At 47.5% G+C, this 263,525-nt stretch overlaps 10 protein-coding genes across 17 annotated transcripts; 6 read left to right on the top strand and 4 right to left on the bottom strand.

Moving 5' to 3' along the window:
* Positions 1-9,807: 9,807 nt before the first annotated feature.
* Positions 9,808-15,934, bottom strand: DYDC2 (DPY30 domain containing 2). The gene is given in 4 exon segments (XM_032313535.1): positions 9,808-11,550; positions 14,736-14,858; positions 15,214-15,369; positions 15,659-15,934. Coding segments are annotated over 4 exon segments (663 nt in total). The 5' UTR covers positions 15,782-15,934; the 3' UTR covers positions 9,808-11,289.
* Positions 15,935-20,109: 4,175 nt separating this feature from the next.
* Positions 20,110-34,548, top strand: DYDC1 (DPY30 domain containing 1). 2 transcript variants are annotated; one of them, XM_032313536.1, is made up of 7 exons: positions 20,110-20,275; positions 23,306-23,468; positions 23,922-24,023; positions 30,119-30,211; positions 31,517-31,573; positions 32,044-32,148; positions 34,466-34,548. In XM_032313536.1, exons 2-7 carry the CDS (start codon positions 23,322-23,324, stop codon positions 34,493-34,495), a joined length of 534 nt encoding a protein of 177 aa, XP_032169427.1. In that variant the 5' UTR covers positions 20,110-20,275; positions 23,306-23,321; the 3' UTR covers positions 34,496-34,548. The 2 variants fall into 2 exon arrangements, with proteins under 2 accessions (XP_032169427.1, XP_032169428.1); XM_032313537.1 differs by lacking the exon at positions 31,517-31,573.
* A 23,721-nt stretch (positions 34,549-58,269) lies between these two features.
* MAT1A (methionine adenosyltransferase 1A) lies at positions 58,270-75,152 on the top strand. Its single transcript, XM_032312756.1, has 10 exons — positions 58,270-58,622; positions 58,706-59,051; positions 62,854-62,931; positions 63,726-63,848; positions 66,679-66,791; positions 67,041-67,184; positions 70,746-70,964; positions 72,039-72,221; positions 72,512-72,645; positions 73,200-75,152. The coding sequence occupies exons 2-10, from the start codon at positions 58,958-58,960 to the stop codon at positions 73,300-73,302; spliced, it is 1,191 nt and encodes a 396-aa protein (XP_032168647.1). The 5' UTR covers positions 58,270-58,622; positions 58,706-58,957; the 3' UTR covers positions 73,303-75,152.
* Positions 75,153-89,650: 14,498 nt separating this feature from the next.
* LOC116573058 (pulmonary surfactant-associated protein A) lies at positions 89,651-94,168 on the top strand. The gene is made up of 5 exons (XM_032312687.1): positions 89,651-89,757; positions 90,367-90,560; positions 90,838-90,957; positions 91,950-92,027; positions 92,665-94,168. Exons 2-5 carry the CDS (start codon positions 90,389-90,391, stop codon positions 93,039-93,041), a joined length of 747 nt encoding a protein of 248 aa, XP_032168578.1. The 5' UTR covers positions 89,651-89,757; positions 90,367-90,388; the 3' UTR covers positions 93,042-94,168.
* A 4,744-nt stretch (positions 94,169-98,912) lies between these two features.
* MBL2 (mannose binding lectin 2) lies at positions 98,913-103,439 on the top strand. Its single transcript, XM_032313856.1, is given in 6 exon segments — positions 98,913-99,019; positions 100,702-100,787; positions 100,790-100,873; positions 101,298-101,423; positions 102,268-102,342; positions 102,991-103,439. Coding segments are annotated over 5 exon segments (732 nt in total). The 5' UTR covers positions 98,913-99,019; positions 100,702-100,711; the 3' UTR covers positions 103,362-103,439.
* A 13,312-nt stretch (positions 103,440-116,751) lies between these two features.
* On the bottom strand, positions 116,752-132,712 carry SFTPD (surfactant protein D). Of its 2 annotated transcripts, none has more exons than XM_032311892.1 (8): positions 132,601-132,712; positions 130,517-130,718; positions 122,294-122,410; positions 121,955-122,071; positions 121,541-121,657; positions 121,011-121,127; positions 120,332-120,415; positions 116,752-117,406 (listed from the first exon to the last, which is right to left on the bottom strand). In XM_032311892.1, the coding sequence occupies exons 2-8, from the start codon at positions 130,713-130,715 to the stop codon at positions 117,030-117,032; spliced, it is 1,128 nt and encodes a 375-aa protein (XP_032167783.1). In that variant the 5' UTR covers positions 130,716-130,718; positions 132,601-132,712; the 3' UTR covers positions 116,752-117,029. The 2 variants fall into 2 exon arrangements, with proteins under 2 accessions (XP_032167783.1, XP_032167784.1); XM_032311893.1 differs by having other exon boundaries at positions 116,752-117,403.
* Positions 132,713-141,053: 8,341 nt separating this feature from the next.
* Positions 141,054-163,909, bottom strand: CPHXL (cytoplasmic polyadenylated homeobox like). Of its 3 annotated transcripts, none has more exons than XM_032313017.1 (7): positions 163,880-163,909; positions 162,446-162,809; positions 156,332-156,531; positions 153,080-153,599; positions 152,230-152,323; positions 143,673-143,829; positions 141,054-141,184 (listed from the first exon to the last, which is right to left on the bottom strand). In XM_032313017.1, exons 2-6 carry the CDS (start codon positions 162,549-162,551, stop codon positions 143,805-143,807), a joined length of 945 nt encoding a protein of 314 aa, XP_032168908.1. In that variant the 5' UTR covers positions 162,552-162,809; positions 163,880-163,909; the 3' UTR covers positions 141,054-141,184; positions 143,673-143,804. The 3 variants fall into 3 exon arrangements, with proteins under 3 accessions (XP_032168908.1, XP_032168907.1, XP_032168909.1); XM_032313016.1 differs by lacking the exon at positions 163,880-163,909 and adding an exon at positions 163,568-163,828; XM_032313018.1 differs by lacking the exons at positions 141,054-141,184; positions 143,673-143,829; positions 163,880-163,909 and adding an exon at positions 163,568-163,828 and having other exon boundaries at positions 151,245-152,323.
* Positions 163,910-173,423: 9,514 nt separating this feature from the next.
* TMEM254 (transmembrane protein 254) lies at positions 173,424-180,953 on the top strand. 2 transcript variants are annotated; one of them, XM_032312322.1, is made up of 4 exons: positions 173,424-173,579; positions 175,940-176,043; positions 176,231-176,290; positions 179,487-180,953. In XM_032312322.1, exons 1-4 carry the CDS (start codon positions 173,490-173,492, stop codon positions 179,605-179,607), a joined length of 375 nt encoding a protein of 124 aa, XP_032168213.1. In that variant the 5' UTR covers positions 173,424-173,489; the 3' UTR covers positions 179,608-180,953. The 2 variants fall into 2 exon arrangements, with proteins under 2 accessions (XP_032168213.1, XP_032168212.1); XM_032312321.1 differs by lacking the exon at positions 173,424-173,579 and adding an exon at positions 173,810-173,965.
* A 20,400-nt stretch (positions 180,954-201,353) lies between these two features.
* PLAC9 (placenta associated 9) lies at positions 201,354-214,486 on the top strand. The gene is made up of 4 exons (XM_032312323.1): positions 201,354-201,554; positions 211,865-211,962; positions 213,120-213,243; positions 213,729-214,486. The coding sequence occupies exons 1-4, from the start codon at positions 201,503-201,505 to the stop codon at positions 213,773-213,775; spliced, it is 321 nt and encodes a 106-aa protein (XP_032168214.1). The 5' UTR covers positions 201,354-201,502; the 3' UTR covers positions 213,776-214,486.
* A 10,175-nt stretch (positions 214,487-224,661) lies between these two features.
* Positions 224,662-261,352, bottom strand: ANXA11 (annexin A11). Of its 3 annotated transcripts, none has more exons than XM_032312287.1 (15): positions 261,243-261,352; positions 241,232-241,294; positions 239,271-239,383; positions 237,942-238,334; positions 236,345-236,432; positions 236,008-236,102; positions 235,161-235,274; positions 233,140-233,230; positions 232,668-232,747; positions 232,492-232,548; positions 230,117-230,210; positions 228,235-228,330; positions 227,214-227,272; positions 226,890-227,012; positions 224,662-225,303 (listed from the first exon to the last, which is right to left on the bottom strand). In XM_032312287.1, the coding sequence occupies exons 2-15, from the start codon at positions 241,284-241,286 to the stop codon at positions 225,244-225,246; spliced, it is 1,518 nt and encodes a 505-aa protein (XP_032168178.1). In that variant the 5' UTR covers positions 241,287-241,294; positions 261,243-261,352; the 3' UTR covers positions 224,662-225,243. The 3 variants fall into 3 exon arrangements, with proteins under 3 accessions (XP_032168178.1, XP_032168179.1, XP_032168181.1); XM_032312288.1 differs by lacking the exon at positions 261,243-261,352 and adding an exon at positions 260,975-261,082; XM_032312290.1 differs by lacking the exons at positions 224,662-225,303; positions 226,890-227,012; positions 227,214-227,272 and adding an exon at positions 227,308-228,139 and having other exon boundaries at positions 228,171-228,330.
* Between the last annotated feature and the right edge of the window lie 2,173 nt (positions 261,353-263,525).

Raw genomic sequence — 263,525 nt, 5'->3', positions numbered from 1 at the left:
AAGTAGCCAGAAGAACAGTTGTTCCGTTTTGGAGAGTGGTGCAGAAGAATCCTGTCGAACCACAAAGACTGGGGAATGAAGCATCCCATCTCACAGTCACAGAGAAGGCTAAGGCTATAAATGTGTATTTTAGACTTTCCAAAGCAAAGAAATTGAGCTACTTTGACTCATATGGATATATTTTATTTCCCCAGTGGAAAAACTGCTTTATTTTTTTTAATTTTAAAGCCCTCATAATCATTATAAAGAAGGTTAAGTGATACAGTAAAGTATGAACAACATAAAAATTCGGCAGTGATCCTATCACTCAAATGAGCATCTTTCCATATAGTTCTCTGTGCACAGACATGTGCACACATACGTAAACGTATGTCCTGAGATAATATATTTGCTATGTCCTCACATATCTCGCTATGTTATTGCTTTTAGTGGCAGCGTTATAGTCATAGCAGAATGTTTTCATGATGAATTCCAGTAATGCCGCTTGTTCGTACTATCTACCTATCTGAAATACACAAGACATGAAATACCAAATCAAAGTTCTCTTTTTGTAATCTGCAATTAAAATTGTCAGCCTATGTTTATATGTGTTTGCTTTTGTTCTGTGAAGTTATTCAGGAAATGTTCCTATCTTTGTTTTAAGAAAAGGTTAGATGCTAAGCATAGTGGAACCTGGGATACAATATCGCAAGATTCTGGAGTTTGCTCTGTCAGGTATGTAAAACAACAGGCTTAGAGGGGAACGTGGGCAGGCAGGGCTTGGAAAAGTTCCCTAAACCTGGAGCCCAAGCCCCTCCAGAGCACCTCTGTCCGCTCCTCCATCCTCTGATACTGCCCCCCTGTGGTGGCGATGGGCAATCAAGCTAGAGCCGGGCAACCTCCAGTCATGTCGTTTTGTTCTCTTTCCCTTCACTGGGATACTAGAACGGCACTACTTAGGCAGGACAAAGATATACTAGAAGACAGGAAAGCTTTATTTTTAGTTATGTGGATTCTGAGTCTTGGAAAATAGTTTTGGAATAAGGTAAATAACCCCATCCCTTTTACAGCACCTTTGCAAACCCCTTATCTTTCTTCCACCTCTCTCTCTCTCTCTCTCTCACACACACATACACACACACACACACACACACACACATACACATACGTTCATACACATATACATACCAAAATCATATGATCACTCACACATAATACCACGTTCCGGCCCCCGCCCCATTTGTGTTCTCATTGCTTTGGCTTATTTACTCCTAGAAACATGTTCTGCCGCACAACTTTGTACATATATCTTTCTACATTTTGATACATTAACAAGCACTTTGTCCTGCCTCATTTCCTTTGTTGGAGCAGAGGGCCTGCAGGAGGCACAAAGTGGCAAGAGTTTCTTTTCCCTGCCTCTACCACAATGCCCCAATGCCTCAGGGCTCTGCCTGGGGACTACAGCCCTTGGAGGAAGCCACGCAGGTGGCAGGGAGCAATGACTGCTTGGCCACCTGCACCTTCAAACCACTTTTCAGAGAGCAAAGGGAGCAAGTTCACTGAGCAGGAGAGACACTGCATGGTATTGGATATATGTTCACATGACCTATCACTAGGGATGACACAAGTAATCTAGGGAGGAATCTGAACTAATATGCAGAATAAGATCACTGAAATATGGGTAATCACTCTTTTTTTTTAAAGATCTTACTTATTTATTTGACAGACAGAGATCATGAGTAGGCAGAGAGAGAGGGGGAAGCAGGCTCCCCGCCAAGCAGAAAGCCCAATGTGGGGCTGGATCCCAGGACCCTGGGATCATGACCTGAGCCAAAGGCAGAGGTTTAGCCCACTGAGCCACCCTGGCGCCCCTGGGTAATCACTCTTAGTGAATAGTTTTCAGAGCCCATATGGAGCTGGGAACACATGGCAAATAGCTTCTGTCTATTGAGCACTTGTATGTGTTGTTGCCTCCTGGAAAGCCCAAAACAACCTTACATGGAAAATCCTACAAGTGTGCTAATTTTAGGGGAGGAAGATATCTGGGGCACAGAGAGGTAAGTAACTTGCTTACAGCCACGTGGCTAGTAAGTGCCAAGGCTTGGATTTGTATGCAGGTCTTCTTGAACCCAAAATTCTGATTCTTAATCATTGTTATGCTTCTTTCCAATTAAGAAACGAATTATTTGAGGAAAAAAATCAAAGAGAAATTGACCAATCTCACTATCAATTCTTTTTTTGTTTTGTTTTGTTTTTTCCCCAATCATCATTGAGCTAAGGGACTATAAGCTTCTCATTTCTTCATTAGATACCCATATAGGCATTTACTTTTTCCTCTGAAGTTTCTGAAGTATTTGATTCACATTTAGGCCTGATATTTTGTTATATTTCTTATCAATAATCTATTAAGAAATGCTTTCTTAGATGATTACACCATTATTCTTTTTTTCTTTTCTTTTTTGTTTAAGTAGGCTCTTTGCCCAACATGGGGCTTGAACGCATGACCTTGGGATCACGAGTGGATGCTCTACTAACTGAGCCAGCCAGGCGCCTTTTACAATTATTCTTCATGTCTAAGGACTATCACTTAAGCACAGCAAAGAAGTTATGGTTAACTATAAAATAACCACTTTTGAGAAGAAATTTGAATCAGAGTCAGGGGATATGAGGAGCAACTAGGTTTTGATTAACAACCTCCAGGGAACTTATCTCTCATGATGAAACTTCCTGGTGAAATGTGGCTGGGTTCTTCTGTCTCTTCTCAGTGGCGTCTGTTCCTTGGCCTTACCTCCAAGAACTGCCTCTGCTGCAGAAGCAATTTGGTAACATCCCCTCTCAGCTGCTGACTTGTCCTGAAGGCTGAAACACTTTGGGAACTTCGTCTCTTTCTAAAGGGAAGCCTTGGGAGTCATTCTTTTTGTACTTCCTCCTGACTGGCCTTATTCTGTGGCACCATGACTTTCGTTTTTGTTTGCTGAGATGTATCTTCTTTGTTAATCTTAGTCTGGAGTTCTCTCTTGTGAAAACTTTTTTAAAAAGTTTTTATGTATGTTCCAGTTAGTTAACATAGAATGAATTTTAGTTTAAGGTGTACAGTGTAGTGATTCAGTATTTCCATACATCACCCAGTGCTCATCACAGCAAGTGCCTTCCTTAATCCCCATCACGTATTTGACCATCCCCCCCCCCCCCACCTCCCCTCTGGTAACCACCAGTTTGTTCTCTACATGTTAATTATGTTAAGAATGTTTCTTGGTTTCTCTTTCTCTCTTTCTTTCCTTTTACCCTTTGCATGTTTTGTTTCTTAAATTCCACATATCAGTGAAATCATATAGTGTTTGTTTTTCTCTGACTGACTTATTTGGCTTAACATAATACTCTCTAGCTCCATCCATGTTGTTGCAAATGGCAAGATTTCATTCTATTTTATGGCTGAGTAATATTCAATAATGTGTACATACAACCTCTTCTTTAGCCTTTCATCAGTTGATGGACAATTGGGCTAGTTCCATAATTTGATAATTGTAGATCTTGTGGAAACTCTTAAAAAGATTGTCTTTGAAGTATGAAGGGTAAGTAAATTAAACTTGAAGTGGAGAAAATCTTTATCCCTTCGTAGCCCTCTAGAAAGGGGTCATAGAATACTCAGGAAGATCTCCCTCTAAAGCTTAACTTGGGTAACACACTACAGAGTTTGCACTACAAGATGACATCTATGGGAATACATTTTTTGGGAAAGGTATTTTCCATGGAAGAGACAATGCTGAGCACTTCTTCCAGATGGGCTATAGGCAGATGGCATTGTGAGTTCAGTGGCAGCTCAGTGTTCTTCCAAACGACTCCTGATTCCTAAGACATTTGTCTTGGCTATCTTTCTTTAAAGATTTTTTTTTTTCCTTTGGTTAATGTTTGCCAGGGAACTTCACTGAGTTGGATCCTCTCCATAGATTTGCAGACAGCATATGCTGGGGAGAACTGCCCTGACTCAAAGTATTCATTACTTGTTTCTCTTCTAAAGGATTGCTTGGAAGATTTTTATCCGGACCATTCTTATACTTGAAACTTTAAATCTCCAGATGGTATTATTTGACCAAACATATATATTACTATTTGTGGTGACATTTGCTGAGAAAGTTGTTCTTTATTTAGGGTTTTTTACTTAGTAGCTTTACCCATTTCAAGGGTATTTTTTTTCTTTGATATTTTGTTTTGAAGGGATCTGGAGATGGACACTAATTTGTCTGAAGTCATGTTCTCGGGACTATCATCCTGCAGAACCACTTTGGTAAACTTGTTGCTCCTGAAGAGTAACTCCAAGAAACTCTGCCCAGGGGCTTACACTTATATACACTGGTTTAATTCCTTCTGATTTCAAGATTTACTTAGTTTTATCATTTCTCAGTGATTCAACAAATCATCCTTCTTTTGAGGTTTTGTTCTAAACATCTTGATCTTTGGGTATTATTTTTCTGCATGAATTTTCTGAATATCTTCTTTTCTGGCCAATCCTATTGGTGGAGGCTTCTCTTTCTAAAGCTATTTTCTCTGTAATTATATCCTAAATAGAACTCCTCTTTCAGACCAGAATTTTGGGAGTAATTTCCTTCCGGATATCTGATAATCGGATTTAATTGCTCCTGAATAGACTTGTGAGAGATCTTATCTTTGTTATCATCTTTTCTACGTGAGAGCCTCCCCAAGGGAGTGGCTTGGGGAATTGGTCACAGTCACATTTGCTCATTGATGAGAAATTCATTGATGTCACTTAAAGAATGTGCCCCAGTCTATGTTTCTTAAAAAAAAAAAAAAAAAAAGGAACTGCATGCACACACACATGCACACACACACACTACTTTAAAAAAGGTTGTTTTTTTTTTTTTTAAAGTAGGCTCCATGTCCAACATGGGGCTTGAACTCATGACCCTGAGATAAAAAGTTGCATGCTCTACCAACTGAGCCAACAAGGCACCCCACATGCACTACTTTCTGAAGAGCCTTGTCTTGAATATATTTCTCCAGGACCTCGGGCCTCCAAGGGACCCTACTGGGCTAATTATTTTGTGGTTAATTTTATTCATGGACTCTCCTTATTCAGCAACTAAATTTTGAGGAGTCTCATAAACACTGACTTTAAGTACAGTGTCAGGATTATGACAGTGATGAATATTGAGGAATTTTTCCTGGGCTCACTTTTCTCATAAAATTGCTTTCTATTGGTCATTATCCATGGAGGTTTTTCCTTGGTCAGGCTCATTTGTTGAATTTCTCTCTCCTGGTAATAATTCTTGCAAAATCTCTTCTCAGCTATTTGCATCCATGTAGTTAGTTTTTCCAGACAAAATGATCTGGAGCTATTTCATCCTGGCCCATTCTGGTTCTGGAATGTGTCCCCAGGGGTAACTTTTTGAGGGGAGGGATGGGGAATGATCGCAGTCTGGCTAAAATAGCCATGGGTTTCATCATTAGGGGCAATGAGTTCTCTGAATTTCTCCCTTCTTGGCATTATATGTGGATTTTTCTTTTCTGGTGCTTCACATGGAGGAATTTTTGCCCCAACAACCTGTATATATGAACTGTACATCTTTTGATATTTTTGTTCATTCCATTTCATTTTGCCTAAACTTATCTATATGTGTGATATTTTCAGACAATGATGTCTTTGGATCTTGTCATTTTATTCCTGAAGGTTGTCCTTTGGACAATAATAACCAAAGAATTGTTTCCTTTTCTAATTGTTTCTTTGGGATGGCTATCTTTTGACCATGACTCTAGAGGACAGCAGATCCAAGAAACCCCATCTGGTGCCTGCATGACTTCTGACCTGGCTTCCAAAGGTCTGCTTTCTGGGAACACTAACTAAAATTTTCTTCCTTCTGTGACATTCAGACTTGCCTTTTGTTGAAAGACATCATAAGATGTTTCTTCTTGATGAACAGAGCTCAAACACGAAAGCAGAAAGACCAAGAGGACTTTCCCTTTACTAATATGAGACATGTAGTATGACTCAGCTATGAGCCTCCTTGAGGAATTTTTGGCTCAAGCATTGGACTATCATCACACAAATCATAAATTTTAATCCGGCCATGAAAATCATTCACCAGTTTTTCTTCATTGACAAGCATCTTCTTAAAGCCACATTGTTGGTTAATAGAAGCTATTTCACTTTCATATTCTGAACATATCTGGTTGAGAGAGCATAGCTTTTGTATTTGTTCCCCAAAAGTCGTCCTTCTTATTTTCTTTCTAAAGATAGAAAAAGGATATTTACTTCTCCATAGGATAGTATTTCACCTTTTGAAAAAATTTATAATCTATATAAAAGTGTAAGAATGATATCAATCAGCACTAACTTCTCAAAAGAATGTTTTTACTGGAAGATATTCTGTCACTGGGAAAAACTTTAATTTATGGACTTTATGACTTTCATGGTTATAAAGCATCTCAAAAGGATCTAAGATGAAATTTTGAAGTATCCTGTTTGGGACTGCAAATGCTTAGAACATCGGTTAATTTTGGCTGATAATCAAGACAATAAAATATGCACGAGCAGGCTTAAATGCTTCTGGATAACAGTGATCATTTGAAAGCTCTTTGAAGATTTCATTTCGTCTAAGAGGTAAGAAAAAGACTGTAATTGACTTGGAGCAAAATGTCCAAGGACAGGGGAATTAAACTTCCTTTATCAATAAGTGCAACTCAACACAGCCTAGCAGTCCAGTGTGTGAGTTCTTGACAGACAGACCTGAATGCCATCTCCCAGTTTGCTGACCTTGGGCCAATCATCCAACTCTGAGCCTTACTTGTTTCCTCAGCCATAACATGGAGATTATTAAAGTGCCCAACTTGGGAGTGCTCAGAGCGCTGAATGTGATAATGTAGTCAAGCACTTAGCATAGTGCCTGGCACATATTAAATATCCATTGTAAGTCAGATAATAGTCTTGGAAACAAATATAGTGCTTTTTAAACTGTATGTTTCATTCTATTTATTTATTTATTTATTTATTTATTTGACAGAGAAAGAGAGACAGCAAGAGAGGGAACACAAGTAGGAGGAGAGAGAGAGGGAGAAGCAGATTCCCCACTGAGCAGGGAGTCCGATGCAGTGCTGGATTGCAGGATCCTGGGATCATGACCTGAGCTGAAGGCAGACCTTAATGACTGAGCCACCCAGGTGTCTGTCCCATATGTTGCATTCTTTTTTTTTTTTAATTAAAAAAAAAAGATTTTCTTTATTCATTTGAGAGAGAGTGTGAGAGAGAACATGAGAAGGGAGAAGGTCAGAGGGAGAAGCAGACTCCCCATGGAGCTGGGAGCCCAATGCAGGACTTGATTCCGGGACTCCAGGATCATGACCTGAGCTGAAGGCAATTGCCCAACCAACTGAGCCACCCAGGTACCCCTATTTCGTTCTTTAACCACATGTGGAAGAATAAATTTGAAGTGTAAGTGGGAATTTGTATATTCCCTTTAGAAAGCATAGAAAGTCTGAGTGAAATCATATGGTATTTGTCTTTCTCTGACTGACTTATTTTGCTTAGGATAATGCACTCTCAGTCTATCCATGTTGCATCCAAAATGCAAGATTTTATTCTTTTTATGTCTGAGTAATATTCCATTGTATATATACATATATATATACATATGTATGTATGTATATCTTCTTTATTCATTCATCTGTCATGTATGGAATTTAAGAAACAAAACAAATGAGTCAAGGGGGAAAAAAGAGAGAGAGAGACAAACCAGGAAATAGACTCTGAACTGCAGAGAACAAACTGGAGGTTTCCAGAGGGGAGGTGGGTGTGGGGGATGGGTGTAATCAATGATGGGGATTAAGGAGGGTGATGCATGGAAATGTTTAATCACTCTATTATACATCCGAAACTAATACTACACTGTATGTTAACTACACTGGAATTAAAATAAAAACCTAAAAAAAGGGGCACCTGGGTGGCTCAGTGGATTAAAGCCTCTGCCTTTGGCTCAGGTCATGATCTTAGGGTCCTGGGATCGAGCCCCGCATTGGGCTCTCTGCTCAGCAGGGAGCCTGCTTCCCTTCCTCTCTCTCTCTGCCTCTGCCTACTTGTGATCTCTGTCAAATAAATAACATCTTAAAAAAAAAACTTAAAAAAATAAAAAAGAAAGTATAGAAAGTCCTACTGAATGCATATCTTTTGGGTACAGAAGCAATTCATCCTAAACCTTTCCTCTCTGGGAATGGTCCTGATTTTAAAGTCACTTCAAAATTAGGCATTATTTTGGAGTAAGTTTTCTCAGCCTCTTCATTTCTCCCTAAACAAATAAAAGCTGGAATTCAACCTAGACTTCTCCTTCCCACTCACGGTGGATTCCTCCTCCCCAGCACCTCCCAGATCTGGCCCTTTCCTGCACCCTGAGCCTCTCCAGCCATTCCTCCACACACCACTGACGCTCTAGTGAGTCCTCGTTGCTGCCTCCAAGCCTGTGCACGTGTCCTTCTCCTGCTGTCAAACTGCTGCTGGTGCTGTCCCACCTGCTGTCCCCTCCACCACCGGCTCTCCTTGCACTGCACTTACTGTTGTCACTGAGCCTCTCCTGCACTCAGCACTGAATCTCTTACTGCTCCTGCCCATCAGGAGAGGGAAGCCAGTGAAAAAAGCTGCCAACCACAAGAGCTAGAAGATGAGGAAAACGTGATTGCCCTTCTTCAGGCCCACCTTTAGAAACACTAAAGGTTTCTAAAAACAAAGCCAGCTTGGCCAGAGGTGGGATACGTAATATCATCTTAGCGTGAGAGGCGAGAAAGACCATACGGTAAGCGAAGGCACTGAACCTCCTCTAGAGAATATGACCATCAGAAAGGAGCAGCGCAAGCACTGGCAGTGACCTCCAGGCTCTGCCCTGGGGGAGGAGGGAAGAGCTTGGCCATTTTCCTTTGCCATTCAGTCCTTGAGCAAACCTGGCTTTTGGTAAAGCCTACAAGACACTGGTCACCACCATGACTTGGTTTGCTCTGGGCTGTGGAGAAGAGCCATCTCTACTGGGGGAGGGATGAGTCAGGCTGCAAATCCCATACCCTTAACCAGATGATCTCTGAGGCTGCTCTTCTGAGGGTGGTGCTGGGGAGTGAGTTCAGGCTCTTACTCTGGAACCAAACCGCTGGGAGTTTGAACACTGGCTCTCCTTTCTAGCCAGGTGGGCCCAGGCAGGTTAACTGATGTCTTTGTCCTTCAGATTCTTCATTGGTAAAATGGGGATAATAACCATATGTATTTGCAAAACATATGTCTGATAAAGGGTCAGATTCCAGAATATATATAAAGAACTCTACTATTTTTCACATATTAGATTGGCAGAAAATAAAAGTAAAATAACTAGCTCAGTGTGCCAAGAGGATAAAGAACAGCCACTTTCAAATGGGAGTGTAAATGAGTCTTGCTTTCCAGCTGACAATCTGGCAAAAGTGATTGCAATTAAAGATAAAAAAATAAAATTTTCTTTTCAAAATAAATAAAAACTACAGTACATTTTTTGGGATAATTGGGGGTGTTTGAAATGAAGTGTACATAAGGCAAGAATTTTATCAACTTTTTAAAAAATTAACTTTTTTTTTTTTGAGAGAGGGAGAGAGAAAGAGTAAGCATGAGCAGGAGAGGGGGAGAGGGAGAGGGAGAGAGGGAATACAGCAAAGTCTGAGTGATGTGAGTTTTCATCATCCTCACCGGCATTCAGTGTTGGTATTTTCTTTTAAGGACTTATTTATTTCTTAGAGAGAGAGCATGAGAGAGCAGGGGGGAGGGCAGGGGGAGAGAGAGAATCCCAAGTAGACTCCCGCTGAGCGCAGAGCCTGATGCAGAGCTCAATCCCACAACCCCGAGATCACCACCAGAACCAAAATCAAGAGTCAGACATTCCATTAACTGAGCCGCACAGGCGCCCCCACTGTCACTATTTTTTAACTCCAGCTATCCTGACAGATGTATACTGATGCATCCTTGTGATTTAAATTTGCATTTCTGTAATGGTTAATGGGGTTGAACATATTTTCATGTGCTTATTTATCTTATGTATATACTCTTCCATGAAATGTCTGTTCATGTCTTTTATCCCCAAAATGCCAATATCTTTTGATTTAGCAATCCATAGACAGATCAGCAGAGACCTCCTAAGATCTGTGCACAAGAAGTGCACTGTAACAACTTTTCAGTAACAAAATAACAGCAAACAAGCCAAGCTTGGCAACAGTGCAACAAAACACTAGTAAGATGGATTACATTTTCACCGCCCAGGGATGTGACCAAAGGCTGGGGCCAAAGAATGTTAAAAGGCAAAAGTATGGAATCCCTTAAAGTCGGCAGAAGTTATGACTTCCCTCTCACAGGCTGTGATGTCCAAGAGATAACCGCTCTCAGGCAGAGGACTGGCTTCCCAGATTTGACCTTTCTCCTGGGATGCTGCAGGTACCACCGGGGCCCTCTACAAAGCTCTCTTGGCTTCTTTGTGTGGGTTTTTGGATCTTTTGGCTTTTTCCAGCAACTCTGGAAAGTGTGGCTAAATGCCTTCCCACCAGGTGCAAATTAGAAGGACCTCAGTACCTTCCCAGAGTGCTTCACTCAAAGATTAAGTGGGTCAAGGCCACTGAGAGTTTTTCCTAGATTGGCCCTTTGTGATAAAGTCAGACTCCATTTTTTGGTGTCTGTCCGCTGACAGCTTGTAGACGTCAACTCTCCCTCCTCCCCACATCTGGGCAAGCTGATAAACTCAGGTGCTCCCAACAGTGCTCTCACTGTTGGCACAGTGAGAGTTTTAAGCCAGGCAAGCCTCTCCCCAAGGATGGGCGCTCCTACCTGAGTCCACCCCTGACGGAAATACAAACCCTAAGCCAGTGTCCTTTCCTTGCAACCTCAAGCCATTTTCAAGCCAGCTTGGGAAGCCCAAGTGCCTCATCGTGGAAGTAATAACCATTTAATACCCTCTTGGTGTGTGGCCATAACACTCTCCCTTTGAGCTTTACTGTCCTTGGAGCTGCTTTAAAATACCTGTTATCAGTGACACAGATACACTCTAGGACATGTATAAACACTCTAGGCCTGACTGGAGGGTTCACCTAAAACTGAGACATGAACATGTGAGATTGATGTGTTTCCACTGTCTAATCTCAAAAAATTTGAAATTCTTATGAGTTTATTTTATCCTATCAGTAGTTCAAATGCTTACATGAGTAAGGGTTATCAAGGCCACCAGAACAGAACTTTAGCTGGAGAGTCCGTTCCTGTAAGACACCTCCTTCCACAACAAGCATCATGAAAATCATCCACCTTTTGGTAACTTAAGAAGGAGATTTGGAACCAGGATGCATTTGAGTAGCAATTTCATGCTGAAGAGCCTGGGAATTTATTTCTTGGGGAGTTTTGACACAGTTGCCAGTCTGGACAGAAGACTCTGGAGAGGGACTCTATTGAGGCATTCCTGGAATCATATTGGAAGTACCTGGCAGAGCTTCCTGCTTCAAGGCATCCTTCTCAAGGGGTTTTGTGTTCTCTTGTATGAATGCGGTCTTCTTTGTGGAACTAGCTACAGATGTCAGTGGCTAAACAAAACAAAAAAGCGAAAGAGTCATTAGCAGAGACTAAAGAACACAACACTGCCATTTTCATGCCCAAGACTATTAACTAAATTGTAACAGATCAGCTCTAGCAAAGCATAAGGCAAATCAGGAACAAGATAATTCACCAATAATTTTACTGCCTGCCAGAACAAAATTCAACACCATTTAAAGGAAAACTACATAATCTGGACTCCCTACAAAGTATCATCTACAATGTTCAGCACATTAGTAATAATTCCTAGACCCGTGAACCATATTCTAGAAAAGAAGGATAAAATAGAGAACCCAGGGGTTCCTGGGTGGCTCAGTGGCTTAAGCCACTGCCTTTGGCTCAGGTCATGATCTCGGGGTCCTGGGATCGAGCCCCACATCAGGCTCTCTGCTCAGAGGGGAGCCTGCTTCCCCCTCTATCTCTGCCTGACTCTCTGCTTATTTGTGATCTCTCTCTGTCAAATAAATAAATAAAATCTTTAAAAAAAAAAATAGAGAACCCAAAATGACAAAGATCATGGAATTGGTGGACAAGGACTTAAACCAGCCATGACAAATATTTTCAAACATTTAAAAGAGAAAAAATGGGCACAACGAGTGAAAAGTTAAGGTAGATAAGCAGAGAAAATGGAAATTATAGAAAGGAACCAGATAGAAATCCTAAAATTGAACTGTGAAATATTCGAAATGAAAACATTCACTGAATCCCTGAGTGGGATACTGGGCACTGCAGGAGAAGAGGTCAGTAAACCTGAAGTCGGATCAAAATAAATGATCTAAACTGAAACAGAGAAAAAAGACAGAAAAAATATATTCAGTCTCAATGAGCTGTAAGAGGATATCCCGCAGTCTAGCAGCTATGTGATTGTAGTAGTTGGTGAGGAAGGAATCTTTGGAGCCTACACTCTCCCAGCCACTTCTACTTCCATCTTTGTGCCCTGTCCAGTGGATACCATGTACTGTGGATACCATGTACAGTGGATACCGTGTCCAGTGGATCCTGCGGGGCACTGCAGAGAGGTCTGTGGAGCAATTGCCCATGTGATCAGCAAGACCCTTCTAACTATAGGCAATAAATATATGTGTTGACTCTGTAAGAATGTGTTTGTAAAACATTCATATGGCTACAGCTTTATAAACAAAGGGACTGTTTTCAAACTTAGAATCACGGCTTACTTACTCAAAACTGCCTCAACTTAATAAAGAGAAACCAACACAATGGCAACTTTTGCTAGCTTTCTTTGAGGTCTGACTCACATGTTGCCTCCTCTGAACATCTCTTCCTGAGTGCTATAATTGGATATGATCTCTACCCCACACAGTGCTGTTTCTACTCCTCTTTCTGACACATCCCCTGGACCAGTGGTATTCAATCAGGGGTACTCAAAGGCTTTCTAAGCTAAATGCAAGCAATGATGGTTTTAAGATATGAAGAGAAATTTTGCAAAGCTTTGAGTATGGACATAAAAACCCATCAGCAGGCCTGCTGAAATTTTATGCAACCCATCCTGGGCCTACGTGAGACCAGGTTTAATAACACTAGTGACTCAAAATCTGAAAATGACCAGGAGCAAGGAAAAGTTTGTAATTTGCCTTGAGCCAAAAAAAAAAAAAAAAAAAAGAACTTAGAATCTCATCTTATTTGAGGGACCTCCACTTCTTTATCTTCTACCCAGTTCTTTCCATTTTTTACTATAAGAGTAGTTCTCCCTAGCCAGGCAAGTTTGTTTTAAGATCCCTGTTGGGCATCTCTGTTTCCTTCTTAAAAAAAAAAAAAAAAAAAAAAAAGGATCAATTTCCATAATCACAATTTGCATATGAGTTCTTTCATAGAAGTGAGAACTTGCTCCTAGTCTAGGTATCCTGCGGCTTTTATTCCCATCTTCCCTGACAACGGCCTTTGTCTCACACTTGGCAAGGGAACAGCATACCTTTTACTCATCTAAATCTTGCAAAGGACTATTGCTACAGGGTGTAAAACATCCTGGGTGCAGCTCATTTGGACAATTCCAAACATTAATGTGACCAAAGTTTTCTTCAATAAAGGCATCATGAAACCAGGGTGGAGTTTTGGAAGTCTTTCCCTGCCTTATATATATTGATACTTCTGTTAACAGGGAAGCATGGTGTTAGGAAAGGATGACAAGGGAGGCAAGGAGATAACAACCTCCTTGTCATGCCCTCCTCTCTACCATCTCTCAGCACCTGTTCCAAAGAATGAAATATTCCTGAGTGAGTTCACTTTGTCACTTTAGACTAGTGAAAAACAGTAGTACGAAACCACCTTTCCTTTGACCTCTTTTACCAATAAAACATCCAGACTTAAACAATAAATATGAATTAATTATGAGGAGAGCCGAGCATATTAGGGTGAGTATACATAAGTTAAACAGTTTCATGTCTCTTCATCAAAGGTGGCTTTGGAAACTAGCAAAAGCCAGCGGATTGTATGAAACTGCGTGGGAGATTTTAATGCACAGGATACTTAATGCACAGGATATAGTGATAGTTGGAAAGATGTCAGATATCTAAGCCCCGTGAGTCGATTCCCTGTCTCTGTATCGTGCACTTTGGAGAAAGCACAAAATCAGCACAAGGTGCTTTTCAGAAGATGGTGGCAAAAGTCCTGGAAGATAAAAGATACCCTTGTCAGGTTCATGAACACACAGCTGTTTCCGACTACAAGAAGGTAATAGTTTATGACCAGTATTACAGCACTGCAGAGACGGCATCTGTGCCTTGATACATGACTAAATAGCACACAGTAACTAAAACACTTAATAGTAGATAATAAAATAATATACCTGATTTATATACTGATAACTGTATCTGGTTTCTGAAATACTGAATAAGTTTTGAAAAGGGTTCAAAGAATCTTGTAAGGAAATATATTAGTTCCGAGTAACTTAAGATTTTTAAAGAAACCCGATTTTTTCAAACCAGTAACAGCTAAGGTACTTCCTGAAATCGAAAATGGAGTTGCCTTTCAACATTTCCTTTTTTCGTCGGCCAGGACTGCCGATGAGACCGGTTTACAAATAACCCCAAGAAGATGGAGACAAGCGAGCTCCGGGAACCTCGGTGCACTGGGTGCTGTGGCCTCGCTGGCCGGTGGATTTCCCGGGATCCAGCTCTGGGGTGTGCTCCTGTCCCCTGCTGGGTTCCTCTCTCCCTACCTTGTCACACTTTTCACACTTCTGTTGAATGTGACATTCTTCTTGGTTCAGCATTTCTGTCATTGCGGTTTCTTTGAGGCTATTACCCTGTTCTTCCTTCAACTGGCTCTCCCGTTGGCTCTCCTGGGGTGAGGGGAGAGCGGAGTCAGGTCAGCCCCTGGGAAACCTGTACTAACAGGCTTGCCCTCACTGGGACAGACCACAGGCCCAGGGCCCTGAGGACCTCCCGAGTTGGCTCCTGTGACCAGCTTTTGCCTGCTCGTAGGTCCAAACCCACCAATCCCACAACTCCTCTCAGCTGGATTCCCACTTCAGCCCCAGACTCTCCACGCTTCAGGAATATCTAGGCCTAAGGGATCTCACAAGTCAAATAAACCAAGAAGCTCTCTGGGCGAGCTCTGGAATCCTACTTTGGATTTCAAATTGCCATGAGAAAGCTGGAAAGCCCTCCCCAAGATGACTCTGGGCACACACACACCTCTTCTTTTGCTTTAACGGTTTTCCTGTAATGATAAAGCCAGTGACCCAGGTACTCTATGGGGTCACTGGGCCGAACCTTCGCCACCTCTGCCAGTGCCTGGCTCAGGCAATTTCCGAAGCACCTCTTCAGGTAGTCAGTTTCCATCCTGTGGGCCTGAGAAACAGCATAGCGGAGTCACATTACTTTATAAATCAAATCTGGTCTTTAAGATAGACACACTCTAGTCAATTCAGATCCGTTTCAGGATAAATGTGAGCTACTTTCAGATGCCACCCTTCCCAAAAGAAACAAATACATACTTGCCAATTGCTCTTACATTCAAATGGACTTTTTTAAAAAAGCTCTCCCCCTGTCTTGGGTCAGAAAATAGGTCCTGGGGGTCTTGAGGCCTGAGAGGAGCTTGATAGACTGGTGGTTAAGGGTGGCTAAGGTCTTCACTTACCCACAAATCTCTACCCTTGAGTAGGGAGGATATAATTACGCAACCAGGAGGTCCCCAGGGGGGCTCTAAGGACCCAGCAAGCTGTGCTATTGTGAGGTTGGAAGCTATACTCCTCTGTGACATGGATAAGTGATGTTTATTTATTTCAGAAGGAAAAGCCCTGGGGAGGAGGGAGAGGGAGAATGGCAGGCACCGTAGCTACCCATGGTCACAGGTTCTGCCAGGGCGTACCACACTATTTTACTCTAGAGAGGAAGCAAGAAACTAGTGGAGATTGAGCTGATGCCCCAGTATTTACTATTAATCGGATTTCAGGAGCTGGAGACAGTGTAGCCTGAGTCACACGATAGGTTAGGCGTGGCGGTGTAGAGCTGCAGTCTGAACACAGACTGGGAAGAGACAGACTGAGTTCCCCTCCTGGTACGGCCGCTTGTTAGCTGTGTGATCTTCAACAAGTCACCCAGTCTCCCTGAGCCTTGGTTTTCTCATCTGTAGACAAAAATAATAAAGGTATGGGCTTCATAATTGCAGGGGTGAGAAGAGATAGCAAACAGAGGTAAAGCACTTAGCTTAGCACATGGTATATAAAATATATATATTTTGGATTTTTACTTATTTGAGAGAAAGAGACAGTGAGAGACAGCATGAACAGAGAGGAGGGGCGGGGAGAAGGAGAAGCAGGCTCTCCCCTGAGCAGAGAGCCCAATGCAGGGCTTGATCCCAGGAGCCTGGGATCATGACCTGAGCTGAAGACAGACTATTAACTGACTGAGCCAGCCAGGTGCTCTGGTACATGTTAAATAAATATTAGCTATTACGCTGGAAGACTGTGACATATAATGGACTAACATCGTATTTCTGGTCATCTCCATATTTCTGAAGTTTACATACTTTAAGTCCAAGAGCTAACAATAAAATGAATAATAAAATCTCAGTTCTAGTATTAACATTTTCTGGAGGTGTTTTTCAGTTTAAGGAAGGAAAGATACATAGATACTCATAGAAAAAATATATATGTATTTCCTAGCTCTTTCCATTGCAAAAGCCTAGAGGCAAAAACACTTAAGTAGCAATGAATGAACACAGTGATTATAGGGAACTTGCTTTGGAATAGCCTTTACCACTTAAGAGCCATCAGGGCTCCTTGGAGAAATGGTGAATTCCAAGTTTGGGGCAGGAGAAGTCCAAGGAGCCTGGAACATTTCTCGCCTCACAAAGTAAAAAAAAATGCTAGAAAGTAAGCAATTAAGGACACAGGAACCAGCAGATTGGGCTGCTACTGGCCCAATCTGGGGCGATTAGACCACTGAAATAAAAATGGACTCTAATGCATTATAATTAATTGGTGAAATTAAAAATCCATGAATCAATGTAAGAACAGATTAGTAAATGAGTGAATGGGAGAGAAGGCAAGTTCTAAGGGTAGAATGTCAACCAATAAACATGGGAAGAATAATGGAGTGTTTAAAAAATTAACATTTTTAACCATCATAGTATAACTGCATCAAGCCAGAATCCTCAGTGAGGACTAAAACTGAATGAATATTTGATAAAAAAAATAGGATACCCATATAGTCTCAAGGTTTCTCCCTACAAATTATGTATTAATTCCAAAAGGAAATAGAGGAACTTTACAATGCTGGGACGTGCCCGATACAACCTTCAGCAAGCGATCTAAGGAAACATCACTAACAAAGGGACAAAGTGACATCATGTGTCTCCTGATGAGATGCACTTCTTAGGGGGATGAAATATTTCTCTGTGGATTCCTTGCCCAAAATGCAAAACTTGAATCTAATTGAGGAAATACGAACAAAGCCAAATTGAGAGACAGTCTGCAACTGGTCTGCACTGTTAAAAATGTCAAGATCGTGAAAGACAAAAAAAGAGAAGGAACCATTCCAGATCAAAGGAGCCGAAACAGGCCTAATGAATGCACAGAACACATGATTCTGGATTGAGTCTGAAACAGAAAAAAGAATTTTATGAAGTGTCGTTGAGGAAACTGAATGTGAATTGTACATTACATAATAGAAGTGTATTAAGGTTAGGGAGCTTAGTGTTTAACTCTGTTAAGCATCTGACTCTTGATTTCAGCTCAAGTCGTGATCTCAGGGTTGTGAGATCAAGGCCCACGTCAGGCCCTGTGCTGAGTGTGAAGTCGGCTTAAGATTCTCTCTCTCGGGCGCCTGGGTGACTCAGTGGGTTAAGCCTCGGCCTTCGGCTCAGATCATGATCTCAGGGTCCTGGAATCGAGTCCTGCATCGGGCTCCCTGCTGGGCAGGGAGCCTGCTTCCTCCTCCTCTCTCTCTCTCTCTCTGCCTGCCTCTCTGCCTACTTGTGATCTCCGTCTGTCAAATAAATAAATAAAATCTTAAAAAAAAAAGAAGATTCTCTCTCTCTTCCTCTGCCCCTCCCCCTGCTTGCCCTTATGTTCTTTCCTGCAGTTCACCCTCTGCCCCACAAAAAGTGTATCAAGGTTAAATATCCTGGTTTGACTCACTGAAATATGAGTGAGAAAATCTAATTTTTCTTTGGAAATACACAGTGTAGTAGGGCTAAGTAATGGCTTCCCAAAGTGTCTAAGTCCTAATAACTGCAACCTATGAAATCTGTTACCTTGTCTGGCAAAAGGTACTTTGCAGGTGTGATAAAGGATTTTGATTTGGGAAGATGATACTGGGTTATCGCAGAAGGTACACTGTAATCCCAAGAGTTTTTATAATTGGAACACAGTAAAGTCAGACAAGGAACAAGGAGATGTGATGGTGGAAGTTGAAAAAGAAAAGGTGATGTCATTCAGGGCCTTGAGCCAAAGACTGTGGGTTGCCTGTGAAGCTGGAAAAGGCAAGGACACGGATTCTCCCCTAGAGCCTGCAGAAGGAACCAGCCTTGCTGACACTTTAGTTTTAGCCCTGCAAGACTCATTTTGGATTCTGGCTTCAAAAAATTGCAAGAGAGTATGTGTTTAAAGCCACTAAGTTTGGGGAGCGCATGCGTGGCTCAGTTGATTAAACGTTTGCCTTCAGTTAAGGTCATGATGTCAGGGTCCGAGATTGAGTCCCCTTCCACTCCAAATGTGGTCGGTGATCTGCAGCGTTCCTCACCCGGAGGCTTGACAAAATGCAGCTTTTCAGGTCCCACCCCCAACACCTACATATTCAGATTCTGCATTTTAACAAAATCCCTAGGTGATTCAGTTACAGATCTACTTTGCCTTCCCCGCAGGAGAACCTTGCCAGAGGGTGGAATCCCCAGCTCTGCATTCTGGAAACGCTCTCCACTTCCAACCCTCGAATGCCTGCTTCTCTGTTGAGTTGTGGCAAACCCTTTCTGGAGAAAGCATCTTGCTCGAAACGGCACGTTTCAACAATGGTCTCAATGAAACAGGGGACCTGACTGTTCCTAAAAGTTGTTGCAAAATCAGTAGAGCCAGAATAACAGAGCTGCAGTGTGAGGCCAGGAGAGGGAGGGGAACAAAGGGATGCCATTTACAGCCCTCTCTCCGCAAACGCCCTGCACACTTACCAAGGGGGTAGGGGCTTCTTTTTCCCAGAGCTCCTCCCAGAGTCAGCTTACACTGCCCCTCCTTGTTCACCGACTTCCAACTCAGTAGGCAGGGCAAAAAGCATAGAGGTGGTCTTTGTTCACACTATATTCCCAGTGCTAGGCACATAGTAGGTGCTCAGGAAATATTTTTTTGACTTAATCCAGTGAAGGCTCTGAGGCGGGTCCATCTGTCAGCGCCCACTCTGGTACTTACTGCCTCCACAACGCTTAGGGAGGCTTCTCCTGCCCAGCACTGCCCAACATAAATTAAAACAGAACGTGGTAAATGCTAGCAGAGTGCTGTACACAAAACACTTGGATCAGGGAAGATGGCAATGGCTCTGGCTTGGCGGAGGTTGGGCGGCTCCCCGGAGGTGCGGGCGCCTGAGCTAGCTCTGAAAGGAACCAAGCAGGGGTCACCAGAATCTCAAAGGTGCGAAGCCGTGCAAATACGCGGCCATCGAACTCCGGGGACGGGGACTGTCTCCTCTGGCCGGAGGCTGGGGGATTTCCCGCCCTAGGTCGGCAGGTGGCCCCCTGCCGCCCCTCTTTTCCTCCCAGCGCCTCCGGCTCGACTCCTCTTCTCGGCCTCCCCCTCCTCCCAGCCTCTAGGCTGTAAGTCTCTGCTCGCCCACCCTGGCGGTCCCTCCTGTGTGGGGCGCCCCCGCCACACCCCGCGCGCGCCGTCTGTCCACGACTCTCGCGCCCCTCCTCTCCGCCGCGCGCTCGCTCCCCTCCCCGTCGTCCCACTCCCGAGCCTTCGGCTCCCCACCGCGCGTTCTCCCGGCGCCCCATCCCGCGCTCACCGCTCCGCGCGCCCCAGCCCCTGGACAGTGCGCGGTCCCGGGTTCCGAGGCGCGCCCGCTCGTTGCCTAGCGACGGGACGCGACTCGCGGAGCGAGGGTACGCGCACGCGTCGGGTGCGCGCATCGAGAGCGCAGGCGCCTTTCGCCTAGACCCGGACTTGGAGTTTGGCGGGGATCCCGCGGGCACCGTGGTTTGGGCCATTGGGCCCTTGCGAGTGGTGCGGGGCGCAGACGACGCCCCGGCTTCTTTGGGCGGAGAAAGGTTTGTGTAGCGCCTGGGGAGTGCCGCCTCCTCCTCCATCCCTTCTCCTCGGCTGGCCTCGCCACGCTGGGTGGAGGGGACCAGGAAGGCGGGAGACCCTTCCGCAGACCCAGGATAGGAAAACGAACCCAAGCGCCCCGAATCGAGAGTTGCCAGATACAACACGGGACACCGGTTCATTATAAATTTCAGATAAACAACGAATGATTTTGTATCATACTACACTGTACTAACACGTTATTCCTTATTTCTCTGAACTTCATGTTGAACTGTGCATCCCCTATTTTTATGTGCTACATCTGGCAACTCTACCCGAATCCCCTCCTTTCCCACTAGGCTGGCCGGCTTTCTCCTAGGCATGGGCAAAGGACCTCTCTCTGTTCCTTGTGACAACTTCTCCAGGCTCGAGGCAGCTGTTTCCCTGGGAAAGGGCTTTCTTATCTTGACCCGAGATGTCTGTTGTGTATATGAAAAATAACATTCTTCACAACAACCTGTCAGATGGGTATTATCGCCATTTCATGGACAGGAAACACGAGAAGCTAAGTAACGAGTTTACCTGGATTCTGTTAATCTAGACCCATAGATCTGAGACCCACACTCGTTGGGATCTATTCTTAGGCCAGAGGTTTTTCCCTTGAGGACTTGGTCCTTTTCCCGTGTATTATTTTCCTGAACAGCAGCAGGAATCTGTTCCCTGTTTTACCTTTTCAAAAGACATTGAGATGTCACTGTAGTTATTTTGTCTTTAGAGTATGTCCCATTGCAGAAGCACAGTGAAGATACTGTGTCTCAAACTGGTTTGTAATACAATAATCCTCCTCTCTGTATGGTTAAGACATACTTAACCTGCTTGAAATGCCAGCTTGAAAAGGAATTCGGTTCATTCGTGCCAGTTCATAGAGTTTAAGTTTTTATGACTACATCTATGTACACACATACACATTCCTTCCCCCACTGCTGTTAATACAAAAGGTGGCATACTGTCTATAATTTCTACACCTTGCTTTTTTCCCTCACCTCACACTATGTCCTAGAGATCACTCCCTATTTCAAAGATCTTACTCATGTCTTTTATATAATATATATGCACAGTAATCCATTGCGTTGTTGTATCTCAACAGTCCCTTAGGGATGAGTTTTTCGATGGGGTTCCAATTTGACTATTCTAAGTAACGGTGCAACGTAACTACGTGCATATAAGCATCACTCCATATTTTTTTTTAAGATTTTATTGATTTGACAGAGAGAGAGAGACCACAAGTAGGCAGAGAGGCAGGCAGAGAGAGAGAAGGGAGGAAGCAGGCTCCCCGCGGGGCAGAGAGCCCAACTCGGGGCTCGATCCCAGGACTATGGGAACATGACCTGAGCCGAAGGCAGAGGCTTTAACCCACTGAGCCACCCAGATGCCCCACTCCATATTTTTTCAAGTTAAGATCTGAGAAGGGAGATAGATTGTTCAAAGAGTAAAAACCTATGTAATTTTCTAGATATTATCAAATTCCTCTCTGTGGGGGGCTATACCATTTATACATGCACCACCATCAAATGGGAGAGACACTACTGGGCTTTATGAACCTCAGGAGGCTGTTGTTTCTGAAATTTTATGCAGAATGTTCAGTGCATTTCTCCAGGGACAGGACTAGACCTGCTGGCATTCTACTCTTTCATATTCGGCTCATGCCTGACCTATAGTAGGTACTCAGCATGTATTTGTTGAATAATGAATAGCAACTAGATTCCATAAAGATAATTTGAGGGTGCTCAGTTTTTTCAAAGCACTTGAAGTACAGTAGTTTCTATATTTCCTTCCTTCCTTCCTTCCTTCCTTCCTTCCTTCCTTCCTTCCTTAACATCTGGTCTAAGATTATTCCTGTCCATCTTAATAACTGGATAGACGGGAACATTACTGGGAGAGTGGAGAAACTCATTCACTTGCCTCCATGGGGAGCCAGCATGCCCACCCTGTGACTGAAACACACTCCATGAGGAGCTGAAGGAGCTTGTCTTGGGAGTACAGATGTGTGTGTACACAGATGATTCTCAGGTTGCATGACAGGTGCTATGTGAGTTGCTTGGAGAAGGAGGATCTCCTTTGCATGGCCTGGGAAGGCTCAGGGAATGAGAGATGACCTACATCTTGCAGGTGATGAGATATATTTTCTAAGCTGGGAGATAGTGAGGAATCATTATGTGCAAAAGCCTTAGAGATGGAAGTGGGCAAGGTATGAACGGCAGAATGGCAGAATGTTAAGTGGGGTTAGAGCCCAGGATATGCTGCAGGCAGAAGAGATGTCTGGAGGTGAGCCTGAGAAGAAATTGGGGCCAAAGTGTGAGGAGCTTCATATGCTATTCTTTGATGGCTGAATTCTTTTTTAATTTTATTCTTTGGCCTTAGAGATTCATGGCCTTTTGTATTTTTTTGAGGGTCAAGCCACTGACCCTCGTGGCTTGGGAGGATCATCGGTGTCATTAAGATAATGACTCTGGAATCAAGAGTTGGGTATAATCCCATGTTCACCATGTTGACTTATATGCTCTTTGTGTCTGGGCTTCCTCTTCCGCACAGCAGGGGTAATGACACTGATTTACCACCCACATTGTGAGGATGGAGTGAGACATGCACTGCTTGGCATGTAGCCATCTCACAGTAATGATGGTATCCCTTTTTATGACTCTCTTTCATTATTTTTTTGTTGCTGTTGCTTAGTTTCTATATCATTTATTTCTGCTTTAATCTTTATTATTTCCTTCCCTTTGCTGGTTGGCGGTTTTGTTTGCTCTTCTTTTCTGACTCTTGGCCTTGAGAGCCCATCAGGATTTTGAAAATGCATCTTCGTGGTAGCTGTTGTGACATCTGTGGACTCTCTTTGGACACTGCCAGAAGCTTCATGGAGCCAGCTTGCTTGTGTCATCCCTGATGGGAGGTGCCCATAACAGGATGTAATGCTTTGCTGGCCTCACTGGAGTCTACTTTTATTGTTCTTATTGAACATTCCCTGCATTAATGCAAGAACATTTACCTTTTAGAAGTCAGGGGTGAGAAATGGAGTCAAGGTATCTTCAAAAGTGCCTTGGGACATGTCTAATTCAAGGTCTTGCAGAAGTGGCAAGAATTCGCCCAGTGGATCCAATAGAATATTTAGGATTGTGGATTTACAAATATAAGGAAAACATGACCATGGAACAACTGGTAAGTAGAGATCTTCTTTGAGAAAATTAGAAGAGTAAGATAGTTGTTTCCATTTGTCTCCTTTTTAAAAAAGTCCAATGTTATTTCTATTATAAAAATAGTATGTTTATTATGAAAAACTTGGACAGTATGAAAAAAAACAGAAGAAAAAATACTCCATAGATTACCTCTTTCTAGATTTTTAGGTATTTTCTTTTTTCCTACAGATTGCCTATGTATTTGTAGACTTTTTCTGTACATAGTTGTGATCATACCCAACGTTTAATTTTAATTTTATGCTCTTTATTCAAAAAAACACACATTTCCCCAAATTATTACACATTTTCTAAATGGGATAGAGTAAAATTTGCTTCCCCTTTCCCTCTTCTTGGTGATTAACACACTTTCAAGATTGTTTCTACAAATTGTTCTAGCTCAAATTAGTCACGTGACATTGTTTTTAAACACTGCTAGAGACGGAAGGAAATGGCCGACCTGGAGCATGAGAGAGAACTAGCTGTGATAGAGCGGGAGATGATGGAGAGGCTCAAAGCAGAGGAGCTCCTGTTCCAGCAGGTGAGACAAGACAAGGGCGGGAGTTTAGGGGTGACCAGAGTTAGCGGTGTCAGTCTCAGTGTGGTGCAACCCAAGTGTTGCAAAACCCTCCCATCTCTAATGAGTTAGGAATGGTTCTCTTATATCTTCATGTTTCTGTATTTCTGTATCTGTGTCATCTTTGCTGGAGAAATAGCAGCAGTGGGGTGGGAGGAAGACCCAGGAAGTGTGCTCTTGTGGAGGCTAAGGGGAGAGACCCAAAGGGTCAACCATGCCTACTGCTGGTTGAGTGAGAGCAAGAGGGCAAAGTGCTCATTTAAGACCATTGGTGACCTTGGAGGGAGCAGTATGCATGAGGTTGGGTGCAACAGTGGAGATGGTGAGTGCGGATAATGCTTTCAAGGAGATTTTCAGGGAAGGAGATTGGTTTTTTTGTTTTGTTTTATTTTGCTTTGTTTTGTTTTAAAGGAGCAGAGAGGAGAGGATTGTTGATGTTAAGGGATAGGGAGAGGGGCACCTGGGTGGCTCAGTGGGTTAAGCCTCTGCCTTCGGCTCAGGTCATGATCTCAGGGTCCTGGAACTGAATCCCACATTGGGCTCTCTGCTCAGTGGGGAGCCTGCTTCCCCCTCTCTCTGACCGCCTCTCTACCTACTTCTGATCTCTGCCTGTCAAATAAATAAATAAAATCTTAAAAAAAAAAAAGGGGGAGGCGGGATAGGGAGAGGATGGTCTAGGTACATGTGGATGTATAGGTTTTGTGGCACAAGGTTTAAAACAGTTTCTGTATGACTCTTTCTTCTTTATGAAGTAGGGACCATGATCATCTTCCAGGAATGAAGTAAAGTGGCGGGTGTGGGGAGAGCAGGGAGGGTTTGAAATGGTAGCTTTGGAGAATGGTAGAGTTGACCAGGAAACTTAGCATTACTTGGTAGCACTGAGTAACCTGTCAAGTTAGAGACCAGGCATTTATAATGTTGCCATTTGGTTTGGTTTTAAGATTCTGTGATTTTCTCCACTTGCGCCTAGAGATTTGAATGATGATGTGGAAGGGGCAGACCCTTTGATTGAAGTAGGTTTAAGATAGCAGGATTGGGGAGCTGAAAATGTTGGTAAGAGAATGGTTTCAGGAATAAGTCATGGATTATAAACTAGATAGGGAAAGTTCTAGAGTGACTTTTGGACTAATTATATTTATGGAGAGCTTCTGAACTAAATTTGTTATCCCCATCATTCTACCATTTAGTACTTAACCCCAGAGTCTCAACTCCAGTCTATACAGTTGTAAAAGGGAAAGAAATCTGTTATTTGGGTGTGTGGATAAAAAGGAAAATATAGACATGACAAATAGCTTCTCTGTCTAACCTCTTATCCCTGACACTGAGGTAGAACATTCTAGGTACCCAAAATAGATATGGCTGTTGAAAACTTTACTGCTCCTGAATCTTCATTTTTCAGTCACTTGGTTTATTCTTATGGGGAGTTTGCAGAATGTTGAGTTGGGTGTCAGACCATCATCCAAATGGGTGAGCGTCTGCCACAAAATTGCCCCCTTTGAGTGTGAATCTGCCCTTCATCTTATAGCTTCTACATCTAGTCTCTCAGAATGAGGAGAACTTCTCAGCAGCTCTCCTTCTCTAGGATAATTCTATCACAAACGTGGGGCCACTTGACTTTCCTTGGCTCATCTACTTCATCTTACTTAGATAAAATTGGGCAATAGTAGAAATCAAGCACTTCTCTCGCTGTATCCTGTATCAGTAGGAAGGGCTCCACTGTGCACTGAACCCTGAGCATTGGGTCCAGAGTGGAGGATGCAACAAAATTCTGCAGAAGATTTTATGACCCATGAAAGAAACAGTGTGATGGCCAGAAATAGATGAGAGAAGGAAAAAGGAGCCTGTGGTGAGAAGGTCCACTGGAGAAGAGCTTAAGAGAGAGTGAGCCAGAGATGTTAAGGGACAGGAGCTCTCAGTCCACCATTGAGTCAAGTGAGTTGAGGCATCAGGACTCTGGTCCCCGCCCTGTTGTTCTCAGTTGGTGCCACTGACTTGAAATGCCCTGAAAGTTTAGGACACTCTCCAGTAAACCCAGAACCCTGTGAACAGGAAAGGACTTTGACTGACATTTTCTACCTATGAGCTCACTGAGGAAGTAAAAGCTTTTTGGTTTGTTTGATTTTTTGGAATATATTCCTAATGGTTTTACTCCTGTGTGAAGAAATGGACTGAGCTTTGAAGTTTTCCAGAAAATGTTGAGAAACTGGTTCTCTTGACCAGTGTGGTTGGTACTTCACAACTGCATTTTGCACTGCTGTTCTGAGATTAGTCATTTCACTTCCTCCACCAATATCTGAAAGTGGATCGAAATGCCATGTTCTTGCCCTTCAGCGACCTGGCCCATCACTTTTATCTCAATGTGGATAATTCAAGATTACCAGAAAATTCCCTTTAACAACCCTCTGTAAGTAAATAATAATGACTGTTTATTATCTCTTTATTTATAAAAATGTATTATTTTTTAATAATGCATTTGAAAGACATAATGGTACATGTAGGTATTATGGTATATTATGTAGATACAGCGAGAGAGAATAAATTTCCACAAAAGTTATATTGACAAAATAAAATTTTTTTTTTAAATAGTAATTAAGTACAATTTTCCATTTGGAACATAGGCTTAATGCTTAAGAGAATTAAATTATTTTCTTAGAGATAACATTTCTTTTAGTTGGAGTTCAAAGTTAGTGTTCCCTATCATCAGATTGAAAACATTTATCCGTTAATGCTGATCTTTAATGAGATTTTAGTATTTCCTCTTTGAAAATAGCTGAGAGATTGGTCCTGCCAAATGCTGATATCGGTCCGTGTGGATATAATTTTGACCATATTTATCTCTTGGAATGCATTTGTAGAATTCTATTAGATTTTTATCTTGTTTTGCCTTTTGGCATGTCATTACCTCCTAGATTAATCACTTCCAGTTGAAGGTTGGTAAAAGCTTCTCAGTTACACAGTTACTTGGATTTGAAGATATGGAAATTTCATTCACACTGAAGTCAAGGCCACAAAATACTTTGGGCCTATAGTCTGAGCTCGGGAAATACACCTGCTGCCAATTTTGTGTGGAAACTGGGGGAGAGGAGCATCTAGTTTCTTGTTTAAGATTTTGACCACATGGCCGGACTGGAAGAGATTATGCTGAGTGAAATAACTCAAGCAGAGAGAGTCAATTATCATATGGTTTCACTTATTTGTGGAGCATAACAAATAACATGGAGGACAAGGGGAGATGGAGAGGAGAAGGGAGTTGAGGGAAATTGGAAGAGGAGGTGAACCATGAGAGACTATGGACTCTGAAAAACAACCTGAGGGTTTTGAAGGGGCGGGGGATGGGAGGTTGGGGGAACCAGATTGGTGGGTATTAGGGAGGGCATGGATTGCATGGAGCACTGGGTGTGGTGCAAAAACAATGGTTACTGTTACGCTGAAAAGAAATAAAAAATTAGGGACGCCTGGGTGGCTCAGTGGGTTAAGCCGCTGCCTTCAGCTCAGGTCATGATCTCAGGGTCCTGGGATCGAGTCCCGCATCGGGCTCTCTGTTCAGCAGGGAGCCTGCTTCCCTCTCTCTCTCTGCCTGCCTCTCTGTCTACTTGTGATTTCTCTCTGTCAAATAAATAAATAAAATAAAATAAAATAAAATAAAATAAAAAAGATTTTGACCACAGGGCAAGTGTATAAAGCAGCTTGACATTGCAATTCAAACATTAGTTGTTGAAATGGCTTCTCCAAAGTATTACGTTTTCCATATAAGAGCTGTTTTGCCTTGTAAGTTTAGTTTGAGTTGATCTAAAAACATTATTAAGCCTGCAGTAAAGCTTACATGCAAAGCCATTTCAGGTTTGATAATAGAGATTGAGAATGAGTCTTCTCATTCCAAAAAATTTCAGTCTTGGTCCCGAGCCCCACAATGCACAGTAACCCGTCACCCTGTGCAGCCATATGCAACTGCTGTGTGCTGGGGCGAGCCGAGATATATTCATTTTCTCTCTCTGACAAAAATCTGCAAAACTGATGACGGTTGCATTCATAAGAGAGAATGAAGGACGCTGTTGGCACTGCTGGCTCAGTAGCACATGAGAGATTCAAGCATTTTCCGCAGAGTGTCTGCTGTTGAATAACACAATGAATACTCTTGGGCTTTCAACACTGCATTTTCACAAGCTCTGTAAGTTTGTCCAACAAAGCCTCTTTCTATTCCACATACGTTTTTATCACCACTGGTTGTGACACATCTTAGCAGATTTCACTGCTGGTTGTACTGAATTCATGTTTCTCAACTTCTTTGGAAATATTTCTTGGGGCATCTGGGTGGTTCCGTCGGTTAAGTATCCAACTCTCTATTTCAGCTCAGGTCATGATCTCAGGGTTGTGGGATCAAGCCTAGGGCTGGACTCCACGTTGAGGGTGGAGCCAGCTTAAGATTCTCTCTTTCCCTCTCTCCCCAACCACCATGTGCTCACGCACTCCACTCCCTCCCTAGAAAGAAAGAAAGAACAAGGGGTTGGGGGGAAGAAAGGCAGGCAGGAAGGAAGGAAGGGAAAGAAAGAAAAAGAAAGAAAGAAAACTAAGAAAATACCTCTTGACTATTCATAGAGGCTGATCTTTCAGTCCCTTCAAATTCAGCATTGATACTAGTAAATGACAATAGCTGAGCAGCGTTGGGAACATTTGTCTACGTACCAAGAGCCAAGGAAAATCGCTCAAAATAATTTGCCTCGTTTTTATTCGACTGTTGATGTTCCCGGTGTTGTTCCTGGTGTCATCAACTCTTTGAGCAACTGTTTTCTCCAAAAAGCTAATAATCTTAATTTAAGTTTATTATTATTTTTTTGAACACTGAAATCAAACACGTTTTAATTAAATCGTCATTGGGAAATGAACTTCTTTGCTTGGCTAACAAATGAACCACTTGGAAACTTGTTCATTGCAACCTCATTTTTATTTTTAATTTTCATGAAGAAATTTTACTGTGATGAAATAATCCTGTTTAAAATAGTCCACTATTTCTGACCTTTGTTTTCATGTGAGTTGAGAATACTGTGATGGTAAGTGTTCAGTCTGGTTAACGTTGCTATTGCATTCTTTTAGTAAAGTATCCTTCATAATAAACACCATACTTTGCTATTTAATTTGGTAATAAAATACTGTCCACTGTATCTTAAAAGGGCAATATTCAAAGTCCACTTCTTTTCTTGTTATGATGTGATGGGTACACAATGATTTAAAAAATGTCATGGTGAAGGGATACCGTGGCACTCCAAGAACTGTTGAGATAAAACGGAGTCACTGATTTGTAGCATGTTAAGCACCAGTGCAAAGTGATGAGAGTATTACTATGGTCCCTGTTGCCACCACTCAACTGTGCTGTTGTGCAAAAATAGTCACAGAAAATAAGTAAGCAAACAAACATGATGGTGTTTCAATAAAACTTTATTTATAGGCACCAAGATTTGAATTTTTTTTGTAATTCCCATGTATCAGGAAATATTAATATTATTTCAGTATTTTTCAACCATTTAAAAATGTAAAACCTTTCCTAGCTCAGGGGCTGTACAAATACAGGACTGAGTCAGATCTGGCCCACAGAATTTAGTTTGCTGACCCTTATTATAGTGTGACATGTATGTTGAGTTGGGACCTATACATTTTTGATTATCTATAGTTTTGGATAATATACTAAAGATTTTCTCATCCACTCTTCTGCAACTAAGGTTCGGGTCTTTGAATACCCATCTATGCTTGAAAGGATTTTATCTAAAAAAAGTACTGCAATTTCATTTTGTTGCTTCACGAAGAACAGAAAAAAATAACTTGATTTTGCACAAATTGTGCTTTTCTACAAATTAGCAATTAAGGAAGTTTCCTCTTTTATGTTAGACTTTAGGAAATATTTGTAAAAGCTTAAGTATTAGGTGGCTGTGATCATTTATTCTTGTAAGCGTCTGAAATTTAGGTGGGTATAAACTTAATTATCCTGGGACTTTTCAGAGTGATTAGAGTTAATTCCTTGCAATTGATCTGACGCTAATATGACTTATTTATTTCTGAATATTCAGCAACAGCTGGCATTCCAGCTGGAGTTGGAAATGCAAGAAAAAGAGAGACAAAGAATAGAAGAGCTACGGAGAGCTCAAGAAGAACTAGAGAAGGTAATTTGAAGTTTTATTTTTTAAAAAGTCTGTTTTATTAAAAAGTCTGTTTTATTTAAAACCTCATAGAATCCTCAAACTGTTTCTTGCAACTGTCATATGTGGGATTCGGAGACGTATCACACCTTAGCTGTGTGACTGAAACAAGTCTTACAACCTTTTCAATCTCAGTTTGCCTTTTTGAAAAATAGGGGTAACAGTCTAATTTTACTAGCAGTATCTCACTGGTTTGTTGTAAGGATCAGCTACCGATTGTTTGTGGGAAACTGCTTTGTGAGCCGCAGAGTTCTCTCATGGTGATGGAAGCAACCTTCTAGCCCAGGCACAGTTGTTCCTGACTGTGGGAGCTGATGTTCAAGGTTAAGTTCTTTGCAATTGTGAGGGCATTTGACTTAACTGAGCCACCCAGGCGCCCTCACAGTCTCTCTCATGCAAATATGACTCCTCTATTTATTCCATAATTAAAGTTAAAAACAGAAGTAGGTCTTGTAGAATATGTGTACCCCTGGCTTAGATGAGAGCATAATTATTTAAAGCACTTTTTTAAAAGTGGGAAGGCTGAATTGAATTAAAAAAGTGATATTCTTAAAAAGATAAATTCAAAGACCTATACATAGTTAAAAAAAACACATCGTTAACAAAAACACAGATGCTGAGCTTATCTTAGTCTGAGTGCCGTAGGGTGCAAAGATTCACACCATGCACACGTGCCCATACATACATGGAGATATAGACCCCCTTTGTCTTCAGTGAAGACTCAGTGATGTAAAATGACAGAAGAAAAGTCTCTGTTTTATCACTTGTCTCATCGGCTAATAATTTGACCTCAGGTTTAACCTTTCAGGTCATTTCATTTTTTAAAAAGAGTCGTGTTTAATTATAAATAAAACATGGTTTTCTATTAGTAGCCAATCTTAAATGAGACTGCAGGCTACAGTTTTGTACTAAATGTATTCAGATCACCCCTTTATTACTCATGACCTATTTGCTATTAAATTGATCATAGCATTATTTAAAAATAAAATTTCTTGGGGCACCTGGGTGGCTCAGTGGGTTGAGCCTCTGCCTTTGGCTCAGGTCATGATCCCGGGGTCCTGGGATCAAGGCCTGTGTCAGGCTTTCTGCTTGGTGGGGAGCCTGGTTCCCCCTCTCTCTCTGCCTGCCTCTCTATCTACTTGTGATCTCTCTCTCTATGTCAAATAAATAAAATTTTTAAAAATCTTTTAAAAAGTTTCTTGAAAATTAAATATGGAATCAAAATGGAAAGTATGTTCAAATATTTTTCTTCATTTTTATATATTATAGAAGATGAGAATGAATACAGAAAATATAGCTAAGAGTGAAGATAGTTCACATTCAGAGGTGAGAAGGAAAAGGTATTCTGTGTTAAGTGAAATGAATGAGTGTCCTGGAAAGCAAAACTTAACATTGATGCATGAGTAACTAAACCTTTTAATAAGGAAAGTGCAAAAATTGATAGTCTAAGTTTGTGTTCTAGTAATAATTCACAAGTATGATAAGCTTTAAAGCAAAACCTCAAAGTGGATAAAAATGGGACATTCAGTTTCTGTTTGTATTTTTAAAAACAAAAATGTCGTGAGATATTTATTGACCATATGTTTAGTTACAATGATATATCTTAAATTTCTGAATGTGCTTTTTAGTTAAGTTTTAGCATTTATTTCTAGAATTCTCTCTCTAGTAACAGGTATTGGTTCATTCCATTAACATTAAAGTTTGATGTTATAATTCAGACATTATTGAAATCAAAAGAAAATGAGTGTCTTAATTTTGAACTCATTTAAACTTAAAAAGAATTTTAATGATTGTAGGATGTCACATCAGATGCAAGCAAAACACTAGCTGAAATTAGCGATCGATATGGGGCACCTAACCTGAGCAGAGTGGAAGAACTTGATGAGCCAATGCTATCTGATGTAAGCATCTTTAACAAAGTGTGTTGTGAAAAACAGGTTTTTGTTTTATTTTGTTTTTGTTTTTTGACTTTGGGAAAGCCTAGTGCATAAGAGACCAGAGTTTGTTGGCAAATGGGCCCTTAGTGTCAGAGAAAGACAATCAGTTCCCTGGGTGTTGACCATCTGTTCTTGCTGGGCTTTCTGCTCTTTTGTGAATGTGTGCTGCTGGCCACAAGGGTCAGGGTGGGCACAGGTCTGGGTCCTTGCAAATGTGTCAGCACTGATGGGAAAGTAGCTAGAACCTAGTGTTGAGGTCATAGTGTGCCCTTTTGCAGAGGGCAGTGTATATATTTTGGACTCAGGCTTTGAAAATCTCAGAATCTGTTCAAAATAAATATTTAAAATCCTTTGGTGAAATACATAATCTTTAAGTTAAATTTGGAGGGCCAGCTAGTTGATTCTCAGTGGCAAACACTAGAACCAGATATAAATGCTAATGAAAAATGCGTGCTTTTCTACTATATGCTTGCGTAATAAACATACAGTGATTTCTACGTACCAGGCACTGTGCCTGATGCTGTTGGGCATAAAACACATAGTTATTGACCTAGTCTGGGGGGAAACAGACAATTGAACAAGCAGTTAATAGTCTTTGCTTGAATGATCAAGTGATTTATTGGCCAGAGCATAGGTTTTGAGAGTGAACAGGTGAGCTGTTAATAACTAAGCCAGATCCGCTGGCGTAGACCAGGACTGTCGGGGCAGAGGGTATATTTAGTGACCTAACCATGTACGCTGACAAAATGGGGACAGCCAGCCCAGCGGAGGAGCTCTATCCGGGAAGGTTTCCTGAAGGAAGTTGATGACTGGTTGCTGAGAGCGGGAGGAGGAGGGTCTGAGAGCACAGCCAGTATGAGACACCCCAGGGGGAGTGAGGTGTGAGGCAGGGAGGGAGAAGGGACCAGGCAGGAGAGGGAGGAAGAACAGGCCATGAAAGACTTGGTCATTTGTGCCCAGACCAGTATGTAGATTTGATCCTAAAGGCTGTAGAGCCTGATGCAATCACCAAGCAGCATTTTAGAAAGGCCAGATGTGGCAGCACAGAGGGAAGGATGGAGAGAGAGACGTGAGGACACCAGTTAGGAGGCTAGGGCAATAACGCAGACTGGGATGTCACTGGAGGCCTATTAGAAGGGGCAGCTGAAAGCACTTGGTCCTAATGAGTCAGTAGAGACACTTTCATTAAATGTCTGTGTTTTGGTATCATGCAGGCAGGCAGCGAATACCAATGAACAGAACAGATGGGTTTCCTGCCCTCTGGGGGCTGTGGGCCGGGGGCAGGTGCTCCGAGAGGAGGGACCTGGCTTGGATGAGTCTTCCTAAGGAATGATGCTTGAAGAGGTAGCCTGAGCTGAGTGCAGCAGATGGAGACAGCAGGATGCTGTCAAGGAGCTGGCGTAGCCCAGCTCGAAGGCTGGGTTGCACGGAGCTGCGAGGTGTGACTCAAAGCTGGAGAGGTGGCTAAAGGTCACATGACACTGTGCTCTGTAGGACGAGTGCAACAAGAGTCGCTGAAAGGCTCTCTGTAGGGTGGAGAGCGGTGGAGAGGGGATTTTAGAGAAGGGAGAGACGATTTGAGTGGGCAAGTGTGGAAAAGGGAGACCACTTAGGAGGTTTCATGACTGCCCAGATGCAGGATGACCAGAGCTTGGACCAGGGTGTAGACAGCAGAGATGGGGAGAACAGGATGGATTCGATGTTGGCTGGGAGGAGGAGGGACAGAAGGAAGTCAAGGGGATGCCCAGATTTCTGCCATGGGCAACTGGACTAAGAGCTTAACCATTTGTTGAGTTGAGGAATATAAGGAGAGGAGGTAGGTTTCATGAAAATGATGGCTTCAGTTGTAGACGTGTTGAATGTCAGGTGACCCTGAGATAGGCAGATGTAATTGGCTAAAGGCCAGTTGATGTGGGATAGCTGTCCAGAGGACGGGAGAGAGCAGCAGATGGGAGATAGGAGCGCAGCAGCTATAGGCTACGAGCTATGGGCTGTGTGGGGCTAGGAGATGCAGGGAGTTAGGTACCTAGGAGAGCGTGCAGACTGCAGAATGGGGCTCAGGCGAATGCATTAGAAATTCCGTCATTTAAGGGGTGGATTCAGGAAGAATAACAATAAGAAAGGGGAGCAAGAGAAATAGAAGAATGGATGGGTTAACAAATGCTTGAGAACATTTGCTTGGATCTTACTTGAAATAATTTGAAACTATCAAGAAAGCTTCATTTACACAGTCACAGCTCTAACTGTATTAAAACATATTTATGTTTTGTTTTACTTTTAGGTTGCATTAAACATTGATCAAGATTTGTAGCATCAACCAACCTAAGAGCAATAAATTTTTCTGCTTGTTTCAAGTTTCAAAACATGAGGTTCCCTACTGTATTTTTTTCCCTCTAAAGACAGCTTTATAGATGGGCTTCAAGGGTAGTGTTAAAAGGCTGTTCTGGATTCCCCAATACAATTTGTGATTCCTAGGATTCCTCTGAGAGTGGGAGAGAGAGTTTGCCCAAGCTACTGAAATGGACAAATGAGAGATGAGCTGAAAAGAGCATGTGTGTCTGCATGAGAACAAGATTGTTGAGGTGCAAGTTCTGGTCTGGGAGGAGAGAGAGGGCCTGCCACCAGTGCAGGGCTGGGGAGTGTTCAACTTGCTTTATATCCCACCTTCCCCCACCAAGTGGACTGCAAAGATTTCCCCAGTTTGCTAGGCAATGACACTTTGTAAGACCATTAGTCCATGCTTAGTAATGGGCTGGATAGGGAAAGATGCGAAGTGCTGGGGTACAGAGAAGCAGCCTCTCTTCTGGAGCAGCCAGTGGGCCAGAGTGTTGGTGCTGCTATTTGGGGGAAGCTCTCGCTGGACAAAGGCCGTGCAGGGGCCTTCCTTGAGTGGGTGCTGGGTAATTCATGGGCCCTGGAGTCTCTCCTGATTCCTCAGAAGTTTTAGGCCCAGCCTTAAACTTTAGGAGAACTTTGCTTCCTTTGTAGAATTCTTCCAAATCTAAATCTCTGTTATGAGTCCTTTCTGTTCTTTAAGGAGTAGTGTAGACATGGAAACATAAATGCCAGGAAGTGGCTTCTTAAAAATGAATAAATAAATAAGTAAACAAATAAATAAGTAAATAAAAGTAAGTCTGCTTTTGGTCATCGCATACCTTCCCTGAGGCAATGAGAATAGAGCAGCCTAGTTGCTTCAACAGGAAAAGAAAAAAAGGGAGAGGAGAGGGATATTGTATTGGTTTCATTAAAAAGAAATGTTATCTTTCCATGTCATTTCTGTATATTTTTAAGAAAGAAGTCCCAGGTGCCCTGGAGAGGCAGTTTCCTGGTCAGTCAGGCCACGAGGCACTGTGCCTCCCATGGACTGATATGGATGACCCATATGACCCATATCAGTCCATCCAGACAGGTGTGCTTAAGGGGGCAAGACAGCGCAGTGTCCCCAGGCCTTAGACTATGAAGATGCCCTCATAGAGGGCAAGGGGTGGAAGGGCAGGCTAATAGGGCCCTTGGGCTCAGCATAGCCCAGGCCAGTCTCATTCAGGAGCTTAACAGAAAGGATCTGTGAGTGTTGGCTAGTCACAGGTGGAATTTCTGTGATTCTGGGGTAGGGAGTAGTCTGGTTGGAAGTGCTCCCAAGCCAGATCTGGGCACAAGAGAGTGGAGGTAGAATGAGGTGAAAAGGAGATGAAACTTTTCTTCTTGACTTTTTTCTATGCCTGGTAATTTTTGGTTAGATGTGAGTTCTGTCTTCTTGTCTGTAGGATGTTTCTATTCCTGTGAATATTTTTGGATGTCATTAAGGTACTCAGAAATAGTTTGACCCTTTCTTTTCTTGCTTAAGAAGCTTTATTGAGTGGTACCAGAAGAGAATGGAGTCTAGGGCCAGTTTTGCCTCAGCAAGGCAACACTCTCTGGGTGTACTACCCAATGTTGAGTGAACTATGAGAATTTTCACTTCAGCTGTGGAAAGATGAGGTAAGATTGACAGCAAGAGAAATTATTCCCAGCTCTCTTCAAGTCATGGGTATGTCCTCAAATTGTTTTAAAGGTTCTTTCTTTAGCTTATCATTTCCTCATACCCATGTGTTTGTTGCTCAGCTGAAGACTTGGGGGGACCCTCCGGAGGTATCCCTGGACTCCCAGACCCTCCTTATCCAAGGAGATCTCCGGGCTTCGTGTATGTTCTCCTTCCCTGTGATGTAACTTGTCAACACTCAAGGCAGTGTCCCAGCGCAGTAGTAGGGAGCACTCTGTTTCCCGTTTCTCAGAGCTCACTGTCCTTTTCAGCACTATGTTCACTGTCCTAAGAGCTGTAGTTTTGTCTTTTTTGTGTGTGGGTTTTTCATTGTTTCACATATGAGGTAAGTCCTGTTGGTCCACCTTTGTCTGAAACCAAAGTTCAAATGCCACAGAGTTTTTCTCATAAAAATAACTGTTCCTCTTGGCTTTCTCCACTTTCCTAATTTGATGAAATGTAACATGATTACTTTCTGAGAAGAATTTGAAGGGTTTTGGAGGTACCTAATGACTTCTGTCTCTTAACCTGTTTGGGAACCAGGCAGAATGGGCCCAATGGGAATCAAAGAATCAGCTTTATGAATGCTAAAACTACATCAGAGAATGCACTTCGGACACCAGGCCGAAGCTCAGTACCCTGTTCCTTCCGGCTAGTTTGAAGAAAAGCAGCTGGAGAGCTATTGTTCTTTCTGTCAGCTGGAGAGCCTGTCATTCCGCTTCTCATATGGGGGACAGGAACATGGCTGGGCTGTAGCCAGTTCTGATCCCTGAGGCTTTCAGGAGCTAGAGCTCAGAGGCGAGGTTTACCCCTGACCCATTCTTCCTTCTCTTAGGATAAGGAAGAAGGTACAGCAATCACTTGGCTTCCTCTTTTGCCACACAATTCTCTCCTGAGAAATGACACCGTATCAGTATTATTTTGGCTGAAATAACGTGACTGAAACTCCTGACTGGAAACAGGCTGATAATAATGATCCATTGTCTCCCATGCAAAGTCCAGAGGATGGGCAGGCCACAAAGTGATGGATTGGGGCTCCAGCTCCCTCTCTCTTGGCTCTGCCTTTCTGCTGTCTGTTGGTTTTCATCCCCAGGCTGTTCCTAGTGTGGCTGCAGTAGATAATTCCAGACGCTGTATTTAGACATGATGGCATCTTGTGGAAGAAGAGAGGAGAGTCTTCCTACTGTTTTTGTTTCTATTCCTAGAAACTCCCTGGCAGCCTTGCCTTCCTGTCTCTCTGATTATGATTGCATTCTACACTTATCCCCAGTCTCATTTACAATGAAGATAAGGAGTCGTCTCTTGAAGTACTTACACTGTCGTCATCTTACTGATTCATTGGGTTAGAGATTCATTTATTTTTCAATCTATGTCAAAGGGTCACATGCAGTTACTAGGGCGGGGCTAGGGAGGCTTCTAAGGTATGAAATCTAAGTGTTGACTCTGCAGTTAACACGAACCTGAGGATAAGCGCCTCTTTAATTTTGCTACCCCGGCACCCTGTTTGCCTTGCCCTAGTCTTGGCTCTGCCATTTACTATGGGAAATAAGGATAGGGCATGACCTTTGCCTTGCAGAACTTTCAAGTACTTGGCAAGCACAGCTTGTGCGCACATATAATAGGCACCAACTAGAAGTACAAATAGCGGGTAAGAATTTAAAGGCGGATATGATTTGAGCAAGCTTCATGAAAGGGAGAGCTTTTTAAAAGGAGCCTGGAAGGAGAGGTGAGTTCTGAACATGTGAAACCCATGGACAGGTAAAGGAAACTGGGCCAAAGAGAGACGGCAAGGAGCAAGATCGGGGAGGTCCTGGACACCACCCTCCAAGGTCTGGATTTGAGACCAGGGAGTGATGTGTGGGAAGAGACCGAGGATGGCTTTGAGAACTTTTTGTAGTTTCCATTAAGGATGTGGAGGTGAAATTCAGATCGTGTAGTTAAGGGCATGGATTTTGGTAATGAAAGGAAGGAGATTGAGGTTATCTTTCGGAGAAATTTGGTGATGAAGAGACCATGACCTGAGGATATAGCAAAGTTGAGCAGGGATTCTCTCCATGGGTGAGGTGAGCTGCTTCTTGTGCTCTGGCAATAGGAAAGTTGATGAGCTGAGAAGTGGAGAGTGAAGGTGTGGTTTAGGAGGGTTCAAGCAGGGTCCGAGGAGTACTAGGCATGGGACAAAACTCAGGGGGAGGAGAGCATTTTCAAAATGTGTCTTCTTCCAGGAGGGGGAAATGTAGAGAAAGACATTTTTTTGTTTGTTTGTTTAGTTTTAAATCCACATTTTTTTTTTCCAGCATAACAGTATTCATTATTATTTTTTTTTTAATTTTTATTTTTTTTAAAATATTTTATTTATTTATTTGACAGAGAGAGATCACAAGTAGGCAGAGAGGCAGGCAGAGAGAGAGAGAGAGGAGGAAGCAGGCTCCCTGCTGAGCAGAGAGCCCGATGTGGGACTCGATCCCAGGACCCTGAGATCACGACCTGAGCCGAAGGCAGCGGCTTAACCCACTGAGCCACCCAGGCGCCCCCCAGTATTCATTATTTTTGCACCACACCCCGTGCTCCATGCAATCCGTGCCCTCGAGAAAGACATTTTAAGTAAAGAGGATGAACATTTGGGGTAGTGGAGCCATGCAGAATTTACATGTTCTCCATCTGATCCTTTGGGTAAAAAAGGAGAAAAGGGCAAAGGCTGGTCAGGGAGTTGAGTGAGGAGGTGTTGAAAACTTACGCTAGGGGAATGGACCACTAAAATGACTGTTGGACAACTCCGTGGACCCACTGCAAGTTCCCTCATTCAGAAAACACTTGATGGATGCGTACTCTGTGTCAGTTTCTCATCCGGACAGTAAGTACGAGTGCCTGCATTGTTCTGCAGATGAATGACGTAATTCGTGGAAAGCTTTCTCAGCAGTGCCTCACACTCAGTAAGCTCTCAACAGGGAATGAAGTGGTTGCCGCTGCTGTCTTATGTGCCAGGCGCTATGATGGTAAGTGGAGTCCTCATCAGAGTTCTTCAGTCCTGCCCTCTAATGGCCCATAACAAGCTCAGAGGGAGAGCGGCCTCCGTTAGAATTGAGGATTGGTAGACTGTCACAGGACCACGGGGATCTGGGGTCAAGTGCGAGCAGCAGGGAGTATGTGGTCCATGCTCCATGATCACCATCAGCTGGGTGACAGCACTTGGCTCTAGGCAAGGAAGTGAGCGACGTTGTTAAAAAAGCCGATTCCCAGACAGGGAATGGTGGGAGGAGAGGAGGCTCAAGGTAGGAGGGGAGACATTGGGGGCATAACTCATGGGAGAAGTCTGCAAGTTTGGCCTAACCAAGCAGTCAGTGTTTACGAAGGGCTGCGGCCCTAACGAGGAACTTGACTATAAATTAGGCATAGGGTCGATGCCCATTGTCCAACTCAGGTATCTACTTAAAGGACTGGGACAAGACAGAAGGGGGTTTGTGACTAGGTGGGAAGGGGTCAGGCTCAAAATTGGTGGAGAGGGGAGGGGGCTAACATGAGCACTTCCTCATGCCAGAGGCTCTACCAGCAGTTCGTGGATTGTGGGTATGAGCCTGGGTTTGAATGTGTGGAGAAACAAAGTTTCAGAAAAGAACTGTTCAGAGTTGTTCACTAATGAGTCTTGGAACGGGCTTTGTGGCCCAGTGCTGTTGGAGATAACTGCTGAATGTATTTGGGTGTACTACGAGCATTGGAAAATAGCCATCTCTGAAATAGAGTTGACTTTATTTTTACCTATATATTTATTCATTCATTTAATTTTGAGACAGAGAGTATGCTCAGGCAGAGGGAGGGGCAGAGAGAGAACCCCAACTAGGCCCCACACTCAGCATAGAACCTGATGTGGGGCTCAACCCCATGACCCTGAGATCGTGACCTGAGCCAAAATCAAGAGTTGGGCACTCAACTGACTGAGTCACCCAGGCACCTGACTTTATATTTCTAGAAGCTTTTTCTGCTCCTCAATTTTTTAGTATGATAGGCTGCTTCATTATTGTCCAAGTGCCCGATCTAGAGGAAGGCAGTCATTCTCAACCCTTCTGTGGTTATCATACTTCAAGCCCAATACAGGGCGCTTGATACTTGCTCCTTTTTCTCTCATGTTCCAAAGCCACAGGTAATAGGTTTCTTAGCTAGTCACTTTGCTGGTCACTGTCTCTACTAACTAGTCAAAATATAGGATATCAGATTATATAACACATTATTCAGAATCATGTGCCAGCTACCCCCAGGCCAAAGATTATAAGGCCTTATCCCAACTGCAGTCATTGACCATTCATCCTTCACCTAATTCTTCTCATTTCAACAAATCCCTCTGAGCTGGCTTCCCTCCGAGGACTTAGCTACTTTCTGAGAGCACAGCCCAAACTGAGAGGTGGTCAGTGCCATTGAGAATCACACTTGCACTTGCTGAGCAAGTGTACAGGCAAGCAGGCAAAAAAGAATGCGAGTTTGGTAGGTAGTACTACTCGTTTTTTACGTAGAATTACTTAGAGCTTCATGGAAATGAAAGACTCAGAAGAAAATGCACCCATAAAAAAGCAAAGGTATAGAACTGATGGTGGGCGGGCAGGAGGGCAAATGCCAGCAGAGCGACCAAGATGGGAATGCCTGCGGGAGGCTTGAAGAGGAGTAGGTCTGGGCCAGGGATATAGTGAGTGGGAAGGTCAGGAAGGTCCGTCTGGACTGGGTCATGAAACACATTAAATCCCAAGCTCAGAAGTCTCGACTGTGTCTGCTGATGATGGGAATGGGAATGAGATCTGCACGTGGAACAGCTTTGCTGGGAATGGCAGAGAGGAAGTGGGTTCTGTGGCGAAGAGAGGTCTTAAGATGTTTTAATTGATGACATTTAGGATGCTTAAGGCTTAGGATGCTATTGTAGTCTAGGGCTAAGGCAGTGAAGGTCTGAGCATGGGTTGTTGCAGTGGAAAATCCTTCTTTGAACATTTATCATGTATCTACTATGTGCGAAGAACTGTACTAGGTTCTTGTGGGGAACTTGAGTGCGAGCAATAGTTCTGCTCTTAAATCACTTGCAGTTCAGTAGGTGATGTCAGGAAGATGAGTGATGAATGTGGCACATTCCAGAGCGGGACTTGGAAGCTGATTGGATGGGTGTGGGGGGCATAGGAAGAGCCTGGATCTGGAACCTTGGTGGTGCCATTGAGGGATTAGGAACATCAGGCAGAGGTGCAGGTGGGTGGTGGGGACAGACGCCTGGTCAGCTGGGTGTGTAGCTTGGAGCTCCTTTCTGCTGGCCTCCCTGAACAGAGAGTGCAGTAGCAGGGTAGGGATCCTTGTTTGGAAGACACTAGATGTGACCTAATTGATTTTTCAGGAGACCAGAGTCTGAGGCACATAACTAATGTGTACACGATAGTATCATGTTCCAAGATGTCATTAAAAATATCCAAGTGTGGAAAACAATATTCAAGTGTGGACCACTGAGAACACAAAACAAAAGCTCCAGCTTTTAAAATTGTGTGAAAGTTTAATTAAGCCAAGAACTCAGAAATGAGTAGTACATTGAATCAAGCTTGCTCCTAATTGTGTATTATATTGTAACTTTCTGCTACCACTAGATGTCACAAAGATTCAGTTTTTAAAAGCCCTACCTCTTCAGGCTTTAAAAGATTTTTTTTGTACAGAAATAAGATTTTCTAGTATTCACAAGTATAGTGAACTTTAAACTTTGATATTAGTATTATGAAATACTTTATGCATAAGATTACACAGAATAATATAAACAATATCTTTTATGCCAACTCAGATTTAACAAATATTAAGCCTTTACCCTATTTGACAGTTTAAAAATAAATAAATAAAATCTTACTGGGGCGCCTGGATGGCTCAGTTGGTTGGGCATCTGCCTTCGGCTGGGGTCGTGATCACGGAGTCTTGGGAGTGAGTCCTGCATCGGGCTCCGTGCTCAGTGGGGAGTCTCCTTCTCCCTCTGCCCCTCCCCTCGTGCTCGCTTGCTCTCTAAATAAATAAATAAATAAATAAATAAAGGAAATCTTTAAAAATAATAATAAAATCTTACTTACAGTTGATGTTCTGTTTGTACTCCTCCACTCCATGCCTCTCATTTTTTATGCCCACAGATAACCATTGTCAAAAGGTCAGCAGACGTGCTTTCCAGATGCACATCCCCTGATGTTTTCATACAAATGTGTTTGTGTTTCTCCAAAAACAGGGTAGATTTTTTTGTGAGATTTTTAACTTAATGTTAAATGGTATCCTACTATAGGTGACTTTCTGCAATTTGCTTTTTCTGATTCAGCATTATATTTTCAGGATTTATCCCTGATTTGTGTATATTTCATTTATTTTAATTGCTGTATAGTACCGTTGTACCTATTCTTCTATTGGCAATTGTTTGTACTGTTTTAAGTGGTTCATTTTTATACGTGCACCCTGTAGATCTCTCTTCGGGCAAATGTGTGCCTTTGAGGCAATCTGGATGGTCTGCACATGGTCTGCACAATGTCCCTTAGCTATCAGTGACTCTCTGTCCTAGTAAAGCCAAAATCTGTCAGACCACCTTCATAGAGAATGTATCAAGAACCACATCCTTCGTATTCGGATAACAGTGTCCTCTTGAAACAGGTGAAAAATAATGTGTGAGGGTTTCTCTGGGAAAGTGGTTCTGAACTTGAGGATGCCTTGGAATCTGCTGGTGGGCTTTTTAAAACACACCCCCAGGAAGGGGTTGGAGTATTTCCTTGTTAACAAGCTCCCTGGCAGTGCTCTCGGGTAGCTAAGGCCAGCCTGTGCTCTTCCCTGATGCCCGTTCTCCAGCTACTGGGCAATGCCAGATTGCTTTCCAAAGTGCTCACGTGAGCTTACTACTTATGCTTACTGGCCGGGCATCGGGGCTTCTGTGACGCCTTTTCCTTTCCGGGTAGTTGGTAATGATACTAATTTTTGGCCATCATGCCGTATAATGATAGTCAATTTGCACTTCCCCTGATTATTTAGTGAGGTTACAGATCTTTTCGTGTTTATTAAACAATGGATTTGCTCTTCTGGGAATTGTGTGTTCATATTATTTGCTTACATTCGCTATTGATTTGTTTGTCTTTTTCTTATTGACTTTCTTTTTTGGTTATATGTGTTGGGAAATCTCTCAGGTGGTGGGTTGTCTTTTAACTTGGTTTATGGAGTTTATTGTTGTGCAAAAATGTTAAGTTTTACTTTACTTAAATGAACCACTTTTTTTTTTCCATTTATGTTTTGTGCTTTTTTAACCTCCTAAGAAATTAATGAAAAATTATTAGTTTTAGGCTGATTTAAAGATTATCTTAAAAAAATCATTCCTTTTTTTTAAGTTTTTTTTTTTAAAGATTTTATTTATTTATTTGTGAGAGAGCTCACAAGCAGGGTGAGCAGCAGAGGGAGAGGGAGAAGCAGGCTCCCCACTGTACAGGGAGGCTGATGCAAGACTCGATCCCAGGACCGTGGGATCGTGATCTGAACTGAACACTGAGCCACTCAGGTGCCCCTAAAAATTATTTTCATTTAAGAGTTTTCAAATTAATTTCTTTCAAGTATAATCAATAAGCAAATTGGCTATTTAAAAATCAGGTAAATCATACTTTTACCAGTTACACTGAATAAAAACAATTCTAGTTTTCGTTACTTGTACATTGGTGACAATGCTGAAATGATATTTTAAGTGCTAAAACAAACCTACTGGAACCTAAACATCACAACATACTTCTCCCCCAGCCAGTAGCCTTTCTTCAAGGAGATGGGAAGAAGAGCTTTTGGTCAGAAGACTCAAAAGTCTAAGGGAGTGCAGCAGTTACCAAGTGGGAGGTGTGCAGTGAGTGACTTCCAGCAAAGCAAGGCTGATGGTGGTTTTATGTGATTTTACGAGTTGTGAGAAATGCTGACTCACTTCAAAATGTCTCCCTGTGCTCGCACTGGCTGGAGCAATACCAACTAGATATTCATTTGCATCAACCCTATCAATTGCGACGTCATAGTCCATTCATTAAGAAGGAAGAGAAAGCCATGCATGGGATGCAAAAACCTCTTTGCATTATGTCTAAACCCTTTGTAAGACAGATAATATCTCCATTTTACAGAAGCGGAAAGAGAAGTTCAGAGAGTTATTTAAGCTTCTGAGATTCTCATAGCTGATCATTGAGAGAGCTGATATGCAAACCCAGACTCTTCTGGCTTTAAAATTTTCTTGTTATGGCTGTGTTCTCTCAGTAGCATTTCACCATAGCTTACTATTTGTAGGTATTACTAGTTACTGATATTTTAGTTAAAGTAGCCTAAGCCATTTTGCTAAACCACAAAGCTAGTTGAATTGGATATGCTAGGAGAGTAGCTAAGCAGGTGGGCTGGTGCTGGAGAGTTTGAACTTGGCCAGACACCTTCTGAGAGCCTGACGAGCTGGTACTGCCAGACAGCCCCAGGGCAGGGATGATGGGCAAGCAAACAAGAGGAAGTTCACTTCCTTTGCCCTTTTTCCTAGGGTAGTGTTTCCCCCAAATTGTTTTAATTTTCTATAAATTACTGGGCAATTTTGTTAAAGTATAAATTCAGTTCCTGAGTCTAGGGCGGAGCCCCAGATTCTGCCTTTCTAACAAGTGAGCAGATGATGCGGAGGCTGCTATTACGGGACCACACTGAATAACAAGGGCCAGCCCGTACTTAGAGTATATTGTGGAGAATGTACTGGAGGGAGAAGGAAAAGTATTCAGACACTTGGGTCGCTGGAGGAGTTTGAGGGCAGAGCAGCTGTGCCGCAGTTCTAAGGAAGCTGGTGGAGGGCTGCCTGGGTGATAGAGGGTGGGTGGGAGGTGGGCACAGTGCTGGCAGTGTTTTCGGCTCATGCTGTAGATTCTGAACCCAACCAGAAAGTGAGCCCTTTATGGCGTCTGTTGATTCACTGGACACAGAGCCGTGATCCTATGGCTTCAAAGCCAGTGGAAGCAGATGGCTCTGAACAGTAGAATTAGGGTTGTGTTTGCTGCCTTATCCAAGGACTCTTTGGGATTAGTTCTGGAGCATTCAATAGCAAGCTTTTGGCAAATGAAGCTCTGAGAGGCCCTTGGTCTAAGCTCTGCCATTAGGAGACATTAGAGGAGCTGGCAGCAGAGATATAACCTCAATTCATTGGTAATTACTTTTTATTATCTTGAATTAGGAAAAAATTGAAGCAGATTTAATGGGCATCATAGTGTAGGAAAAGGAGGCAACTCTTGGAAGAGTCAAGTTTGAGTGTGGTGTCTCTTACCAGCTGTGATGAATCTTTTTGGGCCTCAGCTTCCTCTTCTGTTAAATGGGAACAATACCTACCTGCGTCATTTTGAGAGCTGAATGACCCTTGTAGGAGTGCTTTGTAAATGGCAAGACTGGCTATATGTGTTTATCAATATGGAAAGTTGGTATCAGAGACAGAGTAGGGATGGGAGCCTGCTTCTACATAGGTTTTTAATATCTGCTCTCAACCTGCCAAATGAGACAATTATATAGAACTTTCCTAACATGAAATGCTTCTGACCAAATTTTATTTTTGGGTGGGAGGGTCTGTTTGGACTAAATGACCTAAACAATTATTTTAGTTTCTTATTTCACTTAAAATATTTAGATCCCAATACACCTTTCATATGAAAATATTTTCTAGGGCAAATAAAAGAAGACAACATATCAAGAGAAAACTAAAGTCAGATTACTTCACGACTATAGTTTTGTTTCTTTACAATTTTTGCCTCTAAAATGTTCTACCTCCCTGTTTAGTTGTTTGGGGTGGAGATCTGTTTAGTGAAGAATTATATTCTAGGGAAAAAGGTGACTCGACTTCTGTCTCTGCCATAACTTTGGCTGTATTGTGAAATCTTAGGTTAGTGATTTAAACCCATCAAGTGAAGTGTGGAGTGACGTCACATGGTCCTCTGTCAATCCCAGATCCTCAATTTCCCACCTGTGTTGCTGAATTGATGGGGAGCTGATTTAAAGGGAGGGACATGATATTTAAAATTTCTGTAAACTAAATAAAGACAATTGAGATCACCTTCAGTTCTTAAAACAAAACTTATTTACAGTGATTGGCTGTGACCACATGCTTTTATTTCAGAATGGAAGGTATGTGCTTATGTGAAGTCCGTTTTGTTTTTTTTTAAGATTTTATTTATTTATTTGACAGAGAGATAGAGAGAGAGCACAAGTAAGCACAGCAGCAGGCAGAGGGAGAGAGAGAAGCAGGCTCTCCACCGAGCAGAAAGTCTGATGTGGGGCTCGACCTCAAGACCCTGGAACCATGACCTGAGCTGAAGGCAGCCACTGAACCAGCTGAGCCACCCAGACGCCCTACGTGAAGTCTTTACGGATGCTGATGAATGTCCAAATGAGTCCCAGCCTCGTTCTAAGTTATGAGTGGAGGGGTGATGGATTCCTTGAGGCTATGTAGGATATAATTAACATTCATATTGCTGGCTATGTGTTGACTTATGTATTTGACTCAATGTTTTTCTACTTTAAAAATACTAGAAGTCATTCTACAAAAGTTCTTATTAACTGAATGGAGGATTAGAAGTATTCATGGTTGGGGATTTCCCATTGAAGGACAGTTAGGCTTGTGTAATCCACCCCTGCCCTTTCCCTCACCCTCCCTCCCCAAGGAAATTTTGTGGTGGGAGATGAACTGACCAATCACATGCTGCCCTTCTATCCCACCCAACTTCCTGCTTTGTCCTCTGAAATTACTGGCTGATTTTAAACACGCCCACGTTGGCTCCCTTTTTCACTTCTTTTGGATATTTACCTTGGTGAGTGTGTTTGCTTATGTAAAGTGAGTGCTGTTTATTTAGTGATAACACCCTTCAGGATACACATATTTAATATAGAATCCCATAATTATAGAAATCCTCCTAGAAATTGTTACATTTATCAGGATCTGGGACTCGCTTCATATTTTGGTATTTATCAAGAATATTTACTTTAAACTTTCTGGATGCTCACTGAATACATCCTGAACCGTTGAGCAAGACGTTTACTTGGAAGAAGGCCTGGGAACGCACGTAAAAGGTGGTACTAGTATTTGCAGGGTGGGGGGCCAGTGCAAGGCACTGAGAGCACCCAGTTCTCCTGAGGGCACCAACACCCACTCACCTACTGCAGTGTCCAGCACATCCTGGGCGCACATAGTGTTTGTGTTCCCTGTCATCGTTACACCTGGCACCTCACCTCCTCACCCTGAGGCCAGAAAATTGGATGTCACCCCGGAGGCTGAGCCGCTCTGCCTACTCCCATCTCTGCTCCCATCTCTGCTCGAGAGCAGTGGCCGCTAGCAAAACAGCGTTGGTAAAAGTCCGCATCTTGATCACGTGGCCCATCTACGCACATCTTTTTCTTGAAACGCTCCCCTGGCTTCCCTGGGCCTTCAGGAAGACACCTCAGCTCCTTCTAGGAGCCACAGAGAGCCTCCCTCTTGCTGTCCTTTAGCCCATACTCCACGCTCCAGCCTCACTGATCCCCTTGAAATGTCATGAAGGTTTCCTGCTCTCTCTAGCTTGTGGGCTTCGTTGAAAGTTCTTCCTGTTGCCTGGGACGTTTTCCCCCAGAGCCACCTGGCGTATTTGTTTGTTATGAGTGCGGAGGGCCTACCCTGTTCCCAGCATGCAATGGGTGCTTAGTCCTCCTTCAGAGAAGGAATGAGTGGATTGTGAGGATGGGAAGGTGGGGGGGTGTGGGGACCCCCATGTGACTGGGGTGCAGCCTGTCCTGCCTGCACAGCTGCCACCGAAACAGCACCCAGCAGGGCATGATGCTTCTTCCCTAGCCACGCCTCGTCCCCCAGGACAGGTCTGCCTCAGAGAGAGCCAACAGGTCGCCCGGGCTTCTGGCGTAAGCAAGACTCAAGGTAGTTGTTCTTGCACCGACAAGATTCTGGGTCCCCTGCTAGGAAGTGGCCTTATTTGGCTCTAGAACCAAGCCTTTTGCCCCCTCTTTGGATATCCTGCTCCTTGGTCGTCACATTGCCAGATTGCGTAGTCTTCAGCTTAGGCCTTTAACTTCTCAAAGATTTTTCTCCTATAATAAAGACTCACAAGAGAATTTTTAACTTTGCAAGTATGGACTTCTTCCTTCTATGGCTTAATAACCTCCCACTGTAGTTTGTTTCATTTTCCACTGTATTGTAAGCTCCTTGATGTCAAGAATCATAGTGGGTTTTGTTTGCTGTCAGTATTTCCAGAGACTAGAGTAGTGCCTGGGATATAGTAGGTGCTCAGTAAATTGTTGAGTGAGTAACATGAACAAATATAGGAATGAAGGAGCCACAGCAAATACTTTGTTTCTTAAAAGAAGAAGATTTAGAGCAGTTTTACATTTACAGAATTATTATACAGATTGCTTGGAGTTTCTGTATACCCCGAACCCATTTTCCCCTATGATTAATATAGAACGTTAGTCCGGTACAAGGTCATGGGATCTTTTTCCTGAGCTCTCCCTTTCTGTGGTCTTCCTAGTGGTCTTCCACTCGGGGACTCCCCTTTTGGGTCCTTTGTCCACGCAGTGGGTTTCACTTACTCCACTCTGCTGCACACCTTCCTGACCATGCCTGTCTTTGAGGCCAGGTGGCCAGACACACAGAGAAAAAGAGCCCCGGGGATTGTCTCCACTTTCTGGGCAGTCAGAACTCCTCCAATCAGAGACAGTTTCCCTCCCTCAGAACTGCAGGGCTTGCAGACTCCCACTGCCAATTTTGTCATCATGGAATCGTCTGGGAGCTGGGGCTTGAGAGAACAGAAGAAAGAAAGCGAGAGAGGATTTCCCTCCACTCTCTCACAGTGCTCGGCCATCCGAGAAAGGGAGCCTCTCCTGGAGCTTTCTCGTGCGCCCAGGTGCCCACTCCTGGGTTCCAGGGAAAAAATGGGAGTCTTACTGACTTTTCGGTGATACTTTGAATTCTGGTCTTCCCCCATTTGCCTACTACTGTCTACTTTCAGAGTCCTTAACAGCCCCTCCATGGCGGCACTCAATGGCAGAGTCAGGGTGGGGTGTGCTGAATAATCAGTAATCCCACCCCCCTGCAACTGGGACCCAACATGTCTAATGAACTTTAAAATTTTTATCTAAATAATACATAGAGGGACTATACCTGCATAAACGTATGGATATATTTCCTTCCAGAGAAAATACACCATGTTAATGATGTTTACTAATCTGTGAATAGAAAGATCAGAGTATTTATTCCCTATTTTCCAAATTTTTCCCACAGTTGCCATAAAATACACAAGAATTAAACCCAATAAATGTTATTTTTAAAATTTTTAAAAATATTTATTTATTTACTTACTTTAGACAGAGAGTCAGGGGGTAGCAGAGGGAGAGGGAAAGAGAATTTCCAGCTGACTCCCTGCTGAGCACAGAGCCCAAGTAGGGCTCAGTCTTACGATCCTGAGATCATGACTTGAGCCTAAATCATGAGTCAGACACCTAACCCACTGAGCTACCCAGGCACCCCTAAATGTTATTTAAAAAAAAAAATTAAGCCCAGTACAATTGAACGTTATGATTAGCAGCTTACAGCGCCATTTAATACAAAACATTTTGCTTTCATTTCTTCTTAGAAAGCAGCTCAAGCAGCTCCAGAAAACCCAGAGGTTTGGGGGATATTGTATTGTTTTCCCATTAGGGAAACACTTTGTTTATGCCGGAATTGTATACTATTTTGATACTATAGCTTTCTAGTAAGTTTTGAGTTTGGAAGACAGGAGTCCTCCAACTTTATTTTTCCTTTTCAAGATTGTTCTGGTTAATAAGAGACTCCTAATCTTGGGAAACAAACTGAGGATTCCTGGAGGGGAGGGGGGTGAAGGGGATGGGGCAGCTGGGTGATGGAGAGGGTAGGTGTTGTGGTGAGCACTGGGTGTTGTGTAAGACTGAGGAATCACTTACCTCTACCTCTGAAACAAATAATACATTTTATCTTAATTTTAAAATGTTCTAAAAATTTTTTAAAATAAAGCCACTCTATTAAAAAAAGATTGTTATGGATAATTTGAGGTCTTTTATAATTCCATATTAATTTTAGGATAAACTTTTACATTTTAGGGAAAGATGCTACTAGATTTTCATAGAGATTACATTGAATCTGTAGATTTTTTTCAGCTGTATGTCATTGTTAGCAATATTGTCTTCCAGTCCATAAATATGAGATGTCTTCTCATTTACTTTGGTTTTCTTCATTTCAGCAATGTTTTGTAGTTTGCAGTGTACAAATCTTGAACCTCCTTAGTTAAATTTTTCCTAAGTATTTTATTCTTTCTGAGAGCATTGTAAATGGAATTTTAATTTCCTTCTCAAATTGTTCATTATATTATAGTGTTTAGAAATCAACTTATTTTTGTGTGTTGATTATTCCTGAAACTTTACTGAATTAGCTTATAAGTTCTAATCATTTATTTTGCATGGATTCCTTAGGACTTTCTATATGCAAGATCATGTTATCTACAAATAATAGTTTTACTTCTTCCTTTTCAATTTCAGTGCCTTTTCTTTCTTTTTCTTGATGATTTGTTCTGGCTAGAACTTAGAGTACAGTGTTGAATAGAAGTGGTGAAAATAGGCATCCTTGACTTGTTCCTGATGTTAGGAGAAAGGCTTTCAGTTAATTACCATTGAGTATGATGTTAGCTGTGCATTTTTCATATAATGCCCTTTATCATGTTGGGCAAGTTTCCTTCTAGTCTAAGTTTGTTGAGTATTTTTATCATACAAGAGAATTGGATTTTTCAAATTCTTTTTCTCCATCAAATAAGATGTGTGACCCCCACTTTGTTCTATCATTATGGTTTATTACCTTGATTTTAATATTTTTAACCATCCTTGCATTCCTGGGATAAATCCTCTTTAGTCATGATGCATAATCCTTTTAAGATGTTGCTGAAATTTATTTGCTAGCATTTCAAAGAGGATTATTTCATTATACTCATAAGGGATATGGGTCTATAGTTTTCTTCCTATATCTTTGTCAGACTTCGGTATCATTATAATTATAGTTGGACAAATAGAATGAATTAAGAAGTGTTGCTTCCTCTTTTATTTATTTGGAAGAGTTTGAGAAGGATTAGTGTTATTCTTCTTTAATTAAGTATTTAGGGGAATTCATCAGTGAAGCCATCTGGTCCTGAGCTTTTTGTTGGAAGGTTTTTGATTGCTGGTTCAATCTCTTGACATATAGTTTTTTTCAGGTTTTGTATTGATTCTAGAGTCATTTGGAGTTTGTGTGCTTCTAGACATTTGTTCGTTCTGTCTAGATTATCTAATTGGTGTGCAGTTGTTCAAAGTATTCTCTTATAATACTCTTTATTTCTGTAAGGTCTTTAGTAATGTCCTCGCTTCTATTTCTGATTTTAATTAAATATTCTTTCTTTGGTATCTTTTGGTCCATTGTGCTAAATGTTTATCAGTTTTGTTGACTTTTTTTTTTTTTTCAAAGAACAAATCCTTCATTTTGTTGTTCCCTTTTGTTTTTCTATTCTCTCTTTTATCAGGACTCTAAATTGTTATTCCCTTCCTCTGCTAGCTTTGGGTTTACCATGCCGTTTTTCTCAGTTATTTAGATGTAAAACAGAATTAATGTGCTCTTTTTGGTCTCAGTTACTTAGGTATAAAACTGAGTTATTGATTTGGGATCTTTTTTTAAAATATAAACATTTACACTTTTATAAATTTCCTCTGAGCACTGCTTTTGCTGTATGCCATAAGTTTTGATGTGTTGTGTTTTAATTTTCCTTCATATCAATGCGTTTTTCTAATTTCATTTGTGATTTCTTTTTGATCCATTTTTGTCCAAGATTGTGTAGGTTAAGTTTTGTATATAGTAAGTTTTCTAGTTTTTCTTCTGTTACTGATTTCTAGCTTCATTCTGTTATAGTTAAAGCGGATGCTTTGTATGATATAAATCTTTTCAAATTTATTGAGACTGTCACATAATACGTAGTCTACTCTGGAGAATGTTCCATGTGCACTTGAGAAAAATATGTATTCTTTTGTTGTTTGGTGGAGTTTTCTGTATACATCAGCTGGGTCTGGTTGGTGATTAGTGTTGTTCAAGTCTTCTGTTTTCTTTTTGATCTTCTGTATATTTGTTCTATCTGTTATTGGAAATAGGATATCAAATCTCCAGCTCTTTCTTTAGTTCTGTGAGTTTTAACTTCATATATTTTGGAAATTTGTTGGTAGGTATATTTATAATGGTTATATCTTCTCAATTGATTGATTTTTTTTCAACATGTAGAACCTTTATTTGTATCTTATAACATTTTTTATTTGAATTCTATTTTGTCTGATATTAGGGTTAGCCACCCTAGGTCTGGTTACTATTTGATTGGAGTATCTTTTTCCATCCCTTCACTCTCAACCTACTTGTATATTTGGTTCTAAAGTGAACACTGTTTAGTTGGATTTTGCTTTATTTTTAATCCAGTCTACCTTTTAGTTGGAGAGTTTAATCTGATTGAATTTAAAATAATTGTGGATGAAAAAGGACCTTTGCCATAGTGCTGCTTGTTTTCTGTATGTGAGATCTTTTTTGTTCCTCTAATTCTCCATTACTGCCTTTCTTGTGATTGATTTTTTTCCCTATTTTACCATTTTTATTCTTTTCTTGTTTCTTTTTCTGTGTACATTTTACCCTATAGGTTACCCTTTGGATTACAATTAGCATCTTAAAAACTATCACATCGAATTAAAACCAACATAGTTTCAGTAGTATATGAAGGCACTGCTCCTTTATAGCTCTGCCTCCCCTATTCTGTTGTTATTGTCCCAAATTACAAATAACAAATAATATGTAGTGTGTCCATTAACAAAGATTTACAAAGATTAACAAAGATTTATAATTGGTTTATACATTTGTCTTTTAAATAAAAAGGAAAAGATATAAATGAAAGAAACACAATCACTTTATTTACCTATGTACATGTACCATTTACCTTTCTTTGTATGGCTTTGAGTTACTGTCTAGTGTTCTTTCATTTCAGCTTGAAGACTTTCCTTTAGCATTCTGTACAGAGCATGTCTGCTGGGACAAATTCTCTTAGTTTTTATTTATCTATGAGTGTCTTAATTCCTCCTTCATTTTTTGAGAGATAGTTTTGTTGGGTACAGAATTCTTGATTGACAAGGTCCCCCCCCTTTCAGTACTTTAAATATGTCATCACATTGCTTTCTAGCATCCACAGTTTCTGAAGAGAAATCTCTGTTAATATAGTAAAGGATTCCTTGTATGTGATAAGGTGCTTCTCTCTTGCTGCTTTCGTTCATTGTCTGTCTTTCAAGTTTCATTATAATGTGTTTTCTTGTGGATCTCTTTGATTTTCTTCTGCTTGGAGTTTGTTGAGCACTGTGAATGTGTAAATTGATAGCTCACCAAATTTGTGAAGTTTTGAGATATTATTTCTTCAGGTATTCTTTCTGCTCCAAGTTGGGCAAAACAAAAGCCAGACTTTACACCAGTCCTTCTAGGAGCTATTAGGTAAAAAAACAAACAAAGACAACCTCAGTTATTTGAGAATAAGGGGTTTTTTGCTCATTCTGCACTAACAACTGCATTGGGAACATGAATTATCATCTTCATGGATGCCATGGATCTGGGGAGTGCAGGATGGGGTGGCCAATTTAAAATGCAACAGTGAGGGCGGCACCTGGGTGGCTCAGTGGGTTAAAGCTTCTGCCTTCGGCTCGGGTCATGATCCCAGGGTCCTGATATCGAGCCCCATGTCGGGCTCTCTGCTCCGTGGGGAACCTGCTTTCTCCCCTCTCTCTGCCTGCCTCTCTACCTACTTGTGATTTCTCTCTCTCTGTCAAATAAATAAAATCTTTAAAAAAAATAATAAAATGCAACAGTGGGGAACCTGGGTGGCTCAGTGGGTTAAGCCTCTGCTTTTGTCTCAGGTCATGGTCTCAGGGTCCTGGGATCGAGCCCTGCATCAGGCTCTCTGCTTAGCAGGGAGCCTGCCCCGCCCCCCCTCCTGCCTCTCTGCCTACTTGTGATCTGTCTCTCTCTGTCAAATAAATAAATAAATAAATAAATAAATAAATAAATAAATAAGATCTTTAAAAAATAAACAAAATGCAACAGCATTCTCTTCCTGCAGGTGACAGCAATAATTATCACAGTAAGTGTGACTGCTTCTTTCTTTATTAAGCTTCCTATAAATTCTTGACTTAATTCCAGAGTTTCGCAACAGTTGATTTAAACAGGACTTTTTCCAGGTATTAATTGACTTTTGTGGCTGGATGGAAGGTTTCAGTTCTCTAACCACCCCCCCCCCCCCCATTTTCAGTGATCTCACTTCTTTCTTTTCCTTTTTGAATCCTGTATTAGATCTTTATATATTCTGAAAATATACGTGTTACAAATCATTTTCTATTTTTTATTAAAGGGGGATTATATATCATCTTTTGGCCCCCTTTTCACTGAATACTGTTGCACTTCATTTGTATTTTGGCATGTGGTATTGTGATTCGTGTTTTGACTGCCGAATGGTATTCCAGTGTAGGAGTTTTTCCAGGAGATTATTTAGCTCTTACTTGGTGAATATTTTGTTTGTATGCCTTAATTGAGGTGAGGTAGTATAAGAGATGGCTTGTTTCTCCAGCTACCTACTAGCAGGCCATTTTAAGGCACCCAGTGTGTGGAGCATGGTACCAGCCTCTGAAGGGTATGTTGGTACGGCAGGGTGGGCCCAGGTGGTACCTAACTCAAATGTGAGATGGCAAGGATGGGCACAGATGTGACTACTTGTGGATATGAAAATGGAAAAAGAGAATTCCAAGGCACCACTGAGGAAGAATTGCTGACAAGCTTTGGGGGAAATTGGATATGGATGATAAAGGATCAGAAATTGAAATTACTTCTTAGGATCTCAGATCCCCGGAAGCTGGGGTATCAGTGTTTGGGGGAAGGGATGATTCCAGGAAGAGAAACAATGGAGGCAGGGCGGGATTTATATCCGACGAATATCTCAGCATCCATTGCTTCTCAGGCTACTCCTGGATCAAGGCAGGAGTTTTACCTTTTGTCTCTGATTTTGGAATGCTTTTCCTCTATAATCTAGCTCACATTTTCCTGTCAGATAGAAAGCCCCCATTTGCTTGACTTCCTGCATGGCTCCTTATTGCCCTGAGTCCCAGCTCCTGGCTCACCTGCTTTCCCTGCCCTCCACCTCCCTGCCCAGGCACCTCCCACCTCCCAAGTAGAGTTGGGGCAATGGTCCTCTGTGCCGGCTCTAAGCCACATGGGGACTTCTTGGCCCCACAGCCTTACCATCTCTTTACTGCCTTTAAAACGCTATAATATCTTTGGGGTCCAGCTCAGATTCTGCTTTTTTCTGTGAAATCTTTCCACATTTTTTTCCCTTCCTTTCCAGAATAGTCTTTGTATATGGAGTGTTTATTTGGATTTTTTTGCTGAACCAAAGTCACAAATCATTGAAGTGGCCTAAAATTTTAAAAGACTGTATAATCTGAATCTATTTATCTTTCTTTCATAAATAAATTATTCGTGTTCTAGAATGATATATGTAGGAAGAGTTTGTGCTTAAATTAATGAGGGCAAAAGTACTAAATCTTTTGAAAATAGTCCATGTGATTATTATGCCATTTAGATGGTTAAGGGAGTTTCTCACCAAAGTTGGTAAATGTTTGCACTTAACAGCTTTTAAGAAGTGAATGTGCACTCCACTCTGTATCCAGAGTCATCAACACTGCGTTACCTCTTGTCGGTGGTATAGCCATCAGGCATGGAAGGTGCAGGAGCAGGCCAAGGGCACCGTCTGCCCAGGTGCTCTCCACGAGCTACCTGGAGTCAGGTGCCATCAAAGCCTCTTCATGAAACTGGTCAGTGTGGCTTACACACAGCCATTTGCTTTGTATTTAATATTCATTTGGTATTTTATATTTTAAAATCACGTGTAAATCTGACCAAAACGATAATTTGTTTTCAAAGCCAAGTTTCTTCAGAGGTTTGTCAGCAGAGCTTCAGAGTTGAAGGTTGTTGCATGGAAATGAAATCAACTGTGGGCCTTTGACACATTGAATTGGACTTAGGTAATCAGTGGGGCTTGGGGAGGGAGAGACATTAGGACAATTCATGCGTAAGGGACAGCATGTGCGTAAGGCAGGCTTTAATTTGAGTTCATGATGGCCAATTCCCTCTTGGTTCAGTTTTCTAAGTCAAAAAGGGGCAGATTGAAGCCACTGTTCTAACTCTTGGTACAAATGCAAATTTTTTTTTTTTTTTTTTTTTTTTTTTTTGTCTAACTGGTAACATTTACTATAAGAGAGAAATCTTTTGACTGATTCAGCATTGCTTTGGTCTTGCATTTTATATTTATACATAAGAAATCATATATTATGTACATAGAAGGCACTTAAATAATATTTTATTAAAGTCTTACTATGCACTGGCTCTTTGCTCAATCCTCATCCTACCTGAATGACCACATCTATTTCTCACAATGATGCTGTGAGGTTGGTAGACATTTAACCTGTTTTACAGTTGAGGAAGCAGGAGCTGAGAGGTTGGGAAGCCTTCTCCAGGGTGGATAGTGGGTTAGAGGCCAGACAGGACTCCAGCCCTGAAGCCCGCACTCCCACCCACTGTGTTCTGTGTGCTGCTTGTTAACATCTGTGGGCTAAAAGACTATAAGGTGGCCTAGATTGAGTGGGGATGTCATATGGGACTCACACATAAGATGGGTACTGGACTTGGTGCTCCCAGATCCTTCCCTCACTCTGAATCTGTGTCCAGACTGCAGAAGCCTCTTGGTTATCTCCCCAAAGCAATACTTCTCTGTATGGGACATGCCCATTTAGTCATTCTGGAATTCAGGGAGCAGTAAGAGAGCTTTGCACTCTGACTTCTTGCCAGCTCTGGGACCTTGGTGAGTACTTGCTACTTAAACACCATCTTGCTCTTTTACAACAGAGTTAAAGCATAATGGCCATAGTTCTAGCTGCTGGGCTAACCTAGGTCTATAGTTCACATTAAACATTAGCTCATATTGCCTCCAGGTTTGAAACCAGTGTACCCAGAAGAAATTTACAAAGGGACAGCGATGTTGAAATATTTTAAGTGCAAACAGGAGTAGTCCTGGCTTCTGACAAGGACAAGGCTATGTTGTCTAAAGTCCCTATTTGATCCTCATTTTTTCCGTCCTTTCTCAGTGGCCTTTTCCTCTCTGGACCTTCAGCAGTCTTATGCCTGAGCATTCCAGCTCCCTCTTTCTTAAGTGCCTCTGATGAGATGTGTATATGTAAATTCTCTTGCTTCATCCCAGAAGCGGTCACTTTAATATAGTTTATACCTGGAGGGGTAGTGCTGCTACAGCCAACCAGCACTCCAGATTTGGAGCACCAGAGAAAAATTTTTAAGTGCTCACATTCTGAGTATAGAGGGGATTGGGGTAGCAGAATTGTTAGTGGGGGCTATCGCATCCCAACTTTTGCTTCCCACAGCCCAGCATTTGGAGCACAAGCCTCTGGCTGCTTACATTTTATTGCCTTCTAGTGGGAACTGGTTTCTCCACCCATTCTCACTGTGATCTCAATCCCCTGCCATTGTGCTAGCCTGAGGATGCAGCTAGATCTGAGTGTGGGAGACAATGAAGAGATAGAGAGACACCGTCCTTTAGTGCATGACTTGGCTAAAATGTGTAAGCCTGTCTACATTCCTTGGTCAAAGCAAAAAATGTGCGGGAGTCCTGCGAGCAGGTGTTGACCAGGTGAACAGGACCAAATAGGTAGGTGTTTAATTTATCTTAGGGGAGCTTTGGGAACCTGAACTCTGATAATTTCCCTGTAATGAATCCGTCTCTCAAGAGTTCCTTTCCCAAAATAGCATTGTCTTCTGTAACCTGTCCAGATACTTCTTAACGTCTTGCTAGTCAAGGTGACTGCCAGCATGTGAGAGACGTTGACAGTTTAGGCGATTTCTATTAGCAGAAAAACATGGGCTCAAAAGCTTCTCCTCTGAATGAATGTGTTGTGTAACATCTGAGCTGACTCAGGATACAGGTGCATGCTTTAGCTCTGAGAAGGTAGAAGGAGGAGGAGAGCCCGAGCCAGACAAGGTGTGGGGGAGGAAGGCCAGCACCCAATAGAGCAGGTCACCCTGTGTTGCAGGCTTTGCATAAACCGTATCTCTGGGAAAGAGTACCTGGCTGCCTGTTTGTATCCCTGAGTCACCACAGACCCCCACCCTCCAACGTGGTATGTTAACCTTGGAGCAATATGGAGATTAGCTGCAGAGCTGAAGCAGGGTCCCAAAGGAGCTTCAGTTCTGCAGCATCTACACAGCCTTCTTTTCCACACACTGACCAGATGCCTGTGCTTGGGACGTCCGAGCTGACGACTGGAATCCCTCAAGGTAAGAAGAACCCCCTCCCAGGAAATGGACTCCTCCAATTTTCTCACATGATTATTCAGGCACTTTCACTTTTCCATATATAGGAGTCACTCAGGAGCAAGCTGTGACCAGTCAGAGGGAGCGACACGGCTGCGCCAGTCCCTCCCTCCTCACCTTCCTCTCATGTGCTCTCAGGCTGGTCGGCAGAAGTGAGCCCTGTGGCTCTGCCAAAGACAAGCCTGTTGGGTTTACAGAAGGAAAAAAAACCAACAAAACCAAAACCCCAAACAAATCTCAGGCAAAGTCACAGCCTGAAATCGGTACCCTGAAGAAGCTGAGTGGAGAAGCGTGCCGAGATGAATGGCCCGGTGGATGGCTTGTGCGACCATTCTCTAAGTGAAGAAGGAGCGTTCATGTTCACCTCAGAGTCGGTTGGAGAGGGGCACCCGGGTGAGTAGGTGGTCGTGGGCTCATGGCAGCTGCTGCCAGGGGAGTCATTTTACCAGAGGCCTTAAAGACAGTTTGTGTTGGTTACTCTGCGGGACCTCTGGAGGTGCGGTATGAGGCGTTTTTCATTCTATTAGTTTGTAGTTTTGTAAAACAGCCACTGAGTATGAACTGGGAAGTGTTCAGGCAATGAAGCCCAAGGCTCGCTCTGTGCCCGCCTCCAGCATCTCCACGTGATGGGGTTACAGCAGAGAACATCCCCTGGGTTGACGGAACATAGTATACGGGAGACGTGTGTCATCAGATATCCACTTTATATATATTTTTGGTGGGGGCGAGAATAAAGCTTTATTATCAATGAGCGACTTAAGTCAACAGGGAATGTTCCTGCGGACAAGACCACGGTCACTGAGTTTTGCATGTAAGGCACATGCAGGCTAGGCATGAAAGGCACATTGTAGTAGTCGCTGAGATAGATCACCAGGTCCTGAAGGCCTCAAGTGTGTTAGCTGAGAGAAGTACAGGTGACCTCCTGAAGAGGAAGAACATTCGAGCAGTTTTTGGTGTGGGGGGAAGTGGGAGAGGTTCGCACACGTGAGCAGCGAGGCCCATGATCAGAGCCTCAGGCTGGAGGTCAGTGGTTCTCAGACCTCCGTGAGCATCCGCTTCCCCTGACAGGCTTGCTGGTGTACAGTTGCGTACCCACCCCCTGAGTCTCTGATTTAGTAGGTCTTGGTTGAGGCTCAAGATTGACGTTTTCAGTAAAGTTCTCAGGAGATGCTGCTGCTGCTGCTGCTGTGGGAAACACATTCTGAGAATCACTGTTGTAGAAGAATCCTAGGGGCTAGACACATTGATTTATGACTTTTAAGCACTTCTTCAAAATTCATTTGAACATTTGAAGATACGGTGACTTATCACCAAGGCTGTCTTTTCTTCCTGTTCCTCATCCACTTTCTTCCATACTCCTAACTCCGCTTTCATCACCTCCTCACCCCACTCCTTCCATATGCTTTAGCCAGTGGTTCGCAACAGGGGGCGATGTTGCCCTTTTCCCCTAAGGGCATTTTGTATTGTCTTCCTGAAACCAATTTTTTGGTTGTCTGACAGAACTCTGCGTGAGGGGTAGGGGGTGCTCCTGACCCTTAGTGGCTGGAAGCCAGCTAAGCTTCCAAACATCCCGAATGCCCAGGACCCTCTCCCTGCAACAAAGAATTTTCCAGCCCCAAATGTCAACAGTACCGCTATTGAGAAACGTTGGCTTACATTGAGTTTTGTAGGTGACTTAGCTCAATTCAAAACAAACAGCCTCTTTCATCATGCACAACTTTATAAAGTCTCTGGGTCTACAATGCTTGTAACCTTGGACTTATTTCCACGTGTAACCCATGAAGATCATATACGGGTTAGGAGAAGGATTTACCCCACTCAGAGGATGTGGGCACTTGACAGGCAGTGGCCAGTGGTCCCCTTGTACATACAGCAGTATGCTCAGTGGACAGAGAAGAAAAGTTCTAGCCATCCAGTTGGCTGTTTTGTCCACTTAATGGTAGCCTTTCAGTTCGTCTGACTCTCCTTTCTCTTGCCACGAACAATGAACTGTCCATGTAATTCAGCTTCCCCTAAACCTTGGTGATGGCTTGCTTGTCATTCTAGCACTGACTTCTTCTCCACCAGGAGGGTGATACCAATGCTTTTCCAACTTCCCAGAAAAGCAGCGATAGGCTACCTTAAAGCTACTGAGCGATAGTGATAGAAATTCCAAAAGCCTAAAGAAACAGTACAGAAAGGTCCTCCTTAGGCATTCCTTTAGTCTGTGGAGCTATCTTAACACTTTTGCTCAGCTCTAGGGTTTTTGTTTTTTGTTTTTTGTTTTTTTAAAGATTTTATTTATTTGACAGAGAGAAATCACAAGTAGATGGAGAGGCAGGCACAGAGAGAGAGAGAGGAAAGCAGGCTCCCTGCTGAGCAGAGAGCCCTATTCGGGGACTCAATCCCAGGACCCTGAGATCATGACCTGAGCCAAAGGCAGTGGCTTAACCCACTGAGCCACCCAGGTGTCCCGCTCAGCTCTAGCTTTATCCCTAATACCCCTTATCCCACCTCCCTGGGTGGACTGCGGACATGTGACCTGTGTCCTTGAAAGAAACAGTCATCCACAGCGGGCACATGGGCAGCCCTAGCAGTCCTGACAGGTGGGCCTAAAGGGATATTTTAGCATCAGGCCTTCCTTGGTAGGGATGTGTGGAGGCAGTGGCCTCAGATAAACCTAGATTTACTGTTGGCTCTGCCGCTGGCAGGAGGTTGCACAGAGAGCCTCAAGATGTAGGAGCATTTCCCCAAGGCAAGTTTAGAGGATGCACCTTGAATGGCAGATTAATATTTTTTTTAAAAGATTTTATTTATCTTTTTGACAGGAATAGATCACAAGCAGGCAGAGAAGCAGGCAGAGAGAGAGGCGGAAGCAGGCTCTCTGCTGAGCAGAGAGCCCAATGTGGGGCTCCATCCCAGGACCCTGAGATCATGACCTGAGCGGAAGGCAGAGGCTTAACCCACTGAGCCACACAGGCACCCCGCAGATTAATATTTTAAGTTGCATTGACGTTAACATTTTTTAAGTGATGTGCTTTTGAGAGCAGAATCACTTGGTTCTGGGTCTGGGTCCTTAAGATGAAAACTGAAAAGCAAAAACACAACAGAAGGACACAAGGAAGCTTCTGGAGGTGATGGCTATGTTTCTTACCTTGTTTATGGTGATGGTCACATAAGTGTATTCACATGTCCAGACTCCCCAAATTATATACTTTAATTTTATGCAGGTTTTTTTTTTTGGTATACCAATTATACCTTGATACAGCTGAGAAGAAACCCTTATGACTCTACTAAGAGCAAACTCTATGGATATTTTAAACATTAAATGAGATATAATATGTGTAAATAGATGTCACTTTTATTTCTGAGTCTGTGAACATTGGCAGTTCACCCAACCCAAGGCAAGACTGGATTTTTCCACAGTGCACTGCACTGAGGGTCTGCAGGCTCAACCATATAGAGTCCTTAAGGCAAGTAGTGGAAAAAGATCAAATCCCAGCTCCTGCTGAGCCATTGTCAGTCCCACCTTGACTGAGGTCAAACCGAGCTAAGAGGACAAATAGCCTTCAGGAGGCTGCGTGACCGTGGGCGTGATCCCAGAGCTGCTTATGAAAATGTTCTGCAGAACAGGAATGATGTGTAGAAGCTCTCCTCTGGAATTCCTGGGGGTGGGGTGGTGGATTTGGGCGTAGTATCGGATACATAGCACACACAGCTTCTAGAACCTGCAGCGCAATGTATCTGTTGTCCCATCTGACTTTACGTGTTGGCACCTAATCTTACCGATGTTGTTAGCTGTTTTAACTTCTATTTCTAGGAGTTTTCTAGATTTTAGACTTAAAGGGAATATCTTGAGGAATGAGAGGCTTTTTAGTAGGAGAATATGTGTGTGTGTGTGTGTGTGTGTGTGTGTGTGTGTGTGTGTGTGTTGTGTCTCTGTAAGTGAATTGCTTTAGTCTCTTAGAACTGATTTTGGAATGTACTTCTTTTTTCGGGAACGCCTTGAGTTTATATAATATAAATCATCCAAAATTAGGCAGAAAGGAGAAGAAATAAAAATTTCAAAAAGTTTCTAATTTTTTATATTTAAAACCGTATCCTCTTTGGTAGATAAATTTGATATGTAAACTTACCAAATACCTAATTATTTTAACATTTCAGTTTGTTATACCTGATACTTCTGTGATTCTCATACATGTTCATTCTTGTGCAGATAAGATCTGCGACCAGATCAGCGATGCCGTGCTGGATGCCCATCTGAAGCAGGACCCCAATGCCAAGGTGGCCTGTGGTGAGAAACGCCTGCTCCCTCCCTGCGGAAGACCTCATGGACTGGGCTTGAGCTCTTTGCCTGTGCCTGTGCCAGGGCTCTCGGCACAGTGGGGGTCAGGGACCCCAGCACCTGGGGGGCTCCCCAATGTGATCATGGGTGCAGCTGAATTGGGGCCTTGGCCAAGGTCACAGGGCAGGGGTGCCTGCATGGAGACCAGAGCCTCACTGTCCTCCCTGTGCACTGCCCAGATGGCTCCCTCCCTCTCCAGGGCTGCCCTAGCCCCTGCTTGGAGCCCCGCAGGGACCTGCACCCTCGGAGGGTGGACCTCACCCCAATAGCTTGGTGAAGAGCCAGTGAGATGGTTGGTCCTCCTTGCTCTCAGGATTTCAGCCTGCGGTGCAGTGTCATCAAAAGGGGTGGGCGAGGCGTCCTGGACGCCAGGGCATGTTGGACCGCATTCCTTGTGACAGCCACCTACCCCCATCGTCTCACTCCGAGCCACACGGCAGTCCCTAGAAGTACTGTATTCGGGTAGCAGTTGGGGAAGCAGACTGAGAGAGGTTAAATAAGTGGTTCGAGATGACACAAGCAGGAGGCGCTCGCTCCGAGAGTGAGGAGTGACCCATTCTGTCCGAGGTGCAGTTCTCTGGGCGGCTCTTACATGTGCTCAGCCCTTCTGCTGGGATGTACTCTGTTTGTTAGCTTTAGTCTTTTATTTCCAGAATTTGTGCCTTGTAAGACTCTCCACAAGGGTCTGGGAGGGGTTCCCCTTGGCTGGCTCGTGGCCACCCACTTTCCTCCTTCTCTCGCAGAGACGGTGTGCAAGACAGGCATGGTGCTGCTGTGCGGCGAGATCACCTCCACGGCCACCGTGGACTACCAGCGGGTGGTGAGAGACGCCATCAGGCACATTGGCTACGACGACTCGGCCAAGGGTGAGGCGGGGCCCCGGGTCTGAGACGCGTGGGTGTCCCGACGGTGTGTCTGAGCTGAGGCTCTCGGTCCTCGGTGAGGGCAAATACCCCTGGGAAGAAAACATGCCTAGGCCCGTCTGGCAGGGTCAGGGGTCAAAGTCTCTGGGAACAGCATTAGCATGGTGGTCCATGTGATGGCATCCAGTTGAACTAGCCCATGTCTGTCCGTCCGTCTATTTCAACTCTGGTCTTCTTGGTGCAGGCGAAAGCTTTGAAAGAGAGAAGCACCCACCGAGGAGAGGAGCTGCCCCCTGCTGGGGACGTGTCCTTTTTCATTGTTTGAGTCCTCTGCTGTACTCCTCCCGCAGATGAGGAAACTAAAGCTTGGGAATGTCCACCTTTTGTGTAAAGCGACAGCCAGCAGTCGGCTGCCTGTGTAGACCCCTGTGCTTTCTGCTTCTCTCTGCTGCTTCTCATGATAGAGAAAAAGTCAACTCTGTCTAGAAGTGGTAGCTATGGCAGGTAAAGGGGGCATGCTGGCCGAGGTGGGCTCCAGTGCCAGGCAGTGTGGGGACTTGCATTCCAGGAAAGGGACACAGGCCCTGGCAGGAGTGAGGAGAAGCTCCGCGATCGGGGGAGTGACATCTGGAAAGAACAGGAGGGTCCAAAGCAGATTCCAACATCTGGGACAGGGCAGGATGGGATGGGGCTCAGCCTGGAGTGGCCTCAGAGGACCGCCCACAAGAGCCAGAAGCCGAAGACCTGTGTGCACGGACATCCCAGCTACTGGGTCTTTAGGGCGACGTGTGCCACCGCTGTGGTCAGGGCAGGCTGGAATGAGGCAGTGCACACCTATGAGCGGGAGCCCCTCGCCACTGCAGGTGCGGACACAGAAGCTCAGGGCAGCCACCTTCTGAGCTGCCCAGAGCACTCCCTTGAGCACGTGACAGTTTGGGGGGACTGTGTTGGGAATCAGCAGGAGGAGGACCAGCGAGCATGGGCAGAATCTCCCAGTCAGCACACGAGGGTGTTCGTAGAGGAAACACTGTTCCCAGGCAGTAGCTTCCCGACAGGCTGCCCTGCAGAGCCTTCACCCCGGTCCACAAGGAGAAGCCAATTGCTTACATTTGTGTAGACCTTATTCAAGAGTGAGTCTTGTTCTGCGCTATGCAGAAGGGAAACTTCCCAGAAGGCCATGTCTTCTAGAAAGAGTGAAGCAAGCGAGTGGCTAGCTCTGCTGCTGGCGGAATTTCTGCATGCCCAGCTTATCCCGGTGCCTGTACCCACAGGAGCCCGCGCAGCGTGGCAGCTGCCCTAGCGGGGCCTCAGGCTACCTGTCCCTCACTGCTCTGGGCTGCACAGTCGCTGGGCAGCTGCCTTTCCGGGCCCTGCTCCTCTCCCCTTAGTCCCCTGAATTCCCAAAATTTGTTTCCAAATCACTTGGAGCACTTGATGGATTTGCAGCACTGAGATGATTCACCGTGATTAGGAAAAATGCAAAGTGTTTAATGCACAACGGTGAGTCCTTGGCAGCCCTCTAAAGATGGTTCATTGGTTTGTGTGCTCAAAAACATTTGCTGGGAGCAGGAAGGTGCAAGGGACAGAGGCTACCTGATGTTTCCAGGGTTGGGGTGCTGCCTGGCATTAGATGATGCGGTATCAGGTGCCCAGTGGCCAGTCAGTGGCACAGTGCGCAGTGACGGAAGGGAGAAGGAGGGACGGTCCAGGGGCGTTTACTGAGAGCTGGTTGGATTTGGGTGTGTGGGGATGGGGAGTCGGAGGAGGAGTGTTCTGCACAGAGACATAAAGTGGAGGTAGAAAAGCGAGCCACGCTGAAGGCTACACCCAAGTGCTTGGCTGGGGCCGTTCAGCGGGGAGGGGCTGCTTGGAGCTGAGGGGCTGTGTTCTGCTTCATTTGGCGGGAGGTCCCCACGTGAAGCATGCACAGGAGCAGCAGACTGGATCTGGGTTGGCTGGTTGGTCGGGTATAGTGAACTCACGCTGACAGCCTGGATAGAACCGACTGGCAAGAGAGTGGCAGCTACTCAGCCTGCCACTAACACTTGACCTTGTGGTGGGGCCTCCGTGAGTTTCAGCTCCTCATTCATGCAGTCCCCATGGCTGAGCCTGGCAAGACCCGAGGACTGACAGGGAGATGAGTGTGCTGTCCAGGTGCAGCAGCCCCTCCCCGGGGCTCCTTGGGCTGGGCTGCCGCCCCCCAAACCTCTGCGAACCAGTTCTCGGCCTACGGCCCTCTGCTGGGGAGAACAGCCTCCATCTCCATGCCTGACCTTTGGGGATAGGGGGGATGGGGCCTCGGGCTCCAGCGGGATGCCTTTTCTGTTATCCTCCAAGCCGTGTGCATAGCTTGGGATCAGAGGACTCTAGGTCTGGGAGCCTGTCTGGGTAATTCCTGTGCATTATATGTGTCCAGTATAGTCAATACCTGCGTCAGGCACACCCCTGGGCTCCGGAACTGCAGTGATGGAAGGTGATTTTCAGCCTGGTCTTAGAAGGTGCTTAAGGGGTCAGGGCCAGAGTGACCCACCTGCTCTTCAGCCCGAGCAGCTGTAGCTCTGGTTTTTATATAATCTGGGTATAATTTAATATAGTAAAATGCACTGTAGAGGGTTTTCTTTGACTTAGAGTTCTGGATGATGGTATGGGAAGGGTACATGGGCTTCCCATCCCTGGGCCTCAGCTTTGAGCCCGACCGACCACAGCTGGTTACAGACCACCCACCTCAACACCAGATGGCTCATGAGGAGCCGAGCAGTCCGCCAGGAAGCTCACAGCCACGCTCTGCCTGACCCGTCCCCCCGCACTGAGGCCCACTTTCCCTTCCGCCTAGGCTTTGACTTTAAGACCTGCAACGTGCTGGTGGCTTTGGAGCAGCAGTCCCCAGATATTGCCCAGTGTGTGCATCTAGACAGAAATGAAGAGGATGTCGGAGCCGGGGATCAGGTAAGTACACAGGGAACATGGGCGCGGTGTCGGGTCGTGGGAATAGCACTGTCTCTCTCCGCCCTGGCTCAGATCCGGGGAGGAGCTGGCCGGGAAGGTCACAAGCACTGGATGGGGCGCTGTCCCGTGTGGGTGGTACATGCACGAGGCACCCAATACACCCGAGAGTGCCAGTCAAGTGTTTGATCGGAAGGACGTTCCCACCGTCTAACGTGGGCCTTGCTCGGCCGGCCCTCTCCCTGGCTGCAGGGCTTGATGTTCGGCTATGCCACCGACGAGACAGAAGAGTGCATGCCCCTCACTATCATCCTCGCTCACAAGCTCAACGCCCGGATGGCGGACCTCAGACGCTCCGGGGTCCTCCCCTGGCTGCGGCCTGACTCCAAAACTCAGGTGAGCTTCCTCCTCTCACCTCCCACGGAGCCCCCAGACACCCCCTTCCCGCACCCCTTGATTTCATGTCATCACTCGGATCAAAATGTTCAGTCTGGACACTCAAGAGTTACTGATTGTGAAAAGAACTCTTTGTTTGAAAACTCTTCAGGTCTAGATGTTTTCTCTCCCAATTTTATTATGAAAAATGTTTAAAATACAGAAAAATAGAAAGAGCAGTTCTAGATCTTTCTTTGTTGCCCTCTTAGCATATATTGACCCTGGTCACATGACTCCCTGCTCCCTGCCACGTGGTGCTTGATCGGTTTCAGACATCGGTCACTGTCCTTCCACCTCCACAGGTCTCCCCACCTTGAGCAAGGACTGAACACCGAGTTGTCAAGGGCTGTCTGTGTCTCGCTCTGACTCTTTACCCGTTTCCCATAAAAAGGCTCTCCCTTTGCTGTTTTGGACTCCCTGTCGCCTCGGGCCCTGACCTCGCTGCTCCATGTGGTGGGGAAATCCTCACCCATGTCCACATTTGAAGGTCGACCGTGAAGCAGGTGTGGACGTGGAGGCCCCCAGTCCGCCCCCTGTTTCTGCGTCCTGCCTAGTTTAACCCTGGTGACCCTGCTGGCCCCTTTCCCAGGGCTGCCTTCCTTCCCAGCGCCTCCTCTGCCCTCCAACAGGTCCTGGGCCCTTCTTCACACCCTCTCCCCCTCCACCCGCACTTCTGCCCAGTTTCCACCATGTCCCTCTCAGCGCCCAAGCTTCTGCCTGCCAGGTCTCTGAATCGGCAGCCGTGTTTCCCATCCACCCTGTAAACACCTGTGCCTGGGAGCCATCATGTGTGGCCTCCGTGTTGTCTCCTCCACAGCTCAAGGGAGTGCAGTGGTGTCCCTGCCTCCTGCTCAGTGCCTCCCCACCCCCCATCTCCACCCTGCTTTGCTCTGTGCTTTCCCTTGAGAGCATCTCTTCCTCTCCAGCCTGGTTCCCAAGGCCAGGATCCACACCAAGGATTCTCTCTGCCTGGAAACACCCCTTAACTCCCTTTGGACTTTAAATTTCTTCTTCTTCTTCTTCTTCTTTTTTTTAATTATTATGTTCAGTTAGCCAATATAGAATAGAATCCTCTGTAGTTTTCTGCTTCCTATAGGGGGACAGAACCCTACTTGTTATTCTGGGATTCCAAGCCTTTTATGGTCTCCCAGTTTTACCTTCCTCTACCTCCCCTCCCCCAGTCTGCTTAATCTGGCTGATTTCACTCCTGTTCCCCTTATTTCTAGTGCTTTGCACCTGTGCTGCCACCCTCCACCTTACATGGAATCTTCTCAGGTCCTCCCCTCTCCATCAGTGGCCCGCAAAGCTCCCACCTCCTGTGGCTTTCCCTGGTGGCTGCCACCTGACGGGGCCTTCTCTTGTTCCTGTAGTTGGAATCGGGCCCACGTGGTTGTGTAGCTCAGCACAAAGCACGTGACTATCCCGTTATCCCGAGGTGCATCCTTCTCAGCCCCGGTGGGAGGCCGCACAGGGCAGAGGTCGCCGCTGGGCTGAACGGGGCAAGGAAGTGCACTTGTGGCCTAAAGCAAACCCTTCCTGATGTTCTCCAAGGGACCCCTAGGTGGGAAGGGGAGCCATCAGTACTCCTCAGGGGTGCTCTGAGGTTGTGGGGCAGGGGAGCTGACATGCAAAGACTGGTGGGATTGAAAGAGAGGGGCACACAGGAGGCACTGGGGCACCTGGGCCCGTCCTGAGGCAGAGCAGCGCTACAGTGGAAAGTGGGGTGGAGATTCTCAGAACACAGAATCGTGGAACAGGGGTGGGAGGAAGTCGAGCTACAGGGTTTTCCTTTTCCTTGTGTGGCCGTGAGGCCTGGAGGCACCCCCATGGGACCGGCCAAAACAGGGAAGGCCTGCATCATCCCGCGTAGTACTTGGAGGCTCCCAAGGCCACGATGGGAGCTGGGGGGCCAGGATGTGCTCTTCTGGGGGCTCCCTTCCTGCAGGGCTACCCAGAAGCCTCTTATTGCTACCTGGACACGGAAGTCCACCTCACTGCCCTGCTGCAGGGGGGCTGAGCCCCTGGCAGCACCCTCGTGGAGGTGCGGGGGTGCATCGGCCCCAGCCTGCTGTCCCACAGTCCCGCAAGCGCTGCCTCCCCATGAGCCGTCCTGGGTCAAGACCGGTTTCTGGGCCGGCTCCCGAGCCTGTTGGAGAAGGGCTTTCATGACCTCAGCACAGTGTTGACTGTGAACAGGATGAGTCTTTCCACCTGAACAAATGCTTGCTGCTGATATGAGACTCGAGTGGCAGTGTGGACGGCTATTTTTATACCTGGTCAGAATGGTGTTTTCCATGGTGTGTTTTTCCCCACATCTTGCTGACATGGTGAGATAAGGGACGCACTTGGAGCTCTTTGCCCTGCCCCAGTTGTGTGGCTCTACACGGAAGCCCAGGGCTCACAGCTGGCCTAGTGGGACGTCCAGGGAGCAGGCGAGGGGGGAAGACGGGCCCTGCAGCTCCTCAGGGCAGGAGCCGTCTCCTGGGCCTGATGCCCACGCAGTGGGTCTGGTCCCAGAGCCGGTCACAGGCCTCCCCTCCTGGGAGCCCCCACCACAGATGTCCCTGTGCCCCTGCCTCTCGTGCTAGGATCAGATGTCACGTGGGCAAGGCCCTTCCTTCTTCTGGACTCCACCTCAGGCTTTTCGAAGCAGGCAGGGCACAGAGTAGGAGCTGGAAACAGGCCCAGTACTTGGTAGATAGCGGAGGGCCCTTGGGCAGGCAGAGATCCTGCCACAGGCACAGCCCCGGGGAGGCACTGTTGGCTGTCCCATGGTCCTCTCAAGCCCTGGCATAAGAATAGTGTTTCGCCTGGCAGCCGGTGTTGCTACCAGGGCCATCTGGCCTAGCTGTACTCCTACCGGCCCCACACACCCCAGGCACCCCCACCTCCCACCCAGTGTGTCCACAATGCCTCGGGCGGCACAGGGGCCTATGACTCCCGAGTATCCCTCCAGGTCCTGAGTGGCATCCTTCTGCTGGGCAGTGCCCCGGCTACCAGGCCACACAGCCCCAGGGCTAGCAACCGCTTCCCCCACCTTGAGGCGGTAACTGCTTTCCCAGGTTCACCTGCTGTCCTCACTGTCCCCCTCCCTCTCGCTCTGTCAGCCTGGTGTGCCCAGACCACAGTCCTTGGCCACCGGTCAGATCAGGCTGTAACATTGGCCTCTTGTGCTCGCTGACGGGTCAGCGTGGCCCCGGGTCTGTGAAGGAGGATTTTGTCTGTGCTGCTGTGGGGATGACGCCAGCTTTTGGATGGGTCAGAACAGGGTTGGCTTTTTGGCTTTTATCTGACTGCTGTGTGACTTCAGACAAGTTGCTCCACTGCTCATACCTTGTTTTTCTCAATTGTAAAGTGGAGATAAGAATGCCAGTCTTGGAGATGGACAGGAGAATGCCCTTGGAGAGGACAGGAGCCCCCCTGCCCCCTACCCCAACTTGGCTCCCGGGAGCCTGATAGCGATGTGTCCTCAGCTCAGGGCAGGAACTTACCATGTCTCCTCCTGCTCTTGTGACCCAACAGGTGACAGTTCAGTACATCCAGGACAACGGTGCTGTCATCCCTGTGCGTATCCACACCATCGTCATCTCTGTGCAGCACAATGAGGACATAACCCTGGAGGCCATGCGCAAGGCCCTGAAGGAGCAGGTGATCAAGGCCGTGGTGCCCGCCAAGTACCTGGATGAAGACACCATCTACCACCTGCAGCCCAGCGGGCGGTTTGTCATTGGCGGTCCCCAGGTGCGCCCTTGCCTCTGAGCAGAGTCCTGATTTGTCCTTGTTACTGGGGTTGCTCACCTGCCCAAGCACAGCAGAGCGGGTAGCTTTGCGTGGCTCAGCCACATCTGGCCTTGGACAACACACGAGCTCAGCTCTCACTCGTGGGGCTGGTTGTGTGCACATCAGTGCGTGCGGAATGACATGTCCCCAGGACTCTCCCACCTAGTGCGGCCTGGCCCCCCGCCCCCCGCTCATACTTGCCCATGCTGCTGCCTCGCCCAACTCACCATTGCAGGTGATGGGCCTTTCCCAGGGGGTATTACGGAGTTTTTGCCACAGGTTACCTTAAACTCGTGTGCGGCAGATGTTTCGATGGGGACCCCTACTTCCCCCTGGGAAGGGAAGGGATTGGCAGAGCTCCCCAGAGAGGCTACTGACCTCTGCCAGGCGGTCCTTAGCTGGTTCTGTGCCCGAATGTAGTACAGGGACATGGCGTAAAAGAAAGGCAAAGCTTACTGTCATTTCCTGTAGGACTTCTCAAAGCCTAGATGTGCCAGTGGGAATTGTGGATCTCAAAGCCTGGGTGTAGAGTACGCAGTCTTTCCCCAAAGCCCTGAATGTGGAGCCCCTGCCCACTAAGGACATGGTGATCGCAGCACAGAGCAGCGACGTGAGGAAACGGGCCTCATGGCCTGTGCTAGGTGCCACCAGCCAGGGCCACAGTCCGGGGCGTACCTGTCACAGCACAGCTCCCTCCTGCAGTTGGATTTCTCCAGCATGACCGTCTCACAAGAGCAAAGCCTGAAGTAGGCGCTGGCTGAGGTTCCAGAGAGCCTCTGGCCCATCATCTGCACTTGCTGATGGGGCTCTGTCAGCTTACCTGGCTTCTGTAATGGGTCAGTGACTGAACTGAGGTTAGAGACCAAGGTTTCCAGCTTTAGGGACAGGGAAAGTTTTTTAAAAATGCCCACAGGCAGCCTCAGGGAGCCCTTGCCACGTAAGTCCAGTGGCCCTCAGGGTGCTGCCGTGGTCTCTCTACCCTGCCCTCTTGGCACTCTGGTTCTCATCTCCTCCTTGTCCCCTTTCCCTATACAGGGGGACGCAGGCGTCACTGGCCGTAAGATTATCGTGGACACCTATGGAGGCTGGGGGGCACACGGTGGCGGGGCCTTCTCGGGGAAGGACTACACCAAGGTGGACCGTTCGGCGGCATATGCGGCCCGCTGGGTGGCCAAGTCCTTGGTGAAAGCGGGCCTCTGCCGGAGAGTGCTGGTGCAGGTGCGCGGGCCCCACTCCGAACCTCCCATCTTGGCCCCGGGGACATGCTGGGCTGCTGGGAAGCCCACAGACTTTGCCAAGGGCTCTGGGGCACGGACCCTGAAAACGTGAGGGAGGTGGAAAAAATCTTCAAGGAGAGAGTCCTCTACAGAAAGGGCTGCTCCCTGTGAAGGTGGTGGGGATTCTTCTAGGCAGGCAAGGCTGGGGAGCACGTGGGGCAAGTGACGGGTGGTCCAGCTGCCTGGAGAGGCACAGAGCCTTCTGTCCCTGACGTTGCTCTCTTCTGGAAGGTTTCCTACGCCATTGGTGTGGCTGAGCCACTGTCCATTTCCATCTTCACCTACGGAACCTCTCAGAAGACAGAGAGAGAGCTGCTAGATGTGGTCAATAAGAACTTTGACCTTCGGCCCGGTGTCATTGTCAGGTAAAAGCGCCACCCATCCCTATCAGACAGGCCCTTCCTCCTACCTCACGCAGAGGCTCAGCTCTGCTGGAAGAGAAACAGAAGGACTTTCAGCCTCTCCAAAGCAGGAGGACCTCCAGGCTTCTGGCCCAGCATGACACACCCCCCAAATGCAGGATGCCTGCTTTCAGGCTGGAGGAGGCTGGCCTGGAGACGCTGATGGCAGTGGGGCCATCTTTGAGCAGGTGGGGGCGTCATAGGAAAGCAGTTGTAGGGCCAAATGCTGAGAGTGAGCCAGCAGGTCTAGTCCCATCTACCCTTGTGTCTAATGCCATCCCTGCTTTCTGGAGCTTGGCCATGTTACGGGGCTGCAGCAGGCCAGTGGAGTGGAGAGGAGAGGAGTGAGGCCAGAGTTCAGATTCTGGGTCCTGGGTGCGTCTGGCTGAGCCTGTCTCCTAAGGGCCAGTGACTCCCTGCAAAGATCGTCACACTGTTAGTCACTCCTGTGTTCAAAACTCAGAGAAACTCTGCTCTTTTTCCACTTAAAGTGACCCTTTCCTTTGCTGACTATGCAGGGATTTGGATTTGAAGAAGCCCATCTACCAGAAAACGGCGTGCTACGGCCATTTCGGAAGAAGCGAGTTCCCGTGGGAAATTCCCAAGAAGCTTGTGTTTTAGAGCTGGTGGGAGTGGGGCCTGACCTGGCTCTGGAGGGGTCTGGGTGGCCTGGTTCCTCTTCTTCAGGATCCCAGCTCTCACATGTCCCAGACCCAGGGCCCTGACTGCCCTCCCAGGGTGTGTCTCCCCCTCCCCCGCAACACGAGTCACCCCCTCCTGGACCAGGCCACACCCTGAGGGTTAGCCGGGAGCTGTCATCACTGTGAATGGCAGGAGGCTTGCTGGTGCTGGGAGTCGCACCTCCTCAGGAGGGTAATCACAATGTTCCCCTGCTTTCCCCTCAGACCAAGGCCATGTTAATTTAGTGGAAAAACCACCCCTGTCAAGAGTAAATCCCCTCACTCACCGCCCCGTGAGTGGCCCGCTCCTCCATCACAGATCCCAGGGATCCTGGGCGGGCCAGGTCTGCCCTTGACATCTGAGGCCCGTGCTCAGAGCCAGGGCCTTCCCGGAGGCCCCCTGGGCGAGGCACCTGGCCGGGACAGGAGCAGGGCTGACCTCTCCCACGTATCCACACTTGCGCGAGGGACGGAGCTGATTACTGATCTCATTTCTTCTTCACTGCAACATGATGGGGCGACACCACACCCCCACTTCTCTAGAGGGAAACTGAGGCACAGGCTACCTAGGTAACTTTCCCAAGGTCCCACAGCTACGTGTCAGGACCTAGACATGAGTCCAGGAGCTCTGACTCAGGAACCCATACGCACCCCCTGCCCCCTGCCAAGCCCTGTTCCCACCTCGTGCCAGATGCAGGCCCGAGCAACAACAAAGCAGATTTGAGATGAAGCTTTGTGTCTTCTTCCCTGAAGACCTGGTGTTTCTGCGATTAGGGGATTAACCCCTGGCTCTCGGTGAGCCCTGGGCAGTCGTATGCAAAGACAGGACAGAGACGCCCCTTGTCCTAGCTCAGGGGGCCAGCCTTTCAGACGGAGCACCAGAACCCTGTGTCTTTCAAGTCCTTCTCTCTCTTTGGCCTTGTTATCTGAGTGCCATTGGAATAAGTGGGTGAGCCCCTCAGATGCCCCTTCCAGGGAGGCCAGGGGTGAGGCCCGAACATGTGACGTTAAATAGTGACCCAGGCGGCATAGCTGAAATCCCAGTGGTAGACAAGTTGGCTGGGATGTCCTGAGGAGATCTTGCCTTTGCCAGGTGGCTGCTGGGCCATGGTACCCACGGGGCCTGAGTGGTCCTCAGTGTGCTGGGATCTTAGAAGCTGCACAATCCCCTGCCTTTCCATCCCTGGCCAGCACTTCCCACCCTACCTGTCCTCAGCCTGGGCCTCTGACAGCATTTCTGCCTTTTCCCTAGCTGCCTGGACCACAGGCTCAGGTAGGGCCCCCTGTGGGTCCCAAGAGAACACTGGAGACTGGGCTTCTTCCCAGGGCATGTGGTGCTGGTTCTGGCTGAACGGGCAGCCCATGAAGCCCCATCTGGGGAGCAGACAGTCTGCATTGGAGCTTGGGGCCCAAAGCACAAAGACCCGAGGCTCTTCTCTTTCTGTCAGAGAAAAGGCAGCTCTTCTGGGAAGGAAAAAGAAGCCCGAATTTGCATCTAAGCCCAGAGCTTGTGTCCACTCTGGAGGCTCCGATGTGTCTGTGGGCGTAGGTCACCCAGCAAGTCTCAAGCTCCTTCCAGGAGAGGGGCCGCAGGTTTGTGGGCCATGAGTTCCTCTCACTCGGGCCGCATTAGAAGTCCAAATTCACGATGGTGTACTTTCCCCACCCCCTAGAGAAACAAGATCTTTTTGGGGGTCAACATTGTTTATAAGAAACTGGAATCTTCATTGTTAATAGTTCCTGCTAGGACAGGATAAATAAAACAGAATAAACAGTCCTTCGTGAATCAGACTGAAGAACAACTACTCTATGCTTAGTTTTTGTCGGCAAACCTCCAGACGCCCCAGCTCTGAGGAGCATTCCCCAGCCCTGAGCAAAGGGGGTACCCCCTGCTCTGTGTTTCCCTGCCCAGGGCCCCCTGTTCCTGTCTGCGTGGGCTTCTCCACCAGAGATGAAGTCTTCTCCATCCCCAGCGACTGCGTTGTCACCGTGTCTATTTATCCCTCACCACACCCGCTGAGTTTCATGGGGAGAACCTGAGGCCCAGGGGGTGAGGAAGGTGACACAGGCACCCGGCTGGCAAGCAGCCCCCCGACTCCTGAGTGCGCATGCTCCGTCACCACGTGCTACTGCCCCGGGACCTGGTGCCCTCCCTGTGGACTACCTGCAGCACGACTGTCATGAGGGGGCCCCTCCGGCCATGCTGTCCCGTGGCCGAATCAATGAAGTCAAATGAAGGAAGTGCAGGAGGGTTTTGGTGTGCAGAGAGATGAGCTCTGTAATGCCCTGTTCACACACTGTGTGAGGAGAATTCACAGGGGACATTTGGATTAGCAGACTGTGGGAGCAGAAGCCCCTGGAAAGGCAGTCCTAAGAGTGCATGCAGCTGGGTTTGGGGGGGGGCAGCTTTCTGCACTGTGTCCTATAAGGAGGCTCTGGGGAGAGGACCCTGCTCTGGAGAAATGTCTGGGTCCAGGCTGAGGGGAAAGCCGCATGAGGAGGCTTTGAGACGGCTGGGTGCCAGGAAGGGCAGAAGTGTGGCCAACACCTGGGAATGTGGCAGCGGCGTGGAGAAAGCCAAAGGCCACAGGCTTGCATGAGACAGTATCTGTGACTTGGGCAGATACTACAGGGGCCATGCAGTGACCTTGCCTGAGAGAGAAGGCAGTGAAGGAATGGGTTTTATGGACACCAAAGGGCAAATGATCAGAGAGAGCAGAAGGAGAAGCCACTTCTGAGCCACAAAGTCTTTCATGAAGCCCTCCAGTGTCACAGTGTTGTGAAAGTGATGAGGGACATGGGTGGGGGGGAGGTTACTAGGACAGTGAGGTGTCCTGGGAAGTCAAGTGGAGATGGTGTGTCTGGGGCCAGAAAGGGCTAACCCATGAGCAATGATACTGATGGGTTAGATGATGGAAGGCCTCAGGGGTCCAGGGACTTCAGTGTGCGAAGATGGGTGGTGGCTGGGAACAGGAAGAAGAGGCATTACAGCCCCTTCTTTCCACCCCAACTTTTAATCTGTTGGTACTTCTACTAGACTTCTACTAGACACTGAATAAATTTCAGGATGCATGACTAAGCCATCACTGTCCCATGTGCCCGCCCAGTGTCCATCTGTTCAGCCTCATTCTGGGTTCCACTCCCTGTCACCATAGTCCAGACTCCCCAGCTTCTATGGCTTCCTTGAACAGGCCCAGCTCATTCTCACCTCAGGACTTTTGCACATGCCATTCTATCTGTGATACTCTTCTGTCTTTTCAAATGGATGCTCCATCTCATCCTAGAGGTTTCAGAAGAAATTTCTGTCTTTCTGAAAAACCCCTTCCTTGTAACCTCCCATTTGTACCCATTTTTAGTTTCTTGTTTAATATCTAACACAATGTGTAAATACGTATTTCCTTGTTTAAACCTCCCTGGGGCCCACCCCCTTCATGACTCTTCCACACCCACCCTCCCTTCTTTTCATGTAGTGGTACCTCTGCATCCTTCCAACCTCAGTTTACCAGTCACCCTCCAGAAGGACACTCTCAAACGTGCTCCATAAATTATGCCCACCGCCATCTCTATCTGCTCCTGGGCTTCAAAGGCTGCCATGCTTTATGGACGTCAGTGCTTGCTTTTTCATGCCTGTTGCTTCCACAGGACTTGGAATTCTCGAGGTCTTACCTTGTTGGCTCCATTTTGCCATTTCATACCTGGATCCAGTGCAGGGCTTGACACAGAGGGGTAGCTTGTTGTAGTCAGAGCAGAGAATGGATTCTAGGCGTGTCTGTCTCTCCTGCCCTTGAGCTCTCCTTAGCAAAGAGGTCTTGGAAGAGATGAGGATCCTGCTTGCCCTCTGGCAGTTTCTGTGCCAGGCTCAGGTGCCCAGAGATACAAATTACAATTTTCAAAAGAATTTTTTTTAAGGCACCCCTTAACGTGTAGTGTTATGACTGTAAGGACTTCTTATTTATTTGTTTGTTTGTTTGTTTTCTCTGTGTGTTTGTGTGTGACAGAGAGCACACGCACACGCAGGGGGAGGAGCAGGCAGAGACAGAGGGAGAAGCAGACTCCTCACTGAGCAGTGAACCAGATGAGGAAATCGATCCCAGGACCCTGGGATCATGACCTGAGCCAAAGGCAGACACTTAACCTAGGCCACCCGGGGGCCCCCTGTGAGGACTTCTACAACAGTCACTTGGCATTTTAACCTTTCAATACAAGATGTAGAAATGGGATGACAAGATGACAAGCCCCATTTTCTGCAGAGAAGCCCGAGGAAGGTGACACTGGGCAGGGAGGCAGTCAGGACGGGCAGGGGAGAAGTTGGTCTGAAAGGGATTTTAGAGGTGGCAGAAGCCAGAGAAGTAGGGAAATGAGAATTAGAATCAGCATCTCAACAGTGGTGGTTGTGGTGAAAGGCTTGGGGTGGGGAATTTAGAAGAAATTTTTGCCTGTGACAAATTCCCTGGAGTATATGTGATGCAGACACAATGTGAGAAGCAGTGTGATGCAATAAGATATGCAAAGAGCCTAAGTGTCCATCAACAGACAAATGGTTAAAGATGATGTGGTACAGATACAGGATGGAATATTACTCAGCCATGAAAAAAGAAGGACATCCTACCATTTGCAAAAACTTGGATGAACCTTGAGGGCCTTATGCTAAAATAAGTCATGCAGGGGCACCTGGATGGCTCAGTTGGCTGAGCAACCAACTCTTGCTTTCGGCTCATGTCATGATCTCGGGGTCATGAGATCGGGTCCCACATGAGACTCCCTGCTTAACAGGGGATCTACTTGAGATTTTGTGTCTCTCCCTCTCCTCTGCCCCTCCCCCTGCTCATGTGCTTTCTCAATAAATAAATAAAATATTTTTAAAAATTCAGGCAGAGAAAGACAAAAGCTCTATGATATCATTGTATGTGGAATCTTAAAACACCAAACTCGTAGAAACAGAAGAGTGGTTACCAGAGGCTGTGAAGTGGGAGAAATGGGGGAGACGCTGTACAAATGGAACAAACTTCCAGTCCAAAGATGAGTAGATTCTAGGGATCTATTGCACAGCGGGGTGCTTATAGCAATGTCCTTGGAAGTTGCCAAGAGACTAAATCTTAAATGTTCTCGTCACAGCCCAGAAATGGGTAATTATGGGATGTGTTGGAAGCATAAGCTAGCGCAACAGGGGTGATCACTTCACAACGTATAGATGTATCAAACCAGCATGTTATTGCCTTAAACTTACACAATGTTACATGTCCATTTTATCTGAAAAAAGCTGAAAAAAAAAAAAAAAAGGCAGGACGACAGACACCTGGTCTCCTGCTTTCTTACCATGACACCTTCATGAGGGAGGTTTTGAGGAAGTAAAGAAAAGGGGCTGTGGTCTGGGTGTAGCTCATGGCAGCTCTGGAAGTCAAAAAATGTGGGTTCGGTAAAATTCAGTGGGAAGCAGGAAACAAGCCCTGGAAATGGGGGTATTTGCAACCCCGGCATCTGTAACAAAGAGGTTCCTGGGTGTCCCTTAAAATAAGGCAGTTGCACAAGAGCCACTTGATGTGGACAGTGGGAAACTCAGAAGTTGCAAGGGAACTAAATCGTCAAATCTGGTCTCATAAAAAAGAGACGTGCACTGGGGGAGAAAACTCAAAAGGTCAAAGAGATGTGACAAAAAGTATTTGCAATTTCAATGGAATGGAATCAGATCAATAAGAAGCAAGAAAACCCCAGTAGTAAGTGAACAAAGTGTAAGGACGGGAACAAAGAGATGTCATGAAAAGAAATAGGAAAAACCACAAGAAATGAAAGCTGATCAACTCCACTCTTCAAGAAATAAAACTTTAAAAATGTAATATTGTATTTTGGCAAATAGCTGAAATTTAAGACGTTCTTAAAATCCAGAGCTGGCGCCAGTGGAATGATGGCCCTCCCTGATTACCAGGCGCAGCTTTGGAACATCAGTATCTGAGACCAAGTCTTGCTCTCTCTCTGAAATTCAGTGGGAGATGGTGGTCAGTGTTGGGGTAGGTGCCCTGGTCCTAGCTCTCTTGTTTTTGACAGACTTGTTCCACTAGCGAAAGAGAGACACTGTGTCCAGAGGGACCAGGAACATGCCGGCAGCAGTTCCGCATGAGTTCCAGAAAAATGTTTTGCCCTGGGGGGTAGAAGGAGACAAAAGCCCAGAGGTACCTGAAGTCCCGGACATGTATGCCTGAAATGGTCTGGAGCCACCAAAAATGGTTCAAAGATCTTGAAGAAATGTGGAAAGAACGGTTTCTTCTCAGAATCAGATTCCACCCCTTGAACTGGAAGCTCGTGAGGGTTGGTCCAGAGTATAGGAGGCTGAGAAAAACCCCATCGCCTCCAGTCGGGAGGTGCAGACTTGGGCTCAAGAACAATGAAAGTGGTGACGGAACTAGAGTTTCTAGACGTGGATGCTGGTGCGTCCATGATGCAGGCAGAGTCTTTGTCAAGGAGCGTGTGCTCCCTGCCCCTGAGCCCCGCTCTGGCAACCATGCCGTCCCCTGGTCCCTGTTCTTCATTCCCAAGGGCCGTGTTTCCAGTGAGTTCACATGTGGAGGTTATGGCAGGAGGAGGTTTTCTTCCATCCTTTTCCTCCCGGAAACCTGGGAGTGATCCCGGAGCTGGCTTCCCACTCATGGGGGTTGTCAAGCACAGCAGTCAAAAAAGAATTCTTGAGACATTTCACAGCGCAGGTAGGCGCCTTTTATTATGGCACAGGCTCAGGACCTGCAGGCAGAAAGAGCTGTGCTGAGATTGTGAGGAGTGACTGACTACGTACTATTTTGTTAGTGGGTTTAGGGATAACGTAAGTCTCGGAGGGATTCCTGCATGCTGAAAGTCAGACCTACATCACCTTGCAGGTCCGGCTATCGTCAAGGTTGCCTTTAGTCTAATGAAACATCAACATTAAAAGGGCAGTGAATTCTTTTGGGATGTCACGCTCTGCATCAATGGGCTGCAAGTTGTACGATTTCATTTTAGCTGCATTTCTCTTGCCTTTTTTCTCATCTCCACGAGGGGTCGCCATCCTCCTTGCGCTCCTTGTCCAGAAGGGAAATAAGCTGGCTTCACGGGCCCACAGTGTGACCGGATGGGGGCAAACTCTGAACCAGCACATAATCTCTTATTTTGTTCAAATGTGGGGTTTTTGTTTAAGATTTTATTTCAGAGAAAGAGTGCGCGGAGCGTGAGGGGCCGAGGGAGAGAATCTCAAGCAGACTCCCGGCGGAGTGCAGACCCCAAAGCAGGGCTCGATCCCGCCAGCCATGAGATCACAACCTGAGCCAAAACCAACAGTCAGAGGCTCAACCGAAAAAGTCACCCAGGTGCCCTTAAATGTGCTTTTGGATATTCTACATTTGTTTTTATTTTTTTTAAACTTCTTTTTACATAAGTATTTTTTTCCTCAGATTTTCTCAGCTCTCACTTTTTCTCAGTATTATAAAGAAACCCTGGACAGCATTTTAGTGATTATTTAAATTATTCTCATCATACTATAGTTTCTAGAAAATACAGGGAGTTAAATTTAATGGGATGACAGAATTTGCTATTTCTTCAGCAACAATGCTATCATGTGTGAGCCATTCAGCCCCTGGAGACATGAGAGATATCAGAGAACTTTGTCTCTGCTGATGCTTCTGTGTTGCTCTGGGACAAGAGAACGGCAGGGGTTACTTCATGGTCTCCGTGAGATAGTTGATGAAAGAATGCCTGGGCCCTGCTGACTGCACAGAGGGCATGTGTGTGCAGTGAGGGACCCAGGGACACTCCTGGTGGTCTGGGCCAGGCAGGGCTACTGCCTCCTTATGATCAGGGCCCTGACCGGGGTTAAACCATCTCAGCTACTCATGGCACCAAAGGTAAGTACAGGCTGGGATTCTCAGCTCTGCTCTACCTCTCCAGGTGGTGAGGGATCTGGGCAACTGGGGCCCTCAGTCTTTTCATCTAGAGTGAAGAGCCTGACCCAATGTTGCCACTATCTGCCCAATATGTGTGCCAAGACTTTGGGGAAAGCCTGTGTCAAGCTCTGGGGCACAAGGCCCTTGGGGGGAGCCTGTGCCAAACTCTGTGGCCTTGAGACTGGGGGATTGTGTGTGAGTTGCTGTGCCCAGCAGCCCAGCTGAACCAGGATCAAGCATGTCCAGGGATGGATGTGGATTATGGCCAAAGAGCAAAGCTGGAGCCTCTGGGCAATACGGTAAATAGTCTTGGGACCTTGGACAAAGTTTACCCTGCCCTGAGTAATAATCCCAACAGAGCTTGTCCAGTGCCTAATCCACAGCTGTGGACATAACAGAGCTTGTCCAGCGCCTAATCCACAGCTGTGGACATTGCAGGCAGAGAATGTGCTGGGTTCTTCAGGAAAACCATGCTTAAGATACCAGCTGGAAAAATGTTTGAACCAGGTTCTAGAACCTCCAGGCTGTGCCGCCTCTGGTGAGCTACAGAACATCTGAGCCTCTTCCTCCTCTGTTATAGGGAGTGAAGACAGACCTTCCTTTCAGGCAGTCTGGGAGAGATACGATAGATGTAAACGGTCTAACTAGTCCCTGGTACCTGGCAGTGGCTCAGGAAAGGGCAATGGTTGACACTAGGCTTCTCCAGGGACATCATACTAAACCAGCCTCTGTGGACAAATGGAGACGGAGCACTGAGCCAGAAGAACCCTGGCAAAGGGAGGCATGCAGGGTCAACTCTCTGAATCTGTCAGACTAGCACACGGGAAAAGCGGGGGAAGCAGGAGAGGATTCTCATGGATAGACCCTGGGGGAGTTGGAGCATTAAACTGTGGCTCCTGTTCCCTCAGGGCACCTGAACAAAGTAGCCCTCTGTGAAGGGGGACAATGAACAGAGGCGCTTGTCTGCCCAGCCCTTCCGTTAGCTGCAGTTTTTCGTGCCGCCACCAGAGGACAGAGCTGACTCACACTCTCCTTGGGGACCGTGCAGGGGTTTCCTCTGGGGAGTTCTGGGTATGGGGAGGGGTGGGGGGATGGGGAAGTGATGAGCCCCAGGGCTCGGGGACCCCCATCCTTCACCACGGAACAAGAGACCATTCAGAGTCCCTGAGAGGTCAAGACGCCCTTTCCCACATTCCATCTCTCCAGAACAGGACAGTGCAGTTCAGACAGATGTTCCTGTATCGGTCCAACCAGATTCCTCAGGACTTTGGTGTGCCTCTGCTCCCTCTTTTCCCAGGGAGTGCTCCCCACCTGTTCTTCATTAGGGGATTATTGTTCTCAGGGAAAAGGATCATGCACGCAAATGCTATCCCATGCAGGGCTTGTAACTAATGTCTGTCAGCCAGGAACTGTCTGGGTGGCTCAGTCGAATGAGCATCTGACTCTTGGTTTCAGCTCAGGTCACGATCTCAGGGTCCTGGGATCCAGCCCGCATTGGGATCCACACTCATCAGGGAACCTTCTTGAGATTCTCTTGCTCCCTCTGCCCTTCCCCTCTAAAATAAATAAATAGTTTTTTTTTTAAAGATTTTATTTATTTATTTGTCAGAGGGAGAGAGAGGCAGGCAGAGGGAGAATCTGGCTCCCTGCTGAGCAAGGAGCCTGATGCAGGGCTCGATCCCAGGACTCTGGGATCCGACCTGAGCCAAAGGCAGTTGCTTAACTGACTGAGTCACCCAGGCATCCCCAAATAAATAAATCTTTACCAAAAAACAAAGGTATAAAAATGGAGTCCCACTGCAGGGTCATGATTAGCAATAAGAGGCAGAACCCTGGTTGAGCATGGGTGGAATTCATCATGTGTGTGCATTCTGCATGGAGCCCCCTTCCCACCCCACCTTGTGTGATCACCGCAGGTGCCCTTGATGGGAGGCAGGGAAGGGGGGATGGCTGGGCCTTTGGGGGACAGGGAGAAGAAGTGGCTGGCATCAGGCTCTGATGAACTGGGAAAAGTTATGTTTGCATCTAAAATACATACTCCTCCGGGGTCCCTGGGTGGCTCAGTGGGTTAAAGCCTCTGCCTTTGGCTCAGATCATGATCCCAGGGTCCTGGGATCGAGCCCTGCATCTGACTCCTTTCTCAGCAGGGAGTCTGCTTCCCCCTCTCTCTCTCTCTGCCTACTTGTGATCTCTGTCTGTCAAATAAATAAATCACATCTTTAAAATACTTACTCCTCTTATTGGGGGAGGGTTGTAGGCTTGGAAACCAATCCCTGCACAAAGGCTCCAGGACCCTTCTGCTTGAGGACGCCCACCCATGTCCCCACCATGGCATAGCGTTTCACTCCTGGGGTTCTATAATCCCCTGCTTGGGATTGACCTGTCCACCTTGACCACAGGCAGCATGTGGGTCCTGTGACACATACACTGAGGTGACCAATGCACTCTCTATTGTTCCGGAGCTGGGGGAAGCTCAGAGGCAGCCAGCTGGCACCCTTTGTTACACACACACATACACACACACGTGCGCACGCACACTGGGACATGACACCCAGGCAGATACTCCTGTACTGACATGGGCAGAGACACATGTGGACAAACACACAGTTGATATGATACATATGTGATCTCCATGCAACCCCTAACCTCCCTAGACATAAAAGTCATGCAGGCATGTTCACGGGACATGTCCTGGGGAGTTGCCTGGACAAGGCTTTTTGGTGGCAGCACATGTGGCTAGTGACCAGGGTCCCTGCAGCAGTCACCTCCCGTGGTTACCCTCCTAAAGGCCCACTCTGAAAGTCCCTCTAAGCCTGGCTCCTGGCCCTGCACAGTGTGGAGTTCATGGCTCAGTGTGTCCCCTCAGGTCTCATGTCGGGGCACGGCTGGGGGACAGAGTCCTGGCTCTGGCGGAGACTGGGGCTTGCCCTGGGTCTACAGGGGCTGTGCTCCTCTGGTTCGGATCATATATATGAAGTCTACACTCAGCTTTTTATATTTATATTTATATTCATATTCGTATGTTTTATATTAACACCATTCCCCCAGAAAACCACGGTGTTTGGGGTCAAAGTTGTTTCTGGTAAGTGTTGATTTGAAGCTGGAGTCTTTACTTGGTTGTGGTCCCCCCCACCATCACCCTGGGTCAGAGACTCCCAGCTCCAACACCCACCCCACGGGCCCTCTGGCATGAGTAAAAGGGAAAAGCAGCAGGAACACACAGCAGCGGGTGGTCCCAGGAGATCTAGTTCAGAATAATACAGGTGTCAGGGAAGCGCTGCTCCCCCTGAGCAGAGGGCGAACCCCGGGTTGGTGTGTGGGGACATGGTCCCTGTCACTCTGGCGCTGTGGGGCCAATTTCCCCACACCAGTCTCTCTGCCAGGGCCTTGACCTGAATCATCACCATTAATTACCTATCCAGCCCAGTGGGGAGATAGTCTCACTACTGTCACTTTAGAGATGAGGGTCTGAGTCTCTGCGAGGCTCAGCGTCACGCTCAAGGGCTGCTTTCTTCTCCAGAGCCTGCTCCCGCCCCCATGCCCAGCCACCCATGTCCTTGTCCGTGTTGCCTTCCTCCAACTGTGCGTCCAACCCACCACCGTGAACATCCTGGGTGGGAGCCACATGGGGCTGTTAGTCTCTGTCCTTGATGCTTTCTTTCTCTCTTCCCCTCATGAGGGAAAGGGAGCTTTGCTGAGATGGATTCCAGAGGCTGACCCTGCTGGTGGCCAGAGGGAGCCTGTGCCTGGAGATAGCCCGCTTGAGGCCACAGAGGTAGGCCTCCAACTGCGTGTTGGTGCTCCCAGTATGAAGAGTCCGGGGGATGGGGGAGAGCCAGTTCAGGAGACCAGGAGAGCACGAGGGAGTGGCCAGTGCGCAGGAGGTGCAGGGAGTCTGTGCCCGGAAGTGAAGTGAGCCGTATTTCAAGGGTTCATGCGGCTGGTGACTACAGTGCAGGGCAGCACAGGTGCAATGAGCCAGCCTTGGCCCAGCCTGGGGAAAGGCACCCACTGTGTTAACCGAGACTGAACTTCATAGCCCCTTGGCTTGGGAGATCTTAAAGTCACCACATACACACTGACAAAGGAAGGGGCTGTTTAGCTATTGAGTAGCTAGTGGAGGGGATAAGAGGGGATAGTGGTTCTTTCCCCTGACAGCTAGTCCCTTTCTAAAAGAAACAAGCACAATCTGGGGGGATGGCCCACCCCTAGCTCCAAATTGGCCATTTTAAAGAACCTCTTTTACAACCCAGACACCTCCCCCCACCTCCCACAATGCACACCTTCCTCCTCTGAGATCAGCTTCACCTGGAATATTTGGTTCAATGAAACTTTGCCATCTCTTACCCACTCTGGTGTGAAAGACACGGAAATTTCCAGTAAGGAACCTATGAAGGCACAAAAGCACGGAGACAAGCCCTTACCTGGTGTTAAGGAAGAAACAAATGTCTGTGGAAAGCACATAATCCGCATTCTCTCTGGGCATGTGAGCTGGTCCAGCTAAATGAGATGAGCGACAGTTGCAAAACATACGAGCCTGGGGCGTCTGGGTGGCTCAGTGGGTTAAAGCTTCTGCCTTCGGCTCAGGTCATGATCTCAGGGTCCTGGGATCGAGCCCCACATTGGGCTCTCTGCTCAGCAGGAGCCTGCTCCCCCCTCTCTCTGTGCCTGCTGCACTGCCTACTCATGATCTCTCTCTCTCCCTCTGTCAAATAAATAAATAAAATCTTTAAAAACAAAACAAAACAATACACATGACTTTGAAGTTCTAATAAGAAGAAAAATGAATGAAAATAGGTAATTTACAATCATTTTATCCTGATTATATGCTAAAATGGTACTCTTTTGAATGTGTTGGGTTAAGTGGCATTAAACTTCATGTGTTTTTTCAAATGTGTTTTCATGTGGGTAGCAGAAAATTTTAAATTCTATACGCGGTTTGTATTTCATTTCTAGTAGTGATTTTCTAAAATCTGGGCAACCCCGGGAAGCACCGTGGACTCATGTCCACCTATGGAGGGTGGGTGATAAGAATGGGTGCAGCTTCCCTGGTGAGATCAGGAACCCCACGCCTGTGGTTTGGCTGTCCTCCAGGATGCCGTGAGGGACACCCCTGCCCCGTTCTGGAGCCACCTGAAGCTGAAAACTCCAGAGAACTTCCTCTCATGGTGGACATTCAGGTCTTCCAGAAAGTGAAACCCAGACCATCGCTGATACTGGTCCCAAATCTCGACCTGAGGGGGCATTCTCCAACATCCAGAACCCCAGGGTCAAGCATGCCAGATTTGACAAAGAGTTGCTCCAGTCCCTTCTGAAGTGTTTTTTCAAAGTCTGGGTGGAACGTGCTGGGGTGTGTTGGCTGTAATCTGAGGCCGGGGGATGCAGGAAGGCTCCCAGGAGGGCATCACACACAGAGGCGATGGAAACATTCGAGGCACAGCTCCAGGGAGAGCAAGCCTCTCCCGACCGTTTTGTGTAGACTCACAGCTAATTGGGTGGCAGTGGCGGGACTGAGCAGGGAGGAGACCAAGATGTGTGTGAGGCTGTGGGCTCAGACCTTCTCTGAGGAATATAAGTGGGTGTGGGATGGAGAGATCCATGATGGGAAAGGTCCCTTCAATTCCAGTCTAGACACGAGGCTGAAGCAGCCAGAAACGGGCTGCTGGTATTTCTAACCCTTCAGACTGGGCTCTGGTGTAACCCACCCTACTTCCTTTCTGGGAAGATGAGTATTGGCAGAGCCCTAACCGAGTTGCTGCTGACCCGTCCCGGTCCCTCTTGGCTGTCAGTCCACACTGCAGACTGAGCTCAGCCCTGCCTCCACCAGACAACCTGGTGTAAAGAAGCATGGGAGCCAGAGCAGGCTGGGTGCCTCGGTTCTGGGCGTCCAATTGTCTGGAGCCTGCTGTTCCAGAGAAAGAGACAGTTAGACAGTTAGACAGTTAGACACAGTTAGCCCCTGCTTATAGTTGACTCCCTGCTCCGACAGACACTTGTCCCTAGGAAGGCTGCTCAGAGGCACCTGTGAGACCACGGCCACACTCGGTCCTTTTGCTCACTGTCCTGTCTACTTTGCCTTACCTTGCTCCCTCTCCGTGTACCCAGGGCAACTCCACCAAAGCCCCAGGAGATGACCCTCTAGTCCAGGTGCAGGTGGGTGACTGAGGGGTCAAAGTAAACAAATCTTGAGCATTGCTCCTTCTGGCTCCTGGATTTCCCCTGACAGCTTGCCGGAGAGCTGGGGTTTATTTGAATAGCAGCCTTGTCTATGCCATATCTACACCCCATGTTTCAGACCCCTGCTCACCGGCCATGCAGAGCCCAGGAAAGATGTTTCATCCCAAATCTGAGCCAAGGATCATCAAGCTTGTTATGGTCCCAAACTATACATCATACCATGACAGTAAGCCAAAGGAATTCTCTCCTTCCTTACCAGAAACCTCTGCTTGTCCAAGCCCCTACAGGCAGAGCTGCCCAATGAGATACAGGATGCCCTGTAAAATGGGAACTTCAGATAAACCTGAGTAATTTCTCAGTATGTAAGTATGTCCCTAATATTGCATGTGGCACTCTTATATTAAAAAGTTACTTGTTCCCTATATATGCTGGGGTTGTAGACTGGTCTAGTCACGATGGAAAACAGTATGAAGTTTCCTTGATAATTCAGAAACAGAACGACCATGGGATCCAGCCCTCCCAAGTCTGGGTTTCATTTCCAAAGGAAATGAAAACAGGTTATGAGAGAGGTGTCTGCACTCCCCTGTGTGTTGCAGCTTTATTTACAATAGCCAAGGCGTGGAAACAACCTAGGTATATACATGGGCAAAGAAGGTGTGGTGTAGACATACAGTGGAATAGTATTCGGCCAGAGGAAAAAGGAAACCCCACAACTTGTGACAACACGGGTATAATGTGTGTATCACCTCCATGTGGAATCTAAAAAAACCCTGAATTCATAGACACAGAGTAGAGTGGTGGTTACCAGGGGCTGGGGGACAGAGGAAATGGGAACATACTGGTCAGACTCTACGAAAAAAACAAGAAAGAAAGAAAGAAAGAAAGAAAGAAAGAAAGAAAGAAAGAAAGAAAGAAAGAAAGAAAGAAAGAAAGAAAGAAAGAAAGAACCAAGGCTCAAAGGTTATATAACCTGACCAAGGCCACACGGATAACAGAAGGCAGCTCCCAATCCCAGCTAAGGTGTGACTGAGTCCCAGATTCCCACCTTTGCCCACACGGCCCTGGCCATCCCTGCTGCCTTGTCAAGGCCCTTCAGAATCCACCCATGTTCCTGTTCCTTCACCTGCAGCACAGTCCTCCCTCACCCAAGTCACACTGAAGTCCCTTTCATGAGACTTCATGGGGTTCCATCCTGCCCGGCCAGCACCCACGTGGGGCAGCAGCAGGTGGCAGCAGGGTTCGGGCTGGCTCCTTGCTCCTAGGAGTGGGATCCTTTTAGCTGAACCCCCACTTTCCCAGAGTTGCCTCACGCTGCCTGAGGACCTCAAGATTTTTCAAGCCACTTACAGGTAAACACGGTGACTTTTTCTGGCCTTAGCCCCCCACTGTTACCATCCCTGCAGACAGAGCTCCTCCGCCAACCCCACATCAGGTGGCCTGAACAGGGGATTTCTTCAGTCAGGGTTTCCTATGTTATCCCGTCCTTTACAACAATGACCCCTGCAGGTTACAGACATCACCCCTGTTCCAAACTGGGAGCTGCTGCCCTCCTGTGACCTTCCAGGCACGGCCCTGCTTCCCCGCCGCTGAGCCTACCTGAGCAGGGGAACTGGAACACGCCAAGGGTTTGCCTGTGACTCTGAACCATGTGCCCACCTGCTTCGCCAGGGGCTCCAGAAGCAGGGCCCCGGGAGGCCGGGGAGGGGGTGGTGCTGGGCAGTTCAGTGGTGAGACCCGTCCCCAGACACACAGCCTGTCCTAGCACCACCTGACCACCCTCCACCTAAGCCATGGCCTCTGTGTGGCCTGGAACCAAAGGGCTCCCGTCCCCGGGCCAAAGAGACTCTGGAGCTGGAATGGCCCCAGGAAGGGGCCAGTGGAGAGATAGCCTGTGTGTGGCTGACTGGTCTGTTTGCTCCCCCGGGGAAAGAGCGCTGCCTGCTATGGTGTCCTGTGGAGGTGGGTATCCAGGGGGATGGTGACAGTCGGATGGGGAGAGAAGGACCCCTTCGTGGCACGCCTCCACCTGTGCCTGGGTAAGGGCTCTCGTCCCTCACTGCTGGGAAAGCGGGCAGCGGGGAGAGTGTCCCACCCCCTGAGATGTTAGCGAGTGTCCTGAGTGCCCCTCCAGCCTGAGTGCTCTGGGAGGGAATGTTGCTGTGTAAACAAGATGGCTGCTTCCTGAGGCCCTTGTGACGGGAGCCTCTCTGGGCTGGAGAGGAAGCCTGGAAGTCTGCGTGCATATAAGTGGGGCTGCCTGCCTCTCCACGCCACCGACCCGAAGGCAGAGGTGCACGGGGGCTCCGTTTGCGAGGGTGAGTTTAACCCGGTCCCTGTGGTCCTCCCCAGGGCACGGGTTGCAGGCAAAGAGAACCAGCCCAGCGGTCACAGGCATAACTAAGGGCCAGACTGGGAAGCAGGGGGCCTCCCCGTGGGAGTCATTCCCAGAATCATAACGATGGATGCAGAAATGTGGGCTTGCCAATATCCTCATTCCCTGACCCTGCAAGGAGGGAAGCTGAGCGTATAAGGACCGAGGGAGGGGGTGACGCCATCCCTCCTCCCCACGACCCGGGAGGGAAAGGTCGGGATTGTCTCCAGGGTACAGGAGTCAAGACAGGTGATGTGAGTCCCTGTGGTCACACCGCGAGGTGTAAACAAGAGCGCATCAGAAGCCAGGCCCTCTGACTCTCCAGGTTCCCCTCACCAGCCCAGGCACCATCCCGTCTCCAGCCCCAGAGGCGGGGTGTGAGACCGCAGAGGATGCTGGCAGTTTCCAGGGACAAGTTGGGTCTTTCCCACAGTCGTGTCTGTACCTGCACCGGCCCCCAGGCCCGGCCACGTGCCTGAATCTTCACAAAGCACAGCCACCGGGAAACCTTTGCAGATGCACCAGACGAGCCAGTGGTGCTTTCTCACTGCAGGAGGATCTCTGGGACAGAAGCCATGTTGCTGCGCCCTTTGGCCCTCACGCTCACCGTGCTGATGGTGTCCGGCTTCGAGTACAGCGGGAAGGATATCTGTAGTGGCCACCCTGGCATCCCTGGCACTCCCGGATCCCACGGCTTGCCGGGCAGAGATGGGAGAGATGGTGTCAAAGGAGACCCTGGGCCTCCAGGTACTGGGTGAGTCCCTGCCCTCAGCTGAGGGACAGGGACCTGTTTCCAGGAGGCCCACTTGTCCTGGGCTCTGGGCTGGGTCCCCCGGTGAGTGGGATGGTGGCACACCGTGGGAGTTGGGAGTTGCCTGGGGGACTTAGACTGGTTACCCTTGCAAAGTGCCCATGGGATGACATGTGAATCAGCTCAGCTGATAAGGGGGGGGTCCCTTTACACCAGCCCCAGCTCTGCTGTGAGTGGTAAATAACACACATCCATGTCCCCTTCTTTCTGCAGGCCCCATGGGCCCCCCTGGAGGAATGCCAGGCTACCCTGGGCCTGAGGGGGTGACTGGAGCCCCTGGCGTTGCTGGAGAGCGTGGAGAAAAGGGGGAGCCTGGTGAGAGGGGCCCTCCAGGTGAGCAGGGCAGGGCAAGCGGGCCGCAACCACACAGGCACTGCGCCCAGGTGGCCAGTTACGTGAGGGATGGTGGGGGTCAGACAGAACCCTGGAAGCCCGCAAAGGACATCCTGCTCAGCCTAAGTGAGAGAAGACGAGGCCAAGGAGAGGAGTCAGAGACGCCCAGGCAGTCGGCCACAGCGAGGACTGGGGGGGGGGGGGGGGGTTTAGAAGCGCTCCACATGCCACAACTGCTGATGGGCACAGGCAGGGCATCAAGTGCATGACGAGGACAGCGCCGGGAGGCAGGGAAGGCACTTCCTAGGGCTAAGGTAGGGGGCGCATTCTGAAAGGTGTACAGGTTATGTGGGTGCTAGGCAGATGATGAGAATGGGCGCCCCACATACAGAGGGGCACTCCAGAGCTTAGGGCTGTGACCAAGGTCAGTCAGGAGAGCACAGAGAACGAGCGCTACCTCTCCATCAGAGCGGCTTCCTACATCAGTGTTTGAAATCCTGCTTCCTGGACAACCGCCCACTGTTGACCGAGCTGCTGGGTGGCAGGTGGGGAGGGGTGAGGTTGAGGGAGGAGGAAGGGTCAGGATCAGGGGTAGAGACCACGGTGAAAGGGGTAGAGACCACGGTGAAAGCCTATTCCGGCAGGCAGGTAGATGATGCCATGGCTCAGCCAGGCCAGACAGAGAAGGATGGGTATAGCTCATTTGCCTTTGGTGGGGGGGCACCTTGCCCCCAAACCAGAAAAACCCACAGGAGTGGGCTGACAGAGCCGTTAAAGGACAGAAGGCAGAAGCCGTTAAAGGCAGGAAAGAAGGGCAGGTGGGAGCTTAGCAGGTGCAGGGCTGCAGCAAAGGACAAGTGTGGAGATACACTCCAGGGCCTGAGCAGTGGGCATGGACAAGTAAAGGCTCACAGCTGGTGTCAGGCCTGCTTGGCCGCAAGTGGGAGTCTTGCTTGGCTGGACCCTGATCGTGGGTGGGAATCTCTTGACAGGGCTTCCAGCTTCTTTAGATGAGGAGCTCCAAACCACACTCCGCAAGTTCAGACATCAAATCCTGCAGGCCATGGGAGGTAAGGGGGTTCCACAGGGGCTTACAGCACAGAGTTTCCTCCAATCCCAGCATCGGGCTCCAGAACCTCAAGACACGACAAGCTGGGGAGGATATGCAGGTCTTGGGGGAAAAAAATGATACTTCCCTTTCCTGATTCTTTGAATGGCCCCAAGGAGACAGAAGTAGACAAAGTTCAGCTCCCGATGTCAGGGGAGTATAAGTTCTCTGCCTAGCTTGCTTTTTTTTTTTTTTTTAAGATTTTATTTACTTATTGGTGTGAGAGAGCATGAGAAGGGGCAGGGTCAGAGGGAGAAGCAGACTTCCTGCTGAGTAGGGAGCCTGATGCTGGACTTGATCCCGGAACTCCAGGATCATGACCTGAGTGGAAGGCAGTTGCCTAACCAACTGAACCACCCAGGCGCCCCCTCTCTTGCTTTCTATTGAATCTTGTAAATTGGAATTCCTGGCACATAATAGGTGGTCGATCAGTAATTGTGAAATGGGTGAACGAAGAGAATGATAAGAGCAGGGAGGGGGATTGAGGAAGACTCAGGCTGGCAGGAGAGGAGAGCGGGCTTAAAGACAGGGAGCCCGAGCGAGGGGCGGGGACCATGAGCCAGAGCAGCCGGTGGCCTGACTCGGTTTCTCTGCTCCAGTCCTCAGCTTGCAGGAGTCCATGCTGGTCGTGGGAGAGAAGGTCTTCTCCAGCAACGGGCAGTCGGTAAATTTTGAGGACATTCAACGTTTATGTGCCAGAGCAGGTGGCCGCATCGCTGCCCCGACGAGCCCGGAAGAGAACGAAGCCATCGCAAGCATCGTGAAGAAGTACAACACTTACGCGTACCTGGGCCTGATGGAGAGCCCCGACTCCAAAGAGTTCCTCTACCTGGATGGGGCCCCTGTGAATTACACCAATTGGTACCCAGGGGAGCCCAGGGGGTGGGGCAAGGAGAAGTGTGTGGAGATGTACACAGATGGGCAGTGGAATAACAAAAACTGCCTGCAGTACCGGCTGGCCGTCTGTGAGTTTTGAGAAGGCCCCTGGGTGGCCGGGTAGATAGGGCCCTGCCTTGCCATCCAGCCTCCAGCCAGAGCCTGATCTCTGAGATGCTACAGCTCCTTCCCAGCAAAATGTATTTGTGGCCCCTCGCGCAGGAGGCATTCTTAGCCACTCCCCTCCCTGGTCAGGTCCGGAATCCTTGCCCCCTTCATGCATCAGGAATCAGTCTGACATGTCCCTCCCCCTCCCCCCAGCCCCTCTCGGCCCTGCATTCCAGGTGCCCCTCCTAACCTTGCCCTTGGGCAAGAGTTGGAGACTTCCTTCTTCTTCCTCTTGTCCGGTTTCTTCATAGCCAGATGCAACAGTGAGGTCCTGGGTTGGAAGTTCCCTCCAGAATCACACAGCAGGTGCCTGCTTCCCAGGCCCTTCTCTTCTCCCTCTGCAGACTACCCACTGCCCAACCTCATCAAGATTTGGCAGTTCTGATCAAGCACAATGGTGTGTAGGGGGTGCTTCTGGGGAATTCCATATGTGTGGGGCTAAGGACGCATTTGGGATTCTCTGGCAGCCTGGAGCCTATGAGGGCACATCTGGTCAGTGTCTCTGTGAGGTTGGAGAGCTGGGGGGCGCCTCGGCATGTGCAGGAGGCCAACCTAATCCTAATAATTGCCTTGAGTCTTGGGTTGCCTCCCAACTCCCTGACCGAAAAGCAGCCAGTCTACACCCCTCGGGAAGATCTCACCCCCGACCCAGACATAATCCAAGTAACTTCTGGCTGATGGACGTGTCCACACCTATTTTGGATCTCAGTGAGGTGTTCACATCTCTCACCACACCACTGGATGTTTAGTGAGCACACAAATAGCGTACGTGCCAAGTCTTTGTGCCCAGAACCTTGCCAAGCACTTCTGATACATCTAATACATCTTATGGAATAGGATTTAATCTCTACACAATGCCATGGGCCCCGCCTGATGTCCCCCCATTTTTATTGAGGACACAAACTCAGAGAAGTTAAATGTTCTGAATTGTATGACTTGGAGCAAGTGGCAGAGGCTGTATTCAAACGTGTCTACCCAGACCAGAAGCTTATGCTCGTAACCACCTCGCCTCTTACCGGACAGAGGCGACTGAAGTGTAATAAACCATGACTGCCTTAACATGAGTTTTCATTGCTTGGGTTTCAAGAAACAAAAAGTTTGTGTATTTCTAGAAATCAAATTAACTCTGGCTCTGAGCCCCCACTTACCTCAAAAACATGGAGAATTCCATCTCAGGGAATGCCTTCTTTGTTGGGTTGGAGGGGCAAACTGCTTTGCACCCTTAAGTCGTACAAACATATGGCAAGCTACGGAAAACATCTGGAAGAACGTAGGGGCATTCATGCTTATGGCCGGCATTAAGATATCTCCTGAGCTAAACCCACACGGTTCCTTTGTGGGTGGTGATACCATGCCTTCCATTTTCCACTCCGCCACCTCAAAGTTTCCCATAGCGCGAAGGTGGTGGTGTGCAGGGGAGCCTGCTTCTCCCTCTCCAGCTCCCCCATGCTTGTGTTCCCTCTCTCTCGCTATCGCTTTCTGTCAAATCAATCAATCAGTCCTACAAAGTTTGCAATGCAGGGTTCTGGGGAGAAGATTGTATGAAACATTGTGAGGTCATGTATTCATTTTTTAAAAATATTTTATTTGTTTCTTTGACAGACAAAGATCACAAGTAGGCAGAGAGGCAGGCAGAGAAAGAGGAGGGAGCAGGCTCCCTGCCAAGCAGAGAGCCCGATGCGGGGCTCAGTCTCAGGACCCTGGGATCATGACCTGAGCCGAAGGCATAGGCTTTAACCCACTGAGCCACCCAGGTGCCCCTTTATTTTGAGAATAGGGTGAACTTCAAGCTTCCAGATTGTACATGTCTGCTCTATGACTCTCGTTCCAACTTGTTATATATTTTATTAATGAGTTACATGGATTTAGTTTTTGATATTAAACCATCCTTTTGGGCGCCTGGATGGCTCAGTGGGTTAAGCCGCTGCCTTCGGCTCAGGTCATGATCTCAGGGTCCTGGGATCGAGTCCCACATCAGGCTCTCTGCTCAGCAGGGAGCCTGCTTCCCTCTCTCTCCCTCTCTCTATGCCTGCCTCTCCGTCTACTTGTAATCTCTCTCTGTCAAATAAATAAATAAAAGCTTAAAAAAAAAAACCCATACTTTCCTTCCTAGGATATACCCTCCCTGGTCTAGGGGCTGATACTCTTATCACACTTACTCTGTGCCCAGAACTACACTTGGACTAACCTATTTTGTGGATGCTGTTGTCATCCCCATTTTACGAATAAGAATACTGAGGCTCATAAAGGTCACAGTGATGTGCCGTAGGCCATGTGGCCAGTTCGTGCGCGGTCTGGGCTGTGAATACACGAGTCAGGTTCTAGGGACCGTGCTACTGACCGTGGATGCATGCCTGGACGTCAGTAGCTACTTTTGACTTCTGGCTTTCAGGTGGGTTTGTGTCTGCTCACGGTCACATGGCCAAGCCGAATGTCGCAGGGGGTGGGACATAGAGCACCCCACGTACTCCGGGGACAGACTCCACGATGTACCATGGCCAATGGCATGAACGTGTAATTCTATGATGTGGAGACATAAAATATCAGCAACGGTAATCCAAACTTCTCTGGTCAGATTTGCCAAGTTTATTTATTTTGTTCTTGTAAAGAACAGGTTTTTTTAAGAAAAATTATATTATTAACTTTATATTATTTCCTTATTCTAATTCATTAATTCGATTGTTTAAATGTTCCTTCTTTCTTTGCTTCTTTCTTTCTTTTTTTTAAAAGACTTTATTTATTTATTTGACAGAGATCACAAGTAGGCAGAGAGGCAGGCAGAGAGAACGGGGAAGCAGTTTCCCGGCTGAGCAGAGAGCCCGATGCGGGACTCGATCCAAGGACCGCAGGATCATGACCTGAGCTGAAGGCAGAGGCTTAACCCACTGAGCCACCCAAGCGCCCATGCTTCTTTCTTTCTTATACTGTCTTTTAAAAAATATCAATTTGGGACACCTGGGTGGCTCAGTCAGCTCAGGTCATGATCTCAGGGTCCATGTCAGGGTCCCTGCTCAGCGGGGAGCCTGCTTCTCCCTCTGCCTGCCGCTCCCCCGGCTTATGCTCTCTCTCCTCTCTCACACTCTCTCTGACAATAAATAAATTAAATCTTTAAAAATAAATAAACATAAAAATATCAATGTATCTATTAAAGAGAGGCAGCTATCCTGGGAGGATTCCTTCGGAAGCTTATAGTGTCAGTCAGCTTTCATTCTGCTTAATTTCTACTGTGTTTGGTAATTTTTACAAGGGGACCTTGAACTTAGCAGATCTCCATCTGAGAAAATGAGGCACCTAGCATGAAAGTCCCTATGGTGCACTAGGGAGTGACAAGCTGAGATACTTGAAAAACTATTTTTCATTTTGGCATAAATAGCCAAATTCAATAATAATCACCTTGGCAGAATAATATTATCATGTAGCATGCATTAAAACGTGGGCCTAGGGCACCTGGGTGGCTCAGTTGGTCAAGTGACTGCCTTTGGCTCAGGTCGTGATCCTGGAGCCCCAGGATTGAGTCCTGCCTTAGGCTCTCTGCTCAGCGGGGAGTCGGCTTCTCCCTCTGTCCTTACCCCCTCTTCTGCTCTCTCTCGCTCTCTCTCAAATAAATAAATAAAATCTTTTCTTTTAAAGATTTTATTTATTTGACAGAGAGCGAGAGATCACAAGTAGGCAGAGCAGCAGGCCGGGGGGGCGGGGAGCAGAGAGCAGAGAGCAGAGAGCTAGTTGCGGGGCTCAATCCCAGGACCCTGAGACCATGACCTGAGCTGAAGACAGAGGTTTAACCCACTGAGCCACCCAGGTGCCCCAATAAATAAAATCTTAAAGACAAAACAAAAAACCCAGGCCTACGTGAGGACAGAGTAAAGAATATGCATCTTCAAAGGAGGCTCTTTTCCCAGCAAAGTCTAGGCTTTCTTGTCCCTTTCTTAGCTCATCCCTCCCACTTCCTGCCATATTATCTCCCCTGCTTCCCTGAGCCGTTTTTCCTCTGGTCTGTAGCATAGAGGGTCCTGGTTTATGTAATTCTCTGCTTCACATTCCTGCCTTTCTGGGAGGTCTGTCCATTTGCTGCGTGGGCTGGATGTTCTTTGTCCTCTGGGCCTGGGGCCCTTCAAAGTCATGTCAATGGCAGCAGGAAACACAACTTTGCCAGGGGTCTTCTGTCCAGGGGGCCCCAGGAATCTAGGAGGGCTGCCGAGCGGGGCATAGTGACTTTGAGTACACAGAGCTGATGATCCTTGAGAAGCCAGAACCCCAATCACAAGGCAGAGTCCAAGGGAAGTGGCCCTGCACTGACTCCCCACCAGGGAAAAAGCAAACCTCTTGAGCTGTTTGATAAGACTGAGTATTTCAAAGAGCAAGTGTAAATTTGGGGGAGGGCAGGAACCAAAGGTCAGGTCAGGGACTTGAAAAAGGCCACTTGATCAGGCTCTGGAGATAAGTGGATGCTGCTGGAAACCAGGTGCGGAGGTACCGTGTGGACGGGTCTACCCCTGGCTCTGGCTCATGGGCTCTGCTCCCCGCTCTGCCCCCACTCTCTCAGGGGACCCGTCCTGTGTGCCCCACCCTGGGGTGCACCGTGGAGACAAGTCAGTGAAGCAAACACAGCTCCTGCCCTAGAAAAGTAGCTGGGAACGTGGGCAATGACATTAGCTCTGGCTGGCGAGCAGTCAGGGGAGCTGCTCAGAGGAGGAGGCAGAGGGACTCCTGCGTTCTCTGTTTATCCAGCTGCCGTGACTGCTTCCAGGCACCGCTCTGAGTGGGGCCGTAACAGCCGAGGACAAGATCCCTGTTCTGAAGGAGTTCTTGTTCTAAAGGAGGGTGGTGGTCGACGAATGTGCCACTAAATAAACAAGACAGTCAGTCGTATAGGTGCATCTCTAGTGGGCAAAGAATTAAAACAGAAAGACACAATGGGGGGCACCTGGGTGGCTCAGTGGGTTGAGCCTCTGCCCTCGGCTCGGGTCATGATCTCAGGGTCCTGGGATCGAGCCCTGTGTCAGTTTCTCTGCTCAGCGAGGAGCCTGCTCCCCCCACCACCACCACGGCCCCCCCATGCTTGCCTCTCTGCCTACTTGTGATCTCTGTCAAATAAATAAATAAATAAAATAATAAAAAAAGAAAGAAAGAAAGACAGACACGAGGGAGTGGCTACTTAAAATTAAATATTAGAGGGAAGCCCTTTCTCCAGAGAGAATAGTTGAACTACAAAGTGAATGATAATAATCATGCAAAGACAGAGACAAGTGTCCTAGGCTGCAGTAGCTTCAGTGCAAGTGCTCACAACCAGCCGTGAACTTGAAGCACCTACAGGTACTTCCTTCCCTGGGCCTCACCCTGGGACGTCTGCACCTCATCCAAAAAGAGGACCTTCGGTAAATGTTGTGAAGGAGAAGGGAGGAATAAGGCGGCTCAGTGTTTAACCCCTCCCAGCCCCCATCCCCACCATAAACCAAACACAAGTCTGAACGAGTCAGAGCAGTGGACACAGAGGGGGGAGCCTGTACGTGTAGGTGTGTGTGGACGTGTGTGCTCACGCATGAGTGTGTGTTTGGTAGAATGTCTAATCGTGTCTCTTCTAGAAATAAATATCGGGGGGGGGGGTCGACTATTGTCCAGACTACGATTCTGGGGAATCAGATGGACAGAGCTGGATGCTCAGGAGGGACGAGCAGGAGGAGGCGTTTGGGCTATTCAAGTAGTGAGCTGCCTAGTGCTGGGCTGCACACCCCAGCACTGGCGCTGGACAGCCGCCCCAGTAGACACTGGTTCTGAGGATAGTTGTTTATTAATCTGGGGTTGAAGGCTGGTCCAGCACTGTCCCTGGCCATAAGGTTAATTGGGCCTGACGTCTGTGGTCTAGAGGACCTGCTTCCCGGCCATTGCCCCAGTGCTTTGAGGAGACATTCAGTAAGTCATTTCTGGAGGATGGAGGGAAAGACCTGGGCCAAGGGTCCAGCAGGGGCTTGGGTGGGGTGGTCAGGCCCACACAGGGCCTCTGTGTCCATCTGACCTGGGACTTTTATATCCTTTCAGGGTCCACTTGACCTTTCTGCAAATGAAAGGGTGGTCCTGTCAGCCAAAGGGAAAAATGGAAGTGGGCTATGTCTGCCAACAACATGTTTAAGCTCTGACCCTGGCCTCCAGCATGATCAGGGAAGTGGAAAAAAAGAAAAGAAAAGAAAAGAAAAGAAAAAGATAGAAAAAAGAAAGGTGGAGATGAAAGTGATCAAGAAAGTTCTCTTCTGGGGCACCTGGGTGGCTCAGTGGGTTAAGCGGCTGCCTTCGGCTCAGGTCATGATCCCAGGTCATGGGATCAAGCCCTGTGTTGGGCTCCCTGCTCAGTGAGGAGCCTGCTTCTCCCTTTCCCTCTGTCTGTCACTCTGCCTTCTTGCGCTCCTTCTCTTTGTCTCTGTCAGAAAAATAAAAACCTTTTTAAAAAGGAACTCAATACTTCTCACTGTGTCCTGCAGGAAAGGAAAGGTTAAGGCAGCAGACAGGCCAGGGAAGGCAAGCAAGGGCAAGGAAGCAGCGAGGGAGAAAGGGACAGGGACTCTGGGATGAGAGGCCAGACAGGTCCACGGGGGCTGGGCTGCCAAGCTTCTGGAAAGGGGGCTGGCTTGGGCATGAAGCTGAATGGTAATCTGAAAGCTGGCTCGGGGCACAGAGCTGGGGAGGCCTCTGGGCAGCCTGCAGACGAGCCCGCCAGGAGAAGGAGCAAGAGCTGGCAGGCTGCCGGATGCAGCGTGAACTGAAATTTCAGGAGCCTGGGTTCTGGCCAGCAAAAACGACCTCTCAGTGGAAAATCTCAAGCCAAGGAGGGAGAACTCTGTCTCGTCTAGCCGGGATCAAGGACCAAAGGAGGTTCTATTCTGAGAGTCAGGAGCCTGCCTCAGGGCACCCTGGGTCCTGAGCCCACCCCCCACCCCCAAGTGCCTGTCGCAGGGTAGAGACTTGCTGCAAGATGATTGGCAGGTTGACAGGGAAACAACGTGGACTGATCCCCAGGGCTGCCGTGGCCCGCAGTGAAGGACAGCGTTCTTACGCGGAATGAGAAAAAGGATGTCAGAAACCAGGGCCTGCTGAGAAACGGGTCGTGTGGGACCTCAGGTTACCTGCTGGAGTTTGAGTCTAACTTTAGAGCCCATAGGAAGGGGAAGAAAAGGGAAACTGAGGCTCCCTGGGACCTCAAGAAGGGAACCGAGAAAGAGGAGCCAAAGCTCGCGCAGGTGCTGAGCTCTCTGTCTTTCTGCCAGACCACAGAAGCCGTTAGTTTGTGATCACCAGAGCATGTGGGCTCTCATGTATGGGGGGCGGCCTAACTTCCCAAGACTCGAATCCACAGGCCCCTGGTGCATCACTCTTGCATGTGCGACTGTTGTATTACCCTTGTTTCAGCACTGAACTACCTCTACTACTTTTCACTTGTCTGTCTCTCCAGTAGCTTGGGAGTAATGCAGAGCCAAGAACAGCGACGGTCCCTTCTGGGTCTCTTGCCCGGAGCACAGGGTCTGGCACAGCGGATGGGGTCAGCAAAGGCTGACAAAGCAAGAGGAGAGAGAATTATTTCCCTTGACTTTCTCCACCCTAAGGTTCAGGATCATGCTCCTGTTTTCGTCGCTTCCTGTCCTTCTGTGTGTGCTGACAGCAGCCAACTCAGAAGCAGAAATCTCGGGCGATGCCAGAAGTCGTGCTCAGTGGTTACCTGCGCCATCCCGGGAAGAGATGGGCGAGACGGACCCAAGGGAGAAAAGGGCGAGCCAGGTACAGAGCAGGCTGCTCTGACTTCCTAAATCTTTACCCCCCACGGGAGACCGTTCCTAAAAGATGCCTAGCAGAGACAGGACAACACTTATCTTTCACTTTTAGCCACGTGACCATTCACTTAGGATCATTCTTGTGAAAGGTCATTCCCTCCAAAATAAAGATGCTTCTCTGGTTCTGCTGGAGCCCAGATTTCCACACGGGAATCCTCGATGTGTGGTCACCTGTAGAGAGCAGACGTCCTGCCCGTTCGGGGAACTGGCCCTTAGCACAGGCTGTCCGCTGGAGAGCAGGAGAATCTTTTTTCTTTGGGCCACCACTGGCTCACTGGAGTTTCTCTGGGGTCAAGGTAAATCACATTGAACTTCTGGAAAAAGAGAAGGAGCCACAGCCCCTGAGTCACTTTTCCTTCCTCTTACAAGAGGACAAGGGCTCCGAGGTTTGCAGGGCCCTCCAGGAAAACTGGGGCCTCCAGGAAATGTCGGGGCTCCTGGGGTTCCTGGGGCTCCAGGACCAAAGGGCCCCAAAGGAGACCATGGAGATAGTTCAGGTAAGAAACTCACCCCAGCCCAGTGTGAACCTAGGGCACCCAAGGCTCTGGGGCCTTAAGGGTCAGGTGGGAGGTGGTTTCTATTCCTCCTGCTCCATTGGAAGATGCCAAACTGCTTCCGACTGGGTACACTCGTTCCCCTGACCCTTACTCCCGAGGGCAGACTTCTAAACCCTGTGCCTCCCCAGGGCTCTGTGGGAGACGGGCCCTGGCTCTTCCTCAGCAGACACAGTCTGTGTGTGTCTCCAGGCTGGGAGGGAACAGCGGTGTCCTCTCGGCGGCCAGCTTTGTGTGTAGGGTCAAAAGAGTGCCGTGATAATGGTCAGTTTCCTAGGACCCCTGAATCATGGGGAACGTCATGGCAACTTGATTCAAGGTCAAAGGACATAAATTCAGTCCCCCAAAAAGTGAAATGATGACCTCTTGTTAATACCCACCAGCTGGCCCATCACAATTATAAGAGTATTAAAAAGTTTGCCTGGAATAAGAAATGAAATAGAATAATTAAGGAAAATTTTCAAAAGGGAGAATAATGAGTTGGGCTCGTTCTTATAAATAGTTACAATATTGCACCATTTAAGCACTATGTGAACAAAAAGATCCAGAGTCATAATTTATAAGTTACTTTTTATATTATTATTATTATTATTAGTTTAGAGTTAATAGTTTACAAAAGCTACTAAGAGTATCTCAGAAGGTAGGAATCCAGAGGTTTTCTTCCTTTTGCCTCATTTTGGTTTCTTGTTTTTCTAGACTAAGCATACTTTTCAGTAAGCTCACCCCACACTCTTCTCTCCAACTGACGGTCTTCTCATTAAATGCCCTTCTTCCTGCTGCTTCACAGTTGCTGAGATGATGCTGGCTAACCTGGAGAGGGAGATAACGAGCCTGAAATCAGAACTGGACCATGTCAAAAAGTGTAAGCTTGCTTTCTGCACCCCAGGGCGTTCTCGGCTCTCACCTTTTTCTGGCGTGCTCTCGGTTTCAGGGGAAGGTGGACAAGGTTGAACATTTATGAACACTTACCATATCCCGTGGCCCGTGCTAGGTTGGCATTCCCTCGCAGTGTGGTTTCATTCAATCCTCTCACCGGTCCTATTTGTGGGGCTTAGACCCATTTCATTTACAGGGGAGGAAAGGTCGGTCCGGGAAATGTAGATAATTCCCTCACTGTCCCGGAGCTAGGAAGTAGTGAAGGAAGGACTCGATGCGAAAGTCTGCCTCCTCTAGAATCCTGCCTCTTTCTTCCGCACTCCCTTGGCTCAGATGGCTATCCATGCACACCTGGATCCCAAGCCCGGCAGGAAGGCCCAAGCACCCCCTGCACCGGGCCAGTTTGTAACAGGTGTTCATCTGCGGGGTGGGATCTCCCAGGAGACTGTGAGCTTTCCGCCGTGGACTTGCTTGCTCTACAGCTGAGGAGGGCTTCCTTACTAGGATCTGACCTGGTGGTTGGGCGTGGGGCTATTTTTCTGAGTCCTGAGTTCCCAGAGCAAGGCTTTTCCCCCCTAGTGTCCTGGGCTGAACCCCAAGCCCGGTCAACCTCTCCCACCCATTGTGATTTCAGTGCAAACCTTCTCCTTGGGCAAAAAGACTGGGAAGAAGTTCTACGTGACCAATGGTGAAGAGATGACTTTTTCCAAAGTGAAGGCTCTGTGCGCCGAGCTCCAGGGCACTGTGGCGTCCCCTAGGAATGCCGAAGAGAACAAAGCCATCCAGGATGTGGCCAAAAGCACGGCCTTCCTGGGCGTCACGGATGAGGTGACGGAGGGTCAGTTTATGTATGTGACAGGGGAGAGCGTGACCTACAGCAACTGGAAGACTGGTGAGCCTAACGATGACAGCGGGGAGGACTGCGTGACCATCCTGGAGGACGGGCTCTGGAATGACATCTCCTGTGGCATCCCCCACCTGGCCGTCTGTGAATTCCCAGCCTGAGGAGGCAGCTACCTCAGCCCCTTCCTGACCTCCCTGCTCTGTTCTCTCCTGCTGAAAGAGAATTCATGGCTCTCCTAATGTTGACTCATTCCTTCAGGGGGATGATGGGAGGGAAATAAAGGGGGAGGGTCTGGGAATGAGGAAGCAAGAAGAGGTTGACAGCAGAGTCTGAGGGTCTCTGGTCCTGCCTAAGAGCACAGCAACAGGTCAGAGTCAGCCATAGACATGGTCAATTCAGTCCCCTCCTTCCTCAGTGAGGACCCCTCGGCCCACCAGACAGACCTGTGGAGGGACAGTCTGTGTCAGAACAGTAGACTTCAGCCTCAGGAGATGCCGTTCTTCTCTCCCATGTGTTGCCACTACGGGATGCTCATGTCTCCTGCCCTCCGTGCCTGCCCATGGCCAGCCCGGCCCTGCGGGACATGGGTGCTGTGCTTGGTGGTCCGTGAGCTGCACCCCCAGACCAGAACTTCCGGTAGTATCCCCCATGGGTAACAAGGGTTAGTTCCAGGAGTCCCCTCACCCTGCCCAAGTGTGGCAGCCTTTCCCTCCTGCATACCTTGAGGACACCGATTTGATACTGTGATGTACACCAGCATCACGGAGGAGGCAACGCCTGAGCGGGTTGTGTCCCTCTCCACAGCGCAGGTCTCCATCCCTGCACATTCAGCCTCCCCCTCCCTCTGTGACATCCTCGTCCCAGCCTAAGTCCACAGGTCCATTATTATAGACAAGAAGAAACACTCCCCAAAGGTAAGTTTCACACCCTGTCAAATTATCTAGCATCATTCAAATTATGGACGTCACCCTGTCAGATCATGCAGCAGCATCTGGTCACCAGACAAAATGCCCCCTGGGGACGCCTGGGAGGCTCAGTCGGTTAAGCCTCTGCCTTCAGCTCAGGTCATGATCCCAGCGTCCTGGGACTGAGCCCCATACTGGGCTCCCTGCTCAGCTCTCCCTCTGCCTGCTGCTTCCCCTGCTTGTGCTCTCCCTCTCTCTCTGACAAATAAACAAATAAAATCTTTTAAAAAAAGAAAAGAAAAGAAAAGAAAAAAACCTCCCTCTGAGCAGGGTTCTGTTGCCGTCTTGGCCAGCAGCCCTGCTGGTGACCAGGGATGGTTTCCAGGAACTTCAGAGTAAGTAGAGCTGAGATGATATGAGTCCACGCAGCAAACCGAGGGAGGAATTTGAATTCCAGCTTCAAGTGTGCACCATTCACAAGATGAGGTTAGAAAATATTTATGAATGGACCAAGGGCCACTTCCACTTGATGAACTATTCTTGTAGAACTACTTTCCTTCGCATCTATATTATCAGAGAGAACACCCAATATTTAAGGGGAGCACCAGGCGGAGACATGCTGGTGGCCTTGACACTGGCAGGGGGACAGTGACAGGACCTGTGTCCTTGGCCTCTAACACATGCAGGCTGTCCTGTCACTGAATCTTCTGTGAGGCTCTTCTCCAGGCACCATCCCTAGGGACAAAGGGAAGAGAATTTTTGTGATGTCGAGCAGAATGGTTCTGTTTTCAGTGCAAACCCACGTGGCTTACCAAAGGGATGGGGAGCTGCTCACAGTGTGGAGGCACAGATGGAAAAGGGAAGACCAGAAACTTTTTAGAAGGAAAGAAGATACACACAGCAACCCCAAACAAGAGAAGTTCCATCAGTGAGCACTGAAGTTATACTCTGAATTTTGTCATAGCCAAGACAAAAATGGGGAAACGGACAGATGGGGCGCCTGGGTGGCTCCGTCTGTTAAGCCTCTGCCTTCAGCTCAGGTCATGATCCCAGGGTCCTGGGACTGAGTCCCACATCAGGCTCTCTGCTCAGCAGGGAGTCTGCTTCTCCCTCTCTTCCGCTGGCCACTTGCCCTGCTTGTGCTCACTCTGTGTGTGTGTGTGTGTGTGTGTGAAATAAATAAATAAAAATCCTAAAAAAAAAAAAAAAACCCCAGACAGATAACCGTTATGTAATTCCTTCTTATTTATGTAAGGGGGTGGGGGTCATGTCCACCCTCCTTTATACCATGCATAAAGGACAGTCTCTTTAGCTATAAAGCGGCAGAAGTTAAAGCATGTATTTCAAGTGGATGGTTTCCCAGGATGTCCAGATTGCCTCCTAAATCAGGGAAATGTGGGAGAAAGCTACAGGACAAGCTCGGATCCTTCCATTCCCCCTGCAGGATTCTTTCTCCCTTGTTCTTCCTTGATCTAGAATCTGATCATGTTGTCAGGGCTCCTCTCTCTACATGAACCCCAGGCTGCCGTTCTTCACTCAACCTGGAACTGAGGTCCCCGCCTCCGTGTGCCGTCTCATCACGAAGTGGGGCGCTGTGCAAATTAGCTCCAGGGAAGGCGGAGCCGATCTCCTGATGCAGGACCCTCATCAGAGTCCAAAGACAGAAACTGCAATTCCTCCAGGCTTCCCAGGATCTGGAAGAAGAGGGAAATGACAGATTCATGGTCTCTCTCCCTCTCCCAAGGGCTAGGGGCAGGCAGTTTCCTTTCCCATGGAGCACACCACGGTTAACATCTCTTGCACAAGGCATGTGATGAAGGGAGGTGCTCCAAGGACACACCTTAGGGGCTCCAGTGAGCACAATCCTCTGGAGGCCTGTTGTTTGCTCTGATGCCATGGGAACTTCTGCCATTGCATCCCCAGGCGGTTTTGTTTGTTTGTTTGTTTCATTTTGTTTTTGTTTTTGTTTTGGACCAGGGAACTGGGAGATGCATCCTCGCTGCAGTCTTCCTTTGCTGCCTCTTGCAAAGAGGAAGAACCTGAAGGTCATGCCTCAGAACGTTCAGGAAAAGGAAGCTGCTGTTCAGACCTCTGTGGGACTGGGGCCGTGACTCTGGGGTCATACCCAGGAGAAGAACCAGGCCTGGCTCTCTGTGCGCTCTGTTAGGGCTGAAGGAGAGGCGGCTGGGCGGGTGGGCAGATCAGGATTTGGAAGAGGGAGGCTGCGGTTTGAGGTTAGCTCCCTGACTAATGCACTGAGTGGCGGGTTGGCTCTCGGGGCCTCAGTCTCCCTATCTATTAATTGGTCTATAATGGACTTCTTCCTTTGAAAGTTGTATGAATCAAGAGTTACACAGAGTTTCAGAGACGCGGGGCCTATCTCACGGGCAAAGGATCTGAGAACTGTTTTCAGGTTTTATTACCTGTCAATGAATTTTGTCCAAACTGTGGCCCAAACACTTAACCACCTACTTCTCGAGTCCCTAGAAAGCCAGTATGAGTAAGTTAGAATGGCAACTATGCCCTGTTCTCAAAATGGGAACGCTGAATTTAAATTACATCTAAAAATCAACGGTCTCTTACAGAAGTACAGACACAGCCAGTGTAACTGTAATTTGCTTCCTGGGCCAGAAGGAAAACAACTACCAAAGCTCACAACATTGAAGGCCCAGGCTTCAGCCCGAGTTTAGATCCTGGTATTGTAAGACCTTGCTCCTGCTGGGTCATCTTTATTTGGAGTCCTATAGTTCTGCTGATCTCAATTTTAGCCATGCCCCAAGCCAGTGCAGGGCGACTTGGGGTACCAGCTGGAAGCCCAGATTTCATTCCTCAAATCCCCTTCCTGCCTGGGACCATCCCGCCTCCCTTCTCTGTGGCTGTCAGAGATCGACCAGCACCAGGGGCCAGTCAGATCATGTGTCGTGGAGAGACCCTCTGACCTGGAATGTTGTTTGCTCATGACTGTTAACCGCTCTGTGGAGCCTGCCGGGAATCAGGGACTTTCTTCTCACTCACCAGGAAGGATTGAATGTCACTGTGGGGTTTGGCTTTGGAGATGCTGGGAAGTGGGTTTTGCAAAGCGTTGCTGCCCTGTGACCCTGAGTGGCCGATGGAGTGCTGGGAAGATGGGCGGAGCTCCAGGCTCGGATTCTGGGAAGGAGTGCTCCCCATCCCAGCACAACCTGTGTGGGGAGGAGACAGCGTCTCCAGCTGCGGACCAGTGTATTGTCCAGGCAAGCACATGTGTCACGCTCTAAAGAAGTGGGATACAAGTAGCCATTTACTGGCTAACCCAATGCCTTGGACTAGGCTAGGTCCGTGCTAACCCCAGGTATGGCATGCTCTGTCCTGGACGACCGTGTTTTTGTCCCCATCATGCAGCTGTTCAGAGTAGGGACCAGGAGAACTGCATGAGATGCTGGACAAAATCATGGGCTCTCAGCCCCACCCTGGATGCAATGAATCAAAACCTCAGAAATCTGTCATTTTCTCGAGATCCCTAGGCAATCCCCATGAAACCACTGGCCCGAGAAATACTATGGGGCTTTCTGCCTGCATCTCACCTCCGCAGGGAGGCCTGGGCTCCTCTCTTCCCATAGGCCCTTCATGAGGTGACGTGAGTCCCGCTTAACTCCATACTGTCAGAGACCAAATAATCTCCCTCAGCCGTCCATCTCCCACTAGTGACTTCCAGCAGTCTGGAAGCGACTGCTGACCGGAATCCTTCCCTATGCATTTCCAGGGCCCAACCTTCCAGGGTGTGACTTTGGGGAGTGGGTCTGGGCCTAGAACAGCTCTGGGGAGCCTCAGAGGTGAGGCACTGGGCAGGTGAGACTGTGTCCATGGGATTGTGTGTACATGGATTTGGGGGCTATTTATACGTATGTTTGTGCACGTGTGAGTGTGTGAGTGTCTGTATGGAAACCAACAGACCCAGTGCTCAAAAGTCCCAGCGTCCCGTCATGAGGGAGCTCAGCCTTGGCCTTCCCCCAGCCTGGGTCCAGGCCTCTCTCTGCACACCGCTCGCTGAGGAGGCATGGTTCAGGGAGTTCCAGGGGCTCTGGGTGAGGTGTGTAGGTGCTTGGTCACAGACAAAAGGGTCCACAAGGGGCCCTGAGCTGGGCCCCAGAGAGACTGTCCAGGTGCTAATGTGCTCCGCCCCCTTCCCTACCCCACTCCCCTGCCCACCCCCCAACCCACCACCCCACCACACTCCCCCCTGCCCCGCCACCTCAACCCCAGTCACCATTACAATGCTCCATTTTATTTTCTTGTTAGCAATTCTAGGCACCTGGAATCATCTCGACCATTTACTCATTCAAGTTATAACTGTGAAGCAAAGCCATTAAGAAGACTCTGAGCCAGACAGCCTGGATTCAAACCCTGGCCCTACCCCTTCGCGGCTGTGTCACCCTGGGCAAGTCACACACATCCCATGCTGGAGGTCCCTTCAGCTGGGATAACAGTTGTGGCCCTTCATGGGGTTGTTTGTGCCCGCTGCTGTGGTGATAATCACGATACCGGTCCCTCACTCCCGCCGTCCCAGGGCCCCAGGAAAGGGCTGGAAATCGCACCTGCAGTCAGTGGCGGTTGAGTGAGCAAATGAGTGACTGGATTTCAGTCCTGCCTCAAAACGTGGGACCCGACAGGCTTCTCGGGAACTTGACTCAGCTTCAAGCGGGACTCCAGAGAGAAACAGCCAAATATTCTTTGAAATATGGCAATGGGCACAGCCTGTGGCCTTGAGCGCCGAGCCGTGGCCTCCTGCTGCCCTCTGCTGGCTGTCTCTAGGATCAGGCTAGCAAACTCCGAGAGATTGCAGGGGGAGCAAAAGGGGGGTTCCCAGGGGGAGGAAAGAGGGGGAGCTTCTCAGGAGCCCTTTGCTACTTCCGAAGCTCCTGCCTTCTTCCTCTCCTCTTTTGCCCTGGGGCTACACCCACTTGGAATGTCTTTCCTAAACTCCTCTACCCCTCAGGCCAGACCCAGATGCACACTCCCTCTGCATGACAAGTGTCCAACAAGCCCTCAGCACTAGTGGGATTCTCTGCTCCTTGTCTGCGTGTCCGTCTCGTTTCCAAACCTGGGTTCTTTAGGGCAGGACCCACGTGTCACCCCCGCCCTCCTCCTCTGCATCCAGGGCAATTTCAGAATCCCCTCAGGGACAGGACCTCAGGGCTCACCCTTTGGAGGCTGGGGTTGTGGGCTTCCCACTGGGCTCCCCGTGCACATTCTGGGTACCTCTCTCTCAAGGCCAATCAGAATCAGGCCCTGGGCTTTTTAGACCCCATTCCCTGCCACCCTCCACCCCCCGCCCAGCATGGAGGTTTGCCTGGGATCTTGGTAGTGACCTCTCATCCTCTCAAAAGTACTGAGGAGTGCAGGCTGAGGACCTGCAAGTAAGGAGACTTGGGAGAGCGCCTGGGCACCCCTTGGGCACTGGCAGAGGGCCCAGCACACAGAGGGATGGGGGATTCCCTGCGGGTCTCGAAGACAGAAGACCATGCTGTCCACCCGTCGGACAATCTACGGGATGATAGCTGTCCTCCTAAAGCTGGCCGCCCAGCTGGTGGGAGCACCAGGAGTCTGGCAGAGGTTCAGAAAGGGCCTTCGCTTGGCTCCCTGATGAAACTCAGGGGCACCTGCCTTGCTGGGCTCCCTCAGGACCTGCAGAGCAGTGCCCCCCACTAAGGTGGGAATGGCAAACAGCACACTAGGCTCTCTTCCTCTACGTCTGGGGCAGACAAAATGCATCAAGTATCTGCTACTCGGCCTGAATGAGACCCAGAAAGCCATTTAATCCTGCCATTCTCACCAAGGGATCTGGATGGTGTGTGCAAAGTGACTTCCTGTCCACTCCGGTCTGGTGTACCTGTCAAGTCCAGCTTCCTGTTCGCCTAAGACCCCACAGCCTCAGTAATCACAGAAGGACTATCCAGTGCCTTGTGTGGGGTTGCACGTGTGACCCTCACCCCCAGCGAGAATGGCCTCTGGGGACTGACCTTGCCTGGCTGGGCTGAGCCCTTCCCGAGCTCTGTCTGGAAGCCATTCCTGGGCCATCATCGCCTCTCCCCGCCTTCCACCCATGTGGTCTGGTCACCAAGCACTCCAAGGGCTGGCATCAGAAAAGGTGGTGTGCATTTTGGCCTCACTGCGGAAAGAAGGTGTGGGGAGTCCGGAGGTGGAGGGCAGCTGGTTTCGTCACAGATGGCTTAACATCGCACTCGCTGCTGCCGGTCATTGTCAGCTAATGCGCCAAGGTGATGTGCTAAGTTCCCGATCAGAGAAAGAGCAGTCTCGTCTTCCCCCTCCCTAGCCGGGATGCTGTTAACTGCTGCAGCCTCGGGGCCACCCCTGTGGCTCTGGACCCCAAGCCACAGAGTCAAGTGAGGGAGGGCTGTAGAGGGATGGCCACGTCCGTTTGTCTGGGCTGCCTTTAAGCCGGGTCAACACCGAAAAGAGTGAATAGATTGCCTTCGAAGTTCTTTTAGTCTTTCTCTGTGGTTATAGTGCCTTTCTTACTGCTGGACAGCTGACCCTTGACTAGCAGACCTTAGGGACACTGATCTCCCAAGAAGTTGAACCCCCATGTGTAACTTTTGTCTTCCCAAAACTTGACTAATAGCCAACTGCAGACCGAAAGCCATACTCATAACATGAATGGTCAAGGAACACACGTTTTTGTATTGTTACACATATTATACACTGTATTCTTGTAACAGAGTAAACTACAGAAAAAAAAATGTAATTAAGCCATCAGGAAGAGAGGGAACATTTATAGTACTATCCTGTATTTATAAAAAGTGAATCTGCATATAAGTGGACCCACACAGTCTAAACCTGTGTGGTTCAAAGGTCAACTAAGTGGTGCATATTGGTGTTTTGTTTCGTTTTTTTCTTATATAGATTTATCAAGATGTGTGTTTCCCATTTGGCTTATTAAAAATCTGATTTCTGGGTTAATTTACCATCTCTATCATTTTTATGTATTTTATATTTTATCAGTTTCACTTTGTTTTGTCCTTCCTTTGCTTTTTGTTGTTTGAGAAATTTGTTTTAAAAAGATGAATACTTTAATTCAATTATTTTCAGTTCTTGCTTTAAAAAAACTTTTTGTGGGGTGCCTGCGTGGCTCAGTCAGTTAAGCATCTGCTTTCAGCTCACATCTTGATTCCAGGGTCCTGGAATCAAGTCCTGCATCAGGCTCCCTGCTCACTGGGGAGTCTGCTTCTCCCTCTACCCTTCATCTACCCTGCTCCTGATCTCTCTCTCATGCTCTCTCCCTCTCTCAAATAAATAAATAAAATCTTAAAAAAATTTTTTTTTGTAATAATGAAAATAAAGCATATGTCCCTCGAATATAGCTTTAACTCTAGTCCGTAGATTTTGGGACACGTAGCGTTGCTGAATTTAGTTTTTTTTTTTTTTTTAATTACTGCTAAGATTGCATTTTTTCATGTTTCAATACTACTGGACATAAGTATTCCATCTTTTATGAATTTTTTCTTCTCATTCTAATCCCATTTTTCCTTATTCATCAGTTTCTTACTGTTTTTTCTCTTACGTGCTTTACAGATAAATCAACATCTTGGTTTTCATTTATGTTGGGTTTTACTTTTTTTTTTTAAGATTTTATTTATTTATTTGACAGACAGAGATCACAAATAGGCTGAGAGGCAGGCAGAGAGAGAGAGGCAGAAGCAGGCTCCCCGTGGAGCAGAGAGCCCGACGCAGGGCTCGATCCCAGGACCCTGGGATCATGACCTGAGCTAAAGGCAGAGGCTTTAACCCACTGAGCCACCCAGGCGCCTCGGGTTTTACTTTTTGACAGAGCAGTTTTATATATTTTTTGTGTGGTCTGACGTATCAATTGTATCATTTTGGATTTTCTTCTCTGTTATCACCCTTAGATAGCTTTTTACCCTCCGAGACTATAGAATCATCACTTCTATTTTCTTCTGATTTTGATTTTTATATGTAACTAAAAGCATCTGACTTAATTTTTCCTCTAAATGCTTAACCATTTACTTCAGCATTATTAGCTGCGCTATCGTCATTTTCCTACTACTTTGGTGTTCTATTTTTATCACGCATCGATGATACAAATGTGTACAAACCCCTCCTTGGACTCGTGTTGGGCTTGTGGGTTTTCACATCGTTGTCTCTATCCCGGCGTCACTAATATACTAATGAGGTTAGCTTTAAAAAAAACCTTTTAACATAAGATGGCCAAGTCTATTCTCATTATTTTTTGTTTATTTATTTATTTATTTTAAAGATTGTGTTTATTTGAAAGAGAGAAAGCATGTAGTGGAGGGAGGCGAGAGGGAGAGAGAGAGAGAAGCAGACTCCATGTTGAGCGTAGAGCCTGACTTGGGGCTCGATTCCAGGACCTGGAGACCATGAGCTAAGCTGACATCAGGAGTCAGATGCCCAACTGACTGAGTCACCCATGCATCCCCATTCTCATTATTTTTAAAATTTTTTCTCACTGTTCTAGGATGTTTATTCTTTCCTAAAAGCTTCGGAATCACTTGATGAGGTCCTTAAGGGATTTGGGATGGAGTCTCCGGCAAACTCAGGCATCCAGAAGGCCAGGCATCGGGCTGGCTCAAAACCCAACCCTGGTTGTTCCCTCCTCTTCTTGCCCTGACCCAGCCCTCTGGTCACAGGCTGCCCGTGCTTGGCCCAGGTTGCCGCCTGACCTCTCAGCCCTGGCCTGGGCCCAGCCACGCATACCCGAAATGCAGTGTTCAGGGAACTCATAAAAGGGCAGAGCGCCTGGTGGTGAAGACGCAGCGCTATTTCCTCAGATCAAAGTGCCTGGAGACATCTTGAAAGCACTTTATTGAGCCCTACAAAGAGACTTGCAAGTAGGAATTGCAAGTCAATTCACTCAACTCTCTCATGTATTTACTCCACTCATTCTGCTGACGTACTAAAAAAAATAAAAGTACCATTTTGCTCAGGCAGGGCCTGCATGAGTCCCTCTGGGCTCAAAGTGGTTTGAGGCAGGTGGTCTGAAAGATTACTCTGCTCAAGTAAAGGGAGGGCTCGGAGGCTACTATCCGGTGTGCCATGGTTAAGGATGGGCTATGGATGCTGCCGAAACAACCTGCAAATCTCTCTGGAGCCCAAGCGGATACAGTGATCACCTTGGATGCACAAGGACAGCTGTGCTCCGTGAATCTGCTCAGGTTTCCAGAATGCTGGATTGTACAGTGACTGGCTAGCCTCCGATGCCTTCTGTGACCACAGTGGCAGAAGAAAAGAGGAGACTTGACGGGTGTGCCCTGGTCCTCATCTGCGTCTTCCCAGAGGTGACACATGTCACAAGCCTGCCTTCCTAAGGCCTCCCTCATTGAAATATTGGTGGAAAATGGTAGAATCTACAAAACACGACTGAGAGGCCCCAGTCACAGACAATTCCCCTGAACAATAGTGAGAGTCTGAGGAGCCTGGAGATTGTGCAAGGAGACATTTCCCTATTCTCCCCCCTTAAAGAGTTTTAGACTCGCCCACTCATTCTGATTCAGTGAGATTCTAATGTAATTCTAATTGTTGAGCATCTCGATTGCCCATTGCTGGAACACACTCTGCGGCTTACCTCTAATGTTAGGGATGTGCAGAGCCGCGGCACCTATGAGGGTGGGACCCACCATTTCCACCCTGCATCCAGTGCCTGGACAAATATTTGGTATATAAATTCCTATTTTACTCCTCCTGATAGAAACCTGGTTTCTCTGCTCTTGCATAGAAGACATGGGTGACTTGAAAAGCCAAGCACACTCTACCCTTGGGTAGACTTGGGACTTGCAAAAGATAAGAGTGATGGAGAATGCCCTCAACATAAGCGATTCCCTTTTATATCAAGGGAATTCGGAAGGAAGCTAGGATCCTGAAAGAGCAAACATCAGAGGTCTCCCCGCTGGCTCTTCATTGCGGGTCGTGGGCTAGTTTGGCGCCAGGAGGGTTGAGAACCAGGAAGTGACTTGAGAATCTTCTGCTAAACTGAGCAGAGCCTTCCCTGTGAAACTGCTGTGGTTGTCCCCCATCCAAATGGGGAAGGGTCCCAGCCTGCTCCCATGATGTCACCCAGCACTGTGAGGGTCACAACATCTCCTGAGAACCCAAGAATCACACAGCCCTGGCTTTACTTGGCACCTAGGCTACTAAACCAGGGACCAGGGCTGCTATGGTTGGGATGGGGCTGGTAAGGTTTAAGATCTGTGTTGACTTTTGCCCATGATAGAAGTACTTGCAAGGGAGGCCTCTACACTCAGAAATGGGCTCGGGCCTGAATTCTCTGAAATACTCGCCTCAGTCCTCTGCATGAGTCAGGCTGCGTCTGCAGAGCCTGAATGACCCTCCTTGCTTGTTCTCAGAGCTGGAGAGCAAACCAGCACCCTGTGGTCTCGTGGTGCTGGTAGATCTGCTGCCTGTTTCTAGTGTCTGGGGTCTTGGCATTCCTAGCCTTCAACACCACAGGAAATTTCTTTCCTTCAGACTGAGTCACATAGTGCTGCACTCTTTCCTTCTCTTTTGTCAAGACATAGCCTCAGCTTGAGTGTTGGGATGGGTAGTGATCCTTTTTAGAGGGTCTGCCCAAACCATCATTTCCTTACATGGATCCCAGTGGCCATATTGTTCCGTGCAGACCTACCCTCCAGGTTTAGGTGATTGGACCAGAGGCAGGCATCTGAGACGGACTCATGTTGAATTGCTGTCAAGCGAGAGCTTCTCATCTCTGTGTGGCAATCTCTGGGACACACGTTTCCCCCTACATGGGCAGTGGCGAGAGCGGGAAGAGGAATGCAGAAGCCAGGGAGACAGCACGACGTTGTCTCCCACCTCCCTGTCCTCCTTGGCCAACTCAGAACTCTCTGTTCTTAGAAGAAATGCTCCTATGTCGCTTAAAATTCAATTTTAGTTGCTCTTATTTGCAATTTAAAAAAACCCAGAAAGGCCTTTCTAAGGTTCTAAGGCCTTTCTAAGCTTCCTCAGCGAGTGTGTCCTGGTGTGGCCTCTGTGCTGCCAAGTTGTTTGCTCTTACTGTGGAACTGACTTATATTTCTGAAGCTGCCAGGAATTGGGTTTTTTTGTTTTTTTTTTTTTTAGTAACAGGAGAAAGATCATGGCACAGAGCCTGAGCCGTGTGCTGGTGGGAGATGAGACCTTGTTTTCAGGCATACTGTCCTATGTATGAGACGTGGCTGCAGGAGTGTTGGGCCCCAACTGGGAAACCCACTGAGGAAGGGTCTGAAAGGGCAGAGCTTGTGATGTCTGGGAATAAGGGACAGAGCAGTTGGCTTTCTGTCTAGGGGAAGGGGATCGCCTCCTATGAGCCTGTGCTTCCCTCAGGTGTCATTCCAATTTCTTAAGCATGGGTGTCATTTACTTCTTCTTCTTTTTTTTTTTTAATGCCAAAGAGAGAGAGAGAGCACAAGTAAAAGGAGCAGCAGGCAGAGAAAGAAGCAGGCTCCCCGCTGAGCAGGGAGCCCAATGCGGGGCTCGATCCCAGGATCTTGAGATCATGACCTGAGCCAAAGGCAGACGCTTAACCCACTGAGCCACCCAGGCATCTCTTGTTTACATTCGTTGTGGTACTTCTCCTGATGAGCACAGGGTGATGTACTGAACTGCTGAATCACTATATTCTACACGTGAAACTAATGTAACACCGTATGCTAATTAACTGTAATTAAAAACTAAATTTGAAAAAAAAAGAAAATACCAAGAAAAAATGTTTTTGGACTACCATGTCAATAAAATCAACTAAATTTATACAGAGGCCTTTGACCTAAACATTTACTGGCCCAAAGTCGAAGCTCTGAGGTCCGAAGACCTTTGTCACGGGACTAAGCTGTAGTGCTGATCCTGCCTGTGGCCTGGGGCGCCACCCTGCCTGCTCGGCGTCCTGGTTTCCATAGCTGTAAAATGAGGACACTTTGACAAGATCACCTCTGAGGCGGAGTGGGGAAAGAAACTTCCTGGCATTGCCAGGCCAGGGGCGGGCTGGGGGGATAAACATGAGCACGGCTGGACACTGTCCATGCCCGAGATTGTGGATGGATCTAGGATTGTGTGGCTGGAACTCCCTCCTGTAGACCAAGAGGAAGTCAGTCGTATGACCTGAAGAGAGAGAGAGAGAAAGATCCAGGGCTGTGTAAGGATGAGGCCCAGTCTACTGGGCATGGGGCCATACAGTCGGGAAAGCAGACACTCACTGCCAGGTCATCCCCTGTCCTCTGCCACTTCCTGGGCTCCAGCCTTGAACCAAGAGACCCACCAGCCCTGGTGCTCCAGCTTGAATTGGCTGGAGGAGCCTGGGGTTCAGGGAGAGGTCCCCAACAGGGATATGCATACGGGAGCCGTCAGGAGAAGGAATTGGAAGCCTTGGACAGAATGAGTCCCACCGGAGTGAGAGTCAGGCCAGAAGAGAACGGAGGGAAAGCAGAGGCCAGCACGGCGCCATGAAGCCCTCAAGAAGCGGGAGGGAGGAGAAAAGGTGGCTGATGGGGCTGGGACGAAAGTCAGCAAGAGTGCGGCTCTGGAAGCCCCAAGGGGCAAGAGGGAAGGGCAGGGCCGGTCAGCTGGTCGAACGTGGCTGACAGCTCGAGGAGGAGGAGAACAGCCGAGGAGAAGCCACTGGACTTTGCCATGGGGAGGTCTTGGGGACCCAATTTTATTCCTTGCAACCAGGAAAGCAGCCCCCCTCTTCTTCCTCTGACAGGTCTTCCGCGTGCAAAGCTGTTTGACTCTGAGAGAGGCATTGTGCGCGGACCTGCCTTCGTGCCTCTGCCCACAGCTCTGTGGAGAAGCCCTGGCCAGCAGGGGCGGCCCCATCTGACCGTGGCATTGGCAGCACACAGGCCTGGGCCCCCACTCGCTGGCCAGGCTCCGCTGTGCAGCCTGCACCCCGGCGGCTCAGAACTCGCAGACCACCAGGCGCTGCTCCCCGCAGGACTTGTCATTCCACTTGCCGTTGGTGAAGATCTCCACACAGTTCTCTGAGCCGCCGTTGTTGTTGGGCTCCCCAGGGGCCCAGTTGGAATAGGCCAGGGGCTCCCCGCTGGGATAGATGAACTTGCCCTCTGTCTTGATGTCGGTCATGCTCAGGAAAGCAGCCTTGTTGTGAGCAGTGGCCAGCTGCTGCACGGCCTCGTTCTCGGCTGCAGAGCGTGGGGAAGCCATCTGTCCCCCGGCCTGCATACAAACCAGCTGCGCGTCCTCAAAATTCTTTTCAAAACCTCCTGTCTTGAAGATCTTCTCCCCGACAGCTCGGCCATTGGGAAAAAGGTCTACTAAGAGAAGAGGAGAGCCAGGTTGGGGTTATGGCAACACCTGGCCCGAGCTCAGGGGATCCAAGAACTTTGTGCTCCGACTGGCGCTCCCCCCGCCGACCCCAGGCCTCCCCTATGGGGTATCAGGGCACCAGATAGGATAAAAGTGAGGCACTTGGGTCCAGAGCACCCCTGACTTCACAGTGCATGCTAAGAGAGGTCTTGTGGTCTGTACTTATAGGTGAGGACCCTGGAGGTCTGGGAGGTTAAGTAAGGGGCCCAAGGTCACAGGCCTGCCAAATGTAGGGTTGGGATTAAACCTTGTTTGCTGGGACCCTCGAGCCGGAACATGCCCTTTCTACTTCACCCCATGTCGTGTGCTGCGGCCAGTGGGGATTGGATCGACTTCGGCCTGGGAGAGGAGTGTGGCGGCTGGCGCACTTTCTGAGAGTGTGAAAAACGGAACCCGCCCAGGAGCGTGTCTGGGGGTTGCCGTGTGATGGGTGGGGGGCAACCGGGGGCATCTGAGAGATGCGCTCATCTCTGCACTCACTGCACCCCATGTTGGCCCCTTGGTACGCATGTGGGCGATGCCCCAGCCAACCGGCCTTCCTGGGGTACCAGGTGGGAATATGAAAGCACCTGAGCCGAGGCGGGGGCGGGACTCGGCCCTGGGACAGCTCTGTCTGAGGGTCTGGAGCCAGATCTGGGGGACAGCTCTGTCTGTGGGTCTGAAGCCAGATCTGGGGGACAGCTCTGTCTGGGGGTCTGGAGGCAGATCTGGGGGACAGCTCTGTCTGGGGGTCTGGAGGCAGATCTGGGGGACAGCTCTGTCTGGGGGTCTGGAGCCAGATCTGGGGGACAGCCTCTGTCTGGGGATCTGGAGCCAGATCTGGGGGACAGCTCTGTCTGGGGATCTGGAGCCAGATCTGGGGGACAGCTCTGTCTGGGGGTCTGGAGCCAGATCTGGGGGACAGCCTCTGTCTGGGGATCTGGAGCCAGATCTGGGAGACAGCTCTGTCTGGAGGTCTGAAGCCAGATCTGGGGGACAGCTCTGTCTGGGGGTCTGAAGCCAGATCTGGGAGACAGCTCTGTCTGGGGGTCTGAAGCCAGATCTGGGGGACAGCCTCTGTCTGGGGATCTGAAGCCAGATCTGGGGGACAGCTCTGTCTGGGGATCTGAAGCCAGATCTGGGGGACAGCTCTGTCTGGGGATCTGAAGCCAGATCTGGGGGACAGCTCTGTCTGGGGGTCTGAAGCCAGATCTGGGGGACAGCTCTGTCTGGGGATCTGGAGCCAGATCTGGGGGACAGCCTCTGTCTGGGGATCTGGAGCCAGATCTGGGGGACAGCTCTGTCTGGGGATCTGAAGCCAGATCTGGGGGACAGCTCTGTCTGGGGATCTGAAGCCAGATCTGGGGGACAGCCTCTGTCTGGGGATCTGAAGCCAGGTGTTTCGCCCCAATCTGGCACTGGCTGTCTAGAAAAGGAAAGGAAAGTCAACCCCCCCTTTTCAGGGTTTCTAATTCCTTATTTCTACAGTGGGCGTACACCTCATAAAAGCATCACCCACTTGACTTACCAAGCGTCTCTCTAGTCCATCCCATCCTCATCCCTTTGGCTTTGGGGCTCAGGGATAAAAGTCCTCTGGGCTCCCTAGAGGGCTGTGCCTTGTCCTCCCTGGGCCCCCCTCCTCAGTAGCTTCAGCCTGGGCTCAGGGGACGGATGCTCCCCAAGGATGGATTGGAGCAGGGTGGCCCCTGGCGCTGGCCTGCACGGGGCCCGCGTGAGGGTTCACGTTGCATTCCTGCCTCTGGGCACATAGCCCAGATCTGGATGGTAGCAGGCACCATCCAGATAGGCGTGCACGCCTCTGCTCGTGCTCATGTATGTCACGGTGCCGGCTGAGCCATGAGTACACACACATGGCGGGGGCCTGCGGGCATGTTCTGCTTTGTGTGCAGCGGTGGGCATGGGAGTGAGTGAACACATGTGCATGTTTGTGGAGGGAGGAAGACATACCTAATATCTGAAACTCTCATCCTTGCTACTTAGGTACATAGGGGCCGACCCTGTGTCTTACCCAGCCAGGCCCCTTTATGCTTTACTCCTTCAGAAAACGTCTCTCTCTCTCTCTTTTTTTTTTTTTGGATCAGGGAGATTGGATGAATGATACAGACTTAGAGCTGAAGTCAGGTCGAGCAGATGAGAGCTGGGGCAGTCAAGGACTGATGTGGAGGTTCTGAAGGGCACAGGGCACTGGGGTGTGTGTTCCTGGGGGCCCCGACTCAGCAGCATTCCAGGGTGGCTGAAACACCCGGACAGGTGCAGGCAGAGCACTGGCTGGAGCCCAGAGGTGGCCAGCCCCCCGCCAGGACCATAGGCACGTCCAGGTGAAGCACCTGATGGCCACATGGCAAGGCCAAACCCCCACCAGCCTTGAACCCCAAGGGCAGCATCCCAGCGCCAGCTCTCAGAACAGCATCTGGATTCTCTGCTGCCTTGGGCCGTGAAGCAACGCCCCTGGGGACGTGCACACAGGGTCCCACAGAACTAAGAAATGCACCCTAAGTTGGGTGTCCACAGTCTATCACAGGGACCGGCATACGGTAAGCAGGGTTCAGGGCATTGACCAGGTCACAGATGGCTGTGATGCTGGGGGGCATCATGGCAACTGATAACGTCCATCCTACTTCGGTCACCCTGTTGAACTGGTGATATGGCCACATCCTCTTAACTGTCTCTTGTATCCACTTGCAGACCCCGGAGTATGCTCTGTCCCAGTCCTATTCTCTGCCCCAGACCCCACCCCAGAGCCAGGTTGAGCCCTAAATATGGCCCCAACCCATTCCAATCCTAGACCCAAGCCCAGCCAATGCCAAAGCAAGGCCCAGACACGTCAGGCGCCTAGTCTCAGTGTCTGGTTCCATTCAGGCCCAGGAACTTACCTTTCCTGTACTGAGAGAAGGTGTTCTGGAGGTGCTGTACCTGTCCACGCAAGGCCTCCACCTGCTGCCTCAGAGCAGTGATGTCTGCGAAGAAAGAGGCCGAGGGAAGGTAAGCCCAACAGAGTCTGGGATCAGCCCAGAACCTAGGCCTCCGGGAAGGGTGACCAGCTGCAGGCACATCCTGGGGGTGTGTCCTCAGAAGCCCACATCTGCTGACATAACTGGCCCCTGTTGCCCCCTGATTTCCCGTGGTTCTGCTATGAACAAACTGTCCCATAAGCAGGTCCCTGCACCTTACGGACACTAATGTGTTCAAATGTCCGCATGACATTTGAACTCCAAATTCTGGGGATACCATCGCACCTCGTTTTGAGGGCATGGGAATATTTCCCATCCATTGGGTTATTTGATACTCTGAGCTATCCTTTGAATTGGGAAGCAGGATATGCTTTCCCCCGTGATCAGATGGAAAACCGCTCAGCGTTGCCCTCAGGAAGTAAGTGTAGAACCAGAGCCTAATTCTCCTGCCTTCATGCCAGCTAGCTTTCCTGCTTCCCACCACTCCCCATGATTAATGCGGCGAAGTCCGAGAGGATAAGCTATCCTGATAGAAAAACCACCACCTCCCTCCCCTGCCCCCACCCCGTGGGAATCCCAAATCCAACAGATACCACCTTACCCTGAATCCCACTCTCTCCCTTTGCGCCTTTGTCCCCAGGAGCACCTCTGTCCCCCTTCAGTCCTGGGGGTCCTTTGGTACCTGGAGGTCCCGGCGGACCCATGGCTCCAGGGGGTCCTGGGATCACAGAAAAAGAGCTGAGTGAGCGCTGTACACATTCTCCAGAATTTTCAGCCTCCCAGGACATGGACCGTCCAACTAGCCTATGGCCCCCCTTCCCCTGTATGGACTCTTCCCAGAACCCAGCCATGCCCTCCCTCCATACACTGACTGTCCCATCAACAAATGACGCACCCCTCTGGCGCCCAGACTAGCCCTGTTGCTCAAGTGTCATTCTCCCTGGATGCACACAGCTCCCAGAGCCCAGCAGTCACCCTCCTTGGACATAGATCTCTGCGCTCCCCACTCCACCCCCACCCAGCCCAGTCATGTCAGCTCTGATGTGATAAGTTGGGGGGGGGGGTGGTCATCAACAGCCCCAGGGGGCACAAGGGAACTGGAGCCCGGCCCTAGCTCCTTCCATCACTCACCTGCCGCCCCAGCATTCCCGGGGGCTCCTCGCTCACCGGGGGCCCCTCTCTCTCCTTTAACACCCGTGGGGCCTCGTGTCCCCGCAGAGCCCGGCTTGCCTGCCACACCCACTTCTCCTGAGGAAGGAACCAGTTGGGACAAATGCTGCTGAGAATGTGATCAGTAGAGGAGTTTTCACCCACCGCTCCAGGACGAGGGAGAGAACTGGGGACAAGCTGTTCCTTACTGGGCTTCCTCCATGGAGGCGACCAGGAAGATGCCATCAGTGTGGGAATGGGAGGGTGGGGCAGTGGGAAGGGGCCACAACGATGCAGTCTACCCAGCGCTGACCCTCTGGCATTCCAAGCTTGTCCCGGAATGCCACCGAACTCCTCCCTTCTCCCTCCCAGACCACCTATATACCAACCACCTACCTTTGGGCCCGGCCTCTCCTTTTGGGCCAGGTGGGCCTTGAGGTCCTACGCTCCCCTGTTTCCCTGACGGACCCTCTCTGCCCGCTGAACCAGGCACACCTCGAGGTCCTGGAGGTCCTGGGGGAAAGCACCAGGCTAGTCAGTGACACTAAATCTTGTTGGAGGTGGGAGCACATGAAGGCAAGAGCAGCAGCAATTCCAGTCTTCCCTGAAAGAACCCAGTGCCACCTTCCAGCAACCTTCCTCCTTCTTCCCGGGATAGGATCTGTGCACGTCTACCAGCCCATCCCAGGGGAGGCAGCTCCTGCAGACTGCCGCATTCCATGCCCAGCTGCTCACCAGACGGTCCGGAGTCTCCCTTTGGTCCAGGCTCTCCAGCAGAGCCATTGTCCCCTTTGGGCCCAACTGGGCCAGCTGGGCCAGGCGTCCCGGCTCTCCCTACAGCTCCTGGTAAACCTGTAGTGGCAGAAGAGATGGGTATAAACCTGGCCGTGGGCCCAGGAGGAATCAGCGGCGTGTACCATCAGGCCCCCTGCATGCCTTCAAGATTCTATAGTGTGTAGATGTTCTATCTCCACACTCTTGGTCCTGTGGTAATCCAGGAAATGGGCATCTTACAGGTGAGAAAACAGGCTTGCCAGAGTTGGCTGCAGGTTCAAACCAAGACCCACATGACTTGGCTTGTCCAAAGTATTTACAGCAGGCAATCTGTCAGCATTTACCCTTGATCATGGACTCCTTGTTCTCCCCTTCCCAGAACCCAAGTTGCTATCAGAAAGGACACCTGGCATTCATTACCAGGGAACTGCAAATCAAAGCCTTAATGAGATAGCACCTCACACCTGTTGGAAAGGTTATGATCAGAAAAGACGAGAGATAACGAGTGTTGGCCCAGATGTGGAGAAAAGGGAGCCCTTGTGCACTGTTGGTGGGAACATAAATCGGTGCAGCCACTGTGGGAAACAGAACGAATGTTTCTCAAAAAATTAAAAGAATTACTATATGACCCGTCAATTCCCCTTCTGGGTATTTATCTAAAGGAAACAAGAATACTAATTCAAAAAGATCAGCACTGCCATGTTCACTGCAGCATTGTTTACAGTAGCCAAGACATGGAGAGAGCTTAGAGCCTATGTGTCCATCGATGGATGAATGGATGGAGAAAATGCAGGTGTGTATATATGAGATGGAATATTCTTCAGCCACAAAAAAAGAACAAAATCTTGTCATTTGCAACAACATGGATGGACTTTGGGGACATTATGCTAGATGAAATAAGTCAGACAGAAAGACAAATACCATATGATCCCATTTATATATGGAATCCAAACAGATAAGCCAACAAACAAATGAAAACAATAAACTCATAGATGCAGAGGACAGATTGATGGTTGCCAGAGGTGGGGTTGGGAAGTGGGCAGAATGGCTCGCAGGGGTCAAAAGATTCTAATGTCCAGTTATAAAATAGGTTCTGGGGATGTCATGTGCTGCATGGCCACTAGACTTAAGAATAAAGGATCGTGGGGCACCTGGGTGGCTCAGTGCCTTTGGCTTGGGTCATGATCTCAGGGTCCTGGGATCGAGCCCTGCATCGGGCTGTCTGCTCGGCGGGGAGCCTGCTTCCCTCTCTCTCTGCCCGCCTCTCTGCCTACTTGTGATATGTCTGTCAAATAAATAAATAAAATCTTAAAAAAAAAAAAAAGAATACAGGATTGCATATGTGAAAGTTGCTCGGAGAGTAGGTATTTTTTTTCTTTTCTTTTCTTTTCTTTTTCTTTTCTCTCCTTTCTTTTCACGTGTGCGTGTGTGTGTGTGTGTAAAGCGATAGAAGTTTATTAAGCAAGGATACAGTAAAAAGCTCTCAGGAATGAGAGGGATCCCAACAGGGCTGTCCCTGAGTGCCTTTAGGGTTGATCTTTTCTAGAAAGCTAACCAGGGAACTTAAATCCTTTTAACCTCTCTATCACCGTTGAGCAGGACTAGTGACTAGCCATGGACTAGCCATACCTTCAATGGCTTACTTCTTTATTAAGGTCTGGTTATTTTTGTTGGTCACAAGTGATTATCTTAAAAAAAGACACCCACCCCACATGCTCAGGGAAGGGTGGTCTGGTTTGTTCCCTTATCTCTGGTTTCCCCAAACCCCCACATTTTGGGGATTTCTGTGAGTCTGATCACATAGCCCCCTATCTAATTTCTCCCTAACTAGCCCTGCCTGTCCCTTACTCATTCCTCCTCCTGGAATAGTAACCCTTACTGCCATCAGGGAGTGGGACGATGGCCACTCTGGCTGCTTCCAGCTGAAATGAGGCGGTGGGCTGTGCCACAGTTAGAATCTATCCAGGGTTTGGTCCGGGGGCCCGCGGGATGGCTCCCAGGGGTCCTGATGGGCAGCAATTGGTACCTGCATCAGCACATGCAAAAGGATGAACATAAAATAAGAATTAGGCCCAGAATTTTGATCACATCCCTTGGCTAAGATCCCCAATTACCAATTTTGTCATAAATGAGTGGATATCTTGATCTTATTTAATGGATCACAAATATCCCCTATCAATAGGGACACCTTGCAGGAATTAACTGAAATATTAAAACAACATGTGAGGAAATTCCTCGTACCCCAAATGGTGTAGCAACAGCAGGCAGTTAATAGTGGCACGGTTCTGGAAAAGTCCCTCTCTGACTTCACTTAATGCTTGGCTGAGTGTATCAGCGCCTGGGAAGTAGCACTTGGAGTCCTGGTGAGCAAGTATAATGTTTTGCTTATTTTATATTGCAGTCCTATGTAAGTCCTGGAAGTCCCATAGTGAGTTTTGAGGCTCTTTTTCCCAGGAGGACTGTCGTATGTTGTATGTTTGGCTAAATAAAGCCTTCGCTTGCAATTGTATATCAACAGAGGTGGTTTCTAGGATAAACAACTATGAGATAAAACCATCAAGAAGGGGCGCTTGGGGGCGCCTGGGTGGCTCAGTGGGTTAAGCCTCTGCCTTCGGCTCAGGTCATGATCCCAGGGTCCTGGGATCGAGCCCCGCATCGGGCTCTCTGCTCCGCGGAGGGCCTGCTTCCTCCTCTCTCTCTCTGCCTGCCTGCCTCTCTGCCTACTTGTGATCTCTGTCTGTCAAATAAATAAATAAAATCTTTAAAAAAAAAAAAAAAAAAAAAAAGAAGGGGCGCCTGGGTGGCTCAGTGGGTTGAGCCACTGCCTTCGGCTCAGGTCATGATCTCAGGGTCCTGGGATCGAGTCCCGCATCGGGCTCTCTGCTCAAGCAGGGAGCCTGCTTCCTCCTCTCTCTCTGCCTGCCTCTCTGCCTACTTGTGGTCTCTCTCTGTCAAATAAATAAATAAATAAAATCTAAAAAAAAAAAAAAACCATCAAGAAGTTCTTTTTGTTCAAGGTCTAGACTTAACTATATCCTAATTGTAAGGAATCCCTGGCAAGTGGGAGAAGGCTTGTCACAGGAGATAAGGGCATCCCCAAGTACATTATCCAATCAAGTCATCAAGAAAGTAGGATCACCCAGGGGTTCCTGGGTGGCTCAGTGGGTTAAGCCTCTGCCTTCAGCTCAGGTCATGATCTCAGGGTTAGGGTCCTGGGATCGAGTCCCGCATCGGGCTCTCTGCTAGGCAGGCAGCCTGCTTCCTCCTCCCTCCCTCTCTCTCTCTCTCTCTGCCTGCCTCTCTGCCTAGTTGTGATCTCTCTCTGTCAAATAAATAAAAAATCTTTAAAAAAAAATTGGATCACCCATTTTCTCTGTAAGCCCTTAGTTAACCCCATGCAGTGGGGTACACTCTGGCTTTAAAGGAGCAATTTTTGTTACCCCAGCCACATAGAATTGGTCAAGGTGCTGACAGAGTTATATAATCACTGAGGAATCACATCCTTTTTTTTTTTTCTGTTTAAATAATCATATGCCCATGGGGTCCTGTTATTATCCCCACAGAATAACAAGAAAGATTGCTGATACATGAGCTATTGTGGCAATTTCTCTGAAGTTTACCACAAGTCAGGGAGTAGATCTTAAAAGTTCTCATCACAATAACAAAGAAATTGTATGTACTATGCATGGTGACGGACGCAGATGAGACTTCTTCGGTGATCATCTCACCATACATGCAAATATTGAATCATCATGTCATGCATCGGAAACAAAGGCAATGTTATATGTCATTTACACCTCAATTAAAAAAGGCAAAAGCAATGGAATATGCTCTTGAAACTTTAGAAAAGAGATCAGACTGTTACCTGTGTTATCAGTATGTGCAGCGAGATCCTGTTAACGAGCGCATTTATGCGTGTGTAGGGCACGTGCACAAGCAGGAAAAGACACAGGAGAAGCACATACAGAACTGGGACCAGTCATTCCTTCCTCGTGACACGAGGTAATGTTAACTTTCTTCTCGTTTCTTCAGTGGCAGAAATTATTTTTGTATTGGAAAAATGATCAAGCCTATTCTTAGAAAGACGTGTTACTCTGGAAAGGCTGTCTAGTCCTGACGTTACTCAAGATTTACCTCCAGAAGACTGACGGGAGTAGTTGACTTATCTAAGAGTTTTACACTCTTAATTCTGTTCATTTGGTTATTTATTTTTTTATTTTTTTACTGAGGCGAAATTCCTATCACATTAACCTTTTCCAAGCACACAGTTCCGTGGCAGTGGTCTGTGACTACCTCCTCTACTGAGTTCAAAATCATTTCATCACCCCTCAAAAAAAAAAACCATAGCCACTAAGCCATCATCCCCCCACGCCCCCTCCTCCCAGCCCCTGGACATCACTGGTCTGCTTTCTGTCTCTATTTCCTACTTTGGACATTCCGTATTCATGGATTCCCACAACCTATGACCTTCGACGTCTGGCTTTTTTTAACTTAGAGTGATGTCCTTGAGGGCCATCCAGGTGGCAGCATGTCTCAGGGCTTCAGTCCATTGTATGGCTGACCAGTGTCCCACTGTGTGGACAGAACACGTCTTGTTCGTCCATTCACCTGTCACCTGGCATTTGGGTTGTTGTGACTAAAGCCACTGTCTACATTCACATGCAAAAAGAAATGACACCTGACAGGTGGTGCTGACTCATTCATTCAGTTACTTGCTCACTAAGAAACCATCGGTGGAAGAACACCATAGGCTTGGCACTGGGCAACATGCAAATATTAGCACCAGGTCCCTGTCTGCACGGGATTTGTAATAGGATTTTCAAATGTGAGGCACAGGTCAGGAGTGAGGAAGACAATTCACAAGATGTCCCTTTTCCCGTCTCATCATCACCCCAACCCCAGCACACACACGTGCCCAGAGCTCTCTTCCTAGAGGAAGAAATGGAACTTCAGGGCAAGGAGGACTTAGAGAGACTTGTAGAGGGAAGGTGACATTTCCGACTTGGAAACTGTGCTCCCAAGGGAGGAGGGACCGGGACTGCCTGGGCCAGAGCGAGCCGGTGGCGGACAGCTGGTGCCTGGGGTGGGTGGCTGAGAAGCTCTGTGCTCGGCATGGTTACGATCCTCACTGGGAATGCAATGGAAGCATAGAGAGTTACAGCTTGGGCCCCATGTCCCATACTCAGCAGGGCCCTGTGCTGGGGTGGAGATGTCCTGCCCCTAGGCCGAGCCCGTCTTGGGCTCCTCCCTGGCTGGGCTGGTGGCCGGTAAAAGGAGTGGTGGAGGTGTCCCATCCATCATGCACAAGCCCTAGAGGCCAGGAGAGGGGACACCCTCTTCAACAGCAAGCACCCATGCCTCCAAAAACACTAATTATGTGGCACCTGGGTGGCTTAGTCTTTAAGCGTCTATCTTCAGCTCAAGTCATGCTCTCAAGGTCCTGGGATCGAGCCCCATGTGGGGCTCCCTGTTCAGTGGAGAACCTGCTTCTCTCTCTTTTCCTCCCCCGCTGCTTGTGCTCTCTCGTGCTCTCTCTTTCTCTCAAATAAATAAAGTCTTTAAAGAAAAAAAACACTAATTTTGCATCCTAGTGTCCCCCCAAAGGCCATCCCTGTCCCTTAGTGCAGACTGAAGTGAAGCTTTATGGACCAGCAATGTGGCCGGTCTTCACCGCAGCAGGCCCCTCCTCCCCCTGCATTTCACCTCCCTTCATTCCACAAGTACTCGCTGAAACTGCTACTGTGCACGAGACAGCATCCTCAGTGCCGGGGAGAGAAGCAGAACAAAATCAGATCCCTTCTTCATGGAGCTTAATCCCAACTGCAGAGAAACAGATCCTAAAAGTTAAAATGTACCACCTCGGTAATAAACCTAGGTTTATTAGATAAGCCTAGGGTTTATAATAAACATCTAGTTAGATAGGTTTAATAAACCTAGTTAGATAAACCTAGGGTTTATAATAAACCTAGGTAATAAACCTAGGGTTTATTAGATCAGAATAAGTGCCACAGAGGAAAAATAAAACACAGAGAGTGTCGGAAGGGGGCATGGTGTCTTCCGAGTAGGGTGGTCAGGGACAGACTCATGGAGAAGGTGGTCTGTGAGGAAAGTCGGGAGGAAGGTGAGTGACCCACAGGGAGAGCAGTGAGAGGGTCCCGAGTAGATGGGAGAAGGGCTGGGGGTGGCGAGTGTGGTTAGGGATCTGCCAGGAGCCAGTGGCCAGAGTAGAAGGAGGCAAGGTCAGAGGAGTAGGCAGGGCAGAACGTCCTTGTGGGCTGCAGAGGGGTGTGTGGCTTTATTTCGAGGGAGATGCATGCCCATGGAGGGACTCTCTTGCTGAATCCTTCTGGGCAGGGATCTTGGAGATGCTGAGGAATAAGGGGACTGTCCCTGGAAATACAGCCCCCCAAACAGGGTGGGGTCTTAATGACCCTTTATGATATGCCCGAGGCATTAGCACAGTGACCCTACTCCACGCTCCACCTCTGCTCAAGGCTTTCTTCTCTCTGGCCTATCTGGAACCCTGTGCATCAGCATCTGCAGGGGACATGGTCTTAAGTGCAGACACTGGCCCCAGCCAGATGAACTTGGGTCGGGATTCGGAGGTGCTCCAAGCTCTCTAGGAAATTCTCAGACCCATCGTGGTTGAGTGTCTAGTGTGTCTGCAGTCCAAGAGCCAGACTGCAGCCTAGTCTCCTGGCCCAGCTGGGTACAGTTCTCTCTCCAAGCACCGACCCGAGGCCAGGCTCGCTCGGAATGTGCATGGGGGCCAGGGGTAGGGTGGGAAGGGAAGGCATCTGCACAAAACGGAGAGAGCTCAGACACACTGGATGCTGCAGGGTCACAGGGTGACCATAGAAAAGGGCTCTCTAGGATTTAATTCAGGGCCCCTCTGAGAGCTGGAGAGGGATTCTCCAGCTGGAGAATCTCCAGCTGGCGGGGATTCTCTAAGATGCTGACACCTTCTTCTAAGTTCCCTTCCAGGGGGCCTTCCCCAAGCACCAGATCATTCATGCTGGGAGGAACTTTGTCTGCAAAGGATGGACAGATACACAGAGATACTCACTCATCCCTTACCCTACAAAGTTTGGGAATGTTATCCATTCTTTCCAGCTTAAATGTTGTTAGTTTCCCTCCTCTCCAACCAAAATGCAAACTCCTGAAAGATAAAGACCTCCGTGGATCCCACCATTGCCCTAGCCCAGCGCCTGCGGGTCCCTTGTCCTAGTTACTGGTTCACTGAACTCTGACACCTTGCCACCAAGACCCAGATCCTCCCCTAGAGGGAAGTACTTCTTGGATAATTCCCTTAATAATCAGTACCTTTGGGAACCTCATGAGAATTCACCTGACCGGTCCAGCAGGAAGATGCACCTTGATTCTGAGAACTTAATAAAAAGCGAAGCCTTGGCTCAGTTGTCATTATGCAGTTGATATTATTCCCACTTATAGATGAGCAAACTGAGACTTGGGGACACTGGCTTGTCCCGGGCTGGGTCCCTGCTGTGGAAATGGAGCTAGCTCTGTAGCCCAGATCTGTTTGATGCACAAACCCGTGTCTTTCCCCCATCACAATGGGTGTCATTTGGCCTTTCTGCATCACAGTGTTCTCAGCCAAATAGAGTTCCTTGTGAAATGTTTGGTAGGGTTAAATGAATTACTCAGGGAATGCCCGAGCACAAGGCTGGACAAAGAAATGTGAGCTTCCTTCCATTTTCTCTGTAATGTACTAGGGCAAATCCTTCCGATCAGACCTGAGTCTGGGGCCACAGAACCTTCTTCTTTCCCATTCTCCATGCAGTATTAAAAATATTTCACACCCCGCACAGACACCATTTAATCTGGACAAAAAACTGTTAATCCCTGGGACCAGGTTCTGGAGAGCCACAAATTCCAGGTCCCCACTATTTCCTCATTCTTGGGATGAGAGGACTCAGAAGACTCCAGGGGAGGAGTCAGGGCAGCTGGTCGTGGAGGGAGGCACCTGGGGCTCAGAACAGCTGGTCAGTTTTCGACTGGTAACGCAGTGTTTTAGAAAGACCAAACGTCTTAGGGAAACCCACCCCTGGGGAGGAAGAAGTCTGCCTCTGAGCCTTCCTCAGCGGCGCATCCAACGTTCCCGGCTGGTTACAATTCCAATGCCCACCCCTTTCCACCAGGACGAACCCATGGCCCCAGCTCTACCTGGATCCCCCTTCTCGCCCCGGGGGCCCTCTCTCCCATCCCGTCCATCACGACCGGGCAGGCCATTCTCCATGGGGCTACACATGACCAGGGTGCAGGTGCTGGCCGCTGTTCTCTGGGAATAGGTCTTCATTTCTGCTCCCAGGGAGCTCAGGGGCCGTGTGAGCAGCATCAGCACGGAGAGAGGGAGGAGAAGCATGGCCTAGGCAGATGAACAGAAAGAGAAAGGATATGCTCTTGGTCCTAGGACATAGGTTAGGGCTTGGTCCAGCTCCTGAAAGTCAGGAGAAGCACATTTCTACCTCCCCCTGTCCTATGGAGCTGAGAACAACAGGGCTTCCAAAGCCATGTAAGGCCCAGGTGAGCATTTGGTCTGGCCTGGGAGAGCATGAGTTACCCAGACGGAACCCAGGACATGGGTTGACTGCAGTATCCACCTATCACATGCCCCATGTTGTCCTTTCTCAGGTCTTCCCTTGGACACTGCCATTGGCACAGGGGCTAGGATGTAGAATTCCTCACTGAAGCCATATGTCCCATAGCGAAAGATTCACTGGGTAGTTCTAGAAAGGACCTTTCCCCTTGCTGAACCTCCTTCTCCCTGCCTACTATTAAGGTGGATGGCTTAGCTCTGACCAGACAAACCCATTTCTTCTCATTTGCTTTCTTGGATGGACTAGCATTTGTGTCATCAGCAGTGCTGTTCTAAAAAGGAGTCAGAATCCTGGATGCTTAGTGATGTCTATCCTGAGCACAGGAGTGTACATGGTTGCTTGTTTTCCAGGTGATTTGCCATCCCTGGATGAGACACTGTCTCCGTAAGGAAATTCCCATAGAGAACTCGGGTGAAAGTTCTCAGAGATACTAAATTAGCAGCTGGAGAGGCCCTGGGACAAGTTGCATTCTGCTTGGGTAACCTAAGAGAATTTGAAAGAAAGTCCTCATGGCGGAAGGGGATGTGTGAGATGGGTACAGTCTAGGGAAGGCTAGTTAGGGGATAAGAAACAGCAGATGTCCCATGGGGCATCCAGTTACCCCCTGACTGGGACCTGGGGACTAAGTGAGACTTGGGAGGGTACAGGACCTGAGTCACCTGCAATCCTGGGCTTTTACCTCTCTCAGACAGAAACTGTAATGTTATGAGCAGGGAAAGAGCCTGTGGGAGTGGCAGAGGCTCGGAACAAAGCCCGAGGGACATGTGCAAAGGAGGAGGGGGTCACCAGGCCTTGTGACAGAAGCTCAGGCATGAACGCCCAAGGACCCAGGTTGGAACAAGGGCATCGGCCTCTGGTCTGCAGTTACCTCGGCTCTGGGGCTCTGCACTCCAAATCTGGGGAAGAACAGAAAGCAACAGGTGTTCTTCCCGGCTGCTCAAGATGCCGCAGAAGGCCGCACGGTCCACAGTAGCAGGAAGGGGCCTCAGAGAGAGCTCACTCACAGGTTTTCAGACTTATGATTCAGAAGAGGCATTTTAGCGGGGGCGACAGGGGGCGTGAGCCGAGCCACAGGCGCCTCGACCCAGAGTGTTCATGCCAAGCTTTCAGATTCAGATTTTATTGAGAAAAATGACTCCTCTGAAAATTGGTTGGAAAATTAGTGACCTAGTCCAGTAAGTCTATTTTTTAAAGTAAACATTTGAGTCTAAGAGAGAAGCATGAATGTCCATGTCCCACAGGCAGCGGGTACGTGGATGGGCTTAGAACCCGGGCCCCGGAAGGCCTGCTCTGTTTTTCTCCTCTACGACCCTTCTTCCTGAGGAAATCAGCAATGGGGTGGAACTAAGACAGAAGTTGAAATTGCTTTTTCCACTGGGGCTTCCAGACAGTGGTGTCTGGGGTCCGACTGGATGTCAGCCAAGTGATCCACCCTCCCCCAGCCCAGAGAACTTAGGGAGCAGTGAGGGGCAGAAGAACACCCCTCACTACCCCACTCTGCCCCCCACGCATCACACCTTCTAGACCAGAACAGCATCCAAGACCCTGCCTCCACAGCCCCAGTGGGATAAAGCAGCCAGCCATATAGGCAAGCAGATATTCGCCAGGCATTGGGAAAACCAAAAGGCGGGAAAGGACAGAAACACTCACAGTTACTTCTTCTGGGCCTCCAGGATCTCCAGGGCAACTAGGCTTTCCTTGGCAGGCACCGGCTATTTATGCCTGTCTCGTAACCTGAGCAGCCCAGCCCCGTTCTGCTAAGAGCTCTTCCCACCAAGTGGGGCAATTTCTTCCTTGTTGACTCACTCTCACCTCCACCTGGTTTCTGGAAACCTGCCACTGACATTCATAACAATACACGTGTATCTCCCTAGAGTATATAGAGCACTCTCAGGCTGTGATCTCACCAGGAACCCCCTGAAGCCCCACGTGAGTGATACGGCATCATCAGTGTCTGTATTTTACAGATGTCCAAAAATCTGAGCTCCAGAGAAAACTGGCAAGTTGCACAATGATCTACCCTCTTGCCAGTGCGACCTGCATCCGCCAATTCCAAGGTCCAGAACCTGCTGTGCCCACTTCTCTTCCTCCTTCACCTCAACATTACTGCCCAGATATTGGGAAAGAGCAGGGAGCTCCTTGGCATATCCGGGCAGGGGCGGGGCAAGTGGAGGAACTGTAAAGGCTGCAGCCTGGGGGTGGGGGGGCAGTGGCTGGGGGAACTGCCACATGGCGGGTCGTCTTTTACTTCCTGCTTTAGATCTCAGAGAGACCCCTTCTTGCCTTTTATGGGCTGGCTTTCCCTTAACTTCCTTGCCCTCATCTCCCACCTTTTTAGCTGAAGTTTGCCCTGTGCATTACTCAGGTGACTGGTTTGGACCCCTGAGCAGATGATATGCCGCTGCAGTCCTCCCCAAGGGGAATCTAACTTCCAATCACTGTAAGACAGTTGCCCACCCTCTTGCCTTTGCTATCAAAGGCAATCTCTGGGGCACCTGGGTGACTCAGTGGGTAAAAGCCTCTGCCTTCAGCTCAGGTCATAATCCCAGGGTCCTGGGATTGAGCCCCACATCGGGCTCTCTGCTCAGCGGGGAGCCTGCTTCCCTTCCTCTCTCTCTGCCTGCCTCACTGCCTACTCGTGATCTCTGTCTGTCAAATAAATAAATAAAATCTTAAAGAAAAAAAAAAGGCAATCTCTGCTTGCTTCTAGATTCTTGTGGCTTTATCTCTTGCAACTTATTTTCTGCCTAGTTCCACGTACCAGGGGACCTGTGTCTCCAAGCTTCTCCTTTTGCCATTGCATTGATGGTGCCAACTCCTTCCTGTACTTTGATGTTCCCTGTGGGATCCCCTTGTATATTGTAGAATCTAAAATGACTCAATTCATAGGCAAAGGTCTTCTGTTTCCCTTATGGCATTTTTTTTTTTGGAAGCAGGATCCGTAGTAGGGCCACCTGTGCCCCTAATGACAGAACTCTTTCATCATTAACACACAGCCCTCCTCATTCTAGGATATTCACATTTCTCCTATTTCTCTCCCCAAATTTGGGAAGTTTTTCATCATTATTTCTTTAAATAGACTTTTTTCCCCTATGTCTCTTCCCCTTCTGGGATTCCCCCAACGCATATATTATTTCTTTTGATGATGTCCCATAAACCCTGGAGGCTTATTTCACTTTTTTTTTCCTTCTCTGACTGGCTAATTTCAAAAGCTCCACCTTCAAGTTCACTGATCTATTCCTCTGCTTGGTCAAGTCTTTTGTTGAATCTCTCTTGAATTTTTCAGATCGGCTAGTGTATTCTTCAGCTCTAGGTTTTGGTTGCTGTTATTGTTGTGATTTGACTCCAAATCAAGGGCAACAAAAGCAAAAATCAACAATCAGGACTACATCAAACTAAAAAGCTTCTGCATAGAGAGAGAAACCATCAACAAAATTAAGACAACTGACTGAATGGGAAAGGATATTTGTATATGATGTATCCAAATAAGGGGTTAATATCCAAAATAAATAAAGAACTCCTACAACTCACTAACAAAAAACCCCAACAATCCAATTAAAAAATGGGCAGAGGATCTGAATAGACATTTTTCCAAAGATGAAGTACAGATGGCCAACAAGCACATGAAAAGATGCTCAACGTCACAAATTGTTGGGAAAATGCAAATCAAAACCACAGTGAGATACCAGCTCATCCCAGTCAGAATGGCTAAAATTAACAATTTTGGAAATGATAGATGTTGCCGAGGATTCGGAGAAAGAGGAACCCTCTTACACTGTCAGTGGGAATGCAAGCTGGTGCAGCCACTCTGGAAAACAGTATGGAGGTTCCTCAAAACGTTGAAAATAGAGCTACCCTATGACCCAGCAATCACACTACTGGGTATTTACCCTAAAGCTACAAATGTAGTGACCTGAAGGGGCACATGCACCCAAATGTTTATAGCAGCAATGTCCACAACAGCCAAACTATGGAAAGAGCCATTGGCAGATGAATAGATAAAGAAGATGTTGTGTACACATACAATGGAATATGACTCAGCCAAAAAAAAAAAAGACATTTTGTCATTTGCAACAATGTTATGTTATGCTAAGTGAAATATGTCAATCAGAGAAAGACAATTACCATATAATCTCACTGATATGTGGAATTTAAGAAACAAAACATGATCATAGGGAGAGAGAGCTTAAAGTAAAACAAGATGAAATCAGAGAGAAAGAGAAACCATAAGAGACTCTTAAGCATAGGAAACAAACTAAGGATTGCTGGAGGGAAGGTAAGTGGGAGGATGTGGAAACTGGGTGATGGACATTAAGGAGGGCACGTGACGTAATGAGCACTGGGTGTTACATAAGACTGGAATCACTGACCTCTACCTCTGAAACAAATAACATTATATGTTAATTGAATTTAAATTTAAAAAAAGAAACAAACACACAAAAAGCATTGAAAAAGAATTTACTAATATTTTTCAAAGAGGAACTGGACTCCAAAAGAGAACCGAAGTAACCAATTGTTAATGACTGCAAATATTTATTCTTTGGAATTCTGTGCTTTCTCATTGTTGAAATAGGAGAACTTGTTTCTTGTTTCACAGCAACATAACTGACTCAGAAGTGAAAACCTCAAATAATCCTAAATCTAAAAAGTTGAGTAATTCATCTTCAGGGCTTGTACAAGTAATCTATTTTCTGGAATTATGCTATTACTTTACTGCTTTTTTTTTTATTCCTTATGTTTAATGGGTCCAGGTGTATAATTTGTCTCCTTATGTATATGACATTTTCAGTGATGGAGCAGAGACTAAGAGTATAGTCAGTTGTCATGACCTGGCAATATTATTCAGTCAATTTACTCAGTCTCTGTAAGCCTAAATTTCCTCATCTGTAATGTGAAATTAAAGATTATGCCTTCTTTGGGGCACGTGAGTGGCTCAGTTGGTTAAAGCATCTGCCTTTGGCTCCAGGTCCTGGAATCGAGCCCCACGTCAGGCTTCCTGATCAGTGGGGAGTCTGCTTCTCCCTTTCCCTCTGCCCGTCCTGCCAACTCATGCTCTCTCTTTCTCTCTCTCTCTCTCAAATAAATAAGATCTTTTAAAAAAATATATGCTTTCGGGACGCCTGGGTGGCTCAGTTGGTTGGACGACTGCCTTCGGCTCAGGTCATGATCCCGGAGTCCTGGGATTGAGCCCTGCATCAGGCTCTCTGCCCAGCAGGGAGCCTGCCTCTCTTCCTCTCTCTGCCTGCCTCTCTGCCTACTTGTGATCTCTGTCTGTCAAATAAATAAATAGAATCTTTATTTTTTAAAAAATCCCCTTACTCAAAAACATCTTTTGTGTCTTTGTTAGAATTAGAAACAATGCGCAGCAAAGCTCAAATACCAAGAAGCCCAGTACGGAGAAGTAGAATTAGAAATCAATTGATAGGGACGCCTGGGTGGCTCAGTTGGTTAAGCAGCTGCCTTCGGCTCAGGTCATGGTCCCAGCGTCCTGGGATCGAGTCCCACATCGGGCTCCTTGCTCGGCAGGGAGTCTGCTTCTCCCTCTGCCTCTGCCTGCCATTCTGTCTGCCTGTGTTCACGCTCTCTCTCTCTCTCTGACAAATTAAAAAAAAAAAAAAATCTTTAAAAAGAAAAAGAAATCAATTGATAAAATCATTTGGTACACAGAAAATAAAATAACACTGGAAAATTCTACTGGGGGCAAAAGAAAAAACTACCCCAGATCTTGAAACACTATATGGAACATAGTGAAATCTTCTTTTTGGTATTTATGAGATTACTACAGAGACAGATTATAAAATAGAAAGAATTTCATCTGTAAGTATCACACAATTTCACTTGCTTCCTCAAGAAAGTAGGCTACAGAGAAAAGCAAAATTCATGGTTGAAGATAGTGTTAAGTATGTTATGCTTAAAAGACAGAAGTGTCTTTAGAAGACTTATAATTGCAGAAATTTGGGGAAAAGCATTATAATGCAATGTTTTAAAATATCCATAATCATAAACATGTAGAGATAAACACACTTAGCTACACATTTGATATGCTTTACTGAGGTTTTTTACATTATAATTTTTAAAGGATTGATAATGTATACAGAATATGGCATCATGTTTGCAACTGATAACATAACATAAGCATTTACCATGTAAGCCACAGTGTTTTGTGAGCATAATTTTAATTACCATAATATTTAATAATATTATTCATTGTATTCTAATATTTAACAATTTCTGAAAGCATTTTCATATTTGTTACTTCCACATTTTTCTTCCTAGAAATACCTCTCTGCTCTTTAGGAACAGAGCTTTATGTACAATAGGAAATAACTGCCAAATTATTTCCAGAAAAGTTATACCAAAATAAATCTTCATCTCTAACAAATTGTCATATCTAACTATCGTTAACAAAACCAGCAAAAATGTAATAATTTTAATCATCTTCACCAGTTTTGGAGAAAGAAATTAACATCACCTTGCTGTTGTAATTTTGACTTGATTAATTTTGTAATATGTTGAACATTTAAAATAAACTTGATGATCTACCTTGCATCTTTTGTTAAGTTATTAATTCAAAGTGGGATTCTTAATGATCTGCACATGCTTCTTTTGGCTGACATTAAATTTTAGGTAGTCAGTAAATGTTTCTCAAGTTGTATGTTGCCATTGAGTTGTGGTCCTATGTTTTTTCTAATTTAGTGAGGAATCTAATTTACCATACACAAAATTATTTTGTCCTTTGGTGCTTCTTCTGTTTATTTTAAGATAAGAAAATTGTCCTCCAACTTTTAAGATTTGCTTTCAAGGGGCGCCTGGGTGGCTCAGTGGGTTAAGCCTCTGCCTTCAGCTCGGGTCATGATCCCAGAGCCCTGGGATCGAGCCCCGCATCGGGCTCTCTGCTCAGCGGGGAGTTTGTTTCCCTTCCTCTCTCTCGGCCTGCCTCTCTGCCTACTTGTGATCTCTATCAAATAAATAAATAAATAAAATCTTTACCAAAAAAAAAGTTTGCTTTCAAGATTTTTATTAATCATTTAGTAACAATTAGCTTGATTTCATCTGGAATTTATTAGTGTGTATATAGATGTATATACACATATATAACACATTTATATGTATTTTAAATGTACATGTATGTATACATGCATGTAATATATCCCACACCAAATCCAATAAAGTTATGCAACAGAAAACAAAAAACAGGAGACATAGTCAGAGATAATATTTGCAATGTATATAACTGGAAATGTGTTATGCATGTTTCTTATATACATCAAAACCTCCTTAAAAACCACAAGAGAAAGACAGGGACCCCAAAAGACATTTGGACAATTTCTGGAACAATAATTCACAGAAGGGGATACCCAACAGTTAGATAGCCTTTGAAAATACACTTGACTTCACTAGCAATTACAAAAATGCATATCAGAGGACCAGGAAGATGCTGTACTTCACCATGATGCTGACTAAAGATATCAACCGGATCATCTCAAGGGCTGGTGAAGATGTAGGAGAATAGAAAATGCCAGACACTATTGGTGATGTGGTAAACAAGTATGTTAATGCCAGAGTATAATTTGGAAACGTTATTGAATTGAACATGTAAATGCCCTCTGACACCTCAGCTTTTTGCCTGATGATAAATAGCACAGACAGCTTTATGGGGAAACATACAAAAGTATTCACCAATTAAGATATAAGGTGGATATAAATGTGAATGAGGAAAATGAAAAAAAAAAAAGCAAAAGTTACTCAGAATCATTTAGATTTAAATCATTAACATGCAGAGATCTGAAAAAAATAGCACTGGGTGCCAAGATCAGAATCAGAACAGAACATCACCCAACAATTCATGCATACTAAGCACAAACCTGTAAATGACTATGCAAGAAAGAAGAGGATTTGGGGAATGGGTTTGAGGGAACAGACTGTGTATTAATGTGTAGATGTACACACACATTCCTAGAGTCCTGGGCTGATGAAGGCAGTGTGCTTGAAAGGAGGCATATAAGGGACGCCTGGCTGGCCCATTTGGTAGAGCATGTGACTTTTGATCTTGGGGTTGTGAGTTTGAGCCCCGTGCTGGGTGTAGAGCTTACTTAAAAATAAAATCTTAGGGGCGCCTATGTGGCTCAGTGGATTAAGCCGCTGCCTTCAGCTCAGGTCATGGTCTCAGGGTCCTGGGATCGAGTCCCACATCAGGCTCTCGGCTCAGCAGGGAGTCTGCTTCCCTCTCTCTCTCTCTGCCTGCATCTCTGCCTACTTGTGATCTCTGTCAAATAAATAAATAAAATCTTAAAATAAAATAAAATCTTAAAGAAAAAAAAAAAAGAGAGGGATGCCTGTGTGGTTCAGTGGGTTAAGCCTCTGCCTTCGGCTCAGGTCATGATCCTGGGGTCCTGGGATCGAACCCTGTATCAGGCTCTCTGCTCAGCAGGGAGCCTGCTTCTCCCTCTCCCTCTACCTGCCACTCTCCTTGCTGGTGAGCTCTTTCTCTCTCTCAAATAAATAAGTAAAATCTTTTGAGAGAGAGAGAGAGAAGTTTAGGGAAAAAAATATAGTAAATGATAAATAAGAAGAAAACATATATTTGAGGGAAATAAAAAGGCTAGAATTAAGTCATACATAAACAGATTGCAAGGTAAATAAACGAGAGGAGGAGAGGAAGAATAAAATGTAAAAAGCACTACAAAGGTATGAAAAATCAACAAAACAAAATAAGAGATGATATATCACATTATAAAATCGTAAAGGGAGATGACATCAAAGTAGAGAGTAGAAAGGAAATGTAAAAGAAAGAGAGAAATGTGAAAAACTGTGAGCTGTAAAGGTCACCAAGCCAAATGACTAGATGACGAAGAGACAGACAAGCAACAATAAAAGAAGAGGTGGTAAAGGAAACAGAATAAATGGAAAAACTAGACAAGACCGCATCCCAGTGATGAATTAAATGAATGCAAAGGCCTTAAAGAAAAGAGAGGTAGGGGCACCTGGGTGGCTCAGTAGGTTGAGCCTCCCCCTTCAGCTCAGGTCACCATCTCAGGGTCCTGGGATCGAGCCCTGCATCTGCCTCTCTGCTCATCGGGGAGCCTGCTTCCCCCCCATCTCTCTCTGCCTGACTCTCCGCGTACCTGTGATCTCTGTCTGTCAAATAAATAAATAAAATCTTTAAAAAAAAAAAAAGAAGAAAAGAAAAGAGAGGCAAAGAATTGAGAGAATTGAAAGGAAATTATAACTGGAAAGTTTTCTGAGCACACGAAAAGACAGAAATGAGCTAAAGCAGCAAAATGAGTGGGAGAAGGGGCACCTGAGTGTTTGGGTTGGCTAAGCGTCCCACTCTTGATCTCAGCTCTGGTCTCCATCTCAAGATTGTGAGTTCAAGCCCTGCATTGGGCTCCATGCTGGGTGTGGAGCCTACTAAGGAAGAAAGAAAGAAAAGAAAGGAAGGAAGGAAGGAAGGAAGGAAGGAAGAAAGAAAGAAAGAAAGAAAGAAAACACAAGTGGAAACAAAGCTGTGATAATAAGACCACACAGGCTATCGACAAAGGAAAAGAGAGCCACTCATGAAAACGACAGGTGCCGAAGAGCAGTGAAAGTGAGCTACAGGTAAAGGATGGAAAGCAGCGAGAATATTAATAGTAGAATATTAAATTAGTAGGCCCCTTTATGGGCCATGCAGACTCCTAAACAACTTACCTGTGATAATTTGTTGAATCTTCAAGAGAAAGTTGCTGTTTTTGTTCCCACTTTACAGGTGAGGACGTGGAAACGCGGGTGGTCCAAACATAATCCCAAGGTCATCCATCTAGTAAAGGGACAGAGCTGAGATTCAGCCCAGGAAGCCCGGACTCCAGATTCAGCTCTCCTAACATTGTGCCGTGACACCTCATAGGGAGGAGCGACTGTGGGATAAAATCGGAAAAATAAAAATTTATAAAAAAACCCAGAAGATGATGGAGAGATGTGGGTGAGAAAAGGAAGAATGAAAGAGATAAAGACAAGATATGCAATGTGGAAAGAAGAGAAAGCAAGGAAGAAAAAGAATGAGAGAAAAAAGAAAACCAGAAGGCAAATAAATGATGAAAAACGGAGAGGACGCATATGGGAAAGAGGAGAACATCATGACGGTGAGCCTCAAGGAGAGATGGGAAGTCTTTTCATTCCGTGTGGGAGCCGAGATGGAAGCGACCCACCTGAAGAAGTTGGCCGCCTCTCCCCCACACGCAGGTGGGATGCAAACCTTGAAAAAGGAAGAAATAAAAATATCCTCAATGAGGAGATGACTAAATTGACTGGCGTTACCCTTCCTTTTCAAACAAAAGCAGAAAACATGAGATAGAACATATGTACATCTGATAGAACAAAGTTTATTAATTCATTTAAATGCCTAACATGTCACTGATACTTGATTCTACAAAGAATTATTATGTGAGAATTTGCAAAAGGCAAATGAAAAGCGTTTTGAAGATGCCTACTTTATGGTGAATGATTACGGACCACAGTCAGCAGATCACTTAACTCCTAAACCTCCTTGTTTCCAGCATGATAGCACGTAAGTCACAATTCAAAGACCAGGATTTGTTCATCTTTATTTATAGACTATGATTTTTGATTGCCAGACACTCAGATCTAGTGGTGTACTGGTAAACCAGCTCTTTGAAGTAAAAAGTACTCATTGGTAGTGTTTGCTGATTTCCATGATTTTAAACTGCAAATGGTTTAACAACGGAATTGCAAAATTCCTGAATATGTTCTCAAGAGCTACTATGAGCCAACTCCCTAAAACACCGCTGCGTTAAAAAAAAAAATAGTATCATGAATTTCCAGCTTTTTTTTTTCCCTTTCTGAGCTCATGGAAAAGCATTTGTGGCAGAGCTGTTGTGACACCAACCACTTTAATGTACAAATATGCCCAAGGGTGACTACGTGATTATTGAATGTTTGAGTACATTTAAAAAAAGAAATCATCTGACCTAAAAGCATTCTTCAAAGTCTTCATCTATGAGGGCAAAGACTTTTTCAGGCTAAGTGTATGCTACTCATATGCATGATAGCTCCAAAAATATGCAGACTTTCACTAATGTGAGAAAAATAATGTACTAAGCGCTGGCTACTTCCTTGCACTCATTACCGGAAGTCGTGTGGCCTCAGCAAAGCCATTAAGCCAAGTAGCCTCCCTATAAAATTAAACTCACCTGACAAATTGTTAAGAGAATTATCTGCACCAGGTCAAGACCTCATCCTCCCTGTAGAAGATATTGAGGCCTCAAAACTTAATCCCATCTGCTCAGAACACCAGCCTCTAGTCACATAATATACACTTGAATTTTGCCTCTCAGATAGAAAATCTTTGATCGATACTTTGGTCTAACCCACTGTATCCTCCCTCACAGTTTAACCAATGAATAGGTGTCCTGATGCTTCTTCCTCTCCCTCCTCATCTATAACCTTTGGTTTTGTAAATGTCTGCATGTCTTCCCTCCACCTGCATTATCTCCTCCTGGTGATAGGATTACAAAATAGGAAGTGTGTTTTGTTCAAAGTCTTCTCTGATAAGATCTCTAGAAACTGGGAGGCAGTAAGTAATGAACAATACACCGGACAGGACACATATTCATTCCATTTTCCCCTCTCTGCATTTAGAGTCAACTCTTAACAAGGAAGCTATTGGGAACCCAATACCTAACTTTGAAACAATGGTCCACAACATAATTGTTGACAAACAATGAAACGCTATCATTGCTTCCTCAATCCTGGAATCAGTCTAGGGATGCATTTCTGGGTTTTTTCTACGGAAAATCTGATAACTCATGATAAGGCTTCGATGCTAAAGACACCAATATCTGTGGATCTGCTGTTATGTCCTGGGCATTGTGCACAAATTTACATCAGTTCTCTAGACTGATTACTGCAGATATTATCAGAAAAGAAGCTTTAAACACAAGTGGAAACTTGGAAGCAATGAATACATTGGAGAGCACCATTGCAGAGTAAATGTCATCCCACACTGTTTCCTGGACATTCTCTCCTCAACATCAATTCAAATGAACCCAGCACCACTCAACCCACCAATCACCACATGTTCCCACAGAATACACTTTTATTACTAGGATTTCAGTAAATGCTATCTCTGTCATCTGGAACATGAGCATAAAGAGAAAGAAATATTGTTCTTCCCTGTATGCCCTCAAACTGAGGTCCCCATAGTCAAAGGCATATTGATATTATAAAATATCCTGATCTCTGAATTTTCCCCTAGAAAGTTGCTTTGAGATATTCGTTGGCAGTTGGAACATAGCCTCTCTGATATAATTGTGCTTTTTCCAGGTATCTCTTTGAAAACTGGATAAATGCAGATTATTTCCACTTCCATGTTGATCTTGCCATTCAAAATATTTCAGTATGGGATTTGGGCTATTTGTCCTCTGATAGCTACACCATTCTAGCAGTTCTGTCCAATTAATGCTTGGGGGCAGCCTTTCATTCTTAGGTATGATGTAAACTGTGGGCTTGTCATATATGGTCTTTATTATGTTGAGGTAAATTCCTTCTACATATAATTTGTTGAGAGTCTTTATCATGAAATGATGATGTATTTTTTCAAGGGTAACATGTATTGTCAAAAAACCCACAAAAACAATTATTGTCAAATTTTTGTCAAATGCATTTATTGAGATGATCATTTGATTTTTTTTCTTAATTCTGTTAGTATACTACATGACACTTACTGATTTGGTACGTTGAACCATCCTTGCATCCCAAGAATAAATCTCAACTGATTGTGGCATATGATCCTTTTAATATGCTGTTCAACCGGGTTTGCTGGTATTTTGTTGAGGGGCACCACAATATCATGAGACTTATCTCTGGAAGCTTGACGAAATTCTGACAATAAATATTATAGACAAATGACCTTGTGCTTCTGCCAGGAGGAGGACAAAAGAAACCATTTTTTAAATACAACAGAGTATCCTGTTCTTCTTAACAAAACTTACACTCAGGAAGAACTAGTTTATCAGACTTAGCCTGCTGAGATCCTATCAGAACTGAACCTGACCTGGTAAGAGGTGAACACCTAACTTCCGCCAGCTCTAGCCCTCCGTGTGAGAGAAGCCTACCCATCTTCTCCCACCTACAATAGACAAAAGAATCCAAGAAACAATTGTGAATCCCACAGTCCAGAGGCATAGTCTTATAAAAAGATTAAGTCCTACAATGGGGATGGAACTAGAGAGTATTATGCTTAGTGAAATAAGTCAATTGGAGAAAGACAACTATCAAATGATCTCCCTGATATGAGGAAGTGGAGATGCAACGTGGGGGGCTTGGGGGATAGAAAAAGAATAAATGAAACAAGATGGGATGGGAAGGGAGACAAACCATAAGAGACTCTTGAGACAAGAGACTCATAAAACAAACTGAGGATTGCTGGGGGTCGGGGGGTTGGGAGAGGGTGGTGGGGTTATGGACATTGGGAAGGGTATGTACTATGGTGAGTGCTGTGAAGTGTGGAAACCTGGTGATTCACAGACCTGTACCCCTGGGGCTAATAATACATTATATGTTTATTAAAATAAAATAAAATAAAAAGATTAAGTCCTAATCATAGAAGGATAGAATGCTTCCCCTCGGCCCACACCTCACTACCATATTACTAAAAGTCTAGTAAAGCAATTCCTTTTACCCAGCACACGATGCCTGGCTACCAAGAAAATCTTACATATTTTATGTTCTTTTTGTGGAATCTTAAAAAGATGAACTCATGGAAAGAGAGAGGAGATTGGTAGTTGCCCAGGACTGGAGTCAGTGGTGGGCTTGGGGGCAATGAGGAGATATCCATCAAAAGGAATAAATTTCAGTTATAAGGTGAGTATGTTCTAGGCATCTAATGTACAGCATGCTGACTACAATAATACTGTATTGTATACATGAAATTTGCTAAAACAGTATCTTAAATGTTCTCACCACAAAAAAAAAGGTAATTACATGAGGTGATGGATGTGTTAACTAACTGTATTCTGATAATTGTTTCCCAATGAATATATATATATAGAATCATCACATTGTACACTATAAATTTACACAATGTCGTATGTCAATTACATCTCAATAAAGCTGGGAAAAATTTCAAGGCATACAACAAAAGAAAGAGAGAAAACACAATTTGAAGAGACAGAGTAAGCATCAATACCAGACTTGACAGGGATATCGGAATATCAAACCCAGACTTTAAAACAGCTGTGATTAATATTATAAGGACTCTAACTGATATAGTAGATAGCATGCCAGAACAGATGGGTAAAGTAAACAGAGACAGGGAATAACTAGAAAGAACCAAAAATAAATGCTACTGATGAAAAAACTATAATGGAAATGAAGAATGCTTTTGATCAATGCTTATTGGTAGACCAAAAACAGTATCTCTGAGCTAGAGGATAACTTGAAAGCTAATAAAGGAATACTTTAAAAAAAATATCGGCCTACGGGGGCACCTGGGTGGCTCAGTCGGTTAAGCTTCTGCCTTCAGCTCTCAGGTCATGATCCCAGGGTCCTGGGATCAAGCCCCACATCGGCACCTCAGCTCAGCGGGGAGCCTGCCTCTGCCTCTCCCACTCCCCTCTGCTTGTTCTCTCTCTCTCTCTGCCAAGTAAATAAATAAAATATTCAAAAATAAATAAAATAAATAAATATTTAAAAATGAATTAATAATTAATCAATTAATTTAGTTAATAAATTTAATTTAAAATAAAATAATTTATTAAAAATAAATTTATTAATAAATTAATAATTAATACATAAAATATTTAAAATAAATTAATTAAATTTAAAATTTTAAAAATTTAAACTCTGCCTACAAATCTGATAACCTAGATGAAGTTGACAAATTTCTTTAAAGACACCATGCGCTAAAATTCCCATAAGAAGAAATGAACCAAAAAAGGTAGAGGAGGACATCAGCAAGATAGTGAACTAGGAAGTCTCAATGTGCATCTCTCCCCCAACAACAACAACAAAATTTTTAATAAAATAACTAACTGAGGGGCACCTGGGTGGCTCAGTGGGTTAAAGCCTCTGCCTTCTGCTCAGGTTATCATTCCAGGGTCCAAGGATCCAGCCCCACATCGGGCTCTCTGCTCAGCAAAGAGCCTGCTTCTCCCTCTCTCTCTGCCTGCCTCTCTGCCTACTTGTGATCCCTGTCTGTCAAATAAATAAATAAAATCTTTAAAAAAAAAAAAATCTAACTGAGATAAGTCAGTTGGAGAAAGACAAGTGCCATATGATTTCATTCATATGTGGAATTTAAGAAACAAAACAAAGAAAAAAAGAGACAAACAAAAGACAGATTTTTAACTATAGAGAACAAAGCGGTGGTTCCCAGACGGTTGGTGGGTGGGGGATGGGTGACATGGTTCGTAAAAGGGAACTAAGAGCACACTTATCATGATGTGCACTGAGTAATGTATAAGATTGTACATCTGAATGTATATTAATCACCTGAAACTAATATAATTCTGTATGTTAATTATACTGGAACTAAAATTTTTCTTTATTTTAATAAATAAAATGAGGAAAAATAAAAATAAATAAATGTCCCCAAAAATAGCTCAGAGAAAGCTCTGGACTTTAAAAAGCAGCCAAAAGCCTGGAGACCTCAAAAGTTGAAAAGAACCACATTGAAGACTATGGGAAGTGCATTAACCTGTATCTTCCCATTCGCCAGTCAAGAGCAGCTTGGAACCACAAGGGATCCCCTAAGAGGAGTGTCACTGCAGGGGGAGAAAGAGAGCAGGAGAACCCCGGAGAGCCTCACTGCTGTGGACACGTGCAGGCTTTGCTACCCAGGCATTTCACAGTCTGCTGCAGTGCTGCTCCCAGCTGGTGGAACGGCCTGAGTCCCCGCCACTGTGTCTACTTCCACATGCTGGGGCTGTCACTTGGGGTGAGGCTTGCTCCCAGAAGTCCCAGTTGCCACTGTGCCCCACTCTCCGGGATCAAAATACCACAGCCCCTCAGACAGGAGCGGCCTCTGGCCTGCACCCACCCACTGGATCTCAGGTTGCAGCTCTGAACTGTCATTGTGAGGACTAGCCAGCTGTTGCCCTGAGCCCTTTCCCCTGGGTCCCGGGTCATGGCTCCGACTCATCATTGCCACTGTTCCCCTGAGCTCCATGATGCACTCAGGTTGCCGCCCTGACAGGTCATCACCCAGGAGCATTGCCACTGCCCTGAGCCTGTAGAACTCCAGGTGATGACTCTGGACCATCACTGCCCGAGAGCACTGCCAGCACTGAGCCCAACTCCCCAGGTCTCTGCTCATGGCCCTGACTCCTCATTGCTGGCTGGGGCCAGAGTCCCAGGACATGGCTTTGAACTGTCCTTGCCTTCCTGTGTGGCCACTGCTGCGTCCTACCCACGTGTCGACTCATGGTTCTGAACTGTTACTGCTCTGATTCCAGGTCCCCAAACATGGCTTTAGTGAACCACCTATACCATCAGAGCATACTGCTGCTGACTCATGACTACCCCTTGGGGCCAGATTTGAGACTTTGACCTACCATCCCCAGGCTGTGCTGCCAGGGTACTCTGCCCCCTGGGTCCAAGCCATGACTGCAGCTTGTCAGGCCCGGGCCAATGCTGCTGCCTTCCCCCCAGCCCCACCAGCCAGAGCCACTTCACCCTGCAGATAAAAGAAGAACAGGAGAACCCAAGAAGCCTTCACCTCTGAGGACCCCAGCAACATTACTTACCAAGGCCTCCTGCATGACCTCTGCAATGTCAGCCCCAGGAGATTCCCGCTATCTGTCCAACAGCAAATGCCACTGGTGAAGCTACCACCATGCCCTCCCAGGAGCCAGAGACGATGCATCCCACCAGCATCCACAGAACCACCTCCTGGTGGAAGTTTTTCCCCACAGAAACCAGTCTAAAAAGACCGAAGGACATGACTGTGCAGAGCCATCAATGCAAAACCAGCAGAGACACGAAATGCAAGGAAACATGATGCCACCACATCACTGTAATTGTCAAGTAACTAACCCCAAAGAAAAGGAGAGCTTTAAGTTATCTGAAATTTTTTTTTGTTAGTAATTATTTTAAGAAACTCCATGAGATTCAAGAGAACACAAACAACTCAGTGAACTCAGGGAAACAATAACATGGTTGGCGGGACCCTCGTGCACCCTTGGTGGCAATATAAACTGGCCCGCCACTGCAGGGGGCAGGACAGATGGGGCGTAAGGATCCACGTCTGAAACTAATAGATGCATAAATCCTGGCGAACTAATAGAGTACAGAGACCAAAGACAACACAGCTCCACTGCAAGCACTCAACTTGCTAAGAGATTCCATTTCAGCTGCTCCCACCACTAGAGGAAATGCCAATGATGTGACGTGAGTGAGGTGTGAGCTAATGTGACAACGCAGTCACACCGCAGTATAAATGTATCAACTCCATGTGTTGTACACTTAAACTTACACAATGTTACATGTCAATTTTATCTCAATTTTTAAAATTATCCTTATTTTCTATTTTCTCCTTTCTTTTGAAGTGATCGTTTCTAGACTATGTTGGTATATAGCAGGGTGTGTGTGGTTCTACTTTTGTACAACAAAAATATCCTTGAAAAGATATTACTTCATTGTGTTATCAAATTGCATTCTGTTCCATTGTACAACTTTTCAGCCTTTCACTTTCTCTTTTTTGCACTGGAAGGTGTTAGAATGAGGTCAGGACACACAGATCTAATTCATAGCTTATATCTGCAAACACACCAGTGTCACACTACTACAAACAGCCATGCAATGGATATCCTTCATAGCGTGTCTAGGTACCTATTAGACACTAAAACACAAGGGTCAGACTATTCCAACCCCAGTATTTATCATCGAAGTACAACCAGCATAAGTTATTGTGCCTAATATGAACTGTACGTTCATTAATTATCTGGAAATCAAAACAGACACACGTGTGTGTGCATACACACCCACATATTAGTGGTACAAATGTGTCTGAAAAGGTTCTGATATAACAATTTGACAACATTGATACCATGCCATTAGTTTTATTTTTAAATCATTTCCCAGGATGATTCTGTTTCCCTTATGTGATTCTCAGGATTTGTCAGAGATGGGAGCTCTTAGGATCACTAGTCACCTTCCCAGATTTGCAACATACATGTAGAAGGAGTTCTACAGGTTACGAAAATGGATCTGATATTTGCCAACTGAAATAATTTAAGTTTCGTATAGAGTGTGAGACAGCTGTCTCCTTGATTCTTTTCCATGAAGATGTCTAAGGTCTTCGAATACCATTTCTTGTAAAGCCTATACTTCTTCTTTTTTTAAATGAAACTGCCTTTGCTTTTTTTTTTTTTTTAAGATTTCATCTATTTATTTATTTGACAGAGTGAGGGAGAAAGAGAGAGAAAGAGAGAGAGGGAGGTAGAGAGAGAGAGAGAAAGAGAGCACAAGCTAGGTGAGGGGCAGAGGGATTTAGCAGGCTCTCCACTAAGCAGGGAGCCTGACACAGGACTTAATCCTATTCTAAGCATTCTTTGCAGAAAATGTGAAAAACATTCATAAATAAATTGTTTACCCTCCCAATGAGATCTGTTGCTGAACGGCAGTATGGCTGGTGGATTCTTACCCAGGCCTGGCGGGTGAGTCCCAACTCTCCCGCCAAACCGAAAGGATGCTCTGACCTTCTTCCCCCAAGTCTAAGATCCAGCTAGATCATGAACCAGTAAATCCAGTTCCTGCTCCAGAGGCAAAACAGTGGCTTCTGGCACCCAAGTCTCCGCCCCACTTCAACAGGCGTTCACAGGAGGCACCTGACAACTCCAGGGACCTGGACCTGACCCAGAGCCAGAACTTGACACTTCTGGTCCCCAGCTCTCAGGCACAGCAGTGAGAGAGGGACAGGACTCCCTTGTTGAGTCCCCGTGCTACACTCCGCACACTGGCTGGATGGAGTGTTCTTGCAGAAGAAAGCCCCACAAGCCCCAGCCTGGAGTCTGACCCCAAACTTGCACCAGCTCCTGGCTGGACGCCTTTGTCGCAAGGGCACACACATGGATGCACGCACGTGGGAGTCTGAGAAGGGCGGCGGGGACCTCAAGGGAGCAGGTGCCTTTTGATAGCCCTGCGGGGAGCAGGATCCACCGCTCAAGGCTGAATTGAGAGGTTCCTCTGAGCTGGTCCACAGGGACGTCCACCCACCCAGACCCGACTCCTGGCACCCTCCTTGGCCTGGGGAAGTCCTGTCCACAGGGAAATACAAGCTCCATACATACTACCTGGGTTTTTCCAAACCTCTGACAAAGAAGAAAAATAAAAGTACAAATTTGAACTGCAAAATGCAAAATACATTACTCTACTACTCATACTCTATATGCTCTACGCATAAAGAGGATGTTTCCAATGACTTTATGGCAATAAATTTGAAAATTCAGGTGAGATGGATATTGAGGGAGAAATTTAACTTGCCAAAAATAGCTCAAGGAGAAATGGTTGTCCTATAATCATTTAAACACACAATTAGTAGACCAAACTCTCCTGATAAAGAAAACATCAGACCAAACTGATTCATTAGGAAATTCCTTTAATAAAGGGATAAATTTTTACACAAGATTTTAAATGATGAGTGGTGGCCTACATAATTCATTCCAGAGCTATCTTAACATGATCCAAACCCCTAAAGATAGTGTCACTAAAGAAAATTATTAGAGGCCTTCTCCTTCATGAACAGATGTCATGATCTTACTAAAAATATTAGCAACCAAAAAAAAATTAGCATCTTTAATCCAGAAATTCATAAGGATACCTCATAACCTAACTGGGTTATTCCAAGAACACAAACATTCTTTTTTTTTAAAAAAAAAAGATTTATTTATTTGATAGACAGAAATCACAAGGAGGCAGAGAGGCAGGCAGAGAGAGGAGGAAGCAGGCTCCCCGCTGAGCAGAGAGCCCGATGCGGGACTCGATCCCAGGACCCTGGGATCATGACCTGAGCTGAAGGCAGAGGCCTCAACCCACTGAGCACCCAGGCGTCCCAAACATTCTTTTAATATAAGAAAAATCTATCTAAATCCCTACATGAACAGGTTATAGGATTAGAAACTATATTGTGGTAATCAATGAAAAAAGGGAATTGAAATTTTCAAAATCTGTACAGGAGGAAATAAACTAAGCCAATCAGAAGTAAATGGATTCCTTTGGCAGAAACTGATAATACATAATATAGTAAATATCATACTGAGTGTGAAATGGGAAATGTAGACAATGACGCTACCCCTGGCTGTAACTCAGTATATATAGGCTATGCATCATAATATAAAAGGTATTTTCCTCCTTGCCTATTGCAACTCTCCATGATTCAGTGAATATAAACCTAGCCCATGTTTTTGTTCTTGCTGCATATATGTGTACCCAAGAATAACCAATGCTATTTATTGATGAAGCTCTTATCTCATTTTTATAAACATCATGCTATAAAAATTAGGCAACTTGATTTTTTACTGAACATTGTATACCAGAACTCTCAGCTAGACAGTTCTGGTCTATTATTTTGAATTGTGCGGGATTATTACTTTATGTGATATTTATTCGGGGGCTATGTTGTGTAAGTACATGCAAGTTTCTTTAAAGGATACATCCTGTAGCAGACTTGCCAAACATCTACAACTTCAATAGGAATATTAACTAGGAATATTTCCTAGTGGCTGTGCAAAGTGACTATGCAAATCATACTCATCACAGCTGCTAATTCCCCACCTACTCTCAGTCTGATCTGTAGTAACAGATGGGAGGTATTTGCAAAATGAAATAGATCTGCATGTCGGATTGCCTTGAAAAAGACGTAGGAGACATGCTTTATTCTGCAATTAATAGGACAGGATTTGGGTTAAAAATCTAAAATACGTTAAAACACATTACACAGTGTAGGGGAAAGCATAGGAGACTGACAGCAAATGCTCCAAAATGTTTGAGAAATGATTCTGTACCCTAATGCTCAAAATTATGAAAAACATTTCAAAGTTGGAAGTTCACAGAGACCAGGCTAGTCCTCAAAAACACTGGTTTAACAACACAGCTTTTAAATGCTCAACTGGGTACTCTCAGATCTTGTGAGATCTTGTTGGTGCCCATCCACACTCTAAATCAATTCCCAGGCAGCAGCTCTCAGCCAAGAGGACCGGTGAGGGCTGCCTGCCAGCTAGGGTACAGGATCACCCTGGGGCTCTTCAGAGCTCTGCTTCCAGTGCCTCCCTCAATTGGTCTCACCTGAGGGGCTGCCTCCTCGTTGACCAAGCTGACATTGTTGGGATGGCCTTTGTAGTCAGGGCTCCAGCAAAGACATGTGGCTGCTGCCCTGCTTCTGTGAGTAGAGAGATGTGCTGCAGCAGCCTTGCAGGCTAACCCAACGGCAACCTCCACTCCCACAACCCTCCCCGCCCCAGCAAAGTGCAGGGGAGGGTTCTTTGTATCCTCAGAATTCTTGAAGGCTATCTTGTCTCTGAGGTGGGGGGAGGGAACGATATCTAGGGCAGATGCTGTGTTAAGAGCCTCTTTTTACTGAAGCCCAAACTGTTGCTCATTGACACCTGTGTTCTCCCTGTTGGCTGGTTTTCTACTCCAGACTCTAGTCCAGCTTTTCTCCAAGGCACTATGAACTGCACAGCCAGGGGCTGAGCCCTGGGGGACACTGCCGCCCTACTAGGAGGACCATCAAGCTCATGGAGCTACCCTGAACACAGGGCTTAGGCTCAGGCTCTAGAGAGGCCTTTGCCTTGGGCTGCTGTGTGGATGATCACGGGATGATGACCTATGGCTGTTCTTTTCTGAAGCTTAGAACCATTTTCTGGAGCCACATCCTTGGTCCCAGTGGTGGACCTTTGCAGACCCATCAGCCCAAAGCTGCTGCCTTCTCCTGCTCACTGTGTGTTAGCAGAGACCTGACCACTACTGGTTTGAAAGCCTCCGCCCTGCTGTTGTGACTGAAGGAAGGGCACCTGCTGCCCCGAATCCCCAGGATTCAGATGCATAATCAGCTGATCCTGGAACACAATGTGTCTTGATTCCTCTGAAGCCAAGGCTGCTGTAGAGGATAGCAAGTAGCCATTCTGCTGCTGACCTTGATACAGTGGGTAAGGACAGCAGGCCTGCTGTTGCTGCCACCTCTCCTCTTGCTGACTATGAACTTGTGGCAGAATGGAGGCCCTCGAGTTCCAGCTCTGCCCGGTGCTGGGCTCATGCTTCTCAAAATACTGCATGGAAGCAGAAGGTTGAAGACAGATCACTGATCCGTAGCTGTAAGATGAAAAATTGGGATACAATCTACTCCCTGTGTCACCCGGATACTCCGAAGCACAGCTCAGTTCTTTTTTAATGCCTGGGACCCCAGTGTCCCCCGAGCCATCCTGTTGACTGGGAACCCATTGTGTCTCAGGAGAGAAATAGTCCGTGCCTCCTAGAAGAGCCTTCAGGGTAGAGGAGCAGGTCTGCTCCAGGGCCCCGATGGGAGACTCTGCCTGGGGGTTCTGGAGGCTTCCATGTGAATGATCCTGGATAGGGAACGCGTGCAGTTTCCTAGCAGCGGATATTCTCTGTCTCTCTTTCAGTGGCAGGCGGGCTCTTCTGTTCTGGAACCAGTTCTAAAGAGAAAAGAGACTCATGATTTATCAGGTTGGCTTATCCGGTATCATTGCACGGTGCATTTCCATAAGGTGGGAGAGATCATAGTTCAGCTTCATCTCAGTGTCTCGTCAGTGACTCTCCTCCTGACCTTAAGTGAGAGGTAGGAAATAAAGGCCTTCTTTCCTGGGCTGCACTTGTGGTGATGAAGCCATGCAGCATAGTTCCAAATGCCCAACCACCTCACTCCTGTCCCTGCAAACCTTTCCAAATCCGCCCCCAACCTGTTGGCAGCCTCCTCTGCCTTTAGACAGAACTCACTCCCAGCTGTTCCCCAAGCACACTGAATTTTCCCCACACCACAAGTGTTTTGGGGTTTTTTTTTGGTTTTTTGGTTTTGCTTTTCAAGTAGGCTCAATGCCCAGGGGTGGAGCCCCATGTGCAACTCAAACTCTGGACTCTGAGATCAAGACCTGAGCTGAGACCAAGAGTCGAATGCTTAACCAAGCCACCCAAGTGCTGCCCCCATACAACTTACTTTTACTCAAGCTGCCACACCAGAATGAACTCATGACTCCACATGTTCTAAATCGTGTTTCGAAATTTGTTTTCTGAGGCTACACATAGGCAAGAGCTTGTCTCATAACTTGACTGTGTATGTGATGTGACCTTATGTATTCTACTTAGGACTTCCAGTCTCCCTTTTTTTTTCCTCCCTAAAGTAAGTTATACACGCCAACCATCATCCCTAGGACTTTGTGGGGGTGGGTTGGAAATGATGCAATGCTTTCTGAGACAATCCATTCTAATAAGCCATGGTTGTGGTAGGTCAGTTAGTCCTGTAGCATGGGTAACAGTGTCTGAGGGGGGCCTTTGGCCATTTGCACACTCCTGGAATCCCCTCTGTCTCCAAGTTCAGGAATGCTTGAGGCCATTAGTAGCACTGAAGCTGGAAGGATCTCCGATTCACTCGTGATGATTGCTTAAAACAAAACTCTATGCGCAGTGAATCTGACACCTCCAAACACTCATTCTGGCAACTGCCCAACATTGATAATTTTACAGAAAGCAGAGTTGCAAGAGTCAGTTTGTCAGATGTCATAGGGCCAATTAGAAGATCATCTCATGAAGACTCAACCAAAAAGCAAGTGTGCTCACTTCCTCTAATGTAACAGCTTCCTAAGATCCTCCCCCAAGCCATGTTTGCTTCCAGATCACATCACAGACATTTCTCTCTAAGCATGTGCCTCCAATTCTAATTTGAACACTCATGTGTGAACTTCCTATTATGAATCCTCTTATAAAACTATCCCTCAGCCAAGTATGGACAATGAATACATTTTTAAAATAAAGATTAAAAAGCAGTTTGAGGGCACCTGGGTGGCTCAGTGAGTTAAAGCCTCTGCCCTATGATCTCAGGGTCCTGGGATAGAACCCCACATCGGGCTCTCTGCTCGGCAGGGAGCCTGTTTCCTCCTCTCTCTCTGCCTGCCTCTCTGCCTACTTGTGATCTCTGTCAAATAAATAAATAAAATCTTTTAAAAAAACCAAAAAGATAGTTTGAACTTGAGAAACCCAAGTCATGGATCCAGAAATGTAAAGAAAACACAGTATTTAAAAAAAAAAAGAAAAGAAAGAAAAGAAAACACGGCCTAAGAATGTTTATGTATCTGACCACCCAGTTTTTTCCTGGTTATTACTTATTCAGATTTTCTACTTATTTGTATGGAATCGCTGGTTTGTATTTTCCTCACAATGTTTCTAGTTCATGAAACTTTTACAATTGAACATCATTACTCCATTATATCTGCCTGTACTTTGTATCCTTCGAAGCTACTTAGGTCTTCCTGTTGTCGAGCAACCAATCAATCAAGTGATTTATGGACAATAACGGAAGAGAAATATGATAATTGTGTGTATAAAAATATCACAATTCTAATAATTTCATACAGCTGATGATTCATCAATGGTTCCCAAAATTGTAGCTGAGATTTGGTTCATGATGGGGCACATGGCAGGCTCAGTCAGATGAGCACGTGACTCTTGAGGTGGGAGTCCTGAGTTTGAGCCCCATGTTGGGTGTAGAGCCTACTTAAATAAATAAAACTTATAAAGATATTGGCTCATGCAACAAATAGTTGTGAAGCAACCACTAAAGCTATTGTGCCAGTTGGGGGGACCCTATCAAGTCCTTTCTCCTGCACTTCAGACCTGTATGTCCCAACTGTTCACTTCCCATCTCTGGAAGTTTAATTGGCAAACCAAACATCGTGTGCCCATAGTGAAACTCTTAGTGCTTCTGTCTGTCATAAAACCTCCATTCCTGGGCCCTATATTAAATGCAACTTCAATCTTCAATTTGCTTAAGCCAACATTTTGGAGCCCTCTTTATTGCATACGCTATGAGACAGAATGCAGAGCTCTCTTAGCAAACAATCATGAGTCTTTCCATCTTGTCTGTACTACAACCAATGGCCTGGTCCAAACCACCATTGTCCTCCTGATTTGAGATAATTGCAATATGTTCTTGACTGGTTTCTGCTTCCAAACTTGCCTCACCAGTGTCAGATTTTTCCAGGAAACAGAGAACATATTCATACCCACACTGAGATGAACAAGAAAAGTGACCCAAATGTCAATACTTTGTCCCATGTGATGAAATACTATTAAGCTTTTTCTTAATTTATTAAGCTTTTTCTTAATTTGTTGCATTCCCCATATTGTCTACAAAAACTTTGAAAATTTTACTTACATCAATCGCATATATTTGACAACACAGTTGTTCAGCCAGTTTTTTTCGAATGATAAAATCAGGGTAAGGAGTTTCTTCAAATACGTGATTAAGTAGGCACAATTCATCCTTAGTGAATTTACGTCTTGGTTTTCTGTTTATTCTTCTCCCTGTTGTTTCTTTTACTTTGTTATGATCTACGTTCGGGAATCCTGAAAAGCCTATAAAGGGAAAAACAAAAGCATTGGGGGAATACTGATGGTATCTAGAGGGGGGAAAAAAGGATCATTCACTGACTAACGAGTCATAAAATAAAATTTTTAGAAAGTAAAGCCGCACCTCATACCTATTTATAAGATTGCTAATGAGTTAAATGCTTATCTTTGAGCCAGGATATGGAAGAGTTTCTTTAGCCCAAGAGTCACACACTATAGGGGAAAAGATAGATGAGAAAATGTTCAGCCTCATTAGTAACTGAAGAAATACAAAATAAGTCAGCTCACACCCATGCAATAATGGGTGTGATATAATAATCTACCCACAATGTAGATGTATGGGGGTGGGGTGGGGGAAGGAAAACAAAGATTAAATAGGAAATCTGCATTTCCATGTTGGTACACTTCGTTGAAAACTGTTCAGAGACATGGAGGACATTATAAAATGATAAAGGGTCAATTCACCAAGGAGCTGAAACAATTTTCAATATTTATGAACCAAACCTCAGAACTTCCAAATATATGTAGTGACCATTGACAAAAATTGAAGGAAGAAACAGGAAACACGATAACAACAGACTTCGATGTCCCAGTTTCAATAACGGATAAAACAACCAAACAAAAGGACAACAAAGAAACAGGGGACTTGAACACCACTATAAGCTAGTGGGACATGACAATCCAGAACACTCTATCTAACAGCAGAACATACGTCCTTCTCAAGCACACAAATAGCATTCTCTGGACCACATGTCAGACAACAAAATAAGTCTTAAATTCAGTAACATTGGAATCACACTCCTCCCCACTCCCAATCATAATGGAATGAAACTAGAAATCAATCTCAGAACGTAAACTCGAAAACCCACAAATCTTGAAAACTAATCAATAAATTCAAACAACCAAAGGGTTAAAGAAGCCACAGTGAAATGAGAAAATACCTTAAGACAAATGAAAAATGTAACACCAAAATTTATGGGATGCAATGATAGCATTGCTAAAAGAGAAGTTTACAGTTCTAAACAAGCACATTTAAAAAGATCTGAAATGAACAATCTAGCTTTATACCTCAAGAGACTAGAAGAACTAAATCCAAACTCAGAAGATAAAGGATCTACTGAAGATGAGAGCAGAGATAATGAAATAGAAAAAAAAAATTGAAAAGCAACAAAACAGTTGTTTTTCTTTTGAAAGGATCAACAAAGTTGATAAATGTTTCCCTAGATTAACCAAGGGAAAAAAAAAACTCAGAAATGAGGCCACTACAATCAATGTCATGAAAATAAAAATGTCTGTAAGAGAATACCATGAACAAATGTTTACACCAACAAATTGGATAACCTAGAAGACATGGATAGACTTCTGGAAACACAACTTACTGAGACTGAGAAACACTGCTGAAGCAAATGAAACAAGATACAACAAATAAACAGGTATATCTATGTTCATGGATTGGACACCTAACTACTGGTAAAATGTCTGTACTATCCAAAGTGATTTTTTTAAAAGGTTTTATGTATTTATTTGATAGAGAACACAAGAGCACCAGCAAGGGGGAGTGGCAGAGGGAGAAGCAGGCTCCCCACTGAGCAAAGAGCCCTATTTGGGGCTCGATCCCAGGACCCTGGGAATCATGACCCAAGCTAAAGGCAGATGCTTACCCGACAGAACCTTCCAGGTTCTCCTATCCAAAGTGATTTACAGATTCAAAGCAACAACCCCTCTCCAATAGTATTTTTTTTGTGTGGAAATAGAAAAATTCATTCTAAGATTCATTTGGAATCTCAGACCCTGAATAGCCAAAACAGCCTTGAAAAAGAGCAATTTGGAGATCTCACACCTTCTGATTTCAGAATTTACCACGAAGCTAGAGTAATAAGAAGTGTGGTACAGACATAAAGATGGAGAGGTAGACCAGTGGAATCGAATAGAGAGCCCAAAAATAAACCTCACATATATGGTAGAAACAGTTTTTGACAAGGGTGCCCAGACCATTCAAGGGGAAGGGATAGTCTCCTCAACAAATGGGGTTGGGAAATTGGATATCCACCTGCCAAAAAAATTGAACTTGGGACTCTTACCTTACAACATATACAAACATTCAAAAACAGATCAAGCACCCCAACAGAACTAAAATAGAAAACTCCTAGGAGAAAACAGGGGCAAAATCTCATGACATTGGATTTGGCAATCATTTGTTAGGACATCAGAAGCACAGGCAACAAGAGGAAAAAAAAAATCAGACTCCATCAAAAATTTAAATTATGTATCAAAAGATAGTCAACAGATTGAAAAGATAACCTAAGGAATGGGAGGAAATATCTGCAGATCATATCTAATAAAGGGTTAATATCCAGCATACATAAATAACTCCTACAACTCAAGATTAAAACAAATGTGATTTAAAAGGGCAAAGGACTTGAATAAATATTTCTTCAAAGATACACAAATGGCTACAGGCATATGAAAAGATGTTTAATTTTACTAATCACTAGAGAAGCACAAATCAAACCCTTAAAAGAAAACTTTCATCATAGTTTGTCTCTGCCCAACATGTGTCTTTCATTTTTTTAAAGGATTTATTTATTTAAGAGAGAGTGTGCGCCGAGTGAGCAGGGGGAGGGCAGAGGGAATGGGAGACAAGTAGACTCCCCACTGAGCAGGGAGCCCAAGGCAGGGCTGGTTCTCAGGACTCTGAGGTCATGACCTGAGCCAAACTCAAGAGCCAGAGGCTTAAACAACTGAGCCAGCCAGGCGTCCCACAATATGTGCCCTTTAAACTGCTGAGCACAGTTTCTACTTTCTACCAGACCCAGTTTATGCTTCTGAATTCCTGAACTCACCAGAAAGTTCTTTTTCTTCCTTCTCACCTTCATTGTTTCTTTCCCAGGTGAAAACATGGCACATGTATTATTAAGAGCAAGGCTAATTTGCGATGACATGGATGGAACTAGAGGGTATTATGCTCAGTGAAATAAGTCAATCAGAGGGGCGCCTGGGTGGCTCAGTGGGTTAAAGCCTCTGCCTTTAGTTCAGGTCCTTAACCCCCGGGGTCCTGGGATCGAGCCCCATATCGGGTTCTCTGCTCAGCGGGGGGGCCTGCTTCCTACTCTCTCTCTCTCTCTCTGCCTGCCTCTCTGCCTACTTGTGCTCTGTCAAATAAATAAAATCTTTAAAAAAAAAAAAGTCAATCAGAGAAAGACAATTATCATATGATCTCCCTGATATGAGGAAGTGGAGATGCAACGTGGGGGGGTTGGGGGGTAGGAAAAGAATAAATGAAACAAGATGGGATCGGGAAGGAGAAAAACCATAAGAGACTCTTAATCTCACAAAACAAACTGAGGGTTGGGGCGGGGCGGGGGGAGTAGGGATAGGGTGGCTGGGTTATGGACGTTGGGGAGGGTATGTGCTATGGTGAGTACTGTGAAGTGTGTAAACCTGGTGATTCACAGACCTGTACCCCTGGGGCTAATAATACATTGTATGTTAATAAAATTTTAAAAAAAATTATTAAAAAAAAAAAAAAAAAAGACCAAGGCTAATTCTCAGAGAAGCCCCTGGCATTTGGGATCAATGCTTTCTGAAAAAGGGACTCCTACCCTGCCTCATGGAAGCACTGTCTCCCACCTACAAGGTTGCCAGTGGCTCCCTCTAGTCAGAGAACGAAAAACTGCCCCCACACATTTCCAAATACTTGAGGCCCTAGGGTACTCAAGTCCTTCCTAACTGCTCCTGGATGAGTTACTGGACCTCTTTTGTGTCTCCATACCTCCACGTCACATGGCGTAAGCAGATCTATAGCATGGAGCCATGAAGAAAAAATTAGATGTACAATTCATCCAAAGCATTTTGAATAAATCCCGGCTCATATTAAGAACACCATAACTGTTGGCCCTTTTCTTCCAGAAACTCATATAGACTATAGGGGAATGGTGCGACCGTGTTGAATTCCAGAACACCCATTACCCAGAGCCAAAGATGTTAACTAACTGGAAGCAGGAGAGGAAGGAAGGCCACAACAGAGCATTCGGGAGGCTGATTCCTAGCCCTGAGTCTCCATCCCTATCAACACAGCAGATGTCAAAAAAGCCCCAGGCTTCCCTAACCTGGTCTGAAATAATCCCAAGAAGGCCTACAAAGGCCACGGATGGCTTAAAGAGAAAAATTACCCTGGAATTTCCAAATCCAACCTTCTTCATTAAAAGCCCCTCCCTGCTGTGCAAGTGAAGAGACAGATGCAGAGTCTGTCTGCAGGGAGGGCATCGTCCAGGGAGAACAACTCACAGCCCGCGTGTAACACGCAGACACTTCCACTTGTGGGAGTGAAGACTAGAGTGGCAGCTATAGGAAAAAAAAAAAAATCCAGGGAACAAAGCAGGTCTTGAAAACACTATTAATGATGGTAATTTTCTTCCTGTTTCCTGTGTTTCCTCAGAAGAGTATTAAAAGGAGGGCAGTACGGAGTGACCCCTGCAAAACCTGGAAGCTAATGAACCCCCAGCAATGTTGTTCATTTCCTCTGTGCTGAGCCCAATCCTACAAATCAACAGAAAGGGCCAGAAGGAATCAGGGAAAGAAGCCCCCATTTCTCGTTTTTCATAAAATCAATCTCTCTGGACCAAAAATTTCCTGGTTTTGGGTGACGATGAGCGTATCATTTCACCCCTTGAGACAGTGCTCTCCCAAGAATTATTTGCTCCCGGTGTCATAATTCCTACTTAGGGTGCTAGGGAAGTTATTATGCACCTCTTTTACCTTGGGAAGTAACAGAAGTTGGAAGACAGTAAGGGTGTTGCCCAAGGGCATGAGCAAAAAGAGGCAGAGGCTGAAGGTTGAATCTGGCTTTCACAGCAGACACACAGGCTGGGCTCCGCAAACCCCAGGGCCTCGGAAGATAAGGAGCAGGATGGATTCCCACATTAACCCGGTCCAAGTTGGCCTAAGCCCAAAGGGCAATTTCCTTCATGGGAAATATAAACAAAATAGTTGAGATCCGAAATTTTATTTAAATCTTTGATCCACGGCTGCTGGGAGGAAGAAGCTGGTGTAAGGTAAAAGGAAGCACTCTTTTTAAAATCTCCCATCACTTTCCTACCCCACTGCCCTTGAGACGAGTCAAGGATCTCCAGTTTGAGGGCTTGTTCGGAGCTACTAGCAGGGGAGCCCACGTACTGGTACAGCCTTCACCGAAGAAGGGTCCTCCTCCATCGGGGAAGGCTGACCCCTCCAAAGGAATGCGCAGCTTAGGGAGGGAGGCAGATGAGTGTTTAAGGGAGGAAGGGGCACAGGCCTGGCATCCAGATCAGCCAAGAATCAAGCCTGGTGATCAGTGGGGTAAGAGATGTCACAGCCGGATCACTCTCACATCCATAATCTTCCGCCTGAGCCTCTGGTGTGAGACTCCAAGTTCTGCAGGGTTTAGGAACACCCGACACTAACAACGGACCAAGAGAGCACTCTGTTCCACGGCAAAATGGTACTCAGGGCCTTTGGTTAGGGAGACCATCTGGAGATGGCCAAGACTGGGGGCAGTGGATAGGGGTAGATCTGGTTTGAGGTTTGACCACATTTCCTACCCCCTGCCGCTCACCACCAATCTATATAAAGACTTCCCAGCGTCTCTGAAAGGCAAATGGGCACATTCATTAAAAATAAAAACTCAGGGAGCACCTGGGTGGCTCAGTTGGTTAAGTAACTGCCTTCGGCTCAGGTCATGATCCCAGAGTCCGAGCCTGCTTCTCCCTCTGACCCTCTCCCCTCTCATAGTCTCTGCTCTCTCTCCTCTCTCACATAAATAAATAAAATCTTTAAAAAAAAAAAATAAGCAAAAAATAAAAACTCAGTAAAAGTAGCAAGTAAGCAGACTTTTTTTGTATCATCACAGACCCTTAGAAGCAGGGCTCTGGAGTCCACCTACCTGTGCTCTGAGGCTGATGGCTCACGGGGCAGGGCTGAAGGCTACCGTCCTCCCAGGCCACACTCTGCATCTTTGGCTGCTCTCCTGACGCTGGGCTGAGGGCCATTTCTACAGCAGTTTCATGGAAGGCTCCACATCCTACTGGCACTGCAGCTGGGCCACCACAGCTTCGGGATCACTCTGATGCAGTTTTGCCTCTGAGACAGAGATGATGATGGGACCCCGTGGACTCCTGGATCCACCAGTGGGTATCTGAGAGGCCTCTGACAGATGACTCACATGTCACTCACTGGAGTACCACGCAAAAGACACAAGGTGCAGCTGAAAAGAACACAGAGCCTTCTCGCCTCCTGTAAGTGTTCATCTAGAAAAAGAAATCAAAGTCAAGATCCCCATATTTTCTGAAGCTACTTTCTCAAAGAACAGGAAGGTCAATCAAGTCTCTCCTACATCCCAAGCTTGCAAAGTTCCCAATGATTTCTGAACTTCACGGAATATCAAATGCTTTATTTGTGAAGTAGGAAAAACTAAAATCCCAGTGCCACTTCATTTCTTCCAGGATAGCTGTTTGGACTTGGGCCATTTTTTAAACTCTTTATCCCATTAACTTTTCACCATACATGAAAATTAAGAGAGAAGAGTCTGAAGAACCCGGCGATCCCGTCACTCAACTCTGCGATCTAGCAACACGGCCTATCTCATCTCACGAAACTTCCCCTTCCACTGGTCTCAACAGCCCCTCCTTATTCCGAAGTGAAGCCTAAACATACTGTTCCACCCTGAAATACTTCTGTACACCTAAAATATAAGAAATCGTTCTCCAAGACCAGTTCCTTATTGTCTGTTATTGATTAAGGTTGGGTCTTTTTTTCCTAAATCTCCCCCCCCAAGTTTTGTTGAGATATAATTGACAAGAAATCCCTTTTATGTGACCAAAGTTTTATCTTTAAATACCCAAGCATCTCAGAATGTCCCACACCCGAATCTAGCGCAGAGCACCACAGTCACATCAGTGACAGGAGCTGTCGCCAGCCTCTAGGCCTGCACTGTGAAAAAAGGAAAGCTCAAAGCCCCACAACACACTAGAACATCAGGAGGCTGCCTCCCCCAAGAGAAACTCACCACTGGGAGCCTCATCCAGCCTCTACTCGGGAGCCTTTCCGAATGATAAAGTGACTGGAGCGCCGGAGGAGCCGCGCTAATAAACCCCTGACGTGCCCACCCTAGACCCACCTTACAACACAGCCCCGCCCCAGACACGCCTCTTGATCACATCCCCAAATCGACCTTTTCAAAACCTGATTTCCATTCTTTAAAGCACCAACTGAAACTAATTTTATTTAATCCCCATAATACCCTGACAAAATAGGCCTTATTCCACCCCCACCCCACACCCCCCCTCACCACCCCCCCACTCCCCACCCCCGCTTAGACCTGAGGAACACTGGGGGCAGAGAAGTTTAGACCCCAGGGTGAGCCTCTGACAGTCAGGGGCAGTCTGACCTCTAACCTCTTGGTTGTCACTATCACCCGATTATGTGACAGAGTGCTGGCTACGTGAGGACAGAAGCTTCATATGGTTCACAGATGATCCACAGTGCTTGATCTAACCCTGATGAGGGCGAGATTGGGACAGGAGAGACCAGAGATCAATGCTGAATAAAGATTATGGGCGTTAGAGCATTTGCTAATTCCTCTTAATCCCCAAGACAGTCCTTTGAGATAACAGAAACCTCCATTTTACAGATGAGGAAACTGCAGGCCACTGGCATTTTCTGCACAACTGTACAACTTTCCCAAATATATGGGAGAAAGTTTTTTATGATCTAGGTGTGGGCAACGCAAGGTCTGTTTGACAGCTGTTTCAGATTCTTCTGTCAAAATTCAGAGGGGCCCCCATGGACCCCTGTCTATTTAACCAATCTGCTATTTAAATTTACATGACAGGCCCAAAGAACACAGATTTTTCATACATTAACTTAAATTGTAGAGCCCACTGTTTATAGATATTACTTATACCTAATATACATATGAGGAACCTGAAGCACAGAGAGGTCAAACTCTAAAAATAGGGAAATGCCTAGAGAAACATAAAGTAGATAATAGTAAGCGTTTTAATTGGGCACATTAAGGGGCGCGCAGTTGGCTCAGTCCATAGAACATGACACTCTTGATCTTAGGGTCATGAGTTCAAGCCTCACAATCAGCAGTTCTCTCAGAGTTTAGTTTAAAAAAAAAAAAGGCATTAATTGGGTGTGTTGATGGCTGAGGTAGAACTGGAGCCCAATGTTTCTGACTTGATCCCAAAGTAGATCATGCCTCACCACCCAAAGCAAAGAAAGCATGAGGACCAACAGACTTGAAGGGCAGATGAAATCATGGGAGGTCATGTCAGCGAGTTATGGCTGTAGATGGGTCCTCTGCTGGCTTTGATAGCTCCCCCAGTCTGTTGGGGCAGTAAGCGGGTGCTCTGAGGTGGTTGAGGGGACTATGTGGGGAGCAGGAAGGGTTGGAGGAGTCTGGAGACTACGAGAACAGAGCAAACCAAAATAAGGTTGTACCTAAACTGATTTTTCTGGACTTCTTTTTTATTCCCAGTAATTCATCAAGTTCAGTTCCAAATTGTTTTTTGTTTTATATTTTTTCTCAGAACCTTGCATTCACAGGTGTCCCCTCCCTGAAGCTACTTCCCAGAAGCTTTTTTTTTTTTTTTTTTTTTTTTTTTTTTAAGATTTTAGTTATTTGTTTGACAGAGAGATAGAGGGCACAAGTAGGCAGATCAGCATGTAGAGGGAAAGGGAGAAGCAGGCTCTTGGTCTAGCCCGGAGCCTGATATGCGTCTCAGTCCCATGCGACTCGGATCATGACCGGAGCTGAAGGCAGCCGCTTAACCGACTTGGCCACCCAAAAGGGGTGGTGCCCCACCCCAAAAGCATTTTTACCAGACACCTTACTTCCTTATATGACTCGCCTTACATTCTTTCTCACCTCCAGTCCATCTGGCCTCTGCTCCCACTCTTTTTGGATGTCACTAGCAAAGTTCAACAAGCCAACCCTTACCTTGCCCAATCTTATGGTTAATCTTCCTCCTTAAGTCATCAAACATTATTGGCCAACCTTTTTTTTTCTTTTTGCTGAAAACTCTCTTGCTTCCAATTCTTTATAATAAGCTTCACCTCTAGGGATAGCTACTGAGTCCTTTGAACTTTTTAAAAATATAGCAAAACAGTAAAAGCCCAACACACAGCAGGTGCTCTGCATGGAAGGCTATGATATGGCTGTGAACTTGCACATATTCAGTCTCTGTGCTCAGAAAACCAGCATTCAGGTGAACTTTTAGTACTTAACTCACAATTATCACCAGCAAGGCAGTGTTAGAACTTACCAGAATGCCTAACAGGGAGTTTCATGACCTGGCCACTACTTCTCTCAGCCTGGTCTTAAAGACTCCGTGGCCTCCTGCAAACTCTTAGCTCCAACCAAGCGAGGTCACTTCCAGCCACTGTGATACTCTCTGCCTTTCTGGCCTAGAGCTACAAAAGTAAGTTTCAGGCAACTTTAAAAGAAAACAACCAAAGGCAAGGGCACCTGGGTGTCTTAATCTGTTGAGCATCCAACTCTTGATTTTGGCTTAAGTCATGATCTCATGGGTCTTGAGATGGAGCCCCACATCTGTCTCTCTGCTCAGGAGGGTGTCTCTTGGAAATCCCCTCTCTCCCTCTGCCCCTTCTCCTGTGTTCTTTCTCTTTCTAAAATCAATCTTTTAAAAAAAAGTTAAACTTAAATGTCCCCAAAATATGGTGAGTCCTCAGTGTGCTTACACCAAAGATGCAAGATTTTCCGTCTACACAGATATGTGAAACAGAGTATTTCATTCATTCATTTACTCCATACAGATTTCTGAACCCCTACCCTGTGCCACAGTCTTCTTTGCAGACATCAGCAACAATGTATTCATTATACCCAGGTCTGGGTCATTTTTTCTTTGTTTTTAGTTTGTTTGTTTTGTTTTGTTTTCACTTTTACAAAGACATTACATTTGCGCTTTGGTGATACTCTTTTCTTTTTCCTTCTCAATGTATGTGCTCAAAGTGAGATTATTGGGTATTTTCACTTCCTTCTATCCCCTTCCCCATACTGAAATATTGGCTGCTCACGAGAACTTGATCTCTGCAAATTGTATACAACGTGCAGCAGTATTCATAAGAGAGAGTAAAATTATTTACACAGGTGTGAGGATACCTGCAAAGGCTAACCAGCCCTGGAAATCAACACCTGGATTTGTGGAATAAAAAATAAAGGTTTGCAAGACTCCAGGGTGGCTTAGTGGGTTAAACGCCTGCCTTCAGTTCAGGTCATGATCCCCGAGTCCTGGAATGGAGTCCTGGAATGGAGTCCCAGGTCAGGTCCCCTGTTCAGCGGGGAGTCTGCTTCTCCCTCTACCCTTGCCCCTGCTTGTGATTTCTCTCTCTCTCTCAAATAAATAAATAAAATCTTATTAAAAAAAAAAAGCTCCTTATTTAAGTATTAAAACCACAGTCCATAAACTTGGTGAATTTGGCAAACTGATGATTCAGCGAATTGGCTTTGAGCATTTTGAGTCTTGTTTACTTTATGTAAATTGCCCAGTGAACTGAATTTTCTCAAACTGAGTCTTAGCCATTTGCTCTCCTCTTCCTCTCATAACCCAGCGCTTAGCTGACTGATGTGTAACAACAATAAGAAGACTAACCAGGAAACATTTATTGAATTTTTACTTTATGCCACCTTTAAACTAACCACTTCCCAAGCACATATTAAAAAAAATCAGAGTCCTTGTGATGAGCATGGGGTATTATGTAGGACTGATAAATCACTGACCTCTACTTCTGAAACCAACAATATATTACGTGTTAATTTTTTTTTAAAGATTTTATTTATTTCACAGAGAGAGATCACAAGTAGGCAGAGAGGCGGGCAGAGAGAGAGAGGAAGAAGCAGGCTCCCTGCCGAGCAGAGAGCCCAACGCGGGGCTCGATCTCAGGACCCTGAGATCATGACCTGAGAAGAAGGCAGAGGCTTAACCCACTGAACCACCCAGGCGCCCCATATTACATGTTAATTAGTTGAATTTAAATTTTAAAAAAGCATTAATATTAATTCATTAATTCTAATGAATGGACCATACAGTTGTAAGATATTAATAATAAGGGAACTATGTAGGAGGGTGGGGGGTGGGAGTGAATATGAGAAACTCTAAGAACTATCTGCTGGGCTCTTCTATAAACCTAAAATGGAATTTTTAAAAATAAATAAATAAAGAGATAATAAATAATAAAAAAAAATTTTAAAACACCGAAAGAGTAAAAATCAAAAATAATTATTTGGAAAAAAAAAAAATAGAAGACTCAGGGTCCCATAGGCCAAGATCCTGCACAAAATCTAATCAACAGCAATTAACAGCATCCTCTGAAGAGCTGTGCGCAGGTCAAACAGACCCTCCTACCTCCCTTGCCTTCACCACACCCTACCTGTTAACTGCCCGCTTCATTCATTTGTTAATTTCATGGCCTGAGGACTTCTCTGTTTGCCACCCCTGAATGTGGGATATCAAAGTTTAAGGCAAATGATCAGTTGGTGTTAAAAGATTAATGGGGCGCCTGGGTGGCTCAGTGGATTAAGCCGCTGCCTTCGGCTCAGGTCATGATCTCAGTGTCCTGGGATCGAGCCCCGCATCGGGCTCTTTGCTCAGCGGGAGCCTGCTTCTCTCTCTCTCTCTGCCTGACTCTCCGCCTACTTGTGATTTCTCTCTCTGTCAAATAAATAAATAAAATCTTAAAAAAAAAAAAATAAATAAAAAAAAAAAAAATAAAAAAGATTAAGTTATGCGGCCGAGAGTAAGTCTTTATTGATTTGCCTGTTGTCCGAGAACTACACCATCCCCACTTGGACTGCATTTGTCTTGTTCACCGTTGTATCCAGGGCCTAGCACTGTGCTTGACACCAGAAGGGTCCTCAGAAATATTTACTATGTGAATGAATGATGGAACATTTTCTCCATCCCCATACTACTACTTCATCTATCTTTCAACTTTCCTGCTTCCCCTGCTTCCAATTTTACCTCCATCCAACGTAAACCATTTTCACTCCACAGATTTAAAAAATAAATAAATAAATAAATCTTCACTGACTCATCTTGCCGAAGGGACCAAAGTCCTCAGTTTGACACCTAATGACATTCAGGGACCGTACCTGCCTTTCCAGCCTCCCCATCACATTGTTCCTTCTTGCAACAACAACAAATTGCTTCTAATTCTCAGGACACACAATGCTCTATCTGATCCTGGATGTTTGTTTGGATTCCCCACATGATTGTGATCCTAGGGGGGGTGGGGAGCCTTTATCATCCCCTGCTCACCCATCTCATCAGCACTCCCCCGGGGGTACTATTATCTCTGTACTTCATGATCCTGCCGTCATTGTATATTTGTGTAGGGAGGAGAATAGAGTTAAAAAAAAAAAATCCCCAAGTAGATCATAATTCCCCAGTCATCATAATTTAAGGACTAGTTCATTTTTTTCTTCCTTCATTTTAAATGTTACCTTTAACATAAAGTAAATGGTTTGATATATGTCAGATCTATCTCTGAAGTATCATTTTCCATTGACTTATTTGATTTGGGTTTTAAATATCAGATGTTTTAGATTATTATAGTTCTTTATAGTGTGTCTTAATACGTGGTAAGCCAGTCTTATGGGAAAAAATAGTATCTTATTTGGGCTTCATTTTGCACATCCTACTTGCCACAAAGGTTGAGCATCTTTTCATGTTTCTTGGCCAGTGGAGTTTTCTCTTTTAAGGATATCTGATTCATGCCCTTGACTCGTTTATTGATGATATATATTGAAGCATTCCTTCTTCCAAGTCTTTCAAATTTATGATGCCATTCATAAAAATGACGTTTTTAATTTAGATGCAGTTAAAATTTTTATCTTTCCCTTTATAGTTTTTAATTTTAATATTTTTCTAAGAAGTTTCCTTCCCCATATTTTCTTTTTTTTTTTTTTTTTAAAGATTTTTTTATTTATTAATTTGACAGAGAGAAATCACAAGTAGACGGAGAGGCAGCCAGAGAGAGAGAGAGAGGGAAGCAGGCTCTATGCTGAGCAGAGAGCCCGATGCGGGACTCGATCCCAGGACTCTGAGATCATGACCTGAGCCGAAGGCAGCGGCTTAACCCACTGAGCCACCCAGGCGCCCCTTCCCCATATTTTCTTATCTTCAATGTGTAGATCCTAGCCATTCAAAGGAGAGAGAGACACTGGAAAGGGTGAGACATTTCTTTGCCAACCCAGAGGGGATGGCAAAATAGGACAAACGGAGGATGAAAACTTTAGCTACTTGTGTCTCATGTGAAGAGGGTGAATTAGAAAAGACGAAGTCCTTTCTTTTTTTAAAGAAATATTTGTCTTTCATAGTTTTTTTTTTAAGATTTTATTTATTTATTTGACAGGCAGAGATCATAAGCAGGCAGAGAGGCAGGCGGTGGGGGGAGGGCGGTGGGGAGCAGGCTTACTAAGCGGAGAGCCAGATGCAGTGTTTGATCCCAGAATCCTGGGATCATGACCTGAGCTGAAGGCAGAAGCTTTAACCCACTGAGCCACCCAGGCACCCAAGGACAAAATCATTTTGAATCTCCAGCTGACATCTCCAGTTGACTATGGGTTCTTTATGGATTGACATAACTCACATCTGACTGCCGGTCTCCTGGTAACTTCATCTGGATTCCTTTTGTGCACATGATGGTGAGAACTGTACTTCGTAGAGAACTGTAAGTCGAATTTGATAGAGATCGCATGTGGGTAAAAATGGTAGTGGTGTAGAAAATGGTTGGGGTCTGGAGCTGATGGCCAAGAAAGAATTCTTTTTTTTTTTTTAATTTTATTTATTTATTTGACAGATAGAGATCACAAGTAGATGGAGAGGCAGGCAAAGAGAGAGAGGAGGAAGCAGGCTCCCCGCTGAGCAGAGAGGCCAATGCGGGGCTCGATCCCAGGACCCCGGGAACATGACCTGAGCTGAAGGCAGAGGCTTTAACCCACTGAGCCACCCAGGCGCCCCCCAAGAAAAAATTCTTAAGACATGTTTGGTGCAAAATGCAGTTTTATTAAAGCATGGGGACAGGACCCTTGGGCAGAAAGAGCTGCAGTGGGGTCAAGAGGGTGGGGTCAAGAGGGTGGGGTCAAGCTGGGAGGTGGTCAGGGACAACACAAGCCTCCAAGGACCCTGAAGGGGCTAGTTAGTTAGGAAAAGGTTGTTTATTACTATTTAGTAAAAACTCTATCAGGAGACCCTTCAGATGTATATCAGTGGGCCCTAAACTTACAGGATGATTGTTAACCTGTATCTTGGGGGGCTGAGATATAAAAATTTCCAAAGCAATTTTTGTATGTTTCAAGTAGATTCACAGAATCCTGGAGGTCGGGCTAAGATTACCTTTTGCTCTTAGTGAAGGATCAACGTGAAGGCAGCTGAGTCCCTAGAGGAATGTCACTCTGCCTGTTTCAAGCACTCATCCATGGGTTCTAAGTAATGAGGAAATTTTATAATTTCTCTTCTGCCTTTGTTTCCCACATCAGTAGAACATAGGAGGGAATGACCCAAGGAGGGTAGAAATTAAGCTATGGTTTAATCCAAAGGATAAGAAGTGATGTTAATCAACAGAACTCTTGGCAGCCGACTAGATATGAGGGCAACCAAAGGCGGAAGTTGGGGGGCTGTTCAGCGTTCCTGGAAGAAGGAACTCAATATTAACATGATCAGGGGAGCCTTGGTGAGGACTGACTCTGAGGATAACAGTGGAGTTGTCTTTGGAGTGTGTGTGACACCTTGTAGAGATGACCAACAGGCAAGAAGGGAGGGAGGCTAAGCCTGGAGACATTGTTTTAGTCATCCAGATGGAGGCCAAAATTGAATCGCAAAGGTTCTATAAACGCAGGGAGAAGGTCATACAGAAAAGTCTGTATCAAGGGGACAAGAAGTAAAAGAAAAGCTGTGAAAGGAGAGAACCACGAAGGCGGCGTGATGGGAAGAAATTAGGACTAAGAAAAACTGTTTAGGATTGGTAACCGAAATACTGACAGGCATTGCAGTTTATCTGGGAAATGGACTGTCTCACCTATTCTGGAATTCATTCCATAAAACATAGCACCCAACACACTCTCATAAAAAAAAAAAATGAGGAAAGAGAGCATTCCCATGTCAGTGTCTCAGTCGTTAAGCATCTGCCTTTGGCTCAGTTCATGATCTAGGGTCTTGGGATTGAGCCCCAGGTCGGGCTCCCTGCTCAGTGGGAGGCCTGCTTCGCCCTCTCCCCCTACCCCTGCTTGCGCTCCCTCTCTCGCTGACTCTCTCTCTCTGTCAAATAAATAAATAAAATCTTTTTAAAAAGGTTTTGGAAATACTCCACACCTGATCCATTCCACAGCATGGTCCTGAAAAGTGCCAGAACACTCCATTGCCACTTGATTTCCAGTATTCCACTTACATGACTTCTGACATTTCTCTGTGCTGTTTCCTCTTCTTTCATATAAAGGGCAATAATCTACCACCTAGACTTGTTTTCATAATTAAACAAGCTAATCCTTTTTTTTTTTTTTTAAGATTTTATTTATTTATTTGACAGGCAGAGATCACAAGTAGGCAGAGAGGCAGGCAGAAGCAGGGGTGGGAAGCAAGCTCCTGCTGAGCAGAGAGCCCAATGCAGGGCTCAATCCCAGGACCCTGAGATCATGACCCAAGCCAAAGGCAGAGGCTTAACTCACTGAGCCACCCAGGCGCCCTAAACGAGCGAATCCTTCTAAATACAGTACTTAGAACAATTTTTCCAGCATAGTAAGCACTCAGTAAATACTACCTATTTTTTTTTTTTATCAGTTATTGTTTCTACCTGCTTTTAAGGTCCAAGAGAAACAGCATTTTTTTTTCATGAAGCCTAATCAGAGCACACTTGGGTTTGATATGCCTCCCGGCTCACATAGATGCTACAGTATTTAGCACAGGGACTGACAGAAAGGTTAATTATAACCAAAACTCAGAAAATACTATAGGCCAGACACTTTTGTGAGTGCTGTTATTATAGGTATTGACTTGTTTAATCCACCCAAAGCGCTGAGGTAGGAATGGATGGGATATATCCCCATTTTACAGATGGAGAAACTAAGGCCCCAAATCAACACTTAACGCTTAAGCGAACTGCGGTTTCATTCTCCACTCCCCTCCTCTCCCCTTATGTTACCTTTAACCAATCAAGGGAATTTCTTGGGCAACACCAGCAGGTAATCCCTCTTACCCTTTAGCTAGGCGACAATCCCTAAAACAACGCAATCTTTGCTAATAAATTCCTTTTCTTATACCCTCTCTCTGCTTTTATTAAAAACAAAACAAAACAAAACAAAAAAAACTTTCCCTTTCCGCAGCTCAGCAGAGCTCCCTTCTACTTGCTAAATGGTTGCTGCCCCATTCATGACTCCTTCTCTAAAGCCAATTCGATCTTTCAAATTACTCAGTTTAATTTTTATTAACAGTGACTGACATTACACTTATTAACAGTGACTGACATGTACGCTTAGGCCCAAAATGTGTAGCAGAGCTAGGACTTAGACCCGGGTCGTCTGTCCCACAGCCCCTGCTCCTAAGTCCTGCGCAGTGCGGTTCCACACATCTTCATGAACGGAGAGGCAGAGCATCACTTCTCGAGGACTCGCGGTTATTGGAGGCGGAAGCATCATCTATTCCAACACCTTTCTCCAACCCGCGGGAAAGTGCCACTCACAGAGGGTTGGGGGGGCGATGTCTCCCAGCCCGGCCGGCCGAGCCCAGCTGCCGGCGTTCCCGAACCCGCAGGGGTCTTAGGGTCCCGGGAAGGAGGTGGGAGCGGGGAGCGGGGGGCGGGGGGCGGGCGGCGGGGAGCGGGGAGGAGCGCCCGCCCGAGCCCCGCCCCGCCTGCCCCACCCCCGCGCCGCGGAGCGCCCAGTCTCGCGTTCTCGGGGATGTGCCGCAACTATGGGGACGGCTGCGGGCGGTAAGGCGTACTTCCAGAGAGGCAGTCTGTTCTGGTTCACCGTCATCACCCTCTCCTTCGGGTATTACACGGTAAGGGCAGCTCCGGCGGAGCGCAGGCCGAGAGCAGCGGGCGGTCCCCGCGGCGTGGGACCCGCGTCAGCCGGCCGAGGGGTCGCGCAGGCGCAATCCGGCTCTGCGCACCCGGAGCCCCGCGGGGAGAGGGGGCCAGGCCCGGGAAGAAGACGCCGGCGCCCTCGTCCGCGCGTTCCGCCTCTTGCCGCCGTCCCGCGAAACCAGTTGTTCAGGCTTTCTCGGTAAGGGAGTGGGGGCGGGCACTGCTCCCCATCCCAAGACTCAGTAGGTCTTTCAAGATGGTGGTGACGAGGTCCGAGGTCGGCAGGCCTGCCGCCGCCTACTTCCGTCCGGCGAGACGTTTGCCTTCGCTGGTCACCGTCCTGGCACTGGGCTATTTCGCGGTGAGGCGTGCGGCTGGGGCGGCGCATCCCTTTCGGCCCGCCGGGCCCTCGCAGGGCGAGAGGCGCCCTAGTGGCGCGGTCTTGCGCTTGCGTCTGCGCCCCCGGCCGTGGCCTAGGTGACTAGCGTGAGCGGGAGGTCGGTGGGCTCGCGGGATGGTGTTGCTCTAGCGTCCTCTCCTTGGCGTCCTCGTCCCTCCGCGGTCACGACGACTCTACCCGGAGAGAGCGGAGTTGAGCGAGGGGGAAGTCACGCTGACAGGCTGCCGTGGGCCGGGTCGGGCAGGACAGGGCTTCCCAAGCGGAGTGTCGAGGCAGTTGGGATTGTTTGGAAAACGCGGTTAGACCTGAAGGAGGGATAGGGCGTTTGTCAGTGTCCGGGCGTAGATGGGGAATGAAGAAGACGGGATCTCCGCGGAGAGGAGAAGCGACTTTTGTCCGGCTGACAGAGTTCGTTTAAAGGATGCTAGGGAAGACACCTGGAAAAGTAGGTTGGGAACTAAGTTGGGGACGCGAGCTAGGGGAAGGGAGGCTCATCTGTTTAGATCTTGACCAGGAGATCCTGGACACTGGGGCTTAGAAATGTGTTGTCGCGTCCACCGTGGTGGTTGCTGTCAGATCTGCTCTCCTTGGCTCTGATGCCCTCACACGTAAAATGGTGTTGAACTCAAGTGTTTCAGAGGTGCGTTTCTGTTCCACGATTCTGTGTTCCTGACTAGAAAATAGATGGAGTTAAGCTTTGGGGACTGCAAATTGGGATACCATGGAGCTGGCATTATTGGGATATTACGGAACACTGGATAGCATTCAATTTAGGATATTATGGAGCTGGCAGGTGCTGCCCATTCCATTCCTTTTTGGTTTTGGAGGATGCAGTGGTATTTTATGCTTTCTTTAAATTTGCGATGCGTAAGACATAATGGGAGAAGGAGTGCAGCTCTTGGCTGAGATCTGAATGGGACAATAAATTTTGGACCTGCTGGCACTTAATTCTCAGAAATACCTCAGCTGGCAGAGATGACAATATAGAGACTAAGGGAAAGTTGCTCAGATGACAAAAACCTAATGTGATTAAGTATTTGCTGTTAGCACTTCACAAGCTTGACGCTCTTATTTTCCAACTCTGTGAAGTGGATCATTCCCAGTTTTATTTTTTATTCATTTTTTTTAAAGATTATTTATTTATTTATTTGACAGAGAGGTCACAAGCAGGCAGAGAGGCAGGCAGAGAGACAGGAGGAAGCAGGCTCCCTGCTAAGCAGAGAGCCCCACGTGGGCCTCTATCCCAGGACCCTGAGATCATGACCTGAGCCGAAGGCAGAGGCTTAACCCACCAAGCCACCCAGGTGCCCTCATTCCCAGGTTTAGATGTAGAAGTGAAAGAAGGAAAAAGGATTCGAAATTAAATTAGCCATAGCTTCTGCAATGAAGAAACTATCCAGGGCACAGAAACCTAAAGTTTATTAACAGTCTGTATAAAATAATATTTTGGGTGGAATTCACTAAGTATAGAAGTCATCTAGCCTGGGACGCCTGGGTGGCTCAGTTGGTTAAGCAGCTGCCTTTGGCTCAGGTCATGATTTTGGCGTCCTGGAATCGAGTCCCACATCGGGCTCCTTGCTCAGCAGGGAGCCTGCTTCTCCCTCTGCCTCTGCCTGCAATTCTGTCTGCCTGTGCTCGCTCTCTCCCCCTCTCTCTCTGATAAATAAATAAAATCTAAAAAAAAAAAAAAAAAAGTCATCTAGCCTGGGCACTGAGTCTGATAATCATATAGCTTCCTCCCCATAAATCTCCCCCCCTGGAATAGCTTTTAGAAAACTGCAGAAGTGGAGAGTGGAAGCACAGATGACTTAGTTCAGAGATTTTCATCTCTAGTTTCTTCTTGTAGAATCAGGATTATTGAATAGTCTCTCGGAAATAAACATTTGCCAATTTAAGTGACTTAATAGGTATTTTGTGTTTCTGGTTCTCTTGCAGTGGGTTGTTTTCTGGCCCCAGAGTATCCCTTATCAGAGCCTCGGGCCCTTGGGCCTCTTCACTCAGTACTTGGTGGACCATCATCATACCTTCCTGCACAATGGGTAAGAGGGCTCTGGAAATGGGATGTGGACTCTGCAGCTCAGTCGTGCTGTAGATCTAGAAGGCCTACACTTGCCTTAAGTTATGTGAGAGTGTTACTGGTTCACATTAAGGCACCTTTTTGAGGTTTCTGTGTTAGATTTCATCAGCAGATAACCATCACCTTAAACTAGGCTGACTTTGTTTCAGGTATTGGCTTGCCTGGCTGATTCACGTGGGAGAGTCCCTGTACGCCATGGTTTTGTGCAAGTAGGTGTTTTTAATAGCTCTTTATCGTTTTTCTCTTGGTATCTAATATAAACTGAGAGTAGCCACATTTAAATAATTCATGCGTTTGTAGGCCGAGAGCGTTCTCAGGGTAGAGTTGAATCTCCACACCTAATACTGAGCCTAGCCCGGAAGGAGTACTCTGTAACTGTTTAATGAATGGATTCATTTTGTTTGTGTTAGTTAATTAACTACTTAATTTAGATTATTTTTTTCCTCATTAAAAACGAAATTCTCTGTATATTCTCCAACTATAGCAAAAGATTTGGAGGTTACCTTCTAGTTTGAAAAAGAGCCAGTGTATTGACGTAGGCCAGTGATTCTCAATCCTAGTTTCACAACTGACTCACCTGAGTAGGTGAGTCAGTTTTTGAAATAGACATGTCTGGTGTCCAGACCCAGAGATCCTGATTGGGGAGGCCTTGCCTCTGAAACGGGAATCTGTCCTTTTTTCCCAGCTTCACAAATAACTCTGGGATGCACTGCAAGTTAGAAAAGCCTCCCAGCTCAACCCTGTTTGCAGGTGCCAATATAAGTTAATACTTTGTGAGGGTCCTAGGAAAGATTCCCTTGACATTAGTACTTCATGTAAGCCTGTGCAGACAGTCTAGTGACGTGAAGAGGTGGTTATAGTAATGCCTATTACTTTGCAGTTAACTTCTGGTCAAGATGAACTGTGACCTCTATAACGGTTGTATTGCTTCTAAAAGGGAGAGATAAGATACTTCAGAACAGGGCACCTGGCCTGGGTGACTCAGTTGATTGAGCAACTACCTTTGGCTCCGGTCATGATCCCAGAGTCCTGGATCGAGTCCTGCATTGGGCTCCCAGCTCCATGGGGAGTCTGCTTCACCCTCTGACCTTCTCCCCTCTCATGCCCTCTCTCTCTCTCAAATAAATTAGATACTTCAGAACAACCATGTTTTAATAACAAAAGTAATATTTTTTTGAGTGCACACTATGCCAGACACTTGCTAAGTGCTTTTAAGAAATGATGTTACTCTATCTTCCTGTTTATCTCCCTAGGAGAGGAGCAGAAAGCAGCTTTGCTCCCTCTCAGGCCTCTCCAGGTCCTCTCACCCTGTGGGTTGTTGTCAGCCTCCTACCCTAGCCCAGTTACTGGTATTGCCAGTCACTATTGGATACCCTCCAGTCTAGTCCAGTCTATTTATTAAAAGCATAAACTGGTATGTAAGTCGCCGTGTCTTTTCTCATCCAGCTGGGACTCAGGAGCCTGCTGTGGGGAAGAGAGTATAGTTGGTAGCTTCTCTCTCAGGCCCCCTCTTTTTTCTATTCGCTAGAAACAGCAGCTTGTGGCCCGCTGGGGTGGGAGCATTTAGGGGAAACAGGGTCAGGCAGCTGGGAACTATGGATGTTGCATACCCGGTGGTGGCTTTTTTTTTCTCTAAGGGTCCTGGTGGAGTTTTGAGAAGCCAGCCATCATTAGAGATCCCCCTTCTGTAGTTCCCTTGATGGTTCCTTCAGATGCCTCCTCCAGCCTGCCATGGGCTGTTTCCTCTCTGGATCTCTGATTAGGGGGAGTTTTTCCCTCCCTCCCTCTTTCCTTCCTTCTTTCCTTCCTCCCTTCCTTCCTTCCTTCCTCAGAGAGAGCAAGAGAGCACAAGCATGGGGAGCAGCAGAGGGAGAGGGGGAAGCAGGCTCCCTGCTGAGCAGGAAGCCCTCTTTTTCCATGTCTGGACCAGTGAGTTTACCTCATCCATTTTCTTGGTGCGCAGTATTCTATGATGCCTTAGTGCATTTCTCAAATCCACCCCCCCCCACAGACTTTTAGGTCTCTCATTTTTATTATTATAAGTAATACTGCAAGAACATGAATTTCTCATACATCATGGCCCTTCCTTTGTTGCTGATTAAAGGAAAAGCTTTCAACATTTTGTCTCGTGTTTTTTCTAGGGTCATGCAGACCACCTCTGTCAGCATAAGGAAGTTCCATCATGTTTCTGATTTTGCTGAGAACTTATATTCAGAATGGAAGCATTTTTCAAATGCTTTTGCATTTATCAGTATGATCATATGATATTTCTCCTTTAATCTGTTAGTACAGAAAATTGTATCATTTCTGCATGCATTGTTTTAAAATTTTGTTTTAAATTAGAAGTCATCCACATGAGACTTTATTTTTTTATTTTTTTATTTTTTTTTTTTAAAGATTTTATTTATTTATTTGACAGAGAGATCACAAGTCGGCGGAGAGTCAGGCAGAGAGAGAGAGAGAGAAGCAGGCTCCCGCTGAGCAAAGAGCCCGATACGGGGCTCGATCCCAGGACACTGAGATCATGACCTGAGCCAAAGGCAGTGGCTTAATCCACTGAGCCACCCAGGCGCCCCGCACATGAGACTTTAAATACAGATGAGACTAGCAAGCCATTCACTATAATTGGTCATTTTCTTTTGAGCTTTGTTTTAAGTGGTTTAGCTTGAATGACTGCAACAAGGTGTTTATTATTACTACGTGCCAGCCTTTTACTAAGTACTTTGTGTATGTTATTTCATAAATCATCTCAAAACTTGCCGAGATAAATACTGACATTCCTATTTTTCTTTTCTTTTTTTTTTTTTTTTTTTTTTAGATTTTTATGTATTTATTTGAAAGAGAGAGCACAAGGGCAGGGAAGGGGAGAAGCAGACTCCCAGCTGAATGGGGAGCCTGACGAGGAACTCAATCCCAGGACTCTGGGATCATGATCTGAGCTGAAGGCAGACATTTAACTGACTGAGCACTGATACTCCTGTGTTTCAGAGGAGGAAACAGATTCTGAGAGAGAATGAGTGACTTTCCCAGCGTCGCAGCCAGTTGTTGACAAGCTAGAATTTACATTGGCTCTACCTTCAAAACATTTCCTCTAAAGCCATCCTGGTTCTGAAGCTTTTTAACCTTCTGCTCTTCAGAATCTCATGAGAAATGGTTTAATAATACTGTACCCTAGGCAGTAGCCACACTGCTAAATGCACATCCTAAATGCACAAGAAAAATGAAAATAAACCGTGCAGGTTTAGAAGCTGGAGGAGAATGGCAAAATAAACCTAATGAAAGTACATAGAAGGAATACTTTTTTTTTTTTTTAAATGGAAGACAGTAATCCTTATGAAACTGCAACATTAAAATTCTGGTGGCTAAGTTCTTTTTTTTTTGTTTTTTTTGGTTTTTTTTTTTTAGGTCCAAAGGCATCACAGATGGTCGGGCTCAACTACTCTGGTTCCTACAAACTTTCCTCTTCGGGATAGCATCTCTCTCCATCTTGATAGCTTACAGACCAAAACGCCAGAAACAGACTTAAAGAAGATATTCAAAAGCTTTCTTTACACTTTTGACGTTCAGCTTCACTGTTTTGGGGTGAGGAGGGGGTATCTTCCTACTTTTCCAGAAATTTAAGACCCTCTAGTCATTCATTATTCTTTCATACACTCTGGTCGAGCGTGACTAAATGATAGGAAAGGATTTAAACTTCCCAGTTCTGTAGACTCACCTGTTTGGCCAAGGGCTTCCAGCTACCCTCTTGAGGTTCCTAGTCGTGTTTGTGCTCCTTGTGTCATCTGGTTTAAGCTTGTACTAAAACGGCTTTTTGATATAACTTTGCTCCCACCTTCTGACCAAGACACCATACCCTTACTGCCCCAGCTTAGCTCTCCTTTCTCCCAATTTTTTCCACCTTTCTGAACCAAAACAGAGTGACATTTCCACAGCACATCAATGCCACACGCACTAGGCACCTGGGAAGCAGGATCTTATCCTCTCAAACTTCCATTTCTCACACACCAAGAAAGATAAGGAAGATAAGCAAGTGCGTGGAATGGGCCAGGCCCAGCAGTAACCTGGAGGCACAGAGGACACACTGGGTACCTAGAGGAGAGGATTGGAAATGCCTTCCCTGATCGAGCTAACCAGAAGCCATCCTTCCCTCTGCATGGCCCTGAGGACACAGCACTCTGTGGTGTGCAGGGGTCTGATAGCCACTGCTAGATGACTCCTTCCAGTCAGGATCACATCTTAGCTTGATTTTTTTTTTTTTCAGCACCCGTCCCATTGCCTTACACACAGGTGTTCTGTCAGTGTTTTCTGAACCACAGACCGAAAACTGTATTAACTTTCCATTTGTTCACTATCATTCCAGTTGTTCTATGAAAACTATAGAACCTACTCAGTGTATTCTCTTCTCAAGAAAAGCACAGGACTGCCCTTGACTGGTGGTGCCCCCTTTCTCAGGGTCCCTGGTAGGAAACCTGTGTCTTTTTCCCACTTGCCTATTCTTAGTCATTTTCTCCAATCTCAGTAGCATCTCCCTCCAGCTCCGGCTTACTCAAACACACATGTTCCTGAGCTAGAAATTCGAACTGGAAGCTAGTGACTACCTCTCCCATTCACCTGAGTAGACCTTTTTAACTACTGACTGGTCAGGGCAGAAGGGTCACTGACTCTGTTCCCTGATCTTGGCAGAATGACTCTGCCACCTAGGAGCCACTAGGGTTGTTTCTTGGAGGACCGCCTAGGCAGTCCCTAGTTCTGTAGGGACTAGACCGTATTTTCCTTCTATGATGCAGTAGGGCACATTTTCTATTTTAAGCAAATGTTTATGAGACCCCTTTGCCGCCAAAAAGAGACCCAAGTAAAAGTACAACCCTGAAACATTCTGGACTATGAATTGCTTTTGGGGGAGATGACTTTCTACAACTAAATTTCAGTTTTTCCTGTTTTTCTTGTCATGAAGGGATTGCCTTTTGGTAGAGAAAAAAAAATTTTTTTTTAAGATTTTAGTTATTTAACAGAGCACAAGCAGGGGGAGTGGGAGAGGGAGAAGCAGGCTCCCCACTGAGCAGGGAGCCCAATATGGGGCTTAATCCCAGGACCCTGGGATCATGACCTGAGCCAAAGGCAGACGCTTAACCCACTGAGCCACCCAGGTGCCCTAAGAAGAAAATTTTTAGCCATCGAGTTAAACATCATGGAAATCCAACAGAGTTTTTAAAAGCATGGTCCTCTTGAAAAAGAAACAATAATGACAGTAATATGAATGGTGACAGCAACACTATGGCAGATTATTGAGTGAAATGAATTAACTTGAATAAATGCTGTGAATTGTCTTCTCTATTCAAATGCTTTTTTTGTATGTCCATTTTGTTATACTATCCCTTGATTCTGCTTTTTTCCAAGTAGATTCTATTATGGAACTGTTTGTACAGTTCAAATATCAAGATGTTTTTTATTGATAAGGTAGCATGCCGTCACTGTAGAGCATGTGACCCTCGTTATGCTTAGAGAGCTGCCCCGAGCCCACTTCACTCCGCGCACACTGTCTCATGGGTGGACACGAGTGTCTCCTTTCATTGCAGCATTTGTCCTCCTTTCGTTTTCATTTTTATTTGTTGAGCACCTGATAAATCCATGCAGCAAGTGAGAGCAGTACTTTTACTTTTTAAATGCCAGAAGTATAAAATCCTATCACCTCATTTGGGGTATTATCATGACTTACAGCAAAAAAGAATCTTAATGAGCAAATGGTGAGGGTCGTTTTATAGGCCCATAAACTGCATCCCATCGAGGTGAAGTAAGTCATCACACAGAGTCCAGACTCCAGCTGGAGTCCATCTTCTGCAGCCCAGGAGCGTAGACGTTAAGTCTGTGAAGCAAAAAATGAACAGAAATGGAGACGTTGTCTTCGTACTGAAGCTGTAATGGGAATGTGGGAAACATCCTTGTTGAGTTCAAATGAGAAAAGGCCAGAGTCATCTCAGTGGAAGCAACTCAGGAAGGCAGACAAATTAAACTGTTTTACCTCCTGCCCATACCCTGGAGATGTCAGGAGCAGGTATAGTTTGGAAGAACAAAAAAGAAAAGACCGATGGAAAAACCCATGACTAATGACCTCAGCACTTCAACGGCAATAGGCTAGTGTGCAGTGTTTCCTTGTAAACATCCCGCTTGTTCAGGCCCCCATGCGAGCCACGTCTAAACATGACTTTTAAGCCAAGGTTTTTTTTTTTTTTTTTTAAGATTTTATTTATTTATTTGACAGAGAGAGATCACAAGTAGGCAGAGAGGCAGGCGGAGAGAGAGGAAGGGAAGCAGGCCCCCTGCTGAGCAGAGAGCCCGATGTGGGACTCGATCCCAGGACCCTGAGATCACGACCTGAGCCGAAGGCAGCGGCTTAACCCACTGAGCCACCCAGGCGCCCCTTAAGCCAAGGTTTTAAAACAAGGCTTGGACTTAAGAGGTCATATTCCAGATACATAAAGAGGTTCTTGAGCAAAACAACTTGCCATCTGAGAGCCCTACATATTTTATTTTAAAGATTTTATTTATTTATTTGACAGAGATCACAAGTAGGCAGAGTTAGGCAGAGGGGGGGGGGGAAGTAGGCTCCCCGCTGAGCAGAGAGCCCCGATGCGGGGCTTGATCCCAGGACCCTGAGATCATGACCTGAGCTGAAGGCAGCAGCTTAATCCACTGAGCCACCCAGGTGCCCCTGAGAGCCCTACATATTTACGTGGAGGGTCTGAAAAGACAAAAGAGAAGTTGGAGAACCTGCCTTTGATAGAAATGTGTGGTCACATTTTTTATCTCTGCCTGGGCCCTTTCTGGAGCCTTGTTAATCAAAGCTCTTAGTTCAGCATAAATGTCAGTTATCTCGTTCCCTTTTTGGCACAGGCAAAAAGTTGCTAGTAGGGTAGCCAAGTAATAAATTTGTAAACATATGAGACCTCTCTACAAGTCAGAGTATCCACATCAAATTGGGAATGTTGGGCAATGAGAAACTATAATTATTTCACAGTTCTCTATGACGAAGAATCTATCCTGATCCCACAGCGGATGCTTGAAGATCCTATCCAAAATACTGTATTTGAAATTTCTTCTTAATAATTTTGTCAGAGCGAGAGAGCACAAGCAGGGGGAGCAGCAGGCAGAGGAAGAAGCAGGCTCCCTGCTGAGCAAGGAGCCCAGTGTGATACTCGATTCCAGGACCCTGGGATCATGACCTGAGCTGAAGGCAGATGTGTAACAGACTGAGCCATCCAAGTGCCCTCCCCTGCACCGTATTTGTAATTTCTATAAACATTTTAAGGTGGCTTCTAAATTTTCTTAATAGGATTGAGTATATTCATTTGCCTCATTTTTGTTTGTAGTGAATCATGAAGGTGGATTAGGGAAAATGCGTTTGGTACCCTAATGCTATTCAGGGAAATGTTCATGACCGTGTCATGGGTGGGAGAGTCTGCATTATATGCATGGCGATTTCAGTCCTTGGATGCCCCATGAAAAGATTGACATGGGTTTCCATGCTCCAATAAAGACAACCAGTGGGATAGTAGCAAGCACAAAGCAGTTTATTACAGCAGAGTGTGCTCTCAAGGTGGGAGAGCAGGCGGGTTCCTTGAAGTTGTTTTGAAATTGGATATCACTGGGTCTATCTGGGCTGCAAAGAGCTGTGAAGGACAGTGGGGTGGTCTCTATAGGAGGCTGCTTCCAGTCTTTTGGGAAACTCCTCCCATAGTTGGGTGGGGAAGTTTTTGACCCTGCAAGCTTGGTTCCAGAATGGTCTGGGGAGGCTTTCTCCTGGGGGAGCAGGGCTGTACCCGCAATGCAAGTGTATCATAATGAGTCTAGGGGTTACCTTGGGGCAGAAATGGAAGAGGAGAGCGCATGTTCTGCACCTGTGGCTCCTGATCTATCAAGCCCAAGGTCTTGGAAACCACAAGGTCAGGAGCTCAAGGCCTGAGCTCCCAGGCTTAAAATGTGTAGCATTTTTTTAAATCACCGTCCCTGCCTTCAGCTCTAGTCTCTATCATTCCCCTTCAAGGACTTGGGATTCAGCTTCAGGGATGTTCCTTCCACTACTCAGATCTAGCTTTTCTCTAACGAAAGGACTTTTCACTTTTTCTTTGTACAAAGCTGTTGCACGAGATGTTCCTAGTAAACAGAAATTAGTTAATGAAAATTGCCACTAAAATTTGAAATCTTGATGTTACTATAAATGAGGGTAATATCATCTATAATACAGAGAAGCATTCCCTAGGCCTCAAGCAACCCCACAGCACTAGTCATTAGTCTACAATGCACCTTGAGACCCTCCCTAAGAAGAAAAAGAGAGGCTTAGTTAGCTTTTATATAAGGTTTCTATGCATATCAAAGGGACAGGAAAAGGACTCATAAATACAGATTACTAATAAATATACTGAAAAATACAAAAGTATAATATATATTTATTACATTATTGTTATATATCCACAAATACACTTTTTTAAGGATATTCTAAGAAAAAAGAAGGCAACAGGGAAAATTCAATCTTATTTATTCTTTTATCTACCCTTTATTTACCTTTTTATTTACCCTTACCCATAACAGACATCATTAATTTTGATATAGCCATCCTGTGTATAATTTTGCAAATGAAAGTAAATACATATTTTTATTTTGCCTTTTCCTTAGGTGTCAGTTCCACCAATAGATACCCACCTTGGAGTAGATTTTCCAGACAAAAACGGGCCAAGGCTCTTTCACAAAACACCTGACATAGGATTTGAGGGGCCCATCCCTGGGAAAGTGGTATATCGAGCTAAGAACGAAATCTTGAAAAACTTTCCACTTTCTAAGCCTCTAGAGTCCTCTAAAATCTCAATGAAATGAAACTGTTCCCCTGATATAACCTCAGAAACCCCAAGTTGGATTAATTTACTTTAACTTTCTTACTACTGGGAAATGAAATCATCCAAAAAAAGACAAAATCTGATACAGAAAATGCTCCTTGGGGCGCCTGGGTGGCTCAGTGGGTAAAGCCTCTGCCTTCGTCTCAGGTCATGATCCCATTCTTGCAAAATGTCCATTGTTGTTTTGTGAGCAAGTATCTTTAATGTTAATGAATCATATTGTGAAATATTAGGACTTAAAGACCCAATCATGTTGCAATATGTCAATTACCATTAAAATCTGGCTTCTTGAGAAGGACTTCAAGGACAGTGTGAGTTTGGTAACTTAATCTGATTTTCATTTACTGTCTAACAATTTGCCAACAAGAGCTGAATTGCTAACATTCCACATTGCTCCCTTGGAAGGGGGAAAAAACTGTCTCCAATACAGTGTGAGAAGCAGCTGGAACCTATCTGTCTGTGAATAAGACAGGTAACAACAGAAAAAGAAAGTCCAGGCTGGCCAACTAGCAGAGCTCAACTTGGATGCCTCCAAAAATCTACCTTAATTTTGCTCAGTTTAGAATGGCATTAAATGACACAGGATATGAGCCGAAATTATGCTTGAAGTCCACTCATAAAGAATGCTGGAAGGAGCTGCCAAAATTTTCAGCGGGACACCCCACTCATCTCACATTAAGGAGAAACTGAGTACTTGTGAGGCAAGGTGACCACCAGTGTCAACCAGCCAATTTGAGGGCAGACCTAGGTCCCTGAATCCTCCATATTTCACAAAGCTGCCTGCCAGCACTGTTGGGTGAAAGGTCCAAAGTCTTGTCTGTGTCAGGCAGTCAACAGCATGTCAGTCAACAGCATGCCTCACCGCCCAAATATTTTACACATATTGTCCAAGAATGGTGCATAAAGAGTGAGAATTATTTCCATCCCCGTTAGCTGCCCTAAACCCCCACATCCTGCCCATGGGATGAGTGCCTGCCTTTGATACTGTCCCCATAGCAATGTACAAACACTGCGAACACTCTGCAGACCTAGGGGTTTTCTTGCCATTGATGGAAGATGCAGCAATAATATGTTGCATATGTGGAAGGAATGGGGGCATTTATAGCATTGACCAACCTTTCACATCTGCACTCTTGGCGGGCTTGCTAGGCTTATGCTCTGGGTATTACAGAACATTTCCTAGGAAACTGAAAATAAATATATTATGGAATTCAGTGTTCTGTGTGTCACTAGTGTTGTCCTGGTGGCCTGTCACGCCTGTTGCAAAACACACTGTTGGCTGCAGGCCTGAATTCCTTAAGGGGTCCCATGATATCCTTTGAAACTGCGGGGATCTCACAGAATGGCTTCTATCTTGATAATAATAAGAGCAAATGTTCATTGAACTCTTTCTGAGAGCCAGGAATTATGTTTAGAGCCTTGCTTGCATTCTTTCCTTTAAACCTCACTAACCCTTAGGAAGTAGGCGCTGCTCCCATTTTCCCAGTTAGCAAACTGGGACCTAATGAAATTGTGTAGCTCTCTAACAGAGCAAGAGAGTGACAGAACCGGGAATCAAGCCTGGATCCCTCCAAGTCCGAAGCCTATGCTTGTAATGCGCGTTCATGGCCCTTTGTTTCTGGGTGACCGACGTAAACGTAGCATAAAATCATTCCTTGGTGTTAATCTGTTCACAGTGAAGTATACGGCTCCATGAAATACATATTCAAAATGGACTCCACCATCTAATTCCTTAGCTGGAAATTTTCCATCTGTACTTCAAGCAAGCGATCCATTTGAAATATCTCTTTGAAATGGCATCGAGTAGGAAAGACATTTCCATCTGAACGTGAGTCTGACCAAGGACTGGCTAGAAGGCCCTGGGAGACAACCCCAAACAGGTCAGCCGTAATCAGGACACCCAGACCAGGGGGAGCAGGGAGGTATCGCCCTCACCCCGCAAGGACGACAAGACGCCCTGGTTCGGATGCATCTTCTCTCTCTTCTCTCTCTTTATTTCCGCAAGTCTACACACTTATATACGCTCACATGACCAATCAGCGAGCAGGGTACAGGAGGGAGCGAATCAGGCTGTGCACCTAAACGAACAACTTCGCTAGCAACCAATGCTGTTTACTTCCTCTTTGGGCATTCTGCTTAGTCTCACGAGGCAATCCTAACCTGGCAACTAGCCAGGCGCCATCTTTTAATGGCGGAGGCCGCCCTGGCCTGGGGCCTGCCTCCGACAGGGAGGTAAATGGACACTGGCCTTCGTGGCCTGTGAGCCAGAGACCAGGCATCTTCAAGCAGGATCAAGGTGGAGATTAAGAGACCACTGGGGCTAGAGGGGGCTGGGCAACCAAAAGGGTGTACCCAGGAATAGAGCAAAGCGGAATCATCTCTGTGATACTGAGGCAGGGGGAGGGGATTGTCTTGCAGAATGTAGCAAGGACAGCTTGGCCTTCATCATTTAGTTCCAAAATAATTCTTATCCTGGGATCAGTGAGCCTTTAATATTGCCTGGGATCTGAAGAGGCTGCGCAAACAGAGAGCCTGGGGCCTCCAGGAATCGTTCTTTGGGGAGGGTGGGAGGCACTGGTGGATTCGACACCAAGGCTCTCAGATGCACTAAGGAAAATGGAGTTGGTAAGTCCAGAAGGCAGAAGAGGGTAGCAGCTGCCAAATTACTATACCGAACAAATCATTTCATCTCTAGAACCTGGGTTTCCTCTTGAGATGATTAAACTGGATGACTTATAAGTTTCCAGCTTTAAAATTCCTTAAAATTCCAGAAGCACTATTCAGTAGTGGAACAATTTACTTGGATAAGCAGTGAGTTCCCCATCAATGGTAGTATTCAAGAAGAGTAAGAATAGCCCCTTGTCTGGTATGGCCCTAGAGAGAATTCCTACATTAGGTAGGAAATTAAGATTTGACTTTGAGTAATAAAAACAATAATAATAATATTAATTATTATTGGTTAGGTAACATGTGCCCAGCACTGTTCCAAGCATTACACATATCTTATCTCGGGTATTATTAGCATTCCCATTTTGCAGAGGACACTCAAGACCAGAGATCGCAAGTTGCTTCCCAGAGATCTCACATCTAGAAAGAGGCGAGCCGAGATGGAGAAAACACGTGGCTCTGACTCCCCCGCATCTTAACCGCCACCCCTCATTTTGCCTTCATCCTCTGTGGCCGCTGGGATAGGCATGCCTTCCCCAGCCCGGGTTGTGAGTGTGAGGTGATGCAGTGCCTCCCGCTGGAGTGGGGTGGAATGGGGACCGCGGGCTTGCCGACAAGGCTGCTTTCCCAGGCCTCGCTGCGGCGGAGAGCAGGAAGGAGCGACCATCATGCTGGGAACCTCAGATGGTCTGGGCCCCTCGCACCCACCACCTTCCTTCACAGAGGGGAAGATAATACCCTGACGGTGAGCTAAAGATCGAGATTCACACAGCAAGTAAGATGCAGAGCTGGGAAACCAGCTGCCTTGCGTCCTGCCTTCCAGGCCAGTGCTTGACATTTTGTTTGATTTTGTTTTTAGGGAAGCAGGTTACTGTGGGGGCTCACATACGTCACTGACAGTCCCTCTGTTCTGAGATCCAAAGAGACATATTTTCTCATGAGGGCGCACGGATCAACCACAGCAACCTGGGGATTCACCAGCCTGGTAATTATTTAAAGTTCAGTTTCTGCCTATTGTAAAAATTCTTACCTCATCTTGCTCCCTTACAACCAAATTCACCTCTCTTACTGAGCCTGAATCACCATTTCTGCTTTGAGGCAAATCTCCTTACTAAGAATGACCCACAATGATATATTCCTGCCTACCATGCTTTGGCCCCAGCCATCAGGCCACCAGAATTCTCCCTAGTCCTTACCTGCTGGGGCTGGGACTTCCTGCTCACCGGCAGCCCTGAGGGGACAGCCATCGCTGGAACACTAAGTCTACAAACTACATTTATACCTCGTTTGGAAACCTCTGACCCGCTCTCCCATTTACGCTTCACAACACAAAAATTCCTCAATATATTTTAGGCTCATAAGGGAATAAAAATTTCATAAAGGTTCATAAAAAAAAAAATCTGTGACGGGTAGGAACAGTTTAAAATTCTCCACTCATCTACCCTTTCAGTCCTAGGGAACTGAGTTAAAAGCAGAATTATTCCAGGGCAAAGATTCTTGCCTATACTCTCTTCTTCCTCCTTGTTTCCCTCCCTCCTTCTCTTCTTCCTTCCCTCCCTTCCTTCCTTCCCTCCTTCCTTCCTTTTTATGTTCTCTTAGTTCAGTGGTTTTCAAATTTGGGGTACAAAATTCTCAATTTCATTATGATTTAAAGAGTGCCCAAGGCCTGTGTAACTTTAGGTCACAAGCTGGCTTAAGGACCAGCCCTTTAGTAAGTGCCCTTCAGGAGCCTGGAGCACATCCACAGTCAAGAGCAGGCTTTGCAGTCCATGGAGACCTTGGGCAGGTTTTTTATCCCTTCTTAATCCCATTTGTAAAATGGGGATGATGACGGGGCTCCCTCACGGGAAATGTTTTGGTGAAGGGGGCATTAGTAGGTCTGGGTGTCTGTGCCCTGGTCTCTGGCACCTGCTGCATGTCCCACCTCGCCCTCAGATGAACTTAGAGACTTTTGTCAGCATCACCACCAGCTGGTGTCATGGCCACCTCCGCCTTCCCTTCAAGCCCAGGGACTGTGCCCAGTGCCACAAAGCCAGGGCCTGAAGCCCTGTTCTCCATTGCTCTGTGGACCAGGGAACTCTCAGAGTTTAGGGAGACAGGGCTCAGTACCCCCTTTGCTCTCCCAGAATGCTTTCTTTTTGCAAAAGTAAGTCTTGGATGTGATTCCATGCTGGCATATGTAGATAGAGTTCATTCATTGAAACATTTCCTTAGAATACCATATACCATTTTTGGACGTTTGTTTCATTGTCTAAGGACTAGATTCCTGGAAGTAGAATTGCAGAGTCAATGTGCACATTTAACATTGTTGTCGACATTGGCACATGGACCTCCACGAATGTACAAATCTACATTCCTACCAACAGAATATGAGACTTACAATCTGATGTAAAGGCAGAGCCATCGGGAGAACTAAATCTGAGCAATGGGTCAGTACTAGACCCATCCAAGCTGGAAAGGATGAGACTTCTGCCCAGAGGGTGGGAGGAAAGGCTCCCTCCATCATTCTGAGGATGGGCAGAATGGGAGCATCCCCCCAGCAGCTCACGGTGACATAGAATGGATTACTTAGGAACCCAGGGTTGGAGGATGCTTCCCACTGTTGCAAAGGGAGAACAAAAACCTTTATCTCAATTCTGCAGCAAGGGGATCACAGCCTTTGGTTCTCAGTCCCTTTTGGATTGAGGACCCCTTTTAGGATTTGATAAAAGCATGGAAGCTATGCCCTGAGTACACACACATTCCCACCCCTACATGTACATGCAACTTTGCATATAATTTCAAAGAGGTAATCCAAAATCTCAATGTGCATGAGACACCATGCAGAAAGCCCAAATTGACCTTCTGAAGGCTATTCTAATTCTCCCAAACAAGGCCATCATCACCTGCTAGTGCCAGCAGTCCCACAGCAGCTCACAGGTTCATAAGTTAGCGCACCTGAGCTCAGCAGAGACCAACGGAAGAACCACTCAGCTAATCCCAGCCTACACTGGTAAACAGCAGAATCATGAGCTCAAGAATATTTGATGTTTAAAACCATCATTAAGTGTGGAGATGGTTTATTATAAAGTGAAAGCTAACTGATGCTGTCTCCCTGAAGAACACTTGGGAATGCTATGGGGGACACAAAAGGAGACTGGAACAAATGCAAAGATGTTCTATGCTCTTGAGTAGGAAGAATCAAGATCCTGGAGATGTCAATTTCCCCTAAATTATTCTATAAATTTAATAAGCTACAAAGGAAACACCAATGGGAACTTTTGATAATCAGAAGAGCTGATTCTAAAGTTCCTATAGGAAAATAAAGTCAAGAAGAATCGGGGAAAATCTAGAAGAGAAGAGGAAGAGTAACTGTCCCTATCAGATATTACAACACATTACAAAGTTTCAGTAATGAAAAGCAGGCTCACAAATTAACAACATATCAGATAAACAGAATAGGAAATCCAGAAACATACCGAAGTTTATAGAGGAGTTTGATATATCCTGAAGATGACCTTTTAAATCAGTAAAGGAAACAAGTGTTGTTCAATTAATGTCACTGGGGAAACTAGATAGTCATCTGAAAAAATACAAGATTAGGTAATCACATTTACCTCAAGTCCAATGTTAAAAAAAAAAAAGAAAGAAAGAAACCATGAAGAATTAGAAAAAAAAGAATCTATGTGCATTTTTTTAAATAAAAACAACCCCACAACATTTGCTGTCATCTGATAATAACACAAAGGTAATCAAAACAATATGAACGAGTGTTTTCGAACTATACTTCCAACTAAGGACAAACCCAAAGAAAAACCCTGTTTGCCTTCTTGAGAATCTCTCACTTCATCCATCATTTCTAGTTGGAGATACTTTCAAGCAGGGTAGTATTACCTCTTTTAGCATGATCCGACCCAGTTGTTTCTCGACTTTGTTTTTGGAATGAATCTCTTCTGCATCATCTAATACGAAGTTCATATATTCATCAAAACCAATGGTATGGTCCTCTATCTGAACATTTACTTGCTTGTAAAGCCACACCTGAATCCGAGATCTATTTTGCAAGTATCTGAAGATGAGGTTGATGGGCTGCACCTCACCTTCCACCCTTTATGGGCCCAGCCATGGTATGCCATGGAGAAACCTGACAAAGAGCACACTCTGGTGTAGTTTTTTAAAGGCTTAGAGTGGGAAAGGTTTGTCTAATTATGATATAAAACACAAAAGTCAGGCGCCTGGGTGGCTCAGTGGGTTAAAGCCTCTGCCTTCAGCTCAGGTCGTGATCCCAGCATCCTGGGATCGAGCCCCGAAACAGGCTCTCTGCTTGTCAGGGAGCCTGCTTCCTCCTCTCTCTCTGCCTGCCTCTCTGCCTACTTGTGATCTCTGTCTGTCAAGTAAATATATGGGAACTTTAAAAAAAAAACCACAAAAGTCATAAAAAGATATTAAATAGAAATAGTGGTAAATTGTATTATGTAGAATTTCTAAATTCTATGTTAAAATTACCATAAGCAGACTGAAAAAACAATCATGAAACTGGGATAAAAATGTGCAGTTCATATCATAGACAAAGGTGAACTTCCTTAATATATAAAGAACTCCCACAATTCAATAAGAAAAAGCTTTACAACACAATAGAAAAAGGAGTAAATGATATGGCTACCTAGGTCACAGAAAAGGAAATACAAATGGCTCTGGATTTTTTTTTAAAGGACTATTTATTTATTTGAGACAGAGAAAGAAAGAGATCATGCATGGGTTGGGGGAGGAACAGAGGGAAAGGGACAAGCAAACTCTGCACTGAGCTGGGAGCCCACTATGGATCTTGATCTCTGGACCCTGAGATCCTGACCTGAGCCAAAACCAAGAGTCAGATGTTCAACCAACTGAGCCACCCAGGCACTACACTTCTAGATATTTTAAAAGATACTCAACCTCACTCATAATAAAAGAAATTCAGGTTAAAATTATCCTCGGAAAATAGTTTCCCATCTATGATATTGAAGAAGATATCTAAGAGTTTTATAATATACTCATCGGAGCTTGTGTGAGGAAAAGGCACTTTTACACACTGCTGATGTGAGTGTATGCTGGAGTCACTTCTGTAAATCAATTTGGCATTATCAAACAAAATGGCAATGCATATAGTTTCAGAAACCCGAAATACAGATATATTCTGATGCATGCAAATAATGCGTGGACAGGGTTTTTCACTGCAGCATTATTTGTGATAGGATATAATAAAATCTTATGCAGCTGTAAAAGAAAAAAGTTCTTTTATGTGCTGAAATAGATCTCTAAAAAGTAAGTGGAGATAAATAAAGTGTACAAATATGCTAACATTGGTAATGAAACAATGTATGCATGTTTATTTGCTTATATATGAATAAAAAATAACCCGATATGTATACAGGAGCATGCATTTTTATTCTGCTTGTGTGTGTTTTTTCTTAAACTTACATATATTTACTCATCAAATAAGCTAACACTGTCTTACATGTTTAAATTCGTAAGTGCAAATCCATGTTTAACAAAAATTATATTGTTATGCTGATGAATTTTATTTTCAGAGTTATATTTTGTAGTTTATTGGCTTGAAAATAATTTCTAGGATCTTTAGGCAACTTAAAACCTTGCACTGATCGATTTGATTAGTGTCTGTTCACTGGGTATGTAGATTATTTTTAAGCAAAATGGTATACCGAGACGTGCATCTTAAGCATAATTTTATATACTTTTGCTTCTTTTTCTATATGCTACAGATAGCCTATATCTTTGTGTCTTTTAATGAATGTATTCATTTTTGCCACTTGGAAAAACTGTACTATAGGCCATGCGTGTGGTGGCAGAAAATTGTATTTGTGTCCTTGTGAATTCCGTTTGTCTGCTACAATGCTAATGGGGGACAGTGGACCTTCACGAGTATTCCAGCCTCTGGTTTTCTCTGCGAAACAGAAGCGGCTTTGGTTAAAAGTTATAATCAATGAGCATGACTGACTCTATGCTTAAGAGCAATAGTTTCAGAGGAATGCAATCGTGTGTGCTTCTGTTTTACCAGGAAAAGAGTAGTTTTTTCCTAAAAGAGCAGTATTTACATTGGTTTTGGGGGGGGTTGTTTGTTTGTTTTTGGTTTGCTTGTTTGGTGACACTCCCTTGTATTCTTCAAGCATACTGAGGACACCAACCGGCTTTTTTTGTGGGTTATAGCTAGTGATATTTACTGTCTTGGAAACTGAAACTGAAAAAAAAAAAAGGTTATCCTTATTTAGTAATTCATTTGAAAATAGCAAAAATGAATGTGTTGCAAGTTAGTAGCATCTTAGCAGTGTTACAAAATTAGTTCTGACCTCATGGGTCCTCTGAGATCAATCCTAAAGCGTCAGCGTATTGTAAAATATGAAAGAGCGTAATGAAAGACTTAAAATGAATTTTGTTTGCCTTGGTTTAAAACGCCTGAGTCGGAGACACTATGAAATGTGTTTAAAATATTAGAAAAATTTGCTTAATGTTGATGGCCCCGTTTTCTTGGTTTCCTGTTTTATTGTTGCCCATGATATAAAGCATTATTCTTTTCCCCATGTGATCTTCCTAGAGAGCAAAGACTCCAAGTTTTATCAGAATAATTATATGACTTTTACGTTGATTTTATTATGACTTCTATTATTTAAGAAAACCAGGTTTCTTGCTTAGGAGAGAGCTACAGTGCTTTACAGTCATGTCATTTTCTTTAGCGTCACTTTCAAGTAGGTAGACAAATATTACTTCTCAGGTGCCCATGAGCCTACCTTAGTAGTGTTTCAAACTCCTCCTGGGTTCTGGCCTTCCTCAAATCAATCCTAAATGTAAAACAAAGTGAAATCAGAAGGATATCCGAGACCTCCCAGAAAGCCCAAGGAAGATCACGAGAGATTTGTTACTTCGCCTTATAAAAAGAGAGGTGCCCGAAACAATTAGATGCGTTTGATGTGATGCTATCGACGGTTACGTGGGAAGAGATGAATTGTTTTTGATGGGAAGGGGAGGAAACCGTAGGAAATTTTCTTTCAGTGGAAAACTATGCATTGCCTGTAACACCCTGTTCTGCATGTTGGTTTTGATTCCAAGAATTGCTGTTTTGCAATTTTATAAAATGGAGGTGACTGATAGCGATGAAATGTAATTCTTGTCTCTAGATGTTCACATTCTGTCCTGACGAGAAGAAGTTCCCACTCTGGAAGAAGCTGGTTTGGCTTTCATTCATGCATTTGTTTCAGCATTCTTTTACTTCTATACACTTGTGCTTTTAAACTTCTCCTTTGAACCAATTATAATCGGCCTTGTTCCCTTATTGAATCAGTGAAATGAAATCTTGAACACGTTTGTGTTATACCTGTTAGTGAGACACCGTTTCCCCTTTAAAAAAAAAAATGTAGGGGCGCCTGGGTGGCTCAGTCATTAAGCATCTGCCTTTGGCTCAGGTCATGGTCTCAGGGTGCTGGGATCGAGCCCTGCGTTGGGCTCCCTGCTCCTAGGGAAGCCTGCTTCTCCCTCTCCCACTCCCCCTTCTTGTGTTCCTACTCAATGTCTCTCTCTGTCAAATAAATAAAATCTTTTGTAAAAAAGTATCTTTTAGGGGCGTCTGGGTGGCTCAGTGGGTTAAAGCCTCTGCTTTCGGCTTAGGTCATGATCTCAGGGTCCTGGGATCGAGCCCCGCAGTGGGCTCTCTGCTCAGCAGGGAGCCTGCTTCCTCCTCTCTCTCTGCCTGCCCCTCTGCCTACTTGTGATCTCTGTCAAATAAATAAATAAAATCTTAAAAAAAAAAAGTATCTTTTAATAATGCATAAGACAGAAGCCCTGATCATTACAATTCATTACAAAAATGGTAGCCTGGGGCATTAGAGTTTAGTTCTTTCCCTAGTCCTCCTCGAGAACATCTACAAGGCACCTGAAAGATCAGTAACTGACATTGACCTTTACTGAGATAACCTGGCCCACCCCAGGAGGGGTAGCCTTGGGCAAGTCAATTCCTTTTCCTACACCTCCCCACCCTTCTAGCTGGGTGGGCCTAAAATAATCCCTTCCCACCCTACACCCTCAGCTGGACCTGGATCAAGGGTCCGGGCCCTGAACACGGGTAAGTCTAGACCTCAGCGTGCAGCTTGGGCGGGGGCAGAATGGAGTTGATAAAGGTCAATACCAATTTGCATGATCTTTCAATTACGGCTCACGGACTTTCGCCACTAGGATTAAGAGAATACAGTTGGAGTCAGTGCAGGTCAGCTCCCGGGCTGTGATTATTGATATTATCATTGTTAATATTCAACTTCTCCCCACCCCCATTTATCTCCCTATACTCAGCAATTTTCCCATGTCCTTACATCTCCTACCTGGGAAGATTCAGGACTGCATGCAAGAAAGGGAGCAGAACTAAAAACAAAAAAAATTTTTTTTTTAAAGATTTTATTTATTTGACTGAGAGAGATCACAAGTAGGCAGAGAGGCAGGCAGAGAGAGAGAGGGAAGCAGGCTCCCTGCTGAGCAAAAAGCTCCATGGGGGACTTGATCCTAGGACCCTGAGATCATGACCCAAGCCGAAGGCAGCGGCTTAACCCACTGAGCCACCCAGGCACCACCCCCACCCCCCACCGCTTTCTGCCCTGCGACGGAGACATCCACGTCCCTACCTCATTGCTTCGCTTCCTCTCACCATGGCTTCGGTGCCGCTGGGCTAGCAGCCCCCTCCAACTATGTGGAGAGGATGTGGCCCGGCTCACCCAGCCCAGAGCACTCTCCTGGACCACACCTGGCCTGTGCAGAGACAGGAAGACAAGGAGGCTTTGTGTAACCCAGCTCCAACACTTGTAGCCACTGAGGCCCTTTCCACTGGGCTGAGAGATGGCCAGCCCCCATTTCCTGTGTCCCTTGGCCCCTTGCCTTGGGTGTGGGCTAGGAGATCAAGCATCTGCCCAGCTCCCCTCCCTTCGTCCCCCACAACACACCACAGTAGGAGGCCCATGCATTCTGCAACGTGGTCTGCGGAAGCGAGGGCTCCCTGGGAGCAAATGCCCACATTTCTACATGGGACCTGTGTGACCTTGGGTCACCTCTTAACTTCTCTCCTCACTTTGCGGATCTTGACACAAAGGGCCAGGTTGATGGGAAATCTTGAATGAAAAGACTCTGCAAGTTACAGTCCTTCACTTGCACGGGATGCCATGGGTTTTTCCCCCCAATTACCAAGAACTTGCCCCTCTGAACCCCCAAATACCCCATTTGCCCTTTACTCACCTCCACCTAGACTTCTAACTACCTACTCACTGCCGTGGGGCCTGAGAGTCAAGAGGCCTGATATGACTTAAAAGCATGGATTTTAGAATCAGATCTACCTGGCTTCTGACCTGGGGTCGGCCCCACTCTGACCTTGACCAAGCATATCTTATTAGAAAAATGGAGGTAAGCATACGCACCATATAGGTTTATTGGCACAAGGATTAAATGAGAAAACCCATGGACAGCCTTTGCTTAAGACCAGGTTCCAAGGAGGTCAGCAAGTAACAGAGTAAGAAGACACAATGACACACATTGTCATTTGCCCAGCTGACCTCCAATTTGCCTTGAGGCCTGGCATAGGGTCCACGTGTTTCCCTAGTTCCTGGCACTGATACCAATTTACCCCATTTTTAATTATTTTTTATTATTTCCAGAGAATGTTGGAAGGAGGATATTAACAAACTGTGTAATATCATCTAGCCCAGAAGTTTTCCTGTGGGTGTTTTGGCTGATTTCTGTTGGTGTGTGGAACTAAACTGATTTCCAGACACCCATCTCGGTCCAGCCAGTTCACGCAGTAACTCACATCGTCCTGCATCTGCTGGATTTTCTAAGAAAGCAATGGACCCTTCTACTATTAGCAAGTTTTGTCGCCTTCAGAATACCTCTTCATTTGTGCTTCATTGCATGGATCACACTGTGCATAAATAGTGACTACAGTTGTGTCTTTTTTTTTTTTTTTTCCATTGCATGGAGCTCAGTGCAGGGTTTGAACTCACAACCCTGAGATCAAGACCTGAGCTGAGACCAAGAGTCCAACGCTAAATCGACCGGGCCACCCAGGTGCCCCGTGGTTTCGTCTTTACCTTATCCCTAGCCTAACAGGGAACTCCTCTCCCCTCTCTCCGTTGGGTATGTGTGAACTGCTCGTGTGAAGCAAACGTGGCTACCCTGTTAAGGAAATGTTCCTTTACTTCCTTGATTTCTACCTCTCAGAATTTGTTGTTGTGTTTTAGTCTGGGATAGCTGTTTAATTTCATCAAATAATAGTGTTTCAGTATTTGTTGAAATGATAAGGTTCTTTTATTTTTCCTTCTTTGACCTTATGACAGACATGATGGCTAGAGATTTTTCCGGAACTCTACTTGGGAATGAATAGCTCTTTTATTTTATAGTCAGATTAGTGGCTATGCAAGAAGGAGTGTTAGGATATTTAGACGCCCATGTGGGGAAAAAAAAAATTAAGTTTGAATCTTTCTTTGCAACCACATAAAAATTCTAGATGGGTCAGATTATACCTTAAGAAATGCTCTATGCTAGTTGGCAAAAATATTGGAAAATATTTTTGTAGTCTTGATGTGAGAATCATAAACAAGTTGTAAAACCCAGAAGCCATAAAAGAACAGACTGAGAGACTTGGTTACCTCAATATCTAAAACGTCTTTATGATGAAAGACACCACAAAGAAAGTTAAAAACAGAGGAAGAATGGAAGGAAACGTTGCCAATACACATCACAGGCACTGGATTAATAATCAGAATATGTAAAAGGAGGGAAAAGAGAAAAAAGTACTTGACTAGGCAAATAAAGCTCAACTTCACTCATAATATATAGGATGTAATGAAAACAAGGTCACATTTTTCGTCTTCAAATTTTCAAATTTTAAAGAGATAAATATCCAGCGTTGGAGAATGTGCCTGGCTGGAGCATCTGGGGCTTTGGCGCCCTCCTCCAGAAGTATTTTATGTCAATGGCGCCCCCTGCAGCACGGCTCCAACATTAACTAGGAGGGAATTCAGAGGGGCAACCCCCCCACCTCACCCCCGGGGTGTGGCGGGTGTGGGGTGGGGAGCGGAACTCAGTGCCTGCCTCCTCCCTTGGAGGTCAGTAAGAGTTTTTGGCATATCCACCAAAATGTCAAACTCCCTCTGCCTCGACAATTCTTTTTAGGTATCCAGCTTTCAGAAACACATGAGTGTGCGACGTACATAGAGATATATACAAAAGGATGTCCATTGAAGCCGCTTTCTATTGGGGGGAAAAGGAAGCAAACCATCAACAGAGGATTGTCTGGACAGATATTGGTGTGTCCGTTCATGAGATATGTGGCAACTCCTCCAAGGAATGACGTGGATTTATGTGTACTAACAGAATGACCTTCAACATTAAATGTCATGATTAAGATGAATATGAATGAGAAAGCAAATCCCCAAAATACCTATTATTCCATCCCAGGTATATATGTTAGTGGGCGAAAATGCATAGACCAGGAACTGGAAGTCCGCCAAGCTGGGGGAGCTGGACTGGACTGGCTGGGCCCAGGGCTGGGGGACTGGTGACAGGGAGGAGTTTCAGGCTTTACTCCGCATGCTTTATTCCTTCGTGACTCTACCACCAGGAGAAAGTATAGCGTATGTGTAGTTTTCTTTGCCGATAAAAAATATTAAGAATCCCTGTGGGTTCACTTTTTCTTTGACAACTTCCCACCTGGCTGAGCTACTGAGGAATGTCCTACTGAGTGTGAGACATTGTTGCCATTCTAAAAAATGTCTTTCTGAGCTAGATTCTCTGGGCCTCCTTATCCCCAGGAGAGTTTTAGATCCAGGTCCGCTGGGTAAGCCCAGGAATCTCGGTGCCTGTGGCTATTCTCTGGAGGAGGGAGTGAGGAGTGACAGTCCCTGGCTAGGGTGGTGGCTGTAGAGGGCAACTGCACAGCCATAGGCAGGAACCAAGAAGGCGGCGAGGTGGCCTGCACCTGCAAGGGTACCAGGGAGCCCGGGTTGGGGATGCCTGGTGGATAAGGGTCTGCACTAGTGGATGAGAGGGGTGAGGCCAGCCACTCAGAACTCTGCAGCGTAGAAGGTATGGCTGTAGCTTCCAGTTTTTGTTTACACTAACAGTTAACTTATTATTTCTTTTTGCACATTTTGTGTGGGGTAGTGTTCAACAATTGTGTTCTAAACTGGAGGGGACATGGAGATTTGAAGTTCACTGAAAAACTCACCCACCTCTTATTCCTGGTTTGCTTAGATGCAGAAAGAAAATCCGGCCCTCAGGGACCAAGTGTAAATCTATCCTTATGGAAGGGCTGGCACGCAGAGGTGGGAGAACTGGATTCACATCCAGCCTCCGCATTTACCAGCTACGTGACTATGGGCAAGGTTCTTAACATCTCAGAGCTTCCGTGTCCTGATCTACAGGAGGGATATAGGAGGCACCCTTCACAGAGTTGCAGTGAAGACCAGAGAGGTTGTCTGTGTGGAAGTAAATCATCAAAGCTGAGCTGCGGTTTATTAATCTGACCACACTTCTAGACCGTTAACCCCTGGAGGCAGACATATGCGATGTTGAGAATTACTTCTCTGCTTCCTCCTCCAGGCTTTATCTAACACTATCTAGTACGGAGCTTAAGTATTTGAACACTGTGATTCTGACTTTTTTAAAGATTTTTTAAAAATTTATTTATTTGGGGCGCCTGGGTGGCTCAGTGGGTTAATGCCTCTGCCTTCAGCTCGGGTCATGGTCTCAGGGTCCTGGGATCGAGCGCCGCATCAGGTTCTCTGCCTACTTGGATCTCAGTCTGTCAAATAAATAAATAAAATCTTAAAAAAAAATTTATTTATTTGGCAGAGAGAGGGAGAGCACAAGCAGGGGGAGCTGCGGGCAGAGAGGGAGGGAGAAACAGGCTCTCCTCCAGGGTCACCACCTCAGTGGCAGGCAGAGGCTTAACTGACTGAGCCACCCAGGCACCCCATGATTCAGATTGGGGCTCTAGGTCTTTTCTAGCCTTCAAGCCATTTTATAAGTCTGTAAATTGGAGAGAGCAATTAAAATAATTCTCATGTACAGATATTCAAATGATTCCTGTTACAGGTTCAATTACGGTGTGTGTGTGTGTGTCTGTGTGTGTGTAAGAAGCCAGCTTGTGTGTGTGTGTGTCTGTGTAAGAAGCCAGCTTCACCTCCGCCCTTCCTTGCCAATGTTCCAGATGTGTGTCTGTTCTTCCGACTGGTTGTCACTTCTTTCTGGTTCCCTCGTGACCAGTGAGCTAAAGAAAATCTTGAGCATATACTCATTTTATATCTGAATAAAAGTCACGATTTTCCTTTTTTTTTTTTTTTAAGTATCTTTTAACATTGCTGGGACCCCATTAGCAGAAAAGAAGTTTCTGCAAAAGTCAGACACCACCCCTGCGTCAGTCTCTCAGGGCCAGACACCGTCCGATGGAATTAATGACCTGTTCGTCGGTGGACGGAGAAAAGCTTCCACACTCCGCGTCCTCGGGGTGCAGGTTCGTGGGCTGGCGCTGCGGGTGGAGGACTTCAGTGTGCGGGTCTGTGAAATGGGCTCCTGAGCCCCTGGGGCTGGGAGCGGCGGCCCAGAGCCCAGCCCTCGCCCCCTACCGCTCTCCCGCGCCCCGGGGCGTGGGGGGGGTGACGGCTGGAGAGGCGCCCAGGCTGGCAAGCCGGCCCCTCCGCCCCGCGGGGTCTCCGGAGGGGGCGGATCGCGCGAGCCGGAGAGCCCGGAGCCGCCCAGGAATCTTGGCTCGGGAGGCGAGCATTTCCTGCGGGCGGGTCGGCGCGGGCCCGGGGGCGCGGCGGCGGGGAGACGCTACGCTGCGCTCGGCCGGCCGGCAGCATGCGGCCCCTGCTCTGCGCGCTGGCCGGGCTCGCTCTGCTCGGCGCTGCCGGTGAGTGGGGCTGGGGCCCGGGGTAGGGGGGCAGGGGTGGGAGAGCAGAGAGTTGTAGAAGCGGGGATGGGCCCGGGAGGGAGGGTTGAAAAGAGACATGAGAGCGACCGAAAGGTAGAGAATGAGTGGAGAGACTCGAGGCCCGAGGAGAGAGAGGAGGCAAGGATCGCAGGGTTAAGTCTGCAGGTTGGGCACACATCCCCCCAGCACCCCCGGGGCCAGCTGCCCCCGAGAGCCTACAGAGGCGCCCAGGCCTGGGTTATGGGCACTGCCTTGGAGTGGAGTTCCGGCAGGCGATGACCCAGACCTGGCCTAGCACGGCCTGCGGGCCGGCAGGCGGCCCCGCGAGAAGGGCCACGGCTTCACCTCCCCTCTGGCCCGAGAGGGCTCTGCGGTCTGGGTGAGCAGGTCAGTCCTCCTGCTTCCGGAGCTCTTCCCTGAGGGCCTGAGCTGCCTTGAGTGATAGGGGGCTGGGGAGCTTAGGGTGCAGGAGGGAGAGGCCATCTGGTGCTCCACCCCTGCACCCCTCCGGTGGGCCTTGCCTGGCACCGTCAGCTCTCACCTTCTTAGGTGAGGCCCAGATGGGCAGCTGGTGAGAGACTTCTTACAGCCAGATGCTCACGCACCACCCCAAGACCCTGCACATGGCTGGTACTTCACGGTTTACAAGCCACACTCCCATTTACCCAGACTCTCATTCATGCAGCCCTCAGCCAGCGGGGCTGGGGCTCCTCCCAGCAGTACCGGTGAGAGGAAGGCTCAGGTCTGCTGGCAGAGCCAAGCCAGAGGCCTCACCAGGCATCCAGGCCTCCTAACCACTCAGGGGGGCCCTTGCCCCCCACCAGGCTGCTCACCCATCAGCCCGGAGCCAGAGGATGTGAGTCACACAGGTGAAGTGCCCTGTGCTAGGACAGATGCCTCCTGTCCCTGTCCTTTCTGGGCACGGCCCTCTGTGGGAGTCAGCACCCAGGGGCAGGGTGGAGGCCAGTGCGGATCCTGGGCAGCCCCTGGCAGAGTTTCTTGGGTGAGGGAAGGTGCCTTCCCTCGGGGATACTGTCTCCTTCTCTGTGAGTTGGGGAAAATGGTACCCACCCTGCAGAGGGAGCTGCAGGAACGGAATGAAAGAAGTCCCCAGCACAGAATTCAGCACATGTTGGCTCCCGTTTTTGTCCCCTCAGCTTCACTGATCTCTCTGAGCCTCAGTTTCCCCACCTGTTAATTACGGAGGACCCACAGCCTCCTCCTGTGCAAAGAGTGGCTGGGTCTGTGCTTAGCACAGAGGCCACGGTGCAGGTCCTTCTCCCCCCTTTCCTCCCCCGGCCCCTCCTCCGGGAGCCCAGGGCACAAAGCCCAGTCTGTGCTCCCCGAGAGGGAGGAGCTGGCTGCCACCCACAAGTGGCGGACTTTCTGGGGCCTCCTTAGTCGTGGTTGGTATATACACTTCAATTTAAAACCCTTTTCAAATATGACTTCCTTTCTGATGATGCCCGCTCCTTGCTACAGATTTTTTTTTAAAGGGGGAAAGTATTAATGTAATCTCAACCTGAGTTCACACATTTTTGTGTGGAATCTTTCGGACTTTGGACAACTTACTATTGTTTCTCTTAACTTTTGATTATGAAATCCCTGGAGGTAAAGACAAGACAGAACGGTGAACCCCCATGTACCGACCGCCCCACTTCAGCAATATTGTTTCATGGATGTTTCCTTTGTCACTCGCATTCTCTCTCCTTCCTCCAGTAATCTTAAAGGAAATTCCAGGCATCATATATTTTCATCCATAAATATTTCCTTAAGTATCTCTTTCCTTAAGTAATCTTTTAAATATTTCCTTGAGTAATCTTTTTCTTCTAAGTTTTATTTATTTATTTATTTTTAAAGTTTTATTTATTTAAGTAATCTGTATACCTGTGTGGGGCTCAAACTCAAGATCGAGAGTCAGATGCTCTCCAAACCGACTCCATCAGGCATCCCAAAGATAATCTTTTCATAAACATAACTGCAATACCATTATCACACCCTAAAAAATGGACGATAATTTCTTTTTTTTTTCCCCAAGATTTTATTTATTTATTTGACAGTGAGAAAGAGACATGGCAAGAGAGGGAACACAAGCAGGGGGAGTGAGAGAGGAGGAAGCAGGCTTCCTGCTGAGTAGAGAGCCGGATTTGGGGCTTGATCCCAGGACCCTGGGATCATGACCTGAGCTGAAGACAGAGGCTTAATGACTGACCCACCCAGGTGCCCTGATATTTTCGTTTTTTAAAGATTTATTTATTTATTTGAGAGTGAGCAGGAGGGGGAGCAGAGGGAGAGGAAGAGATTTTCAAGCAGATGTGCACTGAGCATAGAGCCTGACGCAGGGCTCTATCCCGAGACCACGACCTAAACCGAAATTAAGCGTCAGACGCTCAACGGACTAAGCCACCCAGGTTACCCTGGACAGTAATTTCTTATATCATCAAATATCTGATCCCTGCTTAAATGTCCTTAATTGTGTCATGTTGTTACATTTGGTTTTGTTTTATCCAAATAAGGTACACACATTGCTTTTGGCTGATATGTCAGTTAGTTTCTTTTAATAGGTAATTTCTCTTCCCCCCTCTTTTCCTCAAAATGTGTTTATGGAAACAACTGGGTTTTTTGTCCCATAAAGTTCTCCACATTAGATTTCAGCTGATTGTATCTGCCAGGAGTCCTCTAAATGTTCTTCTCTCCCCTGTATTGTCTATAAAATGGTAGTTAGATCTAGAAACATCTGCTGTTATGCAAGAATATATTAAGACAGTTTATTGCTTTAACTTGCACTTCTTTGATTACTACTGAGGTTGGACTTTTTCTTTAAATGCATTGGTCATTTCTACAATTCTTGTGAATTGTCTTAGGCTTCTCAGTTGTGGTACTGGGGTTTTTCATATTGATCTGTAAAAACTCTTCATGTATTGATGGAAACAAATTGCTTGTTTTACTTATAGAGCCCTTTTAAGGTTTCTGCTGAGTTCCTTTCGTGTTTTCCCATCAGAGGAATCTAAGGTCCTAGAGCCTGGCCCTTTCATTAATTGTCACCCATGCCTTGAGGCCCTTTGGGCATGCTCTCACTGTCCACCCCTGCCCCAAGCCCCCATGGCCATCTGTCTTCCATTGGAATTCTGCTTTCCGCTTTGAGCAAAAGAGGAAGATGCTGAAGGGCTGTTGTGAGAATCATAGCATTTCTTTTGACACAAATGGATATTGTGGGAGCAAACCACTCAAAGACAGTTCGGTCAGAGGCACGCATTTGGGCTCTGGTGGGGCCCCAAGGCAGCTGCAAAGGTGTCATCTGAACAGGTCCCCTTGGCCCCCTACCTGTCCAGCCCCTCAATTTGTAACTGTGTCCAAGTTTGTTTGCTCGCCGAATGACAGGCCAGTAAGTTGAGAGGCAAGAAGTTGGGGTAGGAAAGCGACTTTATTTGGAAAGCCAGCAAACCCAGGAGACAGTGGACTATCGATTGTCCCAGAGAACCACCTCTCTGAGCACCAGAGTCGAGCTTCTTTTATGTTAGGAACAGGGGGAAGTGGGAGGAGATTGGACTCATAAGATGACTGATGTCTGTAGACACTGAAAAAGGTCATGTCGCGGCGCGTGGGTGGCTCGGTTTAACGTCTGACTCTTGATTTTGGCTCAGGTAGTGATCTCGGGGTCCTGGGGTTGAGCTCTGCCCTCAGCAGGGAGTCTGCCTGAGATTCTTTCTCTCATGCCCTCTGTCCCTCCCCACCAACTCTCTCCCTGTATCTAAAATAAATAAATAAATCTTACCCACCCACCCCCCAAAAAAAAGAAAAAAAGGAAAGAAAAGAATAAGGAAAGGAAAAGGTCATGTAACTTCTTTGTCCCTGCTCAGTTGATATTTGTGTGTAAGAATCTGGTCATGTTGTTCCTGTAAATCTTAACATAGTCAACTCTGTATGCACTTCTGTACCTCCTCCAGTGAGATAGGTTTCGGGTAAGAAAACAGTTTTTGTAAATCTCAGTTGTAGCAAAATTTCTTTAATGACTAACATGCCCACGTACAGGGCAAAGCAGAAGTTTCTAAGCTGTAGGTCACAGCGGCAGAGAAATGGAAACAATGTGGAGTCAGACATGCTCAGTTTCTCCCTGTTGCAGAGGAGGCAGCTGAGACCCCAAGATAGGAGGCCCTTAACTTACAAAAGCTCACATCACTGCACAGTATACTCACGTGCACAGTATAGGCGGAATGAGGCAGGTAGGATACACATCCTGTGCCTCCTGCTTACTAGCTATGTAACTTCCAGCATGTTATTCAATCTCTTTGATCTTTGGTTTTCTAATCTGTAAGAAAGGGAGGTAAGAGTTCTAAACTCTTGACAGAATCTGATGAGATACTGTACGTAAGCACTCAGCAGAAAGCTTGGTGCATCGTGAGCGATCACTAATCCATAGTAGCTTCCAGTGCGAAGTATGGTTCTGCCCATTGTAAAGGTGAAGAAACAGAGTCGGGTGAGTGGGACTGGCTTCTAAGAGAGTGCAGAGAGGCAGGTTAGCACTGAGCCCTCTGCGTCCTTTTTGGAGAATTCCTCCCAAACGTCCCTTGGATCCTTGTAGAGGATCTTCATCTATTCCTAGAAGAGATGCCTTTCCATCGTGAGAGCTGGTCGAAGTGATCCAGCAGAGCGCTGGCTGCATGTGGAGAGGCAGAGCCCTGGGGAATAAATTCCTGCCTTGCTTCATCTTCTGCTACCCTGGTGGATGCCCCCCAGGGCCTTTGCATGTCACTTGGCAATTGCAAGGCATCTTCAAGTGCACGATTTCCTTGAATCAGCACAGCAATCCTGCAAAGTAGACCTAGCAGGGCAGATCCCTCACTCTCTGCAGGGGAGGCAAAGAGCCCTGTCAGTAAGCCCAGAGTTGGACTGCGTCTCTGACACCCAGCCTTGGTGCGCTTTTCAGAGTGTGCAGAGAGAGCTTTATTCTGGATGGCTTCTTAGACCTTCCCTGCCTTGTGGGCTTTTGCAGTTTACCTCTGAACTCATACATGAGGAAAAAAAAAAAAAAAAACCTCTTGTAAAGTTCAGGGTGCCCTTTGGGGTAGTAGCCTAGCTTGCCTGCCGTAATCAGATACTAAATGTACTGGAATGACACTGATGTGCTCTCGGACGGACCAGCAAGACTCAGATCCAAGGAGAACAGGAGGACATGTCTGTCCGCAAACCAAACCCAGACGTGCCTCAGAATCTGAGCTCTTTGTTGGGGGCTCGAGGTTCTCTCTCTCAACTTAGCCGGAGCAGTTGCACATTACTGGAGTTCTTCATGTAATTGTTTGCAAGTAGTATTCGGCTTAAAAAAAAAAAAAGAAGTTTAAAAACCACCAATGGTTTTAAATGAATCATAAATTTTGATACAAATATTGATGTGGTAAATTTTATTATTCTATTACATTGAATGTGGCAAATACAGTTAACCCCTGAGTGACAAACATTGCTGGTCAAAGCAGAGTATGTCTTCAATAACTCAGGAACCATGGTAATGTACAGGGTTGCCTCTGAGAAATTACGTGTCATCACAGAAGTCATTTGAGTTGTAGGTGCTTTCTTAGTGTTTAAGTCCTAGACACAAAAGATCTTCTATGCTGTATGTGGGAGAGGCCGTACTTCCCGCCTCAGAGGATGGGGACCTGGTAGCCATGTGTCTTTAACTGGCTGAGTGAGCCCAGCGCCTCGCGGGGCCTCTGGCCTCCACTGCAGCCTGCTCTCACCAGAGCTCTGTGTTCTACCCATGGCCACCATCCAGGGTGCACATAGGCCCCGAGTGGGAGCCAGGCCAGGGAAAACAACCAGGCCTCCAAGAAGGTCCCTTTCCCAACTGGCCGGGGCGGGGCAGGCGGGAGCACAGGAAGGGAGGGAACACGGGGAACCACAGCTTGGCTGTTTAAGCAGGAACACCGCCACCCTGCAGCCTTCCCCGCTCTCGAGCAACCCAACAACCCCGTGAAGCAGGCATTACCCCGGGCCTTCTGTCTGAGGCGCTCGAAGACATGGAACATCCAGCTCGTGACTTGTGGGAACTTCTGGTCCAAGAAAGAACTTGTCCTTGACTCACGCCCGTTCTGTCCTTCTAGCTAATTTATGAGGCCTCTCAGCAGACCCTGAAAGATAGAACCACAGCCCGAGTGAACTACAGGGGCAGGAGGGAGGGCCTTGGGCCTCCCCACCCCGGGTTAGGAAGGAGGCAGCAAAGGCTCTGGGAGGAGACGAAAGTTTCCCACAGGCCCACGCCAGTTCCGGCCAGGCAGGGTGAGAACAGGGTCCCCTGGGGAGTTTTCGGCCCTCGCACAGTGAGGTCAGTGGTGGGGTGAGGGCCGGCATGGCCGAGGGAGCCGCAGCAGTGGCCTTGTGGTGAGGGCCCCAGCCCAGCTTTCTCTCACCGATGAGCTCACGGACACTTGTGCGGCGGGGCTCAGGCCTCAGCTCTGTCCAGATGTGAGGGATTAGTGCTGTGTGATGTGGAGAGCAACCTCGGCCAATCCTTCTCCCTGGAGGGGTTTTGGAGCCAAGTTAGACCTCATTGCCGACATGTAGAAAACAGGATGTTTCAGGCCAACGGAGGGGAGTGGACTCATGTTGTTCATGACTTACAGGCCTGGCAGAGCCTCGCACTTGGCCGGCCAGGTCAGACTGTTTCCTCCCGGCCCGAGCTGGGTCTGGGAGAGGGCAGGCGAGGCTCCGGGGAGAGATGTGGCCAGGGGCCCGCAGGCAGAGCCTGTGGAGGGTGTCTGTGGACCCAGACCCCCAATGCACAGGCCCCCTTTTCACGGACAGCCCTCCTTGTGGGTGAGAGCAGCTCCTCCAGCCCCTAGCAAGTCCCTCCTCTCTTGGCTGGGCTCCCCGGTTCTCCAGCTGAGACACATGAGTCAAGCTTCTGTGTCCCTTCATCGCGGCCGCCTCTAGCCCTGCTTCAGCCTCTCCAAGGCCCAGAACGGAGCACAACCCTCCAGGTGGGGTCCCTCAGGCCACCCTCGCCCTCATCCTGAACTTTCCCATCCACGCATGCAGCCCACGATGGCTTCTGCTTTTTGCTAACAACCCCATCAGACAACTGGCTTTTATTATGGAACATTTCAATCCAGGTATACAAGAGTAGAGAGAGGAGTGGAGTGAACTCTCATGTCCCGTCACTCAGTTTCAACAGTTATCAATCTTGGCCAATCTTGTGTGGCCACCCATGTCTCCTCCCACTCCCAGGCTGGAGTATTTTGAAGTGACTCCAAGATATGCTAGGATTTCATCTCTAGAAACTTCTGTATGGATCTCTAAAACACTCCTTTAAAAAAAAAAATCAGTGCTCACTCCAGCCACACATAGATGAAAAAAATAACCAAAGTACCATGTCATGTCCATCCCCCTCTCCAAAGTCAACAAGACCATTTGTCTTTTTGAAGAAACTTTTTGAAATTTAGTGGAAGGAAATTATGAAAAGGAAACTAGAGAAACAAATTGATCTCCATAAAGGATGCTCAGAGCTGAAGCATGTTTGGTCTCTGCTCTTGGTTCACTCCCCTTCGTGGAAGATCTGGGATCCAGATAGAGTTGGAGCTGGAACATGTCAGGACGGGGGGTGGGGGGTGGGGGGGCGCTCTGGCAGAGCTCTGGGAGGCCAGCTTGCTGAGGTGGGGTCAGGAGAGGGCCAGGGGGCTTGGGGTCCAGTCATTTGCGGACCGCGTGACCTTGGGCAACTCATTCAATGTCCCAGAGTTACGCGTTCATCACCAGCAAAATGGCTCACCATTGCTGTCCCTACCTCAAGAACGGCCAGCCTTCTGGGCGACTCTGTATGTCTCCTTGGGCAGCCCAGCCAACACCAGGGTCTTACAGTTACAACAGTTTTGCGCCTAGATAAAGTCCAATAACCCTTGCCCCCAGTCTGCCTCAGACGCCCACATCCATGACTGCAACCTTGGTATTGTCACCCGGAAGCTGTTCCACTTCTCAGAGCTGAAACTGCAACGTCTGTCACCACTCATTCCTTCTGTTACTCCATCATCCTACTAAGACCTCCAGTCCTGTCAGCTCCTCCATTTCTCTTAATTTATGGGCCTTCTTGTTGGCCCCCTTTCCTTCATTATCCAAGCTAGAGCTCATCCTCTCAACTCCTTGCTGGCAAAAGCCTCAATCTTTTCTCCCTTGATCTCCCCACATGATCTCTGCAGACCCCCGGGCTTCTGCTCCATCCAGCCCCCCCCCGTCCTGGCCACTCTGTACCCAGGGCGGCTCTCTGGGGGGACTGGTCTTTCCAAATGTCCCCCTGGAGTGGGGTCCTTCGGCATGGGCTTCCTCCTCCTCCTCACCTCCTTTTTTTTTTTTTTTTTAAAGATTTATTTATTTATTTATTTATTTGACAGAGAGAGAGAGAGAGAGAGATCACAAGTAGGCAGAGAGGCAGGCAGAGAGAGAGGAAGGGAAGCAGGCTCCCTGCTGAGCAGAGAGCCCGATGTGGGACTCGATCCCAGGGCCCTGAGATCATGACCTGAGCCGAAGGCAGCGGCTTAACCCACTGAGCCACCCAGGCGCCCTCCTCACCTCCTTTTGAAGCCCTCTCTGTGTTCGAGCCCCCTCCCCAGTGGCCTGCTGATAAAGTGGCTCTCAAAAACAAAGACAAAGACAAAAAGAAGTCATTTGCCGGTCACCGTGCCTCCCATTTTCACGGCTGTGTTTAATAGCCCCCTCACAGAATCCCCGAAAACTTCACAACTAGCTTCCTCTTTCATAAGTCAACGTGAATTTCCAGCAGACGGTTCCCTTCTCACTTCACGGACTAAGGAGAAACGAACAGGTGAGAACTCAGTCTGCATCTTGGCCCTTTGAGGAGAGGTCTGCCTTTACCACTTCTGCGGGCCCCCTCTCCGCCTCCAAGCGCCACCCCCGCCGACCCCACCACTGCTGGGCTCCCAGCCCATCCGCTCCTCAGTGCTCCTGCCCTTCAGGCTATCAGCATGGTTGTTTCTTCAAAGAACAGTAACAGCAAGAAACATTCTGTACACCATGTTATCTGATCTCCTTTACTTCACAGAAAGGCTTCAGGAAAATGTTTCCCAGGATCCAGGTTTCTGCCCTTGGACCTCTCTTTCCCTCCTGGTCCTATAGCATCTAGACTTTGCTTTGCCTCCACTGCTCTGTGAACAATGCTGGGGTGGGATTTAGCAGTGATTTTCTCCTCACTCTGTCTTTCCATCCTTGCCTCGCTAGACTTCTCTGCTGCTTCAGCCCTGGCTGACCACCTCGTCCACAGTGAAACTCTTCGCTTTGCTACATTTTGGAGACAGTAGCCTCCTTCCAGAGTGTCAGGGTTCTCCAAGGTTCCAGCCAACTCTGATGCCCCATAGCCATCTTGGGGCTACCAACACTGAAACCTGAGCCCAGAACCCGGTCCCTGAGACTTCCGGTGTGAGGGTTGGTTGGTGCTGGAAGAACCAAGGAGGAACCAACGTAAGGGAGAAAAGGGATGAACCAAGAGGTGAACAGGATGAACCTCAGGTTTTCCAGACTTGCTGTGTGCACTGCCCATAGCGTTGCACCCCTCTGTGCTTCAGCTGGGGATTGCAACTGGGTTGTTGTGAAGTTTGGTTGAGTTCACACATTGGTTTAGCGTACTATGCGGTCCACGGTAACTACTCATCAAACGTTCGATGTAACTGACTAGTCACCAATGTCAAGGCGATGGCTAAAATATCTCCTCATCCTCTCTATTCCTACTGCCCTGCCTCGCTTCCACACTTCCCACACTGACTACTACAATAACTCTCTGCCTTCAAAGACAAATCCCTCCAATCCATTCTCTGTATTTATAAAGTTCATATATGACCGTGTGACTCTTCGGTTGAAATAAACCCCAAATAAGCATCATGGTTTGTTTATTGGGGCATCTGGCTTTGTGTCCATGCTCCTCCTCCTCCTCCCGTTCACCCTGTACTTTCCAGCCACTCCAGCCCCGTGAGGGTTTGGGCATGAAACTGTGCCATTTTATGCCTTTCTCTCTTTGCACACACCATTCTTTCTGGCTGGGACCTTTCCTCCCTTCCTTACCTTACAGAGTTCAGGCAACACCTCCTTCAAGAAGCCCACCTGGGCATGGGAGGGAACCAGGGCCATAGAGACAAGTGAGTGATTGGGGCACCCCATCCTCATACCCTGACCCACACTCGGGCTTCCTTTGCTCCTTTTTGTGACTGTTTTCAGGACCCATCTCGTGGAGCCCAGTGCTTGGCAGGGGGTCTCTGGTGTTCTAGGATATGGTGACGAGGCTTGTTTTCCCACAGCTGCTGAGCCCTTTGTGCCCTCCCGTGGAGAACCGGCCTGGAACACAGGGTGTGACAGACACATGGCTGTCCACGACCGTTTAGACGTCATAGAGGAGGTAACCAGGGTGGTTTGGGAGGACAGGCAGTTTCGGGACCACCTACCAGACTGGTAGCTTTCTAGGGCTCAGGAGAATCTTGCTTTGGAAAATGGGGGAAATCCAGGCCAGTCCTGCTCCCTGGCCTCCATGTGAAGCATCTCCCTCCTTCCCTGGGCTGTTAGGCTCACCAGCCCTTTACAGACCCTGCCTCCCCACGGGCCTTGCTTCCACCCAGCTCAAGATCATGTCCTTACACAATGAGCTGGTGGACATTCAGTCACCGTGTTTTGTCACTCAGCCATGGTCTGTAACACCGGGTCCATGACTTGTGTGGGAAAAGATCTACACTTTATTTTCACAAACCTTTAACTGAAATTTAGCATTCCATTCATTATAAGTACAGACAACAAACTGTAAATGTATTTACCAGTACAGTGACTTTGTTCTCAATAGAAATCACAGATAATTTTATCCCATTATAGTTGTGAATATATCAACCTATTTATTATTCATCCTAGACTGTATGTCAAAATTACAGTAGTTGCTAGACCTGATGTTAGATTATGTTATTTCATGAGTTAATAAATACATACATTTTTACATCAAAGATTTAACTTTTAGTACTTAAGTACTTTTAGTACTTAACTTTAATGCAGTTGGTGTCCTAGGAAATCCTACATGCTTTATTTTTTTCAATTGAAGTGTTATTCTGAGAAGGGGTCTGTAGGTTTCACCAGACTGCTAAGGGGGTTCATTCAGGAAGAAGTTAGGATGCCTGACTAAAGAACGTTTCAAATCCCAAACCTGTCATTTGGCAGAATGGCCACCAGAGGGCGGGGCGACAAAAAGAATGTGCTCTCCCGGTCAAGTCCAGAAAGGGAAAAGAGAATCCCAGGGTTGCTCTGCGCCACACCTGTGTGATTGAGTGTATTGACTCCTGCCAGGGCCAGGAGCCGCCTTAGAGAGTGAAGCCCTGGGATTCTAACATCTGGGGAACTGAGAGGCCACCAGGGCCAGAGCCTGAAAAAGGAAGACTTAGGTCCCCCAGCACTCAGTTCTCTCCCCGCTGCGCCCCATTGGGCTGCCAGGTGTCTCTGAGGATGTGGCCAAAGAAGCAAGACTTGGCACCACTCTTGTGCTCCCTGCACGCCCTGCTGCCATCTCTCTTGTTCTAGACGGTGGAGAAGACGGTGGAGCACCTGGAAACGGAACTGAAAAGCTTGCTGGGCCAGCTAGAGGTGCTGGCCTGGAACCTTCCCCCAGGGCCCTCTGGCCCCACCCCCGACCTCCTCGGAGATGGTGAGCAGCTGGGGCAGCAGAGGACAGCTTGGGCTGGGGATGTGGCCTGGACAAACCAGGAGAGGGATTGGCGCCTTCTGAGCGGAGTGGGGAGGCATCCCCCAACTCTCCCCGCCTGTTCTCTGCCCTCCATCCTGCCTGGGGGCGTTGCAGCCTGGCACCTTGGTCAGGGCTTTTGGGAGAGCTGGCGCAGTTCACGTGGGGCCCACGGAGCACTGTCCTGGACGCAGAGTTCCTGCCTCCCCCACCCCCCGGGCCATTCGCCGGGCTCAAAGCTCCTGCACTCCTCTCAGGTCCCTTGCAAAGACCCCATCCTGGGTCACCACAGACCCCTCCGATGGGGTGTCAGAGGGGGTTGCCCCCTGCTCCCTCCCCATGCCCTGTGTTCCTGGCACAGGAGTTCTGGGAACTGGGAAGGGAGGGGAGGGGAGGGGAGGGGAAGGCAGGAGGCCTGCAGCACTCCTGAGCTGCCCCCTCTCTTTCAGATCGCTTTGGAGCCCCCGAGCCTGAGCTGCCCAGCAGCTGGAAGTGACACACATGTGGCAGCTCTCCTCTGAGTACAGAGCTGTGCCTTCTGGCCTGCCTTCATCAGCTCGGTGCAAAATAAAAGCTCGTCCCTTGGTCTCCCCTGTGTCTGCTGACAGTGACCCCTATAGCCACGGCGCCTTCTCCATCTACTCCCGGGCCCTGGGGCCCATGTCCTCCTGCGGGCTCAGACCGGGGAGACCTCAGGTGGTCAGTGCTCCTGCCCTCCCTACTTATAGGGGCAGACAGGGCAGGAATTGGTTCAAAGATGAAGCACCTGAGGCCCAGAATAGCGCAGGGGCCCTCCGAGCAGCCTCCCTACTCAAAACAGGAGCAGTGAGATCACCTGGGAGCCTGTCAGAAATGCAGGACTGGGGGCCCAGCCAGACCTCCCGCATCAGAATCTACATGTCCGCGAAAGATCCCCAGAGGATATGTGTGCAAATCTGTGTGCGATTTTTAAGTTGTCTACTGAGGTAAAATGCACACAACGTAAATTTCAAAATTTTAATCATTTTTGAATTGTACAAATTCAGTGGCTTCACGTGGCCGTACGCTAATTCCAGAACACTTTCATCATCCCCCAAAGAAACCCTGTACCTGTACGCAGTCACTTCCCATTCCTCCTCCCACCATCCCTCGGAAGCCACTAATATTTCTCTCTCTGTGGACTTGCCTAGTCTGGACATTTCATATAAATGGAATCATTCAACGTGCAGCCTTTGTGTCCAAGTTTTTTCCCACTGAGCACCGTGTTTTCAGGTCTCATCCAGACTGCAGTGTGTATCAGTACTCCGTTCCCTCTGATCGCTGAGTAACACCCCATCGTATGGATGCCCCACTCTTACTCATGCATCAGTTGATGGACATCTGGATTGTTTGCACGTTCTGGCTATTATGAATAATGCTATGAATATTTATGTACAAATTTTTGCATAGGCGCTTTCATTTCTCTTGGGTCTCTGACTAAGGATGGAATTGCTGAGTCAAATAGTGACTCTTTGTTTAAATTTCTAAAGAACCACCAAATGGCTTTTGCACAGCGGCTGTACCATTTTTCACTCCCACTAACTGTGTGTATATAAAGGTTTCAATTTTTCCTCATCTTCACCATCTTTTTTATTATAACCATCGTACTAGGTGTGAAGTGGTAGCTCATCGTGGTTTTAAGTGGCATTTGCCTAAGGAGGAGGAGCAGTGTTTCTTGTGTTTCTTGGCCATTTGTCTTTTTTTAGAGAAATGTCTACTCAAGTCCTTTGCCCATTTTTAAAAATTGCATTCTTTCTGTCGCTGAGTGGTAAGAGTTCTATATGTATTGTGGATATTAAGGTTTTATCAGATACATGATTTACAAATATTTTCTCATTCTGTAGGTTGTCTTTTTACTTTATTGAGTATCCCCTGAAATATGAAAGTTGTAATTTTGATGAAGTCCAATTTATTTTTTTGTTGTTGCTTATGATTTTGGTGTCATATCTAAGACTCCATTTGTCAAATCCAAGGTCATGAATATTTTTCTTCAAAGATTTTATAGCGTTAGCCGTTCCATTTAGTTCTTTGATCTGTGTTGAATTACTTTTTGTATATGGTGTGAGGTGGGGTTCCAACTTCAATCTTAGGCTCGTGGATATTCAGTTGTCCCTGCATAATTTGTTGAAGAGAATATTCCTTCGCCATGAAATGGTTCTGGCACCCTTGTCAAACATCAATTAAGCACAGATGTTTAGGTTTCTCAATTCTATCCTATCCATATGTCTGTCTTTATGCCAGCATCACAGTTTGAATTACTATAGCTTTGTATTGTGGCTTAAGTTTTGAAATTAAGAAATGTGAGATTCCTGACTTTGTTCTTCTTTTCCAAGACTTTTTTTTTTTTTTTTATGTCTATTTGGAGACCAGTCCCTTGCAATTCCATATGCATTTTAGGACCAGCTTGTCCAAGTCTGCAAAAAGGTAGCTAGAATTTTTATAGATATTAAATTGAATCTGTAGATCAGTTTGCAGAGTATATGCCATGTCAATAATACTGAGTCTTCTAATCCGTCAGCACAGGCTGTTTTGTATTTTCTTTCAGTGTACAAGTCTTATACAAACTTAAATTTATCCTTAAATATTTTATTCTTTTTGATATTATTATAAACAGGATCTTTTTAAAAGATTTTATTTATTTATTTGAGAGAGAAAGAGAGCATAAGCAGGGGTGAGGGGGGGAAAGGGGAGAGGGAGAAGCAGACTCCCCACTGAGTAGGGAACCTAATATGGGGCTTGATCCCAGGACCCTGTGATCCTGACCTGAGCCCAAGGCAGACACTTAACCGACTGAGCCACCCAGGTGCCCTATAAGTAGAATCTTAATTTCACTTTCAGATTGTTCACTGCTAATATATAGAAACACAACTGATTTTTGTATTTTGATCGTGTATCCTATATCCTGCAACTCTGCCAAATTCATTTATTAGCTCTACTAAGTTTTGTGTGGATAGGATTTATAATTTTCTACATAAGGTCATGTCATCTGTGAACAAAAGTTTTACTACCAATCTGGATGTTTTTTCCTTTTCTTGTCTAATTGCTCTGGCTAAAGTTTTCAAAACAATGTTGAGTAGTAGTGGCAAGAGCAAACATCTTTGTCGGATTTCTGATCATAGGCGAAAGCTTTTACTTTTTGGCTCCTTAATTCCATTATTGCCATATTTTGTGTGAGGCAGATGGTTTCAACTGTACCATTTTGATTTCCTTCTCAGTTCTTTTACTGTTTTAGTTATCTCTTGGGACTAAATAAACATCTTAATTTTTAAAAATATTTTATTTATTTATTTATTTATTTATTTACTTACTTACTTATTTATTTACAGAGCAAGCATGAGCAGAGGGAGAGGCAGAGAATCTTAAGCAGACTCTGCATTAAGCATGGAGCCTGACATAGGGCTCAATCCCAAGACCCTGAGATCATGACCTGAGCCAAAGTCAGGAGTTGGATGTTTAACTGACTGAGCCACCCAGCTGTCCCTAACATCTTAATTTAAAATAATCCATTATGAATTAATATCAAATTTCAAGACTATATAGCAACTTTGCTCCTACATAGCTCTACCACCTTCCTTTATGTTGTTGTTATCGGAAATTACATCTTAGGGGCGCCTGGGTGGCTCAGGGGGTTAAAGCCTCTGCCTTCGGCTCAGGTCAGGATCCCAGGGTCCTGGGATCAAGCCCCACATCGAACTCTCTGCTCAGCAGGGGAGCCTGCTTCCCCCTCTCTCTCTCTGCCTGCCTCTCTGCCTGCTTGTAATCTGTGTCTGTGAAATAAATAAATAAAATATTTAAAAAAAAATGATTTCTCTTCTCCTGCTGGGTTTAGGCTTTCTTTGTTGTTATAGTTTTCTGAGTATAGATTATTTGCCTCTCTGGTTAGGAGCAATTCCAGCTCCTTTAGGTGTAGGGTTGGGTTGTGTATTTGAGACCTTTCTTGTTTCTTGAGAAAGGCTTGTATCACTATATATTTTCCTCTCAGGACTGCCTTTGCTGTGTCCCACAGATTTTGAACTGTTGTGTTTTCATTATCATTTGTTTCCATGAATTTTTTTCAATTCTTCTTTAATTTCCTGGTTGGCCCATTCATTCTTTAGAAGGATGCTCTTTAGTCTCCATGTATTTGGGTTCTTTCCATATTTTCTCTTGTGATTGAGTTCTAGCTTCAGAGCATTGTGATCTGAAAATATGCAGGGAATGATCCTAATCTTTTGATACCGGTTGAGACCTGATTTATGACCCAGGGTGTGATCTATTCTGGAGAATGTTCATGTGCACTAGAGAAGAATGTGTATTCTGTTGCTTTGGTTTGGAATGTTCTGAATATATCTGTGATGTCCATCTGGTCCAGTGTGTCATTTAAGGCCTTTATTTCCTTGTTGATCTTTTCCTTGGATGAACTGTCCATTTCAGTGAGGGGAGTGTTAAAGTCCCCTACTATTATTGTATTATTGTCCATCAGGTTTTTTGACTTTGTTAATTGGTTTATATAGTTGGCTGCTCCCATTTTAGGGGCATAGATACTTACAATTGTTAGATCTTGTTGGACAGACACCTTGAGTATGATATAGTGTCCTTTCTCGTCTCTTATTATAGTCTTTGGCTTAAAATCCAATTGATCTGATATAAGGATTGCCACTCCAGCTTTCTTTTCACGTCTATTAGCATGGTAAATTGTTTTCCATTCCACCCCCACTTTAAATTTGAAGGTGTCTTTAGATCTAAAATGAGTTTCTTGTAGACAGCATATTGATGGGTTTTGGTTTTTCATCCATTCTGGTACCCTGTGCCTTTTGATTGGGGCATTTAGCTCATTTACATTCAGAGTAACTATTGAGAGGTATGAATTTAATGCCACTGTATGGCCAGTAAGGTGACTGTTACTGTATATTATCTCTGTTCCTTTCTGATCTACTACTTTTAGGCACTCTCTTTGCTTAGAGGACCCCTTTCAATATTTCCTGTAGAGCTGGTTTGGTGTTTACAAATTCTTTTAGTTTGTTATTCCTGGAAGATTTTTATCTCTCCTTCTATTTTCAATGATAGCCTAGCTGGATATAGTATTCTTGGCTGCATGTTTTTCTCATTTAGTGCTCTGAATATATCATGCCAGTTCTTTCTGGCCTGCCAGGTCTCTGTGGGTAAGTCTGGTGCCAGTCTAATATTTTTACCATTGTATGTTACAGACTTCTTATCCCAGGATGCTTTCAGGATTTTCTCTTTGTCATTAAGACTTGTATTTTACTATTAGATGACGGGGTGTGGACCTATTGTTACTGATTTTGAGGGGGGGGTTCGCCTCCTGGATTTTGATGCTTGTTCCCTTTGCCGTATTAGGATAATTTTCTACAATAATTCTCTCCAATATATCTTCTGCTCCCCTCTCTCTTTTTCTGGAATCCCTATTATTCTGTTGTTTCGTTTTATGGTATCACTTATCTCTTGAAGTATCCCCTCGTGGTCCAGTAGTTGTCTCTCCTTTGCTCAGCTTCTTTATTCTCTGTCATTTGGTCTTCTGTATCACTAATTCTCTCTTCTGATTCATTTATCCTAGCAGTAAGAGCCTCCATTTTTTATTGCACTTCATTAATAGCTTTTTTGATTTCAACTTGGTTAGATTTTAGTTCTTTTATTTCTCCAGAAAGGGCTTTTATTTCTCCAGACAGAGTTTCTCTAATATCTTCCATGCCTTTTTCAAGCCCGGCTAGCACCTTGAAAATCGTCATTCTGAACTCTAGATCTGACATATTGCCAATGTCCATATTGATGAAGTCCCTAGCCTTCGGTACTGTCTCTTGTTCTTTTTTTTGTGGCAAGTTTTGCTGCCTTGTCATTTTATCCACATAAGAATATATGAAGGAGTGAATAAAACACTAAAAGGGTGGCAAAGACCCCAGGAAAATGTGCTTTAGAAGAGACCCCAAATCATGGGACAAAGAAAGGGGGTAAAAAGAAATTCAGAAAAAAATTTAAAAAAAAGAAAAAGAAAAAAATATAAAAAAGAAAGAATTTATATATTAGACTGTTGAATAGGTCACCCACTTAGTTTTGGGAGTATTTTGGTCTCTTAGAAGAAACTACCTCCCAAAATTTTAAAGAATGAAAAACATATATAAGGGTAAACACAATGAAGGGATGGAATGTGACTATGAAGATGAAAAAAAATTTTTTTTTAATTTCTAAAAAAAGAGTTGATAAGTTGGTTGGGAGAATATAGAAAAAGAAGTGGAGAGAATTTGCTCAGGCTGGACTAGAACAAAGCCCTTTGCTAGATTTAGGGTATATTTTGATCTGTTAGAAGAAGCTGTATCCCAAATTTTTTTAGGAAAAAAAAAAAAAACCCTACGTGTATACAAAAAGTAAAGTTAGATACAATGAAGGATAAAATATGACTATAATAATGAAGGTTCAAAAAAGATTCTTTTTTTTTTTGAATGAAAGGTATTGTTAAGATAAACTAGTTAAAAAACGTTAAAAGAGGAAAGGGTAAAAGTAAAAATATTTTTAAAAATTAGCATTAAGAAAAAAATAAAATTAAAAAAATTAACTTTATAAGACCAGAAAATCATGGAGAGAAGCTTTGCTTTCTCCTCCTCTGGAACTCTGCTGTTCTCCTTGGTACATGAACTTGGTCTTGGTTGTATTTCTTGCTGATCTTCTTGTGTGGTGCCTGTTGTGATTTTCATGTGTCTTTGCCAGAGGCAGAATTGCACCGCCCTTACCAGGGGACAGGCTAAGTAATCCGCTTGGGATCGCTTTCAGGAGCTTTTGTTCCCTGAACGCTTTCTGTAGAGTTCTGGAGGACGGGAATGAAAATGGCAGCCTCCCAATCTCAGCCCAGAGGAGCCAAGAGCTTGGGGCCCACTCCTCAGTGCGCCCTCAGAGAAAAGCGCTCAATCATTCCTGTCTCCCTGGCTTCTGGCTACGCTCCGAGCTCACCCAGCCTGTGACCAAGCGTCTCTGTCTCTGGCACACAGCCCTGCCTAGAGTCTCCAAACCTCACAGATCCCTGTGCTCTTCCAGGGGTGTCCCCCAGATCTTGCGGGGTCTCTGCTCACAGGGCAGTGGCCTGTGCCACAGATCACAATTTAAGGTAACCCCGAGTTGAGAGCTCAGTCCCCGGCTTCGTCTCTGTACCGGGCTTCCCCGCTCTAATACCTGTGAGCTCTGCGACTCTGACACCCCTGATCCTTCTGTGACCCCGTAGGACCTGAGACCATGCTGTCCCTGCATGGGCTTCACCCCGCCTTGGCCTCTGGAGTGATGTGCTTCAGTGTAACAGACTTTTTAAAAAGTTCTGATTTTGTGTTGGGTTGCTCTGCCGCTTGCCAGGAGCTGGCCCCTCCCCCTACAGTCTATCTTCCCATCGCTTTGGATTCACTTATCTGCCGGTCCTACCTTTCAGAAAGTGGTCAATTTTCTGTTTCTAGAATTGCTGCTCTTCTCTGCGAACTCCTGTTGGATTTGTAGGTGTTCAGAATGGTTTGATAAACTATATAGCTGATCTCCTGCTACCTGATGTCATCTCAGCTGCTACTGCTCCGCCATCTGGACTCCTCCCTGCATGCCTCATAATTTTTGTTGAGAAGTAGCCACTTTGTACATTATAATGTGACAATTCTGGAAACCCGAGTCTTCTCCTTCCCTGGAATTTATTGTTGCTGCTTGCTGTACTGTAGTTTAGAGAATTTTCTGAGTTTTATTTTTTTATTATTATTTTTTGGATTTTTTTTTTTGAAGTTTATATTCTTTGTGAGGTGTGGCCATTGAAGTCTCTATGTTCAGTTAGCTTAGTGGTCACTACTGATTCAACAAATTTCCTTAAGAACCTGGAACCAACCCCCCCCCCCCAACCCCCAAATCTCCTAGCCTTTGCTGATATGTTGTGTGTGTGTTGGAGCCAAGCAGTCTTTGACTCTGCCTTAGCCTTCACTTCCCAGTCGTGTGGAGCCAGGTCAGCCAGAGGTGAGCACTCAGAGCCTTCTCAGGTTTTTTCTAAGCATGCACTCAACCCTGGGCATACGTGTGGTGGCCTTCTAGATCGCCAGGATTTGTGGGACCTCTCCAAAACCATTATTCCCCAAAGTATCTTATTGCCAGCCTCTCTTCCCTAAACTTTTCCACTTATCTCCTGCTTGCTCCAACTGTTATCCCCTCCTCCAGGCATCAGTGGCTAATATATTTGCCTTCAAATGTCCACCAAGGCTGCCACCTCCATCTGAGAAGAGTTCCAAATTTGGTGAAATGACTACAAGTCATCTGAGTCAGTCTTTTGGGGAGCAACCAGACGGATCAAAATATCCAAAGTTCTTGAGAACAAGATCCATTTTATTCCTTTCAGTGCTAAGAACCCAGGCATGTGGGATGTTCATGAGGCTGCTGCTGAGCTGGGGGAATAAGGGGGATGGGGCTGGGGTGTGTGAAAAAGCAACAAAACCCTCTCACGGAGACATTTTTTTCTCAAGCATTTGTCTGGTTGCTGCAGACTTTCCATTAGTTTTTGGAGTTTGGATAGAGTTGATTCTGACATTTCTCACCATCTTTTTTGTTGCTTTTGTGTAGGAGGTACACTTTTGGAGGTCCTTACTTCACCATTTTTGCTGACTACATTCAAGTTCAAGAAGCTCTGATCTAGTCTTTCATTTTACAAAAGGACAACAAAGGCCCAAAGAAGGGACACTTTCAGGATCACAGAGCACACCAGTGGCTGACCTGAGATCAGGACAGGAGCTTGACTCCCAGACTCTTTCTGCTTCGGGACAATGTCAACTCTTACTGTTGGAAGGAACCAGGTTCAGAATGGGCACCAGGGCTGGGCTAAGGAGAGCTTTCCAAGGAGTGCCGGCTGAGGGCCAGGAGTCCCTTATAGAGCTGAGGGCTTCACTGACTCCATCTTTAACTGAGAGGGTCTCTGTAAAGGGCCAGGTAGAGGACTGAGTAATGACGTCCCGGTCTCTTAGAGGAAGAGAGAGCCAGAGAGAGCTCTCAGGTTTGACGGGGTGAAAATATAAACTGTTACTGAGCTGGGAAAGACATCTGTGATGATTTAGCTTGGTTTCTGTTCCCAAGTCTGACTCCACTTATCAGCCAGGGCAGGGAGGAACCGGCAGCAAACAGAAGGGGCTACGTCCTAAGCTAGAGCTCTAACTCCTTGCCAAAGCGAGAGGAGAGACGTGGCAGAGTCACCCAGCTGTTGCTCTGATCATGGGCATTTACAGAGGTTTATCCTTCAAATCCCTCTCTCCAAGCCGGGAGCAGAACAACCAAGACAAGTGACTCATCTGCATCATCCTAGTCTAGGTCCTGCCCCCAACACACTGTTCCATCCAACGCCCCACAGCTGCTGAGAATTCACTCAGGGCTGAATTCCCCTGGTATCTCATCCTCTAGTACTTCTGGAAGTGATATTAGATGTGTAGCAAGAACTGGTCTTGACTAACACTCCAGGATGTAAAACAGTAGTACCACCACCACCGCCACCCAGTGCAGTCCTCTCCCAGAAAGATGTCCTGTAAGGCTGAAGGTCTCCCTCCCCATCTTCTTGGTCCTGAGCATAACCAACAGAGTTAATAACCTCCCATTGACCTTAGAAGGCAGTAAATGCCTTTGGCTCTGGAGAGAACTCAGAGTTCATGCTGTCCTCTAGCCTATCCTTATTATGGGTTGGGTCCCATGGGCATGACCAAGAGGGTAGACTGGGGGACAGAAAGGTAAAGAGAAACCAAGATCTGGGCCAGGGAGAACAGAGATGGTCCCCAAGTGTGTGGGCCGGGGTCTCCAACTCCAAGCCCTACTAGGGCCAAAGAGGAACATGCAACGGGGACTGGCAGGGCCTGTGGCAAAACAGAACGTATGCTTCAAGAGGGCAGCTGCGACCTGGCTCCAGCAGCTCCCGGTCTGCAGGGTTGCCAGAATTTAGTTTTTAAAGAGAAGCCAGAATTTCAGATTTTTTAAAAAAATGTAACATCTCTCAATACCTACATGTTGGCAATAAATTCAAATGTCTGAAAAGACTCTTTGGCGACCAAAGTAAATGCATGAACAGTCAGAAACTGCCTGCTGGACACCAGGTTGCAACCTCTGGTGAGAGGAGGCGAAGGAATGTCACACAACATCTCCCTAGAGGGGGGCTGAATGTAGGCCGGGGGTGGAGGCAGCCGGGGTCCACCTGAGTTTGTGGCAAGTTGTGTCACGCCAATTGGTTCACGCTACCAGGCACCCAAGAGCAAGAGGCCTGCCCTAGCCGAGAAGCACCTCAGCCAAGTATGCTGGGTGTTGTTTGAGAGGCTGCAGACATGGGGGCAGGGGGACCTGAAGCAAAGAGCAGGGCCGACCACTGAATCCGGTGCCCAAGGCAACTTCTCCGGCTCAGGCAGGTGGGTGTAGGTGAAGCAGGACAGGGTCTAGCTCCTGGCTGCCCTGTGCCCCGTGGGCCATCCTCTCCTCTCACTATGACCAGGGGAGAGTGAGGGGGGCACTGCAGGCAGACACCTACTCTGGGGACAGGCCATTCCTTGGGGCCCCTGCCAGCGCCCAGCTGGCTCAATCTCCCACCTCGGTCCCTGAATTCTCTCCTTTCTAAACTCCCAACAACAAGGGAGGTCAGAAAGGGAGTGAGTGGAGAACCCTGGCCAGCGAGGCGAGCTCCAGGCTTCTGGACAGAAAAATGATGTCTAGAAATTCCACCCCTTCCGGACTCACCCTCTCCTACCCACCACCAACCAAGGGGCCAAAGGCCCACCAGGACCACAGTCAGGAGCACCTTCTGAGACCAAAGGGTCCCTCAGGGAGGCACCAGTCTTGTGCATCTCTGGGTTGTCCCCACCCTCCTCTCCAGCACCCAGCCAAGAGGTCTAGCCCAGGAGTCATGCACGTGCCCTCCTGCCTGTGCCTCTCCAGGACCCGGATGAAGGGCTGCACTCTTCCCACCTTGTGTGGATTACACCACACCCACGTCTGATCACCACACACCTCTAGCATCTGGGCCCTGAGCAGGGATTTCAGGAACCTCCCTTCTCATTACTTAAAACCCAGGCCTCTGTAAATTACCTATGCTCACAGTTTCCTGAGCATAAGTTTCTACTTAAAGTTGTATAAATTTTCACTGGCTATTAAGGCCAGAACCCTGAGCTACAGGCAGAATCATGAGGCAGAAGACGACAAGCTGGCACCAGGGAAACATTTCCAAAATGTTCCAGAGCTGGCTGACTTTAATTTAGAAAGTTTTTGGCTATTAACATTCAGGTTTAAGGCACATTCCAAATTACAAGAAACCCTGTCACTGGCCAGGAGCTGGCTTTGTTCTCCTGGTTTTGCATGGAAGGAGAAACAGATGACTTTCTGGCCTTTTTCTTCTTCTTTTTCTCTCTTTCCTAAGAAAACTCTACGGAGTGAGTTTGGCAATAACAAAGCTGGTGACACATTCTCACCAGACGCTAAGATTACTGTTAAAGGTCTTCCCTTTTACTCCTTGCCGCGGACACAGCGCTCCCCGCAGCCTTTCACTCAAAATGTGTATGCAGCAGAGACTTGTATGCATCTGCCTGGCAAGGACTATTAAAAAAAAAAAAAAAAGGTGTCTCCAAATAAAAATATAAAATTACATGACTAATAGGAGGCCAAGAGTCTCAGCCACAAGCTAAAGGGACTGACTGCATGGGTCAAGAAATAAAACATCTACTTTCGCAGCAAGCGGCCGTGAGGGCTGGGGAGGAAAAGGCGCCCTGAGAGAGGGATCCAGGTCCTACAGCACAAGCATGATACACGGAGCAGGAGAGGAGGGCGGAGGTGGAGGACGGGCCAAGGCTCTAACGATGGACGGGCTGCCCTGGTACACCTGGGGGGCTCCTTTGTGGATTTGTTAGAAACAGATGGACATTATTTTGACCTTTTCCTAGCATCGCTATCACTGGCAGGTGGACAGAAGTGGGAGCCACTGGTTACAGCTCAGTCATTGCCTCCACAGATCTTCAGCAGAATCTTCTGGTAATCCCCCGAAGTGTCTCCCTGGTCACAGAAACAAGGACAACATTAGCGAGCTGTGGCCAGTTCTGGCCTCCTAGCTCCTGATTTTCTTCTGCCCCAAGTGCTGCTGCAGGGACTCCCCCCCATATCCCACCCCGTAGCCCGTGCTGGTCCCGGGGTGGGAGAGGCTCACGCACGCAGCCTTGCGGCGGCCTAAAGCTAGTGCAGAGCATGGGGTTTGGCCTCCCCAAGCCCCTGCTGAGAAAAGACAGGTGCACTCACCCCGATGATCAAAGTCAGAATTTGAAAAATAAACATGCAAAATTTAAAACAGCCCACCCAAACCCCTCACTTGGGGCTAACTCTTGGTGACCTTTCCCCAGCATCTTCACTGCACTGGACTGAGGCTCTATGTGACATGGTACTTACTACACGTGCCCTGGAGCATGACATAGGGCACACCACTGTCACCTGGGCGTCCCAGCACCCACCGACCTCTCTTCCACCTCACACTGCTGCACTCCCATTAGAAGAAGCGCAGAACGCACTTAGCTAACTTCTTTTTAAAAAATTATTTTAAATATTAATTTTATTTTTTACTTACTTATTTTTAAAGTAAGCTCCGTGCCCAACATGGGCTTAAACTCATGATCCCAAGATCAAGAGTCGCACACTCTACCGACTCGGCCAACCAGGCACCCTGCATCTGGCTAACGTCTGACCATTTCCTTCCACCACGTCCCTCCCCAAAGGCGAGGCCTATGGCTCCTTCCAGGAGCCCACGGGCACACGGTAGCCACTTTGTGCATAATTAAGGATCCTCTACTTTCCAAAGCAACAGGTTATAGCCAGAAAAATGGAGATGGGCTGTTCTTGGTGACAGGCCCAACATCAGATCTGAGGGAGCCTGAAGTCACAAGCTGGTTGTGGTGGCTCTGGATTCAAGAACTTAATGGTCAGAAGGAATTTACTGTCAGGCTGGCTCCGGCGCATGGTTACAAAAGCATAACACATGTCACACCAGGTGCCTGACAGGACCCTCTCCTCCTTCAGACTTCCTGAACTGCTATCCCTGTCTTGGGGATGATGGAACTGGGGTTCGGGAAGGATGGTCAGGCCACACAGCAAGTGAGAAGAGCCAGACTGGACCCCAGGCCGCATGACCCCAGAGCCCTAGTGCTTTCATGCTCCCAGGGCTGTCTCTGCCGTGTGACCAGGTGACAGAAGACTTGTCACCTCAGGATGGGAGTCCTCACCAGTGGGTCACAGACTCACAGGGTGACTGAGTACCAATGTGGGGAGGCCCGGCATTTTCTCCAAGGCTGGTGTAGGGACTCCCCCCCACTTCTGTTTACTGAGCAGCAGGAGGGGGGTGCTGGAGAGGTAGGGCAGGGGCACCAGCGGGGTTAACACCCAGCCTGCTCTCAGGAGCTTCTAAGAATCTGGGGGCAACTGGACAAACCAGGAGAGTTTGGAGAGAGCAAGCGCAAAGCCCACAGGCAGGATGCCCATGCACACCAGGGGCCAAGGCGGGTGGCCAGGGTTCCGAGCAGGCAGGTACGAGGGGACAAAGGGGAGGCCAGGGAGGTCCACAGGAGGCAGCCCGCTCGTCCCCGTGAGGGCCATACCGAGATGTCGTGATACAGCGACTTGCCGTACAGCCGCTTATACTCCATTCTGATGTCCAGGAGGTCGATCTCACTGCGAGACACCATGATGCGAATCAGGGTCCGGTCCTTCGTTCCCATTCCCTGAAGAGAGTCCACCAAGGGCGTAAGCCATGAGCTTCCTTACTGTGCCACCTTCCTGCCTGGGGGCCCTCTCTGTCCTCTTGGCTGAGGGCTGGCTCTCCTCGTGCCTTCTGCCCCAAGCAAGGTCCCGGTCATGGGGAGGAAGGTGAGACACCCCCCTCCCTTCCTCCGCCCAGACCCATGCACGTGGGAGACACGTACCCTCATGGCCTTGTTGAGCCTTTCAGCAAAGAAGGCTGGAGTATTCTTGAGACATTTCACTAGAACAGAGAAACAGAGCGTCACTCCATCTGCAGAAACTCTCCGTCCAAGGTGCCACGGAGAGAACGGGTGTCCTTGTGCGAGGCCGCGGGGGACACCTTCACCTTCCGCTTCTCATTCTCCTCCAGGCTCAGTTGTCTGTGCTCCTGGTTCTGGCTCTCTGGAATAGAAACATAGAGCCCAGACCCGAACCTCTACCTCCTTCCAGGCAACACTGTGGTGAAGGGAGCCGAGTAGGGATACTGGCACGTGAGGCAACCTAGGGGCTGGGACCCTCACGAAGGAAGGATGGGCAAGTGGCACGAATGTCTCCGGCCACGATCCCTGTGTCACGGTGGACACACAAGGAAATGGGGAGGACTTGCCATCTGCCCCGGCCAGAAGGCTCCAAGGAAAGCACAGCTAAAGACAGGCAGATTGTGACAGCCCCCCAGGGCATGGAGAGGCTGCGAGGCCTGGGCAGGTGGGTGGCCATGGAGTGGGTTGGACCCCGCTGCACTGGGCGCGGGCACGGCAAGGGGCACTCTGCGGTTCTGGGAGCCAAGCCAGCTTTCCTGAGCAAGGGCCTGTTCTGCTGTTGCAAGTAAAAATCTTTCCACGTGTTTCCATCACAAACATCTGACAAATGCCTGCAGGGATGTATTTTTAGAGGAAACTTGGCAGGATGTGAGTCATCTTCCTCCGGGAGAGCAGCTGGCTGCCGTCCCACTGGTGCCCACACGGCAGCTCCCTTCCCCAGAGCTGCGCCTGAAATATAAACAGGACCGTGCGGGGCTGCGGGAGGTACGGCCATGCTGCGAGCCGGGAAGCAGGCTGCTTTCCCACCGCTTCAGCCCAGAGTTTAGCAATCGTGGATCATGTGCTCGCTCGCCTTGCAGTCAGAGAAGGGGGAGCGCCCTGCAAACAGACAACGCACAACAGCCACGGGGGGGCCGGCGGCAAGGCGGGCCCGGGCACCTACCCACGGCCAGCATGCCCTGCTCCAGGTCCCCAGACATCTCCCGGCAGATGCTCTTCTCGATGTCTCGGCCGGTCATCCGCTGATACTCGTTGAAGACTAGTGGAAAGAGAGAAGGGACAAGTGACAGACTGAATTCTGTCCCCCCAGAGTCATGGGGTGACGTCCTAACCCCCACACTACACCTCAGAATGTACCTACACCCTTTAAAGAGGTGGTTAAGTCACAATGAGGCCCTTTGCATGGGCCCTAATCCAATCTGACCAGTGTCCTTAGAAGAAGAGACCTGATCACACACGGAAACATCAAGGATGCAAACACGGGGGAGAGAGCGTTTCAGAACACAGCAAGACGCCAGCCGTCTGCAGGCCAAGGAGAGGCCTCAGAAGAAACCCCCCTCTGCCCCCCGACACCTTGGTCTTGGAATTCCAGCCCCCAGGACAGCGAGAAAATGAGCATCTATTGCGTAAGTCACTCGGTCTGTGGTACTTTGTTTTGGCTACCCGAGAAAACACACATAGGCATGCAGTGAGGAAGCCTCCTGGCCTTACGAGACCCACTTCTCCCCTCAGCTTGCAGTACCCTAGGTGGCCCCACTGACCGGCACCCCCCCGCCAGCTCTCAAGTTAGGCAGGCTCTTCACCCCATGACACGCACGCACCCCACTCCTGTCAGCTCCTGGCTCACCTGAGTCGTCCCTTACCACCCCATGAGCACCCCTCCACACACACCGACAGAAATTTCACTCTTCTCAAATCCCTTCACTTCCCGTCCATGCCCACATTCCTTCCCCATCATCCCATGTATCTGTCTTAGCTCTCAGTCAGACTATGAGCTAACACCCGTCTGGCGCCCAGAGCCTACCCAAGGACAAGTTAAGCACCCATGTCAGTGGGACTCCAGACTCCTAGAGAGGCAGGTATAGCCCAGTGGAGACCCGTGTGCTAACTCTAGCTCTGGCCTTAGTCCGTGCACAGAACAGGGGGCTGGGTGTTCACTCAGGCCCCCACCAGGCTGCTATGTGTGGCTGTAAATCTCAGTCCCACCACCCCTGCCCCAGGGCCTTTGCACATGCGTCTCTATCATGTTTTTAACTCAAATGTTATGATCTCAGCAAGAACCACCCCAAGCACCATCCCTGACCCCCGCACCACCCCGAACCCCACACCATTCCCTATCTCTGTTAAGAACAAGAATGTCAACCTGAGGAGAGCAGCGATTCCAGAATGCGGTGCCCTGCTGCTTCCCCACACCCACTCCAGGACCTGGCCTATGGCAAGAGCTTGGCTTATAGGTTCCAAATGAATGAGTAAACAATATACTTTTGTACAATGCACAATCAATTGTTATGCTGATTTTTGTATACCACGCTTTGGAAAGTGTTACATCAGGTGCCCTTAAAGACTCTCTCAACTCTAATTTCCACACTGTGGTATATAAAGACACCAGCCAGCAGGAGACTGCACTTCTCTCACCTCTTCCTCTGCTTCCCTCCAGAACCATAAGTGCACAGAAGTCTGGAAACCCACTGATAAGACCTTTCATGTCACCACCAGGGGGCTCTTTTTTTCCTAAGATTTTTTATTTACTTATCTGACAGACAGACAGACAAAGAGGGAACACAAGCAGGGAAAATGGGAAAGGGAGAAACAGGCCTTCCGCCAAGCAGGGAACCCAATGCAGGACTCCATCCCAGGACCCTGGGGTCATGACCTGAGCCAAAGGCAGCAGCTTAATGACTGAGCCACCCAGTCCCACCAGGGGGCTCTTTTAGGGAGGAGTAAGCCCCATGCAGTGGGTTTGCCAAGTGTTCCCGCTAGCTGTCTCCCCTTTATACCTTGTTTGCCCTCATCTATCGGGCCCTTGGGACCTGGGACCACCTTACCTGCCACCAGGTGGGCCCGGCTCCGGGAGCATAGAATTGCATTGAACTTGGACTCATCTGTTCCCAGGCGGTTCTCCCCGGCTGCATACAGCTCCTGCACAGAGGGAAAGGCAGATATGCAATGCAGGCCTCACCCCAGAGACCAGGCCCAGGTTACCTAGGGCAGCCATGCAGGCCCACCGGGGAAGGAAATGGATGCCGGGCTCTGGCTGTGCTCCATGCACAGTACAGAACAAGATACCATCCACACATCATCTCGCCAGGCAACACAGGCTTCTGAGGCAGGAGTAGTGGGGAGGACACTCAGGTCCAGGAGAACTGAGGCCGGCTGAGGCCGGGACAGACAAGGGACAGCTTTAACCCCCAGCAAGGGAGCAGCAGCACAAGAGGGACAACAGAACGAGGGCTGGGCTGGAGTCCCAGCTCTGCTGCCAACTTGCTGGGGGGCTCTGGTGTGCCAGCAATCCTCCTGGAGCCTCACTTTCTCACCTCTGAAATGCAAAGTTCAGATTAGATTCAGGATCACGAACTTGAAAGCCCAAAGGTTGTCTGGGTAACTTAAATGAGGGAAGCAGGCCAGTTGTAAGGCTGGTGGGTGGGGTGGGGACGAAGGCTTAGCACGCAGAAGGCCGATTGCTTCTTAGCACCTGCTGGAGACTTTTTTTTTAAAGAATTTATTTATTTATTTATTTATCTGACAGACAAAGATCACAAGTAGGCAGAGAGGGAGGGAGAAGCAAGTAGGCTCCCCACTGAGCGAAGAGCCTGATGTGGGGCTCGATCCCAGGACCCTGCAATCATGACCTGAGCCGAAGGCAGCGGCTTAACCCACTGAGCCACCGAGGCGCTTCTGCTGGAGACTTTATTATAATAGAGGAGCACAGACCCACAGTTGCCAGAAATCCAGATTTCTATATAAAATTCCCAATCTTTATAAGAAGCTTCCCTATCTATAAGAGGAACAATGAATAATAGGACAATGAGTAGAATGCACCTGTGGGTGTAGGTCTGCTTGTGGCAGCCACTTTCCCTGTATGTCCCTGGGTGTCCCTGCACATACCATAATAATGTTTGCAAACGGGCAGAATCTGCACTTGCCTGTTACATTTTTCCAAGTTTGCACCCCAATATTTGTCGATTCCCAACCCCTCATGCCAGATGGCCCAGAAGTGCTCTAGAGGCCTCAGGTAGAGGCTCTGGGAACTCAAGGCACCAATGTCCAGGGGAGGAGGGGCTCAGAGATCCCACAAGTCAAGGTGAGGCAGGAAAAGGTCCGTAACTAAGAAGATAGAGAAGTGGGCACAAAACCTTGAAAGTGAGGCAGCTTCTGTGTCGGCCAGGGAATGGCCAGGCCTATCTAGCAGACAGGAGAGCAGAAGAGGAAAATTTCCACTGGGGCAAGGGCTAGAGCTGGGAGCCTGGAGATGCCCAGCCCTGAGTCCAGAAATGTGAGCACATGTCTCAAGCTAGGGGAGATGTTAAGGCAGACCCTGAAGGAGGGGATCTGGGGTGAGGCCAGGACACATGGAACAAGCCAGCAGTCTGGGCCCTTGTCCAGTCCCTGCTTCCAGGTTCCTCCAGGCACAAGGGTCAGCCTCTCTGAGCCTCGGTTTCCCCATGTGGAAAGGAAATGGACCAGACTAGAGAGCAGCTGTTTTACAGCCCTAAAAATAGAGCCCTCCTCAAAGGTCCTCTTCAGCCTGACAGACAGCAGAGATAAAGAGACCACTGGCAGCTCCTGGTGAATGCCGGGCTGGGGCTGGCAGGGGCGACAAAGGGGGAGAGAGGGCTGGCCAGCTCCATCCCACCAGAAGCTGTGACTCTACTCTAGCCACAATTGCTGTGGTCCAATTCATCAGTGGGAAACCCAAGCTCCTCTAGAGAGACACTCAGACGACCTGACAGAGGGGACTGGAGAGACCTTTGCCTTTAAGCTGCGGTCATGACCGGCTGCAGACACCAGCAGAACTCTAAGGCTGCACAATTAATGAGCAGCTGGTTCCTAGGCTCTGACCTTCAAAAGCTACGAGGCAAGTGTAAAGTCTGCCTGTCTGCAAACACAATGACATGCAACCGAACAAAGGAAGAAAACCAGGTCACATGAAACCTGCCACGCTCACCATGACCTACCAACTCCTGTCACAGCTATCTCCCAGGTTCGCGCTGAAGTGGGCCTCAGAAGCCGACCGAGGTGAGGGGACACCCAAGGTCTCACAGGTGATACGCAGCAGAGCCCACCTGAGACTGACAGCGTCTGAGACCCACTCCTGATCAGTTGCTCTTTCCACCCCAGAGCCCCTCCCTCAGGGAGCAAGAAAGCAGGGGTGTGCCCTGACGCCGGAAGCCCAGCTGGGGCACCGGACCATGACACCCACCTGGGCATCTCTCTGGACCACCGTCATGTCCACGTTGGTGCTTTCATCACGGTTTCCCTGAAAGGAAGCAGGAGGCATGGTCAAGGCTGCTCCTTGCAGTTGTGTGCCTCCCCCGTCCCCGAGCCTTTTCCGCCTCTCTCTGCTCTGAGCCCCAAGCTCTGTCGTGGGAAAGGCACCTGAGACAGAGAGATGAGGAGCCGCTGGAAGTGCCCGGACGTGTCGCTTCGGATGGCCTCCTCCAGGCTCTTTTTGAATTCTGAAAGGGAGACACAGGGAAGGCATGCCCGGCAGCCAATCAGCAGCAGACGCTGGCAAGAGGAGGGCCCGGGAGTCCTGGGTGCGAGGAGGTGCACACCGCCCTCCAAGGGACAAGGGGACTGTGACCTCCAGGCTGACCCCACCTCTGTCAGGCTCAGCCCAAACCACACCCAAGAGGTCCTCCCACTAGTGCTCTGTTACCTTAGCTACCTGCCCCCTGTGCAAACAGCAGGCAGGGCTGGGTCTCGGATCAAAGCCCCACGTGTTGGGGGTGGCAGGAGATGAGGTGATAAGAAGGCCAGGAAGGTCTAAGAGGCCGAGGGAGAGGGTGTAGCCAAGGCCCAGAAAGCAGGAGTCTGTGGAGCACTGAGGGGAGGGCACCAGCCTAACCTGTTTTGTAGGCTCTGCTTAATTCCTGGATGTGCTCGTTGCTGCGGGAGGCGAAGATCTCGATCAGGCAGGCTTCATCAGTGCCAGCCCCCTGAGGTGGCAGAGAACACAAACCACAAGCTTGTTAGAGCTCCCTCACCCGCACACAGGGAAGACAGCAGGTGCCCTATGCCCCACAGCACAAACCCCAACAGCCACTGCGGCCAGCACCGGCCCACGCCCCCCGTGGGGCTGCTGCTGCTGTCGGGCCTGAGGCACCCGAGTGCCCCGCCACTGCCCCAGTCCCACAAAAATACCAGAGTATGACAGGGACATGGTGATGCCCAGAGGTCACGTGAAGGACCACGCTCATTCCCCCACAAGGAAACGGAGTATCAGAAAGCTGTAGTGACTTATCCAAGGCCACACAATAAATGGTGGGTTGAAATGTGGACCCAGATCTGTCTTATTCCAAGTTCAGCTCATGAATGAGACAAGACAGAACTGAAACCTGGGTATAAAGCCAGAGCAGAGGTGTGGACAGAGGAGAGTCCTGACTGGACTGTGGAGCATCTGAAGACAGCTAGAAGAGGCAGCCCCGACGAGGCCGGGAGAGGGGAGCACGTCAGGAGTGGGGAGAAGGCAGAGGACATAGGAAGCCTGGCTGCTGGCCGGCTTGGATAGTAAGCCTGCCGCTCACTAGCTGTGTGACATCGGGCGCCTCTGACCACCTCTCTGTGCCTTAGGTTCCTTGTGCATTAAATGGGAGCAGCTAACACCTACCTCCTTCCGAGCTCTGAGGGTTAAATGTTAGGCATGAGAAGCACTTAGAACAGTGCCAGTCACGTAGGAAGCAGAGTCGGGGGAAGCTATTTTCAGGATGAGCACAACTTCGATGCCTCAGAGCTTGCAAAGAGCTTCTGCTGGCCACCGTGCTCATCACTCACCACATGCCTCAAGTCTGCAGTCCCATTTTACACATGCTTAAGGACACACCGCTCATCAGTGACAGGTGACCCCAGCCCTGTGTGGTTTCCCATACTCCACAACCACCACCACCCCATGAAGCCAGCTAGAGGCGGCGGCTGGGCCCAGTACAGGTCTGGGGGCCGCTCCCTGGGTGCTGTCCCCACCTGCCTCCTGACCCCTCCCTAGAAGAGGGCATGTCTGAGGATCTCAGCAGGCGCCTCTCCCCCGCCAGGCTCCATACTGAATTCTCTGCCTCTCCTCTGGGGGGCAGGAAGAGTCATGGTACCTATCAAGCCTCTGAAAAATGATGGATTCCTTCAGGAACATCTGCTCAGTTCACAGGGATTTCCCCCCGCCCCATCCACAGGATACCTGCTATGGGGCTTAGGAGCCACAGGACTGTATGGCCACAAGGGACTGGCCTGGGCGACAGACTGTAAACCCTAAGCAGGCCTGTCAGAGTCGGCCTCTAGTGGAATTTGGCCTGAGGGACAGCTTGCTGTTTCTGTGGCTGAAACAGAGTTAAACAGAGTGGGGTCCCTAGGGGTCCTCTAACCCCCAGCAGATGGGAGAACGAAGCGGGCACTCGGGAAGCAGCGGAGACAGGAGAAATCCTGCTTGGGTCCCTGTCCTGGCTCAAGCCAGGCCACTCACCTCTATCCTCATAACCGATTCTGTACCTCTGTCTCCCTTAAACCCCTCGAGTGTCTCTGCTTTTTGCTAAGGCAGAGTCCTAAATGAAGGAGGATGGTCCTACCTACGGCCTCATATGCCTGCTCCCATCTCTGTGTCACCACCAGCTCGACCACCCAGCTGCTACTGTGCTTCTGAGACGGGCAGACACAGATGCTCCCTGATGATGAATGAATGACACCTGTGTTGCCTCTTAGGGAAGTCACCAAAAGTCACCCTTTCTATAGCACTTGGGATTCTAACCTGAGAGGCTCCAGGAACCTCACCGACAACAGCAGCTAATAAATGGGCTCAGCCCCACTGTGCAGTCCAGGCCTTTCCCTGGCCTGTGTGTCCACGTAAGCAAATAATCACACACACAAACACAAACATGTACATACCTTGATGGCTTCCTTTATCTCATAGACATCGAAGAGAACCGGGGTCTTCATGAGAGCCAGGATTGTCTTCTCAAAGTTTCCTGACAGTTCAGACTTCAGATCTTTGATCAAATCCTGATCAAATATTCAAAGAGACAAACAAACCTATTTTGAGAATCCACAGGCAGTGACTAATAGGGACAGTATCGCAGATCTGAGGCCCAGCAGCGCCTGCCTCAGCCAGGGCCTGGCAGAACAGCCCAACCTCAGCCAGCCCGGACCTGCAGAGCTGGAGCCTGCAATTCAATCCGCTTCCCCGGGGACCCGTGGCTCATTCAGGCTGGAGAAGCGCTGGGCTAGATAGAACACCAGACCTGGTGTTTACCTTAGGTTAAAAAGCCCAGAAGTTCAAAATATGTTCCCATGCATTTGTGCTGAACTGCAAGCCTTTTCCTTCAAAGCTCCCCTCCCAGCTACACCTCCCAGGGTAGTCATGAAGAGAACTGGGATTAGCAGCCTGGTCCCCAGAAGGAAAATCCGGCCCAGTGGGATCCGAAGGGAAATACTGTCCATGGTCTCCATGAGTCATGGCAGGACCAGGGCCAGAACCCAGATCTCTCTCATCAAACCTCAGTGCCCTGTGGACTTCTGGATTTCCTTCAGAGCATCCTTCTGTTGTACAAAGATGCCATAACCTGAGAGGGCCCTGCTAGGTGGGCAGCAGAAAATGCCCTAATGGGCCTTACTGCCCACCCAGGAGACCTAGGCTCACCTGCGCCCGAAGAAAAGCAGGGGTGAGTGGGGTTGTGCTAGAGGATATGCCTCAGTTTGGTGGGGACCCGCCCCCCCAATGCCTTCCCCCACTCACCTTCCCATAAGCAGTCTTGAAGGACAGGAGGATCTGCTGGCGCTGTTTGTTGGAGCGACTTCCCAGGCAGTCAATGATGGCCTGCTCATCAGTCCCTAGGACAAGAAGAGGCGGATGTGGGCAGGGCTGGGGTCATGGGCATGCTCTGCAGCTGGAAGCTTCCCCGGTCTGGGCCCTCCCGTTCTCCTGGGCATCCCCACCACACCCCCACATCGACCTCCTCTTCCACCACCACCACTGGGACTGGGTTAGCTCCTCCCAGCATCCCCACATCACCCCAGAGCCACCTAGCAAGTCAGGGAGGCTGTCAGGACTGGAGCCACCCAGGGTCACTCACCAAAGCCTTTCATAGCTTTCCGTAGGACCTCGGCATCTCGCAAGGGGTCAAAGCCAGGAGCATCTGTGATGGTGCCTCGGTTTCCAAACTGCTCAGACAAACAGACTCACAGAAGATGTCGTATCCCCCAAATGCAAGACTTCCCTGCCCAGACTCTAAAAGCGACCTTTCTGGGTACCTGAAGGAGCCTGCAGTCAGGCACTGAGGGAGCCTACTGTGACCATTAGATACCCTCCAGTTCAGATACTGAGACTTCTGCCTGGCTCCCATGCTAGAGGCCCGTCTCTAGCCGAGTCCTGCCTGATGCTGAACATCTGCCCTATTCCCAGGTCCTCCGGCTTCCCAGTGGGGCAGGTGTTACCTGCGAACCTCGCTGCCACAGCACATGGGAGCACATTTCAGGGCCCTCCTGCCATGGTCTGGGTAGGCCACGGAGCAGCTCGGTGCAAATAAGGAAAAGGTATTCCCTCCAGAAACGCTGGCGTCCAGCCTTTACCACGGTATCCCCTGCCTCACTATGTCCTGGCCTCTGCTGTTCCGGGCACTGTTCTCCAGGCTCTCAGCCCCGCTTGCCTGCCGGGCTCCTTCCTGACACTGACGGCTGCCCTCCCCAGCAAACGCATTTTCCTGCCTAAGTGGTCTCCTGGTGGCTTGCCTTCCGGGCCTACTGCACCACTGGTTTTAACAGGTTAAAAAGAGAAGCTTGGAGAAGGGATGGGGGGTGGTGGGCAGAGGAAGATGGAGAGCAGGGCAGGGGTAGGGGAGTGTCGGGGCAGGGAGGAGAGGGACCCTCTGTCTAATAATAGTAGTTGAGCACATACCACTAGCCCCGTGCTTGGCTGGTCTGGCCATGTAACCATGACAATGAATTCTAGGCACTGCAAACACGAAATGGTCTCCAAAATGAGCCAAGAGCAAGCCCTGAGGAACTGCCAGCAGGCTTCCCCAGCCAAAGGAGGTTTTAAGAACCCTCTAAGACCAGCCTGAGAGGCACCGCAGGAGACTGAAGACTAAGCCTCACTGGGCACATGGCTTGAGGCCTGGGGCCCGGGCAGTTCCTACAAAGCACTGAGCCCAGGCAGTAAATGACACAGGAGGAATGATGAGTACCCTGGGATGTTCAGATCCAACTCGCACATGGAACATCTAACCAAACTTCCGAGAAAATAGGGCAGCTCCCTAAGGTCTTTAAGAATATAAACCGGGGGCGCCTGGGTGGCTCAGTGGGTTAAGCCGCTGCCTTCGGCTCAGGTCATGATCTCAGGGTCCTGGGATCGAGTCCCGCATCGGGCTCTCTGCTCAGCAGGGAGCCTGCTTCCTCCTCTCTCTCTCTGCCTCTCTGCCTACTTGTAATCTCTCTCTGTCAAATAAATAAATAAAATCTTTAAAAAAAAAAAAAAAAAATATATAAACCGGTATGTGTGTGTGTGTGTGAGAAAGCAATAGTCTGGTAAAACAAGAAGTTATAGATGAAGGACAGAGCCCTTCTCCATGGGCTGTGCCCTCCCTAGCCCTGCTGTTAGAGGACACTGGGCCACGAGTTTCAGGCCTTTGGGGCCCAAGCCTGGACAAAGGGTGACGCAGGGCGGGCACTCACCTGGGATGGAGGCACAGCGGGGGTGACGCTCCCAGACCCCAGGTATCCCGGGTAGCTTGGCACTGGCTGCTGCTGCTGCCCAGGAGGTGGCATGGGCGGCTGCCCAGGGTAGGTCATCGGCGGCTGTCCGGGGTAGGGCCCCGGGGGCTGCTGGCCAGGGGGCGGCATGGGCTGGCCTGGCACAGGAGCCCCTGGGTAGGGGGGATAGGAAGGCATCCCGGAGGGCGGGTTTCCTCCAGGGGGCGGATACATTCCATATGGAGGAACAGCCTGCTGGGCGGATGGCGGCTGCCCAAAACCCCCCGGGGGGATGGGAGGATAACCACCCCCAGGGGCCCCAGGGTACAGGTTTGGCACGTTGGCTCCTCCGAATGTCCCAGACATGTTGGATGCCTGAAAGTCCACAAAGCAAGCCTAAGATGAACGCCCCCCCACCCCATGCCCCCGCCGCTCACCCAGGAGCATGGCCACAGCCTGTCCATCCGTCCTTCCCTGATCTGAGCCCTCCAACACTGAGAGCTCAGAGGCCAACACCCCTGGCTTCTCAGCAAGGCCCAGCCTGACCACCCAGCTTGAAAACTACTGCCCCCTTCCCCTGTACCTGTACTCCTGAGCCCTGTATCTGCTCTTATGCCCAAGGCACCCATATCTGCTCTAACGCCCCACAGTTTACTTATGGCAACCGGCTGTCTCCCCAGGAGCTTCAGGGCTCAGATTTTTGTTTGTTGTATCCACATACTCCTGGTGCCTAGAGCAAGCCAGGCACAAATGAGACTTGCATACGGGCTGCATGGTTGACACTGAGCAAGCATTTGTTTTTATATTATAAAAACATATTTTTATAAGCCAATTAACAAATAAAAGTAGCTTATGCTACCAGGCACCTGGGCCTGAGCAGAACAGTCATCCACATGTACACACACATGCGCGCGCACACATGCCCGTGTACACTGGCACTCGCATACCTACGCTCTCCTCCCTCCTGACCCTACGCAGTGCTCCTACAAAGGTGTTCCACACATACTCTGTGAAGGCACTGCCCCATCCACTTCAGGGAGGAGACGAGAGACCAGGCAACCCAGCGCATGCCTCTTCCCCCCAGTTTACAGATGGGACATCGTGAGCAGGGAGAGGCCCGAAGAAAACTCTTCGTTCTAAGATGCAGTCCAATACTTGGTGCCCACAGGCAGGCGCACACACAGATACCTCTGAAGGCACACAAGCCTGCAGCCTTTATCCCTCTGGCCATGCAGGTGTAAACCCCACACCCCCACCTCCCAACCCAAGCCCCCGGCCGAGGGGCAGCCCCAGCAGGAGGGCTGCACTCACCATTCCTGAGAGGTAGTCCTGGTTGAACTGCCCTGCATAGTTGGCCATGTTATCCAGCCCGATCGGGGGCATGCTGGGTGGGGGGTAGCCAGCACCTCCCCAGGCACCACCACCTAGAAGCAACATCAAGTCCTTCAGCAGCCTGGCAGCACCCCCAGCGGGGAAAGGCAGAGCAGCAAGCTCTCCGGTCGTCAGAAGGGGAGGCCAAAGCAGGGCCTCGAGGACAGCACTACAGACCCCACAGAAAACACTCGGGCAAGAAAGTTGAATGAAGCCCGCTGCCAGATTTCTTCTGGCAGAGGGAACTTGCCCCACCTTCCAGGGAGGAAGGTCGGGATCAGCAAACCCTCCCAAGACCTCTATGGGACTAAAGAGGTAGGAGGACCAAGGACAGAACTGCCCCCCTGGGCTCACCATCAGGGAAAGGGAATACAGACATAAAAGCAGGTCATTTGGGGTCACTGTGCTCAGCCCGTGACAGCGGTGAGCTCAGAGAGCACTGAGAACCCACAATGAAGGGAAAGCATATTAGGGAAGGGTGGGTGTCCTGATCACTGGGTTGTGGGCAGTGACAAGTCTGTGAAAGAAGGGAGAGCAGGACGATAGGGCAGCAGCAGACAGGGCTGGGTGTCACGCAACACAGACACCATCCCTACGGGGCGGTGCGGGGGGGGGGGGGTGGTGGTGGCAGTTGGGGAACAGCTGTAAGAAGTCCTGAACCCAGAGGGACCCAGTGTGTGCCTTGGGGCGAGGCGCTCAGCCCCTCTAGCTCAGCTTCATCAGCTGACACACGGGGATGATCATTAGTTTGCCTCAAACTGCCGGGATGAGGACGGAGACCTGATGCCTGTGCGGGGCTCCCGTACCATGGCTGGCAACTGTTGTGTGGCCCCCTGGCTTGTTAGATGCCTTTCTGACCAGGGCAGTGAACAGGTCCCAAGGGCCTCAAGTTCAGCTTTTCTAGGGCTCCAGGCCCCTGAGGACGGAGACTGCCAGGAATCTCCGGCCTGCCCTCTCTTCGCCACTCGGCGTGGCGGGGGTGGCGGTCATAGGACACCATGGCGGCATCCCTAGTGGCCGAGGACCAAACATGAGGCCAGCGCTGGCACCCCTGGGCTGTGCCTTGTTTAGAGGGAAACGGCCCTGCTCAACCCAGTATGCCACGTGATGGTGGCCACGCCACCTCCCCGCTCCAGACCTGTTCTTCGCCTGCTGAAAGGGCAGGGTGGGCACAGATGGCCGGCAGGGTCATGGGTGCTCAGACTCCAGGGCCTCTGCTCTGGGGAAATGAACTTGCCCGCTGGTCTTGTGGGGTGAGAGCAGCTCAGGTTACCAGTCTGGAACGATGCCCTCATCTCCTCCCCTACCATGGGGACCCAATATCATTTCAGGAGGAACCTGGGAGAGGCCAGGGCCAGAGAAGCTGATTTCTGAGTGTGAAGAGACATGCTTTGGTGGGGCCGGGCTTTGGCCGCCTGACTGCAGGTACAGCCCCAGTGCAATCCGCCGGTAGCTTCTAGAGCTGCAGCACAGACAGCTGATCCATAGCAACAGCCTCCACTTCCTCCCCTGGCAGAAGGACCCTGCGGTTGATCACAGGATGCCAGGGGCTTTACCTGGCTATCTCACTAGTCTCAGGTGCAATCCAGTAAAAGAGAGATACGTGAAACCATTTGCAAAGGAGAGAAAAAGGGTCCCAGAGAGAAGAAGAGATCTGCCTGCTGCTACCAGCTAATAAAGCAAGAAACGGTCTTGGCCTCGTCTTGGCTTTCCAGAAGTGTTTCAAGTCCAGGCCTTTCTGGGTCCTTGGGTCCAGGATTTTCTCCAACCCCTCCCCATCCTGGCTGCCCCCTTGGGTTAGAGAGGAGATGACTGGAAAGCACTGTTCCTCTCTCCCTGTCCGCTCCCGCACACTGAGCAGAGAGGGCATTCCCTCCCCTGCCCGCCCCAGACCTTCTTACCTGGTGCAGCTGGTGGGTAGCCGCCTGCGGGAGGGGGATAACCTGGGTAGCTCATGGTTCAATCTGCAAGGCAAGAGGGAAGCATGTTCAGGTTCTGTGGGGAGCTCCCACCAGTCTGGCCGAATCCCCCAACAGGCACAGGCCAGGCCCCTGCACGAGCAGAGGCTGCGTCAGGCCTGACTTGGGCCAGCCCAATGTACCTTCCACCTGCGGGGCACCCAGCTAGACACGGCGACTAGGGGCAGACTCGCGCCCGTACCCACGCGCAACACTGCAGGGCTGGCTCACCACACGTAAGTGGCTGCGATTCTCCGCAGACCCCTCCCCACCATGCTTCACTCCTACCTCTGCTGACACGCGTGTGGAGCTGCTCTCTAACCCCAGAGGCGAGCACTGTCTCATTCTCAGGGGCCCGCTCTATTGGTCTTTATTTTCCCATCTCTTCATCACCATCCAGCCAGAGCCCCTGTCCCCTGGGCCCGGCCTAGAGACCCCAAGCTGTCCACGGTGGCCTCCTACATCCTACGAGCTCAGAAAGTTAAGTGACTTGAAGATCAGGAGTAGGGAAGGAGAAAGACCTGGAACCCAGGGCTCTTGCCTGCTGGTGCTGGGTGGGACAGCTGCTCTCACAAAGTCCCTCTGTATATGGATCCCTCTGCCATGTCCCATGCCAGCTAAACTGCCCAGGAGGGGCACAGCCACTCAGACTGTCATGCAACCTACTTCCTGTTGCTGGTCAGTGGTTCAGTGGCTGCTAAAGTCCACAGCGGTGTCCAGGGACAGGTAAGGGTGTCAGGGGATCTGCAGGCCCCCTCAACCATTACTCCTGCTGACCCCAGGTGACCTGCTTCCCCCTGGACACTGGGCCCCAACCTAGCTCTCAAACTGCAACGTATGCATCAGAACAACCCCAAAGGGCCTGTTAAACACACACAGCTGGGCTCCACTGCAGTTTGAGTCCGCAGAACCAGAATCTGCATTTCCAACTAATTCCCAGGTGATGCTGCTGGTACGGGGACCCCACTTTGAGAACCACTGCTCTAGACACCATCATTCACCTACAGGATTCTGTGTGCCCTCCACAGCTGCACTGGAGATCTGCACATGGTGTCTGCAAGGAGGCTGAAGGGCTTCCTTAGGTGCCACTGGTCCCCATGGGGCCCACAGGGATGATGGACGTGGGGATGTTTTGGTCAGTGTGTCTAGAGGTGACCAAAGACCCCTTGCCACCCTTCTCTACTCCCAGAAGAATGAAGCCAAAAGGACCCATCCACAGCCGGGGGCGGGGGGGAGATAAGCCAAAAGCTGGGTACCACCCTGTTCCTACACCAAAACTAATCTCAGCCAGACCAGAGATTTAAATGTAAGAAGTGGCCCCGAAACCTAAAGACATAAAATTAAAGTTCTGCACAATAGGAAACAAATAAGGAAACCAACAGAAAGACAAGAGAAATAACAAACTTAAGAAAAATGTTTTGCAATTAAACAAAACAAAACAAAAAAACCCAGTTACCAGTACAGAAACACAAATGATGTAAACAGGCAATTCCAGAAAAGAATCAGAAGGCTTCATGCACACTAAGAGGCGAGAACCGCTGATTATAAACACAGAGATGTCAACATGTAAAAAGACCTGGTCTGAACCAGAAACTCCCCTTCTAGAAATTATTTCCCGGGGAACACTTACACATGTGTGAAGTGACAGGGACAGGGAGTGTGCTGGGGCCTTCTGGGATAACAGCCCCCAAGCTACCCATCTGCAGCGGCTGGTGTGGGGAATCAGAACAGATCTGCACAACGAACACTCATAGCTATTTTACAGTTAGCCGGTTCTGTAACTGGGAATATGAAATGATCGCCATTCTTGATCAAGGTGTAAGCCGTGTGTTTACTAAGCTAACATTTTGTAAAAAAAAAAAGATGTAAAACAGAGACACTCGGTGGTTGTGAGCGCGCACGCGTACACACACACACCCCCACCCATTCCTGGAACGATAAACAAGAAGCTTGGTGACACTGGCTGCCTTTGGAAGGGAAAACTGGGGACAGACATGAAGGTTACTGTTCATATTTGCATTTTGTTGGCTACATGCGTGTACTGCCTGTTAAAAAAACAACTTGAAAAAAAAGGCCCCATTCAGGTGGCGATTTCTGAGCTCCCTTGAGGCCACGGCTGTTCTTCCAAGATCTGAATACCTCACACAGGCTCTATTCAGGCCCAGGCAGCCCAGCTCAGCGGCTGAGGTTAGCAGCCCTACAGAAACGCACCCTGGGACCCAGACCCAGAGGGTCCACCCATGTTTCTCCGCCTGGGACAGGACCACAGGGCAGGCTGCTCCCAGGGTGATGGCATGCATTCCCAGGAGGGCTTCGCAGACTTCCCAGCAAGAGTCAAAAGCTGTCCTCTGGCAGTGAGTCGGGTCTGACCATACGTCCGAGCAGCAAGCCGTCATCCCTGGGTCTTGCCCTCCTCCAAAGACCACCTCCAGACTGGCCCTCCTCCAAGAGCAGCTTCATCTCCCCACCATCTCCTGTGTGCAGTACCATTCCCTTCCCTGTCTCGGAGCTCTCTTCAGAACCCAAGGCCCCAGCTGTGGTCCCTGAAGAGCACAGGGCAGGACTGGATCATCGCCTCCCTCCTCCCTGGGTTGGGACACAGAGTGTTATGGCCAAGAAGCCTTGATGCAGATCCTGTCCAGCTCCTCCTGTGCCTTCTGCGCGCTGCTCAGCCCGCCGAAGGGACCAAACATTCCAGCGTCCAACATCTTAGTGCTCAGCTTTGTTCAGTAAGCATGCCGTTTGCTTTCTTCCAAGTAACTGGTAGGAAAGGGGCCAAGGACAACACTCCAGAACCGTCAAGGCCGACCATGCCCCAGCCCAAGAGCAGCAGGTCCCGCCACGCAAGCAGTACTCCTGTCCCTAACTCTTACCACAACGATGCGACACATTCCCCCACAACTTCACGATGGTGTCAAGAGGGCCCGCATCCGATTAGGATTCGAACACACAGCCCACGCCCAGAGCCCCCACGGTCTACCTGCCTGATAACCGCCAGGAGAAGAGCCACGGCAGCTGGATGACCTGTGGCACCCTCAGGGTGCACGTCCCCACCCCCAGTGCCTACCCAACCTAGGGGCTGTGGGCACTCAGCTCTCCGACTCACAATGTCTACCTGCTTTCCCCTTCCTCAACATGAAGAAATCCGCTCATCCTCCAGTCGTTGGGTAACTTCCACCACCAGCAGGGCCCGCTGTACCACGTGAAATCATTCCCGGCACCATCCCCACTCGCAGGTGAGCTCAAGTGGGGCTTCTAAGAGGGGCTCCGCACCTTCCTCTCCCTGCGCCTGCCTGTCCAGCACTTGCTCTCCACCACAGAGAACACAGCTGAGTTATAGTCCACTAGATCGGCTCTCTCTTCGGTGTCCACAGGTATCATCACACCTTCTGCACTGACCAAGCCTCTCCTCCTCCTGACCGTCAGCTGCTCTGGCAGGCTGGGCAGATGCCCCATTATGCGGTGGTTCTGGTCTCCGGTCAGGACACTGACACGGGGACTCACTGGAGGGAGCGTGTGCCACATGGCAGGCAGCTGGCCTGACTTCCAGCGCATAAAAGGGAAGGAAGGGTGGGTGGTAGCAGTTGTTATGGCACCCAGATACAAAAGTGTCCTCCCCAGAAGGCCGGCGAGGGACCTGGGTGGGGACAGAGCATGCAGCAGGCTGAGGCCTGGTAGCACCATGCGAGACCTCCCAACCCTCTGTGCCCAGCAGCAAACCAAGCAGGCCCAGGACTAGGGTGGAAGCTGTTGTGGGATGGCCCCTCCACTGGCCTTCCCCAGCCTAGGGGCTGGAACAGACTTCTGTATATTCACCTTTTAATATGAAATCCTCAATCTGTTTTGATACAAGAATTTAAATATAGAGTTTAAGTCATGCAGCTCAGATGATTCTCTGCTGATACTTTTTTAAAAATAAAAAGAAGCCAAGCCACCAACTGGGAGAAAAAGTTGACGAAAGACACATCTGATCAAGGACTGTTATCCAAAAAAGAACTCTTAAAAACTGATCAGTAAGAAAACAATCTAATTTAAAAAATGGGCAAAAGACTTGGACACCTCCCCGAAGAAAACACATGGATGGCTTCCGAGCACGTGAAAAGATGCTCCCCATCAGACATCGTTAGAGGAACTGCAAATAAATAATGAGAGACCACTGCACACTCATCAGAATGCTCAAAGTCCCTACCAGTGACAACACCAACTGCTGGTGAGGGCACGGAGCAACTGGAACTCTCGTTCACTACTGCTGGGAATGCAGCATGGTACTGGCCCTCGGGAACACAGTCCGGCGGCCTCTTATAAGACTAAACACATTCTCACCATATGCTCCAGCAGCCCTTGGTATTAACCTCGGTGAGCTGAAAACTGTCCACGCAAAATGTGCACACAGATGTGTATAAGAGCCTTTATTCATAATGGTCAAAATGCGAAAGCAACTAAGAAGTCCTTAGGCAGGTGAATGGACAAATGCCGGGATGATGAGCTATTACTCAGTATTAGAAAGAAGTGCGCTGTCAATCCAGGAAAAGAGATATGCAGGGAGCTGGAGTGCAAATGAGAAAAGACTGCGTACTGCTTGCTTCCCACTCTCAACAGTCTGGAACAGGTAAAACCAGTGGTAAAAAGATCAGTGGTTTCCAGGAATTATGGAGGAGGGAGGGACGAATGGGCAAAGCACAGAGGATTTTTTTTTTTGGCCAGTGAAACTATTCTGTATGATATTAAAATGGTGGGTGCATTAGTCAAAACCCATGGAACACACAACACCAGATGTGAACCTAAGGTGAACTATGTACTCTGGATGCGTCCATGCAGGTTCATCAATCACAACACACACACACCCCTACGGCAGGGGTGTTGACAATGGATACTGATGGTGTTGATAGTAATGTACTTTCCATACCATTTTGCTGTGACCCTAAAACTGCTCTAAAAAAATAAAAAAATAAAATTAAAGAATAAAATAAAAACACGAGAACACACTGCAGGAAAATTCACACACAACCAGAAAGGCACCAAAAAGTGAAAAGCAAAGGTCTAACCAAAGGTCACTACTGGCAGTTTCTAATGTGTAATTCAAGACCCCGCGCCACCAAAACACACACACATAAATGCACTTGCATGTGTGTGAATATATATGATTTATGTTTGTGCATGTGTGTATACAACCTTTTTAAAGCAAGAGATTTATTTGCTTATCTGCAAACTCTCCTCGCTCCCGTACCAGGCTAGGTTTGGGCAGACTGGGGGTCATTAATGGGACACATTACTACCCGGCATTGCTCGCCCTCAGCCAGTCTGAGCAGCTCCTGGCCTCCATACACCGCCCTGGGAGTGCTGGGCATTCCTCCCCAAGTCACTGGGCTGGACAAAAGGAGGCAATGACCCAGATGGGGTGTGAATAAGGCAAGATAGAAACAAGATAGAAACATCTACTTAAAGTAATCCACTTCCTTGGGGCACCTAGGTGGCTGAGCGATTAAACGTCCAACTCTTGATTTCAGCTCAGGTCAGGACCGCAGGGTCATGAGATGGAGCTCCGAGTCCGGCTCCATACTGAGCACCAGCCTGCTTAAGATTCTCTCCCCCTCTGCCCCTCCCCCACCTCTCATGCATCTTTTCTCTCTCTCTCAAAAAAAGTAATCCTCTTCTAAGAATCTCATGTGGAAAAGGATCCCAAACCAATGACCCAGTGCTGGGTCCAGTTCTCCACAGACCTTGCTATCCCATGGGTGTGAAGGGAGGTTTGCCCAGGGGGTTGGGGGGGGGGGTTCCCCCTCTCAGGGCTCATCCTTCCTTTTGTATTTTAGGACTCTGAAAGGGGACTTTAGGTTTTTACCCCAATCTCAGGTTTACAGACTACCCAAATGTTCCCACTGGAAGGGACCTCGAAGGCTGTCTAATTTCCAACCCCCTTAGTTTTGCAGCTAAAATACACCAGGGACACGGTTTACTCAAACCATACACACACTAGGGAGAGTATCCATGGTAGAACTCTACTCGCTGCCTGCTTTCTCCTAACAGAGCCACGCTGCAACACCTGGGGCTGCTTCCATCTGAGCTAGGCTGGCTTATCTGGTGCTCCCAGCCATTCTTGCCACAGGGGACCTACTGTAGGACCCCTCCTCCCCGGGCAGAAGTGAGTGCCTGGGGAGGAGGGGGCACTCACTTCTGCTCACTCACTTTGAACTAGGGTTTGCCAAGGCCATTCCTCATGGTCAGGAGGTTCCAGGGATCCTCAGGTGCCTAGGCTGGCACCTGTTCCCTCTCCCCATACCTACAGGGGAGGAGGGAAGCCAGACACAGACAGAACTCTGCCACATAACAGTCACTCAGAGCTGGCTCAGCAATAACCTGGGCCTCCAGCCCCAGCTCAGCACAAACAGGCAGCTTGATTTACAGCTCAGAGCTTTCTGAACTATGTTCTTGGACACCAGCTTAGTATCTTCCAAGTTGAGAACTCAGTGGGATGCAACTTAAAAGGAGAGAGATTAGTTGTCCAAAACTTTGGAAAAAGTTGCCTACTGCATCTCCTCCCCAAAGTGCCCATTCATAATAGCACGGTAAAAGGCTCTGAGAAGTCCTGTAACAAAGGAGACTGCTTAACTTTATCCCCAAATTTCTCCAGCTAATTAGGAAATCATAACAGTTAACATTTACTAACTACTTTAATATGTGCTAGGCACTCTATTAAGTGCTTTACATGGAATTCAACTTTACAACAACTTTACAAAACAAACACTGAGATTATGATCCCCTATTAAGAGATAAGGAAAATGAGGTACGGAGAGATTATAGAACTCACCAGTTACAGGTAGTGAATGACTGAGCCAAGACTCACACCCAGGCAACCAGGTTCCAAAGCCCCGGACTTTTACCCCCATGCTATACTCTACTTCCTCCTGGAGCTCACCCGTCCCGGAAACCAGTATCTCAGAAACTGAAAGCGCCAGTTAAGGGACTAGCCTGGGATTAGGAATCAGGATCTCAGGCCTCACTGGGACCCCGGGTACTTCATCAACGGCAGGATAGGCTGGTGGGAAGAACATGAACTCGGAAGCTAGACCGCACAGGTTCAAATCCCTGTCCTGCTCTTTACTAGGTGTGTGACCTTGGGCAGGTTACCTAAGCTTTCTGGGCCTCAGTTTTCCACATGTGTAAAGTGGGGATAGCAACAGTTTAATATCAAATATATTCTAATTTCACTTAACCTTTCATGATACCAGTTTCTCCAGTACAAAATAGCAAACAGGAGGACTAGAAGCCCATTTGATAATACTCGGGCTAAGAAACTTGGAGGCAGTGTGGGGAGAGGATGGAGAACTGGGGAGTAATGCTAGCGGTGGGGGCAGAGCACGTGATAAGTAGAATCCTGCTGGCCAGTTCCTTCTCCCACACCAAACCCAGTTCTGGAAGAGCAGGTCCTGGGAATGGCTGTGTTGGATATTCCCGTCTCCCCAAGGGGGAATTCACCAACAGGAAACTGGCAAAGCTTTCTTTCTTTCCCTTCTGCGTGCCTGGGTGCCCAGTCCATGCCCCAGGAATGGCAGGGGCCAGAGGAGCAGCGGCGAGCAGCAGACACGGCAGGGGGAGGCCAGGTGCGGGGAGAGAAGCACCTCTGAAAAGGCCTCTTGGAGAAGATTCTGCCTGTGAGGAGGGACCCAGGGAAGCAGCTCCTGCGCCCCTGCACCTGCTGTCAGTACTCTGACCCCAGGTCCTCACCCTGATGGAAATCATGTTCCTTCCTCCCAGCTGCCTTTCTAGACCCGGTCCTTGGGTGTTGAGAAGGGGAGCAGCGAGGCAGCAGTGACCACTTTCACACACCAGCTTGTGGTCTCCCTCCCACCCCTCCACAGCATAGCTCTCTCACAAACCTGGCTCCTTCCTGTTCACGGGAGCTTCCCTCTGACACCCCACCAAATGGGCTTCCGGAAGGGCCGACGCTTAGTCACAGGCCAATCCCAATTTGGGATCTCTGAGCAATGGAAAATGAAGGTGAACCCATACATGGTGTCAACACTGGCTCACACCCAAGCCCAGAACGTGAGGCGGCCTTGGGGCTTGGTCCTGGCAGATGCCAAGGTTCTTGTGACAGACAGAGTGGCAGTGACAAGTCCAAGTTGTGGTCAGGTCCTAAGGAAACACCCTCCACACACACACAAAAAGAGGAAACTGTGGTTGTGTTTCCAAGTGCAGTGCAGGCTGAGGAGACACAGGTCTGTGTCTCCCTGAGACACCCCTCCACCTGGGGGTGACGACTCCCGGCGACACCACCTTTGCAGAGGGGCTGCTCCCAGGACGGCCCATAAGCCAAGCAGGAGGATGTCAACCAGGCACTGGGGGTGCCTGAGCCCTGCTGGGGGCGCTTGCTTTGGCCGCCCAAAGGAACAATAAACAAAACGCGATATAGAACACAGAACAGAATACTATTCGGCCTTAAAAAGGAAGGAGATTGCAACAGGTGCTTCGGCAGGGCTGAACACAGGATGTTATGCTGAGAACTCAGCCCATCATGGACAGAAAAACACCGTGTGAGTCCACTGTCGGGAGGTGCCTGGAGCAGCCCAATGCAGACAGAGAGGACTGTAGTAGGCAGGGGCAGGGAGGAGGGGGGGTCTGGGGAGCCGCTGTTGGCCACACGACAGTCTCAACATCCTTAGTGCCTTGGAACTACACGCTTTTTAAAAAATGCTAAAATGGTAAATTTTATGTGTATATTTTAAAGATTTTATTTATTTATTTATCAGAGAGAGAGCGCAGCAGCAGGGGAGCAGCAGGCACAGGATCCTAGGACCCCAGGATCATGACCTGAGCTGAAGGCAGACGCTGAACCAGGTGAGCCACCCAGGTGTCCCATGTTATGTTATTTTACCACCAAAATAAGTTGTGTGATTCTAAGCCACTAAGTCTGTTGTAATTTGTTATGGCAACAATACAAAACTTAACACAGACAATAATCTTTCTTCCAAATCTTTCTATGGTGTTCCTTTTGAAAAAGCCTCTGCTCTCCTTGTGTAAAAAGACCCAGGCACAAGTCTATGTAACTCAGGAGGCTTTCCCTGACAAGGGAAGAGGAAGGAATAAATTGACTATTCCAACCGAAAAAGGAAGGACCAGGTGCTCACCATTTCTGCAGGTCTGGGAATAAAACCTCCATAAAGCTTTGCTCCCTGGTATTTTATCAGACAACAAGAATCACCATGGTGAGGCTCAGGGCTGTGAGTGGTTCTGTGTGGCCGGGCCAGACACACCCCGCCAGCAATGCAAACGCTCTGGGGAGGAAAAAGGTTGGCAGTGTGCTCCACCCCAGCGGGACCATCGCACCCCAACCTGCCAGGATCGCAAAGCTGGGGGCCCGGAGCTCACTCAGCCCTAGCCATGACTCAGTTCATTCCTACCCACGCCACCTCAGCTCTCATTTCAGATGGGGAAACTGACAACCAGAGAGGAGGAAGTGACGTGCCCAGGTGACAGAGCAAGATCCTAAGAGGGCTGGCCCAGGACCCTGATCTCCTGCCCCCCACCCCCAAATAAGAGGTCAATCCAAAAGACAGGATGCCAGCCAGTCACCGCATCTACAGGGGTCGGTCCCGGTTTTATGGGGCTTGAAGCTCATATGATTTTGGGGGTCTTCTTCCAGAAAATGAATACACATCATTGCTAGGACCCCTCCCTGGCAAGTAAGGTGCAGGGAGGGGAGGGTCTCCTGAAGTGGAAACTTACATTCCATTATCTTCATAGTAATTCCACCTCTGGGCTCAGAGAGGAACCCAGGGCTGGGCCAGGCTACCTGGGAAAGGAGGAGGAAAAAACCAAAGTCCTGGCCTGCCCCAGGCTTTCCCTCTGCCTGGTGACATAAACACAAGAGAGCAGTTGCAGGAAGTTATCCACAAGGGGTTTAAGAGCCATTCCTAGGAAGAATGGAGACTATGGCAGAGAATCAGGAAATGCATCCTCTGGGAGAGGAAGGAGGGAGAAGAGTGTAGAGAACCGGCTCCTCTGATGGGTCTTGACCAACCTAAGGCTCTTCTGGGCATCTTTCTCCCTCACTTATTAAATGGGTGAGCCTATGAGGGGTGTGTGGTTCTGGGCTTGTGCTGCCCAGAACCTGGGGCTCCACGAGGGTTCTGTAGTTCACATTTATTTCTTGGGGGGGAAGGCGAGCGGCTATAAAAGAGCTGGGCCTGACTTTTAAAAAAATTTTTTTAATGGAAAAATAGGAGATCTGGCAACACAGGTCCTCTGTTTCCTTGCGGTAGCACACAGCTAGGGAGGCAGCGACCACCCCTTCAGCCAGGTGCCTACTGCAGCAGCCCACTGTCCCAAGCTGGGCTATCCCTGCAGGTACCTGCATGTGTAGTCAAAGGCACAGGTGATGTCACCCAGGGCCCTGCCAGTTAAGAGGCAATGAGCCCTATGAAAGCCAACAGCCCATCACAGATCCTCTCACAGTGAACTGGGGGAAGGGGGTGGCAGGGAGGGTTAGAACGGAAGGCAGCAGGGAGCGCCTGTTCAAATGGCTTTGGAGAAGCTCAGTCCCTTCGAACCCAGATACATGAGAGGCCCCCCCACCTCACCTAGAAGCCCCAAGAAACCTCTCCTTCAAATAACACTTACCAGCACCTTTCCGTCTAAGGGTGACAAAGTTCCCGGCCAACCTTGTGCTGCTGAAGTGGAAAGAGATCCCCATCAGAGCCTACAGTTCCCAGTAGAGAAGATTCTCTTTCGGATCTCTATCTCAGGCATGGGCTGACCCCTGTGCAGGGGGGATCCTAAGCTCTGCCAAAGGGCCCTGGGCCAAGAGTTACACTAGGCCACAGCAAGCTGACGGCAGGTTCCCAGACAGGACTGCGGTTCGCAGCCAGGATGTTATCCTGGCACTTTCTATCTTCAGGACTTTTGTTCAGTTGGTTCCTTCTAACCAGTCTGCCCTCCTTGGCTCCTTTACGCCTTCCTTAAGCCTATGTCAATTTTGGCCTTCCTTTAGCCAAGACAGAGCCCCACCTCCTTCAGGAAGCCCACCCTGATCTCTCTACCCCTAATGACTGCTCTTCCTGGAACTTATCAGCACTTGGCCTAATATCCTCTAGTAAATGAATGTTACTCCCCTCTTCCCAGTACCTATGGTCGAGACACGGATTACCTCATTATATATTGCCTCATTCATCTTCACAGTGTTCCTACGAGACAGATAAGATCACCTCAAGGGAACAGGGCTCAGAGATGATTCTTGGCAAGCCAGGGTCACACCAACTGACACCAGAGCCAGAATTACTATTTCTTAGGCCTCTCGGTGCAAGAGGCAGAGCCTAGGCTGTAGGACAGGTCTCTCCTCCACCTGCCACTGGCTAGCAGAGGGCTGGGCACCACGACGTGACACCAGTGGACCCTGATTCATCTCTTCCACATCCTGGGTGGCACCTGTTCTGATGGCCTCTTTGGTCAGACCTTCTGGTGCAGAGGCTACAGGAATTCTGGGGGCAGAGAGGACGACACTTCAAGGACATTCTCTCCTTCCCTCCCACACCAAGGCAGGATTGCAAGTGTTTTGAGGGTGTACGAACATCCCTAACTCTGCAAGGTAAGTGGCCCTACTCTCTACAGGGATGCAGAGTCCCAGTGTCCCGCCCTCATGGGGATCTGCCTCTCTCGGGCGTGGGCACAGTGCCATAAAGCCACAGAAACAAGCCAGAGCACCCCAGGCAGACCCCCACCAATCCTGACTGTATTTTCCCTCTCACTGAACAGAAAGCCTGCACAAGGTGCTGTTAAACATTGAACTCCCCACCCACAGGCCGTGAACAAAGGCTTGCTGGAGCCTAAGTCAATCATTAGCCAGTCTGTACCTCAGACTGCCCCAGGGCTGGCACTGGGGCTAAACAGCCGAGAGATGCTCCAAACAAGGCAGGCTAGGCTGGGGAAGTAGCAATGGGGTAGTGTTTAAGCCTTACTGGAAGGATGAACTTGAGCAAGCCAGTTCTGAAAGACACGTCCTAGAAATAAAAAGTCAATTTCCAGTGCCCTGGCATTGGATTACACAGGAATCCTAGAATACTGGACCTGGCAGTAGCCTTCATGAAATCATCGGCTTCAACCAGCCTATTTTACTAAGGTGGGGAGTGGAGGCCCAGGGAGCAGAAAGAATCTGCCTGATGTCCCAGGACGGGTTGGAGGCAGAACACAGACCAGAAGCATGTCTCTCGGCTTCTGGGCTGACGCACTCACAGCCCACACCATCTCCCCTCCACTCAGCTCCCTTCTGGGTGCCAACCCCCTCGCCCCCAGGGCTGGATGGAGCTTCGGAAATGTTAAGACAAAATGAGGAAGGGACCCGACTCCTGGGGGCAGCCTAGAAGGAGTGAGAATCCTCAGTTCATCAGCGAGCAGCAGCAGCAGCTGCTGGCCTTCTGTGTACCTGCCACGGGGTTGGAGGTGGCCGTGCCCTGCACTGCCTATGGGCTCGCCACTGTCACCATCACGACATACTATTCTGGTCGTGACAGGCCATTCCCGCTTCCTTTTTTTTTTTTTTTTTTTAAAGATTTTATTTATTTGACAGACAGAGATCACAAGTAGGCAGAGAGGCAGGCAGAGAGAGAGAGAGAGGGAAGCAGGCTCCCTGCAGAGCAGAGAGCCCGATGCGGGGCTCGATCCCAGGACCCTGAGATCATGACCTGAGCCGAAGGCAGCAGCTTAACCCACTGAGCCACCCAGGCGCCCCCCATTCCCGCTTCCTAACCAAGGATTACCAGCTTGGCCAATGGCAAGACTGGAGTTTCAAATTAAACACAGCAGTGGGTGGTGTCCCAGGAACTTCTGGTTGTCCCCTACGACCATCTGCCCCCTCTTACTTGTGGCACAGAACAACAACTGTTGCCTGGCACATGGCAGCCTCCAATAAGGACTAGTTTCCAAGCCTCCCTGGCAACCAGGCACGGCATGGCCCTGCAAGCCAGCTGCCCTGCGCCACACGGGTTAAGGGAAGGCCCCGGAGGTCCTTACCTCCGGGAGGGTCCCCACGCAGATCCAACAGCAGGGGTGGCTGTCAAAAATGAGGATGTCCAGGCCTCACCCCAGACCTCCTAAATCAGAGCCCTTAAGGGCGGAGGGAGTAGAAATCTGTGTTTTAACAAACTTTCCCAGTTAGTCTTAGATACGCTTATATTCAGAAACCGCAGCCCTAGAGAGTGCTGGGGGCAACTCCACACCAGCAGCCTGGTGCCAGGACGACCTCAATGAGCAGACATGGACCCCGGCCTCCAATTTCTGAGGAGAGAGGGGGTTCCTCTCCTAATCCACAGCCAACACTGAATCGTAATGCAGACAGGCAAGGGAAGAGGGATAATGAGAAACCTCCCCAAGTCAGCAGAAATCAGGGCAGAAGTAACACCCAGGTATAGAAAATAATAAACAGAAAATAAGATCCAAGGAATAAAATCAAGACGGTCTGGTATGTGAACAGTCTGAATTTGCTATCAAAGACAGAAACCCCCAAATTCGGTTTGCTGTTGCCACTGCCTTCTGCCATCCTCCCACACCCTGGTCATGTGCTGAGCACAAAAGACATATTTAAAAAAAAAAAAAATCCTTTTTTTTAAAAAGGATTTATTTATTTGAGAGAGAGTGAGCACGGAGCAGGAGAGGGAGACAGAGAATCTCAAGCAAGCTCCACGCTCACACTCAGTGTGGAGCCTGATGTGGGGCTCAATCCCATGACCCTGAGCTGAAATCAAGAGTTGGAAGCTCAACCAACTGAGCCACCCAGGCCGTGGCCTAAGTTGGCCTTGGGACTTTTTTGCGTACTGACTGTTTTGTCATATCCTTTGTGGAACAGAGAAAGGCTGTGTGCTGTCACAAACCAGGAAGGAACAGTGTAACTGCCAGTCAGAGCTGTCCCTGTCTTTGGACACAAAGGAAGGGACAAGAACCACAAAGGAAGAGAGGCAGTGTGGGCCCTGTCCCTGGACCTTGCAGGCCAATCTTATTTTATCCATCCCTCCTAAGAAGCTGGCTATCCTGGTGACCACTGGGACCGGATTATTTCATGACAACTGGGGTGCTGAGAAGCAGGTCCGGGAGACCAGAGGACCACATACTGACATACTGCGCATAAGCCCGAACTAGAACAGGTCCTGGTGTAAAGCCCCGGGCCTCTGCCTGCCTCTGCCTGCCTCTGCGTTTGAGCCTTTCATTTACTATCTTACAAAATGCACTTTTTATTTATTTTTGGTCTCTGAAGAAGAAAGGATTCTCCCAGACCTTTGGCAATATGGTCTCCCAATATACAGATAATGTGGCAATGAAGGCCAAAGGCCAAAAGCATTAAAATAAGCAACAAATGATGCGAAGTACTATCTGCACAGATCAGCCTCATAAACCTGTACACATTAAGCATGGATGTCTGGTCCCTGCATCGAGAACGAAGGTAAGTACTGCCTGACTTAACTGGAGATTATAGCGAGAATTTTGGGGACCTCTTGCAGAATTTGACCGACCAATATGCAAGGAAAGGCAAGCAAGCTCAAGTTAACAGATACATCTTACAGTCTGTGACCCACCGGGAATATGTAACCTTTCCTGTCCGTGAGAGCTTCTAGTATGATCATGTACTTGCCACAGATAAAATCTGGATACCGCCCAGCGAGAAGAAATTTTGCTGATCACATTCACTAAACATAACCCAATAAAACCAGCAGTCGACATTAAAATGTAATCATACTCCCCACAAAACCGGTTACTGGTTAAATTCAGGATCCTGTCTTCTAAAACATCCTTGGATCAAAAGAGATCTACATGGCAGGGCAGCTGGCCAGAAGAACGTGAGACTGTTGACCTCAGGGTCATGAGTCTGAGCCCTGTGTTGGGTGCAGAGACTACTTAAATAAATAAATAAACTTAAAGAAATAAAAAAAATCCCTGATCTCTGTGGCGGCCATAAAGGAATGGAAAGGCGAGCCTTTCGAAGGCCAAACAGCTAGGGTTGTTACACACAAATGTTGAACTTTACATGTTTTTTAAGTTAAAAAACTAAAAAAATAAGTGAACTAATTTAGAGATTAAAAGTAGAGCAACAAAATAAGCCAAAAGTAAAAAAGAATGAATAATGATAAAGGCTGAAATTAATGGCCAAGAAGCAGGAAAAAAAAGTGGAAAGGATACAAAAAATTATTACCCGGCTAGCAAATCCACTTAGAACCCCATTCATAATATCTACTAAAGATGTATTACAAGGCCTGTAATCTGTCCCTGATTTGCAAAAGTTAGTATTATAAAAATGTCAACTCTTCCTTATAAATGAATACATTCGATGCCATCCCTATCAGGGCCCTACTCGTTGCTCATTCCAGCACTAGTTCAAATTATAAAAATAGTCAATGGTCCCCATACCCATCAATTAAGGGAAGACTGTATAAACCACAGTCCCCCTGCACTATAGATCATTCCACAGTGGCTACCGACCCAGAACACGCTCACTCAAGGTTACTGCCCCTGATCAACTAATCAAAACCACCAGCTGCGGAATAAGGGGTGCAGCATGAAACCATTCTGTGAGAGAAGCCAACCTTTACAGGGGCACCCGCGGGGCTCAGTTGGTTAAGCGTCTACCTTTGGCTCAGGTCATGATCCCAGGGTCCTGGGACAGATGGAGTCCCTCATCAGGCTTCTTGCTCAGCAGAGAGACTACTTCTCCCTCTTCCTCTGGCCCTCTCCCTGCTCGCTTGCTCTCTTAAATGCATAAAGAAAATCCTTAAAAAACAGCAGCAGCAGCAGCAGCAAACCTTTACAGGTGCCTGTGTCCATACGACACAGAGGAATTGGCGGGGCTGGACTGACGGCCACCCACACTGCTGATTTCTCAGGGTGGAATGGGAGGATGATCTGAGAAAAAGAAACAAACACCCCCTCGGTGCCGGCCTCCTCCTGCATCACCCAACGCCTCTCCTTCCCTTCAAAGCTTGTCTATACTCAGCACAGCGGATCCGCACTCCTGCAAATCCTCTGCCCATTCATTCCCATCTGGCTTCTCCACCAGCCTCCCAGCAAAACAGCCACAGCTAACGTGCTGCGTGTCCTCCTTATCACTTCCCACAGCAACAGTGGGCACCCGTGGTCACTCCCTCCAACTGAAGTGGACTCACCCTGGCTTCTATGATCTGACACTGTCCTGCTTTTCCTCCCCCCTCATGGACTGCTGTTTTTCTAGCTCCTTCCTGGGCTCAGGCTCCTTTACTCAGCTATTCAAGGTGAGTTCCTCAATCTCATCGTGCCCTTTATAGCAGATAAATCTAGACAAAAATGTCTCTCTAGCCCAGAGTCCTCCTAAGCTCCAGACACACCTGACTCCTTGGTACCCCAAAGGCATCTCAAGACGCTCCATATCCATAACTGAAGTCACGATCATGATCTTGGCCACCTTCCAGACCTGGTTCTCATCCAGTATGCCACGTCTCTGGGGAATCCAGGCAGACAACCTAGGGTGGGTGGGGTGGACTGTGCTTTTATGCACACAGCACAGGGCTGGGCAAACAGTGGGTACTCACAATGTTGGTTCAACAGAAACATGCCTTGTCACCCACTTCCTAAAAATAGCCATGACCTTTTAGGTGGCCACAGCAAGCTCACATCTGCTACTGCCAGCTGACCCCCCCCCATAAACATACTTTTCCCCCTAGAGAGCCAGTCCCAGGCTTAATCTGCCATATGCTCGCCCCCCCCCCCAGCCCCCCAGCTAATACCCTCTGGGTTTCTCCTTTCCACCTTCATTCACATTCCTCTCAGCTCATGGTCCTCCCAGCCAGCCTACCCCCAAGCTCCAGGTGACAAAGGCTGGGGACACCAGACTTCCCTTGCAATTTCACCAACAATTCTTCCCTTCTTTTCTGCTGAGTCCGTGGGACTTTCAGGAGCACAACCCCTGGAAGACCAGACACTGAGGGATCAGAGAGTCAGGCGCCAACAGTCTGCACACTCCATTCTGTCTCAAGTGTCCTTGCAGTAAAGCACCCAAGAGATCAACACCATCATGATCAAGCCCTGGCTGATCTTAAACCCCCTCCACAAGCATCTTCTCACCAGAATCTGCAAACAACCACGTGAGGCAGGCATTTTACCATCTAGAACACTGGGACCTTGTGTGGCTCCACAACTTGTCCCAGTGACTCAAAACGGAGAACTCTGTCTCCTGACTGAGTTGCCTCACCCACTACTTTCTTCTAACAGTGTACTGGAGCCTCTGTTTGGGCCCTATGTACTGTTAGAATCCTCCAGAATACAAGCCACCAGGTGACATCAGACCTCTATTTTATTGGGGGGGAGTTGAGGGGAAGGGGGGTAAGTGGGCCTACTGTGCTATAGTTTCAGCATTACTAGAAAGCTTCACTGAATTTCAACAACTCCTTTTTAAAATGCAAATTCCCAACAAAGAAACTTCAGTTTCTTCACCTTTACAGGTGCCTAAGGGCTTTCCTATCTAGGATCACTCAAATTCCTGAGGCACCAGGGGACAATGGCATCAGAATGTGCTGTAGAGAGAAGTCCAGTAGACCTGAGTTGGCCTGCTTGGCTGTGACTGTGAAGCACACCAGCGCATAGTCTTCCCTGAGTGACCCACCACGGGATCAAGCACCAGGCACTGCCTCAGGCTTAGGGAGAGAGGAAAGGAGGAGGTGAATCCAAGAGGAAGGAGGGTGAACTCCAAAAAGGCCCTGGGTCCTTGGCACAGGTCCCCAGCACTCGACACAGATTTCTTTTCTACATTCACCTCCTGCCTACACCGACTTTGCCTCTCTGTTCTGCAATGAATTCCCAAGAGCCCACACTAACCTATTCTGGCTGGATTCTTACTCCTGTCACTCCAGAGGACCCATCCTCCACGGAATCTTGGCCTTCTAGGTAAGCAATCCAAGATAGGTATCCGTCAGCCTTGCCCTAGCTCTATCTCAGGTTCTCTTTCGTTGCCTACCCAAACTGAGCCTTCAAGGTCTAAGATCAAGGAAAACCTTACTTCCCTGGCCTGCCTCTCACACTCAGCGAAATTCTGCTAGCACATATATTAGGCAGAGCCCTTCCTGGGTGCTGTGCAACCAAGGCACAAGTAAGAAACATGAGTAAGCCCCGCCTTCCAAAGACAAAGGACGGGGCAGGGATAAGACATGGGGCCACACAAATACTAAGCAAGGCGACTATGGAGAAGGGATGCCAAAGGAGTAGAAGAGGAGGGCAGTGTGGGCTCAGAGTATGTCTTGTCCCTTCCAGCTAGGAGTAAGCTCCTGGATGGTTCCCAGAAGGGTGGGGAATCATGGGCAGAGATGGGGAAGGAGGACATTCCAGGAGGGCAGAACAACATGAACTAAAACAGGGACTGGCAGGAGAGCAATTCGATTTGAATGGACTTCCAGCTGCATGAAAGAAACAACAGCTATTATTACTGTATTATTATTGCTGACACTTGTGTCCTAGGCCCTTCCCCCATGTAGGTGACATCCACCTAGAGCACAGGCTTTACCCCACGTAGGTGACATCCACCTAGAGCACACAGGTATGGTCAAATAGTCACCAGCTCAGCGCTGTGCCTGGGCGGTATGGTTGTCACGTATTAACTCATTTAACCCTTACAATGCCCCCGTGAGGTAGGTATTATCATCCCCACTTTACAGATGAGGAAACCAAGGCACAGAGACTTATAAGAGACAAGACGGAGGGATTTAGGACCCCGAGGCACCGAGCACCCCATGCCAGGGTAACAGATTACCCTAGCACCTGTCTTGCCAGGGACCACCTAGAAGCACAGGAGGGTGCCTTGAGGGAAGGAGCACTGTTAATCCTCCTGGAATCCCCAACAATGGACTGAAGCTAGGAAGGAATGAAGGAACATAATGAGAGCCATTTAGGAGTGAAGAAAGAGAATACACCCTGAGCCTCCACCTCCAGGACTCAGCCCTGCCCTCCCCTGCAAGTTTTTGTTCCCGTTGTGGGAGCAGCGAAGAGGCGCGCCAGCGCCACTTCACGCTCAGGTCAAGGCAGCCAGAAGCAAAACGTGGGGTCGGGAGAGAGCGCGGCGTCGCTGTATACCTTGGATACCCAAAGCAAAGCAAGGTCACTGATGGGGGAAGCTGAGAGAAATGTCGCGGGGGTGGGGGCGGGGCGGCAACTGTAACCTGCTTGGGCTAGAACTGGCCAGCTTAACTTCTCTCCTCGGAAGGGGAACTTCGCAACTGTCCTTTAAACCAATAAAATGGGTTTCTGCCATTTTAAGCGTTCCACAGGCTACGTAGAGCTCAAGGGGAAAGGCAGAAAGGGTATACACACAGGTGAACACAGCGCCGGGGTAGTTCCGCATTTTCTCAAAGGGGCCTTAACAAACAATCTCCAACACCAACAGCTCCCAGGATTTGCATCTTCCCAGTTCAGGAGGAAAGTTCCTGAAGCCAGCCTCCTCTACCGGCCCTCCTTAGCACACGCCCCGGAAGGGCACCTACACTCTTGAGAACTCCGCTGGGTCAGAGGGGCCCGGACCATCGGCCACCCCCATACCAGTCAGTCGCCTTCTGGTCGCAGGTTCATCCGGTCCCAAGTTCACCCAGTCGTCCCACGCCCACCCAGGAGCGGGTGAGGCCCCGACCCCAGCCGCGCAGCACAGTCACGTGGCCCTGGGCACAGGGGGCCAGCCTGCGCACCGCCCACCTCAAAGAGGGCAGCCCCTCGCGGCCGACCAAGCCGGGTAACCTGGCCGACGACCCGTCGGGGGCCAGCCCGACAACCCGACACCAACCCCCCCCAACCCCCCCAACCGCCGTGCTGAGCAACCAGGAAGCCGCAGGGCAGGACCGGGACGGGAGCGGGCGCAGGGCAGTCTGGGGCTCACCGGCCCGGCCGCGGCGCTCTGCCGCCACCCCGTCCCTTGTCGCCGCCCCGCCCCGTGCCTCCGGAGGGCCAGGGAGCCCTCACTTACCCGGCCGCTGGCCACTGATCACAAGGGTGGGGGCCGCGAGGGGCCCCGGGCAGCGGCGGCTGTCTCCGCGGGCGTCCCGGCCGCGGCGCCTCTATCGGCCTCGAGCTCTGTCCCACTCCGGCTTTCGGGGCACTCAGGGCACTCCGGGCACTCCGGGCACTCCGGGCACTCGGGCACTCGGGCACTCGGGAACCGCAACCGTCAGGGCGGGGCCGGAGGAGGAGTGCGCGGGGCGGAAAACCCGGCAGTGGCCCAACGCGCCCCGGGGCGGAGCAGCTCGCGCAGGGGACGGGGCGGGGCTAGGGGTGGGGTCGGAGCGCGTCCCCGCCCCCAGGTGATAGCCGGGAGGGCTAACGGGCGGAGAGCTGCCTCCTGGGGCGGGGGGAGAAAATCGCCGGCTTTCTGGCTCTTTTGGGACGGCAGGGATTTCTGCCGGCGCCTGGAGGTTGGTGAGGGGCTTCCCCGCTCCGCCCGCCTCCTCTGTCGGTCGTGCCTGAGCCACGATCTCGAGGACGGCGTTCTCCAAGCCTCCTCCGGCCCTATGTACCTTTGTTAGCGACTCTCCTTCAGGTAAAGAACACTTTTCACGTTAAAAAGTTCACCCAACAGTATGGAAATGGAGGTGGGGGTGGGGAGAGTAGATTTACGGTGGAGAAACCCAACAAACTACCTTAGGCAGGTGATCAAGGTCAACAGGGAGAGAGAGAAATCCTCAGTGATAGCATGTGCCCATGTTGGTCTTCCTCCCAAGAATACAGCCACGAAAAGCCTATGGAGATTTGAAAATAATGTAGCGTGGCATCCTGAAGGGGATCCTGGTAAAAGGACATTAGGAAAAAAACTAAGGAAATTTAAATAAACTATGGACGTCAGTTAATAATGAAGTACTGGCTCATTCATTGTAGCAAAAGCTCCATGCTAATAGGAAATGCTAATAACAGGAGAAACCAAGTGTTAACTTCTCATTTTTTCTGTACATATAAAACTACTCTAAAAGATCTTATTTTTGAAAAAAAAATGTTCGCACATGTAATAAATGAATGTATGATCATTTAAAAGCAATTTTTAGAAACTGAGATTCACTCTTTACTCCTCTAGCCCGCTTTTAGGTGTGTCTTTCCAGATCTTTCTCTCTGCAACCTCGATGTGTTATATATTCGCCTAGATGCACTGTTTAAGACGGTGTTGCCGTGTTTTCTGCGACATGCATTTTTACTCACTACATCTTGCCGGGTCTTTCCACGCAAGCACACTTTGATCTCCTTGGTTCTAACCAAGGACCCAAGGGGTGCGCCAACGTGCGTGTCACCTAGGTTCTTAGGGAAAGACATTTAGGTTGCTGCCGGTTTGGGACTGTAGCAAAGTGCGCTGCTGGTCCTATTTCCATTTTCTGAGCTCAAAGAGAGGGCGGGACTGGGCGCTGTAGGTCGAAGGGGAGATTCTGGCCTCTGCCTGCCCGGTAGGGTCGCGGGTGCGGTGCGGAAGGCGCGCCCGACTACAAACCCCGCGGACCTAGTCATTTTACGCGGCCTCTGCAACACCCTTCACCCCGCAAAGGCGCGGCCTTTTTTCGGGGCTGAACTGCATTTTTTAGCGATGAGAGGCGGGTGAGAGTGAAACTCGGGCCAAAGGCTCCAGTGCGACTCGGAGGAAACGCCCCGCCCCCACCCTCAGCGGAAGACGAGCAGAGGGTCAGTGGCACCAGGAGGCTCCGCCAGGCCCGGTTATTACCGCGGTGGGGGTGCCTGCGGCGACCCAGGAGCGCGCGTCGGGGCGAAGCCCCCACGGAGCCCGCGGCCTTCCGAGGGAGCGTCTGTCGCCTGGCGTGCCCTCGGCTGGGGACTTCATCAGGGGAAGGTCACACCTGGCGCCCACCCAAGCCTCCGGCTGGACGGCCTGCGTCGGCGCCGCGCTTGCCCCGACTCCCGGCGGCCTCAAAGGCAAGCTTCTCTGAATGGCTCACTTTTTTCGTAGATGAGCTACTGCTTCCTTAAATACCACCTTTAAAAACATAAATCAAAGCGGAATTCTTCTGCGTGTAACACACACTTTCCTACGTCAGGCCTGAGCTCTTCAAGGCCAGGGCGGTGATTAGCTACCTCTGTGGTCACCCTTCTGTGACTTTGAACCATTTATTTTACTTTATTATTATTTTTTAAGATTTTATCTATTTATTTGACAGACAGAGATCCTAAGTAGGAAGAGAGGCAGGCAGAGAGAAAGGAGGAAGCAGGATCCCTGCCGAGCGGTATCGGACTCGATCCCAGGACTCTGAGATCATGA

This window comes from Mustela erminea, chromosome 14 (assembly GCF_009829155.1).
Source record: "Mustela erminea isolate mMusErm1 chromosome 14, mMusErm1.Pri, whole genome shotgun sequence".
Classification (NCBI taxonomy): Eukaryota; Metazoa; Chordata; class Mammalia; order Carnivora; family Mustelidae; genus Mustela; species Mustela erminea.
The sequence above is the reverse complement of the archived record's forward strand: the minus strand, read 5'-3'. Positions and strand labels throughout refer to the sequence as shown.

Bases quoted from the DNA above. Each gene is read 5' to 3' on its own strand.
- DYDC1 (XM_032313536.1), top strand. From the start codon at position 23,322: ATGGAGTCAAGGTATCTTCAAAAGTGCCTTGGGACATGTCTAATTCAA. The intron at 23,469-23,921 runs GTAAGTAGAGAT...AAACACTGCTAG, and splicing joins ACATGACCATGGAACAACTG to AGACGGAAGGAAATGGCCGA. The intron at 32,149-34,465 runs GTAAGCATCTTT...TTTTACTTTTAG, and splicing joins ATGAGCCAATGCTATCTGAT to GTTGCATTAAACATTGATCA.
- PLAC9 (XM_032312323.1), top strand. From the start codon at position 201,503: ATGCGGCCCCTGCTCTGCGCGCTGGCCGGGCTCGCTCTGCTCGGCGCT. The intron at 201,555-211,864 runs GTGAGTGGGGCT...GTTTTCCCACAG, and splicing joins CGCTCTGCTCGGCGCTGCCG to CTGCTGAGCCCTTTGTGCCC. The intron at 213,244-213,728 runs GTGAGCAGCTGG...CCTCTCTTTCAG, and splicing joins CCCCGACCTCCTCGGAGATG to ATCGCTTTGGAGCCCCCGAG.
- TMEM254 (XM_032312321.1), top strand. From the start codon at position 173,861: ATGGTGGTGACGAGGTCCGAGGTCGGCAGGCCTGCCGCCGCCTACTTC. The intron at 173,966-175,939 runs GTGAGGCGTGCG...GTTCTCTTGCAG, and splicing joins TGGCACTGGGCTATTTCGCG to TGGGTTGTTTTCTGGCCCCA. The intron at 176,044-176,230 runs GTAAGAGGGCTC...ACTTTGTTTCAG, and splicing joins CATACCTTCCTGCACAATGG to GTATTGGCTTGCCTGGCTGA.
- SFTPD (XM_032311892.1), bottom strand. From the start codon at position 130,715: ATGCTTCTCCTCCCTCTCTCCGTGCTGATGCTGCTCACACGGCCCCTG. The intron at 120,416-121,010 runs GTAAGGTGGTAT...CTTTCTTCGCAG, and splicing joins GGGAGAGAGTGGGATTCAGG to ACATCACTGCTCTGAGGCAG. The intron at 117,407-120,331 runs GTAAGTTCCTGG...CTCTTCTCTTAG, and splicing joins CTTCTCTCAGTACAGGAAAG to TAGACCTTTTTCCCAATGGC.
- LOC116573058 (XM_032312687.1), top strand. From the start codon at position 90,389: ATGTTGCTGCGCCCTTTGGCCCTCACGCTCACCGTGCTGATGGTGTCC. The intron at 90,561-90,837 runs GTACTGGGTGAG...TTCTTTCTGCAG, and splicing joins AGGAGACCCTGGGCCTCCAG to GCCCCATGGGCCCCCCTGGA. The intron at 90,958-91,949 runs GTGAGCAGGGCA...ATCTCTTGACAG, and splicing joins TGGTGAGAGGGGCCCTCCAG to GGCTTCCAGCTTCTTTAGAT.
- ANXA11 (XM_032312287.1), bottom strand. From the start codon at position 241,286: ATGAGCTACCCAGGTTATCCCCCTCCCGCAGGCGGCTACCCACCAGCT. The intron at 230,211-232,491 runs GTGGGTGTCATG...CCCTCTGTGCAG, and splicing joins TGGTCCAGAGAGATGCCCAG to GAGCTGTATGCAGCCGGGGA. The intron at 227,013-227,213 runs GTACGTGTCTCC...GACTCTCTTCAG, and splicing joins GGCTCAACAAGGCCATGAGG to GGAATGGGAACGAAGGACCG.
- MAT1A (XM_032312756.1), top strand. From the start codon at position 58,958: ATGAATGGCCCGGTGGATGGCTTGTGCGACCATTCTCTAAGTGAAGAA. The intron at 63,849-66,678 runs GTGAGGCGGGGC...CCTTCCGCCTAG, and splicing joins CTACGACGACTCGGCCAAGG to GCTTTGACTTTAAGACCTGC. The intron at 66,792-67,040 runs GTAAGTACACAG...CCCTGGCTGCAG, and splicing joins ATGTCGGAGCCGGGGATCAG to GGCTTGATGTTCGGCTATGC.
- CPHXL (XM_032313017.1), bottom strand. From the start codon at position 162,551: ATGGCCCTCAGCCCAGCGTCAGGAGAGCAGCCAAAGATGCAGAGTGTG. The intron at 152,324-153,079 runs GTCAGCAGCAGA...CTCTACTCACAG, and splicing joins TCCTTACCCACTGTATCAAG to AAGCAGGGCAGCAGCCACAT. The intron at 143,830-152,229 runs GTGAGACCAATT...ATTTATTGTCAG, and splicing joins ACGAGGAGGCAGCCCCTCAG to AATTTCGTCAAGCTTCCAGA.